The sequence below is a fragment of the Paramormyrops kingsleyae genome, chromosome 7 (genome assembly GCF_048594095.1).
Source record: "Paramormyrops kingsleyae isolate MSU_618 chromosome 7, PKINGS_0.4, whole genome shotgun sequence".
Classification (NCBI taxonomy): Eukaryota; Metazoa; Chordata; class Actinopteri; order Osteoglossiformes; family Mormyridae; genus Paramormyrops; species Paramormyrops kingsleyae.
The window spans coordinates 2980955-3264278 of NC_132803.1; the positions used below are offsets into that span (position 1 = coordinate 2980955).

The 283324-nt window shown below is 45.7% G+C and overlaps 13 protein-coding genes, 4 long non-coding RNA genes, 1 other non-coding gene and 1 pseudogene across 95 annotated transcripts in view; 10 read left to right on the top strand and 9 right to left on the bottom strand.

Annotated features, from left to right (window-relative positions):
• Positions 1-5385: 5385 nt before the first annotated feature.
• LOC111851458 (heparan sulfate glucosamine 3-O-sulfotransferase 1-like) lies at positions 5386-16863 on the bottom strand. Its single transcript, XM_072713863.1, has 3 exons — positions 16814-16863; positions 16557-16659; positions 5386-7597 (listed from the first exon to the last, which is right to left on the bottom strand). The coding sequence occupies exons 1-3, from the start codon at positions 16861-16863 to the stop codon at positions 6674-6676; spliced, it is 1077 nt and encodes a 358-aa protein (XP_072569964.1). The 3' UTR covers positions 5386-6673.
• A 12872-nt stretch (positions 16864-29735) lies between these two features.
• Positions 29736-29875, top strand: LOC111851494 (U1 spliceosomal RNA; annotated as a pseudogene).
• Positions 29876-37474: 7599 nt separating this feature from the next.
• Positions 37475-47406, bottom strand: polm (polymerase (DNA directed), mu). 3 transcript variants are annotated; one of them, XM_072714039.1, is made up of 12 exons: positions 47395-47406; positions 45817-45891; positions 45460-45640; positions 44985-45080; positions 43055-43225; positions 42870-42941; positions 41341-41461; positions 40486-40618; positions 40194-40296; positions 39799-40083; positions 38516-38599; positions 37475-37826 (listed from the first exon to the last, which is right to left on the bottom strand). In XM_072714039.1, coding segments are annotated over exons 1-12 (1410 nt in total). In that variant the 5' UTR covers positions 47397-47406; the 3' UTR covers positions 37475-37739. The 3 variants fall into 3 exon arrangements, with proteins under 3 accessions (XP_072570140.1, XP_023682196.2, XP_023682197.2); XM_023826428.2 differs by lacking the exon at positions 47395-47406 and having other exon boundaries at positions 45817-46008; XM_023826429.2 differs by lacking the exons at positions 37475-37826; positions 38516-38599; positions 47395-47406 and having other exon boundaries at positions 39827-40083; positions 40194-40352; positions 45817-46008.
• gnsb (glucosamine (N-acetyl)-6-sulfatase (Sanfilippo disease IIID), b) lies at positions 46049-57280 on the top strand. Its single transcript, XM_072714038.1, has 14 exons — positions 46049-47133; positions 48203-48262; positions 48988-49191; positions 50933-50998; positions 51329-51427; positions 52243-52413; positions 52653-52735; positions 53220-53338; positions 54025-54128; positions 54653-54754; positions 54865-54975; positions 55573-55680; positions 56250-56442; positions 56580-57280. The coding sequence occupies exons 1-13, from the start codon at positions 46969-46971 to the stop codon at positions 56400-56402; spliced, it is 1545 nt and encodes a 514-aa protein (XP_072570139.1). The 5' UTR covers positions 46049-46968; the 3' UTR covers positions 56403-56442; positions 56580-57280.
• A 921-nt stretch (positions 57281-58201) lies between these two features.
• nudcd3 (NudC domain containing 3) lies at positions 58202-63014 on the top strand. 3 transcript variants are annotated; one of them, XM_023826358.2, is made up of 7 exons: positions 58202-58369; positions 58489-58626; positions 59965-60290; positions 60620-60752; positions 61455-61598; positions 61867-62055; positions 62356-63014. In XM_023826358.2, exons 2-7 carry the CDS (start codon positions 58585-58587, stop codon positions 62464-62466), a joined length of 945 nt encoding a protein of 314 aa, XP_023682126.2. In that variant the 5' UTR covers positions 58202-58369; positions 58489-58584; the 3' UTR covers positions 62467-63014. The 3 variants fall into 3 exon arrangements, with proteins under 3 accessions (XP_023682126.2, XP_023682127.2, XP_023682124.2); XM_023826359.2 differs by having other exon boundaries at positions 58519-58626; XM_023826356.2 differs by having other exon boundaries at positions 58202-58626.
• A 1396-nt stretch (positions 63015-64410) lies between these two features.
• LOC111851449 (calcium/calmodulin-dependent protein kinase type II subunit beta) lies at positions 64411-121331 on the top strand. Of its 50 annotated transcripts, none has more exons than XM_072714042.1 (25): positions 64411-64727; positions 70578-70672; positions 76655-76714; positions 77153-77207; positions 77703-77768; positions 79894-79966; positions 87102-87204; positions 88353-88436; positions 89032-89126; positions 89900-90022; positions 90348-90431; positions 91358-91400; positions 92831-92923; positions 97651-97685; positions 100801-100833; positions 102735-102803; positions 107773-107817; positions 109754-109802; positions 110668-110763; positions 111759-111896; positions 112217-112351; positions 115201-115276; positions 116059-116153; positions 116464-116698; positions 117091-121331. In XM_072714042.1, the coding sequence occupies exons 1-24, from the start codon at positions 64666-64668 to the stop codon at positions 116694-116696; spliced, it is 2040 nt and encodes a 679-aa protein (XP_072570143.1). In that variant the 5' UTR covers positions 64411-64665; the 3' UTR covers positions 116697-116698; positions 117091-121331. The 50 variants fall into 50 exon arrangements, with proteins under 50 accessions (XP_072570143.1, XP_072570142.1, XP_072570144.1 ...); XM_072714041.1 differs by lacking the exon at positions 79894-79966 and adding an exon at positions 83399-83471 and having other exon boundaries at positions 97648-97685; XM_072714043.1 differs by lacking the exon at positions 79894-79966 and adding an exon at positions 83399-83471.
• A 1019-nt stretch (positions 121332-122350) lies between these two features.
• Positions 122351-148762, top strand: LOC111851448 (2-oxoglutarate dehydrogenase complex component E1-like). 4 transcript variants are annotated; one of them, XM_023826396.2, is made up of 23 exons: positions 122351-123232; positions 125783-126158; positions 133616-133789; positions 134312-134396; positions 138014-138129; positions 138398-138552; positions 139084-139230; positions 139445-139535; positions 139688-139867; positions 141211-141339; positions 141452-141631; positions 143178-143330; positions 143420-143522; positions 143862-143990; positions 144231-144381; positions 144635-144762; positions 145209-145387; positions 145581-145652; positions 146044-146169; positions 146252-146324; positions 146715-146878; positions 147053-147207; positions 147292-148762. In XM_023826396.2, exons 2-23 carry the CDS (start codon positions 125934-125936, stop codon positions 147410-147412), a joined length of 3036 nt encoding a protein of 1011 aa, XP_023682164.2. In that variant the 5' UTR covers positions 122351-123232; positions 125783-125933; the 3' UTR covers positions 147413-148762. The 4 variants fall into 4 exon arrangements, with proteins under 4 accessions (XP_023682164.2, XP_023682163.2, XP_023682165.2 ...); XM_023826395.2 differs by lacking the exon at positions 122351-123232 and adding an exon at positions 123945-124113; XM_023826397.2 differs by lacking the exon at positions 122351-123232 and adding an exon at positions 124274-124606.
• A 14-nt stretch (positions 148763-148776) lies between these two features.
• Positions 148777-157570, bottom strand: LOC111851434 (poly(ADP-ribose) glycohydrolase-like). 3 transcript variants are annotated; one of them, XM_072714086.1, is made up of 17 exons: positions 157529-157547; positions 157157-157256; positions 156113-156381; positions 155792-155908; positions 155605-155676; positions 155420-155491; positions 154429-154518; positions 154175-154335; positions 153286-153365; positions 153016-153082; positions 152832-152907; positions 152397-152544; positions 151979-152057; positions 151661-151769; positions 151160-151268; positions 150466-150594; positions 148777-150173 (listed from the first exon to the last, which is right to left on the bottom strand). In XM_072714086.1, the coding sequence occupies exons 3-17, from the start codon at positions 156335-156337 to the stop codon at positions 150058-150060; spliced, it is 1650 nt and encodes a 549-aa protein (XP_072570187.1). In that variant the 5' UTR covers positions 156338-156381; positions 157157-157256; positions 157529-157547; the 3' UTR covers positions 148777-150057. The 3 variants fall into 3 exon arrangements, with proteins under 3 accessions (XP_072570187.1, XP_072570189.1, XP_072570188.1); XM_072714087.1 differs by lacking the exons at positions 148777-150173; positions 150466-150594 and adding an exon at positions 150624-150915 and having other exon boundaries at positions 157157-157570; XM_072714088.1 differs by lacking the exons at positions 156113-156381; positions 157157-157256; positions 157529-157547 and having other exon boundaries at positions 155766-155892.
• A 740-nt stretch (positions 157571-158310) lies between these two features.
• LOC140592061 (poly(ADP-ribose) glycohydrolase-like) lies at positions 158311-167959 on the bottom strand. 3 transcript variants are annotated; one of them, XM_072714083.1, is made up of 17 exons: positions 167859-167959; positions 167151-167290; positions 165021-165289; positions 164697-164813; positions 164504-164581; positions 163774-163845; positions 162783-162872; positions 162529-162689; positions 161640-161719; positions 161377-161443; positions 161193-161268; positions 160784-160931; positions 160366-160444; positions 160048-160156; positions 159585-159693; positions 158891-159019; positions 158311-158751 (listed from the first exon to the last, which is right to left on the bottom strand). In XM_072714083.1, the coding sequence occupies exons 2-17, from the start codon at positions 167266-167268 to the stop codon at positions 158636-158638; spliced, it is 1818 nt and encodes a 605-aa protein (XP_072570184.1). In that variant the 5' UTR covers positions 167269-167290; positions 167859-167959; the 3' UTR covers positions 158311-158635. The 3 variants fall into 3 exon arrangements, with proteins under 3 accessions (XP_072570184.1, XP_072570185.1, XP_072570186.1); XM_072714084.1 differs by lacking the exon at positions 167151-167290 and having other exon boundaries at positions 167859-167931; XM_072714085.1 differs by lacking the exons at positions 165021-165289; positions 167151-167290; positions 167859-167959 and having other exon boundaries at positions 164671-164809.
• Positions 167960-171546: 3587 nt separating this feature from the next.
• Positions 171547-184847, bottom strand: LOC140592062 (poly(ADP-ribose) glycohydrolase-like). 2 transcript variants are annotated; one of them, XM_072714089.1, is made up of 17 exons: positions 184747-184847; positions 184003-184142; positions 179839-180107; positions 179518-179634; positions 179331-179402; positions 178713-178784; positions 177722-177811; positions 177468-177628; positions 176579-176658; positions 176309-176375; positions 176125-176200; positions 175731-175878; positions 175313-175391; positions 174995-175103; positions 172981-173089; positions 172287-172415; positions 171547-171987 (listed from the first exon to the last, which is right to left on the bottom strand). In XM_072714089.1, exons 2-17 carry the CDS (start codon positions 184118-184120, stop codon positions 171860-171862), a joined length of 1824 nt encoding a protein of 607 aa, XP_072570190.1. In that variant the 5' UTR covers positions 184121-184142; positions 184747-184847; the 3' UTR covers positions 171547-171859. The 2 variants fall into 2 exon arrangements, with proteins under 2 accessions (XP_072570190.1, XP_072570191.1); XM_072714090.1 differs by having other exon boundaries at positions 171547-172096.
• Positions 184848-189540: 4693 nt separating this feature from the next.
• LOC111861156 (uncharacterized) lies at positions 189541-216376 on the bottom strand. The gene is made up of 3 exons (XR_011992304.1): positions 216027-216376; positions 214391-214881; positions 189541-195065 (listed from the first exon to the last, which is right to left on the bottom strand). It is a non-coding gene; the product is annotated as an uncharacterized lncRNA (long non-coding RNA).
• On the top strand, positions 195061-195806 carry LOC140592064 (uncharacterized). 2 transcript variants are annotated; one of them, XR_011992305.1, is made up of 3 exons: positions 195061-195286; positions 195453-195519; positions 195628-195806. It is a non-coding gene; the product is annotated as an uncharacterized lncRNA (long non-coding RNA). The 2 variants fall into 2 exon arrangements; XR_011992306.1 differs by having other exon boundaries at positions 195061-195249.
• LOC140592063 (uncharacterized) lies at positions 208807-210171 on the top strand. Its single transcript, XR_011992303.1, has 2 exons — positions 208807-208909; positions 209207-210171. It is a non-coding gene; the product is annotated as an uncharacterized lncRNA (long non-coding RNA).
• Positions 216377-218965: 2589 nt separating the features above from the next.
• Positions 218966-250980, top strand: LOC111861169 (zinc finger MIZ domain-containing protein 2-like). 3 transcript variants are annotated; one of them, XM_023845547.2, is made up of 19 exons: positions 218966-219634; positions 235558-235663; positions 236962-237076; positions 237926-238125; positions 239491-239674; positions 240343-240564; positions 241576-241776; positions 241874-241972; positions 242061-242229; positions 242418-242559; positions 243585-243795; positions 244386-244491; positions 244602-244759; positions 245981-246048; positions 246163-246231; positions 246507-246751; positions 247104-247273; positions 248092-248343; positions 248594-250980. In XM_023845547.2, exons 2-19 carry the CDS (start codon positions 235614-235616, stop codon positions 248699-248701), a joined length of 2769 nt encoding a protein of 922 aa, XP_023701315.1. In that variant the 5' UTR covers positions 218966-219634; positions 235558-235613; the 3' UTR covers positions 248702-250980. The 3 variants fall into 3 exon arrangements, with proteins under 3 accessions (XP_023701315.1, XP_072570192.1, XP_072570194.1); XM_072714091.1 differs by lacking the exon at positions 218966-219634 and adding an exon at positions 226264-227427; XM_072714093.1 differs by lacking the exon at positions 218966-219634 and adding an exon at positions 226264-227423.
• Positions 250981-254047: 3067 nt separating this feature from the next.
• Positions 254048-257649, top strand: ppiab (peptidylprolyl isomerase Ab (cyclophilin A)). The gene is given in 5 exon segments (XM_023845548.2): positions 254048-254223; positions 255892-255922; positions 256102-256190; positions 256373-256545; positions 257334-257649. Coding segments are annotated over 5 exon segments (495 nt in total). The 5' UTR covers positions 254048-254154; the 3' UTR covers positions 257467-257649.
• Positions 257650-258478: 829 nt separating this feature from the next.
• On the bottom strand, positions 258479-258582 carry LOC111861181 (small nucleolar RNA U13). The gene has a single exon (XR_002842181.2). It is a non-coding gene; the product is annotated as a small nucleolar RNA U13 (small nucleolar RNA).
• A 1981-nt stretch (positions 258583-260563) lies between these two features.
• LOC111861177 (RING finger protein 122-like) lies at positions 260564-275744 on the bottom strand. 2 transcript variants are annotated; one of them, XM_023845556.2, is made up of 6 exons: positions 275455-275744; positions 269762-269900; positions 265166-265211; positions 264757-264798; positions 264491-264570; positions 260564-261602 (listed from the first exon to the last, which is right to left on the bottom strand). In XM_023845556.2, the coding sequence occupies exons 2-6, from the start codon at positions 269869-269871 to the stop codon at positions 261488-261490; spliced, it is 393 nt and encodes a 130-aa protein (XP_023701324.1). In that variant the 5' UTR covers positions 269872-269900; positions 275455-275744; the 3' UTR covers positions 260564-261487. The 2 variants fall into 2 exon arrangements, with proteins under 2 accessions (XP_023701324.1, XP_023701323.1); XM_023845555.2 differs by having other exon boundaries at positions 264491-264573; positions 275455-275740.
• Positions 264335-267223, top strand: LOC111861178 (uncharacterized). The gene is made up of 2 exons (XR_002842180.2): positions 264335-264602; positions 266219-267223. It is a non-coding gene; the product is annotated as an uncharacterized lncRNA (long non-coding RNA).
• A 1295-nt stretch (positions 275745-277039) lies between the features above and the next one.
• LOC111861160 (dual specificity protein phosphatase 26-like) overlaps positions 277040-283324 on the bottom strand; it is an 8138-nt gene continuing 1853 nt past the window's right edge. For all 13 annotated transcript variants that reach the window (XM_023845531.2, XM_023845532.2, XM_023845528.2 and 10 more), the window contains one exon: positions 277040-281937. In XM_023845531.2, the coding sequence (XP_023701299.1) occupies positions 281738-281937 (200 nt within the window). In that variant the 3' untranslated portion in view covers positions 277040-281737. The remainder of the gene's footprint in view (positions 281938-283324) is intronic.

The following is a 283324-nucleotide window of genomic DNA, read 5'->3' on the forward strand; positions in this document are numbered from 1 at the left end:
GCCTCGAAACACTAACCATTGACTTGATCTGCCAAGTCTCATGTCAGCGCCGAAAATCAGTCAGGAATGGGGGCTGATGATTGTAAGTTAACTTAAAAGGCGCCTGGACGGAGGGGATGACGTGTCTGGGATCAGTAGGGTTTTTAAGTTTATTATACTTTAACTAGCAGCTTTTGTAAAGAGTGTTTCCGAAGTTTTTCTTAAATATGAAACTATAAAACACACCGATTTCCACCCTATAAACCTTCCGACCTTAAGTTATTCCACACTAGCTACCTATATTAGTTTCTTTTAAGTATGGTCCATATAATTAAAAATTTAGCAAAAGGCACGTTATGCAGCCCTATCTGAATAACTTTCAAAATGTAAGCGTTAAAAATGTCACACTTAGACTTAGATGATTCCAGTCGGTCCTACTTCAAACTTTCATTGATATCACTTCAAACAGTAAAAGTTTTTACACTTTTAATTTACTACACGTATAGAGGCATCCCTACTCTCTCACCATTACAGTATTTGGATTTGTTATCTAATTTATGGCAGAGCCATAAATATGCTTGTGTCACAATTGTGATAATGCTGGAGTACGTTCAACATTTTTATATATGCACATCAAGTAAGTAATTATTATGGTCTATTATGCATTTGATAAGGCAATCATGACCAAAAGAAGTCCCATTCAGGTACAGATCTGGGTTTTGATGCTATTTATGGAGGTCAATGGAACCTTATTAAATCAAACTCGTTTTTTTTGTCTCCCAGTTGTCAGTATATCTCTGATTTTCACCGTCTCCCCTATTGACACCCTAAATAAAGGCCGTGTGCCTTTCCTGCACGTCTCTGTGTAAATAGCGGCTGTGTAAATGTGTCTGTGTGAAGGTAGGGCTTGCAGACGACGACTCCCTGCCCACGGCCCCAACTCATCCAGGGCCTGATATGTCAGTGATAATGTAGGCTGGGGGGCTTTGAAGCGGCAGAGACGGGAGCTCGTTTTTTTATGGGCTACAGACGGGAGGAGCATCAGACGGCTCCCCCCACCCCGCTACCACCAGTGGGTGCCATCAAAGAGCTGGCCTTCGACATGGGATCTGATTGTCCCTGGGATTGCTCCGAAGTTTATTTCCTGCAGCCTTTATTGCGATCTGCGGTGCCCCCCCCCCCCCCCCCCCCGCAGGAGGCTGGCGGGTCCCAGCCGTCTCCCAGCAGACGGAGGACACACTCAGCCAGTTGCTCGTATAGACTCCTTATTCTTGAGTTACTCCTGAAAAGTATCACCGCTGGAAATCACTGTTCATACTAAATCAAATCCAGTGCCTAGACTTGATGTCCCATTCCCTGTGCTGCTGACTGACCAAAACAGACTTTATGAGGGTGTCCATCTCGATGTCATGTGACTTTATGATGATATAAGGGTGTTTACTATAATATGGAAATTATACAACCCGTCGGCATTTTCAGTACCTTGACCTTTTCCTTAATTTCTGGATAATTTTACAACTGGGTCTAAAGGATAAAGTAAAAGGGCAAAATTACAGTAAACCAAGCCTTCTGGTTAAATTAATGTGTTTTTAAAGTGTTTCAGTTTAGCTTTGTCTATCTGACCCCAGTTAACCTCATACAATCAATGACTGTCTGGCTCAGTCCAACCCCCAAACCTCTCAACAATTGCCTGCAAGATTCAGCCTGAACATTTAGATTTTGAATGTAATAATAAGTGGGGGTGCATTGCTCTCTGTGAGTCCTGTTGCGATTCACAGCCTCTGTCTGCTTCATGTTGGGCTTTTTCCTCGAGTGCAGCAATGCAGCCGATCTCTATCGGTGCAAGAACTTTGGTCTGAAATGCCAAATCGATTCAGGTATCACGTTCCTCATGCCGTTTAGGTCTTTTCAGTGGAGCTGCAGTGTCCTGAACAGAGCAGCGACAGCTCACGGGTCGCCCCCAGGCCGCCGTGAGGCAGACACTGGCCTTTCATGCTAATGGCCTCCAGGGGGGGTGGCTTTGATGGGCCCCCGCTACCTCCTTTCATCTCTAATGGGGCCGTTTGCTGCCCCGTAATGGACGCAAGTGTCCTGTCCCCTTCTGCCGGCCCTTCGGGGATGAACAGAAGCACAAGGACCGACCTCCAGAGAGAAGAGCAAGGCTCCATTATCACAGTCCAATCATCTACTACAATTATTACTATGTACATACATATACTTACATAATTACATGTTTAATTATCGTCATTACTGCTACTGTTAAAATTACCATATAATTATCGCATTACCCAATTGCCAATCTAAGGTTTACTACTCTTCTGTACATATCTTTGATAATTGTTGTATGTTTTTTGTAATGTCTTCTAAAAGCACCACCAAGGCAAATTCCTTGTATGAAAACGTACTTGACTAATAAAAAGGATTCTGATTCTATCCATGTTCTAATGGGGGGGGGGGGGCTACCCTGGATGGGATGCCTGTTATTAGTATTGCTGTTAGTGTAATATTATCATGCAGGATAGCAAAATGACAGTGACTACGAGAATAAGATGCAGGGCAAGAAATCCCAGACATGCATGAAAAACAATTAAACTAAAGTGGGCTACATCGATTCCATTAATTAATTACATCCTGCAAAGACACTACCCATAATTCTGTGTCGTCACTGGCTGGTCAGCCGTAGGCCAGTTTGATCCCCGTTGCCGGTCTTGTGTTATCTCTCAGCTTTTCCCAGCCCCCATTTAATTATCTGCCAGCCAGTTAACCACTAAAAAATGTCCATGGCAAAACAGTGATGAATGCAAGTGATTTTTTCAGCAACATCAAGCCTCTTCTTTTAGGGGCAGATTTGCACAGTGTGACCATGACAGCACGCGCCGTGTCACTGCGTTGGCTGTGATTAGGTTAAAAGGAGAGATGGGGGGCTGCTGGCCATTGATCCCCCCCCCCCCAGACTACAATGACGATGTTTAGCAGAGTCTTATCTATCTTCTGTTCTGTCCTCTTCAACAGTATTGATTCCAGTCAGATGCCATCAAAGCAGTAGTGGGGGTTGGTGGAACCAGTCTAGTCTGAACAGCGGAGCCTAGTATCAGATCGGGGTGGGCTAGTAAGTAGAGGGTGTGTTGGTCAGTACTGGATCACTCTGACCAAGTCACCTCACGACCCTGCCTTCCTGGAGACGTCTCAGGGAGTCTGAGATGGGTTTACTGGATGTACTGGTATGGCATCAGTGTTACCCCAAAACTGTGGATTTTTTATCTGGCGGGAGAATAGCAAAATTGATGTGATATGGAATGTATATTACAAAAGGATATATATATATATATATACACACACAGAAACAAATATTTGAATGATATTGAATTAATGTTGTATGTAGGGTGACCAGATAATCCATATCAGGAGGGACACTGAGCTACTTCAGGTTATACAAACTACTTTGAAGCTGAAAGGCTCCTGTGCTCGGCCAATTAGTTCAGTTTTTCTTTTACTTTGACTGGTTTGTTTCCTTGATTGTAAGACTCATCCGGCTGTTTTACATTAACATTAGTGACACATGCATGCTTATAGGAGACTGACCAATCAGCACACAGCAAGGACTCAGTGCTAAAGGGAAATCCAGGTCCTTTTAATTGAAATGGAAGTTTACAAACCCTGTTATAGCTCATAGTGTCTCTCCTGACATGGATTAACTGGTCACCCTACTGATATCTACTGCATAATTTTTCATATTATGTATTTTATTATCTGTGAATAATCCTGGCCTTTCTCTTACTAACAGCCTGTGAAGCTCTGAGTTATCTAGTAAGGTGGGCCTGTGGCTCTGTGGGTCACTGTGCTCATGATTTGCTAATTGCAATGCTGCTGGGGAAAGGTTGTGTTAGGGAGCAGGAAGCACCTGTGTTATGAATGAGCCTCAGGTCTCCATTGACTGGCTTCAATGCTGCGGCAGGGCAGATGTGAATTGGAAGTAACTTTCAAGAAATACATGATGTGCTATTGTGAGGAGAGCCCCGGGGCCACGAGACAGCAAGGTGGCAGGCTGTCATTGGGGGGGGGGCACAGCCAGGGAGTGCAGAGGCTGCTGAGGATATACTCCCAGGTGTGAGCACCCCCACACCCTATCTGAAAAACTTTTGTTTCACACACGAGTCACGGGAAGAAAGTGTCAAAGGGGGATTAAGCACCCCCCCCCCCTTCCCAAAACCTGCCTGCTACTCATCATGAATGCTTAAGAGCAGCATCATACCTCAATATTCGAATGGTTACGCAGGCGAACTGGTGAAACTGGCCTGACCGTCAATGTGAAGGAAAGTAGCTGGACTGGACTTTGTCCTGACATTCGAATTGCCGAGGGCCAGAGGAGGGGAGGTGTAATGACCCGGCTCTGCCCTTTGATGTCAAAACAGCTTCGAGACTTTAATTATGCTGTTAGAGAGAGGAGGTTGCTGATTCGACAAACCCCCTAAATGGAGTTAAAAGGGTGCGTAAAAAAAGACAGTCAGTTAGTGGAAAATATCACCAAAAAAACAGGGGGATAGCAGTGGGCCGACTGGAAAGCAGACCTCAGTGCTGAAGTGATTATGGACTGGAAGTATCCAATCAGAGATGTTCCAAGCGGAACAACAGCAGTCAAATAGGTGTGTAGATCATCGTGAGCTCATTGGGCAGCAGGGATCATCACCCGTCACCGTCACAAAATCTGAGGGGGTTAGGGTTAGGGTTAGGCTTAGGGTTATTTTGATAAAAATGCTTCTATTTTTGCCACAGGCATAGTGTTTGAAAATGTAGCATACATATTTTTTTCCTCAGTCATTTTTTTTTCTTTTTTCCATGGAGACAAATGAGTCTTGCCATGGACACGTTCTTGATGAGTATGATTTTCTGACACCCTAATAATAATATACGTAACGTTTATGTCCCTGCTTGACTCTTTTTCAGTGTCTCACACTGAAAACATTAAACATAACTTTTGTTGAATTAAAAACCTTCACATGGTGCAATGTCGACCTTCTCAGAGGTTTACCAACCCCCCATATATAAATCAGACATTTGTTTGTTTATTCTTTTTTTGGGGGGGGGGACTTAAGAGTGTTCATTGACAAAAAGTTTGCTAAAAGAAACTATTATCCGACATAATGGGTACAGGGCTTCAGTGACAGTTACGAACATCACTGCAATTATACAATGTAAAAAAATGAAAAGCACATTATTTAAAATGTTTCATCAATCTGTGGTGCAAGTTGTAATGTAAACTGGGTTGATCTGTAATCAGAGACACTGCTAGAGATTTTGGGTCCCAACTAAGACCAATCCAATTTGCAAATCTTGCAATCATCATAACTACCCCCCCCCCCCCCCCCCCCCACCACAAGGCACACCCACCTGTAGTATTATGTCCACTCATTTACTCTGCACAAATCAACAACCCATGGAACTTTGATCAACTGAAAAAGGTGGATCATGACACAAGCTTATATCCTGAAGGTTGCTGGTTCATGTCCCGCCAAGGCCATGCTTTGGACCATGTCTGAAAAGCAGTTGCTGAATTGTTCTAATAAGACAGCAAGTTGGAAGGTGAAACAGACTTCAGGGAAGGACAGTATCACTACCATAACTAGTATATCTTATCTAGTAATGCAACAGACACCTGCTACACTTACAATCTCTTGTGTATAAGGTTTTCATTTCCTTTATATTAATACTTTATGCCATTATTTTATATCATTATTATTATAGACTTACGTCCTGGTTATGTTCCGAAATCGTGGACTTAAGTCAATCTGGATGCATCTCGATCATTATAAGGAAAGAAGTCAAATATACTGTATAACATAAGATACAATATCACATGAATTTATGCAAAGCTCTACAGTGGCAGCATAATCTGTTTGTTTTGGTTCTTGTCGCATGCCCGCTAATGCCCACTGCATCTGCTTCAGACGTTTCTCGACAAATTTTACTACGGCTCTTATGGGGCCGTGGACGTAAGTACGATCGGACGTTACTCGATAGGGTGTAAGTCAATGGATGACTGTGCTCTGAGTTCCTTCTCAGATCTTGTCCCCAATTATTACAGGCTTGCAGGTCACAGGTGATGCTCATTGTCCACTGCCAGTGTCTTTGTGTGAATTTGTGAGTCGGTTTGTTATGAAGCAGTTGGCTTTCCCGTTCTGGACGTTCCGAGGATATGACGGAAATAGAGGTCATGTCTGACATCAGGGTAGCGCGGCTGTCTCTTCAGTTATCTTTGTCTGCGAGTACAAGCTGGACTCCTCATTGAATGTCCTTGTATACAACTGCACGTCAGCTGGCTGGCCTCAGCATTATTCAATAATTCTAGAACTGCTGCACTTTGTGCCGTGTGATGAAGCTTACAGTGTTGTTTTGTAGTCTTGCTGGGCAATGCAGAGGCAGAAAGGGGGAAGGGACTCAAAAAACGACTAGACAGTTTCCGTCTTCAGCACTCAGACGCCATTCAGGTCCAAAGAGTAACACCGGCTTGCCACAGGACGTGACCCAGACAGGTCGCCGCCTCTCTTATCCCCGAAGTCGAGGCTTGCGAGGGGACCCTCAGTGTTTTATACAGACATACCCACAGCTGGTGGTCCTCGGTGCTAAGGGTCTCTGAATAGGCTTCCCCTTACTGCTTTTCGTCACCGATGACTGGCAGACGATGACAGGCAGTGCATCAGCACCAGTCAAAGGAGCGACCCACCAAACGGAAGAATGTGTGGTTGGGCTCCCTGAAGAATCGGCAGAGGGCGCGGAGTACCGCGGCAGCCAGCGGGGCGTGGGCGCGGCCCTTGGACTCATCCAGGCACCTGTCATGGCCGCCAAGGGGGCGAAGGCAGTAGAATCCCTTCGTGGCATTGAAGTAGAAGTTGGCGGCTCCGATGCGTGCCGGCAGCCCCAGGAAGCGCTCAGTCCTCTTCAGCTCAGGGAGGGGGTCACGGACGAGGGCATCGCCATCCACCACGTGGATCTGGGCCCTGGGGAAGTGGGCCAGCCAGCGGCGCAGGTGCAGGTGGTACAGGCTCCGCTGGAGAGCCCGGTAGCCAGGGTTGACCCTGCCCTGGCGCAAAAGCAGCTCCTCCAGCGCCGGGTAGGGCTTCTTGCGTAGCTGGCGGTTGCGGAGCACCTGCGTGTAGTCTGAGACGAGCCGCTGGACCGGGTCACGGACGATGAGCAGCAGCCGCACGGCCCGGTCCATGTGCCGCACTCGTGCCGGAGCCTTAGGCGACGCAAAGTAACCCGGCGTCTTCTCCACCGTCAGCTGACCCGGGAGAGAGGCGGGCATCTGAGCCCGGTACCAGCCCAGCCCGTGCCGGTAGTTCTCATCCAGGTCGAAGAAGTGCACCTCTGCCGGGGCAGCCGCCACAGCCGGGTGCAGGTCCAGCATCTCCAGCAGGGCCCGGGTGCCGCCCTTCCGCACGCCGATAATGATGGCCCCGGGGAGGCCCTGGGAGGCGTTAGCCACGGCGGGGGGCACTGGAAGTAAGGTCTCCTCAAGGGACAGGCAGGTCGGCAGCAGGAGGATGAGGGACGAGAGCCGCAGCGCTGGGGCTGCCCAGTGGCAGTGATGTGTAATCCTCATCTGGAGTATGTCACTAGACTGGAGAAGAATTTACAGACGAGGGAAAAGGAAGTTGTCATTTATATTGAACTCAGTCATTTTTTGTCCCAGTTTTTGTACTGCTAACGGTGATCTCGTGTTTACACCCTGCACACTTTTCACACCAAACTCTCTTTCAGGAGTGATGTTACTCACTGCTGGGAAGCGTTAACTTTCAGGTTTGATGAAGTCGATTTATAGACCTTCTTTAGCAAGACAGCGGTGAAGCACCTCCAGGAAAGAGCAGAGCACTAGTTCACAATATAGTACTATTGTCCATATAGCTGTATATGATATGGATTCACTATTTTAAAACACAAGTACAATTTTCTTTAAATGATGTAGTGCCAGTCAAAATAACATGAACCTCATAGATAACCGTTTGCATTTTACTGTAAGAAAAAAAAAATCCAGAGTTTCCAGAAGGCACCTTTTGTGGAGAGAATCCTCCATATATGTATTTGTGTACGTGCATATATGCATGTATGTATCTTGATACAGATACGTTAAAAATTAAAGGTCTCAGTAGGGAGTTTCCATGAACTGCAGCCAGTCCGCTGTACGGTGCCATTCAGACGACCTGTTGTTGCCACCCCCTGGTGAAAGATAATACTGCAAGTTAGACCTTTTGTCCAAAGTTGCCGTTACCGTATATAGCGTATATACGCCAAGACATTTTTCTGTTCTGGTGGTCAGATTTATACACACGATATAAGGTAAACAAAGATTTCCACCATCTTCTGGACAATATTTTCACTGGATACCAGGAGTATTGTACAATATCAAGACTGCATTCTATTGGAGAGCCATTGATGGCTTGAGGGATGAGAGAACATCTGGTCTGCAATAACCTCTATCCAGGTCAAGTGTGCACTAAGCACACATAAAAACAAAGCTTGTACTTTGCAACAAAAAAGGATTTTTGAATTGTTTTAGCAGGGTGAAAGGACCATATATTTTTGATGATAGATGAGATTGTTTCTAGAATCTCTTGGAATTAATATAGTATTGCTGTTGTTTTATCAGAATGCAAATAAGAATAAGTGAATATAATGATTCTATTTTATGCACATAATTTTTATATTTGTCTTGATTGTCCTTGCAACACCCCAAAGTAAATTCCTTGTGTGTTAAAGTATTTAGCAGTAATTAAACGATGGCAGCCATTCTGTGCCAGTACACTCACCAGACTTTAGCTAAGGTGGTGGAGGAACAGGAGAGAATTCATCAGATATAGGGGATGATTAGGAGGCCAGTGGCTTGTACCAGTAACCCCACTTCGTAGTCGAGTCCCCAGATCAGATAGGGCCACCACCCCTACTCTCCTGAAAGGTGCTCAGGGATCTTTTATGGTCTCAGAGGCTCAGGACTACTACAGTTTTATGTTTTATTCAAAGAATGGTACCATTTTTGCAGCACCATGTTCCCACCACTGCACAGGGATCCACACTGACCACTGGATGGGCTAATCTGTTAGCTACACCAACACCGCTTCCAGTAGCAACCCAGTTTTCCTAGTCAGTCTCCCATCCAAGTAGTGGTCCAGCCCAATCTGGCTTAGCTTCAGATAGATTATCTGGTCTGAACTGCAGGTGATATGACTGCTGGCAGCCCTAGTTTTCTCAGGATAAGTTTTGAAAAGGGTATCCGATGTCCTTGTGGCCTGTGCTTCTTGGGAAATACTCCAGGCCTCATTGCAAATCTGCACTGGATGGAAGACGCTGGATGGATATGGGATGGATATGGGATGGAAGTAATACTAAAAAGATTAAACTCAGTGGTATTGGCCAGATGGAAATGGGATGTTCTGCTGTAGTGATACATTGTTCCTGTCAGAGCGTAAACAGGAAGTGCGTTTCAGGAGGCTGTGCTTGTACTGGTTCATGACGTGCATCTTACTAAACTGGACTGAAATTATCACACAATTTTAAAAAGCACAAAAATGTGTGAAGCTGTTGTTCTGTGTCCTGCTGATAGTACTAGTTAAGGGCCTGGACTAATAAACGAGAGGTTGTTGGTTGAAATCCCAGGAGAAGTTTCCTTTTATTGTTCTCTGTGACAATAATTTCATTCTGCACTCCCATCTGATAAACCCCTCCCTGTACTAAACCCCTCCCTGTGGCGAATTCCCTTCACTACAGAGAGAAGGCACCGTATGGAGATTAGATCTTGCTATAATTGAGAGCTGGAAATAAGGTGCCCTGATCCAGGTGTTTTCATCTGGCCCGGAAAGACCCCTCCATCGAACTGCCACGTCTACACTAGGAGCTGACCGGTTAATCGGCGCAGCTCTGCAGTGGCGCATCCAGCTGTGCGTGAAATTAGATTCCCGGTAAACCCTGACCCACGTACAGCTGTCAGACTGGCCTCCTCTGCGCGGACAGATCAGGGTGAACCTCACCCTCCTCCCAGCGAAAGCTGCTCCGCTTCTGGGAGGATGGGACTGGATACTGAATTTGATCACATGCCGCGATTCAGAAGCATAATTGAGCTGTTATGCATTTTGTGGCTGCTACACGAATTACCCGATCCGGTCGTGGAAGTTGCAATATTGTGCGCTGAACTATTCCACAGTAATACTGTGTGCAATGAGGGGTATATTTTAAACATATAAACATATTCCACCAAAACGCACCCCAGGAAAACAAAGCGAATATTCTCGCTACCAACTATAGCGAGAACCGTAAACAAAACGAATATATGTTTCTCCTAAAAGTATTTCTTTTGAGCTTATAGCCTATTGTTTTTTTGTGCATTGTTGTCTGTTTTTGTGCGTTTGTGTCAATATTTCATCACTTTAGTGGATCATAAACTAAACAATGCTTTTACATTTCAATTTCTTACAGATGTTCTAAAGTAATAAATAATAAAATAAAAAAATACAAAAAGCACGCATTGCGGTCTATCAGAAAACTTCAAGAAGTTACCAAACGGATGCAAAATCAAAGATACTCGTTTCTGCCTGGCACTAACCACACATTAAATTATGGCATATGCGAGTAGCCCATAATGTCCGGAAAACACAAATATAAAGCACATGTAACTGTCTCATAAACATATAATAAGAATTGTAATAAGCACTGCAATAAGCAATGTAATAAGCCTAAAATCAAAGGGATAGAAAAATTCTCAAAATGGGATAGAGTTCAAAGGGAACATATCTAACTGAAACACACTAACGTATTACGGTTCCTTGTTTGTATTAAGCCAACTATGACTACAGGGGTCTTGCAAGAATAAATCAGTACCGGCCTGATGGGGGCAGCAAAATGCCGTTTCCTTGTTATACAACGTCGGGAAAAAGTACGAGCGATTTTAGGGTGTGATTTTTATTGAACCTTTTCCACTTTCAGTTTGTCTTTCACAGACGTCGTGGGGCGAAAGGGGTTGAAGTCATTCTCACGAACTCCATAAAATTTTTGTCTCATTTTAAAAATTAGTTTTAGACAGACAAGCTAAACGTACTGTAAGTGTATAAACGGTCGATTATGCCTATGGGATCGCCAACGTCGACCTCTTCGTACACGGACAAACGTGTCCGTGCAACACTCATCTGTGTCCGTGGCAGAATGTTTTGATTGAGAAAAAAAACCATATAGCTTACGTTTTTAAATACAATCTCCGTGGTAAAAATAGATAAATTTTATTTTGATCAAAATATCTTGCAGGATTCCCAAGGTGTTGACACCTGTGAATGAGTTTTATTATAGTGCCATTAATTTCTGTAATAAACAAGTATTTCATCAAATCCAGGGCATAAATGGCAAGACTAACAACAAACTGAGGAAAAATGTACATCTTATTAAACAAATTGATTGTTTATTATGGGTTACATGCAATACATTTGAAAGACATAAAAGTTGAAAAACTAGTTTTGTGTTATTTGATCTTAAATTTATGTTAATTGGTATTTTTTTTTTACCTATTAGGAGAAAATGGTGAAAAAAAATTAAATCAGAGGAACAAACAACATACTTTTAACATACCTAAAAAGTTAAGGTGATGTCAATTGCGCTACATAAAAAACAAACACTGTATTTCCTTGTAACTTTCCTTTTCTTAGAAACTCTTGAGTTTGTGAGAATGATGCACTGGAAATTGTCTGCCGCCGCTTTGGAAACTCCTTCTGGAAATTTGCTCCGCATGCGATTGCATCTGTTCCCCTGTGGTCTGCAACAGCGGCTTAATGTATTTAGCTTTTTACTTTTAATATTAGCTAAAAATAGACAGAATAGACTGGTGCCATGGGGGGCCAGGGGAGGTGGGGGGGGGGGGGGTGTGAATTAATCGATTGCCGTAGGGCAACTCTGGCAGAGGAAAATTCATGCAAATGAAAATTGTTTCTGCAGCAGGATAAACTTCATGGCTGCACATCGCTACACAAAGATCAATTCTGTTATGAATTCTGCTAATTACTAATGAACGTTTTCCTCAGCCACACAGAGGTGATGCTCACATGGGTGACTTGGGTAATGAAACCCACCGACCTCCACAGGGTCAGAAGTGGCCAAGCTTCTGAATACAGCTGTATAAAGCAGCTATATAGATAAAACGGATACAAGTAAAACGTCATACAGCACATTTTTGCCAACTGAACCTGTTATTTTATGTTGACTTTGGGGGGAGAAGAAAATAGGGTCAGTCGTGATCTTTAACGGACATTATTGCTGCACAGCTTCCAGTCTGGGGCCAAGGCACAAGCCAGACAGGGTGTGGGCAGAGTATCGTCTACCTGCCAGCATCAATGGGGTGGGGGGAGCTTACACTACGCGGGGTGGGGGGAGCTTACACTATGGGCTGCTGGGTCACTTTGTCCCTCCTCCCAGGACCACCAGCAGCAATGGACACACGCTACACGTCCCCTGGTCATATGGCACATAATAGCCTGTGGGCCTCTGTGTATTAACTCACCGGCAGCACGGAATGGCCGCAGGCTCATCATTAGCCACCATAATGGGAGGGGACCTCTAAAGGACCACTGTGGGAACTGGGGGGGGGGGGGGGGGGGTCATGAACAGCCCTCAACTTTCAAAATTAAAGAGTAAAAATATTTCCAACCGTTTGCCTCAAGGTCACCGTGTGACTTTGGCCATGCTGCGGCATGTGATGAGGTCACTGTGTGACTTTGGCCGTACCGTGGCACGGTGATGAGGTCACCGTGCGACGTTGCCCGTACTACGGCACAGTGATGAGGTCACCGTGCAACTTTGGCCGTACCATGGCACAGTGATGAGGTCACTGTGCGACTTTGCCCGTACTACGGCACGGTGATGAGGTCACTGTGCGACGTTGCCCGTACCGCAGAACGGTGATGAGGTTACCGTGTGACTTTAGCCATACCGCAGCACAGCATCAAGGTCACTGTGTGACTTTGGCCGTGCCACAGAACGATGATGAGGTCATCGTGCAACTTTGCCCATACTACTGCACAGTGATGAGATCACCTTGTGACTTTGGCCGTACCGCGGCACGGTGATGAGGTCACTGCGACTTTGGTCATACTGCAGCATGTGATGAGGTCACTGTATGACTTTAGCCATACCGCAGCACGGCATTGAGGTCACTGTGTGACTTTGGCCGTACCGCAGAACGGCAGTGAGGTCACTGTGTGATTTTGGCTGTACCACGGCATGGTGATGAGGTCACGGTGCAACTTTGGTCGTACCGTGGCACAGTGATGAGGTCATCGTGTGTCAGGATGTTTCAGTGAAGCTCCTGCTGTAAACCATGCCACAGGTAACCAATCAGACGTGAGGACAGGATGTGACAGCTACAGAGCAGAGCAGTGACACCACTGGTAAGCAAGATAACTGACCTCAATTAATTAGTGAATATAAATATTAATGCACAGACTTAAATGTTCAGTTCCAGATCAGTGTGGGAGAGGATGGGCTGCTGATGTAAGAGTACTGGGAGGACAGGCAGAACCACCAACACAGAAAGACCTCCGAATGCCGCTCACCAGTACAGAAAGGCCTCCGACTGCCGCTCACCAGCATTGCCACCATTAGTGACCCGAAAACAGCATTAGTTCAAGTGCACAGAATGCAGCATATTTATATAATCATCCACTGTACTCAATACAACATAAAGAATAAGTATATTTATGCACATAGTTTTTATTCTGCAATTTAGTGTTTGAAATTTATGTATGAAAAATGTACAATTATATAAAGATTCAATTTTTCATATATGCACAATATCAAATTCAATATTTATTTTTATATACAACTTTTTGTTTATTGAAAGCATAATGCATGAATGGCAGTTGCTGTGTATGAGATTATGGTGATTTGGTAATAAATATGTTTAAAGAGTATGAACTTTTAAACATTTTAGGGCACACAGTGCTGAATTAAAAATGAGGGATGTGAATGTCAGCACCACATAGATATATGTACAAGATATATGTATATACTGTCTGAGCAGAAGTAGTTGGGGTAAGTCAGGGAAAACCACTTGATCACATTTGATCTGGATTATCCAATATCACGTTTAACTTAACCTGCTCTATTTTTTTTTATATACAAATGCTATTATTAATAATTACAACAATACTCAACATTATACCATAGTAACCATCTCTGGAACTTCTTAATAATTAGAAGCATTTGGTTTTCCGTATCTTATTACACAACTTTTCAGTTAGATACTCCAGAACTGTTCACTGAAATCGCTATATTGTAAATATTACAGTGAATTACCATTGCTATAGTCTAAATTCCAGTTTCTACCTATACCATTTGCTAATGTATATGTGAATTTTTCTGTACACCTTTTATTGTCTCGTTTGACACTAGACTGAAGGATGAGTAAATATCTTTGTCTTACATGGATGTGACAATGAAACTTTTAAACTTTCATTCACTGTTTTTGTCTTCTCATTTTAGAGTTGCAGCTTGAATATCATTGTATAATGACAACAAAGGAATTCAATACAGTTCAAAATAAACTTTAGGGTAGCTAAATGGTTAACAACAAAATGCAATTTAAAAGCCATTATGAGTTATTCGGGTTTTTTTTAAATCCCAATACACAGCGTCCCAGAATCACCCCAGCCAGTATTTATAATTCTAGCCGTTTGCTGCTTCGCAGAACCGCAGTTTACTTACTTGCGTGTAAAATGACTATAAAGTGACTTGACTAAAGCCCATCAGTACAGCTTCTCGGATGTTCGGTTTAGCGAGCTGCTCTATGCAGGATTAACATCGCCGCCTGTTTTCGGGGTGAAAAATCGCAGACCGGCGCCTGAAAAGCAGTGAGCGCCCATCGGCAGTCTATAAATCCGGGAAATGGAGGCATCGAATATAAATGTTGAGTGATCGTCATTTACGGTAACACCTGTGATGCTGTTCGTTCCCTCATTACCTCCCGAGGGCGAGCATTTCGTTAAATGTATCGGGAATTAATCATGTATTTTTGTTACATACAACACGAACAGGAGTCGTTTCGCTGGCACACAGTTTTAAATAAATCATATTGTATTTTAACGCTCCAGATCTCAAACTAAAAAGACATCGCGCATATCAAATCTATAGTAAACAAAGTATTACTTTTTAAATAAATGAGTCGGGTATGCAATAAGAGCTATTATACTCGGTTATTGTCAGCAGAGGTATATTAAAAATAGAAACACTTTAAGCTTGAGCGTGACGGGGTCAGCGCTACCGGCCAACGTTTAATGTGGCGCCCAGCTAAGGTTGGCACCGTCCGTCAATGAATAAATAAATATGAATAAAACATGTAGGCTACTCCGCATGGTTTGAGCCGATCTTCTGTACCCTCAGCCATATAGGCTCCGTGCTCAGCAGACGCGTTTTACTCGCAGTATAAAACCCTGCGATCTTCACGCGCTCTCATATTACCCCATAACACGCGAGGCAGGAATCCATCCACATCACACTCACATCACACACAAGGCTGGGCATTACATTCATCCCAAGGTCGCCTGTCATTTTGAAATACGCTGTGAACTGGAGCTGAACTGGAGTTCAAAAGAGAACTAAGGCGTTCTGAAGTTGGACAGATACACTACACAGGGTATTAAACTATGGCTCAGGTCCCAGGAAAGCCGCAGGAGAAGCCTTGGGAGACAGCGAAACTTTTAAAGCATGTCATCCACACTTGGCATTTTAGGGCACTTCTCTTGACCAACTTCCTGTACGATGCTTCAACTACAAAACGGGATGAACAGATTGTGCTTTAACTGTGCGTGACTTTAATCCCACAACAGCACTTTGGTCTGTATGCAACACTTTCAGATTTTAACTTTTGTTTCCCAAAGGAGCAGAAATTCTTTTTAATGTGACTTGAGGAATAATGGTTTTGGGGATCTGCATTTTGGGGTAGGCTTGTGAAGTATAGAGCATGATCGTGCTGATTGACACAGTCTGGCTCTGGTAACCATCCTAACGCACGGCGGGGAACCACGAACTGCAAGCGCCGTGCAGTCCCTCCTGACAAGGAAACTGACAGGAGCTGTGACAATGGTCTGCGTGGGAGCTGAGCTACGGTACACAGCCCCAAGTGGTCATGGGATAGGCGCCCATTCACATCACAGTCAGCTTAGCATCTTCGGATAAATTCCCCCTCATACATCCCTGTTGATTAACTTTACTATGTTTCTCACCGAAAAACATTACTACTAATATCACAACTCAAGTGAGCGAAATGGGAACTGGCAGCTTATCTCAACGGCATCTTCAAAGTTTGGAGTGATTTGCATAAATTTACATTCAGCGTAGACACAAAAAAAGCAGCAGCCCCCCGCCCCCCCTTGCTGGCATCGCAGCGGTTATTACAGAAAGGCTGAGCTGTATGTGAAGCTCGGCTCTTTGACGACGAGACCAGTCCTAATTACTGGTGACACTTTGGGGCGACTTCCCTCTGTGGGAATCGCCCCAGTCAGGCATCCCATCCCACCGGCCCCAAACTTAAACACCCACAAATGCACACCTACCGCTCTTGGTGGCCACATGGCAGAAAGGTGCGACTTCTGCTCCGGCTTCTCCGTGTCCTGCGCCGTCCGTCCCTTGGCCGTGTGGACGAGTGGCTGTCTGGCTCTGGGCGAGCAGGTGGAGAGAGAGTCACAGCTTGTCTTCTGGCTCCGTCTCCCCTATGCGTGTGTGTGTGTGTGTGTGTGTGTGTGTGTCTGTATAAGATTGAGCCTGCGAGCTCTGTTTGCCCAACCACGTCTCTCCACAGGGACCTTCATACCCTCCCCCTTTCCCCCAATTTTTCTCCACCTCTTTTCCTTCTGCTTCCATCCCTTGTTTCCTTAGAACCTCCTTTCAGTGTTTTTTGTCTGCAGTTCCTTATTATTTACCCATATAATGCACTATTTTCCCTTCTGGTGTTGGTGTTCTTACATCTTCTTGTGTCGCCATCTTTCAGATGTTTATCTCGGTCAAAATTTCATGGGCCCGCATGAGATCATAGCTTCAACTGACAACCCGATTTCCCCGCAACAACATGGGTAAAAGCATATGAGCTGCACACACACAGATCCAGAGCAGACACTCACACTTTGTAGTATCTGCTGCACCCCCCTGCCGAGCCTCAGCTGAACATTTCAGCGTTTCTCGTGAAAACAAATATCTCTGCCAGTCCCGTAGACGGATGTTTGGAATAAAAGCTGCTTTAGGCAGCGACACCTCACCCCTTCATCTACTCACATCTCTTCATCTAAGGGAATATCTTGCTTATTCTCGGTGCCTTTGTCCAAGGTCCTTTCTGGCTTGCTTCAGTAAATTAGCCAGCTGTTAGTCAGGTAAATGCATAAGTAAGCTCTGTGTTTGCTAAGCAGCTACAAACAAAAAATGTGTTTAAAATACTGCAGTAGCTGGGATAATTGGTCTGATTTTAGCACTGAAACCTTGGCTGGCACTATGCCGTGTTAAGCAAACCGCGCGCACACACACACACACACACACACACACACACACACGCAACACCCTTAGCCTTTGCTTAATGTCATTAAGGATCCTTCAGTCACTTTAGACATTTCCAGTCTGAAATGAAGTTGGTTTGTCATTTTTTAAGTAATGGTGATATTTATGTTTATGTTTCTTTACTGATGCATTGGGTTTAGGATTTGTGGGTGTCTTTTTCATATTTATTTAGAGACTTGCTTTACAGATAGGCTGACTGAATGGTGACCTTTTTCGCTCATGATATCATGCTTATCTTCCCTCTGCTTCTTGGGGTGGGGGTCCATGACGGCAGGACACCATCTCCATCAGACCAGGTCTCTTCTTCCATGCCCATAGAGTCCAGCTGGTTCTGGGGGATCCCTCAAGAACATCCTGGGTCATCCCCAGGGTCTCCATCCTGCCCGGAACAACTCCTTCATAACCACCTGAGCTTATCCTGTTTGCTGCTAATTTGTTGTGGGCACGTTGTAGCGAGGAAGAAACCTCCACTCATTTCCATCTGGAGTTACTGAGCAGATTGTTCTTTGTGTGGGCTCACCTGTGGCATTTTGCCATTGGCCTGGAGACCAGGAGGGCGGGGCTGGTGGGACAGCAAGGGGCGCGAGCGGTGTGTTGTCTGGAGGAGTTCCTCTCCCCCAAAGAACAAATCTCAGCCTACACCCCCACCCTGCGCCCAGCTGAGAAGATCATTCTAGGCCCAATCGAGGCCACGGGAATCAGAAGAGCCGTACTGGGGCGGCAGCGTCAGCAGGGGTTCTGTGGCCTCGGGAGAAGAAGCAGGAAAGGAGATCAGATGAGAGGCGCTCTCCGGGTCAGCTCCGCAAGCCTCCTGTCAAAATCTCTCCATCACCCCCACCCTGCACTTTGGATTAACAGGTCTCTGCCTTCGGATTGGCTGGAAACAAACAGAGCCGGCCCCCGCTGTGCCCCGCTGCGGGGGGCACGTCTGCCTTGCACTCCTTCTCTCTGTGGATAACGCCCCCCTCCCCTCCCCTTTGATCGCCCCCCACCCTCTATCCTCCCTTCTTCCAGGCCCCCTATCCTGAGATTAGAGCTTTGAATATGGGACGATCTCGCCCTATCTCTCCCACTCACCCGTCTTTGCCTCTCAGTAAAGCGTCTGGATTTTTGGTATCTTTCTTTCTCCTTCAGACGTTTCCAAAATCCCCACCCCATTCACCCCCTCCCCAAGGCACTTTCATATGAGATTTATTAGCAACCGCAAAACGAAATGATTGGAGTCAGTGCACTGAGACCTAAAAGAGGAGAGACTGGGGCGGAATCAGCCGCGGAAAGCCGCCCGGGCAGTAATAACGAGATCTGTCGCGGAATATCGGGAGAAGCTGAGCTTCAGCCTTGTGGCCTTATTCTCCCCAGGGAAAGGAAAGCACAGCTATGAAAATAATACTTTCATTTTTACAGTCTACAAACACTGGGTATGGACACTGAAGAAAGGTTCAATTTGGCCAAATAACTTTCACGAGTCTTTCAACAAGACCCTCCTTGGCTTTGATCGCCGGGCCCTTTGCTCTGGGGTCCCGAAACCTTCTTAACGCCACGTCATTCTTAAGTTCTACCTTAAGTTGTCTCTTAACACTCTGACATGTTTCCCGAAATGTTCTTAGGTAAATATATCTTCTGCGAGATATTCTTTTGTAAGGTTGGTCTGAGCCCCTCTTACCTGTCTCTTATCGCTGTTGTCGGCTCGTATTGCTCATTTAAAATAAGACTAACGTCGTTAAGGGTACAGTTTCATAACCAATCATCACTTCATTAAAAAATAACCGGTCCATATGATAAAATGATTTTGTCTGATACATGACTTCAGTCATCATCAGGTTTTGTCCTTGTGCTCTGAATGTGCAGCGAATTGACCTCAGTAACATAAGGAATGCCGTGTTGATTATGTATTTATTTATTAATTGGGAAGGAAGGGGGGTTCTGCCGATACTGGGGTGGACGCGCTCCCCCTATTCCGACACCCCTGGAATGCACACACCTCTCTAAATGTGCCAAAGTCAGAGTATAATCAAAACTTTGGTTCATAAGGCTGATAAAAGTCGACACTGCAGGTTCATTTACATATTTATCTAATATATTTCCCTAGAAAAGCACCTTGGAACAATGCTGGAGCAATAGGACATTCTCTTATGTTAAGACAGTAACCAACTTTTCTTTCGGCTAATGCACCACTGCTTGTCCCGATATTAGTGACATGCACACATGTTGGTGCACACAGGTGTTTCATAGGACAAATAAAAATAAAATGGTGATACTACGGTCTGGGGGGGTTCATGCACTCAGTCGACGAAAATCATATTTACGATTAGATGATTCAAGTTGTTAATTTTGTATTTGATTTTTAGGTTCTCCCCAGTTCTGATTAATGCAATATTTCGAAACATTCCTGCAGTGTTATATTTATAAAGAACATGCGGCAGTCAAGCATTTACTGCATGGAGGGAATAGGTGTTCTGGTGCCTATTAAGGTTGCACTTAAGAAGCTCTCCCTTAAGCAGTCTCTTAAGAGATTGTTCGGAAACATACGTAGGAAAACAAATACCTTTAAAGTCTCATCTTCATGAGTCTTCGTAAGATACCAAGAGTCTTCGTTACTGGGAACCCAGCCGTGGGCAGGTGTCATCTGTTATCAAAATGAGACACCAGCTTAAGGAAATCTGCATACTTTGACAGTGGAATTTCGCTGAATTATTTGCTATAAAATTCTACAATCATTACAATCATAACCCCATACTGTCATGGGCCCTGATTATACAATAAGAGTATTGAAAAGTGATAGAAAAGCAGATTTGTTTTATTAAAGTTTTATTCATGGATATTTTGGAAAATTCATACATGTAACACTGTTACTGATGTCATTTTAATTAGGTACTTTTATAATAACAGTGGGGTACATTTAATTATAAAATGGACGAGAGAGGTAACAGTTTTAAAGCAGTAAATACTAATGTGAAGGACAGCTGTTTCCGAGTACGGGGCAGGATTTCACTGACGTGCATCGGGGAGCCCGTGTTAAACTCCAAATCGCCACGGAAATTTCCGCGTCACACTGTCAGCCAAGGACACCAGTGTCCTCTGATTCCAAACATGTGAATTCTTACTAGGAGAATACAGAAGTAGAAACCACGCACTGTATAAAGCCTGTTTATTGAATACGTATGATATTATAATTATTTTTAATCAGGACCACACTCACTATTGTATATATGTGTGTGTGTATGTCTCAAAGGAGAGCAAGAGTAGATATACAGAAAGTAGCATTTCAATGATGGTTAGGGTAGCGCACTTGTAATTGAAAGATTGCAGGTTCGAATCCCCCACCAGCAAGTCACCACTGAGGTACCCTGAGCAAGGTACTGTCCCCAAGCACTGGTCCCCGGGTGCTGAATTAGCTGCCCCCTGCTATGTCACGAAAGTCACATATGGGTCAAATGCAGAGGACACATTTCGTTGTTGCGCACTGTGTGCTGTGGTGTGTTGACAATGACCACTGATCACTAAAAAATTAAATTAGTACTTGTGCAAATAAAGCATAATTTCAGAAAGGAATATATTTACTAAATGTGTCATCTTTCACACTGATTAATACTTAATAATATTCAGCAGCTGCAGTATATATAATAGAGTAATTAGATCTGTTCTTATGCTGCAGTATACTGTATATAATACAGTAATTAGATCTGTTCTTATGCTGCAGTATACTGTATATAATAGAGTAATTAGATCTGTTCTTATGCTGCAGTATACTGTATATAATACAGTAATTAGATCTGTTCTTATGCTGCAGTATACTGTATATAATACAGTAATAAGATCTGTTCTTATGCTGCAGTATACTGTATATAATAGAGTAATTAGATCTGTTCTTATGCTGCAGTATACTGTATATAATACAGTAATTAGATCTGTTCTTATGCTGCAGTATACTGTATATAATACAGTAATTAGATCTGTTCTTATGCTGCAGTATACTGTATATAATACAGTAATTAGATCTGTTCTTATGCTGCAGTATACTGTATATAATACAGTAATAAGATCTGTTCTTATGCTGCAGTATACTGTATATAATACAGTAATAAGATCTGTTCTTATGCTGCAGTATACTGTATATAATACAGTAATTAGATCTGTTCTTATGCTGCAGTATACTGTATATAATACAGTAATTAGATCTGTTCTTATGCTGCAGTATACTGTATATAATAGAGTAATTAGATCTGTTCTTAGCTGCAGTATACTGTATTTAATACAGTAATAAGATCTGTTCTTATGCTGCAGTATACTGTATATAATACAGTAATTAGATCTGTTCTTATGCTGCAGTATACTGTATATAATACAGTAATTAGATCTGTTCTTATGCTGCAGTATACTGTATATAATAGAGTAATTAGATCTGTTCTTATGCTGCAGTATACTGTATATAATAGAGTAATTAGATCTGTTCTTATGCTGCAGTATACTGTATATAATAGAGTAATTAGATCTGTTCTTATGCTGCAGTATACTGTATATAATACAGTAATTAGATCTGTTCTTATGCTGCAGTATACTGTATATAATAGAGTAATTAGATCTGTTCTTATGCTGCAGTATACTGTATATAATAGAGTAATTAGATCTGTTCTTATGCTGCAGTATACTGTATATAATACAGTAATTAGATCTGTTCTTAGCTGCAGTATACTGTATATAATACAGTAATTAGATCTGTTCTTATGCTGCAGTATACTGTATATAATACAGTAATTAGATCTGTTCTTATGCTGCAGTATACTGTATATAATAGAGTAATTAGATCTGTTCTTATGCTGCAGTATACTGTATATAATAGAGTAATTAGATCTGTTCTTATGCTGCAGTATACTGTATATAATAGAGTAATTAGATCTGTTCTTATGCTGCAGTATACTGTATATAATAGAGTAATTAGATCTGTTCTTAGCTGCAGTATACTGTATATAATACAGTAATAAGATCTGTTCTTATGCTGCAGTATACTGTATATAATAGAGTAATTAGATCTGTTCTTATGCTGCAGTATACTGTATATAATACAGTAATTAGATCTGTTCTTATGCTGCAGTATACTGTATATAATACAGTAATTAGATCTGTTCTTATGCTGCAGTATACTGTATATAATAGAGTAATTAGATCTGTTCTTATGCTGCAGTATACTGTATATAATAGAGTAATTAGATCTGTTCTTATGCTGCAGTATACTGTATATAATAGAGTAATTAGATCTGTTCTTATGCTGCAGTATACTGTATATAATAGAGTAATTAGATCTGTTCTTATGCTGCAGTATACTGTATATAATACAGTAATTAGATCTGTTCTTATGCTGCAGTATACTGTATATAATAGAGTAATTAGATCTGTTCTTATGCTGCAGTATACTGTATATAATAGAGTAATTAGATCTGTTCTTATGCTGCAGTATACTGTATATAATACAGTAATTAGATCTGTTCTTAGCTGCAGTATACTGTATATAATACAGTAATAAGATCTGTTCTTATGCTGCAGTATACTGTATATAATACAGTAATTAGATCTGTTCTTATGCTGCAGTATACTGTATATAATACAGTAATAAGATCTGTTCTTATGCTGCAGTATACTGTATATAATACAGTAATTAGATCTGTTCTTATGCTGCAGTATACTGTATATAATACAGTAATTAGATCTGTTCCTATGCTGCAGTATACTGTATATAATACAGTAATTAGATCTGTTCTTATGCTGCAGTATACTGTATATAATAGAGTAATTAGATCTGTTCTTATGCTGCAGTATACTGTATATAATAGAGTAATTAGATCTGTTCTTATGCTGCAGTATACTGTATATAATACAGTAATTAGATCTGTTCTTATGCTGCAGTATACTGTATATAATACAGTAATTAGATCTGTTCTTATGCTGCAGTATACTGTATATAATAGAGTAATTAGATCTGTTCTTATGCTGCAGTATACTGTATATAATAGAGTAATTAGATCTGTTCTTATGCTGCAGTATACTGTATATAATACAGTAATTAGATCTGTTCTTATGCTGCAGTATACTGTATATAATACAGTAATTAGATCTGTTCTTATGCTGCAGTATACTGTATATAATAGAGTAATTAGATCTGTTCTTATGCTGCAGTATACTGTATATAATAGAGTAATTAGATCTGTTCTTATGCTGCAGTATACTGTATATAATACAGTAATTAGATCTGTTCTTATGCTGCAGTATACTGTATATAATACAGTAATTAGATCTGTTCTTATGCTGCAGTATACTGTATATAATACAGTAATTAGATCTGTTCTTATGCTGCAGTATACTGTATATAATACAGTAATTAGATCTGTTCTTATGCTGCAGTATACTGTATATAATACAGTAATTAGATCTGTTCTTAGCTGCAGTATACTGTATATAATACAGTAATTAGATCTGTTCTTATGCTGCAGTATACTGTATATAATACAGTAATTAGATCTGTTCTTATGCTGCAGTATACTGTATATAATACAGTAATTAGATCTGTTCTTATGCTGCAGTATACTGTATATAATACAGTAATTAGATCTGTTCTTAGCTGCAGTATACTGTATATAATACAGTAATTAGATCTGTTCTTATGCTGCAGTATACTGTATATAATACAGTAATTAGATCTGTTCTTATGCTGCAGTATACTGTATATAATACAGTAATTAGATCTGTTCTTAGCTGCAGTATACTGTATATAATACAGTAATTAGATCTGTTCTTATGCTGCAGTATACTGTATATAATACAGTAATTAGATCTGTTCTTATGCTGCAGTATACTGTATATAATACAGTAATTAGATCTGTTCTTATGCTGCAGTATACTGTATATAATACAGTAATTAGATCTGTTCTTAGCTGCAGTATACTGTATATAATACAGTAATTAGATCTGTTCTTATGCTGCAGTATACTGTATATAATACAGTAATTAGATCTGTTCTTATGCTGCAGTATACTGTATATAATACAGTAATTAGATCTGTTCTTATGCTGCAGTATACTGTATATAATACAGTAATTAGATCTGTTCTTAGCTGCAGTATACTGTATATAATACAGTAATTAGATCTGTTCTTATGCTGCAGTATACTGTATATAATACAGTAATTAGATCTATTCTTATGCATCCTGATATATCTGTATTGTTTTTTGATATGTGTGAGAGTGATACTAAGCTTAATGTGAGGCTGTATATGATGTGTTGGCACCCAATCCTAGGTTATTCCCTGACTCGTGGATGGATGGATGGATGGATGGATGGATGGAAGGATGGATGGAAGGATAGAATGGAGGTTGTATTTGCAGACCCATTCGGCCAATAAATTGCTTCTTGTTCAATTCTCTCACACCGTAACCTGACAGCAAACACAAGGTTGGATGACTGAGTTTCCCTTAATGTGCAGGTCAGTAAGTCGGGCGCATAAGACACCAGTTGACCTGGAGCTGTTTCTGAGGGACGGGACAGGGGCCCCAAAATGTGGGGGCCCATGGGGATAAGGGTGATGAGGGAATCAGGGACACTGGGGACCCAGGATGGAACCAATGTGCAGCCAGACTGATCACCTGTCACACTGGAGAACCACGCTGTGGACCACAAGAGCAAAAAAAGATATTTATGAGCAGAGAACTGTGTGTGTGTGTGTGGGGTGGGGGGAGATTCTGGGCGGACATGGCTGGGGTGGTGGGGAGTGGTAGCAAAATCCAGCACATCGCAGTTCTAATCCACAGGTGACAACAATCAACAGCTGTCAGCTTGTTTAAATGTAATGAGCAACTAACACCCCCGACATGACAGAATAACTCTGAGAGACTGACAAGAAGACAGGGGCCGCTACACTCACAGATCGTCACCGACAAGAAGACAGGGGCCGCTACACCCACAGATCGTCACTGACAAGAAGACAGGGGCCGCTACACTCACAGATCGTCACCGACAAGAAGACAGGGGCCGCTACACTCACAGATCGTCACTGACAAGAAGACAGGGGCCGCTACACTCACAGATCGTCACTGACAAGAAGACAGGGGCCGCTACACTCACAGATCGTCACTGACAAGAGGACAGGGGCCGCTACACTCACAGATCGTCACCGACAAGAAGACAGGGGCCGCTACACCCACAGATCGTCACTGACCAGAAGACAGGGGCCGCTACACTCACAGATCGTCACCGACAAGAGGACAGGGGCCGCTACACCCACAGATCGTCACTGACCAGAAGACAGGGGCCGCTACACTCACAGATCGTCACCGACAAGAGGACAGGGGCCGCTACACCCACAGATCGTCACTGACCAGAAGACAGGGGCCGCTACACTCACAGATCGTCACCGACAAGAAGACAGGGGCCGCTACACTCACAGATCGTCACTGACAAGAGGACAGGGGCCGCTACACTCACAGATCGTCACTGACAAGAAGACAGGGGCCGCTACACCCACAGATCGTCACTGACAAGACGACAGGGGCCGCTACACTCACAGATCGTCACTGACAAGAGGACAGGGGCCGCTACACTCACAGATCGTCACTGACAAGAGGACAGGGGCCGCTACACTCACAGATCGTCACTGACAAGAAGACAGGGGCCGCTACACTCACAGATCGTCACTGACAAGAGGACAGGGGCCGCTACACTCACAGATCGTCACTGACAAGAAGACAGGGGCCGCTACACTCACAGATCGTCACTGACAAGAAGACAGGGGCTGCTACACTCACAGATCGTCACTGACAAGAGGACAGGGGCCGCTACACTCACAGATCGTCACTGTCACCGACCATCATCCTGACACAAACACCTCATATCTCCTAATTTGCTGGGAAATATTTAATGGAAACGTATCAGATAGGGAAAATAACATATAATAGCACAGATCAGAGGGTGTAACGCTAAGTAAGGATAGAGGGGTTATTCTGAAAGAAGCGAGGGCAAGCGCAGAATGGGGGGGTCGGCCTGGTGGGGGCCTTGACCCACCCCCTGATTGCTGAGTTTGATGGGGTGTGGCTTTGTGTGCTGAATGCTAGCAGGTTAGCAGGTCTCTGACCCTGCTGCCACTGTGCCCCCCACCCCCGCCCCCAATTCACACAGGCCAGGTGGCATGAGGGGGTCAACTCCATGGATTAGAGATATATGGGCCGTTGGAAGAACTGTTGTTCATTCTGGGCCTTTCTGAGGACAGCCCAGGACCAGGAAGTGGGGTTGAGCAAACACTCCGAAGATGCGGATTTGGATCCCAACACTGCAGGTGGCTGTAACCGGTACTTCATGTTCCAGAATTTTCTCCGCCGTCATTGCTACAGGTGTGCCTCGCTTGCCGAGTGTCACGAAACCGCATGCCGCCCTCCTTTCACTGCCCCCCCCCCCCCCACCCCCGCCCCCGTAACCACGAGCCCCCCCCCACACGGCACACGCCAGCACTGATGCCAGAAGACACCCTGACGTGCTCGTGTCTGGAGGTGTGCAGTCTGTGCACCCGATTACTGCAGCAGCAGTGCATTTCCTGCACGAGTGCAAGGTGTCCGTACACAGGAATGAGGAAAACAGCGGGGAAGGAATGCGTGAGACTGGAGGGAATGCGGATCTCTCACACACACCCACGGGGAGCAGTGAAATCATTCATAAATATGTGCACAGAGCACTTTGGTAGCCATTGACAAACACACACACAGCACAGTATCAATGGGATGCAATGCTGCTCCCCCTGATGCACGTTACATTGACCCTAACGGGTAAACACGGGAAGAAACGCCATCTGTCAAGCCATCTTTACACACAGACCCCTGTCCGTTCATCTTGTGCACCAAATGCTTCCAAACAGAATGTGATCAACACCAAGTCACACACTCATCCACCTCTGCATCGTTTCCTCTTACAGTGACTCCAAGCCAACTCCTCCTCCACATCTCCAGGGCAAGTTGGTATTATTACTATTATTATTATGATTAATAATAATAACAATAATAATAATAATAACAATAATAATAATAATACTTTTATTTGTATAGTACCTTTCCTACAATTGAGTTCAGCTGAAAATGCTTCACAATGATGATACAATTAAGTAAAAATAAAGAATAAAATAAAAACAATTCAAAAATGGAATATAAATTATTAAATAAATCCAATTACATAAAAATAAGCAGGTTCAAGTTTGAGTGGCAGAGAGAACATAAGGAACATATGGACACAAAAAGGAAAATCCAACCAAAAGGCAAATAAAAACAAAATTTAACTACTTTTTGAAACTGATAATAGAGCTTATCTTACGAAAGTCGATTGGTGGGGAGTTTTAAATCATTAGTGCATATAAGCAAAAGACTGTTCCTCCAGTTTTCTTGATGTCTAGGAGACGGACTGTAAGTCTTCCCCAAGTCCAAACTCATACTAGTTTTACGACACTGTCTTTTAAGACGTCGTACGTGACTGGTCCTCCACAGTACTGTTTGATGCTAGATTTCTTCTTGACTAATTCAGGTGTTAGTATATCTACCAGAGATTTAAAATGACTTTTGAAATTATTCACCTCCTCGTTTATGCATGATAACTCCTGTGAAACTGGCATCTCTCTCATCACTTTGACAAATAGAGCTTCATCATTGATACACCATTAATCGATGCGGCCGTGCTGAAGAATATGCCTCTGCTGTACCATTTAACACTGGAACCTCTTGCAGTTATTATATCCAGTGCATGTCCAGGGGCGGCATGGCGGTGCAGTGGTTAGCACTGTCGCTTCACATCTCTGGCAGCTGGGTCTGAGTCTCTGCCATGGCTCCATACAGTTTGCATGTGCTCCACTGTCCTTCTGGGGTTTCTTCCAGGCGCTCTGGTTTGCCACCACAGTCCAAAAATATGCTGAGGTTAATTGCTGTTACCAAATTGCACATAGCTGTGTGTGTCAATATGCCCCACAATGCCCCTCCCCCCCCCATCCTGGGCTGTTCCTGGCCTTGCACCCATAGCCTCTGGGATAGATTCTGGGCCCCCTGTGACCCCAAATAGGATAAACGGTTTCAGAAGTGGATGGATATAGCACTAGCAACATGCTGAATGCAATCAAGAGAGCACATGCATAAAATCCATGGCTTTGCTATCAGCAAGATCGTCACATAGAAAGATTCAAATCACCAGCTAACAAAAGAGAATCCATCCATCCATCTTCTCCCGCTTATCCGAGGTCAGGTCGTGGGGGCAGCAGTCTCATATTTCATAATACAGAAGGAAAGCAATTCTGAGAAGCGTGAGAGAAATGCCAGTGCAAGTTTAGGTGGTCGATAAATTAGCATAATCATCACTGATGACTGACCTTTTAATGTCCATAAAAGCTGGATATAGAGTGACGGAGAAGGTGCCTGGTTCCTTACAGGCAGCAGTCTGAGTATAGAGCAGTGAGACACCCTCCTTTCTGAAGGGGAGGGGCTGTTTGCCTTAAGGATTCTGCTCCATCACAGTATTACCATGTTTCAGTTAAGAATATAAGATCTAGTTAATTAATCAATCATAAAAACACTGGTTACACTTTACCTGTGGGGGCACAAGTAACTTAGTAACTCAGTTACTACTCAAGTACAAATCATGAACACATATAGTAACTGCATGACATACATGAACTGATATGATTGATTAATGATGAACAAACATGACATCAGAATGTAACTAACAATTATTTTCTGCTTAATTAATGCATTAAGTAAAAGGGTACTACTACATTATTTGTGCCCCCTCAAAGTGTTACCAAAACATTTAGTTATTCAGTGAGCTGGCACTGAGTAGTGTCATCTTGGGTGTGTTACCTAGTTGTGTCGAAGTTTTGTTCATTACCAATGAAAATTAAATTTGAATAATTCCTCCTTATAATTCCCGTAACACTGAGAGAATTGCCGCAGTCTGTGATAATGGGTAGGTATTTCACAGTGATCGGTGAGTTCTGGGTGGGGTTTACTCATGTATTCATCTCCTATCCAGTTGGTGACTTATCTCTGTCATTATCCAGGGCAACTTTGAGCTGGTCTGCCAACACGTCGGAGCCAGAGAAGCTTGGATGAAGGTCATCTCTGCGATCGTCATGGTCTATCCCAAATGGTCCCCGTTATCCGTATAGTCTACGTGTTTGTCCACTTTCCTGGCAGGGGAGATGCCATGATCATGAGGGTGGTTCACCGAGGGCTGTGTCGACCCCTGTGAATTCCCCAAGTGTGGGAATCTTGACTGGATACATTTTGGTAGTGGGAGAATGCGTTTGCACTCTGCCCTCATATATATATATTCCCCAGGAGCTAAATAATTGCTGCCCACTGCTATGTCACATATGGGTTCAATGCAGAGGACACATTTAGCTGTGGTCCACTTTGTGCAGTGATGTGTCAACAACGACAATTAATCACTTCACTTAAATGCAGCACTTTAAGGCAACTGTCAAACTCAGTCTGCTGCAACTTTCCAGCCTCACTTCCCTGTATGAAGAATCTTCTTGCATTTGGATGGATTGTATCTCACCATCCAAAAGCACGATGCTAATATGCGGGTGTGTGTTTGTATCTGTGTTTGTATCCAGGACAGTCCCTGTCCTCAGATGAAGAACAGATCACAGTAACCCCCAATTGATGCGCAGTGAATGGAAACAGACGGGTGTGTTTCAGATGTCTGACATAGTTTGAAAGCATTATGTGGCTCCTTTGGCTGTGATTTGGGATGTGGCTCATTTGGCTGTGATTTGGGATGTGGCTCCTTTGGCTGTGATTTGGGATGTGGCTCCTTTGGCTGTGATTTGGGATGTGGCTCCTTTGGCTGTGATTTGGGGCACATTACTCTCTCTCTGCTTTGTTGAACACTCTACCACACACATGCTGCATACAACCAGCTCCACATACGGCCATCTATAAAAATCAGATACCCCTGCATGTGCTCTGCGTTTCCTGGGAAACGCTCCAAGCTCACTGTGACCCTACCTTGGAAAAGCGGTTACCTACGGTTAGGTTACCTACGTCCTGATGAGAGGAACCACCAACAGAGCTTGTTGTTATCAGTATTGTCATGACCTTAGCAAACAGACCGATAATGGTGTCGATTTGCTCTACCTGCCACCACCAATGGGCTGACAAACTGAATATCTATCCAGAACATGACCGTGCACAGATGGTCCTGGTGACTGATTTCATTGACACATTCAGTTGTTCTTTAGGCAGCGGGGGCCCTGTGCCATGACACCTCCAGGGCTGTGGGTTTGTCTCTATAAGTGCACAGACTTTGCATGCTCTCCACTTGATCTCACTGGTTTTCTTATGGACGGAATTTGCATGCTCTCCACTTGATCTCACTGGTTTTCTTATGGACGGACTTTGCATGCTCTCCACTTGATCTCACTGGTTTTCTTATGGACGGACTTTGCATGCTCTCCACTTGATCTCACTGGTTTTCTTATGGAGGCCCTCCCACAGTCCACAGACGTGGCAAGATGAACTGGTGTCCCTAATTTGCCCATATTGGGTGAGTATGATGGATCGGCATCCCATCCAGTATTCTGAGCCTTGTGTGTTACCCTGGAATAAACTCCAGGCTTCCCAAGACCATCTGCCGAATAAATGGTTGTAAAATTAATTGATATATAATCCCACATGCCTCTTAACAGTTACTCTGGGTTTGTCATTCCAGAATGACAAAGAAATAGCTTTCCTATTTGTGTTCAGGCATATGTGTGTGTGTGTTCAGTATCTTTGCCACTTGTACAGAAGTTCAGGCTGGGCGTGCCAAAGTCACCGATGCCCTTTTTTCACCTCTGAGCACCTGCCAGTCGAAGTGTCTGCACCAGCCCTGGCCGTGTGGCACAGCTTGTGGTCTGACGGGAGTCCCTCACCGAACCCACAGGGGGCGCCACTCATTCCTTTTGGGGACAGATGTCGGGGGGGGGCGCATTGTCCTACACTTCCCAGCAGTGGGTAACATGCTGGCTTTAAGAAAAAAAAAAGTCTTGTCATTTTAAATCTTGAGTCTCTGGCCCGCAGTAACACCCGTGAGTCTGGAACTCATCCAAAGTGCAGCTCTATAAATGAGCACAGCTTTGAGTTGCTTTGTAGAGAAGTGCTGTCTAAGCAGCGACATCACACCTGCCCAGGCGCTGCTCAGGGCGCCTACTCGGGCTGGGAAAGGCCCGGCATCAGTGCTCATCTTTCATTTTCAGCGTTTATAAACTGTACAATCTCTGTACAAACTTCTGTCCGGATTCTGTTTGTGCGCAGTATTGATTTTGTTTTTAATGTGTCAAATTACTGTAGGTAAAATAGATTTTTTTTCCATAAAGTGGAGTGTATCTCCATGGGCACGAGGTGCGTGGGTTTCTATTCTGCCTGCTGAAGCCGCTCTCCGCACGACAGGATCTCCCAGCTGCCGTTAAGGTGGAGATTCTACCCCTGGCTGAAAACCTCTTTGAGAAATGCTGCCGAAGACTCAGTCGCCTGGCCGTGAGATGAACGGGGGACCTGCGGCCCTGAAATGACCACACACCTCTGCCAGAGTCCCGCCTCTTCTTAGCCTTAAATTAAGACAGTAATGAACAACCATCTAATCCAGGGTAACACATTTCTGAATACTGCAGGCCTTGACTGTCAAGGAGAAAAGTAGCTGTTTTAATGGGAGAACAGCAGTGCCAGTTGGCATGGTGGTCAGCACTGTTGCCTCACAACTTAGGGAGTTGGGTTTGAGTCTCCCCCTGGGTTTGCATGTTCTCCCAGTGTCATCATGGGGTTTCCTCTGGGTAATCCAGTGTCCCCCCACAGTCCAGAAACATGCCGAGGCTAATTGGAGTTATCAAATTGCCCGCATGACTGTGCCCTGCGATGGGTTGGTGCCCCACCCTGGGTTGTTCCCTGCCTTGTGCCCTGCGATGGGTTGGTGCCCCATCCTGGGTTGTTCCCTGCCTTGTGCCCTGCGATGGGTTGGTGCCCCACCCAGGGTTGTTCCCTGCCTTGTGCCCATAGGCTCTGGACCCCCTGTGCTCCTGAATAGGACAAGCGGTTACAGAAAATGGATGGAAACAGCTGTGATTTTTTTTTTCCACGTTTAGAGCAAAATCATCCCTATAGTCACAACCACCTGTAAAGTTAAGGCGTGATTCGGGCAGCAGAGCTCAAATCCCCTCAGCGGATACTGACGCCTCCAGCTGGATCTGGAACCTTCTACCACAGCCGTTCTGCAGGTCCCTTCCAGTCCCGTCATCTAGATAATACCCACAAACTCTGAGTAAGACAGCACCCGCCGCCTGGAGAGGAGGGGGGCCTGGGGTGGCGGTTAAGGGCAGAAATGAGCTGCTGATTAGGGAGGAGGAGCATGAGGAGAAGCAGCGGGAGCCCCCCATGACTCCCGAGGAGCCGAGCCGGCCCTCCTTCTGGCTTCAGGGTGCCCCCCCCATTTTGTACCTCGAATAGGCTGTCAGGCCTCCCACTGGCAATGCGGTCCCCAGCAGGGACACCGATCTGCCCTCTGCATCCTCACCCCCACCCAGATCTACACCCACACCTGAACCGACGACAACGGCAGACGGAGTGAGACAGCCGTTGGCTTCAGATACAGAACATCTCACGCCTCAGACAGCTGGAGTTCTGCACATCTCCTGCTTGAATTGTGAGCTTCTAACTGTCCAAGTCCTACCCAGCAAGCCAACATTATGTGGAAGAATGAGACCAACCCCCCCAATTATAGCATTTGATTGAACTGTAAATGTCTTTTTGCCTGGGGTATCACCAGCTGGCATAGGTATGACATCACTCATAGGGGCTGGCAGCTTTGGACCAGAGGGGGCGGGACTGCTGCTGCTTCGGGGAGAAAGTGGCTGAAGATGAAATACGGCCATAGTGCTTCCACAGCCAATTACCTAACGCTGGGTGGTGTTCAGATGGGAGCCCGCCTTGGGAAGATGGAGGCAGGGGACACTCTGGATGGGATGCTGGTCCATCTTAGGACAGATATACACACACACTGACACACACAGAGCCAGGAGTGGGAATCGAACCCATAACCCTAGAGTCACAGTGCTAATCATTGACTGTGCTGCTCATCATAGAATTAAATACAATTAAATAAAATTAGGTACAATCAAAAACAGTGCTAAGAAACCATAATACAGACAAATGTAAGGCAGGTGATTTTAGGGAGCGAAACGGCAGCCTTGTGGGGACGTATCTGCACCCCCACGGCTCAGAAACAGGAAATGGGCAGAAGGAGAGAGAGAGGTCATGTGCTTCACAAACATCACCGTGTCAGATCAGCCGCTTTCTGTTGGCATTTGCCACATATGTCGTAATTTAAAGCATGCGGCTCTCTGGCCAAGATCTGCATTTTACACCCAACTTTCTTGGAGACTGAGGTCAACAAAAACCAACCTTTCTTTCTCTTTGGGGGGGAGGGACCCCAAGACCTTTCAGCTGATTCCAATGTTTCCAATGTTGTTTATTTAGATGGAATAAAATACAGGTTTAAGAACGAGAGCACAGTTTTGGTTGTTTTTAGATTCATTTAGAAAATGCTCAATTACCTGAAAATCAGGCTGGTTAGAAATTCCTTTGGCCACATCTTTTAAAAATGACACAACATCCAATTAAGCCACAGTGACAGCTGGTAAAGTAAATTCCACCTGAAATTAAATTTCACCTTCAGAAGTTGGCACGTGGATTGTTTGGTTCAATCTAAGATGTTTCCAGTCCAGGAAATAGGCTTAGGTGGGGGGCAGTGAAAAATGCAACATGCAAAAATAAAAACAGATGGCAGACACAAATCCCTACCCATAAACCCCCACGCTGTCCAGCTTACAGTGTGCGAGGAGCAGAAATGACTCAAGGCCAAACAGTAAGAAGTGCAAATTAAGTTCTCCCAAGTACCTCCACAGTATCTTACAGTTTTAATTTGATTTAGTTAAATCAATAATCAACAGAAACCTTCTGCTGATCTTCTGTAGTTACAAGCCCACTATTGCTTCATGCACATAGGTGGGCGGGACAATGTTGCATCAGACATGATGTTATAGGTCAGTCTCTGTGTTCGTCTCTTTTAAAAATGCATAACTGCCCTTAATGAGTGATGCATGCTTGGGTGTCCTGTGACGGACAGGGCTGGTTCACTGCGACCCTTCACTGGATACAGAAGCACACGGATGAAGGCGGGACTGAAATAGATGACTGGAGACTGTGGCCATGTGCAGAAATGCAGGAAGTGTGGGGCGCTATGTGACAAATGGAAGCGGGACGTCAGTTACTGTACGCCCACGGGGTTCTTCACGGCTCATATTGGACAGTAATGGCACTGGATTCCCTACAGTGTGTGCTGGGATGTGGTACTGAATCGGAAAGCAGCCTGAGGCCAGTGCCAATGGAAATGACACATGGAACTGGACCGCTGAATGAAGAATGCCCCCTAGGGGCCATGAGAGGGGATGGCATAGCAAAGCTCTGAAATAAGACACGCATGTGAGAGCACAATGGCTCAGTGCACAATTCACTCCATGGAGGAGCCAGTTCACTTTGCTCTAAAGACTGCAAGACCCTCAGCGCGTGGGTGCTACTGAGCACGCTCCAACTTTTATACAGTGCAGGACCCTCAGCGCGTGGGTGCTACTGAGCACGCTCCAACTTTTATACAGTGCAGGACCCTCAGCGCGTGGGTGCTACTGAGCACGCTCCAACTTTTATACAGTGCAGGACCCTCAGTGCGTGGGTGCTACTGAGCACGCTCCAACTTTTATTCAGTGCAGGACCCTCAGCGCGTGGGTGCTACTGAGCACGCTCCAACTTTTATTCAGTGCAGGACCCTCAGCGCGTGGGTGCTACTGAGCACGCTCCAACTTTTATACAGTGCAGGACCCTCAGCGCGTGGGTGCTACTGAACACGCTCCAACTTTTATACAGTGCAGGACCCTCAGGGCGTGGGTGCTACTGAGCACGCTCCAACTTTTATACAGTGCAGGACCCTCAGCGCGTGGGTGCTACTGAGCACGCTCCAACTTTTATACAGTGCAGGACCCTCAGCGCGTGGGTGCTACTGAGCACGCTCCAACTTTTATACAGTGCAGGACCCTCAGCGCGTGGGTGCTACTGAGCACGCTCCAACTTTTTTAACAGTGCAGGACCCTCAGCGCGTGGGTGCTACTGAGCACGCTCCAACTTTTATTCAGTGCAGGACCCTCAGCGCGTGGGTGCTACTGAGCACGCTCCAACTTTTATACAGTGCAGGACCCTCAGCGCGTGGGTGCTACTGAGCACGCTCCAACTTTTATACAGTGCAGGACCCTCAGCGCGTGGGTGCTACTGAGCACGCTCCAACTTTTATACAGTGCAGGACCCTCAGGGCGTGGGTGCTACTGAGCACGCTCCAACTTTTATACAGTGCAGGACCCTCAGCGCGTGGGTGCTACTGAACACGCTCCAACTTTTATACAGTGCAGGACCCTCAGCGCGTGGGTGCTACTGAGCACGCTCCAACTTTTATACAGTGCAGGACCCTCAGCGCGTGGGTGCTACTGAGCACGCTCCAACTTTTATACAGTGCAGGACCCTCAGCGCGTGGGTGCTACTGAGCACGCTCCAACTTTTATACAGTGCAGGACCCTCAGTGCGTGGGTGCTACTGAGCACGCTCCAACTTTTATTCAGTGCAGGACCCTCAGCGCGTGGGTGCTACTGAGCACGCTCCAACTTTTATTCAGTGCAGGACCCTCAGCGCGTGGGTGCTACTGAGCACGCTCCAACTTTTATACAGTGCAGGACCCTCAGCGCATGGGTGCTACTGAGCACACTCCAACTTTTATACAGTGCAGGACCCTCAGCGCGTGGGTGCTACTCAACACACTCCAACTTTTATACAGTGCAGGACCCTCAGCGCGTGGGTGCTACTGAGCACGCTCCAACTTTTATACAGTGCAGGACCCTCAGTGCGTGGGTGCTACTGAGCACGCTCCAACTTTTATTCAGTGCAGGACCCTCAGCGCGTGGGTGCTACTGAGCACGCTCCAACTTTTATTCAGTGCAGGACCCTCAGCGCGTGGGTGCTACTGAGCACGCTCCAACTTTTATACAGTGCAGGACCCTCAGTGCATGGGTGCTACTGAGCACGCTCCAACTTTTATACAGTGCAGGACCCTCAGCGCGTGGGTGCTACTGAGCACGCTCCAACTTTTATTCAGTGCAGGACCCTCAGCGCGTGGGTGCTACTGAGCACGCTCCAACTTTTATTCAGTGCAGGACCCTCAGCGCGTGGGTGCTACTGAGCACGCTCCAACTTTTATTCAGTGCAGGACCCTCAGCGCGTGGGTGCTACTGAGCACGCTCCAACTTTTATACAGTGCAGGACCCTCAGCGCGTGGGTGCTACTGAGCACGCTCCAACTTTTATACAGTGCAGGACCCTCAGCGCGTGGGTGCTACTGAACACGCTCCAACTTTTATACAGTGCAGGACCCTCAGGGCGTGGGTGCTACTGAGCACGCTCCAACTTTTATACAGTGCAGGACCCTCAGCGCGTGGGTGCTACTGAACACGCTCCAACTTTTATACAGTGCAGGACCCTCAGCGCGTGGGTGCTACTGAGCACGCTCCAACTTTTATACAGTGCAGGACCCTCAGCGCGTGGGTGCTACTGAGCACGCTCCAACTTTTTTAACAGTGCAGGACCCTCAGCGCGTGGGTGCTACTGAGCACGCTCCAACTTTTATTCAGTGCAGGACCCTCAGCGCGTGGGTGCTACTGAGCACGCTCCAACTTTTATACAGTGCAGGACCCTCAGCGCGTGGGTGCTACTGAGCACGCTCCAACTTTTATACAGTGCAGGACCCTCAGCGCGTGGGTGCTACTGAGCACGCTCCAACTTTTTTAACAGTGCAGGACCCTCAGCGCGTGGGTGCTACTGAGCACGCTCCAACTTTTATACAGTGCAGGACCCTCAGCGCGTGGGTGCTACTGAGCACGCTCTAACTTTTATACAGTATGCAGTCACAGGTTGTGTAAACAAGCATGAACAGGTTGGTTGGCCGACTCGATTTTCCCGCCTGAGGCCCGTGCCAATGGAAATGACACATGGAGAGGTAGAGAGGCGTGGAATCATGGGAGTCCTTCCTGCGGAACCGACCACCATGGAGGCGTCAGGCGTTTCGCTCAGCTGGGGGGATGAACTCCAGACCCAAATGGGCGAAGATCTCCTCCTCCGAGGCGGCACGCAAGTACTGCCTCTGGGAAACAGACACAGAGAAAACAGTCGTCATCACACAGGTTTCTCAGTTCTCTGACAGTGTATAATCTGCACCTGCTGTATGTGTAATGTCAGTTAGTGCGAGCTTATCTGATTTCAAGATTGTTGCACCAGCTACAAGCATGGAGCTTCACCAAAAACCAGTTCACTTCCACTGCCGTGACGGAGAACTGGCACCAGCACGCACTGGAAGTACACTGTACCCGCACATCGAAGACACACCGGCATGCGGCTAAACCAGGCCTTCTGAACATCAGCCAGAGCAGTTACAACCTTGACAGGCGGACAGTATGATATCCCATTTGTGCAGTATTTTATAAAAGCCCCCAAATCATTCGCGTTCAATCAGTAGAAAAGGGTCTTCACCGCATGGGGGGGGGGGGCAGCAAGTACCACAAATAGTGTCGCCCTCTATGTTTCGCGTTATGTCAGTACAATAACGTCCACAAGACACGTCAACAGAATCCTCACTGTTTAATTTTTCTGTAATAATTATTGAGTAGAAAAACAACACTGAGAAGTAATTGTCAATCAGTTTGCTAGAAATAATAAATAATATTTTTATACCCCCCCCCCCTCCTAAATTCATGGTGTTTGGTCCAGTCAGTGATTCTAAATGGAGCACGCAAAGCCCGTGGCCTTTGGGGCCCGTGGGGGCCCGTCTCTTACCCGCGTGGAGTCGAACAGGGCATGGCTGCTCAGGGACATGCTCTTCTCCTGGCCTGCCCAGCGACGAAGCTCCCTCTCAAAGAGCTGCAGACAGAGAGACGGGTGAACGGACGGAGGGGGGAAGGCGGAGAGCAAGGAGGAGCGACGCTAAGGATAGGCGCTAGACCGCGAGTCTGGGGGAGAGGCAGAGGAGGAGAGAGGAGGAGGAGGAGGAGGAGGAGAAACCGGGAGAAAGTGCACAGCGAGAGGTCAGGGAGAGAGAGAGCAACGGCTCGACGGACTGACCCGGACAGCAGCCTGCCCATTAACCCAGAGCGCACAACAATTTGTAATTAATTAGGCAATTAGCACCCAGCTCAGACGGGTCAACGACACAGGATTGGCTGGCTGTCAAGGGACCCCACGCTGACAGCGATCCATCGCAGCCAATCAGACCTTTACAGCCCTGTCCTTGGCTGGGCCCTCCACTCTCTCTGCACCCAAAGGCATTAACGTTCACAGCGGTGATGGGAGGAGCAAGGCCTTCGGTGGGTGGAGCCTCACCCAGTCTAACACCTCTGCCCCCCCCACTGCATCAAGCAGGAACTAGGGTCATGTTAAGGAAGCTGTGCCTTACACTGCCACAGGAGAGCCAATGCAAGCAGAAACTAAAACCACATTCAAGTTTTTTTAAAGTATATTTTTCAAAGAAAGTGTATAATACTGAGCTATATGTTCTTTCCTTTAAATTTCTTGACCCTAATAATGAACCCAACAGGCAGAAGAGTGACCTACCAAGCAGCACTACAGAACCCCCCCCCCCCCCGACCCCCCAGGTGTGACCCCCCCGTGTAGTATAGGGTTATTCTGGGTGCTCCGGTTTCCCCCACCATCCAATGACAGGCAGCCAGGCTGATTGGCTTCTCTACAACGCCCACAGTGTGATTGTGGGGGTGTGTCCTGTGACGGACCGCACCCCCACCCTGCGCTCCTGGGATAGGCTCCAGACCCCCCCCCCACAAACCTGACCAGGATAAGCGGTTTGAAGATGGACGGATTTGATGAAAATCTACATCAAAACTATATCACAATAGTTCTGCAAAAATAAACACTTCATGACATTTCCAGACTTAAGGATGCAATCAGGCAAGTCTAAAGAACAGGTGACATGAATTAACTGAACAATTAGTGTCAAAGCAACAAATCATTCTTTAGGCACAGGATCTACACACGTCCCTTTTTAACCAATGTCTGACAGGGCCCAAAAGCAGGTTAGGGTTAGTGTCCCCTGCAGGACACCGTACCTGAGAGCCAGTCCAGCCAAGCAGGGCAAACGCATACTGACTGATGGGGGTGACGACCAGGTCCACTCTCACAGCCTTCCAGCCCGGGGACTCCCCTGTGCCCCCCTCCTGCGCCTCAGGTGCTCTGGGAGCCTGTGTGCTTCCCTGGTGGGCCACACGGGGCAGCATCAGCTTGAAAATGGTGAAGCAGCGTTCAAAGCGGTCCATGTTACTTGCGGAACGGGCTGGCCACTCTTTGGCCTCCAGGTACGAGTTCTTGTGAATTTTCTGGTATAGCAACAAATCCTGTTGGGAATAATAAATAATGAACCCAACAGGCAGAAGAGTGACCTACCAGGGTTAAAATGGCTGACGTGGCACAAATTTCTAAAACGCTGTTGGAAGGCTTGACGTACCCGTGTCTCCAGCCAGCCGATGACCTTGGGCAGTAGCTCCTCCTCTCTACCCTCTTCAGGGTGAGTGATGAGGAAATCGACATCATGGCCTGTCTGCTTCCCCCTGTGCGCACAGACCCAGGTACGGTGAGGAAAGACCCTGTTTGTGATGATGCTGGTCTTGAGAAAAATGGACAGAGAACGGCAGTAAACCGCTCTGGAACGCAGCCAGAAATCTGCAGGTAACCTGCCCACCAGATGAGAGGGAAGTTAGTTCGTGTCTCACTGTCTTTCCGTAATGACACAGACGCACCTGCGGAATCCCCCCGTCAGCGTGATCCGAGCCCCAGGAAGCACAGCACCGACGGCCTCCCCCACGATCCCCTGGAGAAGGTCCGCCTCCGCTCTGGTGACAGGGGTGCTGAGGTCCTCATAGTAAAGCATGCCTGGTAGGAAAGCGGCGCGCGGGGCTGACAGACAGACCAGCGGGAATCTGAGGTGCACGTTTTTTAGGAACTCATTTGGAAGTGACCTTGGATCTCCAGAGTGAAATTAATAAACTTCCCAGGGAGGTTTTATATGATTCTCAGTCCTACGGTCACAAAATTCCTGTGCAAAAGTGGTTTTCAGTGAATATTGCAAAAGCAAAATACAAAGGAATTAAATGCCCAATTCTGGTCAGTGATTTCTTTTGCCCTTTCATATAACTAATTGTAATTAATGGGGAATTTTGGCTGCATTAATACTTGAACACTGTTTATTGCTATTTTCATATTTGGACACCATTTCATAAGATTAGTTAGTACTACAGCATGGTAACTTGTAACAAGGCTGGACTCCCAGCTATCACAGTGGTCCTGGTCTAAACCTAATTTAGCCAGATGTGCCACTATTCAGGTCTCATCCTTCTAACATAAATACTGCTGTACAAAACATCCCACAGATGTTATCTGAGGGTTCCATTCTCCGTCTGCAGCTCATCGAGATCTTCCATTGGTCGCCCTGTGAGCGCCATCAAAACCTGACCTACCTCAGGTACCTTTGCTGGTCTCTCTCTCCCCGAGGCCAGTTACTGCTGCTGTTACACACCCATGAAGTACCAGATAACAGCACTACCTCGGTACTCTGGTTGGAAGGTGTGACCTGGACATCTCCGCGGTTTACCTACCCGCTGCCTGCGCCCGGTTCAGCTTCTTGCCAAAGGTCTGAAGGTCAGCCGGCCTCCGGATTCCCTCCCAGAACCAGAGCTGGGCCGTTTTCACACCCACGCCGAAGATACCGGTGAGTGCCTGAAGTCAGAAAGAGGAAGCATGTGGTACAGGAGATCTGGGCCCGTATTCACAAAGCCCCTTAGCGCTAAAAGTAGCACCCAAGTCTGGGAGAACTAAAGAGTAGTGGAGACGACTCCTATGTCACTAAGACCGATTCACAAACAGTCGCAAAATGGCTGCTGTCTGTCCACGTCTCAATGTCTTGGAAACATTAAACAAACGCTGAATTACTTAATGGATACTGCCTCAGTCGGGAGGGAAAAATGACTGATGTGGAGCTTGTGAGGGATGCAATAACATCTCCAACAAACCCAATCATACACAGTAGAAAACCCCTATAGTGATCATGTCAGTCTGGGTGAAATTGATCACTTTAAGTGGAGGACCATTATGACCAATTTTTTTTCATTTTCTTTATGTCTCAGGCAGATTACCATCTAATTGACATTTGTATATTTATTACATGAAAAAGTAATAAAATGGACAGCATCGCTATGTACTGAATTTTATTGACTCGTTCAAAATACAGTACAGCTGTTAACGCTTTTCAAATTCCTGAACTGTGTATAATTCAAATACACTATAACACAGTACTGTACATAAAATATAGCTTATAGTTTTGCTGCTGCATCTCAGTGGCTTGTTTCTGGCAGTTTCTCATAAGCTTTGATTGAGAGAAAATGACTCTCTTTGTCCTGTCATGTTTTCTGTGCACACCGCAATAGTCTCAGGAAGATAGTCAGAAACAGATAGGTTACCAAAAGGCAAATTAGTTTGAATTTTTTCCATATATATTCCATATATTCTGAAATTAAAAACTAAGTGGACTACTTGATTATTATAAACAAAATTATTTAAACAGCATTTGTACAGGAATGAGTCCGTCTCAAGCTTCCCAATCCATGTAAGCGGTTGATCACTGTAACCATGATCACTATAAGCAGTTTCCACCATATTTGTATTTATGGGATGTTGCGCATACATGTGCCTCTCATATGCCAATTCCTACATTTATTGCCAGGGAATTCGGGCATGAGAATTGACATCAGCCATAGTCTTACTCTTATCTTCGGAATTGGCTCTTTTCCTAACTAAAAGTTGCTCTCAGCCACTTTGTGAATAGGTTTTAGGAAAAACTCTTAGTGCTATTTAGGAGTACTCTTAGTGGTAAGGTAACATGCTTTGCGAATACAGGCCCTGAAGAAGGGTCTAGGACAGGGGTGGCCAATCTTATCTGCAAAGGGCCGGTGTGTATGCAGATTTTTGGGATAACCTGTAGGTCAGCTGTTCAATCCCAGGTGTGAGGACTCTTCAGTCAATCAGTCCTTTAATTAGTAATGATATTACGGAGTTGCAGCGAAAACCCGCACACACACCGGCCCTTTGCGGATAAGACTGGCCACCCCTGGTCTAGGAAGAGACCAACCTTCATCGCCTGGTACTTCTCAGACTGCTGTGTGCACTCCACCTCACTCGACACCCCATCTTCCAGGATCTCCTGGATGCGTCGAAGCAGAAAGGCAGTGAGGTAAGCGCTGATCCGGTCACGACGCCCGTGTCCCACTAACAGATGTGCCTCGGGGTCACGGCGGCCCCAGCGACTTGCCCCACCTTGATGACCCTCCTCGAGTGTTCCCCCAGGCAGGGCAGGCCGCGCAGATCCTCCAGGGAGCACACGGGCCCCTGCAGCGCTTTCAGCACCGCGCTCGCCCTCTTGAACGCGACGCTGCGGCCTTCGTTCTCACAGAACTCAGCATTTTCGGACAGCAACTGTAGTGCGTCCTGGGGGAAGAGGTCGAGGTCACCTATAGCCAAGGTCACTTACAAACAGCACATTTCATTCGTCATCTAACTCCTTTACATTAAACAAAAAAAAATATATTTTCACTGGAGAAATTCAGTTTAAGTACCACACTCAAGTACTATTTTATGGGTCTGTTTTGTTCACAGAATGATAAATTCAAGTCATGGTTTCATGTCTCATCGCAGCATGAATGCTTCAGCAAATACAAAGGCCCAAGGTCCTGTATCACGGGGCCAGATTTATTGCTTAGCCGGATAACTTGGAGGCTAAGTACAGGCAACTCTGGCTTTCACGACGCTGGTTGACTTCTTACGGTAACTCGTGCTCTGCAGCAGATTTGACGTGTAGCATATTATGTTTCAGGATCACGGACTTCAAACAGTGCTCAGACCAATTAGAGACGTCATCGGAATTTTACCTAATGTAACAAATGGGCTTTCCCAAACTCACGAAACAGCATGAGAATCCTATGACTGTAGTAAAGTTAGCTGTATATTCAATAGGAAGTCTTCTTCTTGTAATATCTTTCACCAAGCAAGACAGGCAGTTTTTAAATGACAGACCTTTGCTGTCCACAATCAGAGACAATCAGAGATATCTAAGGAAAGAGGCGATCTCTGCTGTAACAAGATATTGGTTCTGCAATTTGAGTTGATAGCAATTCTTTCACACCCCTTGGTTTTCCAGATTACTTTACGGGCAAATTTTAATTAATATGTGGATGTTCACATGTGCACTTCATGTCCAATAGCTCTTGTTCTCTTACAGTCACTAGTGGTGAATGAACACAGTATTAATAAAGATGTATAGAAATACACAACCTGAAAATCAAGTGCTGAGCATTGGACCCCATAGTCCGTTGCTTAAACCACACTTTACTGGACATGTCTGTCTCATTAAGTTCTATAGTTGGGCTTGGATATTGCTCTCCTAAAACATCTAACACCATTGTCATCTTCCCCAGGTACATACTCATGCTGTGAGATGGATAAAGGAATACTGAATGGGTTTTGAAAGGTGACCAGTTTAATACTGAATAATAAAAAAGGGATTATGAATATGACTAAAATGACTAAGAATAATTACGAAAACCACAAAGCATGTTTGGAAATTATTGCCATTTTCTTACCGACAATCACACTGTATGTATTTATGCCGTCAGTAATCCACTGCCGACCTGCTATTCTAGCTCAGTGTCGCTCTTCACCGTTATTGTACTTTAGAATTCCTCATATTTTACCATAATAATGCTCTCTTATGCTGCATTGAAATACATAACTCTATTGCAATTCCTGCATTAATGATTGGCTGATCATTACACACGGCAAGCTTTTATGTACATGTTCTCAGGAAGTAATCTTGGTTTCAAAAGAAAGCCTGGCTTAATATAGATTGCTGATAGTCAGCGTCACGATTTCTCAATTTATCTCAATTTGCATTCATAAACCAGTTTGGTGATACAGGTGCCAGTTTAGGAGTATTGGTTGACTTCTTCCATTTGAAAAATAAAAATGAACCATGCAAAACAAATACTCGGGATACAAAAAGTAACACATCTGAGTATTTCCTAGCAATTTTAAAACGCAGCCCATAATTTCTTTATTTGTTCTCTCACCGACATATTCACTGCAAAAATATAATATGCTACAAATATTTCAGAGGGTAACAAGCAATAAGGCCTGGTAACTACAATACTAAGAATGATAGCAGTGGATTGTGGGAAAGAGGAGGACTTACAGTTAGGACCATGTTATGATGCTGTAGCGGAGTCCTCCTCCGACAAGCGTAGCTGTCCATCGTGTTCCCTGCACTCTGCGTACTGGGCTCAGGTACCTGGACAAAGTTGGTATAATAATAATAATGACATTTTCTTTCTACCTACCCCATCGTGCTCTCCATGACATATAGACCTGTATGTGGGTGACAGCGAGTTTAGCAGTGAAGGGCAGCCACCTGCGGCGGCACCCATGGGACTGGGGGTTAATGGCCTTAGTCAAGGGCCCACAAATGTGACTATTCTACTGAGGCCGGGCTTGAACCAGCAACCTTCCGATCACAGGCACAGAGGCCAAGCCCGCTGAGCCACCCACACTGCCACCCCATTAGCTGGGGTTTCAAGGAAACTAAGTAATGTGAGGCAACTCAAATTTTAAAAGGTCTGCTTATGCCACACCGGGTACAGGGTACAGTTTCTGTCGCATCAGTCTCTCACCCGCAAACGATGTCTGTCCTCGATGCTGACGGGGCAGCCCTCTCTCATGCTCTCCGTGAACCACGTGATGTCCAGGAGATGGACAGTGTCTCTGTCTCCTCTCTCGGTTACCTGGCTCTCCAGCCATGCCTGCACCTCCTCCCCAGAGGTGTTTTCTGACACAATGTGTGTCACAGCCTGACTAAATCACCAAGATACAGCAAGTAAGTAAAAACTCAATAAAACAGAACCAGATTATACAATCAATTCCAACGGGGTTATCTAAGACTTAATGCACCTACACAGTACAATTCTGTTACCAAAAACATCTCAGATGTATAGTTTTTGGCAGCAAAACACGAGAGCACACTTCTTTACCTTAGAGTGTCCTCTACCCGAAATCCTTTGCTCCTGCTGAGCCGTGAGAGAAAGGCTCTCCGGCTGGCGCCCATCCTTTTTTCAAAGAGAAAGATAACAATATGTGGAAACTTGACAATCTCGGCATTACTGCTGCCAGCTGGAGAGGGCACCGTTTTCCTGCGCTTCAGGGGAATCATGGGCATGAAAACGTACCACTCTGTTTTTCTGAACGCGGAAACAGACAAACGAATGACCCCGTTAACACTCTGCGCGATGCAAGGAAGGAGGTGCTGGCGCCCCTCTGCCTATGCGCCCCGAAGCTGCTACGAGTGTAAAAGCAGGAAGGATGTGCAACTATAACCATTCCGACTAGGAAATCGCTAATTCTCATCAACGGAGAGAATCTCATCCTCCATGTTTAAATTTTACAGCCTCCGATTAACCAAGGAAAGTAATACAGTCAAATATGTCTGCGTGCCGAATCTGTACGATCAAACGCGTTTCGTTATTGCAGAGTCCCGATCTGCCATATCTCGTTAGCAATGCGGCTAACAAAAAAAAACACTGGCCATGCTGGGAGCAATTGGCTTGCATACAAGTTAAAAGCAGCCGGGTGAAGGATATATTTAAGTCATCGGGGTCGCCGCCACAAATGCAGGAAAGTAAGAAAACCAAGCGCCTGATAGCCGAATGGGAAGCTGATTGGCACTGCACCGGTTATTAACTAGTGAGAGGTGTAACTTTCCTAACTAGCAGTGCCTCAGCAGTACTAAATTAACCAATATCACTCAGCACAAGCCGAAATCAAACCGGCCTTTGCGCCCCTAGAAGTCCCCATAGACACCTTGTAAAATCGGCCCATTAAAAAGTTTTGCTTTGTACACTAGTTGTACTAAAACGTTCTACGCATTTTCTTCACTCCTGATTTGGTTTTTAACCCAGCGAACGAGAATCGTAATATTTTTTTGCTGAGTAATTACAATCGCGTTTTAAACTTGCAAAAAAAAATATCACGTCATATGACCGTCGGCAGGCGCCTCACGCTTCCTCGAACGCTTCAGACCTCCCCTTTATATTGCTTTCCGTAACTTCTGCCCTCCTCTCTATATTTTCCTATGTGCAAATCACTGCGTGTGCGGCAGTAGCGCTGTTCCTGGGCTGTAGTTGCCGATGGCCGCTCGGGAGATGAGACGGAGCGCGAGGGGCGGGCGCGCGAGCCGGGGGGCAGCGCTCGCGGCGCTGTGTGCCTGCGCGCTCTGGGGCTCCGCTTTCGCCAAGCCCAGCAACATCGTGCTGATCCTCACCGACGACCAGGATGTCCAGCTCGGGGGACTGGTGAGATCCGCTTCCCCGGGCACTAACCTGGAAAGCCCCCGTTCATGACCGACTCACATTCACCAGTAACTTAATTAAGCTGGTGCAACTGCCCAGGAAGTTTGATTTTGAAAGTGCTGTTTGATGTGATATGTGGCTCGTTTGCGGTGTTAAAGGTGATCTCGATCCTGCGAAGCTCGCTTATTGCTTTTCCGTGTAGCAAGTGTGAAACATGCAGTAACTCAATTAATCGGCGGACAAAACACAAACGCATTACTTTACATTTACTGCCCCTTGCCTCCCGCGTTATGGGTTAATAGAAAGATAAATGTTGAAACTTTAGGTTAGTTGTCTGATTAGATCGGGACGGATGGATTCGTGCCAAATAGTTTACACCTATGCTGTCATGTGACTGTGCAGGTGGAATGGCTGTTAAACGTGGCGAACGTTTTCTCTATACTCTTAATCTCCCCAAAGACAAATGGTGCTTGACCGGGGGTTGTTTCTGATGCATAAACCTGCCAGCCACTCTGAGCTTCCGCTTTCATTCATTTTTTTTCGCTTCGTCTCGAGCAGTAAGCGGTTTGCTGGGTCGAAGGGCATTCACACACATTCTAGTTTACGATCCCCTTTCTGATGCGAGTCTCTATTGAGTTGTCACACACACGATAAACATTGACAAAATGTACGCACACACGTACACATCAGTGAAAACAAATGTTGCCTTGTCCATGATAACTGGTTGGAAGATGTTTTAGTGTCACCAACTTTGGTCAGGTTTTTTGTAAGTTTTATTACTTTGTAAACAATATGTACGGTTTGCAAACTACCCCCAATGCTTTTGGTAAAGCTAATTTTAGATTTATGATGGAATAATGTAGATTTGTCATAAGATTTCTTGCGTGAGAGTCATGCGAGATGCGCCAGAGCTGACGACCTAGAATGGGGAAATGGGAAAAACTGAAATAACCAGTGGTTATGGGGGACAAACCCAAATGGTGTTAGCTGACATTATCAAGCGTATGCGGAGCTTCAAATGCTGGGTCTTGTAATTATTAACTTGCACAATGTTTATTTTCTGCTGCCTTAGACGCCAATGAAGAAGACAAAATCGCTGATTGGTGATGCTGGTGTCTACTTTTCCAATGCTGTGAGTATTTGTTCCTAATATCAGAAGCCCATAGTTTGTGGTAGACTATTTGACTTGTGTGTAGTAATGATAAGTAAATGCCTCAAGAGCCATCTGGCCCATGGATATCTCCAGTTCTCTGATGCCTCTTTATGTTCCCTGAATGTTGCACTTCTGGTCCTTGAATTGTCGTACTGTATTAGGTTCTTTCTTTGTTAGAACTCGTGCAGCTTCTGTATTCATTGGTATCTCAGCCGAGTCCTTGGCAGTCATACGTTTGTAATGTGCATTTTGTCTCACTTGAATGTCACTTTGGACAAAAGTTTCCGCTAAATGCAGGGTTTTTAAAGCCAGTACTCTGGACCCCATGTGATCCTCATTTCTGCTCCCCATCAGCTCGTGAAGTTTCTGTGCACGTCTGAAACCTGCTAACACACACACAGAAATCGCCCCGCCTGCGCCTCCCTCTCTACCTGAAATAAATCCCCATCTTTTCCTCACTTCCTCAAACTGCCTTTCATATGCACAGTTTGTTTTAAAAAAAAAAACATTCTAAATTTCTATTGTGGTATATAAACGTTACCTTAAAGGATGGATCATTTTACTATAAATATTATTTCTGATCAGTACTAATTGTTGTGATGTTTGTTAGTTTTTCTGTAACCTCGTCTGCTTTGCGCGTTCTTCAGGTCTGGATGTTTGCTTTACCTCGCCTGTTGTTGTGCCTTCCTTTCCCACCCCCCCAGTTCGTAGCGACGCCTCTGTGCTGCCCCAGCCGTAGCAGTATCCTGACGGGGAAGTACCCCCACAACCATGAAGTGCGCAACAACTCCCTGGGGGGCAACTGCAGCAGTCCTGCATGGCAGCAGGGACCCGAGATGACAGCGTTTCCGGTCTTCCTGGGCAAACAGCTGTACCAGACCTTCTACGCGGGAAAGTACCTCAACCAGGTCCGCTGTGACTCCTTTCTTACCGTCCCGCAGTACAATGGTCTCTCTATTGCTCTTTAGTAATCGGTGTTGTATCCCAGCATGCAGTGCTTCATTACCATAAACAACGGCCCATGTTACAAACGGACTAGGACTATTATCGAACTGGGAGGTGTTTAATAATAAACTGTTCACCCTCTCTGCAGTGTTGATTTATTTATATCGGCGCTGTCGATCTCCAGCCATTGCAGTAAAGCAGGAGGCAGTGTGTGTGTGGCTGGACGATTCAAATTCTCCTGTGTGATATTTTTTGCAGTCGGCAACAGGCAGCTAAGCTGAACTGCTGCTTCGTTTACTTTGAGGAAACATTTATAGGTGGCGCTAGAGCTACACTGAGAATGGAGTGTTTGTTTGATTGGCTTTGTGTAGTAGATTTTTTATTTTTTTTGTGTGGCTACTTGTGCCTTTCTTGAGTCCTGCACTGCTTGTCTAAATAGGGCTCACATATTGTTCATCTATACCAAATCTTTCAATGAATCTCATAGTAAATATCATTCATTTGGACGGCAAAGTCCTCAGCCGTTATATCGGTTACATTATGAGGAGCTTATCAGCAAGTTATTACTTGGACTTGGAGCCTGAGGAACATCTGTCAGTTTTAAGAGGTTCCCTGGAGTAAAATCTATGAATGAAATTCTTGACCTTTGACCTTTGCTCTTGTAATATCACCTGCAACTGCTCTGGTAAGACACTGCTTTGGATATACATCCCTGTACGCATTACCATAGGTGAAGACAATGTGTTAAGCTATTAGTCTGGGTAGCAAGTGTATATTTGCTCAGGAAAAAACAGTTTTGCTGTAAAATATGTGAATGAACAGTAACGCAACAGCGATGGAAAAACGAGAATTCTGTTCTCCAAGATGCCGCCGACATTGCCAGGCGGCTCGATGGCACCACTTTGCTTCCCAAACCTCGCCTCAGCGCCACCACAACCCTCCTGTGTTGGTCAGATTTCTCCAGCTCACTCAGTCAGAGCTTGATGAGGTGCTGATTAGCCAAACGTGCTATGCTAACAGTCAAGTTAACAAATACATGGGGTGGTAGGGAGGTATACTGTGGGATATACGCAGGTATGTGGTAAACATCTACCTCTGAAAATGGATTTACCATATATTCACCTAAAAATTGTCAAATGGGTATCAGTCAAAGGAGAAGTGCATATATGCAAGTATACGGTGTAACGGAATGTCTCGGGTGAAGAACGTCTCACTTATGTAGAAATCGTACTTATGAGCAGACTTCCATAAAGCCTATTATATTAAGAATTAGTTACGCGATGGTTCGTAGTAATGAATACACTCTACTTGGATGCTCGTGAAAACACTGTGCTGTTTCAGCAGCTTGTTGGCTCGAGGAAGGAGAATGCCCTCCTCCATGTTAAATTTCACATTGCCTTTAACACTCTTGCAACTTGCCTACAAATTCAACTTAAAGATGACTCTCGTTCGTAACCTGGGGACTGTCTGTACCCCCCTAGCAGGGCGCCGTCGCCACACTGCTCACTGCCAATTCCGGGGCGACTTCTGGAGGAGTTTAGAAGTGACTAAGCTGACGCGCTTTGACAGACGTTTCTTTAGCAGCCTAAGACTCCCTTTGCACCGCGTTGTAAGTGTGATTAATGTAATAAATAGCTGGCCTTTGGGGGGTGTGATTGTCTGTCCTTGCTTCTAAGCCCCTCCCACTTTTCTTTGTCTCTGCAGTACGGAAAGAAGGAGGCGGGGGGTGTGAGCCATGTCCCCCCAGGCTGGGACCAGTGGCACGCTCTGGTTAGTATCACCAAACCTGCCCCTATTGCTCTGCCCCGCGTGTTTCGCACCTCTTCCGGTGTGAAGCCACATCTGGCCACCTGTCGCTCTTGTACTGGCCACCAATGTGGGCTCTGTAACACTTCCTGTCTGATCGGTGAATCTCACTGGTCTTGCTGTGTCTTCACATTTAGCATGCTGCTATGCTAACTGCAGCGTTTTGCACCATGGTCTCAGTACAAAAAAAACCTTAGTCTACTGGAACCAGGGTCCAAAGTTACTTAGCGATTACATCAGCGTTTGTTATTAGTGCCTGTTTCATGTCATAATTAGATGATGTCATGCCTACAGGTTGGGAACTCGCAGTATTACAACTACAGTCTATCGGTGAACGGCAAAGAGGAGAAGCATGGGGATCAGTATGAGAAGGACTACCTGACAGATCTCATTGTGAGTGTGAGCTCCGCCGAAGAATCGGGACCGGGACGCTCCACACCATCATCATCACCCCCCCAGAAAGCCAGCAGCACCTGACAGGAAGCCCTGCATCACAAGGCACTCAGTCACATAAAATAGGGAACTTGGAAATCCGCTGTTTTTGATCCAGCGTGTTTTCTGGTTGCAGAGGCTTTAATCACCAGGTCCAACGTATCACAAGTCTGGTTTGAGTTTATATAGTTTGCATTTCAATACAGCTGACATCAGTTTTCGGTTAATGCAACACGCATGTATACATAACGCAAAATTGCCCTGCTGAGGCAGTGAGAGGTGGAGTGTTTAACCAAGCGTCAGTCCGCTTTCGCTACAGAGATCTGCTGTTCTGTTACGCTTTAGTGACACCTTCAGTGCTGTGCTCGGTTACATTTGGTCGGGTCATGTGACCATCTGTTTACAGCATCATTTATCAGTCACTTGGAAAGAAATATGAGCTCTGGGGCAAATTCAATCTCCCCAAGCAAAAGCTGTTTGTCTAGTCAGACTCGTAAAGCAGAACCTATTACCCCAAACCTCCTTTCTCTAGCAGTGTGTTTTCCCCTGTGGGGATTGTATGGACCTAAATTATGGGTTATCCTTTGCTTCTAAGACTGCGTGCTCAGCAGCCAGTGTGGTTAATCTTCAGCGCAGCCTGGATGTGACTCATTTTCTGCTGCTGTTGGTCAGTTGAGGCCCTGTAGGGACTCCAGTGTCTGAGCCCAGCACGGTCTGGCTCAGTCTTGGGATGTTGTAATGCTCTCCTGCCCCTTCTCCATGCTCCTACCTCCCAGGTGAACAGATCCATGCAGTTCATCGATGAGAGAAGCCCGCAGCGACCGTTCTTCATCATGCTGGCCCCCCCCGCACCTCACTCCCCTTGGCTAGCGGCCCCCCAGTACCAGAACGCCTTCAGCAACTTGAAGGCGCCGAGAGACGGGAGCTTCAACAAACCTGGAGGAAAGGTTGCTTGGGGGGGGGGGGGGCAAAGGTTTGGGATTTTTGAATGGGTGGTGGGGGGTGGAGCATCTCATGCTATACTGTGAGGTTCCTGGGGAGATCTGATCCATCCAGTGGATATAAATGTCTCTCAGGTCTGGCCATTCTTCATTCACACGTGGTTGGGGGCATTTTTCTCATCTCTGCTGCCATCTAGAGGAAACGAAAGCTTAGTCTGTGGTTCCTCCTGTCTCCCTCTGTCCAGGACAAGCACTGGCTCTTGCGGCAGCCCACCAACCCCATGGCCAACACCTCCATCACCTACCTGGACAATGCCTATCGCAAGAGGTCTGGTGTTTCCTTAGATCCTTAGAGTAGTGCTTCCCAGCCCGGTCCTGGGGACCCCCAGACGGTCCACGTTTTTGCTTCCTCCCAGCTGCCTGCGGGTCCCCAAGGACTAGATTAGGAATCACCGCTTAGCGAGCTCTTCCCGTCGTGCGCTGTGAATCACGGACTGGAGTTACCTCACTTATGATTGGCCTCTTTGCTGCTACCCATAAAGCCAAAACTGGCAGTGGATCTTCATAGCAGCTGCATCTTCCTCCAGTTACTTAGGCACTGGCCTGGCTTTAGAAACTCACCCTGCATCCACAGAAGTTTCTTTTACAGCCCAGCAGGTTCTGCTCTCTTAGAATCCTTACTCTGTTAGTCACTCTTAAAATAGAAAAATGCTGTAAGGCTTGCATTTAAGAAGCACTAAGAATGACACCAAAATGATGGTACTGGTGCTGGTTGGGTCCAAAAGCTGTGGTTCTGCTGCCCCGTACTGCAGGTGGCAGACCCTGCTGTCTGTGGACGACCTGGTGGAGAAATTGGTGAAGAAACTGGAAGATGTGAAGGAGCTGAACAACACCTACATGTTCTTCACCTCTGACCACGGCTACCACACCGGTGCCTTATGGACGTCCTGCTCTTTGTCCACTTTGGCTGGTCTTCAGTCATGATATAGATTCTTTCCATTTCTCACCTTCACTGTTAATTTACACCTTTGTCACTTTCAACATTTGTTTTAAGAAAGGCCGTTTTTTAAACTTTAATATTGTCCATCCATCCATCCATCATTCATTGATGCTCATCCAGAAGGGGGGGTGAGAGTGGGCCTGGAGCCGGAGGCAGGGGGGCACCCTGGATGGGATGTTGGCACATCACTGGGCACTCGGTTGCACCCACTCACACATGCAATCAAAGGGGCCAATTTAGAGAGTGTAAACACTGGAAGGACACGCTAGGTTTGCACAGAGCTACTCGGTCAGGGCTTCCCTCATCTCTCTGATGGTTGAGCTGGTTGCTGCTTCCAACCAGCACCTCAAATCCAAGTGCCCGAGGCTGAGGGGCAGAGTAGAGCACAGAGAGCGTCATGCATTCCAATGCAGATGCAGTGCACTGGGGTTTGCAGAAATTAAATGAAATGGAAGAAATGAAAGGTCTTCCTATGTGGCAAAACCAAAGGATTTTAAAAATAGACAAGATCAGGTATTTTAGTCTGTGGCTGTCATCAATGCATGAGTTTCTGGATGCGATGTGGGTTTATGTAGCTTGAGGCTGTGGATCTCTGAGTAGAAATTTCTCACTCACAGGGCAGTTCTCCCTGCCGATCGACAAGAGGCAGCTCTATGAGTTTGATATCAGAGTTCCTCTCATGGTCCGTGGCCCTGGCATCAAACCCAACCAGACCCTGCAGGTGAGAGTCTCCCTGTGCGCCCGCCCCGGGTCTCCCTGTGCGCCCGCCCCGGGTCGGCCGCCCGCGCGCCCGCCCCGGGTAAGGGGGTCTCCCTGCCTGCCCGCCTGCCCCGGGTCCCCGCGCGCGCGCCCGCCCCGGGTCTCCCACTTTTAATGTGACATTTTTACATTTAGTTTTAGAATAATGTCTATTTCAAAGTCTTATGCTCCTTGATTTTAAAAAATGCAGTTTATAAAACAACCAGATCCTCTCACAGAATCCATTTATGTTGTGGACAATGTAACTGGGAGTGATTTGTCTGTATTTGTAGGTATTTAAGGTGCCTCTGATTTCTGAAGTTCCGTGTTCGTTCATTGCTGTGTGAGCAGGCGAGAGGCCGTTGTCACGGCCTGGTTTCATGGTTGGGGAGAGTTGACGTTGAGCCATTTTTCACGTTCATTCCTGCATGTTGTACATATTGCGACTCCTTAGCTGAGGTGAACTTGAAGCTATTGTGTTGCAGTGTTTATTTCTGTGTCTCTCAGGCCCCGGTTTTGAACATCGACTTGGGTCCCACATTCCTGGACATCGCAGGAGTCAACCTGTCCCAGGTGAACATGGACGGTCAGAGTTTCCTGCCACAGATGGTGAGTCGCCTGCGCAGACAATGTGCATTGATGGCAGCCTCCCCCAAATCCGGGCATTACTCCTGACATGTTTTCTTCATGCTTCCCCCCCCCCCCCCCCCCCCCCCCAGGCCCCCTCTCTCCGGAATGGCACGTCCCGGCCCTACTTCCTGGTGGAGTACATCGGGGAGGGGCATACTGGCCCGGATCCAGACTGTCCAAAGCTGGGCTCGGGCCTGTCTGTGAGTACAGCTCGCAGCTTCCGGCTCGTTCCGTCAGGATCCGGCATGCAGGGAGCAGCCTGCTCCTCCTTATCGCCGATGTCACTTAGCGTTACCAAGGCAACCTGATTTCTGCAAATGGGCGCATACATTTTTAGGATCTTTGCCCTTGAGTAAAGATATTAGTGGGTGCAGGATCTGCAAAGAGAGATTTCTTTTGTGAAACGTCGTACAGATTTCCCGAAACTCATTTCTCTCTTAACCTATGTTGTATGTGCTGGAAATCGCTATAGTTTTCCCTCCATTTTTATAAATAATTCACCATCCTATTGGATGTCTTGTTTAGATCTTAAGAGCATCTTAGGGTCATTCAAAAAGCCAGTGCAGGTAGTGAACCTTGACAGCGCTTATTAGCCGAATAACGCTACGTGGTTTTTATTCTGTGAAAATGAAAGATCCGTCTGCTGGCCGGATTTAATAATTAAAAATGCCACGCCATGGGTAACACGCCAATGGGTAACACGCCAATGGGTAACACGCCAATGGGTAACACGCCAATGGGTAACACGCCAATGGGTAACACGCCATGGGTAACACGCATGCCCCGTGTGCCCCCAGCAATGCTTCCCTGACTGCGTGTGTGAAGATGCCTTCAACAACACGTATGCCTGTGTTCGCACGCTGACCGGATACAACATGCAGTACTGCGAGTTTGCAGACAGCGAGGTACCAAAGTCCACAGCTGTCGTCTTAAAGGCTGCTTAACGAGATTATGCACCATCGAGTCAGGGGTGTGGGTTCAAATGCTGATACTTTAGACTGTTTGTTTCTATCCTGTTCCTCTGTGTTTAAGTTCTTAATTTTGGTCAAGCTGGTGATTGACCATGCGTAAAATGTAATTATTTAACCAATAACCTTCATAAATGAACAACTGCAATGTAAAGTATATTTTGTCTTTGTTCATTTTAGGTAATACTGGGGCCATTATTTCAAACATTCATTGATCATTCTTAACCCTTGAATCATTCCTTTCAATAATAGACCTGGTTATGTATTAATATAGCTACAAAGATTATTAACAATTCAGCATATGTGCAGCCAGGATATATAGAGGCCAAAATCGATTTAAATATTAATAAAAACAGATATTTCTAAAACTTCAGCATGTTTGAGGTAAAAATGACATAATCAGTTTCCCCCATTGAGTACTTTCTGTTGCACTCAGTGGAGATACATAGAGAAGTATGAATGTTACAGGTGATATTTTTGACTGTAAACTTCTTTCTCCACTTTAGTCCTTTGTTGAAGTTTACAACCTGACAGCTGACCCTCACCAACTGGAGAACATTGTGAAGAAGGTTGACCCCACCCTCCTGCAGACCATGAACCAAAGGCTGATCAGGCTCCAATCATGTGTGGGAAGCTCCTGCAGAGACAACAAGTACTAGCCAATCACTGGAGGGTGGGCGGGACCACGGCTGTTCTAAGGTACTATACAGTCCACTCGAAAGCATGGCAGAAATGCTTTTTCCTTAATTAAGGCAGTCCAAAGCAGAGTAGCAGTGACTCTTTGCTGTCAGTCAAAACTAGGCTAAAATCTGCATTCGTTGTGTTTTATTTTCCAGATTGTTGAGCACTTTTAAGAGGGAGTGAAGAATGGATCCACTTCTTCCTTCTCAATGTGAAACCAAATGTTTTGGTGCATTTTGTGCCTATATTTTCTAACCGGCACCAATTCCTGAACTGATTTTCACTGTTTAAGTTCAGTTTCACTATTCATCAATATGTGAACTTAGACTTTCTGTGCCACTGTGACGAGCTCCTCTTTAGACGTTGAAGTAATTCTGTGTATGCTACCAACAACTATGTTTTTAAAGTAAATCTGTCTTCTGCTGGAAATATTCCTGGACTTTAAAAATGAAAACGGACACACAAATGGCCTGGTTTGCATTTTTTGACTTGTTTTTAATAATGTCCTGATGTAATAGGGGCAGGGGGACTTAAGAGGGGAAAGCACAATGCTGTAAGCCAATGTTTCCCAATGTGGTCCTGAGGGACCCACAGACAGTCCACGTCTTTGCTACCGGGAGCAAAAATGTGGACATTCTGGCAGGGAACTGGGAGGATGCAAAAACATGGACCGTCTGTAGGCCCCCAAGGACCAGGTTGGCAAACACTGCCCTAAGCCATAGGGGAGACGGTCATAAATAGTGGAAGTGCCTTACATTGATTCTTTGGTCATTTGCACTAAAGTAAAGTTTTATGTCTTTTTGCACAATATGACTACTACTGCATTATGAAACAATCAATAAAAGGGTAATGATGAGTGTTTACTTTGGGGTTTTTTTCATACTCAGAAAACATTCAGGTCATTCTTATTTTATGATGTAAACAATCTCCAAGTAATCCTAGTGCCTCCCCCCCCCAAAAAAAAAAAAAGTCACACGGTCTTGTTACAGTTGTGTCCAAGAATATTTGTCTGCGGGCACTGGGATCAAAAGCTCAGAAACATAAAACGATGGCGCAGTCCTACTGTTGACGTCCTTTTCAGTAAATCGCACCCAGGCATGTATGAAATAGAACAAAAGACAACACCTACAGTAACCTACCTTTCAGTTTCATGTTGCCCTTTTCCCTCAAACGCACATGGTGCGTGTATGTATACTGTATACAAGGTTAAATTGTATAGCATAGCAGCTGAAATGTGTAGAGGGTAAATGGTCTGCCTTACCTCCTGCTTTCTGTAACACTCTCGATTATTACTGCCCTAAGGAGCATACAGGTATCCAAAAAACATACAGAAGTCAAAATGATTATTAATTTTATTATTAAGGTAAATGACACCAAACATAGCAAAGGACGAGCAGCCCTGTTAACCATTACCTTTCATGACTTGCTACATCTGGTTAATATGGCAATGGGTTCTTTATACTTTATACTTTATAATTTTGTTTAAAATCGATGAAATGGTTAATATGTGCAGGATATTGACTTGAAATATTGAATTACATTTCTAAGAACAGGCTTACATAATGATTTGTTTTAGTAGGCCTACTGTAAGGATATTAACTGCTTTAACATGACACCAGAGATGAAATATCCAAACACTGAAATCACCTGCAGCTTTTATGAGAGACGCACTGCCTGGAGGAGCTTAAATGATTTCCCATTGCTTATGATACCGCATATCATCGCTGTCCTTCTACTCAAACGTACATCCGGAACTCATGCGCTGTGGGATGTTAGCTGTCACCCGGACCATAAAAAGGGGTGTACAGAGAGCACGGCGGAAGTCTCGAGAATCTTTAACAACAACGGCTTTTTTGTAGTTTTGCGACCTTGTTTGTCTGACGTTTGTGTCTTACCAGTAATCAGCAATACATTCACTAACTTCGTTAGTTACATACACGTAAAGGTGAGAAAAGCTGCTCGTTTTTTTACTTTTCTCTTTATTGTGACCTGGGCACAATTGTAATGTCGTCCCCAATGGAAATGACCGAGCTGTATGACAACGCTCTGCTTGGCATACTACAGCACGTTGGAAACATCCAGAATTTTCTTCAGGTTTATTTCGGTTTTCTGTACCGAAAAACCGACTTCTATCGCCTGCTTTCCGGCCCCAACGACCGCATGGGTTTCCCCCCTGGAGTAGCGGAGAAGATGGTTCTTAAGGTAAAAAGATCAGTTAGCTTAGTTCGCCCTTTCTGGTGTATTATACTATACAGCATTATTATTGGTTAAAAAGTGAATGTAAGCTACGTTAAGTACAATGTATTTTTGTAATAGCATGTAGTTGTCAATATGAGAAGCTACTGTGACATTCGGAAAAGCATGTGTTATAAAAGTAAAGTGCTGTGGGGTTTAGTAAACACGTTTTGTATTAGCCTTGGAGATCACAGCTGCTTGATTACGGTGGGTATTGCTGGTTTTGTCGCCCTTTGCGTGACTAACGCATCTACGTAGACACGTCCGAGCATTTAACTATATTACAGATACTGTGAACTTTTGTACTTTTTGTTGGCGCTTTGGTTTTATAAAAATTGATCCAAATCGAACAATTTTGAACTGTTCATTTTAAACTATTACGATCACAATGACGCTACACTAAACACCACACAAACTGTAAAAACGTATTAAAAAAACATTTTCGTAATAGGGTTTTTAGAATGAATATTGCCAAAATCAAAATAGGTTACAGTTAATGTTATACCTATTAATGAAGCATAGATGGTTAATTTACTAAGCATTATTTCGAACAGTGTTAAAAGCCATTCTTCAAGTTTGTAAAGCTTTTGAAGTTGTAAGATCATGTGATAATTACATTTTATGATAATTTGTTTGCTATACTTATGGACTAGTTGAAAGTTGTTAAAGGAGTTTGTTAAACAGTTTTGTGCACATAACTGAACAAAAGTTCAATAATAAGGCTGGGGAGTAATGATCAGATATTTTGATATTTTTAGAAACTAATTAAGAGACTATACATTTTGGAAAAATCCATTTTTATTAATGCATATCTGTGAGTTGCAAATTTATACAGGGTCATTCCATTTTAATTCAGAAATTTCCAAAAACGTCTTTGCATCATCATTTTTGAAATTTGGCATTTGAATTACACATATCTTCCAGACGTCAGAAATGTTGTTTATCTTTGACCATACCATGAAAAGGTTCTCTTTCTGAGCTTTTATGAGAGCTGTCGCTTAGTGGTGTAGCTGAACACTCTGAATGGTGTAGAAATGTTCCTATATATCAAAGGGATTTTTTTTTAAGTAAACATTTCTGGGCTATGGAAGGTGTATGTAATTCACATGCCAAATTTCTTCAATATCAAAAATGGTGATGCAAAGGCCATTTGTTGAATTAAAATGGGATGACCGTACTACTAACCATTTGCATCAGTAATTTTAGAAATAATCGGATGAAGTTGGCTTGTGCGATTAGTGATTTATCAAACTTTTTTATTGCATAAACCTGAATTGATAAATACTTACATTTTTGTTACTCCAGACATTCAGGATGTTTGAGCGTATAGCAGCACAGGATAGAGAGAGACTCACACAGGAGAAGGAGATGAGGACGGCGCCCCCTGCAGTGCAGGAGGTGGTGGTACAGTCTGAGCAGCAGGAAGCAGGTGCACTGGGACAAGAAGATTTGGCGCCAGTGGTGGAGTCTGCGAGCCCCGCAGTGGAGTCTGCGAGCCCCGCAGTGGAGTCTGCGAGCCCAGCAGTGGAGAAGGCCCCACCTTCTGAGCCAAAGCCAGCTTGCAGTGAGGCTGCCCAGCCTCCAGAAGCTGGTCAGGCGGAGGGGGGCTCAGATACCGCTGATGCAGCGTCGTGAGTGTCTCTCTGTGCCTGTGTGGGCACTTAGGAACAGCTTGAGCCATGCTGTTACCTTGGGTGCTGTGTGCAGGATGTTTTGTAAGGCAAGGGAATCATGAATTGGAAGAAAAACTTCTGTTTTCCTTGCTTTTATCCAAGGTTTTACCTCTTCATAGAAACTGATGTTTAACTGGAGCAATTCAATAAATTGCTGTATAGTACAACAGCAGGGTTCCTTGCTAGCTACCGCTGTACCTGGCTAGCGGCCATCTGTTAATCTCCGTTTAGTGATGAAAAGCTTGCAAAGGTGTATTGCTTAGCCATTGTTGTTGTTGTACCTCCAGAGGGCAGACACAGTTCCAGGCAAACCCAGACAGTTATAATGGAGCTATCAGGGACAACTACAGCTGGTCTCAGGATTACTCGGATGTGGAAGTGCGTGTGCGTGTGCCCACCAACATCACCAGGGGCAAACAGGTGCGTCCACCACTCCCTTCCTCTGCATGGCTTATGTATGTCTTTCCGGAATAATTGATGTAGTTTTAACTCTGGCATTTGCTGAAGGAATCACTGATTTGTTTGGGGTTCAGCTGTGCTGTTCTTGTCATTTTTTTTGTATTTAGGTGAAAATTCAAGACTAGTTTACTTTATCAGTTTCTTGTAAATTGTCAGTGAAATGATTAGTTACTACAAACTGTAGTGCTGACTTTGTAGTCCTCTGAGCCACATGAATTGTGCATAGATGGTTGAATCAGTGCTGCAGTCTGTCCGTGTGTGTTTTCGCACATGAGGGGGCCATGCTCTGATCTGTGTGTGGTATTACACAGCGATGCAAGCTAAAGCCGCAGATTCTCAGGACAAACTGCTGGAATAAATCTGAGCCCTATTGATTTAGATGTAGGGTGGCCAGCAATCACTGGCTCAAAGGCCTTGTTCTGATAATTTGGCTGTCTTGAGCTCCTCCGATGCTTTTGGATTTTCACGTGAAACCCAAACAAATGCAGTGCAAATCTTACCATATTTGCTAATACTGCATAAATTAGGAAACAGTCAGCATTACTTGCATTGTAGCTCAGATAATGTAAGAATATTGGAAGAGAGTCCGGAGAGGACCAGAAGGCAGCGGCGTCGAGGTGATAAAGCACATGCTATGTAATGGCTGTGTGGGCACCTTGGCAGGTGTCGGTGAGTCTGCAGGCGAGCAGCATCCGCCTGGCTGTGCGGGAGGGGCCCACAGAGCGAGTGCTTATGGAGGGAGAGCTCATGCATAAGATCAACACAGAGAACTCCCTCTGGAGCTTGGAGCCGGGGAGCTGCGTGCTGGTATGTCGGGGAGCGTCTGGTCGCCGTGGAAAGGCCGTGTGCCTGAGGAACTGTTTGTCACACATACAATCACACTTCATACTTGGGGAACAGATACACTCTGCATAGGTGAGGGATTTATACAAAGGACTCTCTCAAAGGCTGTGAAAAGTGAGGCATCGCGTCAGCTGTGACTCTGCAGGCCTTCACTGAGTGCTGGATGCTCAGGCTTGGAGGTGGGGGGCTGGCTGATGAGGTATTTCCCCCTCCTGATTTCCGCTCCCTTCAGCTGTCCCTCAGCAAGAGCGGTGAGGTGTGGTGGAGTGCCGTGCTGAAGGGCGAGGCGGAGATCGACGTCAACCAGATCAACCGGGAGCGCTCCATGGCCACGGTGGACGAGGAGGAGCACGCCGTGCTGGATCGCCTCACCTTCGACTACCACCAGAAGCTACAGGGCAAGCCGCAGAGCCATGAGATGGTGCGTATCTGTGCTTGAACCCTCCTAGAACAGTGGTTCCCAAACTGGTCCTGGGGGGATCCACAAACAGTCCACATTTTTGCTCCCACTGGGAGCAAAAATATGGGGCGGCTGTGGGTCACAGAGGACTGAACTGGGGAATACTGTCGTAGAAGATGGGAAATCGGGCGGTTTACCCATGAGCCTAGTTATGTGAAGGTGTCTGCGGAAAAAGGTGTAAACCTTGTCAGTACAGGGTGATTATGGTGTAAATATGTGTATTTATATCATGATGCTTATATGGGCCTGTTTGTGTTGCAGAAGGTGCATGACATGCTGAAGAAGGGCTGGGATGCAGAGGGATCCCCCTTCAAAGGGCAGACGTTTGACCCGACCATGTTTGACATCCCACCCAGTGCTGTGCAGTTCTGAGTTTCACCAGGAGAGGGTGCCACAGACAAACTGCCTTCAGCCTCACAGGGGGAGGACGCTTGGATGCACACACTTACACACATGGCCTGTGGTTTCCGCCCATGTGCCCTAAGTATGAGAGGCCTGCGTTCAAACCACAGTCTCCTGCCAAAGCTTCCAAAAGCAGAAATGGACTGAATTGTTCAGCATTCATCTCTTAGTGGTTCGTTGCTTTCTTTGGCAGTGCGGTCAGAGTTCTCTATTGGTCAGAAGTCTGCTTGTGCACCACTTAGTTCCTGAAATTTTCTAGAAAAACTTTCATGGGGTAAATAAAATGTCAGGTGCTGTATATCTGCTGTTAATTTGTATATTTGTTGACTTGATGGGATTCTCCTCTCGGCGTTCTTCCCCACAACAGTGTGTTCAGAATTAATCGGTTGTCTTTCTTCTGTCCTGCCATCATTCATCTTCAGTTTAAGCACTTCAAAACTTGGTTCCCATATCTTATTAACTCCTTTGATTATTTTGTGTAACTATAAATAAATAAAAAGTGTGATACGTTTCTTGCATTTTTAGTATATATGATGATTATGAAATCCATGTCATTTTATTTACCAGGGGACCTCATCCTCTCTGTATCATTGCAGATTTTATGATGTGCTGCAGGGTTATTTACGTACTGCAAGCTGTTGCAAACCGTGTAGAACTCGGAAATTTACAGTTATTGATTTCTAAGGTGTGTTTGCTGGCGCCTGTTTTTCTAATATACAGTCGTCCCTCGTTTATCGCGGTTAATCCGTTCCAGACTCTACCGCGTTAAATGAATTTCCCCTAGTAGGATTCTTTATTTCTTTATTATTCGGCTGCACCTGGCGTTGAAGGATTTGCGGGGGTGCTCGAATACATAGGCCTACAGTCCATACGTACAGTAATTTAAATTGTAATACCGAGGTGTATAATTGACTCAGACAACCGAGCGCGCGCTGTATCATTTTCACCGTCTATCAACTTTTTAATGAATAAATGTTTTTGAAAAAACCGCGATAGAGTGAAGCCGCGAAATGGCGAGGGACGACTGAGGGACGAAAGTTATCATTAGGTGGCGCTGCGCACACGTCTATTAAAGAGCGAGGAACGAAATGTATCCGCTTTAGTCCATCCTCAGGGTGCAAGAAATCTGACATGCTCTGCTGTTACAGAAATCAGGAGCTGGAAATAAGTGTAGATGATCCAGCTTCAAAAAGAGACATGAGTAAGGCCGAGCCGCACAGAGAATGCTAAATTAGGGAGCTAATTGGTCCAAACTAGTGATTATGTCTAATGAGCAGCACTACGGGCCCCCAGAACCAGAATTTTCTACTAGTCCCAGTTAAAACAGACGTAGGAACCACGCTGGAACATCCACTATGAAACACTATGGACAAACAGTTGTATTAATTCGGGAGGTAATTTGGGAAATAACAAACCGGGCAATGTGAGCGGGACAAAAAACCTGAAAACATTTCAAATCTGCTCCAATAGAGGAGTGCACTTCGTAGCTGCTGCTGCTTGTTGTTCAGTCTGGTTTGGTTACCATTTATCGAAAGTACACTTGTGTGCCACAACAGATGCGTGATATTTAATCTCAGTAAAATGCCGTCAACCGTGAACATTGTACTGTGTTCATTTTGCCCTTCCATCATCGCGTCCTTGGGCATCGCCGACTGAATATGAATTACTGTCTTTAATATTTCAGAAGGCCGTTTCAACAAAGTAAAAACGGATTTATAAAGAAGCCACCAGGCGTGAAACGTAAGAATACGTTACATATGCCTCGTTCAATCGGTTGTTTTTTTAATGTACGCGCACAACGGTGATGTCGCTCGCCGAAGTCGGTGCCCACGCACGAAGTTGCAATGAGCCCCCGATTGGTGGCAATGATGACCCGTTTGGTTGTGCCAGGAGGGGAGGCTTCGTCTGTGCAGTGGCAGCCGAGCGCACTGCAAGCTGAAAGGCGCACACACATCAGAACAAGGAGGGGAAAGAGGCAGGCAGCGCAGCCTCCCGCACATATCCGCTTCCCAGCAGCGCGACCGGCTGAAACGCGGGCGCCTCGTCCTCCGGATCTCCGCCGTTAAAATAAGAAAAAGTTCAACTTTTTATATATAAAATATATATATATATATATATTGATTGTAGTGCAGCTCGGCAGAAGACTATCGCCGCGGAAAAGACGGAGACATGGCAACCACGACCTGTACGCGATTTACGGACGAGTATCAGCTGTACGAGGAGCTCGGAAAGTAAGATCTGACCCCTGCGTTCAAACCCACTGATTCCGGTCGCGGTCTCGCCCAGCACCGCCGTTATTTTTACGGTCGGCTTCGCTTAGGTGGAGGTGGCGCTTCGGGGTGGCAGCGCGTTGCGCTCGCTCCGTTTTCGGCGTTTCGCTTGCTGGGGCTCCGCTGCTCCCCGAAAATGCAGTTTTCTCCACGGGCGCACATGCATTAAAATTCATATGTAATTATGTAATCTGATCTCGACTGCTTTTTTAAATAAATTGCGTAGTTGGTAGCAGTTATGCCGCCCCCCCCAACTCGTGTGCTGATACAGTTGCAGTAGTTGAGTCGCTACAGCTTGGTGGTGGTGGTGGTGGTGCTGGGAGGGGGGGGCAGTGACATTTTGAGCTGTCAAAAAATCGAAGCGGCTGTTTGGTGTCTATAATACGCGTCTCTGTGGTGAAGCATGCCTGCTCCCTGACGTTAGGGGTGTATTTTATTCTCTTCCCCCCAACCACACACCCCCACCGGTTTGTGTGCGTTGTTTTTTGCCTTGTTTTCTGCTCAGTTATCGAACAGATCGCCGTCACCATATTTATCGCGGTCATAGATAGACAACAAGCCAGATGCCATTATTTTTAATCCAGACAATGAGTGTAATCATTTGCACGTGTGGTTCCTGAAGTTTAAGCTGCTAATTTTACGCCAGCGCTCTAACATAATATGTGTGGGCTACGGGATATGGCGAGTGATATGCAGCCTATATAAATGTGTGAGTGGGCTGGGGTGTGCAGTTATTGCTCGTTTTTAATGTGCTCCTTGCACGGTGGATTTGGTTGGAAAAAAAACATGCAAGTTAGACGCGATGTTGTAGGTGTTACGGCTCATGTTGTGAAGTCGGCCCGCTTTCGTGTCCAGCATGGTCCACGGACCGGGTCAAAATATGCTGTCTGTGTCACCCCTTCGCTCCGGTGACATTTGAGCAAGCGGCAATAAATAATTAAACAAATAGCTATATTTGGCCGCTATCACCTTCACTTTCAAGACATTTTAGCATGTTATGTTTATGATATTAAAGGAGCCACTCGGTATACTATAAATACGTTACTTTATTTATACATGTTCATTTACGGTATTGTGGAGTTACGCCTGTAACGCATATACAGCATCTAACCCCGCTACCAAACTGCAATTAAATTAAGAGGCTACAGTCGACCAAAGCCGAGACCACGAAACAGCATTTCCTGTAAAACCTGCTATTTTACTATTTTTTTCATAACTAGCCTACCGATTACAACTTCCTATCTTTACTTTTTTTTAATGTAAGTCATATATTATAAATACATTTATGACACGTTGTTCGGCATTGCTTAATTTATTAAATACATGTTTTCTTTTGATTGTAATTGTTTTAAGATTTTTTTTTTCAATGTAGGCCTACTTTAATTAACATAAAATTACATGTTTTAATGGCCTTACAAAGTCATTATATCTATTACATCAATTCAAACCACAATTTCTAATTTTTATATACTAATTGTCAGTGGCGTCGGAGGAGCATGGATACCCTGACAGATTCAGAGGGCCCAACTCTTGACAGGGGCCCTTGAATACATAAAATCTGGCGGGGGCAAGGTGACATTTTACCGGGGGGGGATTTCCAGATACCTGGAAGTAGTTTGATATAGGCCTACTGATGTTCTTATTATATTATTTGAGGGGGGCCACTTACCATAAATATGGTGATTTAACTAGTTTACTAGTTTTACTAGTTAGTGTCTTGTTCTCGAGCGTCAGTCAGGTAGAAAATCTCTAATGGCGGTGAACATAACGGGATGCAGACCCCGTCTGTTTAAGACAAATGCATCCGTGAACTTTTCTCATTCAAATCCTAAGTGGACAGTTGTTCTGTAACCTATTGTTTTCTTGAAGCATTAAGATGCGCAAGCCATACTGACGGCCCCAGGTCGCAAAATGCATACTTGCATGGTGGCCGGGATCATAGCCGGTAGTTTGTGCGCCTCTCGCTGCCTTAATCGCTTGACAGGCGGAGCCGTTTAATTCAGCTCAATGTCTCCTTTGAGACAGAGCAGGCCAGCTCAAGCACTAATGAAAAGCAGTTTGCTAACACGTTGATTACCCCGAAGCGCAGACAGGCAAAGGCGGCCGTCCCATTTCCACTCACCGGAGAGCTGGAGCAAATGGAGGGCCAGTTATAAGCTAAAAAACATAACGCTGAGGGAGTACCGACACCGGGCAGCGAACATTTAAATGAACGTTTATTTTGATTTGGCTGACATGGTCCGCCTAAGGGTGCGTATTTCCGCACTCGCTGTTTATAAATTAACGTGTTCTCAGGTGACATCTGTATGTCGCTGTGATGAGTGGTGTTTACTTGCCTTCTTTTTTTAAAGTGACCACCCACCCGAAAGTCAATATTTATGACTAAATTACAGGGCATTTCCCCCTGAACATTGTGATGTTAGGCCAGAGATAATATGCCGATATTGTTCCGCAGTATTTTTCCGCCGGACCATCTGCTGTAGTTCAAAGCACGCAGTCCTACGCGAAGACACATTGACTAATCTTGCTTGACCACCCCTGTCAAGTTGTCCTGGGAAGGGCTGCTACAATACACGAAGTATGATTAGATTTCAGCTCTGACCACTGAGTGCCAAGTGTGTGTGTTTTTCTTTATCATGAAATTTTAGGTTCTTGTAAATAGCAGGAAGTGCTTCCATTATATATGAAGTTTTGTGCTCCGATGAGCATTCTGACCCGTTAATAAGAGTGGCTGTTGTACGGCTGCTCCTGGCTAGCGCAGTGCCATCTGGTCACGACGTCTCAGGGCTCAGGAAGCAAGTCGGCTGGCAGTGGCCTGCGCGGCGCCATCTTTGATCACGTGCCCGGTGCTCCCCTTCCCCTTCAGTGTGGATCTCAGTGTTGTGCCCACGAAGAAGACCGCAAGTCAAGCAAGCTCTGTAAGCATGCTGAGGGACTGCAGGAGAAGTGGGCAGGGCAGAACAATACGCATATGGACTTCAGCAGGTGGGCGGGGCTCTTCATGTCCACATATGGACTTCAACAGGTGGGCGGGGCTCTTCATGTCCACATATGGACTTCAGCAGGTGGGCGGGGCTCTTCATGTCCACATATGGACTTCAGCAGGTGGGCGGGGCTCTTCATGTCCACATATGGACTTCAGCAGGTGGGCGGGGCTCTTCATGTCCACATATGGACTTCAACAGGTGGGCGGGGCTCGTCATGTCCACATATGGACTTCAGCAGGTGGGCGGGGCTCTTCATGTCCACATATGGACTTCAGCAGGTGGGCGGGGCTCTTTATGTCTGCATATGGACTTGAGCAGAGGGGTGCAGCTTGTTTATATCCACTTATGGGCTTCAGCAGTTGGGCGGGGCTCTACATGTCCACATATGGACTTCAACAGGTGGGCGGGGCTCTTCATGTCCACATATGGACTTCAGCAGAGGGGTGCAGCTTGTTTATATCCACTTATGGGCTTCAGCAGGTAGGTAGAGCTGTATATATCTACCAGAGGTGGAGATTTCAGGTCCAGAGAGTACAAATCCAGACCAGGATTTTGTTTCAACCAACCAGTTGAGTACTCTGTGATTGTGACTCTTTATACTCAACTGGTTGGTTGAAACAAAATCCTGGTCTGGATTTGTACTCTCTGGACCTGAAATCTCCACTTTTGATATCTACAAATGAAATGCAGTAGATGGTTGCGGTAGCATTTGGCCACGTAAACCGCAGCTGGTGGTATGGCAAAAACAGTCCACATAGCTACTGCAGCAGGTATGGGAGGAATATAATGTATCCACTGTCCTTGCATACAGAGATGGCATGAGAGTTAGGGGACTGCAGCACTGCAGCAGGTGGATGGTCCTCCGCTCTGAACTCTACTGTAGGAGCAAATTAGTACTGATTTTTGTTAGTTTCCCATAGAAGGTTCTAGAATGTTCCTGAACGGCACCGTGCTGAAACTAGTTGAGAGTGATGGGATGAGGTATAGTGGGTGTTTAGGCAGCTGGCATCGAGTTCGCATGAAAAATGTTGTCATGGTGATTTCGATACGTTGCCATGTTGCGCTGAAACACAAAAAGTTGCAAAGATCATGAAAAGAAAATATAACAACCCTAAAAAGTTGAATTTCAACTTCAAGTGATTCGGGTGCCCGATTTCCTTAGAGATGCGTCTCTTATTCTTCAGATGCCTCTAATGTTGGAGAATTGGGTGTGTGATCACTACCTGACTCAGGTGTGAAAGCTGTGTGGCTTTGTTGTTTTTGTGAATGAGCCTTTATTCCAGGGCGGTTTTGTACTTCGTCTGACGATCAAAAAGTGCAGCTCAGCAGTGGCGCATTAAGGTCAGGCAGAAGTGGGGGTGAGATTGTTTGTTTGTTTCTTTGCTTTGTTTATTTTTTGATCATTGTGTGGTTGATTATAGTGGGGTGTTTGTCTGGAGTGAGGAAATGGGTACATTGTTGGTACAAAGATCAGGCTTTATGTGCTGGACAGGCCCAGCCACCCCCCCTCCCTTTAGGACCCCCCCTCTCTCTCTGTCCCTGGTGCTCGGTCTCATCTTACACATTACAGAATTAGCTGATTTAGCAAAGTGTATCTCTGGGGACCCTGTTAAGCAGACAAATCCATATATTGTGTTACAACAACAAGGTAAGCTATATTTAGCAGGCAGAGGGAATGACATCACATTTTATTATTGTTCTCTCCTGGGTATATTATTGTGGTGAAAACATCCTTAGAAAATTCCTTGGTCTGTTGAAAGGCACTTGAAATGTGGCATGACCCACGTGTGAGACGGGGGCTGTGGTTGCAAGGCAGGTCATTTTGTGACCTCAGCTTGTTTTCTACATGTTGTGTATGCCGGAGGTTTCTCTGATTGGTGATATGGCTGTGGAATCACCCCCTTAAGCGCCCGGCAATGCTGGTCACCAGGCGAAGTCGCTTAGTCATTGGTTCACATTACTGGCAGCAAAGTGGCCTTGTAGAGTTGTCAGTTTTATACCTCACTAGGTGCCACATCAGAGAGTTTGTTTACCTTGTTCTTCTGGGTAAGCATTTAATGGGAGTGTATATCAATCCATCCATCCATCCATCCATCCAAGTATCTATCCAATCATCATTTATCCACTCATCTTGGTCAGGGTCTTGGATGTGTCCTTATTGTTAAAAGCATTCATTTAATGTCTGTGAGCATAGTAGAAGAGGAATGTGAAGAAGAGGTGTGAATTTTCTAGATTGCACTGAGTGGACAAGAAGCACACGTATGCCATTGTTTAAATCAGGAGTCTTTTTAAAAGTCTTTTCTGTAGTTTTTAAGAACCTTTTACACATCTATAATCTTTTTTAGTATATAAACTCAGGATTTTAAAATGGGAAATTCAATAAATCAAATAAAAATATTTACTTTATCCAAATTGATGATCTTTTGTTACGTAGTTTTATTTTTCTGTTAATGTATCTCGTCTTCTTGCTCTGTTATATTTCTTCAGAATGAGTGCGGGTTTGTATGACGTCTGTCATTTTTGGCCTGTTCTGTGTTTCTTGAAGTGGGAAGCCGTCATTTGCTGTGTCTGTCAGGATGAGCTGTCCGCGAGGTGAATGAAAATGAGGGCAGAGGTCCAGCTGTCTGTTTCCTGTCACTTCCTGTTTTCCCTCACAGAGCTAATTTTCTAGAACGTGTTTTCATTAAGTATGATAAGTCACCTAATTTCTGTAGTAGGTTTTCTCATTTGTTATTACAGGAAGGGAATCATCCCGTGTTTGCGATGCCAAGGCTGGGGCGATGGCACAGTCTAATTTTGCTCCCTGTTGGTTTTCTTTCCTCAGGGGAGCGTTTTCAGTGGTGCGCCGCTGTGTCAAGCTGTGCACAGGCCAAGAATATGCTGCAAAAATAATCAACACCAAAAAGCTCTCTGCGAGAGGTGAGTGAAGCATGAATGCAGCACGTGGATGATGCGCTTCGAACCCGTGACGCGTGAAATTATTATCAGCTCTTTGACAGTTCTCTTAATATCTCTTTGACTTTAGAATTTATTCAGTGACAGTTTAAATTGCTGTAATCAATCGCACTTTACGGAGCGAGGTATGCCCTCGTGAAAATATAAACAGTGTCATGGCAAGAGCTGTAACCATGATTTGACATGGTGTGCCTGCCACGGTGTCTTTTGGGTCAGAGGTCACCACGGCACTATGAAATATTGTGTATAGAGCACTCGCGTGGTTCTCTCAGATAAGCAACAGCGTCTCTCTGACAGGAATACTCTTAGACTACTTGGCATATGCTCTTAACTTGACATTTCCCACAATGCACTAATTCCTGTACATTTCTACAGTAGAGATGTACAAACACAAATGTGGATTTTATTCCTTTACACATCTTTCATACACTTCTCTCTACGAGATGCCAATGTGCAGTTTCGGCCCCTTCAGGCCTGCGATGTCACCCCTCTGCTTGGAGACTGAAATGAGCTATAGCTATTGGGGAGAAGGAGCTCCCTGAATTCACATTTGCGATGCTGTTAGCATATGCTGTCAGTCATGTAACTGCTCTTTATCTTACCCAAAGGTATGCCTAAAGCTTTGTGTAGCTTTCATGGTCCTGTCAAAGTATGACCATTTGAGTAAGGCCTTAATTGGCTGTTTTAAAAAGTGAACTGTTCTACATTTCTGCTTCTTCCCCATTAGATCTCATGCCTTTCCAGCTTTTTTGTCAGTTGAGATTAAGCTAAGAGCCAGTAGGCCTCAGGGTCGGACCGGGACGGCTTTTTCGGCACGATGGAGGCTAATACACGTAGCCTCCCTTGAAGTGGCCGAATTCGCAGTCTGTGCTACAGAGGGGTAAACATGGTACCTTTGAAGTTCCACACATGCTAGAAAGAGAGCCACTTTGCGGCTAATGGCTTTTAAAAATCAGAGATCAGACGCTGGGGTATTTCTAAATGCGCCGGTGGTCAGTAACCGCGGCGCTGCGTGGGAAGCGGAGCGGGCCGCTGGAAACCACGAGGGCCCAGTGCGGCGGTTTGCCGGTTAATGATCTATGAGCGGATAATCGAAGTGAAGTGCATTGTTTGCCCGGTGACGCACGGCGTGCTGTTTCCGTAAGGCGATTTGTGGCCCCTGTTTCATAAGACAAAGCCAGGGGGCTGGATTTTGCCGATTTGTAGATGGAGAAATCCGAAAAAACATATTTTAGCTCGAGCTACAGATTCAGGCTCCGTGTGGCTCTGGGTAAATATTTTAAAGTGAATGGGGTTAAGTAGCTCGCTCACAGGTACAGTGGAAAGCACCTTAAATCTACATCCTTAACTGCTGCACACCTGCTGGGTAAATTTAATGTATTTACACACCCCTCTCTATAGGCTCAGAACATTCAGGGTCCTTTTATATACTATTCAAGTTTTGTGGATTGTACATTCTGTTTATGGGGTGGTGGTGTGTGTGTTGGGGGGGGGGGGGTATCATGGCCGCAAACCAAATCAAAACGGTTCATCGGCAGAGCAAGAATCAATACTTAGAATCAATGCGGAATTTAATGCAGCACTCCATGTTATTCCGAGGTGCCTAAAATGTGACTTAAAGGAAATCGATGACTTCGTTCGTCCGTCCCCCTGGCCGGTGACGGCACTCTGCCTCCTCCGTCGACGCCGGCAGGCAGAGATTAAGTCACACGTCGGCTATGGCTGTGGCAGACGGGACATGTGGGGGCCCAGGGGACTGTTAATGTGTCCCAGCTTTATGTGGCTGTAATAGCAGCGTGCGCACCGGGGGGGGGGGGGGGCTTAAGAGGAAACCCGTGCCTCCGGATGGAGCCGACCGGTTTGTGCATGCGACCGCTGGATATTCCGGGGTGTAACATATTTCATCCCCTAGGGTCGTTGACCGTTTAATTCCAAGCACCCCTTTAAATTGGCGGGACAGTTTACAAGGGAAGTTTTAACCCCCTCCCCAGGGAATTTATGAGTTCCCTTCAAGATACGGTCGTAAACCCGCTTTGGGTACATGTATATTAGTGATCCCATGTGTTTTTCTATATTTGGCCATATGTGTGTCTGTTATCTGTGTATATATTATATCTGTGTGCGAGTCTGGGGGGGTGGGGGGGGCGGGCACATGTGCAGGTCCTCGAGCTGACCGTCTTCTGTGAGTAGGCAGCCCAAACACTTGGCATGCTGCACTCCCAGCGCCCGTGACACAACATGCCTGGAGCACGGGACACTCATCTGACCCGGAGACACAGAGACTCCACCCTCTGGGAGTCGCCCCCCCAGTCCCCCCTCCCACGGGCAGCCAGCGAAAGACTGGTGACACGCTGCTCTCTGGCTCGTGGGGCACATCAACGGCCAGGGGCTCGTTACACTCACGATGGATGGTCCTGGTGTGCTGTCGCTTTGGTGGGGGCCGCCACGTGACGCCCCGTCCTCGGCACGGGGGCCCATCTCCCCACAGCAGGCCATGCCGGGGCTCCCTCTAGTCCCCGTAGGTAACACATTAAGCTGGACCCGAATTATGGGGATGGATATTTTGTGAAGCATGTTTTTAGTTGTTTAACATTCAAGTGTAAGAAAAATGAGGAAAGTAAAGGGGTGAATCAGCTGGTAACACTGATCTTGGCTGTTTTTGTAGAGTCTGCCTCGTTGGCAGTATCACCTGAGGTAGCATTGTAGGATGCTGAAGTGAAATTCACCTAGAAGAAAACCTCTTAACGTTCCCCTGAGTAACAGAAACTAAGTCAACAGTTTCGGCTTGGCAGTGAAGTGGTTAATGGAATAGTGGTAAATGGAAACTGGAGCAAATGTGAGGGGGCAGGTTGGGGTGTGAACACTGGCAAGGAGGAGAACCAATTAGGGAGCAGTTGTATTGAAAGGGGTGGTACTATAGTGGGGGTGGGCAAGCATTCATGATGGGCAGTCTCGTGGCCCAATAGGGCAGTGCAGAGTTTAAGCACGGATGGTGATTGGTCAGTTTGTTGGCTCAGCGGTAGCTGCAGTGCAGTAGAGGGATGCCCTGGATTTGCCCAAAGTGCAGTGTCACCCACTCGGTAGTGCCACTCCTGTAATGACTGAATGTTGACAGCGACCCTGTAATCAGTCCTTTCTGACAGTTTCCATTATCATTGCGTGTTTTCTTGAATGATAGAGGCGGCATCCTCAAGCCACAACCTTGTGATGTTTTACTGCTTACAAGCCGTCAAGGCAGTCGTGTGGTGAACCTTAAAGGGAAAAAGTGCGACAGAACTTGCTCTCCAGAGCGATTTATTTATGTGTCACGTTGGCTTCAGGTTTTCATGGATTCTTTTCCGGCTGACGGGAACAGCCGTCTGGCCGGAGGGGGGGGGGCAGGCTGACATGAGGACGGCACGCTCAGCCCCGTTTGAGCCACCAGTGTCAACAACAGCCCCCGCTTATATATCCCCCCTGTGCTGTTACAAAAGGGGCTGAAAGAACGAGACGTCTTGAGCTGGGTCCACTGCTTCTAACCACTGTGACACTGGTGGCTGTTAGCACTGGTGGCTGTTAGCACTGGTGGCTGTTAGCACTGGTGGCTGTTAGCTGGCGTTTCCTCGCCAAAGACGTCCCAGCTGCCACCGGAGCTCTCGCTTCCGGGAGGGCCTTCACGCGGGGGCGGGGGCGGGGGCGGGGGGGATCACACCATATCAGCAGAGCGCTCCCCCCGGGTGCTGTGCGACCACACGGACTTCAGAGCTGTGTCTCACATCCTAAAGCCAACTGCTGCCAGGGAGTGGAATTGTGGGTAAATCTTCTGATTTTGTGGAGGTTAATCGGCTGTTGGAACGAGCGGCATGTGACGAGGTTCTGGCCTCCTGGTTTCTAACTTGGATGTATCTTGTACTCGGTCGCAGGGCTCAATGACTAGACAAACACACTGTGCCCTGAACCAGAACCAGGACCAGATCCACACTGCTGCAGTTCCAGCTCACTGGACTGGCTCCGCTCAGTGTCCCTGTTTTGCCTCCATAGACACACCGACAGTTTCCCCCTCCTCCCTTTTCCTGGATCCTGCTCCATCTTTCTCACGCACGGTTTCTCCGTTCTTACCCCCCAACCCCCGTACCCCCCAGCCTTCGACCATCCAGCTTCCTTTCGTCTGAGCCCTGCGCTGTCGCTTTATACACTTTCACCCGCTGAACAGTCTGCTAACCCTCCCCCACTCACCCGACGAGCTTGCAGCTCAGCCCAGCTGTGCCGTGAATCTGCACGCACTATAGAGCCCCAGCGGGGGGGGGAGGCTAATCGGCACGTACCATAGAGTCCCAGCAGGGGGGGAGGCTTCACCGCGAATCAGTGTCAGCCATGAGGAGTGAGACCTGCCATGACCAGCTCATAACGCTTAGTTGGATCGCCATAGCAACGCAACCCGAGAGCCGGCTGGTACCACCTGGCAGCCTTCCACGGGGGGGGGGGGGGGGGGAGTGTTGGATGGCCCAAGAGAAGATGGGTATGAACTAAAGTAATGTGAGATTAATGATTCACGGGGAGGAAAACTCCAGCTTCCCAAAGAAAGTCAAGTATTACTTTACTGAGGAAACATCAGAGCCTGATTATAGAACAAAGACACTAAGTGAACCCCCCCCCCCAACGTCAGGGGTTCATCTGGTAGAATTGAATCTTAAGGGATTTATTGACTAGGGCTGACGTCACTTCAGACGGCCAAGGGAACGAATGGCTGGCAGTGATAGCTGACTTTATGGTTATGTTACTGACCAGTTTACTTTTGTAGGAACCGTGTCAAGATGAATGGAGCTTTGACATGGGGGTGTTCAAGCTTACAGAGATGGTGGGGCCAGATGGTGATGTGATTATTCTGCTGTCCGTGGGATTCGAACCCACAACCACCTGGATACAGGCATAGAGCCCTAACCTATGGAGCCACACAGCACCCTACATAGCAGGCCAGATGTAGCAGCAGCTATCACCAAGCGATGCTGTGAAATCCCTCTGCGGTCTGCATGGGACAGGCGACGTTACAGCCTTCAAACAGAATGGATCATCTGCTCTTGATAATGGCTCTATGCTCCCTGATGTTCCCTCACTCAGCCATTATCTTTGGCTTTAACGTTCCCTTGGGCATGAAGGAAAGGGCTCACACTGCCACCAGAAGGGGGCAAGATATTCATCCCATGATTGAGTCATTAATTATTTATGAACTAAGGTAACAGACTTGCATTGCACAGCGGTTCTGACCGGTGGGTATTCGGGTTTGATGATTCCTGGTACATTCCATGCTGTAACAGTACACTAGGGTCTGGAGCCAGCTTCTGGTGAACCAAGCCTGCCTTATCAGCTGGGGCAGCACGTGTGTAGCTGTGGGGAAACGGGTTCGAGGAGTATAAGGTTTGGTGCCCTCCAGCCCATCATAAGTTTGGCACCGTGCAGAAATACTCCTGATTCAGTCAGTCAAGGCTTTGGTTACGAGGTGATTGGGTGAAGCCAGGAGAGAACAGGATGATATTTACACAGCACTGGGGATTCATTTGTTAAGAATCCAGAATATGTTATGCACACCGTACCTTTCAGTGTAAATGTCACTTCAATTCTATATTTGGGTGTTTTTTGTTTTTTGAGGGGCGATTCAATTACTTTTTTTTAGTACAAAAAAATCCATTCTGCCCTCGCTGTCTGTTCCTGGGCTTCTTTTGAAATCATATGAGCAGGTTGTGGTTTGTCATGTTTACTGTCGAGCCCAAATATCATTTTGTCGTTTCGTATTTGCCGCCCAGTAACCTGACCAGAGGCCGCGCAGGTCTGGCCTGTGGGGCATTGTGGGTAATGGCTGTTCTCCCAGATTGCCAGCGTACATTAGCCTGCACATAGACTGAGAAGGAAACCCCATCTCGCCCCGTCAGATCTGTGTGCGTCTCTCATTCTGCCACTCTGTCTCCTTAGATCACCAGAAGCTGGAGAGGGAAGCTCGGATCTGCCGTCTGCTCAAACATCCCAACATCGGTACGTCTGTGGATGCAGGCCGGTCGCCATGGTTACGCACGGCGCTTGCCGCCACTGCCCACACACTCTGCTCTTTAAATATGTGCATTTTCACGTCAGCAGAGGAGGAAATTGAATCTCTCGCACTGCTGTCAAGGTTTAAAATATGGGTCACGTCAGTTCATTGCATCTGTCTTTCGCCTGATAGCTGATGCCTGTTGCCCCCGTCGGGCACGGACCCGAGGGGAGGTGCCCCGTGAACTGCCTGCTCCAATCTGTTATATAACAGGGAATTTGTGGTGTTTACATGCCTCTGGGTTTTACAGAGCTGTCGCCGCCCTGCAGGGAGTGTGCTCTCCCTGTCCGCTTGCGTGACGGTGAGGGGGTGTTCTTCTCGCTGCTCGTGGCTCCTTGGTTCCATCTCCATGCTGTTTATCACCATCCTGTCCTCTCTTGCAGTTCGACTTCATGACAGTATATCAGAAGAAGGCTTCCATTACCTCCTCTTTGACTTGTAAGTGTCTCCGGGCGCCACCAACACAACCACGCACCCAACCCCCCCCCTCCAGTACCGTCCCTTTAGCTCCGCCCCCACAGAGGCTGTAATCCAATCCTCTACCGTTTCATCGCCCTCGTTTTGGCCGCGGCGGAGCCCCCTGCTCCTGTGCCCTCGCTCTGCGCTCCTCTTCCTTCCCTCCGCATTGCCTGGTGGCAAGGAGCCTGTTTCCAAGGCAACGGACCCGGGCTGCCCAGCGCCAGTGTATCCTGCGGAATGGGCTTCCCCCCCCCCCCACCCCCCCAAGGCCCAGGATCTCTGTTTGAGAGGATTCCCCATCCATCTCCCACCCCCCTCCCCTCACACATGCACCTGAAGACGCCAGCGGTGCCCACGTTCACAAGCACATACGTGTGCTGAGACACACACACGGATGCGGCCCTGATCACACGGGGCCGTGTGGCAGAGTAGTGACGCTTGTGCGGGCATTGACCCCCTGTCCCCCTGTCACAGGGTGACTGGGGGGGAGCTGTTTGAGGACATTGTGGCCAGAGAGTATTACAGCGAGGCGGACGCCAGGTAAGGGACCCGCTTCCCCCACCTCCCCTGCCTCTCCTTCGCTCAACCCTCCCCACGTTTCTCCCTCTCTGTCTGCCCACGCGACTCTCCCTCCCTCCCTCTCTCCCCCCATCTCTCTCTGTCTCTGTTCTTTCCTTTTCATAGACAATGTTCTTGTACACTCTTCTTCACGGTCCAGTTCCCCTGGTGAGATATTTACACACACACACACACACACACACATACATAAATGTGTATGTGTTTTTTTAAGTGGACTCCCCGGTCTTGCCAAACACCCCCAGGGCATGTAGAGTGTCCCACCGAAACGCCTGATTGGCTGCTCTCTGGGGGTGTTCCTCACGCTGACCACAGGCTTGTACGCACCACAGGGTGGCTCGTTCCTGTCATGCGTCACTAATGAGCACAGACGCGCTTGCAGCGACTGCGGCAGCCGCTCCGCCACACCGCTGTCTCTCCTTGACCTGACTCCTATTTTCCCATTTCTTGCCTGCAGCAGAAACTGTCCTTTTTACTCAAATCCCCCTCCCCCCAACACATTAGGACCCCGCTCCCCACTCCCACACTCACTTGGCGTGCACCACGGCCCTGGTCCGGGTCCCGTCGCAAGGCCCCCCTCCTCTCGGCTGCTGCCGACACTCGGCGACCGAATGCCGGCAGTCTGCCAGGCTGCGGTTTGGTAGAACCTCGTCTTGTGCAAATCCAGGGAGCTGCTGCTGTACCTTAGAACGGAGCTTGTTCTGTTAAATTGGATTTCAGGTGATGCAGCTTTTAGATTTTATAGTTATCGCATTTACTGTGATATAGCTGTGTGCGAGGGTCCGTCTGCACCTGCGAGGCCTGTATACTCCTCTGTGTGTGTGTGTGTGTGTGTGTGTCTGTGTGTGTGAGTCGCTAAGCCCCCCCCCGGCTTGGCCCCGCGTGCTGCTGCAGTCCCTGGGAGCCCCCCCTGAAAGTAGGCCTCAATTAGAGGAGATAATTAGCAGCATGCCGTGCTCACTCTGACTCGGGTAACTGCGTGACCACGGAAAGGGGGGGGGTCACACTGCGGGGGCGAGCGTGTCTGTGTGTGTGTGTGAGAGAGAGGGGTGCAGGTTTAAGGGGGGCACTGTGAATTCTGTATACCCCCATGGGGGTTAAGGTGCATGGGCGCCATGGCAACCGGTCGGCTACCACGCTCAAGGCGACTGGCTCGAGTCACAGGCTGGCCAGCATATGCTGGGGAACCGTAGAAAGGGCATAAGATCAGACTGTAGCCAGCCTTGGGATTTGAACCCATACTCTTTGGAAGACACGAAATGACCCTCTTTTTGCAGTTTAGAGCCATGTATCTGTTCCGTTATTATGAGATTTAACCACCAGAGGTTTTTTTCATCTTGAGCAGCTACCTCAGTAATCCCGGCTCTTCAGTCGCTAACCTATTTGCTGATGTGCGTGCGAGTAACAGACCAGGGCCTGTAGGGGGCGCTCTTCCTGGTGTGGCCCCTGCGGTCTCCACCGCCGTGTCACCACGGCACTGTGCTAATCAGAGAGTGTTTTCCCGAATCGCGGTGTTTCTCTCCCCCCCCCCTTCTCTGCCCACCCGGTAGACAGTGTGTGGGCAGTAGGGACAGAGCAGCCTCCCTGCTACAGCAGATTACTCACACTTCCAGAACATTTAACTCTTTCCAGGCGTGAAGTACGTGTCCGCGCACACACACATGCATGCAGACACACACGCACACGCGTGTTCACGTATTACACGCCCAGCATCGTCTCTTTACCTCAGTATCTCTCTCTCCCTCTCTCTCACGTTCTTCTGTCCCTCCTTTCGTCCCCCCCCCCGGCTCTCCCTCTATTCCCTCCCAAGCACCCCCCCCGCCATGTTCTAAGTGTGTCTGGCTCTGCTCTCTCTACTTGGTCGCCGTTTGTCATCCTGTTTAAATGGTTTTGTCTCCTCACTGTACCCCCTCCCCCCACCTCCCCCCATTTTTCTCCATTTCAATCCATGGTTTTTGCCATCCCCCCCTCCCCCCCCCTTTCCCGCATTGCACCTCTTTCACCACCCTAACCCCCGCCTCGGTCATTCCTCCTCATCCTGCCTTTTCTTTCCTCGCCTCCCTCCTTTTCTTCCATTTTGTTTTCACAGTCACTGTATCCATCAGATTCTAGACAGTGTCAATCACATTCACCAACATGACATAGTTCACAGGGACCTGAAGGTCAGTATGTGTAGCGCCCCCGCCTGGCTGCCCGTGGGTCTGCCTTGCCTGTCCGTCTGCCTGTCCGTATGCCTGTGATCCTGTATGAGTCCAGCACTCTGATTTGCTTCCGCTGCACTGACTGCCCAGTAAGCCCCTCCTCCTCCTTAACCCAAGCCCCACCCCCTACCTTAACCCCGCCTCCTCTATCTATCGCCTTCCACAGGTGACCTGCTGGCCTGTCTCACACCTTCAATCACATTAAAGGCTGCCATTCAGATGCTCCTGTGGTTTCATTTTGGTTGTGTTACCGTGTCTTTGTGTGTGTATCAACCTTAGCTTAAGCTTGACCATAAGAGGCCCGGCTCTTGTTTAGAGAATCCCAGAGGTGGAGGACTCTGCTTCCGCTGGTGAGCAGCCTGCTTCTTTGGGCTCGGATCACCGCACCCGCGGCCCCGCTTTGCATAATAGCTCTCTCCGTGAGGTTCCGTGAGGTTCCGCTCCTCCTCTACGTGCAGCCGCCCGCCAGGCGAGTGGGCAGGCTGTGATCTGGTGCCTCTGGCAGTGATCCCGGCCGCCGTTGTTCCTCGTCCAGGGTGGACATCTTGAAACGCGAGGCTCTCGCAGTGGAGGCCGGCAGATCGGTCTCCAGATGAGCGGCGGACACCCCTCGATAGTGCGTGGGCTCGTGCCGTGCGGCTACATAATCTGCGTGGAAGAACTCTGAGTCTGAAATATCGTTTGGAGTCAGGAGGCTGGAAGACCTGGACTGGGTGGGACTCTGGCGTGCTGTCAGTCAGCAGCAGCTTTAGTCCCGCCCACAGCCCTTTGGTGTGGGAGCGTGTCGGCGCCGAGATGCCGATTTCACAGAGGCGGTGTGACGTTGTGGGAGTGTGTGGCTGGAAGCTTGGACTGGCAGCATCCACTGGCCCCTGAACAGCGGGGAAAGTGTAAATCAATTCAAATCAGGCCGGAGAGGCACAGACACATACGTCCTCGCTCTTTTTCACACTCACACACATAGACACACACACCACCACTCTCTCTGATATGCACCCACCCCTTTGCAAACAAGCATTAGTGCACACACGCACACACACGCGCGCACACACATACACACAAATGCACACACACACTGCCGTCATACTAAGATAAGCACACGAGCTGCTCATTCTCATTCCCTTAATCTGTATCTCTCTCCTACAGAGAAACACTAACACAGGCAGACAAATATATATTGCCACAGCCCACACCCTGACTCATAGCAGCCCCCTCCCTGTCTTGGCACAGCACACGCACAGACACACACGCACACACAGACACACACGCACAGACACACACGCACACACAGACACACACGCACAGACACACACGCACACACAGACACACACGCACAGACACACATGCACACACAGACACACACGCACAGACCCACATGCACACACAGACACACACACGCACACACAGACACACACACACGCACAGACACACACACATGCACAGACACACACAGACACACACGCACAGACACACACACACAGACACACACACGCACAGACACACACGCACAGACACACACGCACACACAGAAACACACATTTTCTCGTTGGCTAATTGATATGTGTATGTCATTGGCCCCATATTTATTTTTTGAAGAAGGCCAAGGGCCCTAATTTACTGCTCTGAGCTTAACTAATTCACAGCTGTCCCTCTCTTCCCTCCTTTCTCGCTGCCTCTCTCTCACTCTCACCCCTTCTCTCTCCCTTTCTCATCCCTCACTCTTCCACTCTCACCCCTTCTCTCTCCCTCTCTCATCCCTTCCCTCTCCCTCTCCTTTTCTCCCACCCTCTTGTTCTCTCCCTCCTCTCTTTCGCTGTCCCCTCTTTCTCTGTTTCTCTCTCACTCCAGAACAGAAGCACCCTGTCTGCAGTTTACTGTAGGGCCAGATGTCATGTGGCTCAATTATGCAATTTTGTTTACAGTATCTTCACCTAAGCAAGAGGTCACAGGCTGCAAAAAAAGTGAATTCACAGTTACGTCATGAACAACAGACCCGCCCAGCAGCCATTAATACCCATATCTCATACATAAAGAGAATATTTTCCAGGGGATGCAGATTGAAAAGCCCACCTTTAGTGTCCCAGTGACTTTGCCAACCCCCCTGCCAGGAATGAGCACAGGAAACACTGACCTTCAGCCTTTGACCTCTGACCCAGCACCCTTTATCACTCCCCCTGACAGCCCATAATTTCCCCTTTCCACGCCACTAGCCTGAGCAGCCTCTCTACATAAACAGCATGTCAGGTTGTTGTCCAAAGTGGCTGCTGTGCAGGCCAGTGCATTTCAGAATATTATGGATGTTTATGAGTGATCTATAGATACCAGGAATGTTTATAGGTGTGGTGGTTTTTGACACAGGGGCAGCGTGTGGATCAGTGGGCTCAGCCTGTGTGCCTGTAATCACAAGGTTGCCGGTTCAAACCCAGCCTCAGCCCGTCTGCGGGTCCTTGAGCAAGACCCTTAACCCCCAGCTCCTTGGGTGCTGCTACAGGTGGCCATCTTCTAATAAGTCATCAGGGTCTCCAGTGGACCAGGAACCAGTCCATGGAAGCACAAGGCAGGGGGACACCCTGGATGGGACACCAGTCCATCTTAGGGCACATTCACACACAAACTCAGTGATACACTGCAGACAGTTTAGAGATGACAGTCAACATAATTGTGCACCTTTGTAGCCTAGAAGGACCCTCTACATGGGGGAATAGGCTAGAGGTGCTTTATTTATGCTTGTGCTTGAGTAGTTTTTTATAGATCAGATTTTTTTGGGGTCAGAGCTCTGGCCAGCTAGCATCCGATACTCCTGGAGAAGTTGGACCTTGCTCACCTTCTGGTTACCAGGAACGACTCCATGCAGAGAGGGAGCCATGAGCTCTGAGGTGACTGTGCCGCTGTGCTGGCCTGCAAGGTGTAAGATGGTCAGATAGGAGATATGTCAAGAAATCATGGATTTCAAAGATTCTGGAGGATGCTGTGCTCTTTTTATCATGTGCTGTGTACTTCACAGTCCACTGAATGTTCAGACAGTCTCTGTTATGCTGGTTATGTTGGAGTACCTCTTCGGTGCGGTTTGTAGGTCTAACAACCTCATAGTACTTTTCCACACCTTTGTCGTTCGTGTTTTTGTATGAGGATGTGTAGTGGAAGGGCATGGGAAGAGGCAGGGAAGTGGAAGGGCATGGGAAGAGGCAGGGAAGTGGAAGGGCATGGGAAGAGGCAGGGAAGTGGAAGGGCATGGGAAGAGGCAGGGAAGTGGAAGGGCATGGGAAGAGGCAGGGATGAATTCCTCACCCAACTCAGCACCCCCCCCCCCCACCCCCCACCCCAAATCCTGGCCTGTGCACGAGACTGTAACGCTGCTCAGACTAACATGCGCCCCCTGGTGTTTGCATGCAGTCATTGCATCCAGCAGATCCTGGAGGCGGTGCTTCACTGCCACCAAATGGGCGTGGTGCACCGGGACCTGAAGGTGAGTGACAGGTCCCTGTCGGTGATGTTTCGTGCATTGCTGTATATGTCTGCTATTTGTATTTGTTGGTGAGTCTGTATGTATATTATTATTATTATTACTATTACTATTATTATTACTAAGCACCGTGTAGTTGATGTCGACTCTCAGAGATCCTTTAGACAGCACTCCTGTCATCTCTCCTGTCCTGTCGGGGTCTTCAAATATGTATGAATTTGTGTCTAACACTGAAAAACTTTAAGTGTTATCAAATTAGGGACTTATCCTTTTAAATTTTCAAAACTTGAAAAAATCTTGTTCTGTGCCGTTGACTGTGGGTTTCTTAGGCACCTGACGTCACATGTCACGCTTTACATGTCATCAAGATGCAAATGATGTCATTAAACACTCATCAAAGAGATGCAATTAAATGATTCCTGCCCAGAACGGTAGATCTGTAAGCGTTGACGTCTGATAAATGGTCTCGTCAGGCTGATTATAAACTGTTGTTCTGGGATTTGATTTCAATGAGTGAATTCTGGCTATTTCGTTGGAGATCAAGACATACTAAGACACGCTTAGACATGCTAAGTCATTCTGCGGTAATAAGCTGAAGCAGGTTCTTCAGGACAGGTGAGTCTCCAGGCCATGCATTGTACAGTAATAATATTGTGTTAGCATCCAGGTAACATCGGGCAAGCACATAGTGTTAGAGCTATGTTAGCACTGCAGTGCAATCATAATAGCATTGTGTTAGCATGGCAATGGCATTGCCATACCATTGCGCTAACACAGGGATTGCATGGTGATAGCACTGTGCTAGCACAGCGACGTGATCATGATAGCATTGTGACAGCACCGTGATACCGATTATGATGGCAGGGTGTTAGCATTTCCATATCATTTGTGTTGATATTTTGTTTGTGTTGCAATAGCACTTCTGGCTGCAGTCTTTGAAAAGTCTGGACAGGTCACGCGATGCAGCCGTTTAACATGCGCATGCTTATGGCTGAATGATGAAGGATGACTTTTGGATTAGCAGCAATGAAGTGGCTTCTGTTTCCTTTTATACACGCAACCTTGTTTTTTGCGATGTGACATTTGATCAAGGGGAACTCATTCCTTGCTTTGAAGGTGACCCGGTTTAAGGAGACACCTTAGCAAGCGGCGACTCATCGGTTCACCTAGAACAGAACAGAACCTGGAAGCAGACCACCCGTAAAAACATCACTGGCTAGCGCCCTTCGCAGAGTCTGATCCGAATGACTTGCTACCTTCTTGCATGTGCATGTGTACTGCATGAGTCACCGTTGAAGACTCTGAAGATCAGCTGACATCTTTCGGACTCTCAGTGTTTTGTTTCCCCCTCCTGATGCTGTATGAGAAGCGTCTCCCTTGAGTTAAACGGCACATTATAATGTTAGCCATCTGCCAGGCACAAGCCCTGTAAACATTGGGCTACACTTTACCTGGGGAGGCTTGCTTGAAGAATATGTAAAGGTTCATGTTATCTTTTGATGCCAGGCAGAATTCAGTTTTACCACTGTCTATTTTTTATAGAATTAAATCAAAAATGTAATCAGAAATAGCATAGACATGTAGCGTAGTGGGACCGGCCGGTCACTATGGCTCGGGTGGGTTCCCATTCAGACTTGTCTCCTCAGAGCTCTTGGTTCACACTTAATAGTGAACGTCACCTCACGGTGTTATGCTAAGCTATGCTGTGCTGTTTATTCTCGTCAGTTTTGACCGGGGCCTGAGTGCATCACTCCAGGGTCAAGCTGGGAAATACATCCGACCGTACCCTGAGCACCAGTCTCCCAGTAGCGGTGTGGTTCTGATCACAAAGGTTTCATATACATTTAAGCACTGAATGACTGGTCAATGTTTTGGTTAAGTACAGGGATTTACATCAGTATAGATTTAAGATTAGGTTGTGATTTTTATCGCTCGAGATTTGCCTCGTAATGGCATTTGAGGATAATTATATTGTCAGCTTCTTGAGTGTGATACAGAAAATGCTGCTTCATCATCTTTGATTGTGAGACCCTGTGGACAGTGTGGCTACTGGCCTCCCTCTGTCACCACGTGTTCCGTGTTGCGTGTTCCCTGCGTGCACATGAGTCTGTCAGTCTTTGAGCAGACTGACAGAGGGAGATGGGATTGATTTTTGTCTCAGAACGCCCACGCTGCCCCCCCCCACCCGCACACTCCCTCTCTCTGTAACCCACTTTCACAGCTAGTCTCAGTTCCAGTGGGGCAGCGTGAGTGTAACCTCCTTTACTTGTGTCACTGCGCGGAGCTGATTGTGTGTGTGTGTGTGTGTGTGTGTGTGGATTCACATTATTCTAACAGGGATTACTGTCCTTGTCTGTCTTCTGAAAGGTAAACCTTGTGGGGGTGTCTTTGTGAGGTGAAATCCCTCCAAACAAAAAGTACCAAAATGTTTGGGTCTTTGTCAGCTTTTTGTTTCACGTGTCTTGTCTTTAGGGTTGTGGAGGGAGGTTGGAGTTAATGTGATGTCCTGTGATTAGTGAATAGTCAGGGAATGAATGTCATGTATGGTTAGTTGGTGGTTAATTTTAAATGAAAACTCTAGAACCCAGTAAGTAGAGTCCCCTAAAATGTCTGAGACTGTCAGAGACGTGGGCAGGCTGTGACTGCTCCCTGTGTGTTAACACGGCATTTTGCTTCTGTGATATGTGTTTGCTGAGGCTGTCGGTTTATGTAGCCTGGGAACACTGAACACTAAATAGGGTGGAACTGCAAGGGAATGTGACCTGTTTCTGTACAGGAACGCGGCCCAGAGGGGATTTGGTACAGGAGCAAGGCCCAGTTCTGTGTAGGAAGGTGATTCTGGATGGCTTTAGTACTGCTAGGCCCGGTTCCGTATAGGAGCGCAACCCACAGGGTCTTCAGCCCTCATAGTGTTCTGTTCGGCCCGGTTATGGAACAGGTTCGTTCAAGCCATTCAGAGCCAGCGTATGTCAGGAAAGAGGGATGTGCTGAGAAGGAGAGGAAGGAGGGAGCGAGAGGAGCTGGGAAGGAGAGAAAGACAGATGGCAGTGACAGGAGTATCTGGCATACAGGGGACCACCAGCCACATCAGCGGAGGCGGGGGTCAGCACGCAGGCCCCCGCCCCCCCCAGCTGCAAGGCGTGCTTTCGCACTGGGGGATATAAATAACATGGCAGGCAGTGCAGTGCGCTCGGCGGCACGGAGCAGCAGGCCCCGAGACGGCGGCAGGCCTGCAGTGGGGATAGCACAATTACACACTGTCGCCAGTGCAGATTAATGAGGGTCCCTAATGTAGGACAGCCCCGCCCCCCCCCGCCCACGCTAGGGCTGCAGATGCAGAACCACGCAGCTGAACACGGAACCCTCACACCAAAGCGTGTGTCACCATCCCAAGGCTGGAGGGAGCTCCGCCCCCTAGTGTCACCCGATTGGCTGACGTGTGGCCGGTCCTGATGAAGGCGTAGTGTGAAGTGTGCTAATTCTGCTTTGTTACGTATATTTAAGAATTAGCATATTCGTGTCACTAGATCTGTGTTTGATGTGTGTGTGTGTGTGTGTGGGGGGGGGTGTGTGTACCGCATGATAATCCACTTCATGATAATCTGAGTGTTCCCCTACCCCTCCTCCCCTCAGCCAGAGAACCTGCTCCTGGCCAGTAAGTGTAAGAACGCTGCCGTCAAACTGGCCGACTTCGGGCTGGCCATCGAGGTCCAAGGCGACCAGCAGGCCTGGTTCGGTACGTGCGCCGCTCCCCCGGCCCGCCTCCACCTTCAGCCTCATTCGCAGCTCTCCACCTGGGTCAGGGTCGCGGTCAAGGTTATGATCCCCTAAGGGGTGGGCTTACTGCTAGCGGTACCCCACGCTCCCAGAACGCTAATTAGCTGCTATGGCTAATATTTAGCGTATGGCATATTAGCATTGTATTGGCAGTCTCTCTCACATTTGCTGATGTGGTTTCTGCCTTCCTGGAGTGCTTCATGCCTCCCTCTCCATGTACAAATATGATTACACCCAGTTTACCATATCGCTGTGATGACAGCAACAGGCCCCTCTTTATGCATGGCTAGGCTCCCAGGTTGTGACACTCAGGCTGGGTGTGTAGTAGACACAGCATAAGAGGAACAGCAAGCGTTGCTCAGCTACCACGTAGCGCAGATTAAAGGCCACAGAGGCTGGTTGTAGCTGACACAGCAGGGACAGCAGGTGGCACGCCAGTTCGCCACGGAGCCTTCCGGCACCAAGGTTGCCATCTCCTGTAAGTGAACAGCTTCAGTGAAACGAGACAAAAACATTTGTCAAATCTGACTGTTTTGATAACTGCTTCACCCAGGCAACAAAATATTAAGGCTTTCACAAGTGCCAAAATGTTTTATTGTTTTGGATTTGGAATGATAGAGCAGTGGTTCTCAACCTCTTTGGCACCGTGACCCAATTTTTGCCAGCTCAGCCGCGACCCTATATCAAGTATAGATCTAAATTAACGCTATGGTCAAGCACCCATCAATTTACACCCATCAATGCCTGTCGCTCAAATCTGATTGGATGTGCCTGTGAATTTTAAAATGAACCGTTTGGCTTCATGGATTTGCAGACCCAAGACCCGTTTATATAGGCTAATTCTAGGATTGGGGCTGGGAAATCTGATCGTGGATCAGCATAGGAGCTTGCTGGTTTTAAAATTCTTACATTTCCAACTCTGCCTTGCGATCCTTTCAGGATTCACTGCGACCCAAATTTTGGTTGCGAGCCATGGGTTGAGAATCACTGTGATAGAGGACAGGAAGGCACTCACTAGGAACATCTCAGTGCTGTAATAAGCTGAGCTGTGATTGGCTGAGCTGCGATTGGCCGAACTGTGATCAGCCGGCATGTGCTGATGTGCAGGGTTTGCGGGAACCCCCGGCTACCTGTCCCCCGAGGTGCTGAGGAAGGAGGCCTACGGCAAGCCGGTGGACATATGGGCGTGTGGTGAGTCTCAGACACAAACAGCAACCACATAGGTCCTTACCTAAGACACTCAGAGAATCACTCAGACAGACACGACTGTGGGTTACTTACAGGGGAATCGACCCACACAGATACAGCGTCTACAGAAGATGCCACAATCGGGGCAAACACACATGCAAAAAGCAGCTCTTATGCTCTCATATATTGATCCTGTCAGAAGGTAGCAGTTCTCGCAGCATCATTTGGGCCTGAAATATAATTATTCACCCAGCGGTGATTCAGGGTTGAACATCAGCAGCAGGCGATTGCCCTGTGACCTCGAGCTGGGAAATCCAGATCAATTTTCAGTCCATTTTCAAAGCATTCTTGCCGCCACCGGTCTAAATATCATCGTTGGAATAATTGTATCATAATGAATGAAAAGTCAAGACAAGCTGGATGTGGATCCGCATGCAAATATGGAATTTGCTAATAATAATAATATTGGTATAATTCTGTAAATTGTTGTGATGACACTAGATGCATAGGTTAGACACACGGATAAAAGAGGAAACGTTGCATGTTGGGCAAAAGCAAAGTGCTGCATTATGATGGAGTCTCTGCACTCGTGGGCCAGGTGTAATCCTCTACATACTGCTAGTGGGCTACCCGCCCTTCTGGGACGAGGACCAGCACAAGCTGTACCAGCAGATCAAGGCCGGAGCTTATGACGTGAGTGTGACCGTGCTCGTCTCCTCGGCCGTTTCACACTCCCTTTCTCACTCTCGCCGTCTTTCACTCAATCTCTGTCAGTCATGCCTTTGTTTTCCGTCCCATAGCACCTCTCTCTCTCTCACACATCCCCACGTTCTCCTTACTAAAGATCCCTACGGGTGTGTACTGCTGTCGGCTTATGTAATGCTCTTCTGAATCTGAGTTTGTGGAAGTGTGTCGCCCAGTAAATATTCATGTAGATTACTGTGGGAGAACTGGCTACATTTAACACCTTTCTCTAAGAATTGTGTTGACATTTATTTATGCACATTTATAACTAATATGTATTTCATTTGTTTTGTCGACATTTCCAGTTACTTTCCATGATGACATGTTGGTTTAATGAGTTTAAAGTGGGACCGTTAAAGGGGAGGGGGCAGATCGTCGGTATTTGTTCTGCGTTTGATGAGGATGCTGGACACGTGTTTACTTGGAGGGCTCTGTGTGCCAGCTGGCTCTTATTTGAACACAACACCTGGCTTTAGCTTTAGATGTCTAATTGCAGGCTAATTAACCATATGGGTTTTTCGTATTGAATCCTTGTACTGACTCCCGCACTGTTGAATCACAGCTTTTTGTAAAATGCAGTGGAATAGCATTAATACCGAATCTAGTCTATTTTTTAGAGAAATTATTAAGATATTTAGAGAGATTATCTAACTATTATCTAGACCCTAACTCCTCCCCTTCCTCCTGCCCTTGCCCCGCCCCTTCCTCCCTTCCTGTTGCAGTTCCCTTCTCCTGAGTGGGACACAGTCACCCCTGAGGCCAAGAACCTGATCAACCAGATGCTGACCATTAACCCAGCCAAAAGGATTACGGCCCAGGAAGCCCTCAAGCACCCGTGGGTCTGCGTGAGTGTCCCTCCCCTATCTGGGGGGCGGGGCATTGTGGACGGCCCACCTAGCCTGACTCCGCCCCCATGCCATATTAGTTTGAAAACTCGCAGCCGTGTCACAGTTGCATATAAACACACAAAGTGCATTATTGTGTGCTGACATTTACTGTCACATAAACACATGCACACCAGTATCACAAGTACGCACATGAAGTGCTGCCATGAGACACAAGCACACCCACATCTGTCACTCTGCGGTTTGAGTTTCTCTCACCCTCTCTCATTATCACTCTCTCTCTCTCTCTCTCTCTCTCTCTAATCTAACTTTCTCAAAAACACAGCAACGGTCCACAGTAGCCTCCATGATGCACAGACAGGAGACCGTCGAGTGTCTGAAGAAATTCAATGCCAGGAGGAAACTCAAGGTCTGTCAGCGCCTCCCCTCACACTCTGCAGTAGCCGGACTGGCCTCTAGGGGCGCTCTCCCATTCAGCATGTAGGATGCTGTTCGCCATTAGGGGCTTTCAGTTTAAATCAAGTCAAATAACAGATGAAATATCTGTGCGGCTGTGATGCATGTCTGTGTGAGCAGCATTCATGGGACCAGACTGCACAGAATTCAACCGCCTGAAATCCCGACATGAAATGCAAAATTGAGGAATGTCAGATGGATGTTATTTAAGCTATAAGGTTTAATAAGGGAATCCTCGGAAATAACCTGCATGATTTGCAGGTAATGTCCTTCTGCGCATTAGTACTATAAGCTCTGGACTTGAAGAACTGGAGTTTGTCATTTTACTGCATTATTATTATTATTGTTAGGTTCCAGGTCCTTTCAAAGACTCTGACCAGTAGACAATAAAGATGAAATATATATAAATAAAATGGTTACAAATAAAAATATATCTAAATAAATATATATGTAATAGAATAGAACAGAATCTATATTGCGACACAACTGAGGACATTTTTGTTGGTACAGCTTTGCTACAAGTGACAGTGACAGACAGAATAAGGCAACAGCATAGAAATAGTACACTACACAGAATAAACACAAAAATCAGATTCTAGGACAGATAGCAAACAATGCAGAATAGATCTGTAATATAACTTAGGAAATGTTTCTGAATAATCTGCATTGTAACAGGAGTAGTGATTGCTTGGCTTACGGGCAGTCAGCGCGTTGAAGCTGTAGGTCTGCGAGGGCCGAACAGAGGGAGCGCGCCAACCAGGGGGAGGCGCTATAAGGACGCGCTGGATGTGGGAATGTGGTGTTAATCAAAGCTGTGTCAATCAGCATGGGGGGGGGCAAAGGAACCATGTGACCATGACGTTGTTCCCTTTTCCACAGGGTGCCATTCTCACCACCATGCTGGTCTCCCGTAACTTCTCTGGTAAGGACCTGGGGGGCCGGGGGCCGCGGGTCTAAAATGATCAATCAGCTTTATTTCACAGCAAAGGTCAGCATCCAGGTAACTTAGAAAGGAGGGTGACACAGGGTCATGTGCCTTTTTGGGATTCAATCCTATACCCTGCTGTATTCCAGTGCCCAGGCCTGTTTGTGCTACACTCTGACTCCACCTGTAACTGCCGCCCCCTGGCTTTCAGACATATGGCATGACGGGATTAAGGTTAGGTCAGCGCCTGCATCCCCCTCTGTGACGGACTCGTCCCTGCAGCAGCCAGCCTGCCACTGAAGGGCCGTTTTCTTCGCAGTTTGTTCTTAAAGTCACATGATCGATCTTGACAAGGACCCGTTTTTTTCCCCTTTGCACCAGTATTTTTCATGTATGAATTATGACATGAATCCTGGCAGCTGCTTTGTGTAAAAGGCTTTTAAGGAAGTGTTGATATGTCCTGAAATTAATCACAAAATTTAAATGATCTTGTTTTTCTTAATTTCGTTGTTAGGCTCACAGGTCTGCAGAGTGTCTCAGTGTGAGAAGGTGCATGACCATGACCTTGCCAGACAGTAATGGGTGATAGATGGGGAGGGGGGGGGTATGCAGGTGTAATCCCTGTGTTGGGGGCTGAGGGTCGGGGCTTGTATAGCAGTACTGCAAGTCAGCTGGCCAGTCCAGTGTAATCCTTTCCTTATTGAAGTGTTTCTGTCACACACACACACACACGCACACACACACACGCACGCACACACTCACACACGCGCACACACACTTGCACAGCTACAGCAGGTCAGTGGGTGGCTGTGACAGCGTGTGTCTTTCCTAAGAGGAGGTGCGGCCCCAGGTTCCAGTTGCCTTGGCAACCGGGAAAGAGGAGGTGCTCTGGCTAGAGTTCCCCATCTCCAGCAGCTGCCACCTGCCACCACGCTCAGTGGAGGCTCCGCCCACCATGACCAGCCCCCCCCCCCCCCCCCCCAAGACTGCGGACACATGTTCAGGGGCCTTGAGACCGCTACTGGCCAGGGGCTGGTGTCTGTCTGGGTGGGGCCTCATTCCGGGTGGGGGCCGGTTTTCTGATACTGCGTGTCGATATGCCCGAGAGCCCCCCCGCGCCACATCCGGGGGTCCGACCAGCTTCTCGGTATTCCAGGCTCTTTCATTAGACGGAAACCAGGGGAAATCGATGATGTAATAAGCCCAGTGAAGGAGGCTCTGCTGGTCTGACCCATCCATCCTCCGTGTGTCACTCGATACTCTCCCTATTTTTTCTTTCAGACTAACTGGTGATTCTTTTCTCTTCCCCCTTTTTTATTTCTCCCTCCCCCTCTCCCTCTCTCTCCCTCCTGCTATCTCTCTCTCTCTCTTCCTCTCCCCGGCTCCCTTCTCCTCTCTCATGACGTTGTTCTTTCGGACACTAACAGTAGGCCGCCAGACAACGGCTCCAGCTACTGTCTCGGCCGCTGCGGCCGCCGCAGCAGCTGCCGCCGGCACGACCGCGGGGCTGGTGGAACAAGGTAGCCGCGCAGCCCCCCCCCCCCCCCCTGCAGGGGGCGCTGTTCCTCCTCCTCCCGCTCCCTCATCATTGCTCCTCTGCTCATCTCGCCCCCTCACCTTCCATCAGGCTTGGAGCTCCCAGCATGCAGTGCGGGCGCGGATTCCACCCCCCCCCCCCCGCCCCATCTCCATTTTCCTTCTAGTGTTACGCCGGCCGTTGGCTCGATTGACAGACTGGGCTTGCTGTCGTGTTGGTCTAAGGCTCGTGCTCGCTGTCTCGCTGTCTCTCTGTCTCTCTGTCTCTCTCTCCTTTTCTGTGTCTCTCTCTGTTGCTCTGTCTCTCCTGAAGTTCACACCGCCTGGTTATGCCATCACTGACAACTGCCTCTCTTCCCTCCCATCTATCTGCAGCGCTGACCATTGAGTCCTCGCATGACGGACCACACCCTCTCCCCTTACCTCCACCGCCTCCCCCTAACCCCCAACCCCCTTTCCTACACCCTCTCCCCTTACCTCCACCGCCTCCCCCTAACCCCCAGCCCCCTTTCCTACACCCTCTCCCCTTACCTCCACCGCCTCCCCCTAACCCCCAGCCCCCTTTCCTACACCCTCTCCCCTTACCTCCACCGCCTCCCCCTAACCCCCAACCCCCTTTCCTACACCCTCTCCCCTTACCTCCACCGCCTCCCCCTAACCCCCAGCCCCCTTTCCTACACCCTCTCCCCTTACCTCCACCGCCTCCCCCTAACCCCCAACCCCCTTTCCTACACCCTCTCCCCTTACCTCCACCGCCTCCCCCTAACCCCCAACCCCCTTTCCTACACCCTCTCCCCTTACCTCCACCGCCTCCCCCTAACCCCCAGCCCCCTTTCCTACACCCTCTCCCCTTACCTCCACCGCCTCCCCCTAACCCCCAACCCCCTTTCCTACACCCTCTCCCCTTACCTCCACCGCCTCCCCCTAACCCCCAACCCCCTTTCCTACACCCTCTCCCCTTACCTCCACCGCCTCCCCCTAACCCCCAACCCCCTTTCCTACACCCTCTCCCCTTACCTCCACCGCCTCCCCCTAACCCCCAGCCCCCTTTCCTACACCCTCTCCCCTTACCTCCACCGCCTCCCCCTAACCCCCAACCCCCTTTCCTACACCCTCTCCTCTTACCTCCATCCTCTCCTCCTTCTACATTCTCCCCCCCTCTCTTCTTTGATATTTTTCCTGGACCCAGGAAACATGTGAACACCACCCTTGAAACCACTCCCTTTCTGATCTCCTCCTACTCATTCCCTCCCTTCTCTGATTCCCCCCCCCCCCCCCCCCCCCGGTGCTCCTTTAACCCTCCCCCACTGGTCTCTCTTGAGTGTGGGATTGCCCTATGCACCCCCGTGATCTGAGGGATGGTATTGCCTGCCTTAATGGCCTGCTCTGTGTTGCATGGGGAGACGGTCTAACGCATGTGTAGTGTCGGGGGTCGCCTGGGGGCTGACCGGGGTCTTGTCGGGCTGCATGTTGGACACTTGCACTCTGCTGTGTGTGTCTTGCGTCCGTCGATGGTCTACAGTTCATGTGGCAGTATCTGGGGTGGGGTTTTGCAGGGGGTCTTAGCCTCTCACTAAAGGCCACAAACCACAGAAATAGGACTTTTACCCAAATCCATTCCTTTGCAGTAAAACAACTTTCATGTGTCTTGCAAACAAAGCAAAAAATACTCATTTCTAACAATATATTTTTTTTAAACTTTAAAGTTAAATTTTTTATTCTATTAACTCTCCTGCCATGAAATAAAATGCCTGTTTTTGTGCTTATGTTTAATTATTTAGTTTTTGGTGCTTGTTTTTGGACTTCCAGACCACTCAGCAAAAATCATTTAATTTGGTTATTTTCAGTATAATTAAAATGTTTTGTCAAACTGTCAGTCTGACAAATTCAATGCAATCCAGTAAAAAATATCTCCTTCAGAGTTACTTCCGTTGCAGCACCGTGGATGATCAGCAGTGTTTCTGAAAATCCCTAAAATTAATGTTTTCCCTTACTGGGAATTTGTTTTTTTTTTATGGATTTTTAAATCTAACTGTGTATGGCGCAAGTATTATCTGTTAACATTTCACTCTAATTGTATCAAATTGGCAGTTTACGTGATTGACAGATACAGATAAATTCCCCCTTAAATATCTCTGAACAGTAGTGGTGATTTTGATGGTTTTGTTGGTGTATTTTTTGTGTCCCAGTGTAACATCTCTGTCCCTCTCACCCCTCCACTTCTAGAACATTCACCTTGGGGCTCGTTACTTCACCCCTTCAGTAGATGAAGGTGCAGGTGGTCTGGATATAGTGGGGGGGGGGCTTCTAGCTCCCACGCTGCGGTCAGCCAGATCACATGACCCACCCCCCCTAGCGACCGAGCAGGGCAGCGTGAGCTCTGCCTCTTCCCCCTACAGTCTTTGCAGGGGTGTCCCCGCAGTGTCCACCCCCACGCTGTGTCTCTCAGCCGCGTCTTTATGACGATGTCATTAAATCATCCTTTAAAATCGTGCCCCAGCCGTCGGATAGAAAGAAAAGAGCAGAGCACAGATGACATCATAATGACTGCGATCCCGCATCCTGCACCAGCCTGTAATTATCAGTGTTTCCTTAATGCCTGGCCGCGACGTTATAATCAGCCGTTCGGCTCGGCCTGCCGGGACCGTAGAGCTGCAGCCTGGCTCGGCCCGTTTCTCCGGAACGTAATTAAAAGTCTGCGTGTGCAGCGGCAGGTGCTCTTTGTGTAAAGATGAGGGTCAGAGCTTGTCATACGGGCACAGCGAGGAGCGGATCGTGCCGAGATGTTAGAATTAAAATTAGAGAGATTTCAGTCGGCCGCAGGTGGCTGAGGCTGGGTCGGGGGGGGGAATATCGCTGACATCAGTAGGTGTTAATACCAGCCAGGACCTAATCCAGGAAGCTGCTGACCAAGCTGTACACCTCCATGGCCTTCACTGGAGCTGTAGACCAGACGGCGTCCGTAACACACTTCCTCTCTCTTAATCTCTCTTCTCTCCGCTGTCTTCTTCCCTCTTGCTTCTGACATTGGGGCCAAGGTAAGGAGGCCTTCCCTCTGGGCACAAGCTGCAGGGGAAAGCACTGTAACGCCTCATCCCCCCCCCCCCCCCCACCACCACCCCTCGGGTCACCCCGAGCTCGGCCGGTCTCCGAGCCACCCTTCCTTCATTTCTCCGCTCCGGCCCGGGACACTCTGGGAGCCTGTTGGGCTCAGAACTTGTCAGACGGACTGCTAAGTGATGAATCTGAGGAATCCGGAGTTGCACATTTAAGTGAACGGATTTCTTCCCAAAAGCAGCTCTCCTAAGCATAATCAGTGTCCAAATGCGTCTCTTCAGGCACCCTCAAGTGCTCCCTGCCTTTGTTTTGTTCCAAGAGAGCCTTTGATTTAATTGAATAGCTCCCCATCTAGCCCCTGGTGGAACAATATGAAGATGGGGAACGGTTAGGGGGTCCCCCAGGGGGGTTAGGGAACAGCGTGGGGCTTCCCCAGGGGGGTTCGGAACAGCAGTGGTTCTGAGAAATGACAGTCGACCCCTGTGGCCTGGGTCGAGAAATGGAGCCAAGAAACTTCAATGCCAGCACGTGCATTGGCCTGAAGTTTTGCACGTCACGGTGTTTTGGTTGGCAGAGGAGCCGCCGTACGTTCAGGGACATGGGCTGAAGGTAGACAGACACCCTAAAGGGGCCCTCAGGGAACCTTCTGTTTGCATTTTAGGTGACGTCGCATTTCAGTGCCGCATGACGCTGCGCCCTTTTCCTTTGTGAAACTCACTCCCAGCCGGCACGGCACAGTCTCTTTTCGTTTTCGTTGGGTTAACATAAAATTGCGATGCGATGGTGCAATTCTGGAAGCAGGAACTGCAGTTGTGTCGCATGCAAGCCAATTTTTACCAGCTTGCAACCTCTGCGCGTTCATCTGTGGGAAACGAGGTCATCGGTGTGCCAATGTGGGAGGGTGCAAAATATATTTGTATTTTTCTATATATGTCTACTGTGCTGTGTATTTTTATGCCTGTATTTATAAATATGTACATGATGTATGTATGTGCGTGTCTCTCCGCGGCCCAGTTTAGCCCAGCCACCTGCAGCGTGTGGACGCACTTCGGCTGGGCACCTTTAATACTGTGCCAGGTTAAACCCTCAGCCTGCCGTTCTGCCTCCGCGGATAGACATTAACAACTTGATCATGTGACCCTCGTTTTACTGCCTCATCGCTTCCAGAAGAAGTGAAAACGGGGCGAAGAGCAGCACGTGATTTACGTTTGAGTAACAGAGATAGAGCATCATTTGTCCAGGTCAACAGGCAAGGGAGGCAGCTCTGATCTGCTAGTTTTTCCCCGACGTATCTCCTGGTTTAGAGTCCCAGCTGTGATGCCCCCTGTCGCTATTTTCATGTCACATCAGACTATTTCGGTAGCGGCCAAGCTTTGAAATTCAAACTAAGGCATTCAGATCCTTCCATCAAGTCTCTCTTCTTACGGGGCCGGCCGGCCGTCGCTCTTCTTTTAGACTCCTGGCCGGCGGTCTTCGAGCCTGTAGTACTGTCCTCTGCATGACCAGCACCTCGCGGCCAGTGGATGAAGCTGGTGTTTAGGGGGAGGCTGTCACGGCCGGGAGATCCTTGGCACGTTCTCTGGTTTCCTCTGTCATCTGTATGGAGTCCCCCACTGAATATCTCTCTCTCTTTCTTTTCTGCGTTCTACAGCAGCCAAGAGTCTACTCAACAAGAAGGCGGATGTCAAGGTAAGACAGATAGATGCCAACCCCAGCCTCTTTCTGTCCCCTTGGCCCATCCTGTCGTCATTAACTCCTTTCCTCTCTGGTTTAGATTATTGTTGCTAATGCTGTCCTGTCTGTATCTGTAATGCCGACTCTCTCGTATCACTTATGTGCTCCTGTCACCTGGAAGTGATCACTGAGCTGCCTCTGATCGCTGTGTTTTTCTGCTGCGTGTGTGTTTGAGACAGAGATGAGTTGTGTGTGTGTGTGTGTGTGTGTGTGTTTACCTGTTCACATGCATATTTGTGTCCATGTTGTCCAAGCTTATTTCTGTCTCTTATTGTATTAGCTTAAGTGTGTGTATTTGTCTGTAGCCTGCGTTTATGTGAATATTTAAGTGTGTAAATCTGTGAGTGGACGCGTGTGTTTATATAAGAGCCCCGAGACCCCAGGCAGCATCGGAAGGCCACAGCGCCCTCCAGAGGCTCCCTCAGTGACTGACATCCCAGCCCCCCGCAGACCAAGCGCGTGCCGTCCTGGCACAGGTCACATGACTGCGATGAGCTGTGGCATGTGGTCACGCCGCACGCGGCATGGGGGTCAGGCCCCGGCTCAGAGTGCTGGGCATTCTAAAGAACCATAGTTGCCCCCCCCCCATGTACATTGACATTTCTGGAAAAATATGACCAAACCAGCCTGTCATGGTTTCCCTCAATCTCAGTATCAGATCTTAAAGGTATTATTTGTAATGCAGAATGCCCCCCCGCCCCCCACCTCAGTCGTGCAGGTGGGGGACATGTTTCACCGCGGCTGCCCGTGTGATGTCGCTCTAAAGCAGACAGCTGTCTGCAGGCTCGCCCGGTGATTAATCAGGCCCGACGTTTCCTGCGGCGCCGTATTCCCGTTATTCCGGAGACCAGAGCAGATCCCCATGGCTAACGTCATCCCTTATTTACCTCCAACACCATCGTCTGCGTTGTGTAATTAACTTCTGCCATTACTGTTTATTAGAGCGTAATTTATTTGTCTTGTTCACTATGGCGTTTCCGTTTATTGCGCATTGTTAGTGCCGTATGCGTGCCGTGGGGGCTGCTGGATAACATGAGTCAGGTTAGGGGTGGGAGATTGGTGCATAGAGAAAGGTGGAGCCTCGCCCCGCCTCGCCCCTGCCCCGCCCCCAGCTGCCTCTGCCTGCTCTTTACCCAGGTGACTCCACCCTGGACCCCCAGCCTCGGGTGGGTGTCTCGGGGCCCCCGCGGTGGCCTTCAGGTCGGCCCCCTTCGCGCCCATCGCATGGCCATTCTGCAGATATCCGACACCGGTGCTGGTTTCTCCGCAGACACCCATCCGCTGGCGTGCGAGGCGGCTGTAGTACTTCCCGTGGGGCACGGGGAAAGGGCTGGAGCTTCTGGGCATCGCTGCTGCCCCTCCCCCCCCCCGGCCCCCCTGCTGTGTCAAAGGCCGCGTCTCTGTTCTCACTTTCATAACTGAGCTATTTTAAACATTGCTGGTTGTTCTTATTCTTTATTCCTCCGTTTGTTTATTCTCTCTCCTCTCTGCATTGCTTTCTTTCTCCTGGGTTTTCTGTGCGCCATCCTCACAGATCTGCCCGCCTCTGCTACGCCAAACCCCCTCCCCCCCAGCCCCCACATACGCGCGTGCACACACACACGCACACAGCCTTGGGTGGGCGTGTGTGTATGCGTGTGTTGACTTGGTGGGGTGGGGTCAGCTCAGCTGGGAATGTGAGTCCGGTTCTAGGAATAGCTGCCAGTCGGAACCCTGGAAACTCGGTGACAGAAATAGAGCCTTCCAGTGCGCCTCCGTCATCGCCTAGCAACAGGCTCCCCCTGTATCCGCACTCTGACATTTCAGGGGGTTTGCTCCTCTTCCCTGCTGCCTTTGCCTGCCAGGCCTCCCCTTCCACCCGTGCAGCCGCACACCTGCATGAGTGCATTCGGGCTGTCCCAACTGCCACGGTCCGGGGCAGCCGTTACCTTGGTAACCTCCCATCTGTCTCAGAATATACCCATGTATTTTTTTTTTTTTTTTAGCTGAGTTCACTATCCTTGCGATTTGCGAGGAGGTTCTTACTGAAAGGGCTTCCTTGCCTTACAGGTGAGATACTTTAGCCCCTTTTGCCGTCTGACTTCCATCATTCACGGTAGCCACCTACAGGTCTGACGGGAGACGACAGATCATTGGTCGGTTGGTGCCTACTTTCCCGCACTGCCCCATGGGATATGCAGTTCGTAGAGACAGCAGCGTGCCTGCAGTGGTGGTGCTGCCTGCAATCTGCAGATACGGAGAAACCGACACATATAAAAGGAGTCTGGTGTGTAACTCCCACATTTTTTCTACAGCAGACTCCCTCTGTAATTTAGCATTATATATTTTACAGACAATAGCACACCTTAGTGCGCTCATGCTGTTCCAGATCAATCTCCTTAATCCTACGTCACATCACTGTCCAATTGCTGTCTTTGAAATACAGCAGAACAGTGTTTTTTTGATATTCTGTATAGAGGGTATAATCCGCAGACCATCAGCAGCAGACCATCAGCAGCAGACCATCAGCAGCAGACCATCAGCAGCAGACCATCAGCTGCAGACTATCAGCTGCAGACTATCAGCTGCAGACTATCAGCTGCAGACTATCAGCTGCAGACTATCAGCTGCAGACTATCAGCTGCAGACTATCAGCTGCAGACCATCAGCAGCAGTCATTAGCAGCTCCGGCTTCGGCACCAAATCCATGGTAGCTGCGTTGCCATCCTGCCAGCTCTGGCTCACATGGTGCCACGGCCTCTGCCATGCACTTATCTGCTTCCCGCCCTCCTCAGCTTGAGTCTCGACATTCCTGCCCTCTTTCCTTCCTCCTCCTCTGGCAGCCCCAGTCTCCCATCTCTCCGTCCTCAGACGCCGTCCTTTCCTAATACTCCTTTTGATCCCGCCAGCGCACCGTCACCGATGCCAGATTTGGCGGGAAGATGATGTGCGCGGCCGAGGCGTGTGTTTCACATGGCGCGTAACATACATTTCTCTCATTCTCTTTCTCCCATTCGCTGACACCCCCCCCCCCCATCACTACCTCGTTGTCGCTGCCATTCCCAATCATCTCAACCATCACCTGGACCAGAAGAGGAAGTCAAGCTCGACGGTCCAGTACATGGTGAGGACTCCATTTTCCATCACCTCCTCTATACCTTGTCTCCTCCTTGATGCATTTTTTTCCATCCATTCTTCTCCTGATCCTGCTCTTCTCATCTCCACAACTGACATTTTTCCCTTTTGTTCCTCCCTCCTTACTCTTCCTGAACTTGTAAGTTTCAAAACAGTATTTAAAAGTACTTGATATTGATAAAAGTTACTGAAGTTCCATGTGTTTAGGAAGGAGAAGTGAAAACTTGTTCTTCCCCACTTTGGCAGAAGGGCTGCTTTTTCATTTGGACGAAGCCCCCCCTGTGTGTTCTGTTTCTCTGGCTGACTGAAATTAGGCCACCTTTTTTTCTCGCTTCCATTGTAACACAAACCAAACTGCAGCGAAGGAAGCGACAGTTTGGGCACCGGACTTTCCGTGAGCCTGGTCTTTCCTCGCCCATGTCTGACCAGGGGCCTCGTGGGGTTTTCTGAGGCGGTCCTCGGGCTTTGATGGTGCGCAGTGGTCACTGAGGATGCACTTTACTGCGGCGGGCCTGGCTTCTGGCCCAACCGGAGATCTGGCAGAGGGACCTGCAGTGATCGTGAACGTCTTCCCATTAAGAACCGGTCCTGGGGAAAAGGTCCCACATGGCTCTCCGTTTGTGGATTTACGAGTTCTAATGATGCCATAATTTGCTGAACTTAGGGAAACGCCCTTAAATCAGTATAGTCCAGTGCCTGTGGCCCCTGCTGTTTAACATCCCCTTGAGTGCTCTGGGTGAGCATCCTCTGAGTCTGGCTCGCGCGTGTGACAGTGTGCTGAAGTGTTTATGGTGGTCTATCCCCACCGTAGCATTTTCTGGCTCGCGCGTGTGACATTGTGTTGAAGTGTGTACGGTGGTCTATCCCCACCGGAGCCTTTTCTGGCTCGCGCGTGTGACAGTGTGCTGAAGTGTGTACGGTGGTCTATCCCCAACGGAGCCTTTTCTGGCTCGCGCGTGTGACAGTGTGCTGAAGTGTGTACGGTGGTCTATCCCCACCGTAGCCTTTTCTGGCTCGCGCGTGTGACATTGTGCTGAAGTGTGTACGGTGGTCTATCCCCACCGTAGCCTTTTCTGGCTCGCGCGTGTGACATTGTGCTGAAGTGTGTACGGTGGTCTATCCCCACCGGAGCCTTTGCTTTGTGTTTGAATGTGCGTAGAAGTCGACGCTGGTCCCTCCGTTTCGTCTGTGCGATGGCCTCTGCTGTGTACCGTGTTGTCGGCGTGTTGCTGAGCTGCACTGGCCTCGCCCGTCTTCGTGTGCACTTGTGTGTGCGTGTGCACTTCTGTGTGCGTACGTGCGTGTGCACTTCTGTGTGCGTATTTGCGTGTGCACTTCTGTGTGCGTGTGTGCGTGTGCACTTCTGTGTGCTTGGGAGCCCTGACTCCTCGCGTGTGTCGCCCATGTTCTGTGCCTGTGAGGACGTCCTCTTCCTCCTCCTCCTCCTCGGCTCTGTGGCTGTTTCGCCGGTTGATGACTCGTCTCAGCGCTCGGCTTTTTAGAAGCTGTATTTCGTCTCTTTCCTTTTTGATGTTTCTTCTGCAGTCATTGTCTAACCCCGCCCACAACTGCACACTCACCACTCCAATTGGCTGCCATTCATATGACAGACACTGAAAAGAGCCATTAGTCACGACCAATCAGTACCATATTCTGACCAAACTTACAAAGACAGTGTACTGAGAGAGTGAGAAATATTGTGACTAATTTGTTTAAAATGATAAATAATTTATAGGCTGACACGTTTTTATTTATTGTCCAGGCCAGATGCACAGTAAAGAACAATCAGAAAGTACAGTCAGTGCCGACCAAGTTTATCTGTGTGCTGCTTGTTTTGACTCCTTCATGTCGGTTGACTCACTTTAATACTGTGTTGTGTTTCCTGCACAGCCGCAGTCAAACAGCACGAAAAACAGCATAGTCACCAGCCCCAAGGGAAACGTCCCCTCTCCTGCCCTGGTATTTAAATCTTTATCTCTCTCTCTCTCTCTCTCTATCTCTCTTTCTCTCTCTCTCATGCTCCTGCTCTGGCTCCACTGTCCTCTCTCTCTCTCTCTCTCTCCCTGTCTCTTTCCCTGTTGTTCACAGTCAGCATCAGTCCCTTATGACAGTTCCTGTTGCCCCTCTCTCTGTCAATCAACACATCTCAGCATCTGATTCGTGGCCAGTCCCTCCTGTGTGGTCAGTCAAGCTCGACATTACATCACATTCGCTTCGTCCATTGGCTTATCGACGCCCTTATTCCGAGCCCCTTGTGTTGCGTAACCCATTTTTATAGCTGAATACTTACTAGAGCGATTCAGGTTAAGTGCCCTACTCGGCAAGCCTGTTGCTATTACACAGATCCCATCTATGTGCTCTGGGTGGGATTTAAAATTAGACCTCCCGTCCACGTTTGCAATGTCAACCCTTCAGCATCTTAATGATAACAGATTGCAACTAGAGCAGGGGCGTGATGAAAATAGCCGAACGACCAAACTCCACTTCCCAGATATCCCTGCTGTCCGGGGGCTTCCTGTGATGGCCGTCTTAGGAGTTTGCCCATTTGTGAAAATCCATGTTTTTGCGGGAATGTGCCGTCCATCCACTTAAATGATTAAGGCTACCTTTGTTACTGAACAATCATTAACATTTTATTTTACCTGAACTACTTAAGTTTAAGACAAATTTCCTAAGACAAATCCTTGTTTTCCACGGTCTACTTCCTGTTTCTCAATTTTTTCTTTACACCTCGGGCTACTGGGCTAAATCACGTGACGCCACTTCAGGGCGGGAAATGGGTCACTGTTATTCTTAGCAGACAGATATATGTACAGACGCTTTGCCATGTGTTGACGTGCCTTGTAATATTTGCCTTTTGCCATTGATATTTTCATCCAGGAGATTCCTTGGTTATTTACGTCGTCTCGTTTGACCAAATGCGGTAAAAACACCGTACGCAGTTACTCCGTTGGCTAAGTCAGCGTAGGGAACGTTTGCTAACGTTTACCACAGATAGCTGTGAGGGTTCCCGTTCAACCATGACCGCTTGCACTGTCCCGCTTTCTCCGTTAAAAATCTTGTGAGGAGTGTGACAGCTGTGGGGACCGCGGAGAGGAATGTGGTCCAGTTAAGGGCGTCGTCAGTGTGTGGCACTGTGACCCGAATGGGCCTAGCGACATTTGGAGCCATATATCACCGTATTTTTAGGATCCTTCATAGCTGCCCTTTAATGCTGCTGTGTGTGTGCGTGTTTCGGCTCTGGCTTGCCTGCACGCGTGTGCGGGGGCAGAGGCGCGTGCGCATGTATGTGTGTGTGTGTGCGTGTGTGTTTACAGAGACCCTGTGCTGAGTTCCACCCCCCCCCCAAAGGGAAAACGCCTGATAGAAACCTGAGGCAGCCTTGCTGTTGTCACACTGCCATGCCGTCATTCTCCTCCCGCCCTGTTCATGCCGCTCACTCCCATACCGCTGCTCACCCCGCACTGCGTGTAGCTATATATGTGTGAGCGTGCCTGTGTGTGTATGTATGTGTGTGTGTGTATGTATGTGTGTGTATGTATGTGTGTGTGTGTATGTATGTGTGTGTGTGTCTTTCTGAAAATGCCAGAGTCCTCGACAGATGTGAACGTGTTTATGTCATTTCTTCCCCACCATGTGTTTCCTTGGGGACGTATCTTCTGTCTCTTGGTACTCTGAAGGACCCCCCCCCACCCCCAGCTGTTTGTGCAGCATTAATACTCGTTTTCACCCAGTGGCCTGTGGGATAGTACGGCAAAGGCTCAATATCCACTCACCGTTTGGTCCGAGTGGGCCGTCTGCTCTCAACCCTCCAACAGTCTCCAGCCACCGCCCCCCCCCCCCCCCCCGAAATGGCTTTATCTACCAGTGTCACAATCCACCGAATTACTTCCAGCCAAATGGTCACCACAAAAAAGAGATGCTTGTACTTCACTGTCCATTGAGTTCGTTATTCAAAGGTCACATACATGTCAGTTACCAGCAATCCCAAATGTCAAAGGAACATAAAAATACACTGTATATGTTTTTATATCTTCGGAAGCAATTGTTATGTACTGATGCATGAAATATGCTATTCACTGCTGTACAGTCAACACTGCGAGATGAGATCTTTGCTAAAAACGGGGATTTTACTCAAACAGTAATATGAACAATGGTTATATATATTAATGAAGGTATGAGTGAAACGGACATGTTCTAGTAATTGAAGAATTATTGATGTATGGGGGTGTATAAAACAAAAATGCTCCGGTCAGATTTGAACACGCTGACAGCAGTTACTTCCGTGGGTTGGGAGCTCGTTCAGTGACCCCTGGTGCAGAGGTCAGCCATCAGGACAGGGATGTGGTAGTGGTGGCCGCAGGGTGCGTTAGGAGATGCCCGATGGGCCTTCTGACAAAGCCGCAGAGTGACAGCATTTACCACGTACATAAGCAAAGGCAGGTCTGTGCTGTGCCGGGTATCTGCCTAACAGATCCATATGGGGGGCGCTAGAGAGCATTGCTGTTATTTCCTTAGCGTGCCTTTCGCTTTAGCCTGTTGCCTCAAGTCCCGCTTCAGTCTCCGACTCCCCACGCCGTGCCTGGAATCTCGAGCCGCTGCTGTCGTAGATGTAGCTGTTTCCCAGGGTGACCGTTGCCGTGGTGACAAAGCAGCCACAGCGATGCAGAAATGTGTTGGCTGCCGGTTGGCTACACGGTGGACCAATGAGACGGACCCTGTGAACATATGTAATGATCTTGCCCAATACAAGCACAGCAGATATCCACAGTCATGCCGTCCTCAACAGTTAAAACAGTCATGTTAAGCAGTGATGGATATGCCCACGTTTTTCAGTGCAGTGTTCCATCTGACAAAGCAGCATTACATAGCTACCCCATTGTACATGTAAAAAAATGTATCCCCAGCGTCTTGGTTTTATGAAGCAAGCTTTAACGTTCCCTGGCTTGTTACTATAACAACCAATCCGGTGTTTTAAAAAATAACCAAGTGAGCGTTTTCAGAGGACTGAATAACCCTCTTTCCTCAAGACTGAATAACTTGAAGAAGACATTTAAATTTAAGATTTCATTTAAATGAGACATTTTCAAGTGAATTATTTGTTATGCAATTGGATGAATAATGCACATGAAGGGACGAAAACTAGAATAAATGAGACAACCTCTTCTGAAACTGAAAGTACCATGAAAAGCATATAGGAATCGTATAACCATTACCAGAGAAACAGTTACTTAATTATTATTATTAACTATTATTTAGGTCAAGACTTTCTCTCTGGATTTTTCTGAATCCATTCGTCGTCCATGACCTCGTTTCACATCGTCTAACTTTCGTGAACTTTTATTCCTTCCCAAACTTCTTGACAAACACTGTGATGAAGGTATCACAGATCAGAGACAGATCTCTTGAGGAACACGAGGCCTTAATGACCAGGGGAGGAGAAAAGTCAAGAGCGGGCTGCTCTCGTCTGGCCTGTCAGCTTATGGGAATGTACAGCAGTGACATCATGTGTCTCAGAAAAGATTCATCTTTAATTCATTTGCTAAGTGCTTTCTCAAGCTCTGCAGAGATCCTCCTGAGCACTCCAGCTCACCATGATATACAAATCAATTCCAAGCATTTCATCTACTATAATAAATTGTATTCAATGTAATATAAGCCTATAAATGATAGTGATGGACAAAAAGCCGTTTCATGAACCATTTGCTATACTTTCTGACCCCACTAGATGGTGCACTTGGTTTGCTTTGGGACGTGCTTTGTACCCTTTTATTGAATAGTGGGCACCATCTAGTGGGGTCAAAAAAATACAGCAAATGGTTCATGAAGCATCATTTTGTCCATCATTAATAAATGAGACGTAAAAGGTTGATAACTTTGATACATAGATTACTGTGTCGAGCTTCTTGACATGGATCTAACTCCGACATGCTCATGGCCACTGACCTCCTCGGCTTTGCACTCCAGAGGATGACCTTCCAAAAACACCTCCTAGCCCCCAAGCTCCCCCCTCCAGACAATGGCCGTGCGGGTCATCCTCACCCAGGGCACCTAACCCCAAATCATTCAGCGGCCGATGTCCTGCCCCTTGGTGTTCATGGGATCCCTTGAGACAGCATGTGGCACCCTAAACAGAAAAGCAGAAATCTAGCAATCACGTAAGCATTTTCCATAACTTGTCCCAGGGATAAGACCACCATCCACCACCCCCCTCTTAAGGAGCCCAGCTGTCCCTTTGCTCATACCAAAGAGGGCCTTTTAAGCTGGGGGTTTGCCGCGGTTCACATGGAAGACATCAGGTGAAGCGATACGTGTCCTGGGGAGACACGCAGCCCTCTGCCATCCAGATGGATAAACCTCAACTGTGTGTGTGCTACCAAACACCCCCCCACCTCAGGCAGAAGCTGGCCATCGCTTAATGCAACCTCGGCCCAGCGGGGCAGTATGCTTGCCGTGCCGTGGGGGCTGCCGGGAGACAGGGTGGCCCCATGCGGAGAGGTCCCCTCTGTGCCCCTTGGCCTCTTTTTCGCTCTCTTAGCCCCACGGCCATAATGACGACCCCCCACCCAACCTCTTCCGCTAACCTCGTCACTTGCCGTGATCTGTGTTTCTCTTCCTCCAGACCTAATTATTCACTCTCTTCTCTTGCTCTTCCTCCATTTCTTTCTGCTGTCACCTCCCTCCTTTCTTTGCCTCTTCTTCTCCATCTCTCATCCTCACGCCCACGCTTCTGCATCTCTCTCTCGTTCTCCCTCTTTCTCTCTCTCCCTCCCTCACCCTCCCTTTCTCTTGTGCCCTCTCGCTCTCTCGGGCGCTCTTTCTCTCACTCTCTCTCTTGCACCCTTTCTCTCTCACACCCTCTCTCTTGCACCCTCTCTCTCTCTCTCTCTCTCTCTCTCTATCTCGCTGGCACTATCTCTCTCTCTAGGAGCCTCAGACCACTGTTATCCATAACCCAGTGGATGGGATCAAGGTACATCTTCCCGCCCCCCTCCAGCCCACCCACTTCTCAGCCTCTCATCCCCCCCCAACCCCCATCATGAGTTTCTGTCTCCTTCTCACTGTCTCTGGGACGCCATCAGTGACTGGGGTCATACCAGCATGGTGTTTGAGCCCACACCCCTCTACGTGTGGTTGTGTGTGTGTGTGTGTGTGTGTGTGCGTGTGTGTGTGTGTGCGTGTGTGGAGGGGTGGGGGGGGCTCAATCGACCCACCCTCCCGTGAGGACTTGTGCGTGTGAAGTGCCACACACTGCTGTGTTCTCATGTCAAGTGATCAACAGCAAGAAGACGAGCTTTTCTTTAGGGTTAGGGTTGTTTAGCCAATTCTATCAACACCATGGGGAACCAAATTATTAAGGTCAGCCTGATTGGAAGTATGGCTGTTTTTGATAGATATAAACAGCCTTGGGTATCTTTATAATCTTCTTCAGATGCACTCGTACTTTTGGTTATCCCTCAATGTGGTTGTTTCATTTTAAAAGTGTCTTACTGTCAATGGATTGACTGTAGGGTTGTTTAATATCTGCACTTTAAGATTATAGACAGCCTTAAGAGGATTGAAACTGATGGAACAATATATACTAAAGAGCTGATATAAATAGCTAGAAATGTAAATTGTTTATAGCTGTTTTTCCCCATTCGTGAGCAGTTGGGGACAAGTATGAATTGAGTGCATTATTTCTCAGTGTACCACAGTGACACCAAGTGGCCAACTGGGAAAACTGCAGCCTTTGAGAATGATGGGCCTCTCAGCCTCTAACAGACAAGTGCAGCATTTCACACCCTCAAAACAGTGCAAAACCTCACAGCTAGAACTGGAGCCCCTCCCATGGGCTGTTGTGTGCCTTTGTGTATTTGTGGGCAGGAAATTAAGCCCAGCCATTTTGCCTTTCCAGCTGACGAGAGGGAAATGGTCAAGGAGTGTGTCTTATAACACAGGTCGCTTGCTCCCCTGTACCACTGCTGGTCCTGCTCGCCGTTTCTCTCACTGTCTCCCTGTCAGTAGCTTCGCCACCCCCCCCCCCCCCCATGTGCCCTGGTCCTTGGTGTTTGTGCCCAATAGTGCCCTAAAAAGTGCCCTTAAACTCCCCAGGAAAGCCAGGGTTTGCTTTAAACTAGGATATGCAACAGAGGCCGCAAGGTGCAGCTACTTTGCCAACGAAGAGGGAAGGGATGATTGACGTGAGCGTGCCCAAGAAGAGATGAAGAAAGCAAGAAAAGGCACTCATTTTCAAGGGAAGATTCAAGATTAATGTATATAAATAAGCAGAATGATGTATTAAATATCCACTATATACTATGGGTGCATTATATAAGTATTAATCTGACAGATATGTATTTGTCAGATCTGATATGTGTCTGCTGATCTGATATGTATCTGTCGGATGAAACCAGGTTGATCTCAAGCCAGAAAATTGATTTCCGAATCTCGGCTGACTCCACAGTTCCCCCTGCTGTTCAAATCCTGAAGTACAGTCAGGGAGGTTCCCCGTGAGCCGACAGTCAGCTGACCGCAATCCCTGCCTGTGTCCGCTCTGTGTAGAGTAACCGGGACCCTCCGGCTGCCCTGCCCCCCCCCCCCCCCCCAAGTAGCTTATTGTGCAGCCTCTGTGACAGGCAGCTTGCGAGAGAGTGGGCGCCTGCAGGGAGGGAGAGAGAGAGGCTGGGAGTGAGGAACCAGAGCATTTTAACGCCGGCTAATGTGGGTGATGGCAGCTTGTCCTTGTTCTGCGCCGTCTTGTGGTGTGTTTGTGCGCACTGGTGCAGGCAGACGGGTCAGGCGTCACAGGAGCCGCACGCCTGTTTCACTGTGCCTCACAGCACTGCCCCGCAGTAACACCACTGTCTCTCTCTCTCTGTCTCTCTCTTTCTTTCTGTTCCTCTCTGTATCCCTCCGGTCTCTCCCAGGAGTCTTCTGACAGCAGCAACACCACCATTGAGGACGAGGACGTGAAAGGTGAGTCCGACCGGCCGTTTGGTGGCCTGAGTCGCCCGCCCTGGTTGACGGGGCAGTCACGGCCATCGCAGGAAGCGGAGCCGCCCTCTGAAGGCGGCCCAGTAGCTGCTGTTCGCTTACCCAAACCCTCACGCCCACTTAGACGTGCTGGCAGGGTGTCCACGTCAAGACCCTCCCCCGCACGCCCCACATGCCCCTCGCCGAAGAGTTCTGTGCCAGTCCAATTTGTGGAGCTGCGCTATCTGGGTCACGATGTACAGGGACGGCGCTTGCAGTGGGAAGGTTAAAGACTGGAGCGGCTGTCACACGGCATCCAGAGAGGACACTGTAAGGGCACCTTACGGGTATTTATAGCACCCGCGAGGAAACTGGCAGGGCGACACGAGAGAGGGAGACGTATTTATAACAGTGTCTGTGGGAGGCAGGACGGCAAAGGTGACGGCACAGCACCACAAATGCACAAATGCGCGTGTGGGATCTGGCGTGGGAGCAAGTTTGCCGTCGTGGGATCGAGTGTGACGGACGGATAGCAAACGGAGGGTTCGTGTGACTTCGGCAGAACAGCAGCGTGTGATTTCGGCTCCTCTCTGTGTCTCGCCTATCTGGCCGTGCGGCCTGTCAGTCTCTGTCACATGCACAGGTGACAGTGCAGGAAAATGGCCTGTCGATCAAAGGTGTTTTGCCAGCCACTCTTATGCAGGAATCACTGTCCAATCAGTGGGCATAGAGAGCTCAAGGCTCCCCGTCCTAATTCTGCCCCCCCCTCCCCCACCATGTGTCACATGTTCTCTGTCTTCTTTTTTTATGTTTCATTATCTCCTTCTCCCCCCCCCTCCCAAATTTCCCCTATTCCTGGTCTGGACAGGGAAGAGTCTAGATAGCAGCTCAGTTAAGACCCAATCAAGCAGCACCTCTCTGCCAGAGACGGGGCCCCCGCAAAGCCCCACCCCCGCCATCTTCTGTAAGTGGACATGGAACTACCTGACCCCGCCCCCCCGACACTTACTGCCCTATCCTGTACCCGCCCCCTCCCCTTCATGAGGGGCACCTGGCTTCTACGACCATTGTGCTGTTTGTGCGCGTGTGCTGTCTGGTACAAACACCCACGCGCACAAACAGACTCCCCAGTCAGCTGTGGGCGCATGCCAGCACATATGGGCACGAAAGGGACCCCCTCCTGCCGCCAGCCAGCACCTCGACGGGCATGCAGGACAGGCCGTGTTCCGCTACTCCTGTCCGACCCGCATCCCACCTCACACCCATAAAAGGTAAAAGTTCCTTGAAGTGCATTGAAATTGCACTTGCCCAGATGATTCAGCAGTAACCACTGGGTAATTTAGTTTTAGAATACCCCAGCCCCCATTACAGATCTGAGGTGCCAGAAATTCCAGCCTTCTCTTGCTGTGTGCACACTTGTGTGGGAACCTTGCTGCCACACTGTGGCTATGAGCAGGAACTGCAGGCACAAGCCTTCAGGAACCACAGCGCTCTGCCGACACACCAGATTGACTCACAAAAATATGGATTTTCTCTACCTCCCCCTGCTATTATTTTATTTTCTGTTGATCCAAATGCTCAGGCTTTTGGTTTCACAGCCAGCAATGACCCACTCCTTCATTTTCAATCATGACTAAATATATAGGAAAGGTGATTCCAGTTAGCAGAACTTAAGTAACAGAAGTAGCAGAAAAACGGAGTATTTTTTTTATCACTTCAAAGGCTGCAGTGTCCAGGTTTCTGCCAGGGCCTGAAGTAGCTCTGACTTTGACCTTTGACCCTGGGTCTAAAGCGAGCATGAAGCTTCTGAAAGTTCCACCTCACAAAGTGAGGGACTTGCATGCGGCAAACATGCCCCCGTTTTCCTTTTTCACGCCTCAGTCTCACTGTCCTAATTTCTCTGTGCTTTTCTCCGCCCCCCCATCCCCAATGCCCCCACCCCCCCCCCCTCCGCCAAAGCTTCGAAGTTGACAGACATCCTAGGGTGCGTGCGCAGAGGCTCAGGCCCTGTGTCTGATGGCGAGGGGGGGTTTGGAACCCCCCCTGCTGCCCCACGTGCCCCCTCCCCCCCCCACACCCCTGTTGCTCCCATGCAGGGTAAGTATGGCTGGCTTGGGGGCCGTCACCCATGTGGCAGAGACCTGTAGAATTACAGTGTCCCCGCCCACAGCACCCCCCTCCCTAGAGTATTTTACACCCCCCCCCCCCCGCTCATATGAATGTGGACACACTCTATATTCCTGTTTGCTGACATAGCTGCTGTGCTGTCCTGCTGCTTGTTTCGATTGTATATGTTCTTCCCTTTCTCTGTTTGTATTGAAATTCTCTTTCATTGCGACTCCTTTCCCATCTCTCTGTCATCACCCTTTCTCTACGGCGTCCTCTGTTTCGTGTCCCCAACCCCCACCCTGCCCCAGCATCTCGCCTGACTGACATTGTGAGCAGCGTCCGACGGGGCTCCGCCCCCCAGCCCGGCCCGGAGGCGGCCCCGCCTCCGCCTCGTTCCTCCCCCCCTCCGCCGCCGTCCTCTTCCCCCTCCCTGTCCTCACAGAGTGAGTACCGTATGGGGCCGTCGTGTGCGGAAGGGTCAGCAGGGTCGATGCGGCGACTCCCTCATCCTCCCCGGGGTCATTTGCGGTAGTTCGTAATTTTAGCGCGACGCCTTAGAGAGACATAGCAGTTCGCATTCAGATGAGCAAGCACAACATAAAGAGGCACTTTGCGGTGGGTCCTGGCCTCCAGTCTATGTTGCTCTTCAGCTTGGCCTGTCAGTCAATCTCCTGTGTGCTCTCTGTGTATGCTGGGTCAGTAGGGGGCTGGCACTGTGCCTGTCTGATCAGTAGTGATGGAAAAATTTAGCTTCATGAACTATTTGCTGAATTTTTTGAGCCATCCTTTATGCCCTTTTCTGATCGGAGAGCACCATCTAGTGGGCTGAAAAAGTACAGCAAATGGTTCATGAAGTGTTATTTTGTCCATCTTTACTAATTAGCACCCACCCATCTGCCATGTGGATCACACCAAAAAGCCCAGCTCTGAATAGAACCTGAGGTGTGTCTTCTGGCCAGATTTGAATGAGCCAGCTGCTTCAGTACGATGCCACAGGTGCCCTGAGAAGGCGGCACTCATGGAGGAGCAGACGACTGGGCCTGAGCTACCCCTATCTGTCGACGGAGGGATGGCGCAGCCTCGGCCCTCGGGCCTGAAGCAGGCTGGCATGCTGGAGTGCTAACAGAGCTGACGACGGGGCTACCTCAAGTTCTCACTGCTGTTTGGGGGGGAGGGAAACTGATCTAAAGCTCAGGGACAGAAATAGCACAGTGAGGTCAGCAGCCATCACACGGTGCGTGTAGGGTGGGGGAAGGAGGCTGGCGGAAAGGGAGGCATTTGAGGAAGAGTGTCACAGAGAGACAGGAGCCTGAATTAGTGTACGATGTGTAACATACTGAGATGATGAGTGTGAGGGGAAGAGACTGGAGTGTGTGCTGGGCTGAGAGCGAGAGAGGCAGACCAGACCAGGCCTGAAGTGAGCTCTGAGAGGCAGTTGGCTCCCATAGGACTATAAGACCATGTCGAAACATCAGTGAAGACAATAATCTATGACCATTCAATTCCAGCATCCCGGGGTAATTTGAGAAGCGAGGCTTCAGAACTCACAGTGGGGGGGATTATCCTGGGTTGCCAGTTACTGACTGGTTTTACCCACTTCCTGTTGCATTAAACCGAGCTGCGATTAGCAGGATTGCTCGACACCCGAAACCCCCATCCCAACCCCCAGGTTTTCAGCATCTTCTATGGCTCATGCTTTTGATGCAGTTTTGCTACTCGGCATCAAAGTTTTCAAACATTCAGTTTGGTAGGTATGGAGATTTATGAAGAGCAGGTGGAGGGGGAGGCACAGGGTGGTGGACATGGGTATGAGACACAGCATGTTTGAAGAAGTTCCATGGAGGTCAGTGCTGCCACCTATTGGAGGCCTCTAGTAATGCACTCTCAATTCCTTGCACAAGTCAGTGCGCAGCAATGCCCAACAAGTCTGCTAGACCCAAAATCTGGGCATTCCCAATGACGCACCCTGTGTACGGACTGTAATGGCACGCAGAAAAGTGAAGTACGAATCGGGCTTTAGGGACTATTAAACACAGGATGTTAAACGCAGTGGCTGCAGTCAGCAGAATGACAGGGTATCAGTGAGGTGTCTCTTGCTTGTGAACCGTGACACACAGAGTTCACAGGGAGCCGTTTTCTGCCCAATCTACTCTGGGCTCATTCGCATATTTGTTCCAGTGCTGTATTTTATTCTGATATGGCAGGACACCGTAACAGTTAGATTAAGTCCAATAAAAACGTGCATTTTTTCCAGAAAACAAAATCGAACACCATGGGTCCGACACAGCTCCTGCTCACAGCTTGTTTACTAATAGCGTGACGGTTTGCGGTGCCGACCACAGCCGGTACCAGGCTTTTTCAGGCCCGAGGCTTGTCAGCCATTGTAGGCCAGAGAGAGTAATTATGACATTGAAAAGCTTGGCTGGGGAAAAAAATTAATATTTATGAAGGGAATTCATAACAACATAATCATTTAGAAAAAGCAATTATGTAAATGCTGACTTTTTGTTCCCTCAAAGAGGAAACGGTGTCTTATTGTCAACTGCACAACTAAATCTCTTCCAGCTGAATTTCAGATAGGGGTTTCAGTGAATAGGGGAGTGCTGAGATGCCTTTGCTCTGCTCTCTTACACACCTCTGGCTTTACTGCCATGTGTTTTGAAAGCTCCGTGTGATATGTTCTTTGGCAGTAATAGCACCTAGATATTGGGCAACAAGGTCCCAAAGCTATACTGCATTTGGCATGTGAATGTGTCCTGCCAGTGCTGTGCTTGTGTAGACAGAATAGTATGTTTTTTTCTGAGAGTTTAGGAAGATGCTTTTTAGGGCCAAAGGTTCGGAAAGTGCCCCTGAGGTGCCACATTTATTTGTACAGCAGACGCTGTTATAAAAAGCAACACACGGTTAAGGGCCTTGCTCCAGGTTCAAAGGTGAAAACACTCCGCTGGACATGGGATTTGAACCAGCGAGCTTTCAATCACAGGCTCAGCGTCCTAAGCCACTGAGCCACACAGCATCTCACAGACAAGTCGTCTGAGAGAAGCGTCTGCTAAATGTTCACATCGGCTGTAGGTTTATTTGGCTGGACAAACAACCATTTTCATTTTATCGTTCTAATGACTGTTTACTAGCAGTTTTTGCCTTGATTCCCCTCCAGCTACCAATGAAGTTTGGCTCCTTAGTCTGTCCTCCAGGTTGTAGGTGCTGATTGGACGTGTCTGTCCCTTGCTGTTTGATTGCCCCCCTCCCCCAACAAAATCCCTGAAGGATTCTCTGCTTGGTTCCCCTGCAGCCCGCAAGCAGGAGATCATCAAGATCACAGAGCAGCTGATCGAGGCCGTCAACAACGGGGACTTTGAGGCCTATGCGTGAGTCACGAAGCCGGGGGGGGGGGGGCTCTCGGGAGTGAGGGGCAGTTGGACAGGTTAGCTTTTGTGTGGGATCAATGACTTGCACCTTATACCCAGTTAACCTTTGCAAGATGCCCATCTCTCGTAGGTAGAACCATTGACTTGTATAACAGGTCAGTTAGTATTTATTTCCCCCTATTTGTCCCACTTTATCTCCATTAACAGACGATTATTAGATGCCCCAAATGTAACCACATACTCAAATTTTAAGCTGCTCGGGGAAAAAAATCCCTGGTCCTTCATTTGGTATTATTCTTGTGATCTGGCTCCTACTTGGAGCTCATTGGTCAGCCCTGTGGCAGAGTGAAAATGACAGCAAAACTGTCACTGACCCTTAAACCCAGCATACATGCTATAGCAGTGTGACACAACTCTGTAGCGCCTGGAGGAAACACCCATCCATCCATCCATCCCTCCATCCATCCCTCCATCCCTCCCTCCATCCCTCCCTCCAGCCACTAATGCTGGACAGGGCCATTGGAGGAGAAGTCATTTCTTTTTATGAATGAACATCACCTGATGGAGGACCAGGCAGCACGAACACAGCCGCAGCACAGCGTTCTCTTGTATACAGACATGTTGGTACAAATCGGCCCACACTGCCTGTATTGATGCAGCTGAATCCCCGTGTGAAATGACAGCCTAGGCCACCATCATCGCTGCTTCTCACAGGAAGCCTCACCCTCCTGCTCCACGTCTCTGTCTCTTGCCGAGTGATGAGTTGTGTGTTTTCCCAACAGGAAGATCTGTGACCCCGGCTTGACTTCCTTCGAACCCGAGGCTCTGGGTAACCTGGTGGAAGGGATGGATTTCCACAGATTCTACTTTGAAAACTGTAAGAGGATCAAACCTGCTGCTTTAGCCTTTTATAGTTTTATAATAATGTGTGACTGCAAAAAACTAAAAACATTAAGTGTTGTGTTTTGTTTGGTTAAGGTTAGGGCTGGGCAGGGGCTGTCATTGTACTTCGTCGTGTGTGTGTGTGTGTCTGAGGGATGTTGGCTATGGAGGTGTAAGGTGGCCATTTCCTCTCCCAGCCTGATTCCTGTTTATTCTGAAATACGTCTCTTGGGTTAAAATCACCAGTTGAGCTTAATGTGAATGAGCCAAACCAGGTCATGCTCAGGGATCTCCGCTCCCCTCAGTGCTCTCCAAGAACAGCAAGCCCATCCACACCACCATCCTGAACCCGCACGTGCACCTGATCGGCGAGGACGCGGCCTGCATCGCCTACATCCGCCTGACGCAGTTCGTGGACGGCCAGGGACGCCCGCGCAGCAGCCAGTCGGAGGAGACGCGCGTGTGGCACCGCCGCGACTCGCGGTGGCAGAACGTGCATTTCCACTGCTCGGGGGCCCCGGCTGCGCCGCTCCAGTGAAGGTGGGTCGCGCCCCCCGGGGCCGCCTGCCCCGTCCCACAGCCTGCCGTTTCCCGTTCACTACCGGCAAAAACAAAGGTATCCCCAGGAAAATCAAGGCATGTATATATGGGTGTGAGATAGATAAGAATGAGGACAGAGACACGGAGGGACTGGCCACTGCAGTTATACCAGGGTGTCAGAATCACGTCAGGAAAATTTTCAGCTGTGTAAATTGAAATGTATTTCCTCAGAGACTAACTGATGCTCTATGGGGAAGATCTGCAGGAAATTAAGTCTTTTTAACAAGAAGTTGTTTTGTTATACGAAGTTAGGAATCACTAATTGATGTGAAAAGAAAATTAGAACGTTCTAGAACAGCAGCGGTACTGACATGCGCATGCCTATCTTTCAGGGGAGACAGTAACGCCTGCCTGGTGAGAGGGAGAGAGGGATGGAAGGAGGGAGTGGAGAACGAGTCCCGAGTTGGAGAGCTCTGAGCTGTCGGCGCTTAGCCCTCCCACTCTGGGCACCCGCATGCACGTCTCTTTTTACAACTACCGCCACCTGCTGGGCTGCCCTCGCTACTGCACCTGCCAATCAACGTCCAGTTCACGCATTCGCCCCTCCCCCCCAGGCGTCTCCACCCCAGCCCTGACCTTGACCACCCCTCAGCTTTTACCCCCGCCCCCCTCCCACCCACCTGCCATGAGAGCTCTACAGGCCAAGACAGTAGCAGCTAGCCTCTCGACAAGGGAAGAGACTCTTAATTAACGCTCCAGTATTATAATCCTTACAGTGTGTTTTTCTGTTGTCCTAACTCTTTGATCATCTTACACCAGGGATTTGTGTCACAGCGCACAGATACCCAAATTATAGTATGTAAAGTTTTAAACAAAACATTTATTGTTATTCTCATCATCGTCAACATCATTATTACTATTATTATGGCTATTATAGCGACTGTATATTTAATTGGTACAATTCATATTCTTGATGCCAGTGGTTTCTAGGAGTTTAAGACAATTTATTTAAATCATTTTTCTTTTTTCTCTTTTTAAGAACGCATGACTTTTCTAGTATTCACAGTGGCTGTTTTTTTATTGTGCTTGGTAAGAGAAACTTTGGCAGTTTTGGACACGCTTTTCTCAGCTAACGATGATCACGGGCAGCCTGGCATTGGAAGTGAGAGCGGGTCTTTTTCATTCGTTAAGTTTTTTTTGTTGTTGTTTGGAGGATGGGGGTTGTCTGAGAGGGAAGGGGAGCTGAGAGCGAGGCCCGTAGAGGCATAATGGTCACTTTCGTCAGCACTGGAGGTATTCGCCCTGTGTGCTGGGCTGCGATTGGCTGGCTCAGGCCCGCACTGCCTCCGGCCACGCCCCCTTTCCGAGCCCCATTATGCAATGTGAGCCGAGAGACCTGGAGGTTTGTTTCTGATTTCCTCATTCGCTCGTGTCCTTTGCTCATCATGTGCCATGATGAATGCCACCCATGGGCCATGTGTAGCGCCATGCCCTCTGGACGACTGCCCTCCAGATCCTCTAGAACTTTCCACCACAGTTCAGTGCTCCAGCCATTTGCCACTGCTCAGCCCCCACCTTGTTTTTCTTTAATTCCCAGCAGTCTCTGCATTTCACTGACATGTGATTGCCGACCCCGGTTTGCATTCTGCTGTGTGTCCTGCATACAGTGCCCCCCCCCCCAGGGGCTTCCTATTAGCAGTGCGGCTCAGCCAATCTCAATCGAACTGTGCAGGGTAGCCCCGCTTAGCCCCATGTGTCGCCCCCCCTCACCTGGAAGTCTCCATAGGGTGCCACAGCCTTCCTGTAGGGCCAGAGTGATATGACCGACAGCAGAGACCCCTGGAGTTCATCAGGCCCCCACAGGTGTGACTCATTTCTGTCACGTTTAGTGTTTAGTGGGCCGGGGGGGGGGGGGGGGAGAGATGCTGGCGGCATCTCAACGATTGATGGCAAATAAAGACAAGTGCGTCCTCATGAAGTTGGGGAGAATAGTGTGACAGGTGAATGCTGGCCTTTTTATTAATGAGGCCAGTGATGCTGTGTAGAGTCGCTGCGGAGTGGAGTGTGTGAGGGTGTCGTGTCGGGGCAGACGGCCGCGTGTCGGGGCAGACGGCCGCGTGTCGGGGCAGACGGCCGCCTGCGGAAGGTGGAATCATGTCAGCAAGGGAGAAGGCTTTTCATTATAGGATTTGCTGTCAGGCCGTTCCTTTGTAATGTTGGTTTTACGATTATCGTCATTGTCTTTATTTATTTTGTATATGCAGGTTGTGGATTTATTTTGTATTTACTTTTTGGAAAATCGAAGACATGGTTTTCCTAGTTTTTTTATTACATATTTTGAATTGGAGACTGTTTGGGTGCATTTTAACGTTAACGTTAACCTTAACATTTTATCGTTGTTTGATGATTGAGAGCCGCCTTCGCCTGCAGGTTTTTTTGACATGGCGGTTAGCACGTGCTAGCATTGTGCATTTGGGCAAGGTGGACGCTGAACGGCGTAGAGGGTGTTTCTGCTCTCCCCCAACCCCTCGACCACTCCAGCTGCTGCGTACCAGCGGCGAACATGAAGCCGAAAGTGTTATGGAGCGTGTTTGGATTGGGCCGGCTCTTTGCCAATGCGCTGGTGTACCTTACGCTGTTGTGGGTAGTGCAGTGAGTAAGCTGTGACTCTAGGGGGCGCCATAGAGGGAGCATGGGACAAGAGCACCAAGACTTGACTTCATCCCAAGATGCACTGCACAGTCCTCAGGTTTATATATTTATTTATTTTCCTTTCGACTTACATGTTTGTGTATGTATGTCCGCTTCTTTCAATTTTTTGACTGCGAGAGTCACATCCCCTGTGAATTTGTGAACTCAAGCTTGTCTGAGTGTTGAGGGTGGAGATGCACCACCAGTGTGGGTGAGGAACCCCCCCCCCCCCCAACAGAAAGACAGTAATGAGCAGTGGTGTCCTGCGTTCACAAAATAAATCCACGAGGAGGGTCTGTCTGTTTGCCTTGTAGGGTTTTTTTTTTTTTTTAAACTTATTTTATTCCGTTCTTACATAAAATGTGAAATCATGTTAGGAGTTTTTTTGCCCCCCCCCCCCCCCCCCCGTGTTTTGGTTTGGGGAAACAAAGGACGGACAAATCTCACAAACCTCCCCCCCTTCAAAAAGAGAGAAGAGGCAGCATGTTGCCGAAGTATTGTTCTTATGTTCTTATGTGTGTTTAGCATTGCAAATAATCATTTTAAATATTAACTTTTAAAAGATTATATATTGTAAAACTACAGTTATCTAGTGATATCATAAATGGCATTTATTTGCATGACTTTCAACTGGGACAAGTTTTGGTGTTTTGGAATTCCTTTAGTTGATTTTTTACTGAATGCTGGTAAACTATGAATCTATTTATCTATTTTCTGAGCTTTGTAAGTGCATAAAACTATTTTTGTCTCGAGGTTACAATTACCATGATGATGACAGTGGTTATCATAATGAAGACGGACGTGTAATAAGGATTGTACAGCATGCTTTTGTGCAGCACCCACTGTCGTCAGAGCAGATCAGGCTGGTGTGTGAAAACGTAGAACATTGCAAAGCAGCCAAATAGATCGGGGGAGATCTTTACTAGTGGTTATTTTAGCCTTGGCCAGTGCTGGTGCATGTGGTGTTGACGTACTTCCGCAAGATTTCCACTAGATGGCACAATTATCCAGAAGAGCACAAAACAATTGTTTGCAATTTTGTTTCCCTGCAACATAGATAGTTTCATTTGGAGATTTTAAGGTCTCATGATACCACACATAGAATTTCTATTACTTTTTAAATGCAAAGCCGTTGTAACTTTTACAGTAGCTTTAATGCTCAATTTTTGTCCTTTGTTATTTGAAACTCAGATCATTTTGCATCTGAGCTGCACTCTGAGATTATTGTGAATACAGCGTCTTCCTCCGGACAAGGGGCTGCCTTCTTGAATTGGTAGGTACCTAAGAGGCCTTGTCCCACACCATAGTGGAGATGATGAACGGTGGTAAACATTAACATCATGGACAGCTTTCATACCAGGAAGACCAACGAGCAATAATTGTGAATTTTAACCAACCAGATGAAGCAAGCAGAGAAAAAATGTGGAATCCGTGCGCATGAGGTTCACTTATAGTACGAGGGTGTGATGCGGTTCAGCCCCACCCTCCTTGGGGCTACAGGGAGAGCCTGTGCCCTTGGCAGCCAACACCAAGGTGCCCCTGAGCCTCATGCCGCCTGCAGTTACCCCATCGCATCACCGCACGCAGGACAGTGCATGCTTGTTTGTGCTCTTACTTCCAGTGACGTCACTCCCCTGCTGCTCTGACAACAGTACGCTGATGACTGTTTGTAGTGTTTCTTTAAATCTATTCCCCGATACTTTTTCCTTTCATTGAACTCTTATGATATATAGTTTCTCTTCACAGGAGCCTTTATATTTGTTCTTTTTTGTTTTTCCTTTTCTCAGCTGGGGTTTCTATATATATAAGATTATGTGAATCCTGCTGTATATCTCTGATTCCACTGATTATGACAGCGTTGTTCTCTGGTGTGCGCTCTGTGTTCTCTAACCTAAGGAAATGTGTTAAGACGTTATCAATAAATTGACAACTTCAATACTAAGACACCACCACACAACCCCCTGCCCCCCACCCCCTGCTAATACCCGAGTTGCGTGTGTATACAGGTACGTTCTTTGAATCTACAGTAAGATGTCTTTTTCTGATATTTTTTTTTCTCCCTGGAGTTGTGCTGTTTTTCCACCTTTCACCTGGGTGTGGTTCTTCTTGAGTGACACGACATACACAGAGCAGAGCTGCATGTTCCCCTTAGGGCTCATCTGACAACAAACACTGCTGTTGATGGATGAAAGGGAGGAGAAGCCAGCTAACAAGAAACTCACTGAGCCTCCCAAACACGGGAAGTGACACAGCAGGGGTGGAACCAATACCCTGGAGGCAGCTGTGATTGGTGGTTCGTCACATATGCAAATCTGGCTTGGGCGCATTAAACTAACACAAACTTTTACTTGGATTCCATACCAGAAATTAAAGTTCCACTGTACAGTACTGTGCAAACGTCTTAGGCCACCAGTGTTAGAATGACCAGCTCAGAGCCTGACCTCCACGTTACTCGCGCAGCGTGGGAGAGAAGAACAATCGGAGCCCAAGTCAAAACAAGAGTTATGGCAAGTTGTACAAGAAGTAGGAGGAAAGTACTGCAAGACAATGTAAACAAAATATCGATCTGTTTGCAGAACATTACCTTCTTGTCTCTTTTTTTGTTTATTCTAAAGTCATTTTTTACACTTACTGCCCAGATAAATAGCTTAAAACACTATTTTCTTTGGTTACCTAAGACATTTTGTCCAGTACTGTAGCTTCGTGATTTTAAACGTTATGGTAAGTATGTGTGTACGTTTTGAGCTCTGAACAAGGCAGACGAAATATGCAGACGTATGGCTGCAGACTGCAAACATACAGTAAGGGCGGCAGGTATGCTGACCACACAGGATTGAATTCCTCAGCAGGATAAAAACTCAGCAGGTGTGCTATGTTTCTTACCTGTACTTTGTCGCTGTTTCAATCAATTAGTACCTGAGCAGAACAGCTGTGAACTGAAACTGCTTTTGAAACCACGGTCACGATACTGTATGTCTGCCCTGAAAGATTTTAATTAACCTCTGATACGGAAGTACATATACTAGACCTAAATGTAATGTCACACGGTATTCTCAGCTTTGGCTCCCGTAATTAATCCCTTTTCATTGGGTTTCATCAGATGTTCTTTTATACTTGCATAAAAGCTGTGGTGTACTCCAGATAGCTTCCCAGTAGCGAATGGTTTCGATGCGATTTATTTTTAAGTGTTGTGTACCAAACGGCAACTTCAGTATTTCAAATAGTGGTTGTCCTGATCGATGGGTCACCGATGGTATCAGATTGTATTCATTTATCTCCATAGGCCTGTTCCCTAAATGCTCAGTTCACATCAGAAATTAGTTTTCCTTTTTGGAATGATAAATAAATGATTTTTAAATATTGCTGGTTAATAAGAACGGAAGATAAAATATTGTATTTTATTTGTTAGTTTGTTGTTTTTAACATATAGTGAGTTTCTGTTTGTGTCTCGCGGTTATCACGTTTTTTAATATTGCCAGAATATGAACCGTGACATTTTTTAATGAATAGCTCCTATGAAAACACTTCACGTAACACAATTAAATGGTCTGTCGCCGATGCACTACAGAGGCGATGCTATTGGAAATAACAAAGTAGGAAAAAACTCAAGTTCTCCTGTTAACACCGGCCATGGCAGTCTGTCGTGTGCATATATCTTTCGTCTACCTCACGTGCCGCTGTCTTCTCGGTTCCTTTTAATAAAACCCGTGACAAATGCAGAAAATGAAGGTTGCATCTTATTTTGCAAAAGCGCATGTTAAACAACACTTTATCGGCAGAGTTGCGTCACACATTAGCAGACACGCGACGGTTCCAGTCTGTTCCCGAACCCTCGGGGTGACGGTGAGTCAGGTTCCCGTCTTTCACCCTCTGTCCCAGGAGCAGATCTAGGGTAAAGTGGCAGCAGGACACTAAAGTCTGTAAGAAAAGTGGATACAGAAAGACTTTCTCAAAGTGGGGGACATGAATCTGTAGAGATAATTAAGTTTATTGTTATACAGCTGCACTTCATAGTGTCAGTGTATACATGCACTATATATATATGTGTATATATATATACTGTGTATTATAATCTTATTTTACGCATCACCACAATTGTATGTAAAGTTCTCCAGCGTATTTATTCAGTTCCTCTATGTTGACAAAGAGGCTCTTTTGCATGGTGTCGTCTTTATGTAACCAGTTTTGCTGCGGTTTTACACTGCCTTCATGGTTGACATGTTAGAAACAAGGACTGTCTTTTAATGTAAACATTGCGACAGATAAGTTAATTTAACCTTTTTCTGGCTTAAACTGATAACGTAATAAGACATTGCAAATCACGTCTCAACTTTCATTGTCACATAAACACAACGAAATTATGCCCCGATCTAAGAGGAAGGGCCAGGTGCATGGCGGATAGGACAAGCAGTAGGAGAATTACAAGAAAAATTCTAACCCCATAGTAATTATAGTGAAACATATAAGATTGCTGTTATACTGTGCGTAGTTTTAGGATTACTCCTAGAGCTTGGTTACGCGTTATCCCGTTAAATGTCCCTGAATGGAACTGCCTTGTGACGTCAAAGGGCTATGACGCAGCTCCACACAGCCTGTAACCAGCCCAGTTGCCGAGGACAACGCGGTTACTGCCAGGAAGCTGCTGTACATCTTAATTTTATTAGACAAACAGAAAATATTACAAATTCAATTGTTTTATATTTTATCACTTTAGGCGCAAAAAGGTAAGCATTTCTGTTCTTTGCCGTCATTTTACGTGTAAGTGATTATCTAGGAATTATAGATTGTAGAGCCGGCGTGGATAGAGCTCCAGAGTAAGAACAGGTACATCCTCAACGAAGGTAACCGGCTTATGCGTTTGGGAGATTAGTTGCCGTCCCGGTAATATTATGTGTGGATCTATATTTTGTGCAGTGGGTATAACACGAGGGGCGTTGTCCCAGGACCCGGGATTCCCAATGACGGTTGCCTACTTTATCTTGCAGTAGGCTACTGCTCCATTTCCTATCATTTAGCCTCACCGAAATATCCTAAGACCCCGATGAGTGTATGGGTTTCCCTGTGAAAGAAAACACGGCAAACGTCTCCAAAGCTCTGCTCCTTTGCGTTTACTACGATACGAACACACACATATTGGTGTGTTTCTAATGGCACTTAGCAGACGGCTGAAGGGCAGCGGTGTTCAGTTTCAATGGTGACGGGACAGTGCCGGTGAAGGTGATTAAACCGGCAAATTTGGAAAATTCACGCTCTCTTTATGTATTTATTTATTTAATGAATGAACATAATATTTTTTTCTGCTTATTAATCAGCTAGCATGTTTCATAGTTTTCTGTTCAGACTGTCACCTAGTGCGAAAATTCATGCAATTCGATGGGGAAACTGGTTTGTGTAGAAATGGAAACTGTGCAACCCCGGAATTCAGTACAGTGTTTAGTTTGTAGTCACCGTTCACCCTTTCGCTTTTTATATAGTTAATATTCCGTTTTATAGCTTTCACAGAGGTTTACCGTCCAAACAAACTTCGAACAATTATAAATGAGTGATCGGAGTGACATGCCGAAATTAAAACCGGACACGTATTTTTTAGGCTAAAGGCTAAATTGTCACCATGTCGGCATGTTTTACTTAATACTGACATTTTCCATCGGCTTGATGGATTAAGGTGAAATGCAAGAAATGTTTACCCCTACATATTTGTGTTCCTGTTCCTGTTACAAGAAGTCCACTCTACGGGAATCAGAAATGAAACATATCCTACCAAACATACATGTAATACCTTAAATATCATTTTGTTTGTTTGCTCGTAAGACGCGTAAGACAAGTTCTCAGTTCATTTAGTGCAGTTCATTGTTGCAAGAGCATCTAAATCAATTAAGATATGTTGTAAAAAAAAAAGTACAAGTCTTTTTGAGCCGAGTATTGTAAGTCAACCGCGTGTATAAAAAGCCAGACGTGTCTTCCTTATGTTAATTTGTCCCCCAGAGCTGAGTTTGAGAGCCATCGCTTTAGGGAGAAGGGATCCTCAGTAGGACATTCTTATGCTTATCCCGTGTTAAGGACAGTATGTGTCTTTTCCTTTTTACTACAACCTTTAGTACAAAGTGCAGAGTTGTAGTAAGCAGGCTAGTACTGATTGGTCTAGCTGAATAATAAGTTGAGTTGTGGAACACTTGCTCAATGCAGGGACCTCTGTAATATCGATTGGGAATGGATGCTTGACCATGCAACCAGAAGAGAAGTAGGTTTAAGGACAGATTGTGCCTGGGGTGTCGTTGTACCAAATTTTTGAAACATAAAGGCTGACTCTTAAGCAGACCCAGGACCCTGTTTTTACACTCCTGTGCTTCCTGAATGACTCACTGCGGGTTACTGTTATAATTTCTGTCACAGGCTGGTGGACATCAAGGAAAAAAGAGGCAGAAGTGGGAATAATCGATAGCGGAACATTGGAGAGAGACTGGTTTTGAAATTTCTTGAAGGGACCTCTTTGAAAGCGGCAGGTTTGGCAGAAAGTGCGGGACCGGCTTGCTGACAGACTGCGATGCACCACATAAGGACTTGTGCCACGCGCCTGCGCCCCCTGACGGCCCCCCAGGCTGCCCGTTGGCCGTCACTGTGGGGCCTGGCGGCAAATCCGAGGCCGATGCGAGGGGAGCGGCAATATACGGCACCCATAGCTGCTGAGCACTTCCTCAACGCGAGCAACCTCAACTATGTGGAGGAGATGTACTATGCCTGGCTGGAGAACCCCGAGAGTGTGCACAAGGTAAGGAGGTGCAGAAGGGGGTGGTGGCTCTGGGAGCAGAGGGGGGGGGGGGTTAAAGGAAGATTAGGAAAATCTACATTTCAGTGATAGTTCTACTGGACTCTAACACTTCTGCACACTGCATTGTTTGCTGCAGTATTTGCTTTGGGTTCTGATGCATTTGTTTGCGCGCATACCAGTTCTTTTCAGTTCACTCTGATCTCAGAGCAGCGCTGGGAGTGTCGCCCAAAATGTGCTCCGACCATAATGTCTTCCTCAAACACCCTTTTCCACCTTCACGTTGTCATTGATTAATTATGGACCTTTTCTATTATAGCAGACCTTGACCTGTCTCAGTAAAGCTTTCCTCCTCATTGACTATGATGAGATCTAAATTAAATTAAATTACTAAATATTTTTATTGATTGCATGCAGCCACCTTTCATCTTAATACGTAATTTTTGGCTAAATATGAAGGCTGTAACAGTGCACGTGTTTGCTGTGTACCATAAGGCAGTTTCGGGTGCACGATGACATGAACGAATAGGCTACATTTATTGATATGAGTGGAACCTAAATTCATAAATAGAAGTTTAACACAGAAATATTATTGCTGTTCATTATGGTTACAGATAACTGTTTGGCGCTAGCTAATCCAGAAAGGTCACACTGTAGACTGTCAGTGATCTGTGAATTGTTATTATTCTTCATAATAGTTGCATCTGTATTACAATGACCAAGATTTGACCGAAGGTCAGGAATCTGGTTCCTGTCTCAGAGTTTCTGGGCCTAGGAACTTTTTGGTTCCTGGTCACTTTTGTGTGTTACTTTCCCACCGCACAACAGGAACCGTGATCTTTATTCTAAATAAGCATGGGAGATGCAAATAGCTCGTAGGTTAAACTTCACACTTAATTTAATACGTAAACACACCACCAGCCCCAAAATGATGGAGGATGGAGAAGTCGTTTTGTTAGGTTTTTATTAGATATTGTGGCGGAGGGTGAGGGATTGATCATGCGATCCGAAAATAAGGAACAGATCTCATTCTATATTTGTTGAAAACGGGACATAGCATAATGGCCTGTCCAATCTGAACCCTGAATCAATCTGAAGTGGACTTCTGTGCTAACAGTTTGCCCATAACAAACACCATGTTCGAGTATAAGGGTCTTCACAGTGCATCTGGCACCTGAGCACCGTAGGCCGCAGTTTGATGATTGATTTTGTAATTATATCATCGGATCTGCATCCACATGTTTTGGACACTTGGGTGAATAGAGGAGCTGAACTGTCTTGGGTGTCATGCCTCTTCAACATTGTGTGGCGGCTGGGGACAGTGCCTTTGGATTGGCAGACTGGGCTTGTGGTCCTAATCTTTAAGAAAGGAGACTGGAGGATGTGTTCCAACTTCAGAGGGATCACGCTCCTAAACCTCACTGGGAAGGTCTATGGCAGGGTACTGGACGGGAGGGTTCACCCATAAGTGGAACCCAGCACCTGGGAGGAACAATGCGGATTCCGTCCTGGTCGCAGAACACCAGACCAGCTCCTCACCCTCACGAAGATACTGGAGGGTTCATGGAAGTTTGCTTAACCAGTCTGTATGTGGGGGATGAGTTACTGCCTCAAGCAGTAAAAGGAGCCAGTTGAAGTGGTTTGGGCATCTATCTCGGACGCCTCCTGGGCGGCTCCCTGGGGAGGTATTTCGGGCAGGTCCAACCGGGCGGAGGCCCCGGGGCAGACCCAGGACACGCTGGAGAGATTATATCAGAAGGGGAGGTCTGGGCATCCCTGCTTAGACTGTTGCCCGCAGGACCCAACCCCGGATAAGCTCCATATGGTGGATGGATGGATGGACAGATGGATGGACAGATGGATGGATGGATGATCGGACACAGCATTTTAAAATTATTTTATTTTTCACAACCCATGACATGTTTATACTTCATTATTAAATTTGATCAGCGGATCAATCTTTCGGTTTCTCAAGCATAAAAAATGATGTACCATTATCCTAAGAACTTCAATCGGGCCGAGTTCCTGCGGTGAGAATGTGACAGATGTTCCTGGTTCCTGGAAATAGTTTCTGTGGTAGGAAAGTGCTTCTGGTTGCCGTAAGAGGCTCTGTTTCAGTTGTTAATGATTCATGATTATGGGAAGAATATGTATCCCAGTGGATGAAAGGGGTCAGTGGCCACTGAATGGTACCTTTTAAATGGAAAAAGGGAAAACCAACCAAAATATTTACAGTGTGAAAATACACAGCGTGTCGGTGGCGCCAAGTCCTTGACTCATTTCCCAGTAGTTCTCCCTGAAATCCCTTCCGCAAAGCCAATGCAGGCATGTGCTACACGCAGTACAGTATGTAGTACAGAGATGTGGCAAGCATGTAAAACTTAAAAATTATTATGGCCACCCACAGCTGAGTTTTTGGTTAAGTTAAGCTGGAAAAAATCCTAAAGGCCATGTCAGGGAGGAAAACAAAGGTTGTTATCAAAACAGGCTCGCCCTCCCATTCCCTCCCCCCCCGAATGCCGATACAGTCGCATGCTGCACACAGTATGTGCTACAGAGGTGCAGCAAGCCGCCGGCGATGGGTATGGATGGGGCTGAATTGGGTATTTATTTTTTTTCTTTACTGAATTCAACCCCCCCAAAGTCCAGCTGTATTATTCTTATTATTTATTCTTATTAATAAATATAAACTGTACACGCACTTCTGCTGGAGTAATGGGCTTTTCAAAGTGAAGCCTCCGTCTTTGTCGTGGTGTTTTGACATTCCCTGCTAGTTTTTCACTGGATGGCTGTTCTGGGACCAGTATGTATTACTGAGGAGGTGTGATAGAACAGCTCCACCCAAGCGTGTGTTTCTGGTTGATAACTTAACTGCATGTTAGTGTGTTCTGCCCCAGGGCCAAGCTGTCTCTGCTCTGATCCTGATCTGAGGTGTCGTCTACTGAGAGTAAAGGCATTCCAATGGCTCCAAACGAGGAAGGGAGAGAATCAGCCATAATCTGCCCTGAACTCTTTCCAGTCTGTTACAAGGGGTGCAGCAGCACAATGCTCCACAACCTGTAAACAGCACTTGCATATCTGTTAAGTCTCCCGTAAACAGTAATGCTGGTTCCAAATGCCTCAAAAGCAACAGTTTTGAATTTCACCTGCTTACCGTTTTATTCAGTCCCCTTTTTTTCCTCAAAGCACTTTACAAAACTTGCAAATAATTATGGCCACGTTCAGCCTGGTTTTTGCTTAAGTTGCTTAAGCAGGAAAAAATCCTAAAGACTGTGTCAGAGAGGAGACTGAACACCTGAGGTCGTTTTCAAAACAAGGTCACCCCTCCCCCGAATGCTGATACAGTCATTCGTCACATAGCCGTGTTACTGTCAACGACGAACCGCATATACAACGGTGGTCCCAAAAGATTATACTCGGCTGAAAATTTCCTATCGCCTAGTGACATTGTAGCGTGCCACGTTAATCACGTGTTTGTGGTGATGCTGGTGTAAACAAACCTATGGCACTGCCAGTCGTGTAAAAGTATAGTTCATACAATCATATACAGTACATAATACTTCATAATGATAGTAAAGACAAGTTACTGGTGTATGTATTAATTATACTTTACTTTTTATCGTTATTTAGGCTATATATCATGTAGCCTAGGTATGTAATAGGTTATACTATCTAGGTTTGTGTAAGTAGACTCTACGGTGTTCTCACAATGACGAAACTGCCTGACGATGCATTTCTCAGAAGGTATCTCTGTCATTAAGCAACGCATGACTGATACTGTACTAGTCATAAATCGGGTTGTCTGTACCTGAAAGGGGCTGCAGAGGAACCGGCTGGGATGAGACACAAACATCCATGTCAGCCCCCCCCCCCCTCCTAAGCATGGGGCCCCGTCTGGGGTCACTGGGTATCAGTAGGTAAGATCATGGACTTCAGCCAGGAGGTTGGTCATTGAAGCATGGACCTGCTGTTATACTCTTGTGTAACGATATTAATTCATCCTCATCTGTCAACATTCATTCATTATGTTAGCTTTACACTGGATACTGCGACTTAACTATGATTGCCGTGGGTTGTGCTATTGAAGCCTGTTGTCTTACTGTAAGCATATAAGTGAAACTCTCCATATTTTAGGTACAAAGTCGCTTCTGCAGTGTTATGTGAGCCCCCCCCCCCAACCCACTTCAGGCCCCATTAATCACTGTAGGTGATTTGGCTGAAGCCCAAGCATTTATCCCATTGGGGCACAGTGACCCGAGGACTGGAAGGCGCCTCAGCACGTAGAGAGGAGGGCGTTCTCTCTCCGTACTCGCTCCGTACTCGCTCAGGCTACATGAAGGTTATACCGGCTGATTATTTACTACAAGCGGCTACGCTCGTCCTTGAGCTTATAGCTTCCACCTCCTCTTCCCCGCTTGAACCTTAGAGCTGCACTTGAACTTCAAGCTGTGTGTTCAAAATAGAGCAGGTGCCCGGGTCTTTTTCCCAGCGTTCTACAGGCTGATCTTTCCCGATGTTCTCCCGCGTCACATGCTGACCCTATCATAGCTGCGTTGCTGTGGTCACAGGACAGTCTGTGTTGATCTTGCAGCCAGTAAATAATAATTTCCTTTGACCTGACCTTGATCTAGTGAGTAAGAGAGTTGGGGAAACGAACAGATCAGGTCATGGTGTGCCTGTCACTCTCTGGCTTTGTCTGAGCTTTCGTTTTGTGCCTGGTGACATAATCTGAGAGTTGTGATTACTGTATGAAAACCACAAGGCTGTGATTCAGACTCGTACTCACTGTTTTATTTATAGGACATTTCTCAGCTTCCCAGGTAGTTAATTCTGTCATATTAATGGGTGAGTCAGGCTCATCTCGGACCCGCTTCTGGGATGGTTTGTGCTCTGTCCAGCTTTGACCACAGAACGAGAACAGAAAAGGCAGCATCTACAAAGACATACGGGTCAGTGACAGGTATTGAGTAATAGGCTGTTATCTAGTTGGAAGTTGTCTATGTGCTTTGAGGTGATGAGGTTCCCATGAGACACTGTGAACGTTCTAATCTCAGCACCTCTGAGATCGGGAGTCACATAAGAACATAAGAACATAAGAACTATACAAACGAGAGGAGGCCATTCGGCCCATCGAGCTCGCTTGGGGAGAACTTAACTAATAGCTCAGAGTTGTTAAAATCTTATCTAGCTCTGATTTAAAGGAACCCAAGGATTCAGCTTGCACTACGTTATCAGGAAGACTATTCCATACTCTGACTACACGCTGTGTAAAGAAGTGCTTCCTTAAATCCAGTTTGAAATGTTCTCCCGCTAATTTCCACCTATGGCCACGAGTTCTTGTATTTGAACTAATGCTGAAGTAACTATTCGGTTGAACAGCATCCAAACCTGTTAGAATCTTATAGACCTGGATCATGTCCCCCCTCAGTCTCCTTTGCTTGAGGCTGAACAGATTTAGCTCAAATAACCTTTCCTCGTATGACATTCCTCTAAGACCAGGAATCATTCTTGTGGCCCTACGCTGCACCTTTTCTAAGGCCGCTATGTCCTTTTTAAGATATGGTGACCAAACCTGTACACAATATTCTAGGTGAGGTCTCACCAAGGAATTGTATAATCTTAGCATTACCTCCCTTGACTTAAACTCCACACACCTGGAGATGTACCCCAACATCCTATTGGCCTTTTTTATTGCTTCCCCACACTGGCGAGAATGAGACATGGAAGCATCAACATACACACCAAGGTCTTTCTCATAATCAGCTACCTTTATTTCAGTAGGTCCCATAAAATACCTGTACTTTATATTTCTGCTCCCTACATGGAGTACCTTACATTTGTCTATGTTAAATTTCATCTGCCAGGTGTCAGCCCAGTCACTAATTAAATTAAGATCCCGCTGTAGCTGCTGAGCCGCTAGTTCAGTATCTGCTACACCACCCACCTTGGTGTCATCTGCAAATTTCACCAGTTTACTGTATATATTGGTGTCTATATCATTTATGTAAATTAGGAACAAAAGTGGTCCTAAAATTGAACCCTGCGGTACCCCACTATGAACGCAGGCCCACTGTGACATCGAGCCTCTTATAACTACTCGCTGCTTCCTATCCGTTAACCAGTTATCAATCCAAGTCGCTACAGTTCCTAAAATACCTGTCGCTTTGAGTTTAAGTGAGAGCCTCTTGTGGGGAACAACATCAAAAGCCTTTTGGAAATCTAAATAGATGACATCATAGGCCTTCTTATCATCAACTTCCTGAGTAGCTTCCTCAAAAAACTCCAACAGATTTGTTAAACAGGATCTACCTCTCTTAAATCCATGCTGGCTATCCCTCAAAATGTTATTTGAGTCCAGGTAATCTACCATTTTCTCTTTGATTATAGCCTCCATAACTTTACCAGTTATACAAGTTAGACTGATTGGCCTATAGTTTGACAAATTACTTCTATCCCCTTTTTTGAAAATGGGCGTTATGTTGGCATGCTTCCAATCAGAAGGTACCACACCTTCAGATAAGGATTTTTGAAACAGTAATGTTAAGGGTCGGCAAATAATATCCCTCATCTCTTTTAACACTATAGGTAAGATGCCATCAGGGCCCTGTGATTTATTTATTTTGAGCTTAATTTATTTATTTTGAGCTTACATGCACCTGGGGCTTAGCTAGGAGCAGGCAAACATAATGCAGGATTGCAGGTTCCTGAGATGCACGTGTACCCCTGACTCTCCCTCACATACGCACCCATACCAACGCTATCACCCCCACCCCTACTGGAATTGTCCCTAATGTTGACAAAGCTAGAAGTAACCGGATGTGCTGGGACACCCCGTCCCTGCCATTGCAAATAGTGATGTCACATTTCATTCTCAAAGATACAACAACTTAGGTGTCCTGTGAACAGTTTATTATACTTCAGCCAATATTTATCTGACAAAAAAAAAAAACGTGGACTTTGCTGTGGTAGGGCAGAGATGATATGTAGATCTTGCGCTGGGTGTGGAATCGTCTGTGCTGCCCTTGTTTGTGATGTACCTTTAAATATGCAGATGATGATTTGAAGATTGCTGATACAGCAGTTCAATGCAGGCGACTCCGGAGTGATGCCGATTTAGTGAATAGCCTCAAACAGAGGTTTCAACCTGTTCTCCATGACTCCCTGGAGGTCCTTGCATTAATGGTAAATTGCCAGATTGCTGATTATTTTGTTACTTATTTGATTAGGGGTCCCTCTGTCTGGTCGGGTTTCATTTCAGGCTGCCTCGTTGCAGAAAGGCAGGTTGAAAACCAATGGCTTATAACATCAAGTGGCATTGAAGTCGGTCTCATTTCTGCTCCAGTTTGGAACTCAGGTTATATGTTGTACCTTTGACCTGATCTGAGTAGATGGTGATCTCTCATGTGCACCATGCATCAGACTTGTATGTTGACAAATAGCCTTATCTCTCCTTTTTCCAGTCATGGGACGTCTACTTCCGAAACGCCAACTCTGGGGCTCCCCCAGGTACAGCCTGCCACACCTCTTCTCTGACGGGGGTGGCTCGCAGCCAGGCACTGGTAGGGGCACAGCCCAGCACGGAGAAGCTGGTGGAGGATCACTTGGCCGTACAGTCCCTCATCCGTGCCTACCAGGTTAGTCTGGTGCCCACTGCCTACACAGTCTGAATGCTTGTAATCATTTCCATGCCTAACATGAATGTCTAAAGTAAACGGTTTTATTTTCATATATATATAGACTTTATCTGTATATTTGTCATTGTTAAGTTTGTATAACGGCTAAATAAAACAATACCAGGTGAAGAGTGGAAACAATTTCCTAAATGAAAAGATTTGGCATGACTACATCCAATACTCAAGAATAAAAGTACGGAGGACGGTAAAAATCCCCTGATGTCATTCTTGCCCCGTCCCAAACATCAAGGATGCATCCTCTCTAACGAGAACAGCCCCGTGATTCATTGCATCACAAATTCGTTCTTGGGAGGCAATTTAGCAAGAATGTTCTTGCCAGGAACATAAGTACTTTCTTTGTGCTCTTTTGCATTGATAAACAGCCGTATTAGATAAACACTGGGTCATAGCTGTGCCATTTGATGTGTTCCTCTGCCTGTGTGCTGTCACACAACGGCTTGACCATTGTTGCTTCGTTTACAGGTGAGAGGACATCACATAGCCAAACTGGACCCTCTGGGCATCAGTTCCAATGATGCCCCAGGAACTGTTGGGTTCCATCGAGCCGGTGAGGGTCGTTACAGCTGTTATATTTGCCAACTCTGTTTCTGTTTAATGCTGCTTCCTGCCCCCTTTTCCGTCACCTACCTCAATCCTCACTCTCTGCCTCAGATTCTGAATCTCCTCCTTTTATAATTTATTTGTTCTTCTTGTCGGTTGGTGGACCTGTAGATGCGTGGGCTCCAAGTTACTCAGTTGGACCCAGTAAGGAATACGGACGCTGATATGGAGTCCTGTGTCCTCACTGACATAATCACATCCCCGGATGGACTTGGTGAGGGCAGTTACTGCATGAAACTCGGTGGGGGGGTGGGGGGGGGGCAGGTTTCCATGGCTACAGGGCAGACTCTCTGCCCTGCTGCTCTTTGGAGCTCATTGTACCACCCATTCTTTGCATGTGTGTCCTTACCTTCTCACATTTCCCGCATGGATATTAGTCAAAATATCAGTGTCAGCCGATATTCGTTAAAGATCAATCTTGTCCAATTTTTCACCTTTATTAATATTTAAAGCCAACAGAACCAGAGCTAAAGACACTAAACTACTAAAGCAATGGAGAAAATGGCATTGGACATTCAGCCATTTTTCCATGTTGGCTCATTCACCACTTAGACCAGCCTAGGGCGTGTTTAAACTGCATTATGAAATCTGGCCCACAGATCAATCATTAGGTGTCCGCAGAAAAAAAACCATGCAACATCATTCCACTAATCTGCACCACTAACTTTCATTGTCGGCAACTATAACAGTTATTAATCACCTATCTGTGTAGGGAAAACCACAAAATATGTATCTGTAAGCCCACCACCGCAAAGATGTGATCCCCCCCACCACCCCGGTAAAATAATTTCATCTCGACCACAGGGGATGACAAGCAGGTTGTGCAGTTTGCCTGTCTTCGTATTGCCAGCCGCAATAGGTGCCAGTTGGTCCGAGTCTTTATGAGTCTCACTCATGGGAGACACTGAAGGACAGAGTGAGGCATGGTGTGAGCGGTCAGCCATCATCTTCTCCACCTTCTTCTTCATCCTGGATGAGTAGAGGACTTCGATGGTGGAGAGCCTATAGCAGATGATTTCCTCGGCACATCGTGCTGTTTGCTGCAGCTTTCGCTTGGTGCGCGAAGATGCAGAACCGTACCAGAGGGTGATGGAGGATGTGAGGATGGGCTCCAGTAATGCAGTGTAGAACTGGAGCAGTAGTGCTTGACGCAGCCCAAATTTCTCGGGTTCTCACAGGAAAAACAAGCACTGCTGGTAACTGCAGTACAGTGTCTGTCCCATCCAAGATCCTGCTGAATGATAGCGCCCCTAAACTAATCTAAAACTGAAATTAAAACTAAATTATGAACAGTAAAAATGATAATAAAAAAAACTAAGTGAAAATACAAACAAATAAAAATACACTATCCATTTTTTTATACCTGCTCATCCAAATCAGGGTTGCTGGGGGTCCGAATCCTATCCCAGAGGCTATGGGAGCAAGGTGGGGAGCAACCAAGGATGGGGGGCCAACCCATCACAGGGCACATTCACTAATTAGCTAATTAAACCCTGCTTAAGGGTTAAAAAGGTAGGGTTGCCAACTACTTCCACACTCATGCTATAAATCTCACAGCAAATCGATATTATTCCTATATAAACCTAAATTTAGCTGCATCAAAAGCACTGGGTAGTTTGCAAAGTACCCTATACCCTAAAGTACAGACTATTTACAAGGAGATAAATCTGTTACACGCATGTAAATGCATGTGCATGTGTGAGCAAACTTGACTCGAATTGAGAATCTCACTCCAGCCAGCTGACCAAAGTCGGCAGCCCTGAAAAGGAAAGAAAGTGCCTTAGGCTCCATTGTCGGCTTATTGGATGGTTTTCATACTTGAGTCTAGATCAGAAAGTAATGGTGAGTTGCACAACATAAAATTTTGCTTAGTATGCAAAATACATGAAAACAAAACTGTTCTTCACGTTGAAATATGTGCCATAAAAGGGCGAGTAGCAGAACCCTACAGCAACCCTTGGACGCAAAACATGAACACGTTCAAGTGGGCTTTGGACCGTGCAGTCTAATCTTTAACAAACTGGTCCCAGTGGCGGACAGATCTAAAGAAATGGAGAAGCTCCTGAGGGGTGGGGTGCCTCTCCTCTCTCTGTTCTGTAAATACGACACAGATGATCATGAGCTCTGCTGTGTGTTTATCTTCATGAGATTGCAGAGAGGCCCGGTAAACGTCAGATTGCTTGATGTCCTCCGTTCCCACGTTCTTCAGAAAGACTGTGTTCTTTTGCTTTGTTGTTGAACTATATATTCTTACATAGTGTACCATCTGATTAGATGTTTCCTGGAGAGATGAGTTCTGAAATCTCTGGTTTATTTCCCCTCAGTAGGATATGTGAGTGAGAATGGAGGAATGGACCTCAGAATTTCACCTTCTTATGAAGGGTTGTCAGCTGTACTTAATGTTTGGGTTCTAGAACAGCAAGTCATTGCTCATCCTGTAATGATAATGTCGCATATTAATTACTTAAACATGTAACAATGCAATATTTTCTCTCACATAAAGTGTGTGGATTTAGCCCTGCAGCTTCAGGTGGGATCCTTGTTCTTGCTCCTTCCTTGGTATCCTTTGCAGACCGTGTTGCCATGACATCAGGCCTTGTCTTATGTCCCCATGATAACACGGGCCCTGAGCTTTGGGCTGACCACACACATTTTATTCCCTGGGCCTTCACAGGGAGACAAGGGGAGGCAGTGATCTTAAGTTTTCACAAAGAATTGAAGTGGGTTTCGGGGGGGGTTGAGGTGTGGGGGGGGGGGGGTGCGGTTGCTCCTGAAACCCTTCCCATATTAACAAAATGCTTTGGGTTTTAAACTCTAATCCATCTCTGCACTGAATTTCTCTTACATGAAGGGAACTCTTGACTAAACTTCAACACGCCCCCGGCGAAGGGGTGTTTTGAGCGAAAGTCGGCCCTCGCTGACTTCTTCCTTAAGGTAGTGGGACAACACTTCAGTAACTTCCAGGGTGAAGGGAAGGTAGGGAGGAGCAGCGGCCCAAATAAGGGTTTTAAGACGTAGCGATAGACGTTGTGGAATCTGCCACCCATCTGACGATAAGGTACCTAGGAGGTACCAGCCCGGGACAGAATTTAGTTGCCTTTATCCTGGCAAATCCCACTAATTGCTCATTCTCATTGCAACCAGATGAACTGATCTCAATTCAGCTGAGGATTACAGTAGCACCACATTGTCTCCCCCAAACCTGACACTTCTTACTGACTCATCTGTCACCCCCTGCTGTCTTACTGCTCATTCTCTGCCGGTGCCTCGGCATTCATTTCTAACATAGCATGAATGCTGCTGCACCATTGATGCATTTATCTGTATCTGTATGTCATCAGGAACTTAGCTTTGATTTCCTGTAAGCAGCTTGCTCCGCATTCCCTAATGCTTCTTTTATTGTGTTTTTTTTTTCTTTCTCACTGCTTTCGTTGACTTCCTTGGTGCTCTGGTGCCCCCCCTGTGTCTCTGGTCTATGTTGGTCTGCCCCCTTTGCCCTCCATTACCTCCAACTTTCCTGCCCCACCCTACTTTTGCTTTTGCCCCCCTCCCTCACCTATCCAGGATTCTACGGGCTGGAGGAGGCCGACCTGGACAAGGTGTTCCGACTCCCCACCACCACCTTCATTGGGGGCAACGAGAGCGTCCTGCCCCTGAGGGAAATCATCCGTCGCCTTGAGGTCCGCCAGCCCCCCCCTCCCCCCACACACAAACAATAAATGTATTGGGTTTGGAACAGCACTAAATGTCATTTAAAGCCAGGTCCAGTTATCTATGTGTACCAAGGGGTCATGACATTAACCTCTTCTTGCAAAAGTCATACAATTGGCATAGCGACAGAAAACTAGTGCGAGGGAGGAGTCAGTAGAATAGTTTGCGGAGCTCAGACTGTTCAAGCATCAGAACAGCAGTATGTAGCTCATATGTATTCCCCCCCCCCCCCTCTAGATGGCGTACTGCCAGCACATCGGGGTGGAGTTCATGTTCATCAATGACCTGGAGCAGTGCCAGTGGATCCGGCAGAAGTTTGAGAAGCCTGGTGTGATGGAGTTCACGCTGGAGGAGAAGAGAACCCTGCTGGCCCGGATGATCCGGTCCACTAGGTTGGCCCCGCTCTCCTCGTATCGCCCCCCCCACCGCCAGGCCCCTGACGGCACAGTCAGTTAGCCAACACCTCCATACGCTTCCTTGAACTGTATGGGTCATTCCATGTCAAATCATCACACTTTTGGACCACAACGTCATGGATTTTAACAAAACTTGGCTTGCTGATTTGATCACATATATTTGATCACATAGTAACTAATGAAACTGAAATTGGGCGTGTCTTGGATCAATATTGAGGGAGATTTAAGCAAATAAAGTTTTAACTTTTTTTTGGGGGGGAGCTATGACTTCGACTGGCTATATTTACCTTAATATAAGCTGCACATAAATGGTCCTTATATTGTTTTAAAGCTATTGTCCAGCTATTGGACAATAACTTTAAAACAATATGCCATATATGGGACCACACAGCTCACATTAAGGTAAATATAACCAGTCAAAATCATAGCCCCCCCTCGAGCAAAGCAACATAGCATGGCTGACTCCAAGCCTGAGAGTCTGCTTGGCTCTCTGTCGTCGCGTGGCAGGTTTGAGGAGTTCCTGCAGAGGAAGTGGTCCTCAGAGAAGCGATTCGGCCTGGAGGGGTGCGAGTCGCTGATCCCCGCCCTCAAGACCATCATCGACAAGTCCAGCCAGAACGGGGTGGAGAGTGTCATCATAGGCATGTCGCACAGGTACACTTGCCATGGCGGCCGTTTTGGCTGTCATCGTTTTGGTCTCAGGGCAAATCCAAAAGATTAATTTAAATTATATTTATTCCTTAATTTAATGTTAATTAAGCTCAGTGTGGTGAAGTTCAGATTCGTACACATAATGAGTTGTCTGTGCATGTTCATGCTGTTAAATTTCTACATTCAAATTAAGTAAATATTCCCCATCCGTGCTTAGAGGTCGTCTCAACGTCTTGGCCAATGTCATCCGCAAGGAGCTGGAGCAGATCTTCTGCCAGTTTGACTCCAAGCTGGAAGCTGCAGATGAGGTGGGATAATGGGACCCTTTCAACACATCTCATCTGGGGATGTGGCTCCACCTTCTCTTTACACATTTGACCCACTTGGAACAGATTCCTCGTGGTAGGGAGGCCATATTCCCTATTGAAATGAGGTTTTCTTTTTTCCTGTGTCTTGCCAGGGCTCAGGAGATGTGAAATACCACCTGGGAATGTACCATCGCACCATCAACCGGATGACGGACCGATACGTCACGCTCTCCTTGATGGCCAACCCCTCGCACCTGGAAGCCGTGGACTCTGTGGTGCAGGGCAAAACCAAGGCTGAGCAGTTCTACTGCGGGGACACTGACGGAAAGCGGGTAACAATCCCTGTGACAACCGTGCCACGTTCTTCCACGACATCTCTGACGGGCTCCACTCTGACCTTAACTCCTCCCAGATTGCTGTGCTCATTCCATATTGGGAGAAAATAGCAGAAAGTTAGCATAATAGACAATATGTCGTCAGTGGCCACTTTATTAGCTACACCTAGCTGGTACTTTTCGTGTTATTTTGCACTTGTGGACTTCCTGTTAATTTTAGCCAAGACAAGCCATTCTCCCTTGACCTCTCTCATTAACAAGGATTTTTCTTTTCACCCATTGAACACATGTTCTGATTTTGCAGAATTCGATGTGTTCCTGGGTCTTCATCTTATGGCATCGCCACATTAATTAAAACCAGCGTTTTCTGTTAAGCAGCAAGGTGTACAGATTTGTATGGTACCTGTCTTATTCTGTTTGCCTTTTGTTAAGATAAATATAGACAAAATATGGGAATGTGTTTACCTGCAAGGGCTGTGTGGAGCAATGTATGGGTGTGTCTTCATTTCATGATGATAATAGTAGTAAAATAAAAATAATTTAAAAAATCAATAACTAATAATACGCTTGAAACAGCAACCTTGTAATCACAAGCCCAGAGGCTTACCCTGCTGAGCCACACTGTCCTTGGCATAATGGCTGGATGACTAGAAGCCTAGAGTTTGAAAATGAGAAAGAAAGGCCCGATGTGGTCATGTCATACGATGAAGATTGTGATTGGTTAAAGAAAGGCCCGATGTGGTGATGTCATACGATGAAAGATTGTGATTGGTTAAAGAAAGAGCCGATGTGGTGATGTCATACGATGAAAGATTGTGATTGGTTAAAGAAAGGCCCGATGTGGTGATGTCATACGATGAAGATTGTGACTGGTTAAAGAAATTTAAACACAAGCCCCTGCCTTGTTGACCCAGGGACACATCGAACTCGGCAAAGCCAGGATGAACTACCGCAATATGTTAATATTGTAAACTAATGACATTGTAGTGTGTGAGATCCCAGGAGGGCTTCAGATGTGCTGGAACCATCAATATCATCACATTCAAAAAAAATTATAAAATTGTTTGTTCTAATGCATAGCCAAACCGTAACTGTGCAGTGTTCAGTCGCAGCCACATGATTGGTTGTTTGCTTTAATAAATTAATATACCTAATACACTGACCATTGAGTATAAGTGGTACAAACGGCGAAGGGTTTATTCAGATGTTCAGCTGGGAATCAGTACATATATCTGTCAGTTGTTGTACCCAATGTCGGTAAGCTATGGAATAGCAAGTCTGGCATGAAAGCGGCATGAGGAAGTGCGGTGCAGCTGTGCTGACAGGTGTCTACCTCCCAGGTAACGTCCATCCTGCTGCACGGCGACGCCGCTTTCGCTGGGCAGGGCATCGTGTACGAAACATTCCACCTGAGCGACTTGCCTTCCTACACCACGCACGGTACCGTGCATGTCGTCGTCAACAACCAGGTCTGTTGCATTCCAAATTAATTCCCAGAAGTAAATTAATTATGAGTTACTAGAAATGCCCTCGTGTGACCTTTCGCTGAGTCGTTCTAACATTCCAAACCCACGCCTTCAGATCGGTTTCACAACAGACCCCCGTGTGGCACGGTCGTCTCCCTACCCCACCGACGTGGCCCGCGTGGTCAACGCGCCCATCTTCCACGTCAACGCCGACGAACCCGAGGCCGTCATGTATGTGTGCAACGTAGCGGCTGAGTGGCGGGCTGCCTTCCACAAGGACGTGGTCGTGGACCTGGTAGGCCTCCGCTCTTTTGGCCGTGGTACATGTCTTGCCTACAACCAGTCAAAGGTTTGGTTGCGCCAAGCCGTCTGCAGTGGAGAGTGATAGTGTAGCCTCACATGACCTGGCCGTCAGACCTAAACACAGTATACATGGTTTTGGAGGAGTTTGACCAGAGAGTGAAGGAAAGGCAACCACTCAGTGCTCAGCATATACCGTGCGTAGGACCTCCTTCAGGACAGCTGGAGAAGCCTCATGAAAATTTTATGTAAATGTGACATTGCTAAATCTGTCATTTATGTGTCTTTTCCTGGCTCTAAGTGGTTGTGAGGTTATGAAAGTAGGAGGGAAGTGGCAGTGTCACATGTCACATGGCACATGTCACATGCTGTTAGAAACGCACGCAATTGGCCTATTTCCGTTGGTCCTTAAAAAATCTAAAATCCAATAATCTAGGCCTTAGGCCTTAAAATGTCTTAAATACGAGTTTGACAGGTTTAAAAATTCAGTTATCTTCAGTTTACTACAGCCCGAAAGAAGTTTTAAAATTACAGAACAGTTGATAAGTTTAAGATCACGTGGCAAGGAGGTACAGGCTGTGAGCTAAGTTTTTTCATTGCTATATCATTTCCTGAGAATTCGGCTGTAACATCAGAATCCCTTTCATTGGCACGGTTGCCAGACTATACAGTAATGTCTCATACTGCAGGGTTGCCAGCTCTCACGTATCTGGCATGAACTCACGCTTTCAGACTCTCACGCTCGCGCAAGAAATCTTACGGCAAATCTATATTATACCGTTATAAATGTAAAATTAGCTACATCAAAAGTGCTGGGGTAGTGTGCAAACTCTACAGACTATTTACAAGGAATAAAACTGTTACATACATACATGTAAACGCGTGTGCAGACTTAACTCGAGTTGAAGATCTCACTCCAGCCAGCTGATCAAAGTTGGCAACCTTGATTATGTACAATGTGCTTTGTTTTTATTGTATTTAATGTTGATCATGTCTTACTGTGTGTTATTTATCAATTTAACTTTACCATATGTACATGAAAATCACTTTATATATGGGTCTGCAGATGGTTTGCTGTTACCCACGGTTTCAGTTGGAACTTGGGACCACTGTACTTTTATAAAGTTGCATTCAAAAGTCTTAAATGTAACTTTTTGATACCTGCAGAAACTCTGCGTATGGTAGGAAATATTGCTGCTTTTACTACTGCATTAAGGCAAATGCAGAGTAAGGCTAAAGTTTACTGTGTGTGGATTATGTTTATATTACATTGTGGGGACCAAATGTACCTCTCAATGTGACAAAAAACAGTTATTTTTTACACTGTGGGGACCATTTTTCAGGTCCCCACAAAGATCTGTGAACGCTATCAAAAAACTAAAAATGTCTTGTATTTTGTTTGGTTTCTTATGGGTAAGGTTAGGGCTGGGTAGGGGTTAAGGTCTTCACGCTGGGATTAAAGTTTTCCCAATAGAAATGAATGGAGAGTCCCCACAAAGATATAATTACAAACCTGTGTTTATATGTGTGTGTGACCTCAGGTGTGCTACCGACGGAATGGCCACAATGAGATGGACGAGCCCATGTTCACACAGCCTCTCATGTACAAGAAGATCCAAAAGCAGAAAGGGGTCCTTCAGAAGTATATGGAGAAGCTGATTACAGAGGGCATTGTTACCAGGCAGGAGTATGAGGTGACATCATCCACTCCAGAGTGTGATGGGGTGGGGAGAGACAGGGGGTGAAGGAGGGAGCTAACACAATGTGTGTGGATCTCCCCCAGGAGGAGGTGGCAAAGTATGACAAAATCTGCGAGGATGCATACACTCGCTCCAAGGATGAGAAGATCCTCCACATCAAGCACTGGCTAGACTCCCCCTGGCCTGGTGAGCCCTTCTGAATTCAGCTATGAATGACCCAGTCTGGGTGAGCGGTTCTTGGTTGGGTTATGCTCACCATGGCCCATTGACCAGTTCTGATTTCGGTAACCGCTGCCAGACTTCCAGAGGATGATTTAGGGTTGAGCTCATAGCAAAACATTAGATGTTTTTAAAATAAATTCCAACCTTGTACCTCTGGCCCTGCAAATATTCCTGTAATTGTTTTATGCTTCGATTATTTGAATGAAGTAATTATGTAGCATTGAGGTCTTGAGATTTCTTTGTGTTTAAAGGAGGACTGATCTGTCCCGGTGTCTCTCTCCACCTTTATGGCTGTACGTACAGGCTTCTTCACTCTGGACGGCCAGCCTAAGAGTATGAGCTGCCCATCCACGGGGCTGAAAGAGGACGAGCTGGTCCATATCGGCCAGGTGGCCTCTTCTGTGCCTGTGGAAAACTTCACTATCCACGCAGGTGTGTTAGCCTATGCATTCTTTACCGGACACAAAGATGTGTTAGCACACACTCTCGTGCACTCTTTACCAAAGGCAGAGGTGTGGTGACAGGAGTACACACGAGCGGCCGGATTCCACAATATGACACGCCTGAGGATGTCTGTAGTGCCTTTCGCACACACGGACACGAGTGTGGACACGCCTCGCCATGCACACGGGGCTGCTCCTCACTCCTGCTATTCGCCTACTTGTGACTCAGGACTGACACGCATCCTGAGTAGCCGGGGAGCCATGATCCAGCGGCGCACGGTGGACTGGGCCCTGGCCGAATACCTGGCCTTCGGCTCGTTGCTCCAGGAAGGCATCCATGTGCGCCTGAGTGGCCAGGACGTCGAGAGGGGCACCTTCAGGTTCGCACTGATGGTCTGGCACGTCCACCTACAGCAATGGACAAACTGTAATCTCTATGCAGTTTTTTGTTGCTCCAATTGATTGTTAGCACATTATTCATGATATTAAGTTAAAGGTGTTAATAGTTTAAGTTTTTTAGCACGTTACCTTGTGCTTGGGTGGGTGACGAACAGTTTGCAGTGAATGAATGTGATGTGTTTTTGCCCAGCTGACCTGCTCCCCTCCTCATTCCTCCTCCTTTTTCTCCCACAGCCATCGTCACCACGTGCTGCATGACCAGAACGTGGACAAGAGGACCTGCGTTCCTATGAACCACCTGTCCCCAAAGCAGGCGCCCTACACCGTGTGCAACAGCTCCCTCTCAGAGTACGGCGTGCTGGGTCAGTCCACCCCTCCCAGTCCAGTCCCCATGTCCTTTTATATATACATGATAGCTCAACCCAACCCTCCACCATTATTCATGAACTTTGATAAATGTGAACAGTACACTAGTGGGAGGTCTACTTGGGGGTGGGTTCAAGTAACGAGAGGAGGCAAGACCAAGACATCTGATTGGTTGGGCCTGCCTCCTTTAGTTACTTGGACCCATCTCCTCTACAATATGATTGGTTATCTCTGTGAACCGATAATTTCTTCTGCCCTCAGAACATTTTTCTGTAAGTGAAACTCCCATGAGCGAACAATACAGTACTGATGAGTAAGGGCTGGGATGCTCGTACCTTGATTTTGTGTTAAAACACTTATGTTTGGCTAAGAAGCTCTTCAGTGAATGGCCTGTAGGTATTTTATCCATTCTCCATTCTGTTTTACTTCTGGGGGTGGGCAGGTTTTGAGCTGGGCTTTGCCATGGCCAGCCCCAACTCCCTGGTACTGTGGGAGGCCCAGTTTGGAGATTTCCACAACACGGCCCAGGGCATCATCGACCAGTTCATCTCCTCCGGCCAGGCCAAGTGGGTCCGTCAGAACGGCATCGTGATGCTGCTGCCCCATGGCATGGAGGGCATGGTCAGCATATATCAGATATCACCATCACTTTATAAATGGCTTCCCATCGATTTGTGACAAATAGACCATTTGCATTTTTAAGAACTAAGCTTTTTTAAATCATGGTGAGAGAGCCTATGGTTGACCAGCTTGAGGACAGTGATTGGTAGAAGATTCTGTTATGGTTCTACCCCCCTCCACATTCCTCCCCCAGGGCCCAGAACACTCCTCTGCTCGTCCAGAAAGGTTCCTGCAGATGTGCAACGATGACCCAGATGTATTCCCAGTGAGTCACATTCCCACAGCCTGAAGCTGAATGAAGTTATAGCAGAGGTGGAGATTTCTGGTCCAGAGAGTATAAATCCAGACCAAGATTTTGTTTCAACCAACCAGCTGAGTACTCTGTGACTGTGACTCTTTATGCTCAACTGCTTTGTTGAAATAAAATCCTGGTCTGGATTTGTACTCTCATGACCTGAACCATCCACCTCTGAGTTATAGCAATTCCTTTGCCGAAGCCCGAACCATCTTGCTTATATTCCAGCATTAGTTAGTTTTCATGCAGCAGTCAGGAGCAACAGGCTAATTTAATGAAGTTGTTGTTCAGTAATCAGGTGTGTTTGCTGCATTAAACGTGCATTAAATACTCCCTGCTCCCCAACTCCTTCCTGCTGCAGAAAATAACAGAGGACTTCGCGGTCAGGCAACTATATGGATGCAACTGGATTGTGGTCAACTGCTCCACTCCTAGCAATTACTTCCATGTGTTGAGAAGACAGATCCTGCTGCCCTTCAGGAAACCTGTGAGTCTTAACTGATATTCCCCCAAACCCACTGACACCCTCAGTTAAGGTCTGACCATCTGCTTATGTCCCCCAATCACAGCTCATCATCTTCACCCCCAAGTCACTGCTGCGCCACCCAGAGGCCAAATCCAGCTTTGATGAGATGTTGCCGGGTGAGACAGTTGAGGAGCGGAATGGGACGAGCAAAAGTCCACCAATCAAATGCCAGTCTGTGTGTGAACTAAGCCATGTGGCAATGTAGTGAATGGGACAGTTTTAGGCTGTCCCATTATATTCTTGTTTTAGATGAGCAGCATTAAACATTCAGCTAATTTCTCTGCACCTTTGTGAAATGTACGAGGTATGTTACACCAGTGTTTCCCAACCCGGTCCTCAGGAACCCACAGACAATTCATGTTTCTGCATGGACAGTCCACATTTTTGCAGAAAGTCTAGGGGGTCCCTGACATAACATGCAAGACCACAAAAGCCAAGAATAAGAAATATGCCGTGAAATGGTCTTGGTGACCCTTTGTGTGTGACACTATCCCTATCATGTCAAGGCACGCATTTCCAGCGCCTGATCGCAGAGGAAGGCCCCGCGTCCCAGAGCCCGGGGACAGTGAAGCGCCTCATTTTCTGCACGGGGAAAGTCTACTATGACCTGACAAAGGAGCGGAAGACACGTGACATGGAGCACACGGTGGCCATCACCCGCATCGAGCAGGTACCGTCCATGGGCACTCGGCGCTCAGCTGGCAGCTTTACGGCTGCGAACCGCGGAAAAAATGTACCGCAAAGCTCTTCAAAGATGTGTGTAAATAAAATTCCACTGGAGGTGTCGCTGCACCATCGATCAGACATGGCCTGCCCCACACGCCTGCTCATTCTCTGTACACAGCTATCTCCGTTCCCCTTCGACCTGGTGAAGGCAGAGGCCGATAAGTACGCGGGGGCCGAGCTGTTGTGGTGCCAGGAGGAGCACAAGAACCAGGGTTACTATGACTATGTGAAGCCGCGCCTCCGCAGCAGCACAGCCGACTCCCGGGCCGTGTGGTAAGCTCCACCTCCCCGCCCCCTGCCTTTTCCCCAATCGAGCGGTCCTCTCACGGTCCCTCTTCTGCTTCTCGTGCCCTGTAGGTATGCCGGCAGGGACCCCGCGGCCGCACCTGCCACCGGGAACAAGAGGACTCATGTGGTGGAGCTCCAGCGCTTTCTGAACACTGCTTTCAACCTGGACAGCTTCCGGGGCCGATCCTAGCACCCAGCCAGCCCCCGTCCCACACCCATTCCAGTCAAACCTCCCTCTCACTGCCCGATAGCCCCACCCCCAACTCAGCCCTGGTGGTTGGCTTCTACATAACCCCCGATCCTGCTAGGACGGGCGTTTCCGGCAACCCAGTAGGCCGTCCTGTCTCCACCTTCAGGATGCCACTTCTGCATGCTGGGTCTCACCTCCTCAGCACCAACGTACAGAGCATCATCAGCCAGCATCACGTCTAGCTGTTACGGAGGGTCGTTTACGTTTCTCGCCATACATCCCACCGCAAAAACAGTGTCAAGCGCATCGGTACCAACGAGGCTTACAAAGCCAATTTCATGGAACTGAAATTTTAACACAAAATTATAGCACGGGTTATGCTTAACCACAGAGTTACATTAATGCACAGTACAGTAGCTCTCTTGCCACACTAGTGAATGTGAGCTGCGGCAAATCATTGAAGGTTACATTTCCCAGAAGCATAGTTCCGAACAATGTGAGCAGCTTACAGAGTTGGAACCATGCAACTGAACAGTTCCAACTATGCAAGTTGCTAATGGGAGCCTTTGGGAAACATACCCCAGGTCTGTAGGAAACAACAGTTTCCTTTACTCTCCACTTGGACTGGTCCCAGCTGGTCACATGACGAGCAGTTTGCACTCCTTATAGGAGGCCAGGGTGGATGGTGTTCTGTATTTACTCCCAAGTCACATGACATTCCTGTTCCCATGGAGGCAGCCATTTTGTGATAATGCAGCATAGCATTAGCAATGTTTTACACACCCCTCCCCATTAGTTCTCCAGTATCAAAGTAAAAGGGTTGAGGAAAAAGTATGCAGTTTGCTAAAAACAATACTTACCTGGAAGATCTTCTTAGCATTATGAAAAATTTGCACTTTTCTGAACAATCAGAAGCTGTATATGATATATTTATTCTCCTAGTGGTGATACATCTTATTGTGTTATTTTTGCCTCCGTAAATAAAGCACATTGTTAGCTTTTTATTTTCTCTTTACATCAGTCTGGTCCACCTTCTGCTGCTGTGTTTGCAGCAAGGACATTTGCCACACCGTTTGTGCTGTTTAACTGCTCCAGCTTCTATGGAAGTTTTATATTTACACAAGAACACAAATGAAACAGTGAGTGTGTGAAATTAGGCTGGTGTGTTACCCAGCTGGCTAGGACTCATGTCTGGACTGGTGCCCTGAATCACCCGACAGAGTAATCATATCACTGCTGGGTCCCGGTCAAGGCCCTGAAGCCCAAGAACTCCATACTAATGCCACTCTGACTCCAAGCTTTGCTCCCACCCGTGTCTCACAGCAGAGTGACATGTTCTATGTGAAAAATAAAGAATTCCCATGTACTTGTACAAATGGTAATTTTATTGCATTTACACCCATTTTCATTGAATTAATCTGTAACACCTTATAAGAATTTATTGGTTAAATATACTCATTCTTTAAAACAGCAAGAACAGGCTGCATATTGTGCAATATTCATACCCTTATGCTACGTTCACACTGTGAGCGGCGAGAGCGTCAAAGCGACCGGAAGTCATTCATTCTCTATGGGAGGGAGCGTCAGGAGGCGTTGAGGAGCGGCGCGTCGCGATCTGGGCCGCGGGAGCGTCAGACAGAAGTTGAATCCATTCGACTTTATGGTAATGAGCTGTGACGCGGTTGGGCGGCAACCAATGGGAATGTAGAGATGCTCCGCTAAAGAGAGCGCCGCAGAACATAAGCGTGTATACTTTTGTTCCGACCCAACCGTTCCTAGGCACAATGAAGGAGAGACTTATTATTGCTGTGGCCGGGTACCCAGTTATATATGATGTGTCTCTGTTTGCATACAGGGACATAAATTTAAAAAAATGAGGCATGGACCAGAGTGTCCGAAACAATCGGTGTTCCAGGTGAGATGGTGAAGTGCATAATATATTTTTTTGATCAATTTAGGCGCCATAGCAGAGAAAACAGTGCAAATTGTCGGTAATGTTATACCTATTTATAGCATTAGTGTTTGTCAAAACATAATTATGTGTTTTAGTAGAACTGTCGTGATACATTTTAAGTACTATTTATGTTAACTAAAGAAACATAAAGCACAAGTAACTACTTGGCGATCATCCATTGTGAGAAGGTAAATTTGAAAAGAAGCGCTACTCTATTTATAGGTAACATTTTCCCTCCAGAACGCTTGATTTGCAAATGCAAATAACTGGCTCACAACAATATTTATTTGACAAATTATGTCCTATCAGGAGTCGGCGCAAAGATATAAGCTACATGTTTGTTTGTTTTGCGACCCCTTTTAAAAAGTTCTCAGAGCCTGGCATTCTGAGTGGCCTTGTCCCCGTCCACTCTATGACGTCAGAGAGCGTCTCCGGCGTTGTCTAGCGTCGCGTTCAGGGCGGCGGGAGCGACGGCTGGCGTCTTTGACGCTCGCGGTGTGAACGTAGCATTAGAGTCTTCCCAGACTAGAAAAGCATCCCGTCAATTAAGTCGAAGTACTGATCATGGTTTAGATTTAGACAAAAAAATAAAAGTTCACCTAATTTACGGGAATTATTTTTTCCGTTGATTGTTTGCAAAGGCTGTGTTGCCTTAGAACTTTCTTATGGTGCAACAGCTTCATGCAGCCTCTTAGTGTTTGCTTGTCGTGTCTGCGACAGCACGTCTGATGTACCTAAAGAGGTCTTCAGGCTCTCCACTGTGACTCACAAGCCTGCAGTAATTTCTGAGGAGCTCAAAGAGCCGAGCTGGAAAGAGAGCGAGACAAAATTAGCATGTGGACACTTATGTGAGGATCAGCAGTAGATGGGACCCATTGCTAGGAACCTCAAAGCTGTGGATTCCCTACGATCTTCACAACAACATAAAACATCAGCGATATGCAGAGAAAAAAAAAGTTATCAGTGAAAATAAGCAAAAGGCAGACCGTGTATCATCTGTTTTCAGGTGCACGTGTTAAATGTGTCAAATGCTCATACAATTTTGTGTGATCCTGAGTCTTCATTTAGCATGCAGGAGGGGGGGTGGGAATTAACTCACCCACTGTTACATTATGATTGATGAGGAACTGGTACATCCCCAGCAGCTCCATTTCAAGGTGCTTGTTGTGGAACGTGAAGAAGGCCACGTCTCTCTGGGCCACGGCTGCAGCCATTAGCTGTATAAGACCTGCAGCAGAAGAGGGAACATGGTCAGAAGGGAGCTGGAAGGGAGCAAAAATGTGGACTCTGTGGGCCCCCGAGGACCGGACTGGGAAACACTTCCATAGAGTATGAGAACCATGGGGGTTTCATGGCTGAGCTGGGGGTTCAAATCCTACACTCTTTGTGTGGAGTTTACATGGTCGCTCCATGTCCACGTTCAGTCCAAAGCCATGTAAATAGGGTAATGAGCATGTCTAAATTGCCCATAGTGTCTGTATAAATGTGCAGAATGTGATGGATGGGGATCCCATGTGTGGTGGACGTGCAGCATTGGTAAGGCTCCATTCTGACCAGGATCAGGGATTGGAAGATATATGGACGAAAGCACTGAGCTAAAGATAAACCACAATAACTAATTCAAGAGCAATAGTCTTAGAACACAGAAAGGGACATCAGCTATGTTACATCATTTAACAAGAGGAGGACCTCGGTACATTTACATTCTTCCAAAAATTACCCAATGGTTTATATTCCAGCTGCATATTCCAACAAGGCATTTTCCTGTCCTCCTAGGAGGTGACCTGCCTTACCTTTGAGTTTGGGGTCACCCTTAAAGGCACCGCAGCCCCAGTTCCCAGTAGCTACAGCTGGGAGGTAATCGACAGGAATGTTCTCTTCTCCCCGGAAACCACAGTAGGCCTTCAAAAAATAACCCAAAACGCACATTAAGAAAAGCTCCTTTGCTTCTTAACCTGGTCAGAAGAAAACTCATGCAAGCAAAGTCTGAAAACACAAGAACAGCTTGAGAGCCAAAAGATCCTTGGCAACATCAAACAAGATGAGTAACAAATCTAATCAGATGTTAATAGTGACCAATAAATCCAAACACTGACAAATTCTTCTTGGCCTGACAAATTCTTCTTGGCCTGACAAATTCTTCTTGGCATCCTAATGTACTGAACGTTTCCACTTTGTAGAGAAGATAAGATCAGAGTTGTTTCCAAGCACCCCATTGACATTGGTCACACCACAATGGTATCCTTACCATGATTAGTCACAGTAACAGGGTGAGACCGTGCAGGCCAACCAACCTTGTTCAGCTCACGGATTACGCGTGTCATGTCGTACTGCTCCTTCTGGTTTTTGAAGTTCAATGCGTCAATGGCGACCATTTTTCTCTGCCGTCTGAGCCATTCATCCCTTTGGATAGAGATTAACATTTGTTAGTTTTTCACTTAGTCTGAAGAATCCTTTCACTTAGCACACATGCACGTTACCTTGTGGCACTGGAGATCTACGAGAAGAGCATAGTATGTTTCTGCAAGTGGGGAAAAGCTGCATCTGCAGCAAAACTTGGGTGCAGAGGCATAAAGTCAACTGGAAATGGCAGTGACGTGTTCATGGGTTACCTCTGGCATTGGTCTATATAAAATCCCTGACAGACAAAGGTGTCGCTGAAGCCAGTGTATCTGTTGTACTGCTGGAGACCTGTAGGGGGAGCCCAAATATTGTTATGGCACAGGCTATGACAAATGTGAGTGCATTTTTGCCTAAGACCAGCACTAAAACTCCAAGCTAACTGAAGCAGAACCCAGCCATCGTTTATTTGAATCAGTAGAGTAACGTCCTAGCTTGGACAAAACTGTGCTGTTCCCCTGGAACTGAAAAAATACCTAATTGATCAGTGATTAATACATATTTTTAAATCATATTGTTCCAAAGGTTACAAGACATTTTGAGAAGTAACAGAGATACCAGACCATTGTGTGGTTTCCCACTAGACTGTGGAGGTCACATTAGTATGAGGTACCTCATACATGCTCTTACCGGTGATCCGGAGGCACTCGTTGTTGGCCAGCCTCTCAGTAAAAAGCCTGGACACAATGAGCTCTGGGTAGCAGAGGAACATTATATTCTCCTGGACCAGTGCGTTCCCAAACACATCCCCTCCTACCAAGTTGTTGGCAAAGTCCACCTGCCACAAGCCCGAGACCTTCAACTCAGCACAGAAGACTCCACAGCAGCTTGCATGAGTGATATTGCAGTATTACAAGAGGATACAGAATGAAGCAATATAAGCAATGTAGAGGTAATCCAACTTATCAAGTATATTTTATAGAAAAACAGTGTTGTGATACACAAGTATAAATATAATATATAATATCATTTCAATAAACCAGAGCCAGAGCTGATTGAGGAAGGAGAAGAAGATAGCAGGTACAGAATGAGGCAGGGGACAGCAAGTCTGGTTGGGTTATGTACCTGCAGCATGCCCTGGCCCTTCTCCTCAATGGTGCCTTCTGAGGAGACGTGAAGCTTAGTCAGCATTTTGGATTCCCTATACAGTGCGAGAGGGCCAGCCACAAAGAGGGGACAATCGGCCGCACGTCAATGACACATTCCATCTTTTACAAGACATGCAAACAGGAAAAAGAACCATAGCCACCTTTCCCATTGTGGAGCGTCACGAAGACAGCACCTCTCGAAGTTCACCAGTCCCTCGATCTCTTTTTCTGTAGGCAGAGAACAAGCACGGACAGTGGGTTTTTGATAGAAACACCATTTTGACCTCCTGTGGCTTCCTGCAAAGGATCCAACAAGTGTCTGGATCCAAGGTTGACTTTGCCTTTTCTATCCTGCACACCTCCAAGTTATAAGGAACAGGAAAGGAATAATGACCCATAATCCATCAGGAAGCACTTCATACAGCAGTTACCGTGATCTGATACTATCTTGAAGTAGTTGAAAATGGCTTTGAGTTTCTCCTGTTTCCTTGGTGACCAGTTCCCAAACAAGCTGTAGAGAGGGCGAAAAGAATACACCCACCACACTGAACGTGACATAAAGGGAAATGTGCGCTTTACATTCCACAAATCTTCCTTCATTTTTCTCTTTCTTAGAAAACTACTTTTCATAGCAGCAATGAGTCATCATCCAATAAAGAATAGAAGAATGATGTCCCACCAAATGGCCAATGTGGGCAGGTGAACACTAACTTCATGAGATGAAGATATGGCGATTAGAATTTTTTGCACTATGAACATTTTATACATTTAAACAGGGACTGAAAGTTAAAATGTCTACATTTTGTACTATTAAAAATAGACTAGGCGGGAAAATACCTGAACCCATGATTGATGGTTTTGTATAAAAAGAGGCTACCTTAAATATATGTCAAATTAGCCACAGTGAACAGTGAAATGGGTGATAAACCCACACAATTTGGTGACAACAGTGAAATATCAAAAGGTGAGGTCTCCTTATAAATAGTGGTGTACCGATGTGAGATACCAGTAACCTATGGATTTGTGTCTAATATTACCGATACCAATAACTGTCACCAGAAACTGGTCAGCTTGTGCCAGTGGTGATGCCTGCTGATCAGATTAATCTATCATGTCCACTCTGCAACATGTCTCATTTTGTCACTGAAGTAAACTTCTTTGTCTTGTTTGGGCTCAACACAATATGTGAGATATACATCTCATGGCTGTGAGATGGCAAGATGGGCTAGAAAGTGTGAGTCTCACGGGTAACACCCAGATGGGCTACAGAAGAGAACATAAACATGACCAGGTACAAAAACACCATGAGGAGGAGCAGACCTGGAGAAGTTTATGGTGGGGTAGTGGAAGTACTCTGAGTTGTGGTGGGAGGCATTGCGGTGGGGGAAGGTGCAGTAGAAGGCGTTGGCCAGCAGGCAGGCGATCTGGAGCTGGGACATCGTGATGGCGTGTTGCTGGCCGCGTCTCAGCAAGGGAATGGGCTGCCAAAGAATGATGAGGGACAAAGGTATGTTAGGCTGTCATCAGCCCCACAAAACCAGAAGAGGTGGTGATGTGGGTTAAGTACATCTTACCTTCGGGCACAGGTCCGGCAACTTGAGGGCCAGTACAGACATTTTGTGCAGAATGTAAGGCACGTCCACTTGCGCCTCAGTGGATAGTGACTGAAATGTATAGGTTAACACTTTAATGTTGAATTGCATTATTTTTTATAAACAGATTGGTGTCAGGGGCTGCTAGGTTTATTTTAAGCATGTATTGCAGGCTAAAAATGTTCATTTGCAGCTCCTCCTTGGACAATTCGACACCTCCATCATAGTCAGCATCCTGACATGCTCTATCGCAGTCTGGTATGGTGGAATGGATTCCCTAACTAAGAAAAGACCCCAGCCAATCATCACCAAAGCCTGAAAGAACTGTGGTCCTGCACTGCCATCAACTGAACAACTATACACTCAACCTGCCAAAAGGATTACAGGGGACCTGTCACATCTTGTGCATGATCTACTTCAACTGCTTCCCTCAGGTAGGTGACTCAGATCACTAACCACCAAAACAACACAATTCAAACCAGCTTCTTCCCCAGTTCCAATCAGACTCCTCAACAACTCCCCCTACTTTTAATCAACAACAATGCAATACTTGCACCATTTCAATATTTACTTTCTCATCAGCACAGATCATTTACTTGCACATTGTAATTGCATATTGCATCACGCACTGTATGTATGAATGTATATTGTCTGTATTGTACTTGCGTTTACTTCCAGTATTTGACTAAACTTGCACCAACCTCTGTACTTATCACTCACCATCTCTGCTTGTTATCTTGTATTTATGCTCTGTCCACATTACACCTAATTGTCAACTGTGACATGGTGTCTCAAACTGTTGGTAACCTTGGTCGTGAGGCAATAAAGAATCTGATTCTGAAATATGCTCTTGAACTGCTATAGTGATGATAGCTGGCAAGGACCATGATTTATTTAATGATGTTATATAATTGTCTCAAAGTCAATTAGTCATTTATTACTAAATGAACACAACACGACTTGAATCACTGACCTGACAGAAAGAATGCAGAGCATCAAAGGACCACCGGTCTTTGTACTTTGGGTTGTATCTCTTTATTGCATTCTAAAGAGAGAAAAGAGAAAGAGGGGAGAGAAATCAAACTTGTAAAGTGAAGTTTTTTTTGGCTTTTGACTAATAATTTTGCCTGAAATGGCCATCCCTATCAGACACCATACCTCAACATCAGATGATGATGGGGTCTTTGAGAGATGGGACAAACTTTTAGAAATTTCATTCCATCGTGCAGTCTAAACAAATGAAGAACAATGAGAATTAGTTTATTTGCAGAAAAACATACGAAATGAGAGAGTACTTCCATCCCTTATGCAAACCTTGCCTTAATTCAATGTTCTGGTTCCCCACCTGGAAAATGCCTGACTGCATGACACTTTCAGCCGAGTAAGGCATTTTCACAAAAAAGCTATTCCATTTGGGTGGGCCGGATTGTGGTACCAACCGCTTATGTTGGAATTGATCTTCCTAGACAGAGAACGGAAACAGAAAATAAACAAATTTGTGTAACAATATACATCAACTGGTCCATCAACACATAAGCTCTGGAATGTCTTTATTGCCGTCCAGTGAATTTGCTTTTACGAGAATGGAAAGGAACAGTGATGTTTATTAACTCTCAATATGACCCCATATAGTACGTGTCCAGCTAAAGCAATGTTAAATCCTTACATTGACCAGAACTGTGTGGTACTTGCTGGAGGACAACTTATCCAGTTCCAGATGGCAAGAAGGGAGGCTCCTCAGCTCAGACAAGGGTGTGCTGCGGTAGATCTGTCTCGTCACTTCACCTCCCGTTGCCTGTCCTGACTGGGACGTGCTTTCATCACAACTGGATGACTTCCTGCGACTCTGACCCTTGTGTGTCTTGTCATCAGGGTGGAGTATATCGTTCATTTGAGAGCTGTCCTTCCGTTTGGCCACACCTGAGGGATGAGAGACTGCCCCCAATCGATTTTTAATTAAATTAATGTGATGAGCTTGTCAGACACAACAACAAAACCCTAACACCAATTTCAACATACAGATGCTCCTTGTTTTACGATGTGTCTGACTGATGATATTTCAACTTTATGATGGTGCGACAGGAATGCAGTCAGTAGTGATCACACTTTGAATTTTGATCTGTTTCCGGGCTATCGAAATCCGATACAATACTTTATACTGCTGCTGGGTGACAGCAGCATTCACCCAGCCGTGCTTCCAGTCTCTGTAGTGATAATGAGCATAATCATCTCATAGTGTCTCATAAAATGGCATTGTTTTTTCAGTGTTTTAAAATATTTCACAAGCCCATTATATCTAGTAAATGCTCAAGTGCGTCCTATGAATTCATATTCGACTTATATTTTCAATTTGCGACGGGTTCATTGGAACGTAACTCCATTTTAAGTCAAGGAACATCTGTACTTATTCAGATGATCTAAACCAGAAGTTCTCAATCCTGTTCCTGGTGCCCCTGTTAAATCAAATTCTGTGACCATCGAATTCTGTGACAAGATTTGGTAGCTACTATCAAATTAAGGTTACTTTTCATATATTTAATGAATGTCGTACAAAATGTATACACGAAAAATTCTGTTATTAAGTATCGTCATGGCAGTTATCAATGCCGTCGTAATTTACACAGAAATGCATTATAATGTTTTACCATGTAGCAATACAGCTAAATAGACTTAAGTTAGACAACTGTAAATGTACAAAGATCTTACTCACTGGTTTAAGACAAGCCGATGTTCGTCACGCGGCCGTGAGGGATTTTCTGAAGAGTTCCGGCCAATCACATGTAATCTTAAACGACGCGCGCCGTTCAAAACTGAAAGCGAAAGTATGCACTTCGTGGGCGGGGTGTATTATGAGCATATTTGAAGAAACCCGGAAAATGTTGCAGCTTCAGTGGAGCGCAATCTGTGGTTCTTACTGTAAAGCTCTTTTTGACGTTCCAATATTTAAGTTTTTTTTCAAGCTCTGAACGTATATATGGGAACGGATGGAAACATAATATTCAGTTGTCAGGTCAAAGTGCCGTTTGAACAAAGTTCATAAGTTCAATAAATTGCATTGTAAAGTTGTATTTGGGAAACATACCCCAGGTCTGTAGGAAACAATAGTTTCCTTTACTCTCCACTTTGACTGGTCCCAGCTGGTCACATGAGCAGTTTGCACTCCTTATAAGAGGCCAGGATGGATGGTGTTTTGTACTTACTCCCAAGTCACATGACATTCCTGTTCCCATGGAGGCAGCCATTTTGTGATAATGCAGCATAGCATTAGCAATGTTTTACACACCCCTCCCCATTAGTTCTCCAGTATCAAAGTAAAAGGGTTGAGGAAAAAGTATGCAGTTTGCTAAAAACAATACTTACCTGGAAGATCTTCTTAGCATTATGAAAAATTTGCACTTTTCTGAACAATCAGAAGCTGTATATGATATATTTATTCTCCTAGTGGTGATACATCTTATTGTGTTATTTTTGCCTCCGTAAATAAAGCACATTGTTAGCTTTTTATTTTCTCTTTACATCAGTCTGGTCCACCTTCTGCTGCTGTGTTTGCAGCAAGGACATTTGCCACACCATTTGTGCTGTTTAACTGCTCCAGCTTCTATGGAAGTTTTATATTTACACAAGAACACAAATGAAACAGTGAGTGTGTGAAATTAGGTTGGTGTGTTACCCAGCTGGCTAGGACTCATGTCTGGACTGGTGCCCTGAATCACCCGACAGAGTAATCATATCACTGCTGAGTCCCGGTCAAGGCCCTGAAGCCCAAGAACTCCATACTAATGCCACTCTGACTCCAAGCTTTGCTCCCACCCGTGTCTCACAGCAGAGTGACATGTTCTATGTGAAAAATAAAGAATTCCCATGTACTTGTACAAATGGTAATTTTATTGCATTTACACCCATTTTCATTGAATTAATCTGTAACACCTTATAAGAATTTATTGGTTAAATATACTCATTCTTTAAAACAGCAAGAACAGGCTGCATATTGTCCAATACTCATACCCTTAGTGTCTTCCCAGACTAGAAAAGCATCCCGTCAATTAAGTCGAAGTACTGATCATGGTTTAGATTTAGACAAAAAAATAAAAGTTCACCTAATTTACGGGAATTATTTTTTCCGTTGATAGTTTGCAAAGGCTGTGTTGCCTTAGAACTTTCTTATGGTGCAACAGCTTCATGCAGCCTCTTAGTGTTTGCTTGTCGTGTCTGCGACAGCACGTCTGATGTACCTAAAGAGGTCTTCAGGCTCTCCACTGTGACTCACAATCCTGCAGAAATTCCTGAGGAGCTCAAAGAGCCGAGCTGGAAAGAGAGCGAGACAAAATTAGCATGTGGACACTTATGTGAGGATCAGCAGTAGATGGGACCCATTGCTAGGAACCTCAAGGCTGTGGATTTCCTACGATCTTCACAACAACATAAAACATGGGAATTAACTCACCCACTGTTACATTATGATTGATGAGGAACTGGTACATCCCCAGCAGCTCCATTTCAAGGTGCTTGTTGTGGAACGTGAAGAAGGCCACGTCTCTCTGGGCCACGGCTGCAGCCATTAGCTGTATAAGACCTGCAGCAGAAGAGGGAACATGGTCAGGAGGGAGCTGGAAGGGAGCAAAAATGTGGACTCTGTGGGTCCCTGAGGACCGGACTGGGAAACACTTCCATAGAGTATGAGAACCATGGGGGTTTCATGGCTGAGCTGGGGGTTCAAATCCTACACTCTTTGTGTGGAGTTTACATGGTCGCTCCATGTGCACGTTCAGTCCAAAGCCATGTAAATAGGGTAATGAGCATGTCTAAATTGCCCATAGTGTCTGTATAAATGTGCAGAATGTGATGGATGGGGATCCCATGTGTGGTGGACGTGCAGCATTGGTAAGGCTCCATTCTGACCAGGACCAGGGATTGGAAGATAGATGGACGAAAGCACTGAGCTAAAGATAAACCACAATAACTAATTCAAGAGCAATAGTCTTAGAACACAGAAAGGGACATCAGCTATGTTACATCATTTAACAAGAGGAGGACCTCGGTACATTTACATTCTTCCAAAAATTACCCAATGGTTTATATTCCAGCTGCATATTCCAACAAGGCATTTTCCTGTCCTCCTAGGAGGTGACCTGCCTTACCTTTGAGTTTGGGGTCACCCTTAAAGGCACCACAGCCCCAGTTCCCAGTAGCTACAGCTGGGAGGTAATCGACAGGAATGTTCTTTTCTCCCCGGAAACCACAGTAGGCCTTCAAAAAATAACCCAAAACGCACATTAAGAAAAGCTCCTTTGCTTCTTAACCTGGTCAGAAGAAAACTCATGCAAGCAAAGTCTGAAAACACAAGAACAGCTTGAGAGCCAAAAGATCATTGGCAACATCAAACAAGATGAGTAACAAATCTAATCAGATGTTAATAGTGACCAACAAATCCAAACACTGACAAATTCTTCTTGGCATCCTAATGTACTGAACTTTTCCACTTTGTAGAGAAGATAAGATCAGAGTTGTTTCCAAGCACCCCATTGACATTGGTCACACCACAATGGTTTCCTTACCATGATTAGTCACAGTAACAGGGTGAGACCGTGCAGGCCAACCAACCTTGTTCAGCTCACGGATTACGCGTGTCATGTCGTACTGCTCCTTCTGGTGTTTGAAGTTCAATGCGTCAATGGCGACCATTTTTCTCTGCCGTCTGAGCCATTCATCCCTTTGGATAGAGATTAACATTTGTTAGTTTTTCACTTAGTCTGAAGAATCCTTTCACTTAGCACACATGCACTTTACCTTGTGGCACTGCAGATCTACGAGAAGAGCAGAGTATGTTTCTGCAAGTGGGGAAAAGCTGCATCTGCAGCAAAACTTGGGTGCAGAGGCATAAAGTCAACTGGAAATGGCAGTGACGTGTTCATGGGTTACCTCTGGCATTGGTCCACATGAAATCCCCGACAGACAAAGGTGTCGCTGAAGCCAGTATATCTGTTGTACTGCTGGAGACCTGTAGGGGGAGCCCAAATATTGTTATGGCACAGGCTATGACAAATGCGAGTGCATTTTTGCCTAAGACCAGCACTAAAACTCCAAGCTAACTGAAGCAGAACCCAGCCATTGTTTATTTGAATCAGTTGAGTAACGTCCTAGCTTGGACAAAACCGTGCTGTTCCCCTGGAACTGAAAAAATACCTAATTGATCAGTGATTAATACAAATTTTAAAATCATATTGTTCCAAAGTTTACAAGACATTTTAAGAAGTAACAGAGCTACCAGACCAGTGTTGGGTTTCCCACTAGACTGTGGAGGTCACATTAATATGAGGTACCTCATACATACTCTTACCGGTGATCCGGAGGCACTCGTTGTTGGCCAGCCTCTCAGTAAAAAGCCTGGACACAATGAGCTCTGGGTAGCAGAGGAACAGGATCTCCTCCTGGACCAGTCCATTCCCAAGCACACCCCCTCCTACCAAGCTGCAGGCAAAGTCCACCTGCCATAAACCCGGAAACTTCAACAGCAGCTTGCATGGGTAATATTGCAGTATTACAAGAAGATACAGAATGAAGCAATATAAGCAATGTCGAGGTAATCCAACTTACCAAGTATATTTTATAGAAAAACAGTGTTAAACAAGTACTGTATATATATAATATCATTTCAATAAACCAGAGCCAGACCTGATTGAGGAAGGAGAAGAAGATAGCAGGTACAGAATGAGGCAGGGGACAGCAAGTCTGGTTGGGTTACGTACCTGCAACATGCCCTGGCCCTTCTCCTCAATGGTGCCTTCTGAGGAGACGTGAAGCTTAGTCAGCATTTTGGATTCCCTATACAGTGCCAGAGGGCCAGCCACAAAGAGGGGACAATCGGCCGCACGTCAATGACACATTCCATCTTTTACAAGACATGCAAACAGGAAAAAATACCATAGCCACCTTTCCCATTGTGGAGCGTCACGAAGACAGCACCTCTCGAAGGTCACCAGTCCCTCGATCTCTTTTTCTGTAGGCAGAGAACAAATAGTGGGTTTTTGATAGAAAAACCATTTTGACCTCCTGTGGCTTCCTGCAAAGGATCCAACAAATGCTGGATCCAAGGTTGACTTTGCCTTTTCTATCCTGCACACCTCCAAGTTATAAGGAACAGGAAAGGAATAATGACCCATAATCCATCAGGAAGCACTTCATACAGCAGTTACCGTGATCTGATACTATCTTGAAGTAGTTGAAAATGGCTTTGAGTTTCTCCTGTTTCCTTGGTGACCAGTTCCCAAACAAGCTGTAGAGAGGGCGAAAAGAATACACCCACCACACTGAACGTGACATAAAGGGAAATGTGCACTTTACATTCCACAAATCTTCCTTCATTTTTCTCTTTCTTAGAAAACTACTTTTCATAGCAGCAATGAATCATCATCCAATAAAGAATAGAAGAATGATGTCCCACCAAATGGCCAATGTGGGCAGGTGAACACTAACTTCATGAGATGAAGATATGGCGATTAGAATTTTTTGCACTTTGAACATTTTATATGTTTAAACAGGGACTGAAAGTTAAAATGTCTACATTGTGTACTACTAAAAATAGACTAGGCAGGAAAATACCTGAACCCATGATTGATAGTTTTGTATAAAAAGAGGCTACCTTAAATATATGTCAAAACAGCCACAGTGAACAGTGAAATGGGTGATAAACCCGCACAATTTGGTGAAAACAATGAAATATCAAAAGGTGAGGTCTCCTTATAAATAGTGGTGTACCGATGTGAGATACCAGTAACCTATGTATTTGTGTCTAATATTACCGATACCAATAACTGTCACCAGAAACTGGTCAGCTTGTGCCAGTGGTGATGCCTGCTGATCAGATTAATCTATCATGTCCAATTTGCAACATGTCTCATTTTGTCACTGAAGTAAACTTCTTTGTCTTGTTTGGGCTCAACACAATATGTGAGATATACATCTCATGGCTGTGAGATGGCAAGATGGGCTAGAAAGTGTGAGTCTCACGGGTAACACCCAGATGGGCTACAGAAGAGAACATAAACATGACCAGGTACAAAAACACCATGAGGAGGAGCAGACCTGGAGAAGTTTATGGTGGGGTAGTGGAAGTACTCTGAGTTGTGGTGGGAGGCATTGCGGTGGGGGAAGGTGCAGTAGAAGGCGTTGGCCAGCAGGCAGGCGATCTGGAGCTGGGACATCGTGATGGCGTGTTGCTGGCCGCGTCTCAGCAAGGGAATGGGCTGCCAAAGAATGATGAGGGACAAAGGTATGTTAGGCTGTCATCAGCCCCACAAAACCAGAAGAGGTGGTGATGTGGGTTCAGTACATCTTACCTTTGGGCACAGGTCCGGCAACTTGAGGGCCAGTACAGACATTTTGTGCAGAATGTAAGGCACGTCCACTTGCGCCTCAGTGGATAGTGACTGAAATGTATAGGTTAACACTTTAATGTTGAATTGCATTATTTTTTATAAACAGATTGGTGTCAGGGGCTGCTAGGTTTATTTTAAGCATGTATTGCAGGCTAAAAATGTTCATTTGCAGCTCCTCCTTGGACAATTCGACACCTCCATCATAGTCAGCATCCTGACATGCTCTATCGCAGTCTGGTATGGTGGAATGGATTCCCTAACTAAGAAAAGACCCCAGCCAATCATCACCAAAGCCTGAAAGAACTGTGGTCCTGCACTGCCATCAACTGAACAACTATACACTCAACCTGCCAAAAGGATTACAGGGGACCTGTCACATCTTGTGCATGATCTACTTCAACTGCTTCCCTCAGGTAGGTGACTCAGATCACTAATCACCAAAACAACACAATTCAAACCAGCTTCTTCCCCAGTTCCAATCAGACTCCTCAACAACTCCCCCTACTTTTAATCAACAACAATGCAATACTTGCACCATTTCAATATTTACTTTCTCATCAGCACAGATCATTTACTTGCACATTGTAATTGCATATTGCATCACGCACTGTATGTATGAATGTATATTGTCTGTATTGTACTTGCGTTTACTTCCAGTATTTGACTAAACTTGCACCAACCTCTGTACTTATCACTCACCATCTCTGCTTGTTATCTTGTATTTATGCTCTGTCCACATTACACCTAATTGTCAACTGTGACATGGTGTCTCAAACTGTTGGTAACCTTGGTCGTGAGGCAATAAAGAATCTGATTCTGAAATATGCTCTTGAACTGCTATAGTGATGATAGCTGGCAAGGACCATAATTTATTTAATGATTTTTTATAATTGTCTCAAAGTCAATTAGTCATTTATTACTAAATGAACACAACACGACTTGAATCACTGACCTTAAAGAAAGAATGCAGAGCATCAAAGGACCACCGGTCTTTGTACTTTGGGTTGTATCTCTTTATTGCATTCTAAAGAGAGAAAAGAGAAAGAGGGGAGAGAAATCAAACTTGTAAAGTGAAGTTTTTTTTGGCTTTAGATTTAGTCTGACTAATTTTCCCTCTGAAATGTGACCAGATACTAGGAATGAGTCAGCATTGTTGAATATTTGAGAACGTGTATAAAATAAAAGAAAAACATCAAACAACTGAGCTATTTTAAATACTATTTACTGATCCCCAGAATTTTGCCAATATCATTCAGCCCTAGTTTCAAGGCTACTTTTCTAAGTTATCCTTTTGTAGCAATGTGTAATGTCTCATTTTGCATGGAAATACATTCATGGAGTAACCGATAACCCAGAGAAGTATTTCCCTGAATGCACAAGGCACAGGCTAATAGATGTCATTACATGGTACTGCACTTGAGCTTGTCAGTTTGATTTCATGTTTCAATTTAATTTCTTCAAGATATTTTTTAATGTTACTTTTAATCTTTTAGCAGCCACAAATAATATCGAATTGTATACAGAAATAAGTAACTATTTTAATCCATGCTCCATACACATTTTTCTGTGTCTGAGGTAGGGGTGGGCTGGGGGAGAGGTTAATTGAATATTATTTGAAAAATCACTGGCAAAATTTGACTAATAATTTTGCCTGAAATGGCCATCCCTATCAGACACCATACCTCAACATCAGATGATGATGGGGTCTTTGAGAGATGGGACAAACTTTTAGAAATTCCATTCCATCGTGCATTTTCAGTCTAAACAAATGAGGAACAATGAGAATTAGTTTTTTTGCAGAAAAACAAATGAAATGAGAGAGTACTTCCATCCCTTATGCAAGCCTTGCCTTAATTCAATGTTCTGGTTCCCCACCTGGAAAAAGCCTGACTGCATGACACTTTCAGCCGAGTAAGGCATTTTCACAAAAAAGCTATTCCATTTGGGCGAGCCGGATTGTGGTACCAACCGCTTATGTTGGAATTCATCTTCCTAGACAGAGAACGGAAACAGAAAATAAACAAATTTGCGTAACAATATACATCAACTGGTCCATCAACACATAAGCTCTGGAATGTCTTTATAGCCGACCAGTGAATTTACTCTTACTAGAATGGAAAGGAACAAGAGTGATGTTTATTAACTCTCAATATGACCCCATATAGTACGTGTCCAGCTAAAGCAATGTTAAATCCTTACATTGACCAGAACTGTGTGGTACATGTTGGAGGACAACTTATCCAGTTCCAGATGGCAAGAAGGGAGGCTCCTCAGCTCAGACAAGGGTGTGCTGCGGTAGATCTGTCTCGTCACTTCACCTCCCGTTGCCTGTCCTGACTGGGACGTGCTTTCATCACAACTGGATGACTTCCTGCGACTCTGACCCTTGTGTGTCTTGTCATCAGGGTGGAGTATATCGTTCATTTGAGAGCTGTCATTCCGTTTGGCCGCGCCTGAGGGATGAGAGACTGCCCCCAATCGATTTTTAATTAAATTAACGTGATGAGCTTCTCAGACAGAACAGCAAAACCCTAACACCAATTTCAACATACAGATGCTCCTTGTTTTACGATGTGTCTGACTGATGATATTTTGACTTTATGATGGTGCGACAGGAATGCAGTCAGTAGTGATCACACTTTGAATTTTGATCTGTTTCCGGGCTATCGAAATCCGATACAATACTTTATACTGCTGCTGGGTGACAGCAGCATTCACCCAGCCGTGCTTCCAGTCTCTGTAGTGATAATGAGCATAAACATCTCATAGTGTCTCATAAAATGGCATTGTTTTTTCAGTGTTTTAAAATATTTCACAAGCCCATTATATCTACTAAATGCTCAAGTGCGTCCTATGAATTCATATTCGACTTATGATATTTCCAATTTGCGATGGGTTCATTGGAACGTAACTCCATTTTAAGTCAAGGAACATCTGTACTTATTCAGATGGTCTAAACCAGAAGTTCTCAATCCTGTTCCTGGTGCCCCTGTTAAACCAAATTCTGTGACCATCGAATTCTGTGACAAGATTTGGTAGCTACTATCAAATATTGTGACCCCTCTGCTGAAGGTGGACGGTGCAACCAATCAAATCCTGCGACCCAAAAGAAACTGGGGAAAAATCAGTGATTCTGCTGTGAAAAACACTTTAGGTGACTTGTCTTCATTGTACATGATAATATTAGAAAGATTTCATAACTGGGGTGTACAGGTCAGCTCTGGCAAAGTATGGTGACTAATTAATACCGCTGTCATCAGATTTTGTGACCCAAGTGTGGATACTGAACAAGCAACAATGTACCATTCATCTTCAGGCAACAATGTGCTAAGTGGGTCTTTAAAAAGAAATGTTCATCGTGTTTACACAATTCAGACAGCTGTCGTCTTATTATATCCAGCATTCTTACATTTACACACACTTGAAAATAGGCTTGCCATCCGTCCCTTTTAATTCAGGATAGTTCAGTGTAATAGGTTAAGGAGAATTTTATTCCAGTTCCAGTACGAGACGATAACGCATTATACGAGACGAGTGATGACGCTGTTTTTAATTGTGACAGTAAATGTAGTGCACTACAATACAGAATATGGTGCATCACAAAATTGGCTGCATCAGCCGATTGGGTAAGGGTTGTCTTAAGTATCAGAATGTGAAACAGCAGTTAAGTAACCTAAAGTGGAGATAACGTAAAATAAAAACAAAATAAAAGTAAAATATTTTTATTTTACTTTCCCCCGAATAAACGAGGAAATTAGACAGAGCACTGCCGACGTGTTTCGGAGCTCAGAAATACTCACTCTCGTACCCTCCTACATATTTTGCAAGAACACGCAGTTAAATTGCGTTGCGTAAAACGCGTAGTGCTCATGCACGCGGACGGGAAGCTCGCGAAAATGCGTGGCAGCGCCTCTAGGGTCACAGAATTTGGTGTAACACCCCCCCTGAATATTTTCACTCCAACCCACACTGCTTTCAATCTGCCACATTCAGTATTAGCCTGATTAAGGTACGGATGGAATGAAAACATTCTGACAGGGAGAGTGGCAGTAACAGGACTGAGAAGTATACTGGTTTAACCTGATCAAGCACATTCCCGTGTCTTGAAAGTTCAGCTCTGGCTTAGACCGACACATAGTTTATCTGGCTAAAGACCCTAGCAGATAAATGTATGTTTTTAGATGGTAAGAGCCCATTATGATTTTTACATTTTAGGAGAAAAGGAAACAAAAAAAATCCAAAAATTGCAGTCAATGCATCTTAACACTAATAGGACCGTACATTTCTCGGTTATTTTAACTTAACACCAAAAAGATGCTGGCTTTTTACCCGAGCGTTCCTTTTCTGCATATTGGTCACTTCCGGATATTTGCGCCGGATCTCCTGTGTCTGCTGGTGCATCACCGGGAGCAATGTTCTGTTTGTCCCCAGTAGGAAGGTCTGACATGCTTTACGGTGATTTCACGGTCCTGAAAGTTTAATGTACTAAGGGAATAGATTCTTTTTTTGCGGAGAAAGGCAGATGTCATCAAACCACGTTTTGCCCTCCGACAGGCAGCTAACTCGCTAACATTCAATCTTAACAGTCTGGTGTAATAAGATGCATCGTTAGGAAAGAAATAGAAAGAACGAGTAGCAGTAACCCACCAGGTGCAGCATATAGGCATTTAACAAGTAGCCATATTAGCCAATTAGCTTCCCAGCTAAGGAAACGACGTGTATCAAATATATTTCAGTTCCACTTCAGATGAAAGATATGTTGACTGCAATTCAATACGAACAAATATATAACATGTAGCTGCTGGGGGGGGGGGGATACTACAGCAGCAAAATGTATTTTATTCAGGTTACTTTTCATATATTTAATGAATGTCGTACAAAATGTATACACGAAAAATTCTCTTATTAAGTATCGTCATGGCAGTTATCAATGCCGTCGTAATTTACACAGAAATGCATTATAATGTTTTACTATGTAGCAATACAGCTAAATAGACTTAAGTTAGACAACTGTAAATGTACAAAGATCTTACTCACTGGTTTACGACAAGCCGATGTTCGTCACGCGGCCGTGAGGGATTTTCTGAAGAGTTTCGGCCAATCACATGTAATCTTAAACGACGCGCGCCGTTCAAAACTGAAAGCGAAAGTATGCACTTCGTGGGCGGGGTGTATTATGAGCATATTTGAAGAAACCCGGAAAATGTTGCAGCTTCTGTGGAGCGCAATCTGTGGTTCTTACTGTAAAGCTCTTTTTTTTCAAGCTCTGAACGTATATATGGGAACGGATGGAAACATAATATTCAGTTGTCAGGTCAAAGTGCCGTTTGAACAAAGTTCATAAGTTCAATAAATTGCATTGTAAAGTTGTATTGCATTCATCAGACAACGGTCCATTTTCACTTATGCAATTCAGGGCTACAGTAAAGTCAAGGGAGGTAATGCTAAGATTATACAATTCCTTGGTGAGACCTCACCTAGAATATTGTGTGCAGGTTTGGTCACCATATCTTAAAAAGGACATTGCAGCCTTAGAAAAGGTGCAGCGTAGGGCCACAAGAATGATTCCTGGTCTTAGAGGAATGTCATACGAGGAAAGGTTAGTTGAGCTAAATCTGTTCAGCCTCAAGCAAAGGAGACAGGGGGGACATGATCCAGGTCTATAAGATTCTAACAGGTTTGGATGCTGTTCAACCGAATAGTTACTTCAGCATTAGTTCAAATACAAGAACTTGTGGCCATAGGTGGAAATTAGCGGGAGAACATTTCAAACTGGATTTAAGGAAGCACTTCTTTACACAGCGTGTAGTCAGAATATGGAATAGTCTTTCTGATAACATAGTGCAAGCTGAATCTTTGGGTTCCTTTAAATCAGAGCCAAATAAGATTTCAACAACTCTGGCTTATTAGTTAAGTTCTCCCCAAGCAAGCTCGATGGGCCGAATGGCCTCCTCTCGTTTGTATAGTTCTTATGTTCTTAAACCTGGAATTAATTCCAGAACATACGGAAGAAGGAAGGATGCCTACATGATTGCACAAATTTAGAAACATTTAAGTGTTTTATTTTTAAGGAGAATTATTCAGAGGTGTATAGTTCGGTTCCAGAAAGTGAAAATTCAGACATGTTGATTCAACGAACAGTTGAGTGTTCTGTGACACTGACTCCATCGAACATTATAGTAAGACAAGTGTGCACTGAAAGTGAGGGGAAGAGAGTGAGATGTGCAATAAACAAATTTCTGGATCCGTGGTATATTTTATTTATAGCTGTATGGTTACTGTGATTTTGATGGTTCCTTTTATGTGCAACTGTGTTTGCAACGTTACAGTACTGTATTTCGCTTTTGGTAAATAAAACACGTGGTCGTGCATGAAATTGATAAACAGTAAAGCATTTAGAAAAATTTAACTTAATTAAAAAACAATACAAAATATGTAATTCGTCACTTCTACGACAATAAGAAACTCTGGTTGGACAAACAAAACGTGCAAATAATGTTGTGCTCAAGCTTTAATGAACAAATAAAATATATTCTAAAAAATACTCTGGAAAGTTTTGCCTGATTGTGCAAATGAGAAATGTACATATTATCTACCACTCATATACCATATACACACAAATTGCACAAATACTAAAGCTGATTGTTTGTGTAGTCTATTTCAATGAGGTACATACATGTTGAGGTACACTGTTGAATGTAAGCTGCAGCAAATCGTTGAAGGTTACATTTCCCAGAAGAATATATACACTCACCTAAAGGATTATTAGGAACACCTGTTCAATTTCCCATTAATGCAATTATCTAATCAACCAATCACATGGCAGTTGTTTCAATGCATTTAGGGGTGTGGTCCTGGTCAAGACAATCTCCTGAACTCCAAACTGAATGTCAGAATGGGAAAGAAAGGTGATTTAAGCAATTTTGAGCGTGGCATGGTTGTTGGTGCCAGACGGGCCGGTCTGAGTATTTCACAATCTGCTCAGTTACTGGGATTTTCACGCACAACCATTTCTAGGGTTTACAAAGAATGGTGTGCAAAGGGAAAACCATCCAGTATGCGGCAGTCCTGTGGGCGAAAATGCCTTGTTGATGCTAGAAGTCAGAGGAGAATGGGCCGACTGATTCAAGCTGATAGAAGAGCAACTTTGACTGAAATAACCACTCGTTACAACCGAGGTATGCAGCAAAGCATTTGTGAAGCCATAACACGCACAACCTTGAGGCGGATGGGCTACAACAGCAGAAGACCCCACCGGGTACCACTCATCTCCACTACAAATAGGAAAAAGAGGCTACAATTTGCACGAGCTCACCAAAATTGGACAGTTGAAGACTGGAAAAATGTTGCCTGGTCTGATGAGTCTCGATTTCTGTTGAGACATTCAAATGGTAGAGTCAGAATTTGGCGTAAACAGAATGAGAACATGGATCCATCATGCCTTGTTACCACTGTGCAGGCTGGTGGTGGTGGTGTAACGGTGTGGGGGATGTTTTCTTGGCACACTTTAGGCCCCTTAGTGCCAATTGGGCATCGTTTAAATGCCACGGCCTACCTGAGCATTGTTTCTGACCATGACCATCCCTTTATGACCACCATGTACCCATCCTCTGATGGCTACTTCCAGCAGGATAGTGCACCATGTCACAAAGCTCGAATCATTTCAAATTGGTTTCTTGAACATGACAATGAGTTCACTGTACTACAATGGCCCCCACAGTCACCAGATCTCAACCCAATAGAGCATCTTTGGGATGTGGTGGAACGGGAGCTTCGTGCCCTGGATGTGCATCCCACAAATCTCCATCAACTGCAAGATGCTATCCTATCAATATGGGCCAACATTTCTAAAGAATGCTTTCAGCACCTTGCTGAATCAATGCCACGTAGAATTAAGGCAGTTCTGAAGGCGAAAGGGGGTCAAACACCGTATTAGTATGGTGTTCCTAATAATCCTTTAGGTGAGTGTATATATATAATTAACAATGGGCCTCATTCACTAACCATTCTTACGAACAAATTTGTTCTTAAACCCCAAGTACGCACTTTTTTACGAAGATTTTGACATTCACCAATGTTTTCTTATCTGAATTTGTTCTTAGCTAAGAACACGCACACTAAAGACCATTCTTACGCACATTTGAGTAATGATAGTTTGTTCAAAATAATCGGTTATAGCAGTTTTGTTCATTCTACAGTTCATAAAATGATAGTATTTGAATAATTTATAAAAGCAAAATATAAAAAATAATTTTAAAGTCTAAAAATTATTTTCATGGTAGTAACGGCGATCATGAGGATTATAAATGTCTGTTTCTGCACATAGGTCTTGCTATCAAAATGGCATTTCTGTTACTTCTTGAATAGCTTACCAATCGTGCTCTGAGAAGGGAACGCATGTTCGAAGATCATTTAGATTTATTTGGCACACCGTTTGTACTGTTCAACTGCTCCAACTTCTATGGAAGTTTTATATTTACACAAGAACACAAATGAAACAGTGAGTGTGTGAAATTAGGTTGGTGTGTTACCCAGCTGGCTAGGACTCATGTCTGGACTGGTGCCCTGAATCACCCGACAGAGGAATCATATTACTGCTGGGTCCCGGTCAAGGCCCTGAAGCCCAAGAACTCCATACTAATGCCACTCTGACTCCAAGCTTTGCTCCCACCCGTGTCTCACAGCAGAGTGACATGTTCTATGTGAAAAATAAAGAATTCCCATGTACTTGTACAAATGGTAATTTTATTGCATTTACACCCATTTTCATTGAATTAATCTGTAACACCTTATAAGAATTTATTGGTTAAATATACTCATTCTTTAAAACAGCAAGAACATTCTGCATATTGTGCAATACTCATACCCTTAGAGTCTTCCCAGACTAGAAAAGCATCCCGTCAATTAAGTCGAAGTACTGATCATGGTTTAGATTTAGACAAAAAAATAAAAGTTCACCTAATTCACGGGAATTATTTTTTTTGTTGATAGTTTGCAAAGGCTGTGTTGCCTTAGAACTTTCTTATGGTGCAACAGCTTCATGCAGCCTCTTCGTGTTTGCTTGTCGTGTCTGCGACAGCACGTCTGATGTACATAAAGAGGTCTTCAGGCTCTCCACTGTGACTCACAAGCGTACAGAAATTATTGAGGAACTCATAGAGCTGAGCTGGAAAGAGAGCGAGACAAAATTAGCATGTGGACACTTACAGTATGTGAGGATCAGCAGTAGATGGGAACCATTGCTAGGAACCTCAAGGCTGTGGATTTCCTACGATCTTCACAACAACATAAAACATCAGCGATATGAAGTAAAAAACAAAATGTTATCATTGAAAATAAGCAAAAGGCAGACCGTGTATCATCTGTTTTCAGGTGCACGTGTTAAATGTGACAAATGCTCATACAATTTTGTGTGATCCTGAGTCTTCATTTAGCATGCAGGAGGGGGGGTGGGAATTAACTCACCCACTGTTACATTATGATTGATGAGGAACTGGTACATCCCCAGCAGCTCCCTTTCAAGGTGCTTGTTGTGGAACGTGAAGAAGGCCACGTCTCTCTGGGCCACGGCTGCAGCCATTAGCTGTATAAGACCTGCAGCAGAAGAGGGAACATGGTCAGGAGGGAGCTGGAAGGGAGCAAAAATGTGGACTCTGTGGGTCCCTGAGGACCGGACTGGGAAACACTTCCATAGAGTATGAAAACCATGGGGGTTTCAGGGCTGAGCTGGGGGTTCAAATCCTACACTCTTTGTGTGGAGTTTACATGGTCGCTCCATGTGCACGTTCAGTCCAAAGCCATGTAAATAGGGTAATGAGCATGACTAAATTGCCCATAGTGTCTGTATAAATGTACAGCATGTGATGGATGGGGATCCCACGTGTGGTGGACGTGCAGCATTGGTAAGGCTCCATTCTGACCAGGATCAGGGATTGGAAGATAGATGGACGAAAGCACTGAGCTAAAGATAAACCACAATAACTAATTCAAGAGCAATAGTCTTAGAACACAGAAAGGGACATCAGCTATGTTACATCATTTAACAAGAGGAGGACCTCGGTACATTTACATTCTTCCAAAAATTACCCAACGGTTGATATTCCAGCTGCATATTCCAACAAGGCATTTTCCTGTCCTCCTAGGAGGTGACCTGCCTTACCTTTGAGTTTGGGGTCACCCTTAAAGGCACCACAGCCCCAGTTCCCAGTAGCTACAGCTGGGAGGTAATCGACAGGAATGTTCTCTTCTCCCCGGAAACCACAGTAGGCCTTCAAAAAATAACCCAAAACGCACATTAAGAAAAGCTCCTTTGCTTCTTAACCTGGTCAGATGGAAACTCATGCAAGCAAAGTCTGAAAACACAAGAACAGCTTGAGAGCCAAAAGATCCTTGGCAACATCAAACAAGATGAGTAACAAATCTAATCAGATGTTAATAGTGACCAACAAATCCAAACACTGAAAAGTGGAGGAGTACAAATACCTGGGTGTTCACCTCAACAACAAACTGGACTAGTCTACAAACACTGAGGCAGTTTACAAAAAGGGTCTAAGTCGTCTTCACTTGCTAAGGCGGCTAAGATCCTTTGGGGTGAACAGGACTCTCTTAAGGACCTTCTACGACACTGTGGTAGCATCTGCTATCTTTTATGCTGTGGTCTGCTGGTGTGGTGGAATTTCAGAGAGGGACAGGGGGAAGTTGAACAAACTGGTGAAGAGGGCCAGCTCTGTCTTGGGCTGTCCACTGAAATCCATCGAGCAGGTTGGGGAAGAGAGGATGATGTCTAAGCTGACATCCATTATGGACAACACCCCCCACCCCCTGCATGAGACTGTACGAGCCCTGAGCAGCTCGTTCAGCAATAGACTTCTACACCCACAGTGTAGGAAGGAGCGCTACCGCAGGTCATTCTTACCAGCAGCTGTCAGACTTTATAACACAGTTTTAGTGTGAGTATTTTCTACTCATATACTGTCTAACGGACATATCATATGCCTTTAACTGCGGTTACCAATTTGCAGCTGAGTGTACATTGTATATTCACCAGGATCATTCACACCCCACCCCACCCCCACACTTGTGTACATATTAGGGATGTTCATTTCGGTTAATTTTCCCAACCGACAACCGCCGTTCGTTAACCGAACATTAATCCTTAACCGATCGGTTTAGAACATTAAATTGGAATTGAATTAAATCAGAACTGAGGAGTGTCTGATTAAATATGCTAACTTTTTTTCAGTTTTATTTTAACATGTGCGAACAACAACACACAGAACATACAAAAAACTGAATCTGGATTCACACGTTGTCAAATTTTCATGCACCTGCAGCGTTTTCGACAAGACAAAAATTAATTAATATACAGTCGACCCTCGCCACTTTGCGCTTCGACTTAAGCGGATATTCATTAAAAAGTTGATCGAGACAGTAAAAATCTACTTTTTGAGCGCTTGGCTGTGTGAAATTACTGGCTATCCTATCATCTTCCTATCCGGCCCACTGATTGGCTCAGTTTCACGCTTGTTGCTTTCTCTCATACACGCGTCTACGTCATTACGCATCGGAACCGTCTTTGCTGTTGTAAGTGTTTGCGTGACTAAAGGCTGTTATTTCATGTCTGAAGGGCTCTAATAATGTTAAAAACCGCATTTAGAAGGTCTTAAACATGTTGTCTATGCTCTACCTATGGAAGTATTTCCCTTGTAAATAAAGAATCCTACTTCGCGGAAATTCACTCGTCGCGGTAGAAGGCACGTGTGGTTGCATGTGATAACGCCCCATGAGTTTAACTGATAGTAATAATCGGTCAAAATTCATTCGGTCGGTTAACCGTTAAACGGTCAATATGAGCATCCCTAGTACATATCTCTGTACATCTTTATTTATTTATTTTTAAAACTTTGGTTGTATTACTTTTGTATAAGAGCTCTGTAACACCTAAATTTCTCATTCGTGGGATAATAAAGGTTTATTCTATTCTATTCTATTCTACAAATTTTCTTGGCCTGACAAATTCTTCTTGGCATCCTAATGTACTGAACGTTTCCACTTTGTAGAGAAGATAAGATCGGAGTTGTTTCCAAGCACCCCATTGACATAGGAAACCATTGTGGTGTGACCATACCATGATTAGTCACAGTAACAGGGTGAGACCGTGCAGGCCAACCAACCTTGTTCAGCTCACGGATTACGCGTGTCATGTCGTACTGCTCCTTCTGGTTTTTGAAGTTCAATGCATCAATGGCGACCATTTTTCTCTGCCGTCTGAGCCATTCATCCCTTTGGATAGAGATTAACATTTGTTAGTTTTTCACTTAGTCTGAAGAATCCTTTCACTTAGCACACATGCACGTTACCTTGTGGCACTGCAGATCTATGAGAAGAGCACAGTATGTTTCTGCAAGTGGGGAAAAGCTGCATCTGCAGCAAAACTTGGGTGCAGAGGCATAAAGTCAACTGGAAATGGCAGTGACGTGTTCATGGGTTACCTCTGGCATTGGTCTATACAAAATTCTTGACAGACAAAGGAGTCGCTGTAGCCAGTGTATCTGTTGTACTGCTGGAGACCTGTAGGGGGAGCCCAAATATTGTTATGGCACAGGCTATGACAAATGCGAGTGCATTTTTGCCTAAGACCAGCACTAAAACTCCAAGCTAACTGAAGCAGAACCCAGCCATCGTTTATTTGAATCAGTAGAGTAACGTCCCAGCTTGGACAAAACCGTGCTGTTCCCCTGGAACTGAAAAAATACCTAATTGATCAGTGATTAATACATATTTTAAAATCATATTGTTCCAAAGTTTACAAGACATTTTAAGAAGTAACAGAGCTACCAGACCAGTGTGGGGTTGCCCACTAGACTGTGGAGGTCACATTAGTATGAGGTACCTCATACATGCTCTTACCGGTGATCCGGAGGCACTCGTTGTCGGCCAGCCTCTCAGTAAAAAGCCTGGACACAATGAGCTCTGGGTAGCAGAGGAACAGGATCTCCTCCTGGACCAGTCCATTCCCAAGCACACCTCCTCCTACCAAGCTGCAGGCAAAGTCCACCTGCCATAAACCAGGGAATTTCAACAGTAGCTTGTATTACAATATGATACAGAATGAAGCAATATGAGCAATGTAGAGGTAATCCAACTTACCAAGTATATTTTATAGAAAAACAGTGTTAAACAAGTATAAATATAATATATAATATAATTTCAATATACCAGAGCCAGAGCTGATTGAGGAAGGAGAAGAAGATAGCAGGTACAGAATGAGGCAGGGGACAGCAAGTCTGGTTGGGTTACGTACCTGCAGCATGCCCTGGCCCTTCTCCTCAATGGTGCCTTCTGAGGAGACGTGAAGCTTAGTCAGCATTTTGGATTCCCTATACAGTGCCAGAGGGCCAGCCACAAAGAGGGGACAATCGGCCGCACGTCAATGACACATTCCATCTCTTACAAGACATGCAAACAGGAAAAAGAACCATAGCCACCTTTCCCATTGTGGAGCGTCACGAAGACAGCACCTCTCGAAGGTCACCAGTCCCTCGATCTCTTTTTCTGTAGGCAGAGAACAATCACGGACAGTGGGTTTTTGATAGAAACACCATTTTGACCTCCTGTGGCTTCTTGCAAAGGATCCAACAAGTGTCTGGATCCAAGGTTGACTTTGCCTTTTCTATCCTGCACACCTCCAAGTTATAAGGAACAGGAAAGGAATAATGACCCATAATCCATCAGGAAGCACTTCGTACAGCAGTTACCGTGATCTGATACTATCTTGAAGTAGTTGAAAATGGCTTTGAGTTTCTCCTGTTTCCTTGGTGACCAGTTCCCAAACAAGCTGTAGAGAGGGCGAAAAGAATACACCCACCATACTGAACATGACATAAAGGGAAATGTGCACTTTACATTCCACAAATCTTCCTTCATTTTTCTCTTTCTTAGAAAACTACTTTTCATAGCAGCAATGAGTCATCATCCAATAAAGAATAGAAGACTGATGTCCCACCAAATGGCTAATGTGGGCAGGTGAACACTAACTTCATGAGATGAAGATATGGCGATTAGAATTTTTTGCACTATGAACATTTTATACATTTAAACAGGGACTGAAAGTTAAAATGTCTACATTTTGTACTACTAAAAATAGACTAGGCAGGAAAATACCTGAACCCATGATTGATAGTTTTGTATAAAAAGTGGCTACGTTAAATATATGTCAAAACAGCCACAGTGAACAGTGAAATGGGTGATAAACCCACACAATTTGGTGACAACAGTGAAATATCAAAAGGTGAGGTCTCCTTATAAATAGTGGTGTACCGATGTGAGATACCAGTAACCTATGTATTTGTGTCTAATGTTACCATTACCAATAACTGTCACCAGAAACTGGTCAGCTTGTGCCAGTGGTGATGCCTGCTGATCAGATTAATCTATCATGTCCAATTTGCAACATGTCTCATTTTGTCACTGAAGTAAACTTCTTTGTCTTGTTTGGGCTCAACACAATATGTGAGATATACATCTCATGGCTGTGAGATGGCAAAATGGGCTAGAAAGTGTGAGTCTCATGGGTAACACCCAGATGGGCTACAGAAGAGAACATAAACATGACCAGGTACAAAAACACCATGAGGAGGAGCAGACCTGGAGAAGTTTATGGTGGGGTAGTGGAAGTACTCTGAGTTGTGGTGGGAGGCATTGCGGTGGGGGAAGGTGCAGTAGAAGGCGTTGGCCAGCAGGCAGGCGATCTGGAGCTGGGACATCGTGATGGCGTGTTGCTGGCCGTGTCTCAGCAAGGGAATGGGCTGCCAAAGAATGATGAGGGACAAAGGTATGTTAGGCTGTCATCAGCCCCACAAAACCAGAAGAGGTGGTGATGTGGGTTCAGTACATCTTACCTTCGGGCACAGGTCCGGCAACTTGAGGGCCAGTACAGACATTTTGTGCAGAATGTAAGGCACGTCCACTTGCGCCTCAGTGGATAGTGACTGAAATGTATAGGTTAACACTTTAATGCTGAATTGCATTATTTTTTATAAACAGATTGGTGTCAGGGGCTGCTCTGTTTATTTTAAGCATGTATTGCAGACTAAAAATGTTCATTTGCAGCTCCTCCTTGGACAATTCGACACCTCCATCATAGTCAGCATCCTGACATGCTCTATCGCAGTCTGGTATGGTGGAATGGATTCCCTAACTAAGAAAAGACCCCAGCCAATCATCACCAAAGCCTGAAAGAACTGTGGTCCTGCACTGCCATCAACTGAACAACGATACACTCAACCTGCCAAAAGGATTACAGGGGACCTCTCACATCCTGTACATGATCTACTTCAACTGCTTCCCTCAGGTAGGTGACTCAGATCACTAATCACCAAAACAACACAATTCAAACCAGCTTCTTCCCCAGTTCCAATCAGACTCCTCAACAACTCCCCCTACTTTTAATCAACAACAATGCAATACTTGCACCATTTCAATATTTACTTTCTCATCAGCACAGATCATTTACTTGCACATTGTAATTGCATATTGCATCACGCACTGTATGTATGAATGTATATTGTCTGTATTGTACTTGCGTTTACTTCCAGTATTTGACTAAACTTGCACCAACCTCTGTACTTATCACTCACCATCTCTGCTTGTTATCTTGTATTTATGCTCTGTCCACATTACACCTAATTGTCAACTGTGACATGGTGTCTCAAACTGTTGGTAACCTTGGTCGTGAGGCAATAAAGAATCTGATTCTGAAATATGCTCTTGAACTGCTATAGTGATGATAGCTGGCAAGGACCATGATTTATTTAATGATGTTATATAATTGTCTCAAAGTCAATTAGTCATTTATTACTAAATGAACACAACACGACTTGAATCACTGACCTGACAGAAAGAATGCAGAGCATCAAAGGACCACCGGTCTTTGTACTTTGGGTTGTATCTCTTTATTGCATTCTAAAGAGAGAAAAGAGAAAGAGGGGAGAGAAATCAAACTTGTAAAGTGAAGTTTTTTTGGCTTTGGATTTAGTCTGACTAATTTTCCCTCTGAAATGTGACCAGATACTAGGAATGAGTCAGCATTGTTGAATATTTGAGAACGTGTATAAAATAAAAGAAAAACATCAAACAACTGAGCTATTTTAAATACTATTAAAATAGTAACCGATAACCCAGACAAGTATTTACCTGAATGCACAAGGCACAGGCTAATAGATGTCATTACATGGTACTGCACTTGAGCTTGTGAATTTGATTTTATGTTTCAATTTAATTTCTTCAAGATACTTTTTAATGTTACTTTTAATCTTTTAGCAGCCACAAATGATATCGAATTGTGTACAGAAATAAGTAACTATTTTAATCCATGCTCCATACACATTTTTCTGTGTCTGAGGTAGGGGTGGGCTGGGGGAGAGGTTAATTGAATATTATTTGAAAAATCACTGGCAAAATTTGACTAATAATTTTGCCTGAAATGGCCATCCCTATCAGACACCATACCTCAACATCAGATGATGATGGGGTCTTTGAGAGATGGGACAAACTTTTAGAAATTTCATTCCATCGTGCAGTCTAAACAAATGAAGAACAATGAGAATTAGTTTTTTTGCAGAAAAACATACGAAATGAGAGAGTAATTCCATCCCTTATGCAAACCTTGCCTTAATTCAATGTTCTGGTTACCCACCTGGAAATTGCCTGACTGCGTGACACTTTCAGCCGAGTAAGGCATTTTCACAAAAAAGCTATTCCATTTGGGCGAGCCGGATTGTGGTACCAACCGCTTATGTTGGAATTCATCTTCCTAGACAGAGAACGGAAACAGAAAATAAACAAATTTGTGTAACAATATACATCAACTGGTCCATCAACACATAAGCTCTGGAATGTCTTTATAGCCGACCAGTGAATTTGCTCTTACTAGAATGGAAAGGAACAGTGATGTTTATTAACTCTCAATATGACCCCATATAGTACGTGTCCAGCTAAAGCAATGTTAAATCCTTACATTGACCAGAACTGTGTGGTACTTGCTGGAGGACAACTTATCCAGTTCCAGATGGCAAGAAGGGAGGCTCCTCAGCTCAGACAAGGGTGTGCTGCGGTAGATCTGTCTCGTCACTTCACCTCCCGTTGCCTGTCCTGACTGGGACGTGCTTTCATCACAACTGGATGACTTCCTGCGACTCTGACCCTTGTGTGTCTTGTCATCAGGGTGGAGTATATCGTTCATTTGAGAGCTGTCATTCCGTTTGGCCGCGCCTGAGGGATGAGAGACTGCCCCCAATCGATTTTTAATTAAATTAACGTGATGAGCTTCTCAGACAGAACAGCAAAACCCTAACACCAATTTCAACATACAGATGCTCCTTGTTTTACGATGTGTCTGACTGATGATATTTTGACTTTATGATGGTGCGACAGGAATGCAGTCAGTAGTGATCACACTTTGAATTTTGATCTGTTTCCGGGCTATCGATATCCGATACAATACTTTATACTGCTGCTGGGTGACAGCAGCATTCACCCAGCTGTGCTTCCAGTCTCTGTAGTGATAATGAGCATAAACATCTCATAGTGTCTCATAAAATGGCATTGTTTTTTCAGTGTTTTAAAATATTTCACAAGCCCATTATATCTACTAAATGCTCAAGTGCGTCCTATGAATTCATATTCGACTTATGATATTTCCAATTTGCGATGGGTTCATTGGAACGTAACTCCATTTTAAGTCAAGGAACATCTGTACTTATTCAGATGGTCTAAACCAGAAGTTCTCAATCCTGTTCCTGGTGCCCCTGTTAAACCAAATTCTGTGACCATTGAATTCTGTGACAAGATTTGGTAGCTACTATCAAATATTGTGACCCCTCTGCTGAAGGTGGACGGTGCAACCCAATCATCAAATCCTGTGACCCAAAAGAAACTGGGGAAAAATCGGTGATTCTGCTGTGAAAAACACTTTAGGTGACTTGTCTTCATTGTACATGATAATATTAGAAAGATTTCATAACTGGGGTGTACAGGTCAGCTCTGGCAAAGTAGGGTGACTAATTAATACCGCTGTCATCAGATTTTGTGACCCAAGTGTGGATACTGAACAAGCAACAATGTACCATTCATCTTCAGGCGACAATGTGCTAAGTGGGTCTTTAAAAAGAAATGTTCATCGTGTTTACACAATTCAGACAGCTGTCGTCTTATTATATCCAGTATTCTTACATTTACACACACTTGAAAATAGGCTTGCCATCCGTCCCTTTTAATTCAGGATAGTTCAGTGTAATAGGTTTAGGAGAATTTTATTCCAGTTCCAGTACGAGACGATAACGCATTATACGAGACGAGTGATGACGCTGTTTTTAATTGTGACAGTAAATGTAGTGCACTACAATACAGAATATGGTGCATCAAAAAATTGGCTGCATCAGCCGATTGGGTAAGGGTTGTCTTAAGTATCAGAATGTGAAACAGCAGTTAAGTAACCTAAAGTGGAGATAACGTAAAATAAAACCAAAATAAAACAAAATAAAAGTAAAATATTTTTATTTTACTTTCCCCCGAATAAACGGGGAAATTAGACAGAGCACTGCCGTCGTGTTTCGGAGCTCAGAAATACCCACTCTCGTACCCTCCTACATATTTTGCAAGAACACGCAGTTAAATTGCATCACGTAAAACGCGTAGAGTAGAGCACGACAATACAGAATATGGTGCATCACAAAATTTGCTGCATCAGTCGATTGGGTAAGAGTTGTGTAAGTATCAGAATGTGAAACAGGAGTTAAGTAACCTAAAGTAAGATGATGAAACTGAGAAACAGAACTATCATGTTCATTTTCACAGTTATGTCTTTACACGCATTGTAAAGTGGAGATAACTTAAAATAAAAACAAAATAAAAGTAATTTGATGTAACACCCCCCCCCCGAATATTTTCACTCCAACACACACTGCTTTCAATCTGTATGGAAGCCCGTTTCCGCCACCTAGGAAAAAAATTATATAAAATTTAAGTCGAAATTTAGATCATAAAAGTCATAAAGTCATAAAAGAACCAAACTTCATGAATGTTTTTTGTGACAAAGAAGTATCTGTTCCAATCACTCTATCAGAGAAAAATCAGAGTTGTAGAAATGACGGGAAACTCAAGAGAGCCATAATATTATGTTCTTTACAAGTGTATGTAAACTTTTGGCCACAACTGTAATATCTCAAAATAACGAGATAACTAAGTCAAAATTTCGACTTAAAGTTAGAAACTTGTTTCGAGATACTAATAACTTTACACGAAAGGTGGGGCATTTTTAATGACAGAATCGTGTTGTCCAGTACACAGACAACGATGCACACCGATTACGAAACACGTAATCAAGCAATTCAGCTGTGATACATTTGCTTTGTCCCATGGTGCACTGCCTAAATCACACTTTACAACTTACTTATGGATTAATTTGTGTTATCAATTAACTGTCAATATGCATGAAATGGAGCAATGGTATGTAATATAGATACAATGTAATAATTAATAACTGTTAGAAAGTGATCTTGAAAATCCAAGTGGTGTGCATTGTCCCCCAGACTCCACTGATAAAGGCACGCTTCATAGGACATGACTGTCTCATTTTGTTTCAGAGCTATTAACCCTTTACTGCATTACCCCTATGCCATGTAATATGGATACAATGTATTAATTAATAACTGAGAGAAAGTTATTCTGAAAATCCAATGGGTGTGCATTGTTCCCTGTAGTCCACTGATCAAAGCACACGTCACGTAAGTGCCTGTCTTGTCTAATTTTAAAGTTAGTAACCCATTCATGTATTGTCCCATTGCACATTATACGGATACATTGGAACATTCAAAAAATTAATCAAAATTCGTACGTAAAGCAGTGTGGGAAACAAAGTGGTGTGCATCAGTCGCTATGAGCCCAAAATGCTAAACCATGTTGTGGAAGTAAAATTGGACATTAGTAGGCCCGGGAGGGGAGGCATATTGGGTCTCATGTCTTAGGCCTTAGGCCAGAAGAGATTGTTTTGAATACTATGTGACCTCGCTTTGTGATAGCTGCCTGCAGTCGGCTCCGCAGAAGCTCGGACCTTGGAGAGGCAGACAGTGGAGCAAAGGGGGGGAGAAACCACTTGCAGGAAGAGACTCGAAGCCACCCCAACTGGTGCACAAAGAGTTATACCACAAAGTAGTTGTAGTAGTCAATATATAATACTGATTGCATCATGTTAATCATATTTATGTTAATCATACTAATCATATGTTAACCATGTATTTTCAGCGATTCAGGGACAATATGTCAATGTGTTAATCATTAATCAATGGAACACCCAAACATTAACAATGATTCAGTGTCATATAATTAATATCTATATACATATCTCATGTAGAGTCTAGAAGCCGAGGCTGTCTCCAGTAAGTTGCGTACAATGGGTGGATTTTACCTTGCTACCAAAGTGAACCAATGGAGCGGGAGAATTGTGTTTGTTATACGTTTCAGCTTAGTTTGTTGATGTTTCATGACCAATCAGGACTTAGAATTCCTGGGAGCTACGGTTTATCTACTGGTCGCTTTGTGTGCCAGGGGTGACTTGGTACCAAGTGCCAGAGTGTGATGGGAGCGCTTTGCTGAATTTGCTGGAATAAAAGAGATTTTCTTTACTCACCAAACTAAGAGGTCCAGACTTTTATTCTAAGTACTTGATTTACAATTTTTCTACCACAATGTGCACCATGCCATTACAGCTGACAGCACCTATAATATTAACTATTAATACGATTTTGCACAAAGCAAAAGCGCAAAAATAATCGGTGTGCATCATTGTCTGTGTACTGGACGATTCTGTCATTAAAAACGACCCACCTTAATTCCGTGAAAAGTTATTAAAGCTAGAAACTTGTTTCGAGATACTAAGTCGAAATTTCTAGATAATATCTCGAGATAACTAAGTCGAAATTTCGACTTAAATTTTATATTATTTTTTCCCCGGTGGCGAAAACGGGCTTCCATAGGTAAGAACCCATTATGATTTTTACATTTTAGTAGAAAAGGAAACAAAAAAAAAAAATCCAAAAATTGCAGTCAATGCATCTTAACACTAATAGGACTGTACATTTCTCGATTATTTTAACTTAACACCAAAAAGATGCTGGCTTTTTACCCGAGCGTTCCTTTTCTGCATGTTGGTCACTTCCGGATATTTGCGCCGGATCTCCTGTGTCTGCTGGTGCATCACCGGGAGCAATGTTCTGTTTGTCCTCAGTAGGAAGGTCTGACATGCTTTACGGTGATTTCACGGTCCTGAAAGTTTAATGTACGAAGGGAACAGATTCTTTTTTTTCGCGGAGAAAGGCAGATGTCATCAAAGCACGTTTTGCCCTCCGACAGGCAGCTAACTCGCTAACATTCAATCTTAACAGTCTGGTGTAATAAGATGCATCGTTAGGAAAGAAATAGAAAGAACGAGTGAATAACTCAAGAAGACCGAGTAGCAGTAACCCACCAGGTGCAGCATATAGCCATTTAACTACAACTAGCCATATTTAGCCAATTAGCTTCCCAGCGAAGGAAACGACGTGTATCAAATATATTTCAGTTCCACTTCAGATGAAAGATATGTTGACTGCAATTCAATACGAACAAATATATAACATGCAGCTGCTGGAGGGGAAATACTATAGCAGCAAAATCTATTTTATTCAGGTTACTTTTAATGAATTCAGGTTATATTTAATGAATGTCGTACAAAATGTATACACGACAAATTCTCTTATTAAGTATCGTCATAGCAGTTATCAGTGCCGTCGTAATTTACACAGAAATGCATTATAATGTTTTACTATGTAGCAATACAGCTAAATAGACTTAAGTTAGACAACTGTAAATGTACAAAGATCTTACTCACTGGTTTACGACAAGCCGATGTTCATCACGCGGCCGCGAGGGATTTTCTGAAGAGTTTTGGCCAATCACATGTAATCTTAAACGACGCGCGCCGTTCAAAACTGAAAGCGAAAGTATGCACTTCGTGGGCGGGGTGTATTACGGGCATATTTGAAGAAACCCTGAAAATGTTGCAGCTTCAGTGGAACGCAATCTGTGGTTCTTACTGTAAAGCTCTTTTTGACGTTCCAATATTTAAGTTTTTTTTCAAGCTCTGAACGTATAAATGGGAACGGATGGAAACATAATATTCAGTTGTCAGGTCAAAGTGCCGTTTGAACAAAGTTCATTAGTTCAATAAATTGATTCATCAGACAACGGTCCATTTTCACTTCAGGGCTACAGTAAACCTGGAGTTAATTCCAGAACATACGGAAGAAGGAAGGATGCCTACGTGATTGCACAAATTTAGAAACATTTAAGTGTTTTATTTTTAAGGAGAATTATTCAGAGGTGTATAGAAAGTGAAAATTCAGAAAGATGTTGATTCAATGAACAGTTGAGTGTTCTGTGACAGTGACTCAATCGAACATTATAGTAAGACAAGTGTGCATTGAAAGTGAGGGGAAGAGAGTGAGACGTGCAGTAAACAAATTTCTGGATCCGTGGTGTATTTTATTTATAGCTGCGTTGTTACTGTGATTTTGATGGTTCCCTTTATGTGCAACTGTGTTTGCGACGTTACAGTACTGTATTTCACTTTTGGTAAATAAAACACGTGGTCGTGTATGAAATTGATAATCAGTAAAGCATTTAGAAAAATTTAACTTAATTAAAAAACAATACAAAATATGTACTTTGTCGCTTCTAGAATAATAAGAAACTCTGGCTGGACAAACAAAACATACAAATAACGTTGTGCTTTAACGAACAAATAAAAAATAAAGTGTGCCACTTCTAAAAATATTCTGGAAAGTTTTGCCTGATTGTGCAAATGAGAAATGTACATATTATCTACCACTCATATACCATATACACACAAATTGCACAAATACTAAAGCTGATTGTTTGTGTAATCTATTTCAATGAGGTACATACATGTTGAGGTACACTGTTGAATGTAAGCTGCAGCAAATCGTTGAAGGTTACATTTCCCAGAAGAATATATATATAGTTAACAATGGGCCTCATTCATTAACTGCTCTTACGAACAAATTTGTTCTTAAACCCCACATACGCACTTTTTTTTTTTTACGAAGATTCTGACATTCACCAATGTTTTCTTATCTGAATTTGTTCTTAGCTAAGAACAGAATCTATGCACACTCAAGACCATGTAAAGTACACACATTTGATTAATTTGTTCAAAATAATCGGTTATAGCAGTTTTGTTCATTCTACAGTTCATAAAATGATAGTATTTAAATTATTTATAAAAGCAAAATACAGTACGGTACAACGTGAAGTAGCTTCTGATGTAGTAAACTACTTTTGCCATATTTGTGTAACTTAGCGTGCTATATTTCTATGGGTGGTAGCTTTTGTGTAGTGAAGCTCAATTTATTGTTGAGTAACTGATAGCTTAGCTCACTACACTTTACAAGTAGCTTGCCCAACACTGGGCAAGGCTTGCATAAGGGATGGAAGTACTCTCTCATTTCGTATGTTTTTCTGCAAAAAAACTCATTCTCATTGTTCCTCATTTGTTTAGACTGAAAATGCACGATGGAATGGAATTTCTAAAAGTTTGTTCCATCTCTCAAAGACCCCATCATCATCTGATGTTGAGGTATGGTGTCTGATAGGGATGGCCATTTCAGGTAAAATTGTTACTCAAATTTTGCCAGTGATTTTTCAAATAATCTTCAATTAACCTCTCCCCCAGCCCACCCCTACCTCAGACACAGAAAAATGTGTATGGAGCATGAATCAAAATACTTATTTCCATACACAATTCGATATTATTTGTGGCTGCTAAAAAATTGCATTCAGGGAAACACTTGTCTGGGTTATTGGTTACTCCATGAATGTACTTCCATGCAAAATGAGACATTACTCATTGCTACAAAAGGATAACTTAGAAAAGTAGCCTTGAATCTAGGGCTGAATGATATTGGAAAAATTCTGGGGATCAGAAAATAATATTTAAAACAGCTCCTTTTTTGTTTGATATATTAACATTTTTATTTTATACGCGTACTTGAATATTCAACAATGCTGACTCATTCCTACTATCTGGTTACATTTCAGAGGGAAAATTAGTCAGACTAAATCCAAAACCAAAGTAACTTAATTTTGCAAGTTTGATTTCTCTCCCCTCTTTCTCTTTTCTCTCATTAGAATGCAATAAAGAGATACAACCAAAAGTACAAACACCAGTGGTCCTTTGACGCTCTGCATTCTTTCTTTTAGTACAATACAGACAAAATACATTCATACATACAGTGCGTGATGTATAACACATTCAATATGCAATTACAATGTGCAAGTAAATCATTAGGCAGCGAAAACAATTGGCTGCCCTCTCCCCACCCTGGAACAAATCTACACCTCCCGATGCCAGAAAAAAGCTATGGACATTTACCATGATTCATCACATCCCGGTCACTGTCTCTCTCAGCTTTTGTCATCAGGAAAGAGATACAGAACAATGAAAATCAAGACAAACCGCCGTCTTTATCCGAAAGCAGCCATGGCCTTAAACTCAAAACAGAACTATTCATTTTTATATTTCATAAGTGCAAGTACCTAATATTTAAATTCGGTGCAATTTGAATATATTTAATATATTCTTTTATTACTCATGTCTCACATTGAGTCGCCTGCACTTTCTCAATTTCGTTGTCAGGTCACAATGACAATACAGATTATCTTATCTTGGGAGTCTGTGCGGATGAGAAAGTAAATATTGAAATGGTGCAAGTATTGCTCCATTAAGCTCTTTAACCACCCTGGCCACCTCAGCCCCAGTGATGTGCAACCCCCCCCCCCAGCACCCTCGGGCTCTGTGCCCTCAGATGTCTCAAAGGCAGTGTGCGTAGATGTACCTGAGGCAGGGTTGAGGAGGTCCTCAAAGTATTCCTTCCACCTCCGGATGATGTCCCCAGGTGAGGTCAACAGCACCCCCCCCCCCCCCCCACTATAAATAGTAGGAACCAGGAGCTGCTTACCCCTCCTGATACTCCGGATGGTTTGCCAGAACCTTTTTGAGGCCGACCGAAAGTCACTTTCCATGGCCTCACCGAACTCCTCCCACGCTGGTTTTTTTGCTTCTGCGACCGCCCGAGCTGCGTTCCGCCTGGCCCGCCGGTACCCGTCAGCTGCCTCCGGAGATCCCCGGGCTAATAATTCCCGGTAAGCCTCCTTTTTCAGCTTCACGGCCCCCCTCACCTCTGGCGTCCACCATCGGGTACGGGGGTTACCGCCACGACTGGCACCGACCACCCTGCAGCCACAGCTCCGTACGGCCGCTTCCACAATGGAGGTCCGGAACAGTGTCCATTCGGACTCAATGTCCCCAACCTCCCCCGGCATGCAGTCGGAATTCTGCCGGAGGCACGAGTTAAAGCTCCAGCGAACAGGAGCCTCTGCCAGACGTTCCCCGCAGACCCTCACTATGCGCTTGGGCCTACCAGGTCTGACCAGCTTCCTCCCCCGCCACCTGAGCCAACTCATTAAAATAACGCACTTATTGCATTTGGCATTTATACAACTGTTTGTACACGTTTATTTGTGCTTATTGTATGTGAAAATACAGTACGGTACAACGTGAAATAGCTTCTGATGTAGTAAACTACTTTTGCCATATTTGTGTAACTTAGCTTGCTATATTTCTATGGGTGGTAGCTTTTGTGTAGTGAAGCTCAATTTATTGTTGAGTAACTGATAGCTTAGCTCACTACACTTTCCAAGTAGCTTGCCCAACACTGGGCAAGGCTTGCATAAGGGATGGAAGTACTCTCTCATTTCGTATGTTTTTCTGCAAAAAAACTCATTCTCATTGTTCCTCATTTGTTTAGACTGAAAATGCACGATGGAATGAAATTTATAAAAGTTTGTCCCATCTCTCAAAGACCCCATCATCATCTGATTAGCTCACTACACTTTCCAAGTAGCTTGCCCAACACTGGGCAAGGCTTGCATAAGGGATGGAAGTACTCTCTCATTTCGTATGTTTTTCTGCAAAAAAACTCATTCTCATTGTTCCTCATTTGTTTAGACTGAAAATGCACGATGGAATGTAATTTATAAAAGTTTGTCCCATCTCTCAAAGACCCCATCATCATCTGGTGTCTGATAGGGATGACCATTTCAGGCAAAATTTTTAGTCAAATTTTGCCAGTGATTTTTCAAATAATATTCAAGTAACCTCTCCCCCAGCCCACCCCTACCTCAGACACAGAAAAATGTGTATGGAGCATGAATCAAAATACTTAATTATTTCCATACACAATTCGATATTATTTGTGGCTGCTAAAAAATTGCATTCAGGGAAACACTTGTTTGGGTTATCGGTTACTCCATGAATGTATTTCCATGCAAAATGAGACATTACACATTGCTACAAAAGGATAACTTAGAAAAGTAGCCTTGAATCTGGGGCTGAATGATATCGGAAAAATCTGGGGATCAGTAAATAATATTTAAAACAGCTCCTTTGTTGTTTGATTTATAATTTTTTTTTTATTTTATACTAGTGATGGGAAGTTCGGCTCAATTAACTGATTTGATCCTTTCGAACTGTCCGTTGTAATGAATCGATTCTAAAACCGATTCTATGATTCACTTTTTTTTTCATCTTTTTTTTTGCACCTGACTATATGACTCAAGGAATCATGGGATCGGATAATAAATCTGTCTCAAGGTTACATTATTTGACTGAAAGATTGTTCAAAAGACAAACAAAACTGTTCAGCTTGACTATCCATAATAAAAAAAACAATATATAAAAAGCAGAAAGGGTGTCGATGCTGAATAAACACACGTGTATATGTAGTTCTTATTTTCTTTACTTAAGCCAAATTCATGTGCATGAGTATCAAGGACTACATCACAGTGAACAACAACTGCAATATTACCAATACAATCACACATACACATACAATGAGCATGAGTAAACATGCATACGTTGTTGTGTAAACGTCAAAGTTAATAAATATCTTAGTTTGTTCTTTGATGAAAGACATATAGTGTTATTATACAGAACTGCAATAATTTACTGTTGTGATAAATGATGAAGAGCTGCGTTTATTTTATTCCTTTTAATAGCGTAACTGCATTTCCACAGTAAACGCGGCGAGGGCTCTTGGGATCGGTTCGCGAACCGTTCATTTGAGTCACCGACCGAGTGTCCGAAAACCCGTAAGTTCGATTCGTTCATCGAACAGGTTCTTTTGAGTCGCACATACCCCTTTTCCACTGCAAAGGTGCCGGTGCTGTTCCGGTGCCGATCCCCAATTTAGAACCAGTGCCACATTTTTCCACAGAAAAAAAAATGGCGCCAGTGCTGCAAAATCGACTCCGAACCGGCACCAAACCTTTTTTTATTATTATTTATTTAGAGGTATATATAATTACAACATTACAGTATAACAATGTATGACAAAATATAATCAGAACCAGTAAGACATAAACAGTGAACTATAAATAAATAACCTATTAACTACAAGTAAAAAAAAAAAAGGACAAATGTAAAAAGAAAATTTATGTAGCATTCATTAAATCATTGTATAATTTCACAAGTTTGGCACTTTTTCTGTTATTAACATTTTTAAGCGCTGTAATTATGTATTTGAAATCACAGAGAAAATTATATAATTTTAGGAGTATTGATGAAAATTTACATTTATGAATGTAATATTTTCCCAATAAAACAAATACATTTCCTATATATTCAATGTTGTATTTACCATGAGAAAAGTAACAAAATATATCACACATAGTAAAATTAATAGGTTCATTAGATTTCGAAGAAAATAATTTAGATAAATCAATCCAAAAAGTTTTAACAAGGGGACATTCAAAAAACAAATGAACAATGGATTCAATACTGACATTACAGAAATTGCAAATGAAATGAATATTACCAAATTTGGATGTAATCTCGTTTGTGGGGTATATATTATGCAGAATCTTTAAATGTACTTCTTTTGCTTTATTGGGGATACAAAATTTATAAGGTAATAGCCATGCTTTTTTCCAATTGATCTTGCCCATTAAAGAGTTCCAAATAAATTTTCCTCTCGGAGTAATTCTTTTCCTTGACTGAAACACATTTCTTATATTTTTATTGCTACACTTTGGGTCATAAATATATTTATCATTCACCAAAAAATTTTGCTCCCTTTTTTACAATCATTTGAAATGATAAATGACATTTCATTAAGTGAACAAGACCATTAGGTATAGCTTTCACAATTGTAAGAAATTCCTTATGAACAACAAATTGTATTTAAACATGAATTCAGAATAGGAATAAAATTTCCTTTGAGGATCTAGTATATCACAAAGATAATCAATACCTTTTTCATGCCAATTCTTAAGAAAGATTGACTTGTTCTTTAATAAAATACATTCATTGTTCCATAGCTTCACTTTATGCGGGGAGAATTTGTGAACAAAACAAAGTTTCCATGCCAATAGTGCCTGTTCATGAAATTTAGAGAGTTTTATGGGGAGTTTAGAAGGTGAGAATTTTCACAATAACACAAATTTAAGACCTCCCACGTATTTATAGATATTGTGTGGAATAAAGTACCAAATAGAGTCGGGTGCAATGACACACTTCTTAATTCAATTTCAATTCAATTTTATTTATATAGCGCATTATCACAACATTACATTGTCTCAATGCGCTTTACATTTCTGCCACGTAAGGACCCCCCAGTGAGTAAGCCAGAGGCAACGGTGGCAAGGAAAAACTCCCTAAGAGGAAGAAACCTTGGGAGGAACCAGACCCAAAGGGGGAGCCCATCCTCCAGGGGCCGGCAGATGAGTCAAACAAAACAAGATGATATGACTAAGCTAATACAGGGGTTGAAATATCATTAACCCAATTTATCTTGAAATTGTAATTTATGTCAAAGAAATCAATCATATCAAAACCTCCATCAGCTTTTCTACCACAAAGAACATATTTCTTCAAATGCTGATGTTTGTTTTTCCAAAAAAAAGTTAAACAATAGTTTATTAACACTAGGGTGACCAGATAATCCATGTCAGGGAGGACACTCTGGGCTAGGACAGGAATTGTAAATTACCATTTCAATTAAACGGACCTGGATTTCACTTGAGCGCTGAGTTCTTGCTGTGTGCTGATTGGTCAATCTCCTATAATCATGCATGTGTCACTAATGCTAATGTGAAACAGCTGGATGAGTCTTTCAGTTAAGGAAACAAACTAGTCAAAGCACAAGAAGAGCTGAACTATTTAGCCGAGCACAGGAGCCTTTCAATTTGAAAGTAGTTTGTAAAACCCGAAGTAGCTCAAAGTGTCCTCCCTGACATGGATTATCTGGTCACCCTAATTAACACCGGCACCAAACCTTTGCTGGTCTGGATGAAGCACCCGTGTCGTCATGAGAGGTGGGCGGAGTAACCCAGGCAACGCAAAATAAAGATAATGTAGGAAAGAATAAACCTAAAAGGGATGACAAGGGCAGACGAAACATGAAAAATCCGAAATCACGGGGGATACTTTTGGATGTTGAATAGCCAAAGATGAGTTTTAAAAACGTTTTAAAATAATTTAAAAAATCGATTCGTTCAGACTTACGAATCGGTTCAACCCGTTCACTAAATAAAGTTAAAAAGAATGATTCGTTCGCGAATCAGCCATCACTATTTTATACACGTTCTTGAATATTCAACAATGCTGACTCATTCCTACTATCTGGTTACATTTCAGAGGGAGAATTAGTCAGACTAAATCCAAAACCAAAGTAACTTAATTTTGCAAGTTTGATTTCTCTCCCCTCTTTCTCTTTTCTCTCATTAGAATGCAATAAAGAGATACAACCAAAAGTACAAACACCAGTTCTTTGATGCTCTGCATTCTTTCTTTTAGTACAATACAGACAAAATACATTCATACATACAGTGCGTGATGTATAACACATTCAATATGCAATTACAATGTGCAAGTAAATCATTAGGCAGCGAAAACAATTGGCTGCCCTCTCCCCACCCTGGAACAAATCTACACCTCCCGATGCCAGAAAAAAGCTATGGACATTTACCATGATTCATCACATCCCGGTCACTGTCTCTCTCAGCTTTTGTCATCAGGAAAGAGATACAGAACAATGAAAATCAAGACAAACCGCCGTCTTTATCCGAAAGCAGCCATGGCCTTAAACTCAAAACAGAACTATTCATTTTTATATTTCATAAGTGCAAGTACCTAATATTTAAATTCGGTGCAATTTGAATATATTTAATATATTCTTTTATTACTCATGTCTCACATTGAGTCGCCTGCACTTTCTCAATTTCGTTGTCAAGTCACAATGACAAAACAGATTATCTTATCTTGGGAGTCTGTGCGGATGAGAAAGTAAATATTGAAATGGTGCAAGTATTGCATTGTTGTTGTTTAAAAGTAGGGGGAGTTGTTGAGGAGTCTGATTGGAACTGGGGAAGAAGCTGGTTCGAATTGTGTTGTTTTGTTGGTTAGTGATCTGAGTCACCTACCTGAGGGAAGCAGTTGAAATAGATCATGCACAGGATGTGAGAGGCAATGCCTCCCACCACAACTCAGAGTACTTCCACTACCCCACCATAAACTTCTCCAGGTCTGCTCCTCCTCATGGTGTTTTTGTACCTGGTCATGTTTATGTTCTCTTCTGTAGCCCATCTGGGTGTTACCCGTGAGACTCACACTTTCTAGCCCATCTTTCCATCGCACAGCCATGAGATGTATATCTCACATATTGTGTTGAGCCCAAACAAGACAAAGAAGTTTACTTCAGTGACAAAATGAGACGTTGCAGAGTGGACATGATAGATTAATCTGATCAGCAGGCATCACCACTGGCACAAGCTGACCAGTTTCTGGTGACAGTTATTGGTATCGGTAACATTAGACACAAATACATAGGTTACTGGTATCTCACATCGGTACACCACTATTTATAAGGAGACCTCACCTTTTGATATTTCATTGTTGTCACCAAATTGTGCGGGTTTATCACCCATTTCACTGTTCACTGTGGCTAATTTTACATATATTTAAGGTAGCCTCTTTTTACACAAAACAATCAATCCCAGTGCGGGTTGGGCTCCGCCAGGGTTGCCCTTTGTCATCGGTCCTGTTATATATAATAATTATGGACAGGATTTCTAGGCACAGCCAGGGTGTTGAGGGTGTCCAGTTTGGTGGCCTCAGGATTGCCTCGCTGCTTTTTGCAGACGATGTTGTCCTGTTGGCTTCATCTGCTGGGGATCTCCAACGTGCTCTGGGGTGGTTCGCAGCCGAGTGCGAAGCGGCGGGGATGAGGATTAGCACCTCCAAGTCCGAAACCATGGTTCTCAGCCGGAAACGGGTGGATTGCCCTCTTCAGGTCAGGGAAGACGTACTGCCTCAAGTGGAGGAGTTCAAGTATCTCGGGGTCTTGTTCACGAGTGAGGGTAGGCGAGATCGGGAGCTGGACAGACGAATCAGAGCGGCGTCTACAGTTTTGCAGGCGCTTAACCGGTTTGTCGTGGCTAAGAAAGAACTGAGCCGAAAAGCAAAGCTCTCGATCTATTGGTCCATCTTCGTCCCTACCCTCATCTATGGTCATGAGCTATGGGTAATGACCGAAAGAATGAGATCGTGAATACAGGCGGCCGAAATGAGGTTTCTCTGCAGGGTGTCTGGGCTCTCCCTTAGGGATAGGGTGAGAAGTTCGGATATCCGGGAGGGCCTCAGAGTAGAACCGCTGCTTCTTCACGTCGAAAGGAGCCAGTTGAGGTGGTTTGGCCACTTGGCGCTGATGCCTCCTGGGCGGCTACCCGGAGAGGTTTTCCGTGCATGTCCTACAGGGAGGAGGCCCCGGGGCAGACCCAGGACACGCTGGAGGGATTATATCTCTCGGCTGGCCTGGGAACGCCTCGGCATCGCCCCCCGAGGAGCTGGTAGAGGTAGCTGGGGAGAGGGAGGTCTGGGTGTCTCTCCTGAAGCTGCTACCCCCGTGACCCAAACCCCGGACAAGCAGCAGATAATGGATGGATGGATGGATAATCGCTATATCTTCATCTCATGAAGTTAGTGTTCACCTGCCCACATTGGCCATTTGGTGGGACATCAGTCTTCTATTCTTTATTGGATGATGACTCATTGCTGCTATGAAAAGTAGTTTTCTAAGAAAGAGAAAAATGAAGGAAGATTTGTGGAATGTAAAGTGCACATTTCCCTTTATGTCACGTTCAGTGTGGTGGGTGTATTCTTTTCGCCCTCTCTACAGCTTGTTTGGGAACTGGTCACCAAGGAAACAGGAGAAACTCAAAGCCATTTTCAACTACTTCAAGATAGTATCAGATCACGGTAACTGCTGTATGAAGTGCTTCCTGATGGATTATGGGTCATTATTCCTTTCCTGTTCCTTATAACTTGGAGGTGTGCAGGATAGAAAAGGCAAAGTCAACCTTGGATCCAGACACTTGTTGGATCCTTTGCAGGAAGCCACAGGAGGTCAAAATGGTGTTCCTATCAAAAACCCACTGTCCGTGCTTGTTCTCTGCCTACAGAAAAAGAGATCGAGGGACTGGTGACCTTCAAGAGGTGCTGTCTTCATGACGCTCCACAATGGGAAAGGTGGCTATGGTTCTTTTTCCTGTTTGCATGTCTTGTAAAAGATGGAATGTGTCATTGACGTGTGGCCGATTGTCCCCTCTTTGTGGCTGGCCCTCTGGCACTGTATAGGGAATCCAAAATGCTGACTAAGATTCACGTCTCCTCAGAAGGCACCATTGAGGAGAAGGGCCAGGGCATGTTGCAGGTACGTAACCCAGCCAGACTTGCTGTCCCCTGCCTCATTCTGTACCTGCTATCTTCTTCTCCTTCCTCAATCAGCTCTGGCTCTGGTATATTGAAATTATATTATATATTATATTTATACTTGTGTATCACAACACTGTTTTCTTTAAAATATACTTGATAAGTTGGATTACCTCTACATTGCTTATATTGCTTCATTCTGTATCCTCTTGTCTCCAATGGGCTCACCACCTGTAGGAGGGGCCATAGTGGTCGGGTGTGTTGTGAGTTGGGCAGTGGCCGAAGGCGGGGACCTTGGCGGTCTGATCCTCGGCTGCAGAAGCTAGCTCTAGGGACATGGAATGTCACCTCTCTGATGGAGAAGGAGCCTGATCTGGTGCGCGAGGCTGCGAGGTTCCGACTAGATATAGTCGGGCTCACCTCGACGCACGGCTTGGGCTCTGGAATCAGTCTTTCACTCTGGAGTTGCTCACGGGGAGAGGCTCCGAGCTGGGGTGGGCATACTTATTGCTCCCTGGCTGGGCGCCTGTACATTGGGGTTTACCGCAGTACACGAGAGTGTAGCCTCCCTTCGCCTTCGAGTAGGGGGGATGGGTCCTGACTGTTGTTTGCGCTTATGCGCCAAACGGCAGTTCAGAATACCCACCCTTTTTGGAGTCCCTGGAGGGGGTGTTGGAGAGCACTCCTCCTGGGGAATCTCTTGTTCTGCTGGGGGACTTCAATGGCCACGTGGGCAATGACAGTGAGACCTGGAGTGGCGTGAGTGGGAGGAACGGCCCCCCCGATCTGAACCCGAGTGGTGTTCTGTTGTTGGACTTCTGTGCTCGTCACGGATTGTCCATAATGAACACCATGTTCAGGCATAAGGATGTTCATATGTGCACTTGGCACCAGGACACCCTAGGCCGCAGTTCGATGATCGACTTTGTAGTCGTGCCCAAGCATATAGTGAGGGTCTGTTGGGAACGTCTGGCAGAATCCCCTGTCAGAGGGAGTTTCAACTCCTACCTCCGGCAGAACTTCGCCCATGTCCCGGGGGAGGCGGGGGACATCGAGCCCGAATGGGTCATGTTCCGCGCCTCCATTGTCGAGGCGGCTGACCGGAGCTGTGGCCGTAAGGTGGTCGGTGCTTGTCGCGGCGGCAATCCCCGAACCCGCTGGTGGACACCGGTGGTGAGGGATGCCGTCAAGTATAATAATTCCCGTGAATTAGGTGAACTTTTATTTTTTTGTCTAAATCTAAACCATGATCAGTTCTTCGACTTAATTGACGGGATGCTTTTCTAGTCTGGGAAGACTCTAAGGGTATGAGTATTGCACAATATGCAGAATGTTCTTGCTGTTTTAAAGAATGAGTATATTTAACCAATAAATTCTTATAAGGTGTTACAGATTAATTCAATGAAAATGGGTGTAAATGCAATAAAATTACCATTTGTACAAGTACATGGGAATTCTTTATTTTTCACATAGAACATGTCACTCTGCTGTGAGACACGGGTGGGAGCAAAGCTTGGAGTCAGAGTGGCATTAGTATGGAGTTCTTGGGCTTCAGGGCCTTGACCGGGACCCAGCAGTGATATGATTACTCTGTCGGGTGATTCAGGGCACCAGTCCAGACATGAGTCCTAGCCAGCTGGGTAACACACCAACCTAATTTCACACACTCACTGTTTCATTTGTGTTCTTGTGTAAATATAAAACTTCCATAGAAGTTGGAGCAGTTGAACAGTACAAACGGTGTGCCAAATAAATCTAAATGATCTTCGAACATGCGTTCCCTTCTCAGAGCATGATTGGTAAGCTATTCAAGAAGTAACAGAAATGCCATTTTGATAGCAAGGCCTATGTGCAGAAACAGACTTATTTATAATCCTCATGATCGCTGTTACTACCATGAAAATAATTTTTAGACTTTAAAATGATTTTTTATATTTTGCTTTTATAAATTATTCAAATACTATCATTTTATGAACTGTAGAATGAACAAAACTGCTATAACCGATTATTTTGAACAAACTATCATTACTCAAATGTGCCTAAGAATGGTCTTTAGTGTGCGTAGATTCTGTTCTTAGCTAAGAACAAATTCAGATAAGAAAACATTGGTGAATGTCAGAATCTTCGTAAAAAAGTGCGTACTTGGGGTTTAAGAACAAATTTGTTCGTAAGAACGGTTAATGAATGAGGCCCATTGTTAACTATATATATATTCTTCTGGGAAATGTAACCTTCAACGATTTGCTGCAGCTTACATTCAACAGTGTACCTCAACATGTATGTGCCTCATTGAAATAGACTACACAAACAATCAGCTTTAGTATTTGTGCAATTTGTGTGTATATGGTATATGAGTGGTAGATAATATGCACATTTCTCATTTGCACAATCAGGCAAAACTTTCCAGAGTATTTTTTAGAATATATTTTATTTGTTCATTAAAGCTTGAGCACAACATTATTTGCACGTTTTGTTTGTCCAACCAGAGTTTCTTATTGTCGTAGAAGTGACGAAGTACTTATTTTGTATTGTTTTTTAATTAAGTTAAATTTTTCTAAATGCTTCACTGTTTATCAATTTCATACACGACCACGTGTTTTATTTACCAAAAGCGAAATACAGTGAATGTGGCCCAATGTGTCCTGCCCCGATCGTCCGCTCCTTCCGCGTGCCACGCCCCCTCGTTAACCCCGTGTAGAATCCCGGTGTGATCAGCTGTTTCTGGTTGTTGTCATAAGTCCTCTGTATTTAGTCTGCATTTCAGTTTGTTTCCCCAGTCCGATCATTGTATTGTCCGTCTGCGTTTTGCCTGCCTTAACTGTAATCAAACCCCGTATTCCCCGATACCCTGACATCTGCGCCTTTGTCTCCGTTCTGTCCCCACTCAGCAGGACAATATTATTATAATTAAATGTATTAATGGTTTATTATTAATATTAAAATAATGAATAAGAAATCTTTATTTTTAAATGTATTTTATTATATAATAATAATCACTGTTACTGTCTATCATTGTCTAAATGTATTTTTACTGTCTAAATATATGTATTCAGTTAGTGTAAACATGCATGATGCATGTGAGGCTGAGACTGGAGCTTTACCCTTTGTCTCCGTGCGTGACTCATTTCCCCGCGCGTACAAGTTATCTTAGGTCAGCTTTCACGGTTTGACTTCTGAGATTCAGATTGAGCTCTAGGTAATTTTTTTTCGAACTGGTTGGTTCGACTTTTAAGAAATTAGAGTTCTAATGAGTTCAAGAACTGAGGTACCACTGTACTGTGTGCGTGTGCACACGCGTGCATAATTCAGCCTGTTTGCTTGCCTGGCGCCGCTGAGTCATGTGACAGCCGGGAGTGGCAATCGAGAGCAGCAGCGCTTACACAGACATCCGCAGTGCATTCAGGACAGAAATTGAAACCGAAGTATCGATCTCATGACGCTGCCATACGCATGCGTGTTTCGATAGACAGGCAGTAGAAGCAGAGTAGAAGGTCGTGCATGAACATGCTTTATTTCTGTCTGATTGTTGCGTTTCAAAATCATACTGCAGAGGAAACCTCTGCTTTTCTCAGACATGTCCTGGAAATTGTAGCTTTTGTGGACGCTATGTCGCTATAACTACTGGAAAGTGATTTGATTCAGAAATCAGCGACGCTACAGGCAAGCTACTAGAAAATGTAGTTAAACTAATAGCTTCGCTACATGTAGCGGTGCTACCGCCCATCACTGGCCTTGCCTTAATTCAATGTTCTGGTTCCCCACCTGGAAAATGCCTGACTGCATGACACTTTCAGCAGAGTAAGGCATTTTCACAAAACAGCTGTTCCATTTAGGAAAATAAACAAATTTGTGTAACAATATACACTCACCTAAAGGATTATTAGGAACACCTGTTCAATTTCTCATTAATGCAATTATCTAATCAACCAATCACATGGCAGTTGCTTCAATGCATTTAGGGGTGTGGTCCTGGTCAAGACAATCTCCTGAACTCCAAACTGAATGTCAGAATGGGAAAGAAAGGTGATTTAAGCAATTTTGAGCGTGGCATGGTTGTTGGTGCCAGACGGGCCGGTCTGAGTATTTCACAATCTGCTCAGTTACTGGGATTTTCACGCACAACCATTTCTAGGGTTTACAAAGAATGGTGTGCAAAGGGAAAAACATCCAGTATGCGGTAGTCCTGTGGGCGAAAATGCCTTGTTGATGCTAGAGGTCAGAGGAGAATGGCCCGACTGATTCAAGCTGATAGAAGAGCAACTTTGACTGAAATAACCACTCGTTACAACCGAGGTATGCAGCAAAGCATTTGTGAAGCCACAACACGCACAACCTTGAGGCGGATGGGCTACAACAGCAGAAGACCCCACCGGGTACCACTCATCTCCACTACAAATAGGAAAAAGAGGCTACAATTTGCACGAGCTCACCAAAATTGGACAGTTGAAGACTGGAAAAATGTTGCCTGGTCTGATGAGTCTCGATTTCTGTTGAGACATTCAAATGGTAGATTCAGAATTTGGCGTAAACAGAATGAGAACATGGATCCATCATGCCTTGTTACCACTGTGCAGGCGGGCGGTGGTGGTGTAATGGTGTGGGGGATGTTTTCTTGGCACACTTTAGGCCCCTTAGTGCCAATTGGGCATCGTTTAAATGCCACGGCCTACCTGAGCATTGTTTCTGACCATGTCCATCCCTTTATGACCACCATGTACCCATCCTCTGATGGCTACTTCCAGCAGGATAATGCACCATGTCACAAAGCTCGAATCATTTCAAATTGGTTTCTTGAACATGACAATGAGTTCACTGTACGAAAATGGCCCCCACAGTCACCAGATCTCAACCAAAATAGAGCATCTTTGGGATGTGGTGGAACGGGAGCTTCGTGCCCTGGATGTACATCCCACAAATCTCCATCAACTGCAAGATGCTATCCTATCAATATGGGCCAACATTTCTAAAGAATGCTTTCAGCACCTTGTTGAATCAATGCCACATAGAATTAAGGCAGTTCTGAAGGCGGAAGGGGGTCAAACACCGTATTAGTATGGTGTTCCTAATAATCCTTTAGGTGAGTGTACATCAACTGGTCCATCAACACATAAATAAGCTCTGGAATGTCTTTATAGCCGACCAGTGAATTTGCTCTTACTAGAATGGAAAGGAACAAGAGTGATGTTTATTAACTCTCAATATGACCCCATATAGTACGTGTCCAGCTAAAGCAATGTTAAATCCTTACATTGACCAGAACTGTGTGGTACTTGCTGGAGGACAACTTATCCAGTTCCAGATGGCAAGAAGGGAGGCTCCTCAGCTCAGACAAGGGTGTGCTGCGGTAGATCTGTCTCGTCACTTCACCTCCCGTTGCCTGTCCTGACTGGGACGTGCTTTCATCACAACTGGATGACTTCCTGCGACTCTGACCCTTGTGTGTCTTGTCATCAGGGTGGAGTATATCGTTCATTTGAGAGCTGTCATTCCGTTTGGCCGCGCCTGAGGGATGAGAGACTGCCCCCAATCGATTTTTAATTAAATTAATGTGATGAGCTTCTCAGACAGAACAGCAAAACCCTAACACCAATTTCAACATACAGATGCTCCTTGTTTTACGATGTGTCTGACTAATGATATTTCAACTTTATGATGGTGCGACAGGAATGCAGTCAGTAGTGATCACACTTTGAATTTTGATCTGTTTCCGGGCTATCGAAATCCGATACAATACTTTATACTGCTGCTGGGTGACAGCAGCATTCACCCAGCCGTGCTTCCAGTCTCTGTAGTGATAATGAGCATAAACATCTCATTGTGTCTCATAAAATGGCATTTTTTTCCATTTGCGATGGGTTCATTGGAACGTAACTCCATTTTAAGTCAAGGAACATCTGTACTTAGACAGCCTAAACCAGTAGTTCTCAATCCTGTTGCTGGTGCCCCAACTCGGCCCCCCCCGAATATATATATGCCGCCTCCCCTGACGGCATTAAATGCCAGCACATCCAATGACAAATCAGGTCACACCTACACTTGCACATGCATACAAGAATGGTTGAGCGATCAATATCATTATTATTATTACTTTTTAGGGTATATTATAGATATAGGAATTGAAATATACATATATAACGGTACGATCACGTGTGTGTATGCTACATATATATAATACCGATTTGTATTAATTATTATTAGTATCACTGATGTTGTTATAATTCTTGTTGTTTGATGAGTGTTATGTTTCTTATGGTTGTTTGTATTCTGTATTCCCCTATACTTAATTTTTTTCCATCCCACCTACATTATTAGTGTTATTATTTCTGTATACCTTTTTTTTTTTCTCTCTCCCCCTCCCCCCATGTTGATTGATGCCTGTTATTGTGACGCTTGTTGTTTCTGTATCCCCCCCTGTTTTTCTTTTTTCCCCTTTTTCCACGGTACTGGTGAGTTCGGAGCAGCCACACTCTTTGCTCTTGAATGTAATGTAAAATAAAGTTGCCCTCCGAAGAGGGGGGGGGGTGGTGGCAATAAAAAAGAAAAAAAGAAAAAAGAAAAAAAGTTTACTGACCAGGACCGGCAGCATACAGGATCGTCACGGGCCAAAAATCCTGAAATCTGCTGCATGTTCATCAGTGATTTGTTGCATCAATATGACATGATATTAGGGAAATATCTTAAGATGTGAAAAAGATGATTATATCCACTGAGTCGCATTTAATTACGCAGAAGATAAGAGATATTCACATGGTCACGTGACCTAAACCAACAGCGGCGCCTGTTGATACACCATTCCAGTCTTCACCTTGTATCAATTTTATTTCAGACTAAGGACATACTTGGAATATATATTATTCTTTCAGATTGAAGAATATAAAGAGATACACCTTCCCTGAAAGTTTCATTGAGATATCTTGATTATTAAGGAAACTACAAGCGTTTCTATATAAAAAGTTAGGTACTTGGTCACAGTTTTCTACACACATTCCATTTTAAAAAATAGGGCTAATTAGCGAACTTCTTTTGCCAATAATTTCCTTATTTGTTAAGATATCTGAGTGATTTTGGTGTCATTGTCTTTGTTTATTCAAGCTCTTTCCATTGGCATTTAATTTGGTTGAGTTTGAAATTTTTCTTCACATACCTACACTAATAGGACCGTACATTTCTCGATTATTTTAACTTAACACCAAAAAGATGCTGGCTTTTTACCCGAGCGTTCCTTTTCTGCATGTTGGTCACTTCCGGATATTTGCGCCGGATCTGCTGTGTCTGCTGGTGCATCACCGGGAGCAATGTTCTGTTTGTCCTCAGTAGGAAGGTCTGACATGCTTTACGGTGATTTCACGGTCCTGAAAGTTTAATGTACGAAGGGAACAGATTCTTTTTTTTCGCGGAGAAAGACAGATGTCATCAAAGCACGTTTTGCCCTCCGACAGGCAGCTAACTCGCTAACATTCAATCTTAACTTGTCAAAGCGTTGAACTACGCTGCAGAACATCACTAGCACGCAAGTGTAAATGCACCAGTACCCAGACACTAACATCTTAGTAAATCATCCAGTCTGGTGTAATAAGATGCATCGTTAAGAAACAAATAGAAAGAACGAGTGAATAACTCAAGAAGACCGAGTAGCAGTAACCCACCAGGTGCAGCATAAAGCCATTTAACTACAACTAGCCATATTTAGCCAATCAGCTTCCCAGCGAAGGAAACGACGTGTATCAAATATATTTTAGTTCCACTTCAGATGAAAGATATGTTGACCGTAATTCAATCCGAACAAATATATAACATGCAGCTGCTGGGGGGGGGAAAACTATAACAGAGTAAAATGTCCCTCCCCCAGTTGATAATTTCGGTTGGTTTTGGCACGTGTTCTTTCCTTCACTTGTATAGTCCAGATTGGAAGTGTCCGCAGTCTGTAGGTTTGTAATCTGTATTGCTTCATTTGGGATAATAAACTCCTGGCTAACTAATCCACCTGTGTGCTCTAATCGGTGCCCTGCTGAGATCGTCTCCGGGTTTAAATCAGCATCTCCACCATGAACACTTATGCCTGTTTGTACATGGTCCTTTGAGCTGGATGGACAACCTCAGCAGCAGCAAGGATGTCCAACCAAGGCAGAGGTGATCCCTGAGCTAACCATACAACCCGCAGACCACATTATCTGACGGATTATGTTATACACTATTCGGTAAGACAAGCACCCAGGATACGCCGCCATTCCGAGCGGGAGGAGTCCGCCAGTGTAGCAGATAGAACAGCCTTCGTTCCGGAGCTGCGGGAGCATAGTGTCGATCTTCCCCTGAATAATGAAGAAACCGACGATTGCTTATCTTTGTGGAACATTGAAGCATGCTTGAAAAGTCTCAAGAGACAACGAGAGCGCGTAAAATGGGATATTGCGGAAGCCCTGCACGTATCCCTCTTCGCTGTCTTGCCAAGTCATAACTTGGGACAAACCGCAGCACCGAGCTTGAAGCGTTCCAGCCATGAGCCTACAGGCCACCGCCGCAGATCGCACGCCGACTGCATCAGCCATGAGCCTACAGGCCACCGCTGCCGCTCGCCCGCCAACCGCTATAGCCGTGACTCTACAGGCCGCCGCCGATCGCCCGCCGACCAGTCCAGCCATGAGCCTACAGGCCGCCGCCGCTCGCCCGCCAACCGCTATAGCCGTGACTCTACAGGCCGCCTCCGCTCGCCCGCCAACCGCTATAGCCGTGACTCTACAGGCCGCCGCCGCTCGCCCGCCAACCGCTATAGCCGTGACTCTACAGGCCGCCGCCGCTCGCCCGGCAACCGCTATAGCCGTGACTCTACAGGCCGCCGCCGCTCGCCCGGCAACCGCTATAGCCGTGACTCTACAGGCTGCCGCCGATCGCCCGCCGACCGCTCCAGCCATGAGCCTAAAGGCTGCCGCCGATCGCCCGCCGACCGGTCCAGCCATGAGCCTACAGGCCGCCGCCGCTCGCCCGCCAACCGCTATAGCCGTGACTCTACAGGCCGCCGCCGCTCGCCCGCCAACCGCTATAGCCGTGACTCTACAGGCCGCCGCCGCTTGCCCGCCAACCGCTATAGCCGTGACTCTACAGGCCGCCGCCGCTCGCCCGCCAACCGCTATAGCCGTGACTCTACAGGCCGCCGCCGATCGCCCGCCGACCGCTCCAGCCATGAGCCTAAAGGCCGCCGCCGCTCGCCAACCGCTAAAGCCGTGACTCTACAGGCCGCCGCCGCTCGCCCGCCAACCGCTATAGCCGTGACTCTACAGGCTGCCGCCGATCGCCCGCCGACCGGTCCAGCCATGAGCCTACAGGCCGCGGCCGCTCGCCCGCCAACCGCTATAGCCGTGACTCTACAGGCTGCCGCCGATCGCCCGCCAACCGCTATAGCCGTGACTCTATAGGCTGCCGCCGATCGCCCGCCAACCGCTATAGCCGTGACTCTACAGGCTGCCGCCGATCGCCCGCCAACCGCTATAGCCGTGACTCTACAGGCTGCCGCCGCTCGCCCGCCGACCGCTATAGCCGTGACTCTACAGGTTGCCGCCGCTCGCCCGCCGACCGCTATAGCCGTGACTCTACAGGCTGCCGCCGATCGCCCGCCGACCGCTCCAGCCATGAGTCTGCACGCTGCCGCTGCTCACTGGCCATCCGCTACAGCTCACCTACTGCCTGGGAATCACTGAACCATTATTTCTCCTCTGTTTCTCATGACAGCTACCCTTATGTTACTGACAGCTCATACAGCCAGTCACACCCAATGAGTAACCATCAATACAACAGCTATTCCAATCATAGCTTTCAAGAATCCCTATATCGTGGGCCTAATCCTACAATCCTTGATTTCGTGAATGAAGACCCTTGGGAGTATGCGAGTTGCCCTTGATAATTTACTGCCAGCAGATGCGATCGAGTGGTTTAAGTTCCAGATATTGGTAGATCACCTTAAGTTTGAAGAAGCCTTACTCATAGCTGACTCCTACAGTAATAACCAATACCCATACAATGACACGATGAGAGCTCTCATTGAACTGTATGGACAGCCACACCAACTTGCTTTACAACGTATTGCTAAGCTGATGGTGTCATGGTTCTGGACGGCACGGGAACGAGGCATGGTGCACAAAGAAAGGGCGGACGACCCACTTGCGGCTCCAGCAAACAAAACAGGGTTTATTAAACAAAGACAACAAAACACAAGAAAACCAAAAAGACCACGAGGGGTCAAAACTAAAACAGGGAGGAATTAACTATACTAAATAACACACAAGGAAAAACTAACTAGCACAACACTAAGGTAAACTACAACCACGGGGAAAACCAGAGACAAGGGCATACCACAGACAACCGTGGACATCAGAGACACGAGCTTAGAAAATAGTTTAGACACGACGCGACGCGATGAACCAGCGGGGAACAGAACAAAGGCAGGAACTAATATACTACGGGGGTAATGACTAACACAGGGCAGGTGAGACTGATTAACAAGGACTAGGGAAACAAGACACAGGTGAAACCAATTAACTCAGACACTAACCATCAGGGAAACTAAACACTAACCAAGGAAGCATATAACACACGGAAGGTACATAGGTAATAACATAAGGCAGGGGAACAAGAAACAAAACCAAAACCGATTACTAAATCAGACACCAGGGTTTAACAAGCACAAAGGAAAAACCAGGGAGCTAAATACAAAAACAGAGGAGGTGGGATTCGAACACAAGACAAGAGGGCACTCAGGACCGAGGGGCAAACAGACAGCACATGCTTACTACATTGAGCCACAAGACCAGACAGGAGACAGGGGAGAACAAGGACTGACGTGAAGGATGGAATGACCAGCACCACCTGCTGGTCAAACGGGGAAGGGGCACGGAAGGACTACAGTGGGGGGGCTGACCCTGACAGATGGAGGGGCCTAACATTAGGACTGGGGATGTTCAGGGTTCAGGAGGTTTTCATTGACGGTAAGGGCACTTGTCGGAATGCTGGATCAGCTTAGTCGAGAGGGCTTGACAGAGTTGAGTTGTGGATCTCATGTGCCCAGATTACTGGCTAAACTGCCACATGATCTAAGAGCTAACTTTAGGAGGTATATTAACCCTGTTGTTACTCCCATACCAACCCTCCATCATCTGTCTGAGTGGCTTGAATATGAGGTGAAGGTACAGGGATGTGGCCCATCAACTGATGCTGCTGATCGTAGTAAGGAGCATCATATCATCCGTAGAGATAGGTCTAGCCAGCTGAAGTCTTCCTCTTAAACTGCTGCTGTCTTTCATGGGAGTGAGCAGAAGGTCGAGAAGCACGAAGCTCAGCCACGTGACGTAGCTTCTCAGGGCTTCCGGGAAAGGCCTGTCCTTTCTGTAACACCATGCGACATTACATGAATCAGGGTGCTGACTTCCAACTTCTGTCTAGTCAGCAGAAGGAGACCTGGATAATGACGCATAACCAATGTTGGAGATGTGGCCGCAGTCATCCAGATGTTCAGTGTAGCTTGAACGCTAAGTGCAGGAGGTGTGAGAGAAAGCACCTTGATGTGTTGCATGAGGTTAATGCTCATGGTGAAGGTAAGGCGAGTAGTGACAATGCCACCGTGCCACCGTGCCACCGTGCCGGAGCATACCTGTCCCAGTACCTCCACAGTGGAAACACTATGTAGATAGATAGACACAGTAAGAAGATATTACTAAACAATGCTCTTTTTTCTGTTTTATCAGACATCTAATTTTTTAGGTTTTATTCACCTGACATGTTTCGACGTTCGCTGTCGTCTTCCTCAGAGTGTTACCGGATGTTGTCGGTAGCTCATTAGTTATCAGCTGATGTTCACGGAGGCCATGGAGATCCGGAAACGAAGCCCGAGGACCATCAACCGGGATGAGGGAGCATACATGCTCTCACACACCTGAACAGACAGCTGAAGGCGTGACCGATCCGTCAATCCAGACGGGAAGGTCACGCCTTCGTGGACATCAGCTGATAACTAATGAGCTACCGACAACATCCGGTAACACTCTGAGGAAGACGACAGCGAACGTCGAAACATGTCAGGTGAATAAAACCTAAAAAATTAGATGTCTGATAAAAAAGAAAAAAGAGCATTGTTATAATTACTTTAAAGACATAATGAATATAATAGAAAGAAAAAGATATTACTAAAGATATGTCGAGTTGTGTTACGCCATGGAGAGAATACCCTAGTCTTGGATGATGGCCCCGCACACTGTGGCTGAGGAGATCCTTCAGACCGTGCCAGTTGAGGTAGAAGGGATTTTAAATTCAAAGCCATTGAGTTACATGTCCTCGGATATAGCCAATCCTGACCCCATCACCCCCAATTCCCTCTTGATGGGGCGGCCAGATTCCGCCCTTCCTCAGGTGATCTACCCCGCATCTGAGCATCTCAGCCGGAGGAGATGGAGGCATAGCCAAGTGTTGGCTGATCAGTTGTGGAGGAGCTTTATTCGGGATTACCTGCCAACCATTCAAACCAGACAGAGGTGGCAGGTGGAGCCAGTCAACATGGCAATTGTAACCGTGGTTATGATTGTGGACCCTCAAATGCCAAGATCGGTGTGGATGGTGGGCAAAATGACAGCAGTTCATCCAGGCGATGATGGAAGGGTCCTCACAGCGGAGATCCGAGTCAAGGACAGAGTGTATGTGAGACCAGTAGCTCGTCTTATGCGGCTGCTACACTTACCACCAGACTGTTCAGACTCTAAGCTGGCCTGATGAATAACAATTTTTTGTCCATATTTGCGGCGGCTGTTAAAATTGCCAGCTCTCCTGGGTTACTTTCTTTGATGCATATTTGCATATCTGTATGGGGGACTGTGAGATCTCTTGATGTGTTACATGGGAAGTGAACTCCACCCTTCTCCGGTTGATAATTTCGGTTGGTTTTGCCGCGTGTTCTTTCCTTCGCTTCTACAGTGCAGATTGGAAGTGTCCGCAGTCTGTACGTTTGTATTCTGTATTGCTTCATTTGTGATAATAAACTGCTGGCTATCTAATCCACCTGTCATGAAGAGTGAAGATGACTGTTGGAGGGAGTGGTGGGCAGCGAGTGCCACCTTGCGGACTGTGTAGGAACTGTAGTTTTGAGTTTTAGCCCCCTGCGGTATCTGTAGCTCGTTATCATAATTAGTGCAGCTTGCTCAGTTCAGGGAGCGTGTGCTTCCAAAGAGCCGTAAGTTTGTGTTTGGTTAACGTTTGTTCCCTTTACTGTAATCCTTTATTATATGTTACTAGTTTAAGTTTTTGCATTTTAAGTATGTTTAAATATCTCATTTATGAAGGATGGCATAACATTGCGTTCTTAGTGCGTATAGTTAGCCCATGCTAAGTCGGCTGCAGAGCTATTGTGCTAACTCGTTTAAATATTGTTTAAATATAAAAGAGGGCTGTTAATTTATAATTCCGAAATTAGATAATTGCTGTTATTTGGAGGGTGTGTGATGTTTACCGGGAGTTCAATTTGTTGCAGAACCACACGTATATACCCACGAAAGCGAGGTGCTGTTGTTAATAAAGGCTGGTGGAACCACGGACTGATGCATTCTGACCGATGCACACTCAGGGCTCATAACGCCATATGCAACACCTCCTCCTCCAGGCCACCTGTGTGCTCTAATCGGCGCCCTGCTGAGATCGTCTCCGGGTTTAAATCAGCATCTCCGCCATGAACACTTCTGTCCGTTTTTACAGTTCCTATATTGATTTTTTTTCAAGCTCTGAACGGCTATATTATAGGAACGGATGGAAACATAATGTTCAGTTGTCAGGTCAAAGTGCCGTTTGAACAAAGTTCATAACTTCAATAAACTGCATTGTAAAGTTATATTGCATCCATCAGCCAACGCTCCATTTTCACTTATGCATTTCAGGGCCACAGTAAACCTGGAGTTCATTCCAGAACATACGGAAGAAGGAAGGATGCCTACGTGATTGCACCAGTTTAGAAACATTTAGGTGGTTTATTTTTAAGGAGAATTATTCAGGTGTATAGTTCGGTTCCAGAAAGTGAAAACAGACAGAGATGTTGATTCAACGAACAGTTGAGTGTTCTGTGACAGTGACTCCATCGAACATTAGAGTAAGACAAGTGTGCACTGTCAGTGAGGGGAAGAGAGTGAGACGTGCAGTAAACAAATTTCTGGGTCCGTGGTATATTTTTTTTATAGCTGCGTTGTTACTGTGATTTTGATGGTTCCTTTTATGTGCAACTCTGTGACGTTACAGTACTGTATTTTGCTTTTGGTAAATAAAACACCTGGTCATGTGTGAAATTGATCAACAGTAAAGCGTTTAGAAAAATTTAACTTAATTAAAAAACAATACAAAATATGTACTTTGTCGCTTCTAGAATAATAAGAAACTCTGGCTGGACAAACAAAACGTGCAAATAACGTTGTGCTTTAACGAACACATAAAATGTAAAGTGTGCCATAATGTAGAAATTTTTGCCTGATTGTGCAAATGAGAAATGTACATATTATCAAATACTCATGTATACCATATATACACAAATTACACAAGTACTAAAGCTGATTGTTTGTGTAGTCTATTTCAATGAGGTACATGCATGTTGGGATGTGTAAACTGGTTTGGATGACGATATGGAGGAGCCATGTGCTGTAATGTTTGTGCTGTGCAGTCCACAGTGGCACTGGTACGTCTTTCACTGTTCGAAGTCAGCCATTCCATTGTCGACGATATCGTCGCCGAAAACTCCTGGCCCAAAGCGTCTATTCTCTGCAACACAACCCTCTTTATATCCAGATCCTCCTGAGTCAGCCAGCTCTCACTGGACAGTCTGCCCCTTCTGTGCTCAGTCAGGGTCGCACCCAGTCGGTCTCGTCGACCTCAGCAGGCTTGGCTGCATTCCTGTCCTCTTCTGTTGTGGATGGGAATGAAGACGGCCCAGATGAGATGGAGAGAACCGAGTCGTCGTCAATCCTCTCCAAGTCGTGGGTCTCCACCCCTTCGGGAAGAGAATGTGTTGCTGGAAAGCCTCCCCAGATAACTTTGCACAGTTCGAAATACAGCAAAACCACTCTCCCCTGTCCACTCTTCCTCCGCGAATCGACAGCTTGCCTTAGTTTTATGCATATATATTTCAGCTTTAAAGACAATATCAACTTAGATATTTCTTTGGTCTTGTGAGGGTAGTCCTTACAACAGCATCCTGCCTCTTCAGGTGATGGGTACTGGTTTGTATAGCTATGCAGTATATCTTCATATTTCGAATGGCAAGACTCCCAGTTAATGTTCTGAGCTGTCTTGCACGTCTTGTAATCGTGGGTTAGCTTGAAAAGCAAATCCACCTCGTCATCAGTCCAAACAAAGTAAAGTCTTTTCTTGCTTTTCGCCATTATTGTACTCGTATCTCCTCGCTTTCAGAACAAAGTTGAAAATGGCGCTTATCGTTTAGGACACTTCCTGTTCCCACCCCTAGGCGCATGCCCAGTGTAACCTAATATGCATCATAAGCTACATCTTTTGCTATTTATACAGAGCATTGTGGAAGTGGAAATTTTTGTTCAACAAAAGTGATCTCTAGTACAGGCATAGATCTTTTCTTTTGGAAACTCCTGTAAAAATATAATGTATTAGTGCGGACAAAGCCTTAAATTGTATTGGACACAGTGGGGCAGTGGTTAGCACGGTCTACTAACACCTCTGGGACCTGCATTCCAGTCTCTACTAGAGTTCTATGTGTGTGAAATTTGCATGTTTTCCTTGTATTGTCGTGGGATTTCCTTCGGGTACTCCGGTCCCCCCCAAGCCAAAACTATACTGAGGCTAACTGGATTTTCCAACCTGCCCATAGGTGTGCGTGTGCCCTGCGATGGGTTAGCACCCCATCCTGGGTTGTTCCCTATCTCGCGCCCGTAGCCTCCGGGATAGGCTCCAGACCCCCCGCGACCCTGAATAGGACAAGCGGTTTCTGAAAATGGATGGGTAAGTCTTTCCATGGCTGCAGCGCCATATTCAGCAAATAAAACAGCTAAATAAAGAATGAACGGACTCTCTTTTCACTTTGAGCGCTAGATGGCAGCAATGCATAACATATAAATAAAAATCGGATTTTTCTCATATTTGCTTAAAAACTTGGTGTGAAAACAGTACGCTAACAGGGAATCAAAGATCATTGATTTACGTATTAAACCATACGTGTTAAATTCCATTAATTATTTTATTTTTTAATATACGCTCGAACCGCATATATATGTGTTTAAGTTAACATCCGTAACTGCAAATCCAACCATTTTCAGGATAATACGGCTGCACCGACTTTGGCGTTGCAGCCGAAAGGTTGGTTCCGGTGTGTTGGCTGGGTGTAACACGAGCTAGGACGTAACTCAGCCTTCTCCTGCATTTCCCCGCGTTGTCATGGCGATCTTTGTCCTCGCTACAATCTGCTGCAATGGCGTCATTGGAAAGGTTTGCCACCAACGCCCCCCCTCCACTCAACCCCCCACCCCCACTATCACCGCCACCTTTTTTCTAAATATGACATACAACCAGCATGGCCTCTAAATCGTCTAAAAAATAGATTTATGTTACATTTCTTTACCACTCATGCATGCAGTTTGGGATCACATTTTTGGAAACTAATCAAAATGTATGTACTTGGACATGTCAGGATTGTTTTTATACTGCTTTACTTTTTGAAATACGGATTGGTCGATTAATTTCAGATGCTGCGAATAGTCGCATTATCAGATGAAGGGGCAAAACACATGCCTTATTTATTTGAATATGTATTATATCCAAAACTTTAAATTTATTCAGAGCGAAACAACCTTATGATTAATGTGAATGTAAAATCATCTTTTTAGTATCAAAATCAGTTTCATATCGTTACATTCAAATTTCTGCACCAGGACAGAGCAGGTTGCTCTTTGATCACGGAATATATCAATAGGGCAATAATCATGCAACGAACAACCAATTAAGTAATTATTTTAAATGGCAAATTCATAGGCGATTGACAACAGTTTGGATTCCAATAATATACATGAAGACCTAAGCTATATATCTGGGGTTATATTAATCAGTGCATATACACATCCTAGGACCACTGAATCAGTACATGTACTACATGTACTGATTCAGTGGTCCTAGGATGTGTATATGCACTGATTAATATACAGAAATGTACAGAAACAAATGTACCAAATTTTATATGGCATTCTGTTTGGCACCATTTTCTCATTTGAATAATTGATCTGATCCCTTTTCCCCATAAGTAGAGTAGAGTAGTGCTGTTTTTTTTAAGGGTCAGGTTAAAGAGCGGGTCAGGTCAGGCTAGCCACTAATGCTATCCGTATGTTGCATTGTGGTAGCGCCCATGAGGCATTGTGGGTAAATTCCAAATGACCTGGTTAGTTAGCTCACTGGAATGGGGGATGGGCAGAACATGAAGAAAGGGGAGATAGTACAATTCATTTTAAACAAGAATGATTTTTAATAAAGTATTTTGTATTTGAATTATATTTAAAGATATCTGCAATATTTAAGGCCAGAATCATAGTCCAATGACAATATGTGAATGACAACATATGAAATGCCTGAATAGGAAAATGTTTTTTTAATAATTAATACTTTAAAAAGAACAGGAGAATCCTACATTTTAGGCTTTTTCTGAGTAACTCTAAGTAATGCCTACCTTTTGTATTCATAGTAACGGCAGTAAAGCGGGAGTAAGGAGGACAGGTACAGGTGTTTGGGTCACAGGGTCAAGCAAGCAGAACATTAGTTTGTGTTCCAGCCTTTTAAAGATAAAATGGGGAACGCTCAAGGGTGTGATGGGTAGGATTTTTAAAAGGACAGATCATGTTAATTAGCCAGCCGACCAATGGGGCTGTGCGTCCGCTCTTTATGGCAGCCAATGTCCCTCAGCGCTCACCCTCCCCCCACGCATGGTGATCACCTCTGGTGTACAGAACAACAGCTTGTTTTAAATGAGAAAGACTCCCTGTGTGTGTCAGATGGCTCTTCCTGGGGGCTTTTTTCCCATCAGTGTTCGCTCCACTCAGTGACATGTCACATGATCCCGCCCCTGTAACCCCCCCCCCCCAGCCACACTAAAAGCTGCAGCAGTATCTCTCAGCAGGTTGCCCAGCCAGACGTGACCTCTCCCCCCGCCCAACCCTTTCAACTTCTCCCAGGGTGGGTAAAAGTGGTCAGGACTGGTCATGCATCACCTAGCGGTTGTGCCATCTTTAACTGTTCGGCCCCCTATTTTCTGCAGAGGATGCCACGACTGGGGGAGCCTGGCATGACTCAAGCTCAAGAGGCTTAATGTCATTTGAATATTACAATGTGCTCATTCTCTCAGTCCAGGCCGATTCCCTGCGCTGGTCATTAGCTGCTAAAATCAAACAGCTGAACCTGTATACATACAGGTCATGTGACTTTATCTGCACTCCATTATCTCCTGCTGGATTTGGTCCATTGTTGTATAGACCAAGGTAACAGTAACTACATCTGCAACTAAAAATGGGATGATTAATGTCTGATAGAGCCACAATGTTCCTTCCAGGCTGAAGCTCAAGATCTCAGTATCAGCAGGGAGCAGCTGTCGTGCATCTCCACAGACTGCTCATCGGTCCTGACCTCCATCTTATCTTCCACAGAAACACTCAGAAAAATTAAGATTTACCTTACTCAGCTTCTTAGATCTTGGGCGATTCAACGCTATGTTCCAGTCCGATGGAGGGATTCAGCTTTTCGTATCTGGTCATTGCCACTACAAGGTTCACCCATCGTCTGTAAACATGTTACTTTTTTTGTAGTTTTCTATGTCTGTCTTTACTTTTTTTTTTTCCCTACGCAAGATCTTGCTTTGTTGAACATAATTCCCATTTAACAAGAAACCTCAGTCTGTACTTTCTTGGTCTAGACGCTGTCTGCGTGCATGTGTGTTTACATGCGGGGGATGTGTGGATCCACCCAACACTGCTGTGTCACTGTTGGAACTGGGAGTAGTGGGCACACTGGGGGGTTGGGGGTGGTTCACCTGCCACGCCCAGCATTGGAGTTTCCGAAGAAGAGGCACACCCATCCCATGGGTCCTGCCCCCACAGCTCAGTGACTAACTGCTATTGCCGGTCAGCGACTTCCATGGAATGCTCCTCCGCTGGCCAGGAGTCACTGCAATGGAATGCAGAGGTCGCTAAGCAACAAAAGAATGACTTAAAAAGGCCAGAAAATGAAACCACTTTCTATGCCTGTGAAGACATAAATACAGATGTTACAGCCAGACAATGCAGCTGCAGATATCACACTGAGGATACAGGATAGTTGATTCTATACAAAGAATCAGCGCGGTGGGAGCATCAACATAATGTTTCTTTGTTTTGCGATTTGTATGACGGCCGAGCGCTAGAAACGACCATTATATTTGCTGATGGTTTCTGTCAGCCTACTGGATGGAAAGAAAGCAACAGTAGATGGCGATGCCAGATTTTAGGTGGCAGATTGGCTGGAGGTCAACCGGTGACCTGCCGTGACCAGCTGCGGTCAGGCCCCCCCGACGAGACGCATCCTTCAATGGGAAGAGGTGGCTGCTTCTACATTCCGTGTGACAGTGTCAAATGACTGCAGTAGGTTTGGGTGGAGGGTTTGCGGCAGGTTGGGCCAGGGGAGGGGGCTCTGTTGCTCCTATGTCGATGGGGGGGGGATGAAGAAAATGCAAAGAATATCAGCACCTGTTTCCAGGGCAACCCTGAGCTGCAGAGGGGCTGACTTTGCCCCCCCCAGCACACAGACAGAGCAATGCATAAACTGTGCCAGTGTGCCGTGGCACAAACACGGTAGATACTTTTCAGCAAACCACATCCTGACAGCTTCTTCAGTTTATTTCACTGCTGCATTTTCCCACCCGTGTTCCAAACAGGGGCTGGAGAGGTCAGCTGTGTCACAATACTAACCCTGTGTCTGGTTGCTAAATCAGTCATTCTTACGTTACTTACGGCTCAAAGACAAAGCTGCTCAGTCAGGCTTCGATCACACATGCATCTATCATGAAATATTACACTGGGAAATACATTCTGCTGTTGCAATCATGCAATATTTTGTAATTAGCCATTAAAATCCGGAAACAAAAAAATATGGTTCTACTCCAGTCAACGTTCAATGCTATCTGAGATTCTTGTACCACTAACAGCCGCCTACCTTCTAAATGGTATTCCGGAGTCTTTATAAAATATTTGAGTGCGTTTCCTAAAAATGACACTGCGGTGCCCTACTGGGCTCGTGCGTTTCCCGGGGGCCACTTGTTCGCATACTTTCGTTACCTGATCAGTCGATTCTTTTTAGCACAGTGTTCCTGCAAAGACAGGGTGGTAAACAGATGTCTCTGAGGCAAATAATGGTAAATCTGGCCCCAGAGCTCAAGGACTGGGGGTGCCATTCAGCGATGCACATTGAAACTCCAGATCCATTGTTCCCCTCTCTGCAGCTTCTGTCTAGCTCCTCTCTCCGTCTCTCTGCTGGCTAATTCCCATGATGCGCGACAGCCGGCCATCTCGGGCGGAACAGACCACCAGCCCTTTTGCGAAAGCGGGGAGGTATAGGGAGCGCACTATTTTCGGTCTTTTCCCCTACTTTCTAACCGTAATGACTACTACAACCATCTGCAGCATAGCATTACTCCGTAGTAACGCACGATAGCGTAATAACAGGAAACAATGTCCTTCCCCAGTGCTGTAATTACACAGACTTTCCCAACTAGTCGAAGTGGTACAGTCCATCTCGTTCTCGTTTTGTGAAGTGTCTTATTGACTCAAAGAGACTGTTCTTTTTCTGTGTTGGTTAAGGTGGCGCTGCCATTATGGTTTAAGGAGGTTGCAAAACTAACTTTTATTCTACATCAGGTTGTTTGAGAGTTGTAAATATATGCTTGTACTGGGCTTAGCAGTTGGATACTCATTCAGAAACAGATGTGTGATATGACTTTAACTAACTGATTGTGGTTGATGAGTCATAGGAATTTGACTGCTACCAGGAAAAACATGATAATTTGAAGTTGGACATTATTCTTTCACTGAAGGTGATGAAAATACATTTTATTTATTTTTAAACCATCTTCACAGCCTTACACAATAAAATACTTTCTCGTTTTGTCTATTGTATGAGGCTGTGTAAATTGAAGTACACATTTTTACCTCAGAATCTTTTAATGTAAACTTTCAGTATCCAGCCAACCTTATAGAGACTTTTTAGATGTTTTTTTTTGTCTCATTACTGGACCTCTTGGGTCTCACTTGTACTGAATTCTATCAAATCCTAATATTTCTTTTTATTTAAACTTTAAACTTCACTAGAAATGTGTATGTCATGCACTTAGGATAGGCCAGAATGATAAAATGCTCCAGGTATGGAACTTCAGATACTGAACCGGAAATGTATTATTCAGCTCCCAGGACACGTTCACTCCATCTATTATGCAACACAATAGGTTGCACTGGAAACATTGTTGTGTGCTTTGAACCATTTCCATATATTTTCATATATTTTAAACTGTTTGCATAGTATCTGAAATAATTTTTATGGTAATGGTATATTAACCCCTTGCAACCGTGACCAGGATTGATGGATGGTACAAGAATCACCACAAACCCCAGGTGTTTTATGTGTGTGTGCATATGTGCACACGTGTGTGTGTGTGCGCGCGCACACGTGTGTGATCTGATCTTAAAAAAATGAAATGGGGGCATTTTTTGAACTTCCAAACCCACACTGCCTATCTTAGTGTCATGACGTGTACAGTGGCAAATTATAAAAGGCTTACATCACCGAAGAGAAATGTGTTATCAGTACGGTGGCTACCTGATGGTAATAGGCAGACATGGATACGCACTGACATGGTAATAAAAGTCCGTTCCATGTCATTTTTTGGAACCTATACACTTTGAAACCCCACCATGACTTGTACATATTCGTCAGAAAGGTGAATGCATATCATAATATCGTAACTATGATGTTTAAAGTGAACACAACATTTCAGAATTAACATGCTGAACAATTTTAAAAACCCACTTAGTTATCTGAAGGATTTTGTGCTCATCAGTGAATGTTTTAAAAGCTTATATTACCTTGTACTTCATATTTAGTTCATAGGTGCCCGTTTAACATTGTGTGTGAGTGACATAAGTGTAACTGTCAGTGATAAACACCAATAACTAAAGTTACAGCTATAGATTTCTCTTGTGTATGTTCTGTTCTGTCAATCTTTGCCACTCATCTAGCATTTTTTTTTTTTAAATAGAATGGTGTGTTTCTCCTGGAGTATACAGGGTGTGGTTGGGCCTGACCTTCTATGACCTTGCTTTCCAGCTATTCAGTACACCAGTCTGCTCTCAATTTTACATGCTTCCCCCATCTCCCCACATCACTGGGCAGACGCCCAGAACAGGACACGCCGTCCAGGCACATTTCTCAGTTCTGGCCGAGATTCATATAACTGGCTAAGACCTTTTCTTGGACAGAACGTCCAAACTATGTTCTGAAGTTCCTTTAGTAAAAAGAAAAAAAAAAACAAACCAGAATGGATTACTTATTTTCAGCATTCAAAATAAACTTTATGGGCATTACCAAGACAAAACCTTGTGATGAACTTAAGATTTGTCATTTTTAATCAAAATTGCCGTTTTCACAATTACAATATTGTTATGTTATAATACGTAGAGAGACAATCTATTAATATTTAATTACTTTAAGGAATAAAAAAACATTCAGGACATCATAAAAATGAAAATTCTAAAACAAATGTTATGATACACATATTTTGCAATATATTAGGACATTTTTATTCTAATTTAGTTTGCTTAATACAAATAGCGCCCTCTGTATATTAGTATGTGTTTTACTGTCAATACTACAGAATAATATATACATATCAAACTAATAAAAATAAATATTGCCAAAACAATCTAACTGCCGACTACTATGCCTTATATTAATCATCAGTGACAACCGTAATTAAATATCAGATTACAAGCATCATGAAAGTTTCACGGCAATGCTCAAAAAACGGTATTTTAGTATATAAATCGTCTTATCCAGGACTCATACGATGCTAGATCGTCTCAGCGACGCCACTGTCACAATGCAAAAAGCCAAAATGGCGTAAGTATTCTGTGATCTCATCAGTACTACTCGCAAGCAAACACTACGGATGGCACAACATATTTCTTGTTTGTAACTCCTACAATAGTTGATCTGCTATTCTGGTCTGAGGGCAGGGAGAAGTCAGTCAGGAAGGCAATGAGGGGGAGAGAAACATGAAAAAAAACTGCTTTTTCCCCCCGACGGAGAAGCTCCATCCTCATGATCTCATGAATAAATTATAGCAGGCCATTGTGCAATAGAGGGAGGTATGCAGCGAAGCCCGAACAAACACGGCTGAGTTGCACGGAGTGTAGCATTTACAGCAGCAGCGTGATCGGGGGGGGGCTGTCCTCACTTTCCGTATTGTACTCATGCACCTTCAGAGAAGGAACTACCCCCCAGCCGGGTCCGCCTAGACATCGCGGACACATCCTTACTGTGTTTTACCACGTTTTCCGCACAGGCACGTTGTACATACCGGAGTATGGAGAATACAACTTAGCAAAGCGAAACGGCAAAAAAAAAAAAAAAACTACTGGATTAACTCGCTAGTTGAGCAGACAGCACGGACAAGCTAAGCTAGCTCGCCGGCTAGTACGCTACACCTGAAGGAAAGAGATCAAGAAAGAAAGAGACTAAGCGAGCTTGTAAAGTTAGAGACGATCTCCCCCCGTGGTCGTGGTTTTGTAAAGAAGAGGGCTGCGCATCAGCTTTTTGAGAAGGATCTTGGTGGATTTCTGCTGTTGGACCTGGAGATTAAAGCACATCAACCTCGGGCAGTTTTGAGTCGAAGGTAAGCACGATGGCTAATAGATCCTCCACACTTTACCTATTCATCTGACATGGTGAACTCAACCTTTACATCGTTTGCGTTTTGCTGCATTTCTCGGCGTGTGTGCAGAGTGTGGTGGTGCTCGGTCCCCAACACGTGTGATTTAACGAAATCGGACACTAATTAACCTTCCCTAGCCCAGTTAGCTCGGCGATTTAATAATGGCCGATGTGCGCTCTTCAGTGTCAAGGAAATGTGGCTAACGAACGGATCACCGCACGCACAATCCGCCAGTTTAATCGAGGCAAAAAGATCAATTCGCAGGATACTTTAGACTTAGATACAGCAAATGATGTACAAAATGTCTCCCATTGTTATTCCGTTGCGGACACGCGTTTAGTGCCACCGTGCCGGATACACTGTACCTGGCATGTAGCTACTAATGCACTGTTATAATCTATCGCACATGTCCAGCTTCGATGCCCCGTACCATAGTGTCTGTTAATCCATTGCAAAAACAAAAACATGATTTTGCTTATTTGTTTCCTTTCTTTTTTTGCAGTCACTACCGGTCATGCGCTTGCTTTGCTGCTGCATAGCTAGCGACGTTTAAACCGAGGTGTTGAGACTTAGCCTACTGGGGCAGATTTAATGGTTTTTTTTTTCTTAAAATAATTAAATTCCCGGAGTGTTTCTTGGGTTTTGCCGGCGATGGTTAATCTACGTTTAAAAACCATGTTGGCGTGCTACTGTGGCACCGTATTTCCCATAGTTAACAGCTCGTCTACCTCTGGTCACCCCTACAGCACTGCAGTGTATTGTTTGAATTACGCACCCTGCCCCAAGTTTTTCTTTTATCTCATTAAATACTGTGTTTTAACCAGCTTGGCATAACATTGCAGATCTACCCGGTTTGAGTGTCTTCCACAATATGACACGATTTATTTTATATTTTTTGCAGTGCAGCTGCATTTGCGTTTGTATATGGAAATATAATTTACATGTTAATGGACGTCTGTCACGTCGATTTGCTGTGTGTATTAACGTTTACTGACGATGTACGTGGGGTATCGTAGCATTTTCAAAGTGTACATCTCGTAGTCTTTTTTGCGTTGAATGGCTGCCTTGGTTGCAGATTTTGTGTAAAAGATGGTCATAGTAAGGTCTTAGAGTATTAATTTTCTTTCCTTGTCAGTAAAGGTAGTTGGTGTATATTTCATGGTGGTGGAAGCTGACTGAAATTTTAATAGTCATAGTTATTGTTAACTTGGGTGTTGGAATGCTTCAATTATAAATGTATGACAAACAGCATACACATCGTAGAAACACACTACAGGAAGAAGGGTAGCGTTAGGACTGTGGACATACCCTTGGCCCGAACAATTTCAGTTGACCGGTCTTCCTTTGAATGTCAGCCTTGCCAGATAGCCTGCTTAACGGTATATTAAAAGGTCGCTCTGGAGTTTCACTGAAGATCCCCAGAATGGGAACGGTCTTCAGACTTATCGGTGTCTGGAGTTTGACCTGACGGGAGGGACTGGCCCCCACCGGGCAAACACACGAACCTGCTTGTGGGGAGCAGGTTTCAGGGAAGCTTTGAAACGACAGATTGTGTCGTCATCAGAAACCTCTATTAGTGGCAGAAAGGCTGTAGATGTCTCATTTGGTTTAAGGCTGCAGTGTGTGGTTGGGTGTAATAAGCTTTGCCTCTTCAGGAGATGACTGGTCATGACCCCCCCCCCTTGATAATTGGACAAGTGAATGAAAAGATTTTTAGTTACCTGGATGTAATACATACACCAGTTTTTAAGCTCAATTATGAAATGAAGTCTCTCCAAAGCGGTTATATTGTGTTTTAAATAACTAGAGGAGTTATTTCAAGACCTATTCTCCCGAGTTGGGTGCTTACATTCATTCAGAAAATGCAGAAATGGGCCAAACTGGCTGTTAATCGCAAGACGTATCATCATCCTGTTTATTGGAACAATTTCCTTCCCACGGCTGTGTTGCCCTTTCAACAATGTGACCTCACAGAGACAGCAAGGATACCTCACAGAGACAGCAAGGATACCTCACAGAGACAGCAAGGATACCTCACAGAGACAGCAAGGATACCTCACAGAGACAGCAATGTGACCTCACAGAGACAGCAATGTGACCTCACAGAGACAGCAATGTGACCTCACAGAGACAGCAAGGATACCTCACAGAGACAGCAAGGATACCTCACAGAGACAGCAAGGATACCTCACAGAGACAGCAATCACGGAATCCTCAAACCCCCATTCACGCCTCCGTCAACATCCATGGTGGGTTATGTCACATTGGTGCTAGACATCGATTATTATTATTATTATTATTATTTTTGTTGTAGCAGTATGCTTAAAGAGGAGGTGCAATTTCCCCTGTTTGCCGTCCCAATGATACGTGGGTGTGCTGAATATCTAAAGTGTGAGCAGAGCTTACCTGTCGTTTAAGACCACCAGGTCTGAAGTCTCCTACATCAGCTTTGGGTATGCATACCTGGTGTAATTAGGATAGAGAAACATAGTTTTCTGCCATTTTTTTTGTTTTGGCAGATTCCAAGTTTAAAAATAAAGAATTTTTCATATCCATGGCCTTTTCTGCTGTTTTTTGACCTCAGTTGGGCGAGGACTTTTTCCCGGTGACCTCAGAGCTGGATTTTGCTGTTGAAATTCGGCGTCTTTAGGGATGTCGGAAGCTCTGGATGGCAGCGGCACCCAGAGAGCACGGCGCAGTCTGGCGCATCGGCCCGTGGGCTGGAGCAGAGTGACGTCGCTGGGTCGCGGTGACTTGGCTGACTCATCAGTTCATGAGTTGTAGTTTCCATAAATGGTTTATCGGTGTCGTGTTCGCTGCTTCGTGGAGCGCTGCCGATTTGTCATCGCGTCACTTTAGACTAAGGAAGGTTCGGCAAATTTATGGCTTTATCTGCGTGCTATTAGATAGCAGGGAGAAGCAGTGTGATTCTGTCAATACAGATGATGACTGTCCCCCCCCCCCCTGCAGCCGCCACAGCTGATCCATCCCAACAATGTTCGGCTTGGGTTGCCATGCCATGTTACCTAAGCCACCCATATTTTCTGAGATTCCCTCCCCCCCATCCAAGAGGTATCAAGAGGAGTATTTCTCCAGAGGGGGTTGAGGGATCCCTGATGACATGCTGAAAGTCAAGACTGGCACATTCTGAAATTACTGTATAGTCATTAAAGAATCTGGTAACTTGATGTCGGCCGGGCAGCAGCTCTTGGGTTTGTGTTTCCTTTGCCCATGCTATGCATGACGTAGTAGAGAGCCAAGGAGGGGGTTTCATGAGCTGGTATTGGGCACCTCACAGGGAGTAAGCCAGGCCGAGTAAACGCCACACTGTTTAGGTCATCCTTCGTGATTCTCGTTCTGACATGGGGGCGGCATGTGGCGCATGGGCCCAGGTTGTCTAATTTGGCTTTATGAAGCAGTAGTGTGGAGGAAGATCATCAGATGGTGTTTTCATAATCCACCCGGGCTACAGCTGAGCCCCCCCCCCCCCCCACCACCACCTCTCCCGCCAAGCCGCTTCGCGCAGAACAGATGGAGGTGTAGATGGCTGTCTTATTGGCAAGTCCGTGGCCATTATTGGACTTCATGGGGTTGGGGGGGGGGTGCATCAAACTGCAGGCCCAGGCCAGTGCTGTCCCTTTGTGTGCCCCCCTTCCCCCTGGACTTTTGTAGCTCACCAGCGTGGGATTGGCAGGAGATCCGCACCCCAGTTGGCACTTGCGTGCGATGGGTGGTGTTACAGCCAATGCGGACATAGGCATTCTGTACCCCCCCCCCCCCCCCATCTAAGGATACTCTGTCGTCTAGCGAAACGTAGCTGGGGCAGCCGGCATGATGCAGGGTGAGGGGAGGCTGTGTGGAGGCTGTGTGGAGGCTGTGTGGAGGCTGTGTGGAGGCTGTGTGGAGGCTGTGTGGAGGCTGTGTGGAGGCTGTGGAGCTGAGCCTTCCATCTCCATTCATAAGCACTGTGTGATCTAGACCTTTCAGTAGGCCAACAGATGCACGCAATGTCTGTCTTGATTGCCAGTTACTTTCAGGGTTCTTTCGGGGTGAGCACCTTTCTTGCGTTTACACTGGGGAATGTGTGGTACTGCAGTCCAGTCATGAGACAGCAAGATGAGACTGGAAGTCTGTTGGCTGTCCAGACCCCATAGCAGGCTATGATGGTAGTGGTGTGGACAGCAACTGAGATTACAGACTACAATTCCCAGAATTCCTGTGGTGTGCTTGGACAACACCTAGCCCAAAAAGCTTCAGGAAATACCAAACTGTATAAATAAATGAGGGGGGGTTACTGTTTACGCTGCCTGCAAATAGAGGGCTTTGGTTAATATGTCATTTTGCATTGTTATCTCACTGTAGACACTGTAATTCCTGAGCGGTTCCTCATTGCTGTTGTGTAAGGTCACAAATCTTTTTAGGCTGTTGTGATGTGGGGCATTATTGTGCCCATACGGTCGTGAAGTAGTGATTGAGGAATGAAGAGGAATTGGAAGCGGGATGAAATGTCATTGTCGGGTAATGGGGACCTGGATCAAAAAGCTGCTGGCCCCTCGGGAGCTACGGCAAGGGAGGAGATCCTGGGGCTGGCAGGTCAGGAGAAGAGGGTCGGCGCCAGACTAGTGCGAGGCCCAATTAGCCGCTCTCCTGGGTTCAAAGCACAGCGGCTGCGGATTGATGGGGTCCGTCGCAGCTTTTATCTGCGCTGGGCTGCACGGGTGGTGCCGGGCCATGCGCACTAATTGTTCCTGGGTGTAAATGTGCCTCTAGGTTGTCTGTGAAGTATGTCTAGCTTGGGCACTGGATGGGGTTTGGCTCTGATATCTCCACAGCGGGTGGAGAAGAGCTTCCCCTTATTGAAGTTTCACGTCACTATGTGTCGAGAGCTGATTGGATGAGAGAGAGTGAACGCAACCCCCCCCGCCCCATAATTATCCAGTCTCAGTAGCTTTATGCTGCCTTTACAAAGCTACAGACATCATGATGTGGTGGGAATCCAACTGGTTGTGCTAGGTTCTCTTCAGAAACAGTGAGGACTGAACCCATGTGAGGACTGAACGCATTTCCTTTGTTACAACGTTTTTCAGTCGTTTAAAAGCATTTTTTCTTACTCTGTTACAAAGAAATGGACCAGGACCAAACAGATCAAGTTGATTGTGAACAGGATAAAAATTATTCATGAAAGAGACTGGATAGAGGTGTCATCATCATCTTTTATTTTTAGCCATAGTAGGTGCTGGTTAGATTCCTGTAGTGCCCCATGGTGGAATCATGGTACCAATAATATGGCTGAAATTGTCTGTGCTATGTTCTAACTACAAGTAAGGAAATTCTTCTTCACCCTTGGTCCCCTGTGGCTTTTACCCCACATCATCATGATGATACCTGTACCTACATGCTACATATGTGAAAGCTTGCAAATCCCTTCTATTGATGCTCCTGTTTTTTTCACACGTGTGTGTGGGAGAGTGAGAGAGATAGTATCAGCATTTATCTTCTTTCAGGCCACCTCATCCCTCCAGATTCTTCCTCTCCATTACTGCTGACCAGGTCCATGCACACAAACCTTCAAGTCAAATGTCTTTTGCAGTCCTTACCTTCAGTCCTCAGTTATCACCGGATCTTTCTAAAGCTGCCTTTTTAGCTATAGTTTGTCCTTGAAGATCTGTGTTTCTTTGCAAGGTTCTCCTTTATGTAAACACGGTGTCTAAGTTCCTGATGATAAGTGGATGAATGAACTCCATTGTCAATGGCTATTAGGAATTATTTGACTATTCGGTTTCTGTGGTGCTCCAAACTTGTCTGCGCGATGAACCACGTGCGGTAAGTGTGGCAGGTTTTCGTATTGTGTGTTTCTAGGTTTCCATTTCAATCCTTGGCTTCTGGGGGTTGATACAGTGGTCTTGCAACATTGTCAGGTCGCTACATCCGTGGCATGTTTCACACGGTGCTGGCGGGTTATTACAGCGCTGTGATCTGGCTGTGATGGCGAGCGGTTGCCGTGGAGAGCCGTCTGGGCGGCGCACGTGAGGATATAAATGGTATGCAAATCTGTCTGTCTGCTGTTCGCTGGCCGCCTCGTCGGGAGGCCAGCGGTGAGTCAGAGGAGGGGGGAGGCGGGACTCCCACGCGACACAGAGCCCCCCGACGGCGGCTGTGACGCACGTTGGCGGGCCTGACGTCCGATGACCGACACACGCACGCACGCACAGGGTGGGTTTGCGTTTGTAAATACGCACCTTCCTGGAGGTCATCAGGTTGTGGTGTGTGCACGCGCTCACGGTGAGGCGATCGGGAGCAAGGTTTTCCCGTCCCACGGCACCGATTTATCGCAGGTATTTCTGCACACCTTTACAAGTGAGCGGCCATCTGGCCTCAAAGACCTCATTCACGGCTGCCCTCATATCAAGCGGCTTCCTATCTCTGTCTGGGTCTTGCTGGTTTCTGTCCTCCGAGTTGGCCCTGCTCGGCCGCACGACTCTGTGAATGACTCCGTGTGACATGATCAAAGGGTTTTCCGGGGGCCTGCTGAAACTGGGGGGGGGGGGGGTGGGTGGGTTCTCCTCCATTTCCTGCCAGGGGCAGCTGTGTTTGGCCTGACATGACCTCTGGTGGCCATCTTATCCCGCAATTAGATTAGCCAGATAAACGCCTCTGTGCTCTCGAGGGTCAGGCCGGCTCACCTGCTGAAAGTGTCTTGTGCTCAAGGCTCGAGCGCGTTTCTGTGACAATGAGCCGCTGCTCATTGTGCCTTTACAGAAAGAACTACTACTAGGTCAGCAGTGTAGACAGTTTTTTTTTAAGGGGGACTGCTGGGAAAGGGTAATTGGGGAATAATACTGTGATCTGTCTGGGTTACCTTAAGCAGTCATGGGGAAGAAGTGTTCTTGAGTATGAATGAGTGGCACTGCTCTACTTCCCAAGGTAGGAATGTGTAAGTGTGTTAAATACCTCCAGTGAAATTCAACAATGCATCAAACGCGACATTCACGTCTAAGTACTCTAAAGAAACTCACATCTGCATCTGCAAGTGGCCTGAGTTGATGTGGCCCAACCGTGTTACTATAACAACCGGCGACTAACAACAAAAAAAATGCCAAGGAATCTCTGATTGCATGGAAGTGGAGAGAGTCCTGCTGCTGCTGCTAGCATTGTCTACTTCCTCCTGATGGGGGCGCTGTCCTGCCCCTCAGCACAGCCTGTGCCGCTCCCCTGGGTCCCACTTGTTTGAGTTCCAGTGAAACCCTTTCTTTGACTTTCCAGTTAAGACAATAGGGGCCCCTCCCCGCCAGCGCAGTACAGGGGTCAGGAGGTGGCCCCTCTGGAAGAGAGAACTCCCGAGTCACAGTGAATGTGCAGCTTCCCCTCTCTGAGTTCTCATCCGGCTGCTCCTCCTCTTTGCCGCCTTCAGGGCCATTTGTGCGGCGCTACGTCACCCTCGCCCGCCTTGCCAGCCACCACATGCGTGACGCGGCGGGGCTGTCCGACTTCCCCCGGCCGCTCCCGCAAACCCACTCAGTCTGTCAGCCAGCCGGCCTCCGCTTTGGCTCTAGACTGTCCGGCTGTCGAGGCGGCCCGTCACACCACACCGGCTCTGACACTTCAGCGGGTAGCCGAGTCGTTAAAGACCTACATTAGCTGCTGCTGTGGATGGTGGACACCTGGTGCTGTCTGTGAGGAAGCACTCCAATCCCCTCGCTTTCGGTCTGCTTATGTCAAGGGCCGAGTCCTTCAGTCGTGCACTAGTCAAGTAGGTAAGTTAATAATGAATTATCCTCCTAGTGAGTAAGGTGTGTGTAAGGTCTCTATGTGTTAAAGGGGACACTTTTAAAGAAAAAATAAGGTATCCAGTAATTAGGAGCCTTACCTAGGAGCAGCCAAGGTTTGGGGGGGGGTGGAATCCGTGGTTTGTGGTGGCATTTGTGTTAGTGCTCAGTTGTAATGCTATGGGGGGGGGGTAGTGATAAATGAACAGCCTGTTTTGGCTTCCCAAAATAAAATATGCGGGTTAACACTCATCTTTTGCACATCAATTAATTATCTGCAAGCAGTTGTGTTTGTGAGCAATTGATTTGAGTAATTATGAGTAATTGTGATGTAGCAGTGCTAGCTCATACTCGCTTGTGGCATAAAAGAGGGTTATTGTCAGCTGGATATATCAGTAAATATATATTTTTTTATTTTGAACCTTAAGAGTCAGTGGTGTAAATGAAATTGAGTGTTAATTTAGTATTTAAATGTGTCATATTACTATTTTTTTACCTGCATAGAGCCACTGTCATTCATTGTGCCTTTATCCAGCTACATGGATAATGGTTGTTCTTTTTGAATTCATTTCCATTGACCTTTGACTTTCTGATCAGGGCTGGTTAATGGTCTGTCTGCATTTCTGTAGAGGAGTTAGTTGTTATTTTCAGTTTGGGTTTCTGAAGCTTTGTGGTTTCATGGGTTTGATTATGAAGGGTCTGTGTGCGCATGCCAAGTGTGTGTGTGTGTGTGTGTGTGTGTGTGTTCTTCCATGCCTGTGTGTTATTGTTGACCTTGCTCACACCGTTGACTGGGCCTAGGTGAATGGGGAGGCTTTGCTGAGCTGGTACCTGGATCAGACATGGATTCTCCAGCAGTATGGTAGCTGTGTGTTGGCAAATTTTTGTGAAAGAAGGCTCACTGTCCCTGACAGGCTCGTGCCGTGGGGTCTCGATCTCTCACCAGGGTTTTTTACATGTTATTTTTAAATGTGTGATTGACACCTTCTGACTTCCAGCCTCGTTGAGGCCTTAGGTTTGGACCAGCACTGGGCTTGGAGCAGCGGTTACCAGCAATGATCTGCCAAGGCTCCCTTTTCAGTGTGGTCGCGACAAACTGGTTATCTGTCACTTTTAACCTTAGGTGGGCCTCCCAATGTGTATTAACTATACACAAGTATGTTTCAAATTCTGAAGAGAGGAACAGTCTGTTTATGTTAACGTCTGATACAAATTTGAAAAGTTTGTAAAATAGATTTACAGGTGATTGGAGGAGCGTGCCCACCAGCCTTGCCAGGAAGGGAAAGTCTGTATGCCACGAATGTGTTAGCTTGACTGAGATTGTAGCCTGTTGTATAAAAGCAAATTGTTCGGAAAATGCCACACTGTCTAAACATATTGCACTTTAAAAATCTCGTAAATTGTTTCCTGTTTGGCGGTATGTTTATTTCCTGATAAATGTAATTTCTGTACCTTTCTTAAAGCACTCCAGTAAAATAGAAAAAAAAGTTAGCACGTACTAAGCTCGCACCGTACTTTTGATATTTTGGGAATAGCGCTGTGTTTTTGTTTGGCGAATTTTATCTTAATAAATAGCATTGCTTACCATAAAAAAAAAAAAAGCACAGTATGGCGTACAGTATGACTGCATCGCATATGAAAAAATAGATGCTGCCCAAGTCTACCAGTTACTTGATTCGATGATCTGCTTCAGCAGTGTGTTTTTATTATTATTTAATACGTTCTTTCGTTAACGCAGTGGCTTAGTGGGTAGCGCTGCTCTTGAGGGTGAAATCACACTTCTGCTTTGTAGATTCTGGATTCGGCATGTTCTCCCCATGTCGTGCAAGCTTTCTCCCGGTGATTCCGTTTTCCTCCCGCAGTTCAAAGGCACGCAGTCACACTAATCACCATCCCTGTCTTTCCCGTAGCCTGTGGTTTTGTCTATGCGTGACTGTTCACCCTGTGATGGACTGGCGTCCCCCGCATAATTTGGGATGGACTGTAAGTGTTTAGAGGAATCGTTGGATTTCAGTTTTTAAACATTTTTCATTTACACACCTATATTACGAACAGGGTTCGAGCGCCAAGTACCCAGAATTCCCCCGGAGCAGCCTTCTCTTCCACTGCTCTTTGTTCGATGACCGTTGGTTGACTCACAAGGTTAACAGGTTAACACCACCGGAAGCCTTAGTTTTCCGTTTAACAGTCGGTTTTGTACATGCACGCTGTTGGTTCCCCTCTAGATGTTGTTCTAGGCACGTGTGCCTTTATGTAAATAGACAAACAACTAATTTATATATATATATATATAAACTCAGTTATAGCTGTAAATGGACCGGTCTTTGTTGTTGAACTGGAATTTCTCCTAAGGGCTTCTAAAGTTAAATGGCTGTTTTCTAGGCAGTGGTATAACACAGATACCTACCTGCAGCTGCGTTGGTTTTCTCAATATACTCCAGCTTTCGCTAGATGTTCTGCTGCTGTTTCCCCCCCCCACCACCCCTTCCCTTGGCTGTTGTGCGAATGTCGCGGAGTGGCTGTGTGCCACACATTGTCAGGCTCATTGGGCTAAATGAGCAGAGAAGCAGGGAACCGTCACGTGTTATGAGTAACAGACCGGTTTCTGTGAGATTTTGTCTTCCTCACAGACACCCATTGGTTAACTGCCCGTTAACCCTTCTCAGCTCTCGGTTTGTGTCCAGGCTACATTGGCGTGACAAGTGCTCACTTGAATAGACACGATTAGTCACGTCGAGGAAGCAGGAAGGCCTTCGCCCGGGTGAGTCTCTGCCCGTCTCGGTTGGGTGTCTGGCGTGCGGAGATGGGACATGCAGTCCCCGCAGTGTGCATCATGTGACTCTGGGTGTTTCCCGGAAAGGAGGTATGAAGCCAGAGTCGGGATTCCCGACGGCATCGATGCTTGGGAATGACCTCACCCAGTGGTCACGTTGAGAACGTGATGACGCCGTTTGCTGTGGCATGAGCCTTGATGTGCGTGAGGCAGCCGTGCAAAATAAGTAGACATTTGGTTTTTGCAAGCGACTGTGTTGGCTGACCAGGGCATATAGCCATAGCCATGCTCAGGAATGTGCTATCAGAGAGGCAACCCCCCCCCCCTCCCAGCTTTCCATGCAACCCCCCCATCTAAAATTCTCTGTTCCTCAATGGACTCTCAGGGTGGGTGGGGGAAGGGTGGGACAAGCCTGTTCCTCATTAGACCCAGCAGGCTTGGGGGGGTGGTTAGACTGGGGAGGGGGGGGGGGGACATGTTTGACGACTAGTCTGTGTGTGAGCCCGAGGCCTGCTCCATCATCTTCGTCTGGGGGGGGCGGGTTCTGCGGCGGGGACTTTGCCCCCAGGGGGATTGGTTCTGTGGGGGAGGGGGGCACTCACCTGGGAGCCAGGCACTTCAGGCCACATTTGGGGAGGGGACACCTTTAAAATGGAGGAGGAGGGGTGCAGGGGGAATTTTGTGTCTTGGACGGGGGGGGCATTGGGATTAACATGGGTTGTAGGTTCTGGTCTCGGCAGGTTGGCCGCAGTGTGGGGACCCCCCCCCCTCAGTTGGGAATGTTCCTCCAGCCTCCGCGGAATGTTCTGTACCAGCCATGTTTCTCGCAGCCTGTCCTCAATGGCGGCCATTTTACTGGCATTTTGAACTTTTTTTTCCCTCTCAGAGCAGCCTCTGTGTATGTGCGCTGGACGGCGGTGGGGGGGGGGGGGGACACTCAGACTTCCGAAATCCCCGGGTACTTTGTCCCCCCCAGTCCGAAGCTCTTTTCTCTCCGGTGCAGTGAGGTGGGGGGTGGGTATGAGGGGGGATCAGTGGAGCAACCGGGGTAGCAAGAGGCAACGCGGCATGTGGACCCAGCACATGGGGGGGGGGGGGGGGGAGCCGAAGCTACAGAGGGCAGCGCAGGGAGGGAACAGCGTGTTCTGTTCATTCCCAGCTGAGAACAGTCTGTGCCTAGAGCCGTCGGGGAGAGGGACAGGGAAGAGGAGAGGAAGGAGACGCGGAGAGAAGGAGAGGGTGGGACAGGAGGGAGGAGGGGGGGGAGAATGAGGGAGGGAGAGGAGAAAGGAGGAGTGAAAGGGAAATGGGGAGGGGCAGAGAAGGAGAGAGGGAAAGAAAGGGAGGGAGGGAGAAGAGAAAGCAAAGGAGAGGGAGAGAGACGAGGACAGGAAGGAGACGGGGAAAAAGGAAGAGTTGGAGAGAGGGGGAGAGAATAAGGGAGGGTATGAGAGAGGATGAGTGAGGGAGACTGGGAGAACGAGAGAATGAGAGTGAGGGAGAGGAGAAAGAGGAGGAGAGAGAGAATGAGGGAGGGAGAGAGGGAAATGGGGACAGAGGGAAAGAAAAGGAGAGGAGGAGGAAGAGAGGGATTCTGCTAGGGCTGTTTTTATGGACAATCGTGCTCTTTATAAATTATAGTCGGGGGGGGGCGTGCCAAGGCCTGCCCACTTCTGCAGTGTCTCTCTCTCTCTCTCTCTCTCTCTCTCTCTCTGCTTACTGTTACTACTACAACTAATAATAATAATAATAATAATAATAATAATAAGTCGGAAGTTGATCTGGCTGCTGCTTTTCCCCATGCATTCTGCAGGATTCCCTCCTGCGCTGATTCTGCTTAAGTGCTTCACTTAAGAGCCCTACAGGAAACCCTCATCTGGGACTGGGGCCTCTGTCACGTGCTTGTGTCCTTAACAACCATGCCACCTGCTGCCCGCCCCCACACACACAAACACACACACACACACACACACACACGTAAGTGTCTGTGTGTTTGTATTAACTGCATTGTGGGGACTGTTAGAGCTGGGTAGGGGTTATTCCCATAGAATTACTCCCATAGGAATGAATGGAGAGAGTCCCCATAAAGATATGAATACGTGGAGTGTGTGCGCGTGTGTGTCTGTGTGCGTGGGTTCCTCTGCAGAGCTACTTCGCTAATTAGCTAGCTGGCAGTTCCTCCTGCATGGGAGGGGGGGCAGCTGTGGTATTCCGGTAATGTCACCGTAGGTGTGTGACTTTACATTTTTTCTCCACACTGAGGTGCGACTAGATGCACATTTCAGTTGCAGATGTCTGTGGTGTCACTGTACAGTGATAAGAACCGTTAATTTTCCTGTGGCTGTGGTGGCGAGCTTTGTGTATCTCTAAACGCTGCTTGTTTAACAGACATCACCTCGTTATCAGTCTGTTCTTGAAGTTCTTCTTGGGGGGGGGGGGTGATGGTCCAACAGCAACGTCACTTGTAGGATTTAAACCCACAACCTTCAGTGCAGCCCTTCCTTTTGCTGGGTGGAGACAGTACTGTGCTGCTGTGTTACGGGAACATGTTTGTGTGTGTGTGTGTGTTTGGGGGGGGGGGTGTCATGTATATATGACATTGTGGTGACTACTTCTTATTTTGACTACCTGTTATTTTGATGCTGTGGGGACCCCCCAAGGGGAAACTCAATTTTTTTAAAACCTGTGACGGTAATCAAAAACTAATAATGGGAAAAGTTTTGTATTTTGTTTGGTTACTTATGGTTAAGGTTAGGGCTGGGTAGGGGTTAAGGTTGTCATAGTTACTTATGGTTAAGGTTAGGGCAGGGTAGGTCGCCATTGCTGGGATTTTTTCTCATAGAATACAATGGAGAGTCCCCACAAAGATGAGAATACAAACGCGTGTGAGTATGTGTGAGTCCGTGTGTGAGTATGTGTGAGTCCGTGTGTGAGTATGTGAGAGTGCGTGTGTGAGTATGTGAGAGTGCGTGTGTGAGTATGTGAGAGTGCGTGTGTGAGTATGTGAGAGTGCGTGTGTGAGTATGTGAGAGAGTGCGCGCGTGAGTGTGTGAGTGAGTGCGCGCGTGAGTGTGTGAGTGAGTGCGCGCGTGAGTGTGTGAGTGAGTGCGCGCGTGAGTGTGTGAGTGAGTGCGCGCGTGAGTGTGTGAGTGAGTGCGCGCGTGAGTGTGTGAGTGAGTGCGCGCGTGAGTATGTGAGAGTGCGCGCGTGAGTGTGTGAGTGAGTGCGCGCGTGAGTGTGTGAGTGAGTGCGCGCGTGAGTGTGTGAGTGAGTGCGCGCGTGAGTGTGTGAGTGAGTGCGCGCGTGAGTGTGTGAGTGAGTGCGCGCGTGAGTGTGTGAGTGAGTGCGCGCGTGAGTGTGTGAGTGAGTGCGCGCGTGAGTGTGTGAGAGTCCGTGTGTGTGTGTTAAAGAAATCTGATGCGGTGTGAAGTGGCCTGGGGACATTACCTCTGCGTCTGTCACATGACCTCCAAACGTCATGTAATGAACTCAGCGATATTCCTGCATCTTTCACAAACAGTCCCAATGAGCTGCCAAGAGGGGGCGCCGATGCCCTCACCATGGTGGCCGTGTTGGCTCATCTGTGACCGTTAAGTGCCCCCCCCCTCCCCGTCTGTCTTTATCATCTCACTCTCAGCTTGTAATTGCACCCCCTGTCCCCCCCCCCCCATTATCCTTGTAGGTGTCCTTCTCTCCCGGCTCCTTTCTCTGCCTCCCTTCCCCTCCTCTCCCACCCCCCCGATTTTCTCCTCCTTTTAAGCTGCAGGCTGGCTGACCCAAATCTGTGCAGGGAGAGGAAGAACGGGGGCGGGGGCGGGGAGGGGGGGTGGGCGTTGGGATGAAAGGCAGCCATGTTGGTGACAAATTAGCTGTCATTTAATGGGATTCATCCTGAAGATTGTGCGCTTCTGTCTGTGCGTGAGAGAGTCACTAACAATGGTGGGAAGAGTCTGCTGAATGTGGAGAGCCAGAGAGGGAGCGGCTGGCCGTCGGCTGTGTTAGCACCCCCCCCCCCCCCCCCCAGGCTGGCCGTCGGCTGTGTTAGCCCCCCTAGGCTAGCCGTCGGCTGTGTTAGCCCCCCCCCCCAGGCTGGCCGTCGGCTGTGTTAGCACCCCCCCCCCCCCCCCAGGCTGGACGTCGGCTGTGTTAGCACCCCCGCCCCCCCAGGCTGGCCGTTGGCTGTGTTATCCCTCCCCCCCCCCCAGGCTGGCCGTCGGCTGTGTTAGCCCTCCCCCCCCCAGGCTGGCCGTCGGCTGTGTTGGCCAGCCTGGGGGGGGGGGGGCTATCAGCTGTGTTAGGCCCCCCCCCCCCAGACTGGCCACACCTGAGCATTTCCTTATGGTGCCGTCTGCCAGTCGCTCCTGTTGCGTTTGCTAAAGGCTGCTGCTTCTCCTCGGGGCCCTTCCTGCATCCCCTCCCCCCCTAAGCACACAGCAGGAGGGCGGGGTCGTCTTTGCTACCCTCTGACCCTGGTGTGTGTGGTCTGCTTGCTTTGGAGGGGGGGGGTTGCTGCCTGTAGATCACAGAAACATTGCAGTGACATGACTTCTGATGGCTATTTACGATGCTACATCTATACTCCCAATTGGGCCTCTCCTCAGAAGCGAGCCTATGGCAGTGGGGCTTGTTTTACTGTAAATCTCACCATGACTACACCATAGAAGAGGAGCTGTGTGTGTGCGGAGCTGTGTGATTTTGCGCGGGCATCTATACAGTCACCCCCGCCTGGCTTGGGTCCTTCCCTGAACAATGCATCATCTCGATTCCACCACTTCCTGTCTGTTCATTTTCCACTCCGTCATGGCCGACGATTCACTGTTTACTCACTGTCCCTCTCCAGATGCAATAGGGGTGAAAACGTCTGTTAAAAATGCCCCTTATTTCTTAGTCTAAAGTTTATTTTGTGTTGTTTTTTCCTCTGTCCCTCTCCCTCGGCTGGCCTGGTTCCTGCGAGGCCGTTGCAGTATGCTGCCTGTTTGTGCTGCAGTCCGCCTGCACTGGACTCTTTAATGACCTTTTCCTCCGGTATCTCTGCCTGACCTCTTTCCGCGTGCATCTGCTTCCTGCCCCCTCCATCCCTGCCCCCGCTGCTCTTTTCTGGGAAGCTGGGCTGCAACTCTAAGCTGCCCGACCCTGACAATGTGCCGTCCTTCCTGAGATGTAGGGGGGGGGGGCAGCGGGTTTATAACTGGACCTGCCATGTGATGTCCCCTAATTCTAAACCCCGCCTCTGGACATCACTGATTGGCTGCCTGAAATGTGTGTTTTTTTATTTATTTATTTATTTACTCGTGCACCACTCTGCTAGTGGGTAACTTCGGTGTCTGACCCCCTCCCCCCCCCAGGCTGCCTGCTGGGTTGAGGAGTTTTGGGGGTCCCTGCTGACACCCACACCCCTCCGATGAACCCCATCAACTCCATGAAACCCGTCCTGCCTCCGACGCCACACAGGTGAGTGCCCCCCGCCTTCCTATACACACGGGGCCCGTACGCGCGGGCACGTACGCGCGGGCAAAGGTGTTTCCCTAATTAGATTACAATGTCTCCTTTTAGTTAACCAACCACTTCATCCACATGGCTCGCATAATTTCCACCTCTGAGCCGATTAAGATAACAGGATATTTATAGCTGCGTTTGGAAAGAATTTGCCGGAAGAAATGGGCTTGGGGCATGGGGTGGGTTGGGGTGGGGGTTGGGGGGTGAATAGCAGTTGGGTGATCAGGATGTCCTGTTATACCGAGGTGTCTGCCTTGAGTCACTGCTCGTAGACTAGCTGTATATAAGTTACTTCGTATAAATGCAGATGGGGTGGTGTGTGGCCCCCCCCCCCCGGCAGGGGACATGACTGACGGCAGCACGACAGGAAGTGAAAAGGCGACTCGGTGGGGTGACACTTTCACACTCCCACACACTTAGAGGTCGCTTTCACCCTGACCCTGTGTGAACTGTGCTCCGCCCCCCTGCCCCCCGCCTCCCTGCCCCCACACCTCTCCTCCTCCCTCTGTCTGCCCCTGCTGCTGCCGGCCTGACCCCCGCAGGGGTGACCGGGTCACCGCGCAGGGAGACCCGTCTGTCTGAAGTTAGGCCTTCCCCCCGTTTGAGGAGGAGCTGCCTTGTCCGCACGCTGCCTCGGTTCCTAGCATTCGCCTCTTCCCATGCCACTTCCTGTGGGTGGCGCCTCGATGCCCGGCCTCTGTCTCCCCTGGGCAGGGCTCTGCAGCCTCTGGTGTCGGTGGTCCATCGCTGAGCTCCTGGGATTCTCGGGGCCTGTTTGTGTGGTGGCTGAGCTAATTATGGGGAAAAACTAGTACAGACTTGCTTCATGCAGCTGAAGTCGCACAGAAAATCGTTGGAGTGCCCACACACACACACACACACACACACACACACACACTCTGCCGGAGGTTGGCCCAACCCCTCTCGCCTGTCTCCAAGTGACAGTGGTGTCTCCATGGAAACAGCAGAGAGCCGAGGTTTGGTATTTGCCTGACGCTGACACTTGCAGTCACACTGACTGGCCTCCGGGCGGACCCTTGTGCACAGGTAGAACACAAAGGAAGATGTGCAGCCCCCCCCCCCCTTCCAAACCTGTCCCTATGGTTTAAAGGGTCATAAATATCTTCCTTTTGGGACAGCTTGAAACGGAGCACTCTGTGGGAGGGAAGAGATTATAGCCAGTACTAATAAACGTGGATCCCATTCACAAAAAGGCGCCGTCAGATCATGTGTGCATGTGTGTCTATCCACAGCGACGGCTCCTTCCCGTATGACCCTGTCTCCTGGCAGCAAGGCACCAATCAACCGGCAGGTTCCCTCTCCGTGGTAACAACTGTGTGGGGGGTGACCAATCCTTCGCCCAGCCAGGTAAGGCCGGTTGGACCGCTCTCCCGAGAGTGCATAAATCATCCCGGTTTCCCATTGGGCCGCCTATGGACCAATCACAGGTCCCAGTCTGAAAGGAAGGATTGGTCTTATTAGCATGATCGCATGAACGGTTTCCATGATTAGGGTTTGTATTTAAACAGCATTCTCACATGCTGCCGAAGTCGATATGTTACGCGACAGGAGCCTTTTCTCCTCTTATTTCCCGCTGAAATGCTCTTTGATAGGTCAGTCAAACGAGAAACCAGCAGCCCGCAGTAAATGAACAGAAACTCTTTTGTTATAATTAGCATTTAATCATCTCAAAGTACCGATTGTCATGATAGCTCGTCTGAAAGGGACGACTGCGCAAATGAGCTGTTATATAAAAACAAACGCTGAGTTGTGACTCTCTGATCATTAGCAAGGAGATGCTGGACAGCGTGTGCACCTGTGTTTAATCACTGCCTATACCGCCGTTTGTTTTTTTTTTTTGACAGGGATGGTTTCCGCGGCGCCGTTTAAGTAACCTTTCCCGCTTGTTTCTAACACTACGATAAACTCTGTTAAACAATGATAAACACGAAGGCTCTTTGTGTACCAGATGGGTTTGGCCTCGTTAGCTATCCAAACGAGCGGCCTGAATGTCCATAATGCCACTCGTGTTGTTTTTACTTGTCAAACAGAATTAAGGCCATTAGCCGGCGCCTCTGTGAGCTGCTAAAGGTGAATCCTCACCCTCCCAGTTTCTCTGTAGCCGTGTCGGGGGGGGGGTCACTGGGCAGGGGTGGCCTCCGCTACCTTCTCTGTGCCCACACCTGCCACATTCCCATCATGCCCTCCTTCCCACAGGTCTTGGGTGCTCCCATGGGCCCCGGCGGAAACTCTGCAGGTGGCCACATGATGTCGGGCGGCGGGGCTGGCATGAGCTCGCCGCCGTTCATGGGGCAGCAGGGCTACCCCGAGGCCAGCAAGGGCTACATGCAGCAGGCGCTGTACGGCCGCTCCGGGGGGGGCTACCCGGCGGGGCCTGGGCCTGGATATGGCGGCAGGTGAGGCAGAGCTTCCGCGACGTCAAATCTCCCGCAAAGCACCATCTATCCTCCTCCTATCCGCTTGACTTTCCCAGCAATATAAATCGCAAGGCTGGGGTACACTAGCCCCTTCCCCAAACACATGCTACTCAAGTTCTATGTATTCCTGGGTGTTTTCGCTGATTGTGTGTCTGCGGACCCAAACCCGCCTCCCGCGTGTCCCCATTGCCTGACGTCATGCCCACAGACAGCTGTCACTGCTGGGCTTTCGCGTCTCCCACTCCCGTCTGAGTCACCTCCTGCCCCCCCAGTCCCCCCAGCCCCCGGCAGCTCCGCAGTCACGCTCTTCACTGGGCACCAGCTGCATTTGTTTGCATACTAGCAAATCCTCTGAAAGGCCCTGCTTGCCGTTTTGCACGTCTGGCTGATGCTGGGTTGGGCTGCTGCTAGCGAGGTGGATCAGAGCATGCAGCCATGGCGCTGTTATAACCCATAACGCATGCAGCCATGGCGCTGTTATAACCCATAACGCATGCAGCCATGGCGCTGTTATAACCCATAACGCATGCAGCCATGGCGCTGTTATAACCCATAACGCATGCAGCCATGGCGCTGTTATAACCCATAACGCATGCAGCCATGGCGCTGTTATAACCCATAACGCATGCAGCCATGACGCTGTTATAACCCATAACGCATGCAGCCATGGCGCTGTTATAACCCATAACGCATGCAGCCATGGCGCTGTTATAACCCATAACGCATGCAGCCATGGCGCTGTTATAACCCATAACGCATGCAGCCATGGCGCTGTTATAACCCATAACGCATGCAGCCATGACGCTGTTATAACCCATAACGCATGCAGCCATGGCGCTGTTATAACCCATAACGCATGCAGCCATGGCGCTGTTATAACCCATAACGCATGCAGCCATGACGCTGTTATAACCCATAACGCATGCAGCCATGGCGCTGTTATAACCCATAACGCATGCAGCCATGGCGCTGTTATAACCCATAACGCATGCAGCCATGGCGCTGTTATAACCCATAATGCAGCTTGAACACAAACGGAGGCCAAACCAGCTGTAACGCTTGCTGATGCTCTGCTATCCTTGTGTCCTTATGGAAGAATCTCTTCAGCTCTGTTGGAAAAACACACTGAATATGGGGTGAAGGCTTTAAACCCACTGTGGCTGGGATTACTATGGGCTGCCATTCACAGCCTGATTGCTGAACCGGCTTCTCATTGGTCGCATTATTGATTGACAGCACGTGATAATCCCGCCTACTGGCTTTAAGTGGCTCATTGCGCCAGTATCTATGAATCATTATTTATAACTGGGGGTTTGCTAACCAGTGCCTGTCTGTTTTTGTCAGCTACCCTAACAGCGGTGGGGGCTCCATGGGGATGCCCCCCCACGGCGTGCGCCCGCCAACCGACTTCACACAGGCCGCCGCCGCCGCCGCAGTGGCTGCGGCCGCTGCCACAGCAACAGCAACGGCCACGGCCACAGTAGCAGCCATACAGGAGAAGCAGAACCACGAGCTGAATTACGGGCCGGTGAGATGCGGGGCCGCACGCTCTTTATTAGCTAAGGAGAGTTACCCACGCCCGTGGCGGCCGCGTCGTTGCGGGCGTGCTGGTGGCTGAGGAGGTGGCACTCTGACAGACAAGGTGGAGACTGACCCACACAATGCACTGCTCCCCCTGCTGGCTACACAGGGAACAACTCGGCAAGATCTCAGCTTGTCTCTGTCAGAGATGGTTTCAGTTACAATATAAGGAAGTGACATTCATTAAGGAACACCTCACACAAGCGGTTTAAAGCCGGGTGTATTAGGTAAATGGGGTTTGGTTCCCCCTGGGTGGCTGCCAACACTTTGTAATAATCAACACTGAACCTTGTGCTTGGAAATGTTGAGGATCCCTGGTTTAAAGAATAATATCTCAATTGTGTGCCAGGGAGTGCGTTGTGTTTGTACACAGGCTGTACGTGAGCTTGTAACTGGAAGGTTGTGGGTTCAAATCCCAGGACAGGTTCTACTATGAACAGAACTCCATGTGTGTAAATGGGACAGAAACTGTCACCCTGGATGAACGCATCAGGCAGGCTAAGCTACATGTAAAATGTGGACGTTGGTGCCATTGGGGCCGGTTACCGGCGGGAGGGGGGGGTCCGTCTCCCACACAGCCTCCTCTGTCTCAATCACTTTATCTCGGTCTTCCAGATGGGTGGTGGCGCCTCCTACAACAGCCAGTTCCTGCCTCACGCAGGGCCCCGGGGCCCGCCTCCTATGGCCCCCGGCGGCATGGTCCCCTCCCGAGCCCCGTCCATGGGACCCATGTACAGCGGGCAGGGCCAGAGGATGCAGCAGCACCCGGGCTACCCCGGCGCTCAGCCGGGACCCCCCCGGCCACAGCACGGCATGAAGCGCCCCTACAGCTCCGAGGTCAGCCTCCGCCCGGCCTGGAAGCGACCCCCATCTGCACGTCACACATCCCATTTGGTCCAGTTTAGAACATAATCACACACTGGCTTTGGGTCCATTGGGTGACACAGTAGATCGTGACCTGGGGACTGGGTCATACTTACTGTGGTCGTGTGCAGGGATGCGGGGCGTGTGGCTGAGATGGCGTCATTTTTGTCACCCAAGTGGGGTGGGCTGTCTGCCTTGGGAGACCTTGCGCAAGGCTGCATACCACCCAAAAAAAACAGTGACATTCAGTGACACAAGCATGTCTAGGGGAGAAGTAGCAGAAAGTTAGAAGGGAGATCGGATCAAATATTGTGTTACAAACACCTTCTCTACCCTCTGTGATCAGAATGATAATGAATATGGGTAACAGATATGAAGAATGCTTTACTGCGAAAGTCCAGAGATCCTTGTTACAGGATTATAAAGATGCTTAGATCACTATAAACTAAACTAAAACACGTTTGTACTGTAATGCCAGATATTCCTGTCTATGTTCTTGCATCAGCTATTTTCGAAAGCAGTATTTCTAGTTTTCATCGTACTTAATGCTAACGTCAATAACCCTACCTTGCGTACTGTACATAAAAAGTACACATTTAGTACAAAAATTCTTGTCTTTAACGTAACACCCATACACTTCATAAGCATGACTTTTACATGCGGTTTTGCTCTTCAGCGCCATCCCAAGCCTACATGCCTCCCTGATACGTTGACATAAGAAGTACAAATATGCAGGATCGCGGATGGTCCACCGGCAGTATGAACCAGGCCCAATGTCTCAGCCATATGATTAGGGTTAGGGTTAGGGTTAGGGTTAGGGTTAGGGTTCTGGCTCAGAATGGCTTACTGGCAGTGCCTACTTCTAAATCATAAAGCACACTGTGCAGTCCTGTGGTTCCGTTATGGTTAATGTTCGCATTGCTGCCGTGGTCGTGACTCTGGACCGTGCGAGCTGTCGCCTGCTCACTCCTGCCTCTCCTCCAGGCGCAGGGCTTCCCTGGGCAGCAGTACGGCCCTGGCGTGGGAGCCGCGGGGCCCTACCCTAACCAGGCCATGCAGTACCATGGCCCCGGGTCGCAGCGCTCCGCCGCCTCGCCCTCCTATGCCGGCCACAGGATGCCCCTGCAGCAAGGCAACATGGGCCAGTACCCCCCAGGACCAGGAAACCCAGGACAGTACTACAAGGTAGAAGACCATCACCCGCCTTAGACGCTTCACCCACAGGGAGAATTAGCTAAACAGAACTGTCGAATTTGATTGTGATGCCAATTTTTTTTTCCAGACGGAGTTCAACGGGCAGGGAAACTCCCTGTCAGCCCTGACGGCGGGTGGTGCAGGGGGGGGCGGCTACAATACTTTCAATCAGCCTGCCGTCAATGGAGTGAGTCTCCGTGTCACTATCTGCACAATTACCAAGGATTTCCCTGGTTGGTCTGGTCCAAATCTCACCTGCCCCCCCTCGTTCGCAGCCGGGCCGAGCGATGCCAGGGTATCCAAGTTCGCCGCTCCCCGGGAACCCCACCCCACCTATGACGCCAGGCAGCTCCATGCCCCCCTACATGTCTCCCGGCCAAGACGTCAAATCCCCATTCCTCCCTGACGTCAAGCCCAACATGAACACTCTGCCGCCCCCTACAGGTACTCACTCATGTTTACAGACACATGGGTCAATTTGATATACCAGGGATATATGGGGATCTTACAACTTTAAAAAGGATATTAATCAGAATTTTTGTGCACTTTGATTTAATTTAAAAGTGATTTGTCAAAGAGCACTTCATGGGATTGGTGCTAATCCACCGTATTCCACATCTTCCCCAACACAGGGAACCCTAGTGACGACCTGCGGCTGACCTTTCCCGTGCGGGACGGTGTGGTTCTGGAGCCGTTCCGCCTGGAGCACAACCTAGCCGTCAGCAACCACGTCTTCCAGCTGCGGGACTCCGTCTACAAGACGCTCATGTTGAGGTGAAGGCAGCCGCCGTCGCCGGCAGCGGAAAGGGCCTCCTTGTGCGCGTGCGGAATGCTGTTATGTGTACAAGAAAATGAGCATTTTGTATTTTGCTTCATGGAATGTGGATCCTGGCGCTTCTCGATGTTCATTTCACAGTCAGCTTAAGATAGCTTGAGAGAGTCAAGCGAAAACCTTGGCTTATACAGGAATAAAGACAGTCGGGCTTGTCAGTGGCTGATCTTGAAGTACACAAATGATATTGTCCTTGGAACTGAGACAGAAATTTTATTTATTTGTTGTTGGGAATAAATTATGGTCGCTTTTCCACTGCTACCAAGAACTGAGCCGTACCGCAAAGAGACGGTTTTCCATTGTAAATTTTGGAAGCTGTACCTGCTCTGCTTGCATCACCACCATATAATTGGTCGAAGTGGATTATCTGCAGGAATTAGGGCATATTCTATATATTATTCATTATTATTCATTATTGCACATTGCAGTGTATTGATGCATTACCAATAACCTGGAACTTGGAAATTTCCTACCTCCTACTTACAAATGTACTACAATACGGTTGAACAGAATATACGAATTCTTGTATTCCTTAGTCAAATATGCTAATGCTAATTCTACTAGCATTTGACGCTAACAATTTTCATAGACATGCTAATGAAAATTAGCACACATTGAATCATGATGTACACCGTGTGGACGGTATATATGCATCTCTTTGATTTTATATCACTGTCGCTCTCAAACCCAGCAGCGCCTTTGCCGAGCTGATCTTTCTGCAGTGGAAAACTGAAGCGAGCTGGAATTGTGCTGTAACTAATGTCTCTTGGGGGTGCGGCTTGAGTACAGCCTGCTTTCCCGTGGAACTAGAATTTCCAGGAAGTAAAATGTTAATGGGTGTACGGCAGGTCAAATACAAAATTTGAATCCATGTAGTTCACCTTGGGCACAGGCTTAATCTAAAAAAAGAATATTAATAATAATAATAATAATAATAATTTAATCTACCCTGCACATTCACCCATAGGCCCGACCTGGAGCTGCAGTTCAAATGCTACCATCACGAGGACCGGCAGATGAACACCAACTGGCCGGCCTCGGTGCAGGTCAGCGTCAACGCCACGCCCCTGACCATCGAGCGCGGCGACAACAAGACGTCCCACAAGCCCCTGTACCTGAAGCACGTGTGCCAGCCGGGCCGGAACACCATCCAGATCACGGTCACCGCCTGCTGCTGCGTACGTGTTCCCCCCCCCCCCCCCCCCCCCCCCTCCGTCGTCCGTCGGGGGTCCTTAACTACATCTGACGGTCTGTCATTTTTCGCCTTTTTCTCTCCTCACCTTCACCAAAAGGTCGCGGATTTTGGCACTAAATCGGCTCTTCTCTGAAGTCGCCCCCCCGCTTATGAATGTCCCCCCCCTTCACCCTCTGCTACCATGCAGATTAAGGAGTGAAGTTTACGGGAGACTGAGCGTTTCATTATTTTGTTCAAAACAAAATCCTGTTCTGATAACAAAAAAAAGGCAAATTATAGCACTAATACAGCGTGATTATTTTTTATTTCTGTCTGTGCCGACTCTCCCTGGCCTGAGACTTGGGTCGTTTCCCTTGCGTGTTTAGTCATGGACTGATTTCTGTAAAATATTGACTCAACCTGATCAACCATAACCTTGATTGTTCAGAAAATCCAACTCCATGCTGAGAATCGGCCCACTGAACCAGTTTGTTTAGCTGGAATCGGGATCCTGTGGCGTCAGCCGCAGTACGGACCCTTCCCAATAGGGCGGCGCTCTCAGCTGATGTGTGTCCATGTGCCCCTCTCTTGCAGTCGCACCTGTTCGTGCTGCAGCTGGTGCACAGGCCGTCTGTTCGCTCTGTCCTGCAGGGCCTCATGAAGAAACGGCTGCTACCGGCTGAGCACTGCGTCACCAAGAGTGAGTGCCCCCCCCCCCCCCCCCCCCCCCCCCCCCCCCGCCTCAGTACTGGCCCGGGCGGCAGTGTCTGAGCTGCACTGACATGTGTCCCCCTCGCTGTCCCTTCCCAGTAAAGAGGAACTTCAGCAGCGGCACCATCCCCGGCACCCCTGGCCTCAATGGGGAGGATGGGGTGGAGCAGACAGCCATCAAGGTGTCCCTCAAGTGTCCCATCACCTTCCGGCGCATCCAGCTGCCGGCTCGCGGCCATGACTGCAGACACATACAGGTGGGCAGCGGGACGCACACACGCACACACACACACGCACACACACACACGCACACACACACACACACACGCGCAAGCACACACGCGCGCGCACACACACGCGCGCACACACACGCGCGCGCACACACACACACGCGCACACACACACGCACACACACCTTAGGCCACCAAAGAAACTTATAATTAAAGCTGTTTATTAGGAGAATAAGTGGATATTTGCTCAGAAAAGACATCATTTAATATATACTATTATACAGTACTACACTAACACGGAACAAGAATTTGTCCAAAATATTATGCATGCCTTGTTGGATGGCTGGAAGAACATAGCTTTGGTTCCCAGACCTCTCCTCAGGGAACCCAAGCCTTCTCTATGTATTTCCTCACCAGCTCACTTAAGTAACTTAATTAGTTTACTTGATGAGGTGTTGATGAGCCAAACATGCCAGCAAATACACGGATGTATTGGATGGTTGCTACAGATACTGGAGTGACTTTTGGGGAGGTTTCGAGATGCTGAGCTGACACATCACCGTAGATGGCTGAGCTGGCACATCACCGTAGATGGCTGAGCTGGCACATCACCGTAGATGGCTGAGCTGGCACATCACCGTAGATGGCTGAGCTGGCACATCACCGTAGATGGCTGAGCTGGCACATCACCGTAGATGGCTGAGCTGGCACATCACCGTAGATGGCTGAGCTGACACATCACCGTAGATGGCTGAGCTGACACATCACCGTAGATGGCTGCCTATGATTTTGCACAGTACTCTGCATGTATCCATATGTATAAATCAGTCTTTGCAATGCTGTATAGCATTATTTTATCTTTACAATACATTTTTTGAAAGTCTGTTATTTCCTGAAGTGTGTGTCTGACATAGAGCTAACAATGTAGCAAGCAGTCTTGTGCTTTATCTCAAAGCTGCTCTAACTTGTATTAGGGTGTCCAGTGTGTTTTGGGTTGATCAGATGAAGTTCTGTGACTCTTGGTTAAACTACGCTAACTCTCCCAAGGGGTGCCTCCGAACGTGTGAATGGAGTTGCAAGCTTACACATACTTTATTTCCACAAGATTTTGGTTAGCGGTGAGCTGTCTGTGGCGTGCACTTAGCTGTTCTGTATGAAATGCAGCTCACTCTCAAAGGCTGAAGGTCAGCCTTTAATGCCTAACTGCAGAAATCGACGGTATTGATTAACCTGCCTTTGTCCATCCAGTGCTTCGACCTGGAGTCATACCTGCAGCTGAACTGTGAGAGAGGAACCTGGCGCTGCCCTGTGTGCAAGTAAGACCTGCCTGTCCCTCTGTAGGGGCTGGGCTTGCTGCGGGCCGGGCGTGTTGGGGGCCGGGCGTGCTGGGGGCCGATTCCTGACTCTGTGTCGGATTTTGTTTGTTGCAGTAAGACTGCTCTTCTAGAAGGCCTGGAAGTGGACCAGTACATGCTGGGAATTCTCATCTACATCCAAAAGTGAGTCTGTAAACTCTGTTTGCCAAGATTGAATGGCGCCAAAGTGTGCTGAATGTTGTCTACCATGTTTCATAATATGTCCAGCAGGAAATAAAGAAAAGGGAATTTCCTGTTTGAGTTTGTGGAATGTTCTGAAGCAACTTCCGATAAAACACAATAAGATACTCCAGAATGTTTCCGCCTCCTTCCCGTTTCCGTGTTGTGCTTCGTTTTCTTTTATCCCCTCCTAGTTTCCTTTATCTTTTATACCTTTTTCCCCCTTTTTCCCCCCTCAGCTCAGATTATGAAGAGATCACGATTGACCCAGTGTGCAGCTGGAAACCAGTTCCGGTGAAACCTGACCTACACATCAAGGAGGACCCGGATGGGCCAGCCCTGAAGCGCTGTCGAACCTTGAGCCCCAGTCACATGATCTTGCCCAGCGTCATGGAGATGATTGCTGCATTAGGTCCAGCCTCCTCACCATACCCCTCTTTACCACAAGGTGGCAGCAGTAACACACCAGACTACCCGACCCAGAGTAAGAACCTTTTCAAGAACCACATTTATCATCTGTTAATCCAATTAAGTCTTTTTATGTTTTCATTCCCAGCTGAACTATAAGCAGCTGATTATTTCCACTGGGAGCTTTAGAGAACGGAGCAAATCACTTTTGCAGGATAAACAACATTGCCACAGTATAGGATGTGCATTACCCCACAATTTAACACAGCCATAACATCATTGTTGGTAGACTGCTCAGAATACCCCATGTAGCTACAAAAACAAGCAGTGAATATTTATTCCTTGGAGCATTTCCACTCGCTACCACAGAGGGCGCCAGACTCCGTGCTTCCTGCTTCAGTCTGGATCTCGCTGTTTCCTTTTTTTAGCTGGATCGGCATACCCCAGCCAGCAGGGGTTTTCTGACTTCCCCAATGCCCCTGGAACCCCGACCCTTGCGGAGTTCTCCACAGGGCCACCTCCACTGTCCTACCAGTCAGACTTGCCCAGTGGTCTTCTCACCCCCGAGAAGCCAGCGGGGCATCCCATGCCTGCACAGGTGAGCAGATCTTCCTCCCCCTCCTCCTCCTCTTCCTCCTCCTCATTTACTCCTTTTTAGGTTCTGGTGGTACTGCTTATACCACAAACATTTGCTCTGGGGTGTCAAGAAAGTAAGATCACCCCCCCCCCCCCCCAGTTCACACCCCCACCCGCCATAAACACACCCTTCATAAATACAGCCGGTGTCTATTAAGAAACACCCTATGTGGGGGTTTCTGGACCCCTGTGGCATTCTGCCATCCATACACCCCCCCCCCCCTCCCGCCAGTGTTTGTTGGCACCAGGGCTTCTGTCAGTAACCAGAATAACATGATTCCTGTGTTGGGCTCGTCCCTCTAACCAAGCAGAGAGTAACCCATAAGCTCCCAAACTTTCTTTTTTGTTTTAATTATGTCTGAATCTCTCATTGAAAGAAATTGTACGTGCACTGTGGTGAGAACAGAGTCCTTTCTGCAAAAGGGCAGTAATGGATGCAGCTTCTCATACTCATTGCTTTTGGTTTTTTTTCTCCTTGTGGTTCTTTTTAGGTTTTTTTTCGGGTTAGTGATTGTCAGACGTCCTGCCGCCCTCTTTCTGGAGAGCTTCTTCACTGCTTTTGGAGGCCACAGCATCCACTTGTCACTCTCAGCTGCTCGGGGTCCTGGTCATGTTCAGGCCTACCTGAGGGGGGCAGCGTTGCTCATTTGCTGGCGGCTTTAGTCCTGTGTGTGCCGATGGCAGACATTCCCCAGTGTCACCGGTGTCAGCCATCTTGGTTCTCCCTGTTTCCCGTCCACTTCACCTCCAATGTTTTGCTCTCTCTCTCTCTGAACCCAGATGGCCCACCCTGGTCGCATGGACCCTTCCCATAATCCTCTTCAGCAACAACAGCAGCAGCAGCAGCAGCCGGCGCCACCGCAGCAACAACAGCCGCCTCAGCAAGGCCTGCATGGCGCTCCGCACCTGGGGGGGCCGGGGGGACCCATGCACTCCCGCAACCCCTCACAGAACCCTCGCGTACACGCGGACAACTCCTTTGGGCTCGGTACACCAGGGGCCCCCGGAGAGGTTCCAGAACCTTCCCTTGATGTGAGTCATTGAGTGATTGCCGTCGTTTTGGTTACACATCCCCAGTTGTTCCCTGTTTGTAATGGGACGTTTTCTCACTTTACTGGAATTCTCATTTTAAGCCTTTCTCTATAACAGAGTGTTTTTATGTAGATGATGCCCTTCTGGTTGCATACGCACCCACCTCTAATAGGTGTAACACTCCTCTGTTTGTAAGCACGGGTTCGAGAGTCCGGCGCACCATGTGACCTCTGCGTCCATCTCCCTCCAGCTGCTCCCAGAACTGACGAATCCGGATGAGCTGTTGTCATACCTTGGGCCACCCGACCTCCCCAACAACAGCAACGATGACCTGCTGTCCCTCTTTGAGAACAACTGAGTCCTAGCAACTCTGTCTCCTGTGGTCCTCTGCAACACTCCAAAAAAGAAGGGGGGGGGGGGACAAAACGCCCAGCATCTTTGGAGAATATTGGGGCTGGTTTGGGTTGGGGGGTGGGGGCTGTACCATTAGTCCAACTCCAGCCCCTCCTGTCATGAATCTGAAAATCTGGTGGGGAGACTGAAAGATGTTTTTAGAAAAATAATGTGACTTTAACTGCCTATGAACTATGTTAACAGATTTTCCTGTTCTATTTTTAAGATATGAACCCCTGCTTTGTTCACTGATTCGGAGGAATCCAGTAGCTCGTGGATGGAGCTGTAAGCACTGGGGAAACCATATGTCACATCAAACGCTTCACGCGGTTAGATATCAAACGAGACGAGTTGAAAAGAGTTGACAGTTCTTTTTTTAAACCAAGAGAGAAATACGTGAGGAAATGGGCATTTAGTATAAATGGGAGACTTTCTAAGTGGGGGGGAGCACGGTGATTTATCAGGGTCGGTCTGCCTTCCTTCCTGCCATAGAGCCGTGGCAGGCCGCGTCCCCTGTCCTCTGACAGCTGTACAGTCACCCACACGTCCCAGTGTTTGTCAGAGGTCTCTGTCGTACATCCGGTACCGGTACTGTGTGTGACGTTCAGCAGCTGGTTGGCGCCGCCCAACACATAATGTTCAGTGATCAAAATTTTACTCAAGGGCATCTATCTGACCAAGGCATCTTGTATAATGAGATTAGTCCTGGAAATCCATTTGAAATGGTTCCCAGTCCCTGACAAACCAGTGTGACCACTTCTGATTTTTTTTGTTTTTATTTTGAAGTAGTTCTGCTGAATCTTTTAAACCAGAAGAGCTTTGTAATGGGCAGCTGGTTGGTGACCATTTCATCCCAATTTCACTGTGTTCGCTGTGGTAATTGACAGGTTTCCCATTTCCTTTGTCGTATTAAGAGACTCCTGCTCTAAAAGTTATTGCTGTGAAATACTCATTTCATGAATAGCTGTGGAAAGAGATTCTTAGGCTGAAACATCCCTCCCCTGTCCTTGTATCTGCCCCCTACATATAATATAGGGGCAGAGCAGAAATTAACAATCAATGGTGAGAATATACATGTGGTCGCTCCCAGGCCGCTGTGACGTCGGACCTGACAAATGTTCACTGCTGGCGAAAAGCAGACCAGGGCGCCCCCTGCTGGGAACCACTTAGCAGCTGGCGGGTTTCCGTCCATCGTTGTGGGGTGATTCGAGCCTGTGGAGCAGAAGGACGGCGCAGTGGGGGCCGCCTGCTGGGGGAGGGGGCTCGTATCTCTAAGCCACACCCAGATAGATATTCCTCGGACAGACATCACCCGCACAACCAGTCTGAAAGGCCAGATATTTGTTTACTTGTTATTTTTTTAAGGGGGGGGGGGTTGTTGCCCTGGTACCAATCCAGGTCCAGAGAAAGAGACTGTTAATCAGTGTGGAAAGAATCGCTGTCTTCGGTACTCCTGCGTGTCTCTAATCTGGTTCATTTACTTAGTGCGGTTTGCTTCTCCATCTTATTTGCAGGAGGAAAAAACTGGATCTCGCTGTTTCCTTTTTTTAGCTGGATCGGCATACCCCAGACAAACAAACAAAAGACAAACAAACCAGAAAATAAACTTCCCTAAATTTACTGTTGTCGTTTGAACACCCCTCCCCTCGTAGCGATATGTTCGTTATTCATCCAGACCCCTGGAAATCGTTCACCAGACCTAACTCTCTGAACTTCATGTTACAGCAATGTTTTCCCCCGTTGGCCCTTATTTAAAGAAAAGAAACATACGATTTTAAATGTTTATACCTGCTTTCATTTTTGTAACTAGACAAATGGATTTTAAGGTGCTCAGTGAAGCTCGGTTGGATCGTTGGAGAAGAGCCGTTTCACAATGGAAGTAAATGCTTACAAGATGACTTTTTTAAGCACAATATTTTTCCTCCCGCTGTATATACCCATGTAAAACACTATGAAACGTGCATATTAGCAGACCTGCGTTGTCTGCCAGCTCCTTTACGATGAGCTCTATCTCAGAGAGAATTAAATTTGAAAGGAGTACGTGTTCAGTTCTTTGTCTCGTCGGATATTATGACCGCTCTTTGGGCATTGTCTGTCGGCCGTCTGCAGTTTGTAAGACGATGACCCAGAACGTCAACAGTTATTGGATGTGCAACTGTTTTTGTTTCAGGTTATTTGTGTATCATATTCATTTTTTTTTAATTAATATTATAATTATTATTAAAGATAATTGGTGTACCCTGATGCCCCTTCTTTTATGTGTGCTTGTTTTTGGGTAAATAATGCCCTAGATATCCATCTTCTATTCGCTTATCCAGCACGGGCTCGCTGACTGTACTGTGAAGTCATAGACCGTTTAGTCCCCATCAGTCCAGTCCGTAAGTAGCAAAGCTATTTACATCACAACAATTTGCAATTATTGTGGCATTTGTAAGGTTATTTTGCAATATAGGTCATTGCGTATGTGAGCGTATCGGAAGCCCAAAAGCACCACCCTGCGGAATGGGCTTAGATTGTTAGTATGACTGTAACCAAAAACATGAGAAAAGGAGCGCCACACAGATGGGATAAAATACCGTGAAATGAGGGAAAGAGTGCTGCATAAGCTGCGGGTAATCTAGGCACTTTCACACATTAAAAACAAGATGGAACACTATAGGACTCTGAATAGATAATCTATAACTCATTTGGTCAAAGGATTATACGAGATCGGGTCCATACTATATACTGTATACAATGACAAATAGGGGTGTGGCATTTCCCCAAGACAAGACGAAAATAAAAGTTTTAAAGTGACCAAACTCTATCCAGTTCCATGGCGCCAAATGCGTGGTTTTTGCGCAGCGCCCGGGGAAATACATTTATCATTTCTTGTTTAATGTTTTATATCAACTGAACTTAACACTTGCTGCTATTTTACATTAAATACGCGCCTTTTATTCATCCCTCTACCTATGCGTTCTCGCGAATCTTTTGCCATTACACATTATTTAATATAATTGTTTACTAATAATACGGCGCTTTAATCTGAACTGCGACGATGCCCACGTAGACCAAAGGTAGTTTAAAGATGATGGACAGTCGCAGAGTCCGAGTCCGTTTTTGTAAAGTTGCATTTGTTTTTTTTTTTTTTTGTTTTTTTTTTCTCAAAATGCACCACTTCAGTGACATTTACAACCCCGTCGCAGTGCCAATCGTAGAAATCATATCAGAAATCCGATGACTTACGGCATTTTCTGTTTCGGGCATTCAGTGTTGTTTCCTCAGAGGGGAGGGTGACTGATACTCTCATGCTCAAAACGGAAGACGTGAAATGGTCTTTCAAAAAGGTAAACCTCATAAAGCTCCCGGACCAGACGGCATCCCAGGCTGGGTCGTCAGAGCGTGTGCCAACCGGCTGGCAGGGGTGTTCACCAGCATCTTTAACCTCTCCCTGAGGCAGTCGGTGGTCCCTACTTCCTTCAAAACATCCACCATCATTCCCATCCCAAAGAAACCAGTGGTCTCCTGTCTGAATGACTACCGCCCTGTTGCACTGACATCAACCATCATGAATTGCCTTGAGCGGCTGGTCAAAGGTCACATCTGCTCCTCCCTCCCTGGCACGCTGGACCCTCTGCAGTTTGCCTATCGAACAAATAGAGCCACAGAGGATGCCGTCGCCTTGGCAATGCACACCACCCTCACTCACCTGGAAAAGGGGAATTCATATGCAAGAATGCTCTTCGATTACAGCTCTGCATTCAACACCATCATCCCCTCAAAACTTGCCTTGAAGCTTGTCGACCTTGGGCTGGGACCATCCATGTGCAGATGGATTCTCAACTTCCTCACAAACAGGCCCCAGGTGGTGATAGTTGGTAAACACACTTCCTCATCACTCATCTTAAACACAGGAATGCCGCAACGATGTGTGTTTAGTCCCCTCCTGTATTCCCTGTTCACGCACGACTGTGTCACTAAACACAGGTCTAATAGCATCATCAAGTTTGTGGATGACACAGCCATCATAGGCCTCATTATGGACAACGACGAGACGGCCTATAGAGAGGAGGTGATGGCATTGTACAACTGTGGCCTGTACTACGGAGCAGGGTTACTGGCTTATCGGGGTAACTTGCTCGATTTAAGGTAGTCTGGGCAAAATGTAAGTGAGCGAATATGAAGTCCATTTAAACTGTGGTATACCTTAAATCTGACAAGTTACCCCGATAAGCCAGTAACCCCGCTTCGTAGTACAGGCCACTGGTGTCTGGATAATAACCTCTCTCTTAATGTCAACAAAACATGAGAAATGATAGTGGACTACCGGAAACGACCAGTCAGGGAACACCAGCCCATCCACATCAACGGTGTCAAGGTCGAAAGAGTCAGCAACTTCAGATTCCTCGGAGTTAACATCACCGAAGATCTCACCTGGACCCTTCACACAGACACTGTAATCAGAAATGCTCACCAGCAGCTCTACTTCCTGAGGAGGCTGAGGAAGTTCGGCGTGAATGCCAACATCACCTCAATTTTCTACAGGAGTGCGATCGAGAGCTAGCTGACAGGCTGTATTACAGTCTGGTACGGGAGTCGCTCTACCAGCGGCCGGAAATCGCTACAGAGAGTGGTGAAGGCAGCAGAGTACATCACAGGCATCAGTCTCTCTGCTATTCAGGACATTTATCTCCAGCGGTGCCTCCGTAAAGCACGCAGCATCATCAAGGACCACAGCCATCCAGTACAACAGCTATTCTCCTTGTTACCGTCTGGCAGACGATACAGGAGTCTGTCTGCTCAGACTACAAGACTAAAAAATAGTTTTTACCATCAAGCCATTCGACACTTCAACTACAACACTTGAACACACACATCACACTTAATTGGATGCATTTACGAACTGTTCCCATAAAATACAGTCTCAGGTACACCTTGCACTTTATCTTTATTTTTATCTTTATTACTATAAAAAATAAAAGTAAAAAACTCTTACTATGTGCAATACTGGTACTTGACTGCCACCTTAAACCATTGACCACTCTTGTCACTTTATTTCATGTGTAAGAACGTTGTGTTACTTCTCTGTAATATATTGCTGAGAGACTTGTTTATTCTCGTCAATCACATTTCATTGCAATGTTGACCCTGTGCTAACTTGCATATGACAAATAAACAAAACTGAAACTGAAACTGATTTTCTATAAAGAGTAAAAATATACACATTTTGTGGACCTGCGGCTTCTAATTGGTTCTTTCCATGTCGCTCAAAAACTTAAGCTTTTTTATTGGTTCTCGTCAATCTTGGGGGGTTTCTTGCACCTTATATATTCCTGTAGCCCGTGTCATCCATTGCGAGGTCGCTGAATTCCGTCCTGGATGGTCTTTATTCGTACGTGAAGTAAGCGCCCGTCAGGTGTATCAATACACATCAACATGACTAACCCAAAAGTCTTTTTTGACATCACTGTGGACGGCAGAAATATCGGCAGGTTTGTCTTGCTGGTAAGAATCTGACGCAGTTAGTTACTATACTACTTTGAAGACTTACATTATTTGTTGAGCTGTACAGTAAGTGATGTTTGATAAATAAATGTGTACAGCTACTCCTCGCATTTATTGTCGCGACAGTTATATTACTTACACCTGCCGAAATACGATTTCTCTATCTTCATCCATTTTCTGAAATCGGAGCTTACGGATACAAGGCAGGGAACAACCTTGGATGGGGCGTTATCCCATCGCAGGCGCCATTTACTCAGACATGCACACCTATGGGCAAAACTCCAATTAACCTCAGCGTGATTTTGGGCTGAGGGGACCGTAGTACCAGAAGGAAACCCCACGGGGAGAACATGCAGGCTGCACACACTGTGCCATAGTGGAGCCTTGGACGTCGTCGCAGATCTGCGAAGTAACAGTGCAAACCACTGCGCAACCGTGACGTATGGATTCCTATATCCCCACCTGCAAAATTAAATTGATTTCAAGTTCCTGTTCTTGGGGGACTGAATGGTTTTATTTTGCATTTCGTGTTTGGGTTTGAACTATAGGTGGACTGCATTAAACACGAATAGTGCACTTTTGCAGCAGTAAATGGATTTCTGTCAGTACTACAGTTTTCTAACGTACAGTGAAACTGGCCTCGGTGATGTTGAGCGACCTACAAATGGCCACCTACCTTTTTCACAAAGTTATTCAATTAAAACCGACGTCATTTTCAATGCCATTCTTTGGACAAGATAGTTTTGGGTGTACGCAAATGTTAAAATATTTTTTGCGAAATATATATATGGGGGTGGAAACCCGCACTGGGATGCGACCCCGCTTCTCTAAGGCTGCACGGCCACATGAGGGGTTGCGCTAAAACAGCCAGACCCTTTTTTGACAGGAACGACGTAGTTTGTTACAGGTGCGGGGGCGAGAAACACGCCGCTGGCGCGGTACCGATCGGGGCGCACCCGTATTACGCTGGTTACGCCATAAGGTGCAAAAACCTGCTAGTTAATTTTTTTAGCTAAATTAAAGACACCCGTGTACGTGCTCGCGTACTTGAGCTTAAACCAAATCAATTGAACTACGCGTGGCAGTTAAAGAGGATTAGATTTGAGAAATATAAGGATTAGTTATTTTGCTTGGAGTGTAATTTCTGCATGTCTTTTAAATGCCTACAAGTCAAAAGACGATTGTTTGCAACAGCACATACATTCGGGTGGATCTGCAGGGCGCATTGGGACGCCAGGCGCCCATCTTAGCCTCGTTGAGCTTCGAACAAAGTGGCGCCACTTGAACAAAATGCTCCAAATTTATAAAAAAAATTGCCATGATTTAACTACTCGGTTATAGCGCAATGCCAATTCTTGATTATGATTCAGATTATTTTGTAAAAAACCAGTTGTACTGCCCATGGTACAATATTCGACTACTTACCCCTATGGAGAGAGTAATTATGGCCATTACGTTAAATCTAGTTTTATGAAAGAGCATTAACGTACGTAAGTGAACCTGGCGTTATATGTAATTACCTGTACTCAGTGATTCAGCTGATGACAGGCAGAGGTACGGTGCATGAGTAAGCTGGGATGTAAAATGCTATTCAGAGTAACAATTTAATAGTAATTATTAAGAATGTCTGAATGGTCAAAGACCTTACAACCTTTTTGTTTTTTACAGCTGAGAGCTGATGTTGTCCCAAAGACAGCCGGTAAGCCAAATATCTTTCTGCATTTATGTATGCTGCTATTAATAGTCTTTCTTGCTTGTAGGACTGCACAACTGCATATTGATTCCGTGGTGTCTTGCACTTTATATGCAATGTAATTTGTTAAAGCTCTTCTGTAAAGATTTTTCCTCCTGTTTGAATTATTTCTAGGATTCCAACAGAGAATTTCAGGGCTTTGTGCACGGGAGAGAAGGGGTTTGGATACAAGGGATCCACCTTCCACTGTGTCATTCCTAACTACATGTGTCAGGTAAGGAGGAGATACGGACGCTTGTGAGATGTGGCTTTTTATGTTACCTGGAGTCTGTTTGGGTTTGTGTTCTGTTTTCAGTCAGTAAGTTGGGTTGCAGGTTTTTGGTTTGGGTAGTCACTAGAAGCTGTGCGTCTGGCATCACTTATGCCTGTTTTAGCTATAATCATCCTTACCAACAGGGCGGTGACTTCACAAACCATAATGGAACTGGGGGCAAGTAAAGCTATGGCCACAAGTTTGATGACGAGAACTTCCAGTTGAAGCACGAAGGCCCTGGCATACTCTCCATGGCTAATGTGGGCCAGAACACGAATGGCTCTCGGTTCTTCATCTGCACTGAAAAAACTGAGTGGTGAGGAACTGTAACACTGATCCAGTGGTGCCTGATAACTTGGGTTTGAATTCTATTGCTTGTAATTTTAAATGAGGTAGCACTTCACACTATGCACAATACTAAGGACTGCACTCCAAATTGGTAACAGGTCTTAAAACAATTTTTAAAATTGTTTTTAAACAATTTCATAGCTCATGGGAGTTTTACTTTCGCAATGCTCTGAGGGCAGAACGAAAAATTATTAGTTCAGAGAGATAGCCAATCAGGTTATAGAAGAGGTGGGTCCATGCAACTAGAGGAGGTAGGACCAACCAATCAGGTGCCTAGTCCTGCCTCCTCTAGTTGCTTGGACCCACCTCCTATACAATCTGATTATTTCTCTGAACTAATCATTTTTCATTGTATTTTTGTGTCTCAAACTCCCACAAACCAATTTCATATTTATCTAAAAGAATTGGCTCCCATTCTCCCCCAGAATTATACTCCATTTCCCATTAATCCTCTAAAGCAGGGATGTCAAACTCCAGTCCTGGGGGGTCGGCGCCCTGTGTAGCTTAGTTCTATCCCTGTTCCACCACAAATGATTCAGCTCAAGAGCTGTGTGGTAATTAGTACAAGGAGTTGAATCAGGTGTGTTAAATGAGGGGAAACCCAAAAATGTGCAGGGCTCCGGCCCCCCATTACTGGAGTTTGACACCCGTCCTCTAAAGGAAAGGATAGAATAATTGAAATAATGGCCAAGTGTTACCTGGGAAATAAACTGCCAAGCCAAGAAAACAAACTGTGGTTGAACATTTCTTCACTAGGTTGGACGGCAAGCATGTGGTGTTTGGGAATGTCGTGGAAGGATTCCATATCGTGAGGAAAATGAAGTCCTACGGCAGGTCCAGTGGAAAATGCACTGCCAAGATCGTGATTGCAGATTGTGGGCAGCTCTGAACCATCGCTCTGCATCTTTGTCCAGAGTACACTCCCAAACAATATCACTCCCTAAACCTCATAACCCCTGCTTTGATCTGTTTCTTGTCTGATCATGCTGTATTTGCTTTCCGTTTGCGTATTTTTTGTCTTATTGGATGACGTTTAAATATTTTGAAATAAAGTGGGAATTACTTCCTTAAAGGTTGCAGATTCTTTTTGTTTAAACAAGTTCAAATTTATATCTATAGCAGACCATCTAATGTGCAGCATCGTTCCCACCAGCTCTTCTGTGCTGTATCTGAACCTACGTGATTCATACTGGCTCTTGGCATTTATTATGAGTCACATCTGAAATGCATCATCCAACTTGATATACAAATGTAGTTTGAAGGTTTTCAATATTTGCTGTTCATTTTGCCTGTGCGTGTTAAATATTTACAGGGGAACTTCAGCCATTTCTATACAATCAAGTGTAAACAGAATTTTGTAATGTTTAACATAGTGTCATTACACTAGCTGTCCATCAATTTTAATATTTGAACTGGTGTAACAGTTATGGACACCCAAAAGAAAGTGATCTTAATGCTAGATTAAGGCATATTAACCTGAAACAAACCACTTTCATTAGAATCCGTCCCGCAGTTTGGAATTGATGTGTATGACTGCCACCAGAGGGCACTGTGGAGCACACTTTAGCTGATTTCTAATATGAAGTGGGGGGGGCTGTCCTGGTTAAAATTGACTATATGCTAAATGCACAGTGAGTTAATACAGATATTTACAAACATGACCCATCTCACCGAGGTGTGTCGTTCACAAAACCATATTTGCACTGTTCGCTTCTTAAACTTTCAATAGGACATTCAAACCGTGAGTTAGGCTATTATTTAAAATGGTTCCGAAGACAAGGAAACGGAAGTAATTTATTTCTCTTATTATTAATCCATACAAATTGACAACTAGAAAAAAAATCACTAACTACAACTGAACAATATAATCGATCTATGTTCACGAAAAGCGACCCTCTAGTAATCAGAAGGGTGTTGTGCCTTTGTGTAACAAGGATTATAAGGCGACACATCTCACTGACGCGCAGTGATTAACCCGTTCATCATTTTTATGAACTAGAAGGATCATATTTTCAAGCGCCTGTAACCTAAAAGAAACGGTTGCTGTTCATGTTTTTCTGTCATGGTTGGTTTTTCTTTAGTATCTAAATGCTTGTTAATAACTTGTGAAGATACACTATATATCCTATAACAGGCGTTATTGCATATTAAACACTAAATGTTGCATAATGATCATGAACCATATGCGCAATTGTACATGACTTTCTGAACCTTATTTATATTCACCGACAATTGCATTCTGGGAATATATGATTGGTTGGATTTCTGTTATCTTGAAAATTGTACAATATTTGGTAAATACTAATTGAAACTATCAAAAATACCTTGATGTATTAATTTCTGCTCTATAAAACTTTCCAGTATCTCGATCAATCTTGTAATACATATCTAATGTATATATACTTTTAAATGTTTTTGCAGGAAGTTCCGCCTATAAGCTAGAGCCGCGGCTTTCCTGCCCCTCCAGCAGCAGCCAATCACAGCCCGCATTTTAGAAGGTTCCGGGGTCCTGCTTTCGGCTTCTTTTAAGGTTCGGCGGCTCTGAACAGAGCACAGAGTTTTACATGTGAAACCCGTTTTGCTATTTCGTTAAGATATAGAATTAGAAATAGAATTTTGTACTGTCAGATGATTTTAATCCTGTCATACGCCGTTTCAGAGATGGTGTTAATAATCTGGGCCGTTTTAGAATAGTCCTACTAATGGAAATTTCCAGAGGCATTTGTATTATTGCATTACTGTTGAAACATATTGTCTGAAAGTCAGAAAAATTTTAATGTTAATTCCAAATGGACGTATTTATAACTGAGGGTGCAAAATTAGTGGATCGATTGTGAAAACTAGGTCCCGTTGTCACGGTTTATAATGCTCAGCTTAGGTCGAGTGATGTAAAATCCCATAACCACAAAAGAAGCTCAGAAGTCGGTTTACAGTTAGATAGGTAATAGTATACAATGTCTGCATACGATTTATACTTTCTTGCTCTGATACAGTGTGTGGAGTTTAAATGGCGTTTCATTTGGGTTCTCTCGTTTTCTTCCAAAGACACGCAGGGCTAATTGATGTCTCTGAATTATCCCTGAGTTTCTGTGGACCGGCATCCCATTTAGTCGACCCCGGACCTTGTGTCCTGTTCTGCTCCGGGCAACCCTGACCCGGAGAAGCGGATAGAACCGTGTTTCTCAACCCGGTCCGAGAGCTGGGAGGAAGCTAAAACATGTACTGTCTTAGGGTCCCTGAGGAGGAGGTCGGGAAACGCCGGGTTAGAAATTAATAGACCGACATTAAAAGTAAGGGCTTCCACACAAATGTAGCTCCTGAGTTAATTAACCATTTAAGATTCATTTTCGCCTTATTAAAATGCTTAATTGACCTAGTTACCCATTTATTTGGCTACCAAAGGAGAAGAGCTCTGAGTCACTTCGACAGGGGATAGTAGTGCGCTGATATAGGGTTTGGTAATCAATTGACTGCTGTGCCTGTGATCAGAAAGACCAAATCCCTGTTCAGCAGAGTGATGTCACCATAGAGCCCTCCAGCAAGGCCCTTAACCCCAGTTACTCCAGGGAAAGGCTGACCCCACCTTTTGAAATGTCTGCTATATAAATGAAACTGTCTGCATTAGTTCAGCATGTAAGGCATGACATGAACACATGAATAAGTCATATGCAAGTATCAATTTAAGGCAGTTCATCCAGTATAGTCTATAGAGAACTGCACTGTATAGTCTTAATTACACATAAAAGCCCCTTTTGTGGGTAACGGGGAATGAAACTGTTTATTCTGCTGCGAGTCAGCCCACTTCCCATGGTAAAGGTGAAGTGCTGTGAGATGCTATGTGAGAATATGAATTGTGCTGTGTTCTGTTCTCAAAAATGCAAACGTTATCTCCAGAGCTGAATCATGTTTGCTCATCCAGTATGCAATGATTTTGTGATTATTATTTAAGCACAGACTACAGCAACGTAAGTTCAGTAATCACTATGTTAATGAAAAAGATTTGTATTTCTGTTATTGTATTTCCATTACATCTGTGCACGAGTGTTACATGAAATTATGAATTGCAATTATATAAAATGTATCACCAGCAGGAATCCTTATCTTTTATATCACTGAAAAACCACCTTATTCTACATTCAGTTTATTTAAATTTACAAAAGCATTATATATTTTTTTTCTAAATGTATTTTTTAATACATAACATTTATTGATGTAAAATTACATTTCTGGATAGGAATGTCAAAGTTTTGTTGTACATCACAAGCAGGAATGTCAGACCAAGCCACACAGTGTAAATTCTGTAGGACTGTTTTTTTAAATTCCTACCCCGACACCCCTGCAGCCGTCACTGCCCACAGAGCACCCACCAGTGGCACTCCGTTTTTGAAACTGCCAGTAACTATGCTTTTTGATGACGGTCGATCTCCCATGGGTTGACGGATGTGTGCAATTTCCTATTCTCTTTCAAAACAAGGTGCTCAAAAAAAAAACAAACACTCATTTGAAAAGCCTGCTTTTGAAAGTCTGTAGAAAAAGGTTCTCGGCAGAAGAGAGAAATGTCATGATTTACGCTGTTTTGCAGTCCGGTGCAGCGCACATGTGTGTCCTGCTGGAACAATCCAGCCGTGAGGGAACTGCCCCACCCCAAGCAATATAAATGTAATCTGGAGTCTCAAAATCAGGATTTTAATCCATTGGCTAGAAACCATGCAGAGATGCCTGAGAACCCAACCTGTAGCTCTGTTGCATCCATCCCAGCTCTTCCTTTAATGAGTAGGTCTATATAGGTAGGGTTAGGAGGATGGCTTTATAGTTCAGGAGGGTTAAGTAGGGAGACATCTCCGTTTTGCTGTCTTTTCTTTGGTAGTCCTGCCCGGGACCGTCCCAGGTGATCGGTGGAGTAAGGCCTCTCATACCAGCTCGTCCAGCAAGGTCCCCAGGCTGTGACGCTGCTCGTGTGGCCCAGTGATCGGCTTGTTGCACATGGGGCAGACACAGCGCACCTCCAGCCACTTCACGAGACACCTGGGTGTAGGTTTGCACACACGCACACACATGAACAGGAAGGTGGAGGTCAGGAGGGCTCTGTCACACTCTGGGGTTATGCCCCTGCAAGATCAATTCTTGACACATTATTCAAAGGCCAGATCATCAGGGAACTGATCTGCGATCAGCGCCAGCACATGGATTACCCTGCAAAGGACTTGGCCGACCTGAGGAGGGAAACTGCGCCTCAGTGCCTGCTGTGCTGAGCGGAGGTTTGCATACACAGAGCAAGCTGGCCTTTGGTTCCCTGGTACTTTAGCTTATCTAGCAGCAGGTGGACCTCAGGGTCCGGGTCCAGGCATGAGGCTGGACCAAAACGACTTGCAGCAAGTAGCTTCATCACATTCAGACATGAAGGACATTTCCACTGGCTTACAGGAACCGAGCTGCACTGCAGAGAGAGACTAGTTACAGTGTGGTTCCAGCTGACTTCGGTTTTCCACTGCAGAAGGGTTGGCTCAATAAAGGCATTGCCAGGTTTGGTGAGCGACGGTGATGTAATGCCAAAGAGATGCTTATTTACTGATCACACGGTGTATATTATGATTTATGTGAAAATGTGCAAATTTCCACTAGCACGTCTGTCAGAATCACCGTCATGTTAGCATTAAATGCTAGCGCAATTAGCATTAGCTTGTGTAAATTTGCATTACGAATCCATTCTGTTCAGCTGTTCTACAGTACAAGTAGGTGGTTGGAAATTTAAGTTCCAGGTTCTGGGGATGCACCGGTACATCGTGATGTGCAATACTGCTAGGAGGGTATGTGCTGGAATATTCTGAGCACCTGCAGACGGCACAGCCACAATGGTGCACACTCACTGCACACCCACCCCTGCACACATGACCACGGACTAGCGCGTTCAAAACTTTAGAATGATTATTTTTAACCACCGCCCCCCCCCCACACACACACATCCAGCTGCATCTATTTTAAACAGAATCATTCCAGATGCATGCATGTGATGCCATTTTCCCTTTTAATTGTTCAGCGGAGAAGTTTGTAGGTCATCCTGAAATGACTAGCCAATCAGGTTTTATTATGAAACTCTAAACATTCCCTGCCCAATGCCTGCGTTGCTCCCAGGAAACCCACCCCTCACCTCTGCTCCACCACTAATTGGTCTAAGGCGTCCCATCCCTGCCATGCAGAAGGGATTCCTTCAGTTTACTCAAAGCCAATGTCTGCAGTTCCTCATGCTGCATCATAAAAACACATGGTTTTACACTGGGGAGGTACCAGTGCTCCCTGTATTCATTTCCCAGTGCCTCTAAGGGACCACAGAAGGACTGGAGGTTGTGGTGTTGCAGCAGCAGCAGGCTGTAGTGAGTAGTGTGCGCTGCCCTTAATGCAGAGGGCTGTAGGGAGTAGTGTGCGCTGCCCTTAATGCAGAGGGCTGTAGGGAGTAGTGTGCGCTGCCCTTAATGCAGAGGGCTGTAGTGAGTAGTGTGCGCTGCCCTTAATGCAGAGGGCTGTAGGGAGTAGTGTGCGCTGCCCTTAATGCAGAGGGCTGTAGTGAGTAGTGTGCGCTGCCCTTAATGCAGAGGGCTGTAGGGAGTAGTGTGCGCTGCCCTTAATGCAGAGGGCTGTAGGGAGTAGTGTGCGCTGCCCTTAATGCAGAGGGCTGTAGGGAGTAGTGTGCGCTGCCCTTAATGCAGAGGGCTGTAGTGAGTAGTGTGCGCTGCCCTTAATGCAGAGGGCTGTAGTGAGTAGTGTGCGCTGCCCTTAATGCAGAGGGCTGTAGGGAGTAGTGTGCGTTGCCCTTAATGCAGAGGGCTGTAGTGAGTAGTGTGCGCTGCCCTTAATGCAGAGGGCTGTAGTGAGTAGTGTGCGCTGCCCTTAATGCAGAGGGCTGTAGTGAGTAGTGTGCGCTGCCCTTAATGCAGAGGGCTGTAGTGAGTAGTGTGCGCTGCCCTTAATGCAGAGGGCTGTAGTGAGTAGTGTGCGCTGCCCGTAATGCAGAGGGCTGTAGTGAGTAGTGTGCGCTGCCCGTAATGCAGAGGGCTGTAGGGAGTAGTGTGCGCTGCCCTTAATGCAGAGGGCTGTAGTGAGTAGTGTGCGCTGCCCTTAATGCAGAGGGCTGTAGTGAGTAGTGTGCGCTGCCCTTAATGCAGAGGGCTGTAGTGAGTAGTGTGCGCTGCCCTTAATGCAGAGGGCTGTAGGGAGTAGTGTGCGCTGCCCTTAATGCAGAGGGCTGTAGTGAGTAGTGTGCGCTGCCCTTAATGCAGAGGACCTATGGTTGCATGAACACCTATGCAGCATTCTCATGTCTGAGCTAACATCTAGGCTGCATTTGGCCCCTCCCCTGCGTGAGCTGGGGGCCGCTTGCGGTTGCCTTCAGAGATATCTGACAGACAACAGATTGCTTTCAGTTTCCTCAAAGCTAAAAGCTGTGGGCATGGAGGGTTAGGGTTACTGGCATGATTTGTTTGTTTGGCGAGCTGGTACAGCTGCACCGACGGGTAGGTGGACAGACGCGTGGATAGATAGATAGATAGACAGAAAAACAGGAGGATAAGATAGACAAATGGATGAAAGATATACTTTATTGAAATGGACAATTCTGGTATCGCCGCAGCGCGCAGAAAAAAAGTGCATAAGTGAAAAGACAACACAGAGCACAGAAGACACTGCTACAGAAATCTGTGGTGGTTTTTCATTGAGGGGGGTTAGGTTATGCAGGTATGTGCCTGGTTAGCGAGCTACCACTTCCCACTGAGACATAACACCACACAAGGCAGTCTTGCACCTGTTTAATTTCTTTCTTTCTTTCAGGCACAACTTGGGCTGCACGTTCTACATGGACCTCACTTTGCGTGGGATTTCAGCCTACACTCACATTTCGGGTTACGGTTCACACTACTCACTTCCTGTGGAAGGCATGTTGGCATGGCAACACCCCCAACTCTTCTTTTAGTCTGAAGTCCTCCAGACAAACGGCACACGTCTGCTGCAGTGACATCACAGAGGCATGAAAGGGTGAGCACGGGGGGTGCATAGATCTCACCCCCCTGTTACTTTAATCCTGTGTTTATGCGTGTATGACATTTAGCACACAGCTATCAAAGAACATGGATAAACATTTTAAACATCTGCAAGTTAAAAAAGAGCAGAGCAACCGGCTGGGTCTTACCCCATGTAGATTTAATTTCTTAGTATCTCCCTTGAATACAACCTATAAGACATTAACATCAATGGAAATAAGTCAGGGCCACAGTTGAAGTTGTCCTGTTAAGTCCGTCTTATTGTTAGCTGGTAAGCTGCCACAGGTTCAGAATACTACTATGCAATACTTAACTGGCCCATGAATGTAAGGGCCATCTAATGTTATGAACTCCAGCTGCAATATGGTGAAATCACACCTGTCATTTATACATGCAATAAGGTACATTGCATTTGCACCAATGCACTACTGCATAATACAGCTGCATGCACCACAGAGTGAATAGTTCACTGGTTTGGATGGAAGGCCTGTTATATTCTTACTGATATCCTCTAAGAAGCCCCACCCAGTGATGGATGTTGGGGTGCGAGGACCTTACCTCCTTGTATCCGAATCTCTCACTCTGAGCCTGGTGCCTAAGTTTGCTGTGGAGGAAATGAGACAAGAAGGCAACAATCAGACTGATGCAAGGTACTCAGTAGGAGGGGATGTGAAGGCAGATCCTGGCAGCCAGCCAATCCCCATTCAGATCCTTAAGAAATCAGCCAATCCCCATTCAGATCCTTAGGAAATCAGCCCATCTCCATTCTGAACGATTTTGAAATCAGGAGTGTCTAATGAAATACAAACACTGCAAGGCAGGCGCGTAGCCAGTAATGGGCCAGGGCAGCACTGGCCCGTCCACATTACTCCCTGGCCCACCCAGGCAAGTTTGATCAAAATACATTTTTAGTTTATTTTTATTATTCAAATGTATTAAAAAATATATAGACTATGTCTATGCTGGTGGTTTGTCCAGCCTTTATTGAGCACTGTTGAACATGATGGTTAGACGGTGTTTTGTTATTGCCTTTGCCGAATATTGCAAAATAAAGGTGTGTTTTTGCAGTTTGTTTGTCTATTATTTTTTCTACTCTCTAAGGTTTAATTATTATTTAAGTAATATTTTTTCTAGGAAAAAATATAGGCCCGCTCACTTTTTCAATGGCCCGCCCAAAATACAATTTCTGCCTACGCCACTGCTGCAAGGACTGAATTTATGGTAACACTTCACTTGAGGGGACACAAATACTTAGTAGTAACTCAGTTACTACTGAAATACCAATCATGAACAAATATAATCCCTATTTAAGTTGAATGATGCATCACAATTCATTAACTCGTGCGTCATCTTAACCATCCTCTGTCTCGGTGAAATATTGCAAACGCTGCTAGTATCCAGATTGTCTGTGTAATGCGAAGGTCAGATCCACCCCTCTTTCACAGTTTGCCAAATTAATCTGATGACGTGTCGTTCGTACCAAAACAAAACCAGGCGTTATATAATGGGTTTTTAAAATTTGCTTAATTTGTTTATTTTGCGCATGAGCTTGCATTTATGTAGTCGAACAGCCGAAGCCTTGGAACTTGACATATTTCGGGTTTTTTTTAGGTGTACAACATGTGGAGGCAGATGGGCAAAGCAGGGATCCGCACAATGGTGCTTCCCACACCCGCCGCGTCAGGCCAAAGGACTGCAGGCCCGCGGCAGCTGCAGAGGAAAAGCAACTGCAGACGTGCCCGTGGCTCCATGAATCATCCGGGAATACCAGTTATCCGAGGAGGGTGGGAGAGGTTGTTGTCCGCATTCCCGGAAATCTGTCCCCACCGTCAACCATCAGCACCGGTTCACGGGTTTCCCGTTTTTTTTTTGTCAACGACGTTCTGTGAAAGGAGCCCAGGGAACAATTCTGTGCCCCGGACTTTATTTATCCCGTGTTACGGGTGCGATTCCTTTGTTGTATTAGTTTCTGCAGCGCAATTACTCACTGGTAAATTTGCACCTGGATGTAACATACGCCGTCGTAAGTGGAAGAATCAGATGATAAGTCTCCGTTTATCACAGGGCTTCTAAAATGACATTTGCCAAGAAAATAAATCACTTTGTGTGCCTGATTTAGAAAGAAAGAAAAAAAAAGAATAGGACCTTGTTTCGTTTCAGAAAGCCATAAATATCCCGGCGGACAAAGGCAAGCGATAAAGATCCGTCCCTAATTGTCTGAATTAGGAAGCACTTAAAGGGCGCCACCAAAGTCTGCCATGTGCTCCGAAGACCCAGTGCCTTACGCCAGCTAAAACCACTTTTTATGTAATATCGTTCCTATATATACATTTATGATCCATATTCTGTAGCTCTGGCACGAACACCTCCGAGTGTACGTATGTCATTGTTTGCATGCTGTTGTGACACCTGTTATTTTCTCAGCTAATATTTACACGTGATTAGCTGGCTGTTAACTATTGATTGTATTAATAATAGGATTAGTCATAATATTAAACTGGATGAGATCGACATGGCAAAAATGAATAAGAACGCTGACGAACGATGTCTAGACCTGCTCAGCCTTAGTGACGGCAATTAGCCGTCACGGACGATTAAAACCTTGCGCAACTTTTATTTCAGCTGGTGTCGTCGTGATTACACGGAAAGCAACAATACTCGTGGATGATTTAAGATATAGGCCTATTTCCGCAAATATATAGCTTAAGAGCACAAATATGAACATGGCATTAAAACCTCTGTCACAGAAATGTCAGACTGTTGATTTTACGCTGACCTGTTAATGACAGACTAGATAAGGAATCCTTTACACCAGGGGTGGCCAATCTCATGCGCAAAGGGCTGGTGTGTATGCCGGTTTTCACTGCAACTCCCCAATTAGATTACTAATTAGAGGACTGATTGGCTGAAGAGTCCTCACACCTGGGTTTGAACAGCTGACCTACAGGTTATCCCAAAAACCTGCCTACACACCGGCCCTTTGCGGATAAGATTGGCCACCCATGTTTTACACTGACCAAATACTTTATAAAGAGTTTAATACATGTCATAGGATGACAACTAAATAGTTTTAAAGTCCTCTATCTCAAGAAAAGATGATCTGTTTTTCATTCCTGGGTAACAGACTTGTGATATGATCATGCAAGAAAAAAAATCCAGCCCTTGTGAGTGAGAGAACCTCTAAGGGTTCCCGTAAATGTAAACAAAATGTTTCCTTTAAAAAAAAAAACTGTGGGAGAAATTAGAGATAGTAGGCCAGCGAAACTGACTGCAAGCACTGATTTTTGTTAAAGGAAAGCCAGCCCAAACAACATCTCTCAGTCATCTGCTGTTCATACGCCTCTAAACAATATTCAAGCCGGCTCCGTATATGTAGCTATCTGGCTGGTCCCAAATCCTGCTCCCTCTGCCTTCTACTCAGCAATCGAGCACTGAACTTTGGTAATCTAAAGATCAAAGCCTGCTAACTGCCTTTTGTTCACATGAATGGTTTTTCCTTGAACAACTGCAAACTATTTTTTTTTTGCCAGACGGATGAAATGTAGTCCTGTGACACTGGGGCAGTGACAGGACACTGATATCCCCCCCGACCTTTCCAGTGACGTCTGTCACCGTGATTTGGGGAGGGGGGTTTCCTGCTGTCAGATTTCCTGCTTTAGCTACAATTCCTGTCCTCAGACAATGGTATCCAGGGCTCATCAGGGAGTTCATTGTTGGGAAGAGCTGACCGTTAGGCAGATGGAAGTGCCTCCGCACGGCCCGACATATGCATCTTCTACACCTTTACCAGATGTTCAAGAGTAAGAAGATGCACGTCATCCAAACGTCTTCAGAGACGGGGCGATTCTGCCTGAACTAGGGGGCAGAGAATGCTGCCCCAGCGAATAAAAGGAAATTCGGGTAACTGATGCCCTGGTTCGGAGTGACCCTGTTGGGTATCCAGACCTGCTTAGGCATGTGGAGCTCAGCCTGCAGATTCCTGGAATCACTCTCCTCACACACGGTCAGGAACTTTTTGCCAGACTCCCTGGGAATGTGGCGTCCAGTGTGGCACACAATTTGCCGTGTGATTACTGACCTTTCAGGCTGGGGTTGCTGGTGGGTATTGGGGGAGGGAAGGGTCAGGTTTGGCTGAACAGCAGACATCCATAAAGAAGCTTAATTGTTGATCCAGGACTAGCCAGTGTCAACTGTGGTACAGGGCTGAAAACTGTGTGTGTGTGTGTGTGTGTGTGTGTGTGTGTGTGCACCTTTAGGGTGATGGTGGGAACACAAAGTTAAGGATTCCTAGGCTGGGAAAAGTGCAACACACCCTCATGGGAGCAAGACGAGTTGAGCAGAACAAGAAAAAGCAGAGATATTAAATTTCTATTAAACCCTTAAAGACATTAAACTGACTCCAAATCAGCAAACAATCCAGAACCGCCCCTTTAAAAATAACAAGTTAAGACTGTGCTTCTTTCGGTCTGAAGGAAGCTTTGCCTTTATTTAGGCATGGTCACGTTACAGGGCTTCATTGTGGAAGAGAGAATGATCTTATTTTCCCCCCATATAGATTTGGTATGAGTAAATTAATACTGTACAGTAATATTTAAGTCCCAAGATGGCCCTGATTTACCCCTTTGGTAAAGTACTCCCTTAAAGTGGCATTTACGAGAAAGGTAATAATTTAGGCATTCCATTCACATTTTTATGACCAGCATTTAGGCTGTAGCACAGTCAGTAAATTTCTTTGTCATACAAATTTGCTGTAAGATTGTTTCTTTTTCTAGCAAGGAGGATTACAAACCAAAGGTGAGCTGGTCCGTATTTTTTATTTTTTTTACTTTTTACATTACAGACAGCTATATATATAGACACGCACACACACATATACATATACAGCCGCAGTAAAAATTAAGAGACCACTCTATATTTTTAAACAAATATGCTACGCAGAGCAGCAGGTCGCTTTCAGGTTCAATATTTCTAAGACAGCAGGACGCAAAAATAAGGTGAAGCAGGAGACACTGGGAATTGGATGCAATTAAATTTTGCTAAACAAGATGTATGTAGGAGTCTTGTGACAGAATAAACTTTCTGGTATGCTCCTTAATTTGCTAACTGGTGTATTCAAACAGGCCCGTTGTCACTCCACCCCAGTTCAGCCATTACCCTATGAAGTAGCAGCAGAAGATGAGGCTCAGGATGAAGACGAAGATGCCCGTCCCAAAGATGACCATGTAGATGTCCAGAGGGATGTCTGGGAAGTTGATCGGCTGCATGGTGCAGACACTCCCTGGTCCCGGACTCCCTGCACGAGGAAGACAAATGTTGGTCAGATTTCAGCTCCCTGATGAATCATTCATAGATGATTTTAGTGCTTCCTAAACAATTGCCTGCTAGGCTAAGCTAACGTGTCTCATAGTCAGGAACAGGGATCATGGCTTGAAAGTGTAAATGGAGCATTTGGCAGATAACACCCCCAAAACAAAGGGGAAAATTAGGGTAATTGTCAGTCAGCCCATTGGGGACATAGGCGGACTGCCTGTCGACTTAGCGAGCCGATTTATCTTTGTCTAGGACGGTGGGCGAGGGCGATGAAGCTCACCTAGGTACCACATGGGGTTCGACTGGTACTGATCAGGGCTCTATAGATGCAAAGACCAACCTTCAGAAAGTTTTGGGTGCACAAATATTAAAAAAGAATGATTTTTAAAAGAACAATCAATTTAACATTCCTTTGATGTGTGAATTAAGTCCAGGTTGTTTTCATACACAAGGCATGCCTTGTTTTATGAAGGCCGTTGGTCACCCGGCCCTTTAAGGCCAAAGCGCGATGACATTCCCCTGACAAAATCAGTCTGACAGGATGTCGACGATCAGCCCCTCGTGGGTGGCCAGGCTTTCTGATCGGTAGGACGGAAATGTACTATCCTCATATCGAAAAGGTCCCATTTTGTTTCCTGAAAACAGCATCTATTCATCTGCAAACTGCTACATCTATTTCTTTCTTAAAGGCTACCATGACAACCACTGACATACACATATTTTTGACGTATATCTAAGGATCCTTATTTTAGCCAAAAGGCTTGGTTGTAGAAAGGAGATATATATATATACATACACACACATACAGACACACACACACACACACACACACACACATATATATATATAAACATATTAGCACTGTATTGTGGAATTTGTCTCTTTGGAAATGGTGTGTTTTGTTAGCTCTGGTGCCTTGGGAAATCCAGCCTGATCTGTTGTTCTTCTGATGGACCAGGCAGACAAGTAAATTCCGTCGTCAACAATACACCAGGCTCACGGCTTTAGCTGATCAGGCTGGCTGACTAAAAGCATGAACAAGCAGCTGTAGACGGGCCAAGCTGCTCCTTCTCAGTTCATAGCTGGAAGTCACGCACACACAGACACACTCATACATACAGACACACACATGCACAAATAAACCCCAACATAGAAAAAGCTGGGCTCTAGCCCAACTTACATTCTCTCTGCTTCTGCAACCCCCCCCCCACATTGCCCTCTCCCCTCAAGATATATTCCCTACACATTAAATATAATCTGCTCCACACACACACACACACACACGTGTATATAAATCACATACTGTAGTGGTCTCTGATAAGAATCAAGTTGTTAAAATGAATAATTGTAATTTAATACCTTAATAGGGCCCAAAAGTGACATTTATGTAACAGTATTACTGTTTGTGATGCTTTTGGATATGCCCATTTGATAAGGAGAGAGATTAGTTCTGCAGATATTGTATTATGTGGTTTATGGGGTATTTGCATAGTCTTGGCCCCAGAACAGGGTCCAAATGGCTAGAGAACAGTAACTAAGCAGCTATTCCTAAAAAAAAACAGATACTGCCCATTTTGGTTTTAAGGTTTTAAGCATCATCTTCCTAAACTGAATGAGTATTTTAGTGAATGCGTACTTGTGGTATTAATTAATAGGCTTGTGATTGTGAAATGTATGTATAGCCATAAACAGCCCATTCATTGCACTTTTTATGTCCACACCCCTCAGTTTGTGTGTATTGAATGAACAAATGAAAATGCTATTGTGTCCTGGGGAGAAAATGTGTCATGCTGCGGAACTGACATGTTCTGACGCAAGGACATTCGACTGAGCTATTGGACAGTACAGACCTAGAATCACATTCAAATTTAGGGTCATTCACATCCCTTCTCCCTTCGCCTGCAATATATACCCAAATATGAAGCAGTGTCACAGAGTTCAAGGTCGTATTGATGGGCCTGTTTGACAAAGCAGGATTACTTGCTTAGCCAGATAACTTGCCAGATTTAAGGTAGTCTGGGCTAAATGTAAGTTGATGAAAATAAGGTCTATTTAGCCCAGACCACCTTAAATCTGGCAAGTTATCTGGCTAAGCAAGAAATCCTGCTTTGTGAAACAGACCCCATGTCTTCCGGCAAGCTTGTTTACAAATATGTCGGTCATTACTAATACACTGATACAATAAACACCTGCAATTAGCAAAGGTGATTAATGCTATTATCCTAAGACTTGTAATAGCGTTTAATCTTGGGCTTGTGAAAAAATAGTTCACCCTGATCTGAATGCATTCAAGAAGGCACTCATAATAAAGGTTGGATATCCAAGTATGACAGAAAAATATCAATAAAGAGACTCAAAAGAGCGCCAGTGATTCAGTGAGATGTGTTTCAGGTTGCAATAGGTATTGTCTCGAAGCATTAATCCCTCACTGCCACGGATTGTGGAAACATGTGCTGTCAATAAGCTACTCAAATCTTTCTGTCACTGGTGAAGAATTGCAATAAACGCGGATAAGACAAAAGATCAACCCAAAACCAACAATCCCATCAATGAAAGCCAGGTAACCATAACGTTTGCCCATAATTCCTTAAGTACAACCCTAACCCTAACATCAACCCTTGCTGTGCTGCGTGCTTCTGCTAAAATTATAAAAAAATTATGAAGCTGTAAATCAGAGCCCACTGTACGTAGTCACTGTTTGTGGGTTGCTGGGACTGTTTCTGGGGAAACGTCACTGGGACGAGTCTCTTCTATTCCCCGCCAAAGATAAGAAGTATTTACAGGAAGTCTGGAGTACTCTTCCTTTCTGGGGTCATATAATTATTGAGGTAATTACATAAATGTGCAACTAAATCTAGAGTGACTGTTACACATTTGCACTGGTGGAGGAATGACTTAAGTGACAATCACCCTATATCGCCAAAAAAAACCCAAAACATCTGTACTTTTAAGCTTTGTACACTATTTAGATTTGGTTCTGTGATAATGAGCAAGTTATGCGAATGGATATTCACTTAAGAAATTAAAACTGCTTACTGCAGCCTCCTGAGATGTGAACTGGCGGAACCACTGGTCCAGTTAATGGTTTGCAACATCACCTGTCGATCCCTGTGTAGAACACTCTTTGAACTTCCACTAAAAATCGCCTGGTGATTCTGTGAAACGATGTTGGCCTTTGTGTTAAATGAGAGGCCTGAATGGTAAAGCAGAACTGTATAAATGAAACGGCCAGATGTTCCTCTCTATCGACCATCCTTATCAGATCCTGAAAAGCCTGTTGGAATCCTGCTAATCAGCAATCTATTAATCAGGCCTGGAGATGTGAGAAGTACAGTATGAAGGAGTTAATAGTCTTGTAATGTTATTTTTAAGAGTTACAGTAATGGTTAATTATGTGTCTGGCCAGTCCTCAAGGGTATTTAATATTACTCAAAACCTAAAAATGGTTTCCAAATGTACCAATTGTCTGTACCTCTGTTTCAGGTAGCCATGAGTTTGTGAAAGTGCAGCCAAAAACTGTTTTTAAAAAATGTCACAATATTAAGGTTACAAATATAAACTTAAAGGTCCGGCTTGGAATGACTGTGGAGATCAGTAGGCCTGTGAACCACTCCTGCAAGTCGATGCAAAGCAGGGGTGTCATATTAATCATTCAAATGACCTTATAAGTAGTTGTCACCCTCTCCAATCACTTCATCAGATTATAAACCTTGAGACCTACACAGTGGGCAATATCAACTTTGTAATTATAATTAAGAGATATCAGATATCTTGTCAAGAGATATTTTGTTCATGCAGGCCAGAACACTTAATGTCTCACAGCCATTTTACTCCTGCAGTTGCACAATGATGCAATTTATTTGTCCTATCTGTTGCTTAATTTCCCTGGAAGTACACGGCATGAAAGAAGATGGAATGATAACCTATTTTACAAAGATGTGTAAACTACTTTGAGAATTCTCCACCTTTCACCAACAACAACAACAACAACAACAACAATAATAATATCCCATCAGCTGTGGATGGGCCAGAAAGTCAATTAGGGATGTTTGAAGTAACTCATTAGTATTGGTGCTTTCGTCTCATAAGATGTCAATCCACTCGTCTTTTTCTTTAAGAGATTTAACATCAGTTACACTGGCGATGATGCGGGCATAAACACGTACAGGCTTGCCTGCACTATGCGCTACAGGAAATAGTCTCGATACAAAATGTATACTAACCATATAAATTCTGACATTATCCTGCCGTGGGAGGCTATTTACTTAAAAAGGTTAAATTAAGATTAATTATTTCCAAAACATGCTTGACACATTAGATTTGTACAGATATTAGCCTATATCCAAATTGGGAATATCTTGTAGTAATGCATGCGTCTGACCGCAGGTAACTAAACAACGGGCAATGTAAAACTTTAAGTTCAAGAATAGAGTTTTCGTAATTATTTTTTAAAGGTCTAAAACTTTTGTAAACGTGTTCTCAGCAAAAGTCATCGCTTAAACGGAAATATTTACGTCTTGTTACGATTAGATGAAGTGGTGACCATTCGGTTTGTTTTGACCGCAACTGAGTATTTCTCCACTTATTATTAATAATAGTATTATAAAAATAACGGCGCCCACATTTCGAAGGACGAATGTTGTTTTCCAAACACTATCATCCCGTCGATTTTGTGCCTTTGGTGTTGTTAGAAGTCGTTTCCTTTTTATCTTCATCCACCTTCCAATGAGTCATCAACGAAGACAAGCATCGGGTAAATAAGCGGTGAGTTATTACAGTACCAGCAAATGCTACGTACAGCACCGGATCGGCCTGCCTTTCAAACAGCTTTAGCAGGTACGAAAGAAAGGAGAGAGAGCCGCTTCATAATTCCTGGCCGGTCAATCTGGCATCCAGGTTGCAGAAAATTACACAGCACCCTACAGGTATATCTCAGACGTCGGAGACCCCCTGTTTCTGAAATAATAATTATAAAGCTAAACACAAATCCTTATATGTAAATACGAACCACTGTTAATGAGGTGTAGCTGTATCACGTCGCAAAAAATCGTCTTCACGAAAACTAACAACGTGGTGTTATGAAAAGCCTTAAAAGTAAAGTAAAGATTTGATAGATGCAGTTTACGCGAGGATCTCTCCATAGCGCAGCATAGTTTGCTATACTGCTAAACACGTACCAAAATAAAAATCAAACTGAGAAGACCAAGCAATTTGTTAACTGAATAGTCACATGGGATAGTCATTGAAGAGCTCAACTCATTAAACACACAAAGCGCCTAAAATGTCATATGATTGTTAAACAGAAACTTAGGCTACTACTACCGCTGACATGGCTTAAAAATCAAAGCTAATTAAAAGATTTTTCCACCGTCATACAACTTACATATGTACATACACGTAATGCTGCATGCAATTTATACACTAAGTTCCGCTGTTATTAGGTTCCTGGTTAAGAATTTGCTTGTGACAGCGTCTTCTTCACGGGGCTTTTGAGACCCCCCAAAAACACGTAATGTCAAATTGGTGTTATGCCGTACCTTTTTAATACGGTGTCCTGTTCGTTATATGTGATCCAAAAGGAAATAAAAAGTTATTAGCGCGGCGGCGATAACGTATCTCTTAATAAAAACGGCACTTGCTTCGCACGTCTGAACATGCCGCCTACATCCATTTTTGCTTCTCCACTATAACAAGACCTTGACGGCTCTTTCTAAGCCTCTTGCCAGACATCAGTGGAAAAAAGGCAATGCAACGACACCTCCTTCCCTGTAGATTTTGCATGTGAATAAAAAAGAAAAACCAATCTTGCCTTTTGCGTCTTTAGCCCGCCTACTCAGTGAGAGACGTGCACTAGAGCCAATCTCAACTGCGCTTTCTTCTTCTCTAAGCCAGATGGTTCTGTTGTGGGACAGGCTTCATTTATTAACTAAGCTTGATTCGTTTATTTAGCTACTTAAAAACATCACTCATTGAGACAAATGAAACACTCCAGCGTGAATGATATCGCAACAAGGACACCAAGCTTCAGTTAGTAACCATTCCCTGCATCCATGGTGGGACATTATGTAACTGAGCAGTCTGGCTCCAGGAGAAAGTTGACATCGTGCAAAGACACAATTAAAGCTGTTTGCTGTAGTTACATTTCCTGCAGAAGTGATTCCATCTTCCAAATGCTTCTCCTGGTCAAGGTCATAGAGGGGGGGTTGGGCGGGGGGAGGCAGGTACACCCTGGATGGGATACCAGTCCATAGTAGGGCACCCATAAACTTTCACACTACCTAGCCTAGCCTAACTGCATGTTTTTGGTTGGTCTGAGGAAACCTTTGTATCTCAATGAATCAAAGCCCAACCCAGGAGATGTGAGGTGAACCTGCCACCCTCAGGACCCAGAACCATCTTCAGCTTTCTTCTGGCTGTGTGAAAAGATCAGTCACTCGGCTCTGTTGCCGAGACCATGGGTTCCAGACTAGAGTTTGGTTTGAGGAATATAGACTATAGTTATTGTATATCTTCCAGTCACTGGAGCACAAGTTCCAGAGCAATTGTATAAGTGTCAGGTGAATCTTAGCCAGTTCATTGTTAAAAACAGCCCTATGAGTCAATTTTAAATCAGTGGAGGAACTGCATTCTTGCCACCAGCAAACATTTTTGACCGTTGTTGACTATGGGGCTGTTCATTCTGGCCTAAACAGCCTGTCCAGGACGTGGGAGAACCCAGCCAAAGAGAGACTGTGGATCACTGCCATCTGCTGCATCAATCACACACTTCAGAAGAAGCGCATATTAAGGACAGTATGGCCTTGACTGCAGTTTGTCTTGATATCTAACAATGCCACAACTGAAACATGAAACCCTGCTCATGACTGGTCTTTAGCATCTGTAAACATCAACAAAAAGTCTGGAGACCATGCTTTGTAATACTAACTCCACCTACATTTAATTTCAGCACCCAAATGAAAGATTTAATGCTCTATTGAGAGAGCACAAGCTGCGATCTGCCATCGGAGGTCACCAGGAGCATTGCAGGAACAAACTTTCTTGTAAGACTCGAAGCTAAATGAGAGTCCATTTCATAGATGACCTCCGGAAAAAAAAAAACAAAAAAAACACAAAAGTGACAGGTGGCGTTACACAGAACATCTTTATTGGAATACACAGCTTTGAACAGTACATTTATTTAAAAGAAAGCATTTTAAAACACAACACTGAGTAGTAAGAGTTCAGTGAAGAAATAGGCAGAATCCTAAATACATTTAAGGCATCATAATCACCTATATTGTTTCCAAATACTTTCACATGTTCTGGTGATACAAAAATAACAATCAATACAAATAATTCAAGTATTCCTGCCGAAGGTTTTTTGTTTAAAACAAGTTGGTACTAATGTAGAAACAGATTGCTCAAGATCTTATGCCAACAAGGTGCAAAAAAACCAATCGTCTAAGACACCGTATCTACACACACAAACCACAGAACACCAGAGTCGCATGTGAATCCCTCGGAACGCTCCACGTGCCGCTCAGTCGAGCTAAGCTGAAATCCCTTTTACTCTTTTTTTTTTTTTTTTTTGTGTAGTTATACATCACCTCGTCTTTATTTTACCAATTAGTTGATTTCCCGAAACCAACAGCGCCAACTAGAGGCTGAAAGACAACCTGCATGTCTGTAAAATTAAACAAAAACACTCCACAAAAATACTTTCATCTTCTGTGTTTGTTAATGCATGCCTCTTTTTTAAAATGACATCAGGAATCTGGTGAGACAGGTGTGAATTAAGATCAATGTGCTTGAAATCACACCAATATATTCTAATCCTGGAAAGCTGCCTTGAGTATCTACATTCTCGGCACGTTGGCAGGGTGAGTAGCACAGTCCCTCGTGCCTCTGGCAGGCACTTGAGCCATCCTATGTTTTGCCGTCTTTATGCAGTTTTGCCTAATTTTGCCATTTTCAGATCCCAAACACAGTTGTGCACACAGAGCCCCCTGCTGGTTCAAATTTGCCAATTCCAAGCCTTGTCCTTTACGACATGGCACGAGTCAAGCTGCTTTATTGATGAAAAAGCACAAGTGATGTTTTTGGCCTGTTCCTGCCTTGAAATGACATACCTTTCACGTTCAGCTCTAAGCAAGATCAAATCATCTTGAAAAGGTAACATCAAGGCAACTATATTAGAAAAGTGTTACCCATAAGGCCATTGAATAAGTAATAAAAATTATTAACCGGAAGATCAAACTTGAGGGTCCTGGAAAAGAGCCTCTAATCTTACATACAGGCAAATCCCATTTGTTAGAGTAGGTTGGTTTTGTCTTTCAGAGTGTTTCAGGCTGAAATTCAATTTTATGATTGTTCAGCGGGGTCCTTGGCATTGGACAGCTTATAGCACCTAAGCTGTATATATATATATACACACACATACATACACACTGGTGAACATACAATATGCAATTTCCTAGAAGAGATGCTGTAGATACTTATTTGATACACAACTGACTAAATAATATAACACAAATCACAACAATACACAGGCAATAGAAACACAGATCTCTAGCTGGTCGCGTCCCAGATAGGATGGACTCAAACTGACAAGTACTACCTTCTGGTGTTTTTGCTTAAAGATGCATATTTTTATATTTCATTTTAAAGGTTTTAGAGAATCAAGTTATGCTTGCGTTGAACTAGCAATTATTCTAGATATTGAGAGCTGCATTTGTTAATTGTGGTGAGAATGACATATAAACTGAGATTCTTAGTTGTCTTGGAAGAAAAAAAAAATGGAAAATTAAACAGGCATGTCTTGTGTTCCAAAGGGACTTCCCATGGAACTTCACATTCCATGGGAAGTTAAGCTGGGGAATTTTGAAAATATTTCAAGTTGGAAACTTTCCATGGGAATTAACGAGAGTATATGAGAATTAACGGGAAAATTCCCAGAGTTTTGCAACCCTAGGCATAAACAGATTCCATTTTTGGTCAGCAAATTTGGAATATATAAAAATAAACTATAACAAATACTCAGTGCTTCAATTTAACCTTGCAGTGACATTACAGTGGAACCCAAACAAAAGCATTCTCACTGAAGGGTGATGAACTAAAAATGACTGACCTGAAAATCACAATGTCACTCAGTGATCTTGAGAGGACACTTTTACGGGACACACTGATAAGCTCAAAGGAAGTGCACTGCGAAAACACTGACCTGAGAAATCCTTAACATCACATAACAATGCTTCAATATCAAAGTAAAATGACTCAGTAACATGATATTTGTTTTGAAATTGTATAAAAAAATAGTGGACATTAGGGTATCAGAACAACAATCAGAACAATCCGTTGCAGAAGGATAACCCACTTTTGTTGCTGTTAATATTAAATGAACTTCTTAGATATGCATAATTTGATCCCTACCTGTAAACAGGGCACTGCTATGTGGATACTATGAGTCTATCCCTATACTTCCTAGGAGGATTTGACTCGGAGAGGATCACCTAGCTGACAGAGACACATGGGCTTGACGCGGACAATCATTAGCAGTGAGCACATTCTACTAAAGCTCAAGGGACCTTCAGATAGACAACGAAAGGAGCAAATCAGTTTCTATCTATGCTATGATAAGTCCTTTTTCTTGTTCATAGGCCTAGTCTATGATGGTTTGAGACTTGGCCAGGGCTACGTTTCACAAGCGGTTTACAGTAATACTGAGGTTTAATGATGGACTGAGTCAGTGATGGGGGACGAGAGCTGTACTTGTGAACTGACCTGTTGTAGATATGTGCACTGTCGGGTACTTATGAACCTTAATGCAACATAAACAAGGATGCATGCCGGCCTCCAAACATATAGCTGACAGGAAAAACACAGCATGTGGGCGATAGGGTGCGAGTTTCACGCGGGAGCAGTCTGGCAATGCCACAGCAGCCCAGCCGACGAGGCGCAATGTGGCATTTTGGTGACGACTTCCTGTCAAGGACAAGAGCCACTCTCTCCTTTTCAATCCTCACTTTATCAAGCTGAAATGTCTCTTAGCAAAGATGGTTAAGGACTTGCTGGAGATAGCACTTAGCTTGAGTTTACATCTGATTGGGTAGTGGTAATGACAGTTATTATAGTGTAAGACAATTTTCGTCTTTGTATATTTATCATACATTATCTTTCTCCGTTTGGCAAACACACCCTTCTTCCGATTACAGGACACAAGCTGAAAGTATTATAGAATACAGTCTTCTTTCAATGATTTTTTTTTTTTAATCCCTGGCTAGGTCTCCTTAGTGAGATCCCATCAACGGACCAGTAGAGGTTCTTTGAAACACTACTAAGATTAACACGTCAACATTCCACAAAGTTAAGAGCACAATCACAGGCTAATGACCTATCCAACACCAACAGCACATCTATTTACAATTTGCTACATCTCACTGGAGTTGGTCAGCTACACAATAGTTAACCACTCAATGCTACAAAATTACTTTGATATCTACGGGAAATCTACCAGGTACAGAAGGGCAAATCACACACAATCACATGAGAAACACTGAGAAACCCAGCTGAAGGTACTTGAGGTAATTCATGCGCTCTGATCACATAGTGTAACTTCCTCTTCAAAGGAGCTGCAGTCATCCTACACTTTCATTGTTGGAGTCACAGAATTATTCCAATGTGCATCTACATGGTCCATTGCAGCAGACTCTTGGACAAACACTACGAGAACTGAAGATAAAATGCCTTTTCCTCGGAGAAGGAGCTCCAGAATCTACGAGATCCTACTCCTGTCAAGCAGTCTTCAGTTTCCCTGGCAGTCTTGAGCTTAATAAAATCAACAAATCTATTACTACAAATATGTCTTTTGTTCATGGACTGGTTTTTCAGCCGAATCCAGTACTCCACAGAAGAGAACACTCATTCAAAAATGACACTGGATCCATTAACCATAACTAACTGACCAGCAGGCACACAATGCTGGGTATACATGGAGTCTCGGCAGATAATGTGCCTACTTGGTGTGTGATCTAGTCTCATGTTATGGTTTCACTACACTAATACTACACCGCAGTATTAATGCCCAGCTGTACAAATGAGTAAAATTGTATGTTTCTTTGGATTAAGGCATTGGCTATGTGAAGTCAAAACAAACAATTCAGTCTTATTTAAAGTTATTAATCTGTGTGCCTGTAGAAGACACTCCCTACAGAAATGAAAGGTCAAGGCGAATGACCAAAAGTTCAGTTCACCAACACAAATATACTCCTTACTACTTAAGCTGAAAACCCTGAGGTTAAAATTACTCCCCTTATGAGACTAAGCAACTAGTCAGGGAGATGAAAACTTTGTTCATCTTGGTTTGGGTACTTAAAAGGCTGAGTCATGACTTGTGTTACTCTTATGATTTAAGAAGTAGAAAACCTTTCAATCACCATCTAGATACTACATTGGTTTTTTGACATGACATCTTTGTAGTCTGATTGTTTGAGTGCATAACAAGGCCTGTATAGTATAGTTCTCAGGAAGAGATGAATTCAGGAGTATGACACACTGAAACATACCACAGGTTGAAAGGACACGGACCGAGCATTTGCGTGCCTGCTGGGAAGTGCTGCACAACCAGTGTCATAAAACCCCTGACTCCCTCTCATTGTTGTCGAACAGGATAACGGATTCAGTAAAAGGCTCTTTGGACTGTAAGAGGCTCTACAGACATGTTTGTAAGGGCGGATGGGGAGGCACCTCTGAAGATTCGAGACAATGTGTCTTTGAGATGGTCATGGGTGTGGAGAGGCTGGTGTTTGTTTGCCATGCTGGGGTCTACACATCCCACCCAAACCCCTACACCTTGCGACTGGCTCTCAGGATGCTGTCCAGCCCGCTGAGCTGCCGCAGGAATCCACGGTTGGGCACCACTCCGCGATGACCTTTCACAGTCTTGATAGCCTCCACCAGGGTCATGTTCTGCCGGATCATCAGGTAGGCCAGCACCAACGTAGCAGAGCGACTTACGCCCACGGCACAGTGAACCAGGATCTTCCCTGAAGAGCCCAAAGATAGAGAATCATCTCAAACAGGTTGCTGACCTGCTCAGTCCAAATCAGTTAAGTTCTTCACACTGGAAGATGGAACTACATACCAAAATATGCCGGTGAGAAGCCTAGAGTCATATTTCCCATAAGTCTGTGTGGGAGCCTTTCAATCTCAGATTTTAAGATTCTTTTATTTACTTATATGGCTCTTAACAATTGGGCACCCACTTGTGTCTGAACTTTTGGGGCACAGTGCAAACAGCACCCTCAGGCTTCCCGATCGGGGTGATCTTGTCGTGCTCGGGCTAGCAGAGCTTTTGCAACTACAGCCCAAAGGCTGCAGAACAGTCTACCCCTGGACATTAGATTGGTCATCAGTGTGGCCTGTTTTAAATTGTATCTGAAAACTTATGTACAGACAGGCCTTGCGTTCACGGTTCAATATCTCTGGTTTAGTTTTTGCGAAGCACTTTGTGACATGTTCTAGAAAGGTGCTATGTAAATTAATGACATTTATCTAGCTAGCTACCCTAAGTCTGAGTCAGACTGCGAAGCAATCCACTGATGTACATGAAATACTTAAGAATTCTGACGATAGTTTTAACCCCATAAACATGAGTTACATTGTTCTACTCCAGGAAGCATATCACACTTGGCCATTTTTGTTCTAGTTGAGTTGACTTGATTAGCCTTCAAGGTCAGACAGTCTCTGCCGATAGTGATTATAAGTTTTGTGATTATGATTTTTCAGAAACTAGAATATTTTCAGTTAATCTAAAAATCAACTGTCTTTGTTGGTTTGGAAGAATTACAGCTACATTAAAAGAGGGTTCTGTTGCCTAGGGGCATACAAAAAAAAAAAAAAAAAAAAAAAAAAAAAAAAAACACACAACAACTTCCCATCCCCTTTTGCAAAAGAGAATCTCACCCTGGGCCTGTACTCAACCTAATTCAACACGCCTTTAGTATACAGTCTATAATTTAGACATTTCAAATTGTAGTCCTTTTTCACATAGAATCCCCATTAATTTATCTGCCTCCTCTATATAATAGTTCTTGTTTTGAAGTACATAATTCATACAGTTTATAGTTCAATTGTATAGCCTCTTGTCCTGTGCAGGGGTCTCATGCGGAGCAAGACAGGGGAATAACCCAGGACAGGGTGCGCCACACACACACACACACACACACACACACACACACACACAAAACCAGAGTACCCAGGGCAAACCCTACAATGACAGGGGAAGAAAAAGCAAACTCCATATGCAGAACTGGGGCAGAACCCGGAACCTTGTTCTCCCGAGGTGCGAGGCAACCGGGCTAAACAATATGTAGCCCTAATCAGACAAAACATCACAAACCAAGAATCGATGAAGAATTTGGTTTTCATTTT

Coding starts and splice junctions, on each gene's coding strand:
- LOC111851458 (XM_072713863.1), bottom strand. CDS start 16,863: ATGGAAGCAGAAGGAAAAGAGGTGGAGAAAAATTGGGGGAAAGGGGGA. Junction 16,660..16,813: donor AATTGGGGGAAAGGGGGAGG/GTATGAAGGTCC, acceptor CTGCTCGCCCAG/AGCCAGACAGCCACTCGTCC. Junction 7,598..16,556: donor CCATGTGGCCACCAAGAGCG/GTAGGTGTGCAT, acceptor ATTCTTCTCCAG/TCTAGTGACATACTCCAGAT.
- polm (XM_023826428.2), bottom strand. CDS start 46,001: ATGCCCATGATTCCCCTGAAGCGCAGGAAAACGGTGCCCTCTCCAGCT. Junction 45,081..45,459: donor AGGACAGACATCGTTTGCGG/GTGAGAGACTGA, acceptor AACTTTGTCCAG/GTACCTGAGCCCAGTACGCA. Junction 40,084..40,193: donor TCGGCTGGCTGGAGACACGG/GTACGTCAAGCC, acceptor TATTCCCAACAG/GATTTGTTGCTATACCAGAA.
- gnsb (XM_072714038.1), top strand. CDS start 46,969: ATGGCCGCTCGGGAGATGAGACGGAGCGCGAGGGGCGGGCGCGCGAGC. Junction 48,263..48,987: donor GTGTCTACTTTTCCAATGCT/GTGAGTATTTGT, acceptor CCACCCCCCCAG/TTCGTAGCGACGCCTCTGTG. Junction 51,428..52,242: donor ACTACCTGACAGATCTCATT/GTGAGTGTGAGC, acceptor CCTACCTCCCAG/GTGAACAGATCCATGCAGTT.
- nudcd3 (XM_023826356.2), top strand. CDS start 58,429: ATGTCGTCCCCAATGGAAATGACCGAGCTGTATGACAACGCTCTGCTT. Junction 58,627..59,964: donor CGGAGAAGATGGTTCTTAAG/GTAAAAAGATCA, acceptor TTGTTACTCCAG/ACATTCAGGATGTTTGAGCG. Junction 60,753..61,454: donor ACATCACCAGGGGCAAACAG/GTGCGTCCACCA, acceptor GCACCTTGGCAG/GTGTCGGTGAGTCTGCAGGC.
- LOC111851449 (XM_072714041.1), top strand. CDS start 64,666: ATGGCAACCACGACCTGTACGCGATTTACGGACGAGTATCAGCTGTAC. Junction 97,686..100,800: donor ACAAGAAGGCGGATGTCAAG/GTAAGACAGATA, acceptor CACCTGGACCAG/AAGAGGAAGTCAAGCTCGAC. Junction 112,352..115,200: donor CCCCTCCCTGTCCTCACAGA/GTGAGTACCGTA, acceptor GTTCCCCTGCAG/CCCGCAAGCAGGAGATCATC.
- LOC111851448 (XM_023826396.2), top strand. CDS start 125,934: ATGCACCACATAAGGACTTGTGCCACGCGCCTGCGCCCCCTGACGGCC. Junction 143,331..143,419: donor TTACCAGGCAGGAGTATGAG/GTGACATCATCC, acceptor GATCTCCCCCAG/GAGGAGGTGGCAAAGTATGA. Junction 143,991..144,230: donor AAACTTCACTATCCACGCAG/GTGTGTTAGCCT, acceptor CTTGTGACTCAG/GACTGACACGCATCCTGAGT.
- LOC111851434 (XM_072714086.1), bottom strand. CDS start 156,337: ATGAACGATATACTCCACCCTGATGACAAGACACACAAGGGTCAGAGT. Junction 151,770..151,978: donor TATATAGACCAATGCCAGAG/GTAACCCATGAA, acceptor CTCTATCCAAAG/GGATGAATGGCTCAGACGGC. Junction 150,174..150,465: donor CAATCATAATGTAACAGTGG/GTGAGTTAATTC, acceptor CTCTCTTTCCAG/CTCGGCTCTTTGAGCTCCTC.
- LOC140592061 (XM_072714083.1), bottom strand. CDS start 167,268: ATGTCAGACCTTCCTACTGGGGACAAACAGAACATTGCTCCCGGTGAT. Junction 162,690..162,782: donor TGCCGGACCTGTGCCCAAAG/GTAAGATGTACT, acceptor ATTCTTTGGCAG/CCCATTCCCTTGCTGAGACG. Junction 160,445..160,783: donor CGAGTGCCTCCGGATCACCG/GTAAGAGTATGT, acceptor CTCCCCCTACAG/GTCTCCAGCAGTACAACAGA.
- LOC140592062 (XM_072714089.1), bottom strand. CDS start 184,120: ATGTCAGACCTTCCTACTGAGGACAAACAGAACATTGCTCCCGGTGAT. Junction 176,201..176,308: donor GACGCTCCACAATGGGAAAG/GTGGCTATGGTT, acceptor GGCACTGTATAG/GGAATCCAAAATGCTGACTA. Junction 173,090..174,994: donor TAATCCGTGAGCTGAACAAG/GTTGGTTGGCCT, acceptor TATTTTTTGAAG/GCCTACTGTGGTTTCCGGGG.
- LOC111861169 (XM_023845547.2), top strand. CDS start 235,614: ATGAACCCCATCAACTCCATGAAACCCGTCCTGCCTCCGACGCCACAC. Junction 238,126..239,490: donor GGGCCTGGATATGGCGGCAG/GTGAGGCAGAGC, acceptor TGTTTTTGTCAG/CTACCCTAACAGCGGTGGGG. Junction 246,049..246,162: donor TGGCGCTGCCCTGTGTGCAA/GTAAGACCTGCC, acceptor TGTTTGTTGCAG/TAAGACTGCTCTTCTAGAAG.
- LOC111861177 (XM_023845555.2), bottom strand. CDS start 269,871: ATGCAGCCGATCAACTTCCCAGACATCCCTCTGGACATCTACATGGTC. Junction 264,799..265,165: donor AGAGATTCGGATACAAGGAG/GTAAGGTCCTCG, acceptor AATGTCTTATAG/GTTGTATTCAAGGGAGATAC. Junction 264,574..264,756: donor AGAAATTAAATCTACATGGG/GTAAGACCCAGC, acceptor ATGTCACTGCAG/CAGACGTGTGCCGTTTGTCT.